General features: G+C 43.8%; 4 protein-coding genes, 1 long non-coding RNA gene and 1 pseudogene across 9 annotated transcripts; 2 read left to right on the top strand and 4 right to left on the bottom strand.

The window, feature by feature from the left end:
* Window positions 1-47,435: 47,435 nt before the first annotated feature.
* MGARP (mitochondria localized glutamic acid rich protein) lies at window positions 47,436-65,753 on the bottom strand. The gene is made up of 4 exons (XM_008267433.4): window positions 65,459-65,753; window positions 57,434-57,537; window positions 50,062-50,155; window positions 47,436-48,269 (listed from the first exon to the last, which is right to left on the bottom strand). The coding sequence occupies exons 1-4, from the start codon at window positions 65,538-65,540 to the stop codon at window positions 47,821-47,823; spliced, it is 729 nt and encodes a 242-aa protein (XP_008265655.4). The 5' UTR covers window positions 65,541-65,753; the 3' UTR covers window positions 47,436-47,820.
* An 11,160-nt stretch (window positions 65,754-76,913) lies between these two features.
* On the bottom strand, window positions 76,914-93,769 carry NDUFC1 (NADH:ubiquinone oxidoreductase subunit C1). Of its 2 annotated transcripts, none has more exons than XM_070047579.1 (6): window positions 93,330-93,769; window positions 87,215-87,675; window positions 86,272-86,561; window positions 85,627-85,730; window positions 81,452-81,534; window positions 76,914-77,058 (listed from the first exon to the last, which is right to left on the bottom strand). In XM_070047579.1, the coding sequence occupies exons 3-5, from the start codon at window positions 86,492-86,494 to the stop codon at window positions 81,475-81,477; spliced, it is 387 nt and encodes a 128-aa protein (XP_069903680.1). In that variant the 5' UTR covers window positions 86,495-86,561; window positions 87,215-87,675; window positions 93,330-93,769; the 3' UTR covers window positions 76,914-77,058; window positions 81,452-81,474. The 2 variants fall into 2 exon arrangements, with proteins under 2 accessions (XP_069903680.1, XP_008265653.4); XM_008267431.4 differs by having other exon boundaries at window positions 86,272-86,546; window positions 87,215-87,342.
* A 58-nt stretch (window positions 93,770-93,827) lies between these two features.
* On the top strand, window positions 93,828-201,924 carry NAA15 (N-alpha-acetyltransferase 15, NatA auxiliary subunit). 4 transcript variants are annotated; one of them, XM_070047547.1, is made up of 21 exons: window positions 93,900-94,204; window positions 104,502-104,584; window positions 132,386-132,470; window positions 138,487-138,591; window positions 142,535-142,692; window positions 144,652-144,786; window positions 146,518-146,671; window positions 160,097-160,216; window positions 161,529-161,624; window positions 161,778-161,884; window positions 167,657-167,729; window positions 170,343-170,512; window positions 171,647-171,799; window positions 173,878-174,006; window positions 175,434-175,647; window positions 185,216-185,409; window positions 190,889-190,997; window positions 192,951-193,049; window positions 197,342-197,488; window positions 199,095-199,192; window positions 200,490-201,924. In XM_070047547.1, exons 2-21 carry the CDS (start codon window positions 104,582-104,584, stop codon window positions 200,688-200,690), a joined length of 2,550 nt encoding a protein of 849 aa, XP_069903648.1. In that variant the 5' UTR covers window positions 93,900-94,204; window positions 104,502-104,581; the 3' UTR covers window positions 200,691-201,924. The 4 variants fall into 4 exon arrangements, with proteins under 4 accessions (XP_008265652.1, XP_002716918.1, XP_051675403.1 ...); XM_008267430.4 differs by lacking the exon at window positions 104,502-104,584 and having other exon boundaries at window positions 93,828-94,204; window positions 197,345-197,488; XM_002716872.5 differs by lacking the exon at window positions 104,502-104,584 and having other exon boundaries at window positions 93,828-94,204.
* LOC127483149 (uncharacterized) lies at window positions 177,622-237,257 on the bottom strand. The gene is made up of 2 exons (XR_011378242.1): window positions 237,003-237,257; window positions 177,622-178,983 (listed from the first exon to the last, which is right to left on the bottom strand). It is a non-coding gene; the product is annotated as an uncharacterized lncRNA (long non-coding RNA).
* Window positions 236,704-257,558, top strand: RAB33B (RAB33B, member RAS oncogene family). The gene is made up of 2 exons (XM_070047578.1): window positions 236,704-237,770; window positions 254,803-257,558. The coding sequence occupies exons 1-2, from the start codon at window positions 237,522-237,524 to the stop codon at window positions 255,241-255,243; spliced, it is 690 nt and encodes a 229-aa protein (XP_069903679.1). The 5' UTR covers window positions 236,704-237,521; the 3' UTR covers window positions 255,244-257,558.
* An 8,184-nt stretch (window positions 257,559-265,742) lies between these two features.
* Window positions 265,743-266,177, bottom strand: LOC108178058 (U6 snRNA-associated Sm-like protein LSm3 pseudogene; annotated as a pseudogene).
* Window positions 266,178-287,564: the final 21,387 nt, after the last annotated feature.

Below are 287,564 nucleotides of genomic sequence, written 5' to 3'. Positions count from 1 at the left end.
GTCCACTCTGCCTGTCAAAAAAAAAAAAAGTGGTCCAGAACACCTGAGCCTGACCCCTGAATCACTCTCTGGATTCCTGTTTCATGATATGACCCCTTCCTCTTAGACACACTCCTGTCATCATGATACCAGCCCCCAGTAGGTCTTCAGGGCTGAGCTGAGGCTAGTTCCACATCATTCAATCTCCAGAACAGTGAGCTAAATAAACCTCTTTCGATTATAAAGTTTTCCTTCTGCAAGTATTTCACTACAGTAATGAAGAATGGGCTGATAATGGTGCATAAGAGAGGACGAAAGGGAGCTGAACTCACTTTTATAATAAACCCACCCTGGTGATAATGAACCTACTCCCACAGTAATGACATAATCCATTCCATTAGAGCTCTTCTCTCATCATCTACACACCTCCCACACTAGTACATTTGGGGATTATGTTTTCATCATTTGAATTTGGGGCAGACATTCAAATAGTAGCATGTTAGGTTGACTTTTTTCCTTGTAACAGTGTATTACTTTATTGTCTACAAAATGTTAAGGCATTTTTTTTTTTTTGAGGCATAAAGAGAGAAAGAGAGAGTTCCCATCCACATTTTTACTCCCCAGATATCCCCAGCGGCAGTACTAGGCCAGGGGTAAAGCCAAGAGCCCAGGAATTCAGTCTGTGTCTCCCACACGGGTGGCAGGAACCCAGCTACATGAACCATCACCTGCTGTCTTCCAGAATCTGCATGGGCAGGAATCTGGAATTGGAAGCAGAGCCAGGAATTGAACCCAGGTACTCTGATATGGGCCATGGATGTCTTCATCAGTATCTTAGCATCTAGGCCAAAAATCCTTCTTTCTTTATTTTTATGAAGTGACAAATATAAAAAAACTGTTGGTAAGTTTGAACATTGAAAATGAAAGCAAATTTTTAAAACGAATAGTATCTAAAACTCACCTTGAAAAAAAAGACATGTTAACATAACAAAGGCAAGCACTTGAACAACATGGTCAAGTATTTGGTACCAGACCAATTCTTTGGTGGGTCCATCTCAAGCCAGAGTAACCAGCTGAGGTCAAGGGGGACTGTATTTAAACTACATAGTCCTAGTGTCAGAGAAGTATCTGATGTTAACCCTGACCTTTAGGTGAGTCCCAACTAAAGGACTGGGCTAAGGAGAGTGAGGATGGAAGTGACTACCAGAATGTCTTCAGTAAAGAAGCATGTTGGAGGGGCCATGGCTGTGGCGCAGTAGGTTAATCCTCCGCCTGTAGTGCCGGCATCCCATGTGGACACGGGTTCTAGTCCCGGCTGTCCCTCTTCCAATCCAGCTCTCTGCTATGGCCTGGGAAAGCAGTGGGAGATGGCCCAAGTCCTTGGGCCCCTGCACCCACATGAGAGACCAGGAAGAAACACCTGGCTCCTGACTTCGGATTGGTGTAGCTCCAGCCATTGCAGCCATCTGGGGAGTGAACCAATGGAAGGAAGACCTTTCTCTCTGTCTCTCCCTCTCACTGTCTGTGGCTCTACCTCTCAAATAAAAAAAAAAAAGTAAAAATAAAAAAAAATAAGAAGCATATTGAGTCCTTTCTTATTTTACTTTAGAGTTGTAGCTTCAGTGAATTCACGAAACAGTCATCAGCCAGGGTAGGGTCAGGCTGAAGCCTGGAGTTAGGAGCTCCATCCAGGTCTTCCACCTCATTGGCAGGGGCCCAAATACTTGGGCCATCTTCCTCCACCTTCCCAGGCACATTAACAGGGAGCTGGATCAAACATGGAGTAGCCAGGAACTTAAACTGGACCTCAGATATGTGATGCTAATGTCACAGGACCAGGCCAAGGCTTAACTCACTACACCAAAACACTTGCCCCCATTTACTTATTTACTTAAAAGAATAGAGGCTAGCCTGTGTCACAGTGGGTTAAAACCCTGGCCAGCAGCACCAGCATCCTATATGGGTGCCAGTTCAAGTCCTGGCTGTTCCACTTCTGATCCAGCTCCCTGCTAATGCTCCTAAGAAAGCAGCAGAGGATGGTTCAAGTCCTTGGGCCCCTGTACCCATGTTGGAGACCCAGAAGAAGTTTCTGGCTCCTGGCTTCGGCCCTGGTCGCTGTGGCCATTGGGTGGGGGAGTGAACCAGCAAATGGAAGATCTCTCTCTCTGTATGTCTACTTCTCCCTGGAACTCTGCCTTTCTTTTCTTTTCTTTCTTTCTTTCTTTTTTTTTTTTTTTAAGATTTATTTATTTATTTATTTGAAAGAGTTAACACACAGAGAGAAGGAGAGGCAGAGAAAAAGAGAGGTCTTCCATCTGATTTTCCACCACCAATTGACTGCAACGGCCAGAGCTGCCAGGAGCTTCCTCCGGGTCTCCCATGCAGGTGCAGGGGCCCAAGGACTTGGGCCATCTTGTGCTGCTTTCCCAGGCCATAACAGAGAGCTGGATAGGAGATGGAGCAGCCAGGTCTGGAACCGGCGCCCATAAGGAAATCTGGCGCTTCAGGCCAGGGTTTTAATCTGCTGTGCCACAGCGCCGGCCCCCTGCCTTTCAAATAAATAAAATAAATCTTAAAACAAACAAACAAAAAAAAATAAAAGAGAAAATCATTCAGATAAAAGAAAATTTGCAATATTTGTTAATCTTTAAGGAGAAATGTAAAGTTGGTAACAGTGTTGTCAAAGTAACTGAAATATAATTTCAAGATTTATAAAATTAATGTAAACAATTTATAATTTTTTTGACAGGCAGAGTTAGACAGTGAGAGAGACAGAGAGAAAAATTTTTTCTTTAACTGCTGTGTTAAACCATCAAGAAACTGCTCTTTTTCAGATACAACCACTCAGATTTTTATACCAAGCAGTTTTGAGTTTTGTGTCTATGAAATTCTTAAAGACAGTGGGCAAATGACTTCCTTAATCTTCAAATGTACACTTAAAAAGTTGGCTTGGGGTTGGCACTGTGGCATAGCAGGTCAATCTGCCACCTGCAATGGCATCCCATATGGGTGCCAGTTCGAGTCCCAGTTGCTCCACTTCCAGTCCAGCTCTCTGCTGTGGCCTGGGAAAGCAGTAGAAGATGGCCCAAGTCTTTGTGCCTCTGCACCCATGTGGGAGACCTGGAAGAAGCTCCTGGCTCCTGGCTTCAGATTGGCACAGCTCCAGCCATTGCAGTCAATTGGAGAGTGAACCAGAGATAGAAGACTTTCTCTCTCTCTCTCTCTCTCTCTCTCTCTCTCTCTTTCTCTCTCTCTCTCTCTCTCTGTAATTCTGACTTTCAGGTAAACTAAATAAAAAAAAAGTTGCCTTAATGATCTTGTTGAAGATGAAAAAAGTTACATTGAATCTTTTCTTTTTTAAAAATATATATATGTTTATTTAAAAAAATATTTTATTTATTTGAGAGGTAGGGTTACAGAGAGAGAGGGAGACAAAAAGAAAGGTCTTCTATCCACTGGTTCACTCCCCAAATATTGGCAATGGCCAAGGCTGAGACAATCCAAAACCAGGAGCCAGGATCTTCTTCTGGGTCTCCCACTCAGGTACAGGGGCACAAGCACTTGGGCCATCCGCCACTGCTTTCCTGGGCCATAAGCAGAGAACTGGATCTGAAGAGGAGCAACCAGGACACAAACTAGCACCCATATGGGAGGCCAGCACTGCAGGCACAGGTTTAGCCTGCTACGCCACAGCACCGGCTCCAAAAGATTGATTTATTTATTTGAGACAGGGAGACAGAGAGAAAGGTCTTCTATCCATTGGTTCACTCCCCAAATGGCTGTAATGGCCAGAGTTGGGCCCCTATGAAGCCAGGAGCCAAGAGCTTCATCCCTGCTCCCACATGGGTGCAGGGGCCCAAAGACTTGGGCCATCTTTCAGTGTTTTTCCAAGGAGCATTAGCAGGGAGCTGTATGGGAAATGGAGCAGCCAGGACTGAAACTGACACCCATATGGGATACCAGCACCACAGGTGGAGGCTTAACCTACTACACCACAGCACTGGCTCTCTTTCTTGTTCTTACATCCAAAGGAGGCAAAATATATAATTATTTTGATGAAAAGGACATTACATAATTTTAGTAACTTAATAAATTATCTTAGAAATTAAGATAAAATTACTTATAGATGGCAAAGCATCTTAGATACATTATTAAATCTGCCACTTAACTGATTGATTGTGTATTTTTCCATGACCCAAAAATAGTATGTTCTGAACCCATGCTGGGCACCAGCCCCATGTGGCTTTTGAGCACTTTCAATGTGGCTTTGTCAAAATTGAGATGTAATTTGAGATGTAATTGAGGAGTAAGAAACCCAGTACTATAAAAAGTATAACAGTTTATTAATGATTTTTAAGTTGATGATACATTGACAATATGATTTTGGATAATTGAATAAAATAAAATATATGTCAATAAAAATTCATTTCAGGACTAGAGCCTGCACCCGTCTGAGATGTCGGTACCTCAGGCCAGCGCTTTAACCCGCTGCGCCTCAGCACCAGCCCCTGCTTACTATTAGCCTTTAACTTCAGCAGGCCACCTCTTCCTCGGAGCATCACTCACAAATTCTCAACTCTGATGCCTTATACCAAATCCCAGTTTCTTTCCACCTTGAAAGAGAAATCATGTGAATATTCACTTCCTTCCTGACTTCCAATTTGCCTTTTCAAATTCCGACTGGGTTTTATCATGAATCCCCATCAGCCAGTTGTCCCTCTGCCCTTCGGTTTCAATTTCCCTCTCTCCCTTCCCATCGTGTTTCTCTCTCTCTCTCTCTCTCTCTCTCTCTCTCTCTCTCTCTCCCCCTCTCTCTCTCCCTCTCTTTCTCTCTCTCTCTCTCCCTCCCTCCCTCCCTCTGGCAAACACGGTGTTTGAAGCTCTCTGACTGAGTGCCCTCTTCTGTTGAAAACTTTCAATGCACAGCCAGGCAAGTCTGATTCTCCTGGAAGCTGGAAGAGGTGGAAACTTGGAGCAAACCTAGTAGAATTCAAAAGGACTTCATTTTCATTACCCCGGCAGTAGTACATCTGAAAATTAGATTTGTCATCTTTCTCTTTTTTAATACTATGCCTAATACTTTTAAAACTCCCAATATTCTGATTTAGTGAACCTCAACACATTTACAGATCGACAAAACAGCCACCTGCTTTCTCATTAGACTGAGTATATTACCTATCTTGTTACATTAATGTTGAAAAATTTTAAAGTTGTTCTGACAAAAGAGAATTCTTGTTTAAATTTGCTCCCTGTTCTTGATGGCAGTCCCATTGCTGGAGCAGTGGAGAGGAAGAGAGGGCTACGTGTTCCCTTCCAACCAGATTACACCTAGGTAGGGAGGGGAAAATGTCAGTTCAGAGGATTTGGGGCACAGACACTTAAAAAAAAAACAGAGAACAAGGGTGCCATCAGGGCCACACCGTGGATGGTCACTTGGGCTTCCACCCCCAGTCCATTCCTGGACTTCACTTCTGTCCTCCATGGCCCAAGCATGGACTCCAAGACCCGACACTCTGCACTGTGAGAAGTCAGGGAAAATCTACCATCACTTCACAGGTCTTAATCTGTAAAGTGTCTTTCACACTTGACCACAATTAACCTATGTTGTCACCAGAGGAACAAGGTATCTTAGTTATCTCTCATGATCTAAAATGTGATATACATGATTGATATGATTCTCACAGTTGTAAGTTTGCTTTCTCATGAAACTGATTTTTCACCAAAACACAGCACCAGCCCCTTTCTGCATCTTTTGAGATGATCCTACTTTTGTCCTTCATTCTGTTGATGTGATGTAGTAAATGACATTATTGATTTGTGTATCTTTTATCATCCTTGTATCCCTAGGATGAATGCTAGTTGATTGTGGTGAATAATCTTTAATAAAAAATATTTATGAGGGGGGGAGGGAAGAAAAGAGAGAGGGGGGCAGGGAGAGAGGCATTGCCATCATCTGGTTCACTCCCCAGATGTCTGCAATGCAATTGTTAGGATTGGGCCTGACCGAAGTTGGGAGCCAAGAACTCAACCCAAGTCTCTCAAGTGGGTGGCAGAGATATAATCACTTGGGTCAACACTGTTGCTTCCAGGGTCTGCAATAGCAGGAAACTGGAGTCAAGAGCCAGAGCTGGGTATCAAACCCATTTACTCTGATGTGGGACACAGCATCTTAAATCAGAATTCTAACCACTAGGCAAGATACCTGCCCCCGAGTAATCTTTTCAATGTATTGTTGAATTGGGTTTGTTAATATTTTGGTTATGATTTTTGCATCAATATTCATCAAGGATATTGGCCTGTAGCTTTAGTTTTTTGCTGTTGTGCCCCTGTCTGATTTTGGTATCAAGATAATGCTGGCCTCTTAGAATGAGTTAGGAAGAATTCTCCCCTCTTCTATTTTTTGAAATAATTTTAAAAGAATTGGTGTGAATTCTTCTTTAAATGTTTGTAGACATCGGCAGTGAAATTTTCTGGTCCTGAACTTTGCTTTGATGGGAGATTTTTAAATCATTAATTCAACCTTGGCCTGTTTAGGTAGTCTGTTTCTTCGTGGGTCTATCTTGGTAAAGAGTATATGTCCAAGAATTTGTTCATTTCTTCCAGGTTGTCAAATCTATTGCTGTATAATTGTTTGCAGTAATCTCTAATAGTCCTTTGTGTTTCCATAATGTAAATTGTAATGTCTCTTCTTAACATCTCCGATTTTATTTGAATTTTCTTTTTTTTCTTACTTCTTGCTAAGTTTGTCAATTTTGTTTATCTTTTCAGGGAACCAGTTCACTTCACTTCACTGACTGTATTTTTAAATCTCTATAATTTACTCATACTCTAAGTTTCATTATTTATTTCCTCCTACTAATTCTGGATTTGAGTTGTTATTGTTTTTTCAGTTCCCTTGGAGTATAGCAATAAGGTGTCTACTTGCGATCTTTCTGCTTTTTTGATGTAGGCACTGATTGCTATAAACTTCCCTCTTACTACTGCTTTTGCTGCATCCCATGGTTTTGGTGTGTTGTATTTCCATTTTCATTCATTTCAGAATTTTAAAAAATTTCTTTCTTGATCCACGGGTTGTTCAAAACTAAGTTGTTTAATTTGCATGTATTTATGTTTTTCTTGTTATTTATTTCTAGGTTTATTCCATGTGTTCAGAAAAGATACTTAATACTGTTTCTATTTTTTTTTTTTATTTGTTGAGACTTGTTCTTTTTTTTTTTTTTTTGACAGGCAGAGTGGACAGTGAGAGAGAGAAAGAGACAGAGAGAAAGGTCTTCCTTTGCTGTTGGTTCACCCTCCAATGGCCGCCGCGGCCGGTGCGCTGCGGCCGGCGCACCGCACTGATCCGATGGCAGGAGCCAGGAGCCAGGTGCTTCTCCTGGTCTCCCATGGGGTGCAGGGCCCAAGCACCTGGGCCATCCTCCACTGCACTCCCTGGCCACAGCAGAGAGCTGGCCTGGAAGAGGGGCAACCGGGACAGAATCCGGCGCCCCGACCGGGACTAGAACCCGGTGTGCCGGCGCCGCTAGGCGGAGGATTAGCCTAGTGAGCCGCGGCGCCGGCCGAGACTTGTTCTTTGACCTGTGGAATGATCTATCCTGGAGAATGTTGCATGTGCTATTGAAAAGAATATATATTCTATAACTGTTACATAGAATGTTTTGTAGATGTGGGTTAGGTCCACTTGTAGGGAGCAATTTAACTGCTTTTTCTTTGTTGATATTCCTTCTTGGCTATATGTCCATTTCTGAAATTGGAGTCTTCAAGTCTCCTACTTTTGTTGTGTTGGAGTCTATCTCTTCCTTGAAATATGTTTGCTTTACATATTTGGGTGCCCAGATATTGCATGCATATATATTTACAATTGTTATTTCTTCTCGCTGGATTTAATCCTTTATCACTAAATAGTGACCTGCCTTGTCTCTTTTGCTGCTTTTGATTTAAAATCTTTTTACCTGATAGAAACACAGCAATTCCTTTCAGTCCATCTGTTTACTTAGAAGTGAAGTGAGTTTCTTTTTTTTTTTCTTTTTTTTATTTTTTTGACAGGCAGAGTGGACAGTGAGAGAGAGAGAGAGACAGAGAGAAAGGTCTTCCTTTGTCGGTGGTTCACCCTCCAATGGCCACCGCGGCCGGTGCGCTGCGGCCGGCGCACCACGCTGATCCGATAGCAGGAGCCAGGAGCCAGGTGCTTTTCCTGGTCTCCCATGGGGTGCAGGGCCCAAGCACCTGGGCCATCCTCCACTGCACTCCCTGGCCACAGCAGAGGGCTGGCCTGGAAGAGGGGCAACCGGGACAGAATCTGGCGCCCCAACCGGGACTAGAACCCGGTGTGCCGGCGCCGCTAGGCGGAGGATTAGCCTAGTGAGCCGCGGCGCCGGCCCGAAGTGGGTTTCTTGTAAGCAGCTGTAGTTGGGTCTTATTTATTTATTTATTTATTTTAATCCATTTGGTCACTCTGTGGCTTTTTAGTAGGTGATTTAATCCACTTACATTCAAAGTGATTATTATTATTTTTTAAAGATTCATTTATTTGACAGTCAAAGTTACAGAGAGAGAGAGAGAGAGAGAGAATCTTTCATCTGTAGGTTTACTCCCCAAAAGGCTGCAATAGCCAGGACTGAGCCAGGCTGAAGCCAGGAGCCAGGAGCTTCTTCTGGGCCTCCCACGTGCGTGCAGGGGCTTAAGCACTTGGGCCATCTTCTGCTGCTTTTGCCAGGCCTTCATTAGGGAGCTGGATCAGAAGTGGAACAGCTGGGACTTGAACCAGTGACCAAATGGATAATGGCAGGTGATGGCTTTATACACTATGCCAGAATGCCAGCTCCTCAAAGTAATTATCAATAGTAAAGGTCCTGCTATTTCCATTTTAATTCTCATTATCTAGTCTTACTGTAGTTGCTTTCATTCTAACTCTCTTACAATCTTCCACTATTTTTTGTTTGTTTGTTTGTTTTTGACAGGCAGAGTTAGACAGTGAGAGAGAGAGAGAGAGAGAGAGAGAGAGAGAGAGAGAGAGACAGAGAAAAAGGTCTTCCTGGCCGGCGCCGCGGCTCACTAGGCTAATCCTCCACCTATTGGCGCCGGCACACGGATTCTAATCCTGGTCGGGGCGCGGGATTCTGTCCCGGTTGCCCCTCTTCCAGGCCAGCTCTCTGCTGTGGCCCAGGAAGGCAGTGGAGGATGGCCCAAGTGCTTGGGCCCTGCACCCCATGGGAGACCAGGAGAAGCACCTGGCTCCTGCCTTCGGGTCAGCACGGTGCGCCGGCCGCAGCACGCCACCCCTGGCGGCCATTGGAGGATGAACTAACGGCAAAAGGAAGACCTTTCTTTCTGTCTCTCTCTCTCACTATCTACTCTGCCTGTCAAAAAAAAAAAAAAAAGGGGTCTTCCTTCCATTGGTTCACCACCCCCCCAATGGCCACTACTGCCGGCATGCTGCGCCAATCCGAAGCCAGGAGCCAGGCGCTTCCTCCTGGTCTCCCATGCGGGTGCAGGGCCCAAGTGCTCCACTGCCTTCCCGGGCCACAGCAGAGAGCTGGACTGGAAGAAGAGCAACCAGGACAGAATCCGGTGCCCCAACCGGGACTAGAACCCGGTGTGCCAGTGCCACAGGTGGAGGATTAGCCTAGTGAGCCGCCAATCTTCCACTATTTTTATGTGATTTCTCTAGCAGTGTATTTTGACACCTTGTTTACTATTTTTATAAGATTTTTGCTTTGTGGTTATTATGAGGCTTACAAAAAGCATCTTTTGGTTACAACAAGGTATTCTGAAATTACAGTAAGGTTGTATTGATTGTAAAGATAAGAAATGAAACAAAAAAAGAGATAGGAAATACTAATTAACTCTACATTTGCATGTCATTCCTCCCCCCATTTTGAATTTGTTGTATCCCATCTTACGTTTTTCTTTCTAATTTTTTTTAAAGATTCATTTTTTTTTTATTTGAAAGTCAGAGTTACACAGAGAGAGAAGAAGAGGCAGAGAGAGAAAGAGATCTTTCATCTGCTGGTTCACTACCCAGTTGACTGCAACAGCCAGAGCTGTGCTGATCCAAATCCAGGAGCCAGGAGCCAGGAGCCAGGAGCCAGGAGCCAGGAGCCAGGAGCTTCTTCTGGGTCTCCCACACTGGTGCAGATTGATTTCTGGCATCTTATTTCACCTGTTAGGTTAGGTCATGTTTTCCTGAGTTCATTTTTGTTGTTTATTTGTTTTAAGATTTTGTGTATTTATTATTTGAAAGAGCTACAGAGAGAAGAGGGAGAGAGCAAGATCTTCCATCTACTGATTTGCTCCCCAGATGGCCACAATGGCCAGGGTTGGACTGAGCCAAAGCTAGGAGCCAGGAGCTTCATCTGGATCTCCCATGTGGGTGGCAGGCACCCAAACACTTGGGCCATCTGCAGTTGCTTTTCCCAGGTAATTAGCAGGGAGCTGGATAGGAAGTGGAGCAGCCAGGACAAGAACTGATTGGTGCCCATATAGGATGTGGGTATCACAGGGGGCAGCTTTACCAGCTGTGCTGCAGTGTTGGCCCCATCCCGAAGAGTCCTTGACACTTCTTGTCATACGACATTATCTGCACATTGAAGGTGTGTTTTTGTTTTGGTTTGGTTTGGTTTGGTTTTTGCTTTTTGGGTTTTTTTAGTCATTAAAACCTGGCTTCATTTTTCACTGTCTTTCCATAAATTTTAATTGGTCTGCTTATTTTCTTGGAGCCTATCGACATTTCTACGTTTCAACACTAGATGTCACCGTAGGTTGAGATTTGCCATAAGTTTACTATTGGTGTCTTGTTACTGTTTCAGTCCTAGAGGATGCCTGGAGCTCACATTTGTCCTAACTCTGAAGTTGGTGTGTAGTTTTTCAGAATGAACTGGGGAAGCATCTAGAAAGGAGGTATTCCATTCCTAAAAGCCTCATCCTGGGGCTGGAGTGAGGCTAGATGCCTAACCCCATGGCTCCCAATGCCACTATGCTAGATCACACATAGAGCTCACATCCCAAAAAGACCAGTACAGCACAGGGGTAGGACCCAAGTCCACACTGCTATCATCTGCTGCTGAGATGGTTCTTGCAGCCCAAGGTCACTGAAACCAGACACAGGTGATGTGGGCTGTACTATATATCTGCTCAGCTGGGGCCACAGGAATCTGCTTGGCTCCAGGACAGGTCCAGCGATTCCACCTGCAGGTTCTAGTTTGGGGACAGGCACCATTGCATCTGCCTAATGTTTGGTTTTACCAACCTGGCACCAACTCCCAAAACCCAGTCCTGTATTTGCTTGCTGTTGGCCCATGGATATCACAGTAGGATATTGGCAGTCCCTTGCCTGCCCAGGCTTGCACTCAGCTGGATCACACGTCGGCCTCACCATTACCAGGCTCTGTAGTGTCAGGATTATACCCAAGGCCCACTTGAGGCTGTCAGGGACAAACCCTAAAACAAGCATCTCACTGGGTGCTGGTCTTCTCTTAATGCCAGAACAACTCTAGATGCTCTGCTGTGAGCACTAGCTGAGGATAGAGAATTCTGGGTTTTATCAGGTACTGGGTCTCACAGTGGCATCCACTGGTTCACTGCCCAAATGGCCACAATGGCCTGGGCTGGGTCAAGCTGAAGCCAGGAGCCGGAAACTCCATCCAGATCTCCCACATAGGAGGAAGGGGCCCATGCACTTGGGCCATCTTCCACTGCTCTGCCAGGCACATTAGCAGGGAGCTGGATCAGAAGTGGAGCAGCCAGGACTCAAAAAAAAAAAAAAAAAAAAACAGCACCCATATGGGATGCTGGCACTGCAGATGGAAGCTCAACCCGCTATGCCACAGAGCCAGCCCTCAGGCATATATTGTAATAGGAGAGAAGGCAGAAAATGTAGAGACAGAGGATATATAAGATTTATTCAACCTACTGTGTACCATTACAGTTCTAGGAGTTCCATATGTCTTAATTCACTCAATCTTTAAAAAAAAGTTTATTTATATTCATTCTTTTTAAAGCATAGAGTCAGAGGCAGAGACATAGAGATCTTTCATCTGCTGGTTCACTTCCTAAATTCGCATAACACGCAGGGCTGTGACAGGCTAAAATTAAAAATCTAGAACTGAATTTGAGCTTCCTACCTCAATGGCAGGGACCCAGGTATTTGAGCCATCTCTCCTGCCTCCCAGAGTGCACATTACAGGAAGTTGGATCAGAAGTTGAGGAGCTGGGACTTGAACTACGAACTCTGATAGGGGATGCTAGTGTTCCAAGTGATATATTAACCACAAATGCCTGCTCCTAATTAAAAAAAAAATGAATTAATTTGAGAGACAGGGATTTCCCATCCACTGGTTCACTCCCCAAATGTCCTTAACAGCTGGGGCTAGGACAGGTCAAATCCAGGACCCAGGAATTCAATCCAGATCTCCTGCATGAGTGACAGGACCGCTACTTCCTGGGGTCTGCATTAGCAGGAAGCTGAGTCAGAAACCAGCGTCAAAGCCAGAAATCAAACTCCAGGCGCTATGATGTGGGATGCAGGCAACCAAACTGGCAGCCAAGCACCTGCCCCAATTCATTTAAAACTCATGGCAAGCTCATGAGACAGGTATTGTTTTCATCCCCATCATATGAAAGAAGAAACTTTTTTTTTTCCCTAAAAGAAACCTTTTATTTAAGTAATACAAACTTCATGCATTTCATAAATGCAAAAGAAGAAGAAACTTACTCACAGTGTGGGCGACTTGACCCTGGTCCCATAACCAGCAAGAGTTAAGATCTGAATGTGGGCAGTCTTGTACCACAACTTGACCTCTTTTTTTTTTTTTTTAAGGTTTACTTATTTATTTTAAAGAGTTACACAGAGAGAGGAGAAGAGGAGAGGCAAAGAGAGAGAGAGAGCGGTCTCCCATCTGATGGTTTACTCCCCAATTGACCGAAATGGCCGGAGCTGCGCTGATCCAAAGCCAGGATCCAGGAGCTTCTTCCAGGTCTCCCATCCACGTGGGCCCTTGCATCCAAGGACTTGGGCCATCTTCTACTGCTTTCCCAGGCCACAGCAGAGAGCTGGATCAGAAGTGGAGCAGCTGGGTCTCGAACCGGCGCCCATATGGGATGCCGTCGCTTCAGGCCAAGGCGTTAACCCGCTGTGCCACAAAACCGGTCCCACCTTGACCTCTTAACCATGATCCCAGATCCCTCTACCTGGAGAGGCTGGTAGATTTGGAGGTGAGGAGAATTGCTGAGAGAGATAAATTATATCTTCCATGAAATTGGTTTATAAAAGCTGGTGGGTTAAGCCACCAGCTGCAACTCTGACATTCTATATTGGTGTGCCAATTCAACTCTAGTTTCTCTGCTTCTGAGCCAGATCTCGATAATGCACCTAGGAAAGCAGCAGAAGATGGCCCAAGTACTTGGAGCCCTGCCACCCACATGGGAGACCTGAATGGAGTTCCAGGCTCCTGGTTGCAGGGTATTTGGGAAGTGAACCAGCAGATGGAAGATATCTCCTGTATGTCCCTCTGTTTTTTTTTTGTTTTGTTTTTTTTTTAAAGATTATTTATTTGATTATTTGAGAGGCAGAGTGTCAGAGAGAGGGAGAGACAGAGAGAAAGGTCTTGCATCCACTGGTTCACTCCACAAATGGCTGCAACAGCTGGAGCTGAAGCCAGGAGCCAGGAGCTTCCTCTGGGTCTCCCACGTGAGTGGCAGGGGCCCACGCAGTTGGGCCATCTTCCACTGCTTTCCCAGGCCACAAGCAGAGAGCTGGTTCTGAAGAGGGACAGCCAGGACATGAATCAGCACCCATATGGGATGCTGGCACCACAGGCAGAGGCTTACCCTGCTACGCCACAGAGCTGGCCACTGTCACTCTGCTTTTTAAGTAAATAAAATAAACTTTTTTTAAAAGGAAGTATCTTTAAATGAAAACCCCGTGCTTTTCATTTGGGAGCATTTGAAAGATCTGAGATGCCTTCTGATCAACAAATACAATATGTTCTTCCTAAAAATATTTTTAATTGATTGATTTTAATTGACAAATAATAATTATGCATATTTATAGGACACACTGTGATGTTTTGATCTAGGTACATATTGTAGAAAGAGCAAATCAAGATAATTAACATATCCCTCACCTCGATACCTCATCCATTCTTTTGTGGTGGGAACACCGAAAATCTAAAAGAGCAATTTTGTCCTGGCCACTAGGGGGAAGAGGAGAATGTTGAAAAGTTTCAGTGCCTTGCACAAATGCTTAACAGCCCAGGACTCCAGGACTGGCATCAGATCCTCCCCTACCCTAACTTTGGCAGAATATAAAAGTCCTTTTGAGTTTATTTACTTGTGAGAGATCATTCAGATAAAACTCACTAAGCATCCATAAACATGTTTCTTCAGTTTCTTTCAAATTATGCTGAGTGAAAGATCAACAGGAGAGATCATACATTGTATGATTTTATTTACATATTATGTCTAAGCAAAGCAGAGTTATGAGGTTCCAATTTTAGTATATGTGCTGCTGAAGCGAGCACTACAGAGCTATAAGGTGGAGCATAGATTAGCACTGCCTGCGGCAGGGGCTTAAGGAAATAGGGGTTTACAGTAAATGTTCATGAGGGATCTTATTAAGTGAGGAAAACATTCCAAACTGATTTATGTGATGCTTGTACACAGAAAATAGTAAATGTACCCCCAAAATCATTGAATTGTATACTTGAAATGAATTAATTTTATGAGATATAAAATAAGTCTCAACAAAATTGTTGGAAAACAAGAAATGTAGCATTTGACAAATCAAAAAGTCCTATGCATTCAAAAAGATGGAAAGTATGTTTATGTGTGCTTAGAAATGGAGGGATGGTTCCTATTAACAGTGAGTAGCTTTCAGAAGACAACTGAGAGGGCTTTTTATTTAATTGTCCTTTTTAAATAAGATTTGTTCATTTATTTGAAAGGCAGAAGCAATGGCCAGGGCTGGGCCAGGCTGAAACTAGGAGCCTAGAACGCCATCCCTGGAGTTGGTTGGTGGGGAGCTAGATGGGAAATGGAGAGCTGGGATTCAAACTGGCACCCATATGGGATGCCAGTGTTGCAGGTGGTGGCTTAACCTTCCGTGGTGCTGCAGCACTGGCCCCTGAAAGGACTTTTGTATATTTTCTGTCTTTGTGCATGATCTTGGAGCAACAATTAAAATTTTTAAAAATGGGAAGCTGAAATGTGTAAAATGCAATGGAGTTATAAATATCATTACCCTTGGGTGGGTGATAAGAAATGGCTTATATTTTTTATCTCTCTAGGTGTCCTTATTTTCCAATAGAAACTGGAATTAATTGGATTTAAAAAGGAAAAGTCAAGAAACATTTGGATAGTTGTTTTTTTTTTTTTTTAAGATTTTATTTATTTATTTGAGAGGTAGAGTTACTGACAGTGAGAGGGAGAGACAGAGAGAAAAGTCTTCTATTCGCTGGCTCATTCCCCAGATGGGCACAATGGCCAGAGCTGTGCTGATCCGAAGCCGGGAGCCAGGAGTCAGGTGCTTCCTCCCAGTCTCCCATGTGGGTGCAGGGGCCCAAGGACTTAGGTCATCCTCCACTGCCCTCCCAGGCCACAGCAGAGAGCTGGATCGAAGTGGAGCAGCCGGGAATAGAACCAGCGCCCATAAGGGATGCTGGCACTGCAGGCAGAGGATTAACTCACTGCACCATGGCACCGGCCCTGGATAGTTTTTTTTTTTTTTTTTTAATCAGCTTCAGCACAATGTCTGTTGTATTTCATAGATGACAGGACATTTTTCCACTCAGTAAACATCTGGGACTTAGGCAACTGGACACAAAAAATAAATGTATGCTCTGCCAGCATTTGATCTTGAATGCTGTCTACAAGTTTATTTGAGGATGAGTGGGGGAATAAAAACATTTGTGAGATAAGAAATTGGAATCTTTCCAGATTCCTTGTAAAATCCAAAGTTTTTAGCACCTGTCTGATATAGAAGCAGCCTTAGAGAACCTGATAGGAACAAGAGAGCTAAAATGACAATGGGGATGGCTAGGGGTAGGAGTAGAATCCCTAAGAGGAAGTTTGCAGTAAGGGAGGGACCATCCAAACTGATGGCGCACTTTTCCATAGAACCTGAGTCCATGCAGGCAGATGTTGACTGGGGGCATAATGTGTAGTTGAGGCAGAAATGTCTCCCTCCTTGGATATTATGGAATACCTTGAAGATAATTTCTGCATGTGGTGAATTAGAAGATCTGTACTAACAAAGCCACTGCTAAGTGTGACACGGGCACAAACCCCAGGAAGAAATATTGGACTGCAAACTCTCTGGCAGTAACCTGCCTCAGGAGCCCTGGAAACGGAGAACAGAAGTGCATCCATAAGCCTCTTGAAGCCTAGCTTGTAGTCTCTTTGGAATGTCTGCTTACAACAGTGCCTGGCAATGTAGAAGGCACCTCATAAATACTTGTGGAATAATGAACGAATGGAAGGATGAATGTATGGGAGCAAATCTGGCCAAGGGTCAAGGCCTCGGCCTGTGGCTATGTGAGTTGCAGCCCCAGGACAGGGGTCCTGGAAGGAAGGCCATACCCTTGCCTCCCCACCACTCCAGGCCAGTGAGGTCTCAAAGTCAGGGATCAATGCGTCAAGATGATTTACCTGTAAAAGCATCACTTTTCACTAATTTATTCCAGAAAGTCAAGAACAAGCATGCTCTGTCCTCATGCCGGTGAGTAAGAATGTTTAAACTGACACTCCAGCTTCATGTGTGCCCACCTGGAGCCCCGACTCCTGTCCAGGAGAGTGCTCTTTCAGCACACACAGAGGGGTTCTGAACAGAGCCTAGGCCGAGTTTCAGAACAAGACTGACCCCTTTGTGTGGTCCAGAAACACAGCTGTAAGCTGGCTTAGGGTTCCTTTTGTTTGCTTGCTTGTTTTGTTTTGTGATGGAGGAAGGTGTCAGGAAACATCCTTTAAAATAATGATATTTTTTAAAAAATTATCCCTTAAATGAGTCATATTTAGAATCTCAAGATTAACTTGTAGATGTATGTATTATTCTTCCTGAAAAATGAAGACTCAAATTGAAAAAGTCTAATAAAATGCTTTATTATGTATTTTTCCCTTCTAATAAAAAATGCCCAAGAATTTAATAATTCCCATTTTTTAATGATTTATTTATTTGAAAAGCAGAGTTACAGAGATAGAGAGGGAGAGAGACACAGAGAGAAATCTTCCATCTGCTGGTTCACTCCCCAAATGACCACAATGACCAGGGCTGGGCCTGGCCAAAGCCAGAAGCCAGGAACTTCTTCCAGGTCTCCCATGTGGGTGCAGGGGCCCAAGCACTTGGGCCATCTTCTACTGCCTTCCCAGGTGCAATAGTAGGGAGCTGGATCAGAAGCAGAGCAGCCAGGACTTAACTGGTGCCCACGTAGGATACCAGCATTGCAGGCAAGCAGCTTCACCTGCTAGGCCACATGCTGGTCCCGATTGTCATGTTTTATTACCTGAAACAGAGGGGAATTTTTCATGGTTGAAAAGTAGTACAGGGGTCGGCACTGTGGTCGCTTCCTGTAGTGCCGTCATCCCATATGGGCTCCGGTTCAAGTTACGGCTGCTCCACTTCTAATCCAGCTCTCTGCTATGGCCTGGAAAAGCAGTAGAAGATGGCCCAAGTCCTTCGGCCCCTGAACCTGCATGGGAGACCCGGAAGAAGCTCCTGGCTCCTGGCTTCGTATTGGCACAGCTCCAGCCATTGTGGCCATCTGGGGAGTGAACCAGTGGATAGAAGACTTCTCTCTCTCTGCCTCTGCCTCTCTGGGGCTTGCCTTTCAAATAAATAAATAAATCTTAAAAAAAAAAAAAAAAAGAATTGTATCTACAAATCATATTGAACCTCTTACAAATTAATTAAAAATTAAAATAAAAAATTAATAAAGTAGTACGGCATACTCCAGATGGGTTAACTGAAACTGAAACTGAGTAGTCAATAAAATACTTGATTAATGGCCGGCGCTGCGGCTCAATAGGCTAATCCTCTGCCTGTGGCGCTGGCACCCTGGGTTCTAGTCCCGGTTGGGGCGCCGAATTCTGTCCTGGTTGCTCCTCTTCCAGTCCAGCTCTCTGCTGTGGCCCGGGAGTGCAGTGGAGGATGGCCCAGGTCCTTGGGCCCTGCACCCGCAAGGGAGACCAGGAGAAAGCATCTGGCTCCTGGCTTCAGATCAGCACAGTGCGCTGGCCGCAATGCGCTGGCCGTAGCGGCCGCTTGGGGGGTGAACCAACAGAAAAAGGAAGACCTTTCTCTCTGTCTAACTCTGCCTGTCAAAAAAAAAAAAAAAAAAAAAAAAAAAAAAACTTGATTAATTTTGGGTGCAGCATTGTGGCTTAGCAGGTAAAGCTGCCGCCTGCAGTGCTGGCATCCCATATGGGCGCCGGTTCTAGTCCCGGCTGCTCCACTTCCGATCTGGCTCTCTGCTGTGGCCTGGGAAAGCAGTGGAGGAGAGCCCAAGTCCTTGGGCCCCTGTACCCACATGGGAGATGCGGAAGAGGGGTTCCTGGCTCCTGGCTTCTGGCTTCAGAGTGGTGCAGCTCTGGCTGTTGCGGTCATCTGGGGGTGAACCAGCGGATGGAAAATTTCTCTCTCTGCCTCTGCCTCTGCCCATCTGAAACTATGCCTTTCAAATAAATAAATAAATATTTTTTAAAAAATATTTGATTAATGCATAAGACTTGCCTCCAGGGAATAGTGTTTTGATTATATAATATCTACATGAAAAAACAATGCAGTGCATGTGAAAGCATGGAACTGTATTAGGCATGAAGGCAGCATAAACTGTGTAACAGGACCAGAAAGGCAATGGTCCTGTCCAAAGATGTTCCTCCTCTGCGATTATTGTGGTTGTATCCCAAGGTATTAGAATTCCAGGTGGCCCTGAAACTCAAGAGCAGAGCTCTCCAGTAGCCTGTGGCACACAGTCTCGTTAAGATAGTGGAACTGCCTACCTAGGGTGGGAATGTCCGGCCCATGAAATCATGTGGTCCAGCCCTGCCAAGGCAACTACAACTGGGACTCGAAATTTAGTAAACCTATGGCAGGCTGATGTTTAAGCTGATCATTTTGTATGGCCCACAAATATGTTACAAATTTCCAAATGACCATTGGCAGAAAAATGTCTCCCACTCCTGGACAGGAATCACCTGTAGAGCTCAAACATCATAGAATCTGAATGTTCACCCTGCTTGCTTTCTTTATCTTTTACATTTCTTAGAAATTGTTCACATTTCTATGAAATTAACACATGCCATGGCACGTTCTGGTCAGTTGGCATCCCTCCACTCAGAAGTTAGTTTTTCTGGCCGGCGCCGCGGCTCACTTGGTTAATCCTCTGCCTGTGGAGCCGGCACCCAGGATTCTATGACCCAGCAATTTCTTTTTTAGGTATGTACTCTATGGAAAGTCTTAGATATGCTTAATATATACTAGAATGGTACCAGAAGCATTATAACAGTGAAAAGTTGCAAATAACTCAAATTAATATTGACAGAAAATGGAGAACTAACTTATTGTTTGTTGATACAATTGTGTTCTAGGAAAATGGGATTCCATATGGACTTTAAAGTTTATTTGTTTACTTTTTCCCCTAGGAAAATAACTTACCATTGAAGAATATTTTTGTGTTTATGTATGACTATGTAACAATCAGATGTCCACATTAATAAAAAGTTTATTGTTGGCTGGCGCTGTAGCTCACTAGGCTAATCCTCTGCCTGTGGCGCCGGCACCCCGGGTTCTAGTCCCAGTTGGGGCGCCGGTTCTGTCCTGGTTGCTCCTCTTCCAGTCCAGCTCTCTGCTGTGGCCTGGGAAAGCAGTGGAGGATGGCCCAAGTGCTTGGGCCCTGCACCTGCATGGGAGACCAGGAGAAGCACCTGGCTCCTGACTTCGGATCAGCGCAGCTCTGGCCATGGGGGCCATTAGGGGAGTGAACCAACAGAAGGAAGACCTTTCTCTCTGTCTCTCTCTCTAACTCTGCCTCTCAAAAAAAAAAAAAAAAAGTAGCTTTTCTGGTAATCTATGTGGCTGGTAAAATGCAATTATCTGGGGCTGGCATTGTGGTATAGCAGGTTAGGCCTCTGCCTGCAATGCTGTCATCCTGTAAGGGCATGGGTTTGAGACCCGACTGCTCTACCCCCCCCCTTTTTTTAATTAATTAATTAATTTATTTATTTGAAAGAGTTACACAGAGATGAGGAGAGGGAGAGGGAGAGGGAGAGGGAGAGAGAGAGAGAGAGACATCTTCCATCTGTTTATTCACTCCCCAATTATCCACAACAGCCAGAGCTGTGCCGATCCGAAGCCAGGAGCCAGGAGCTTCTTCCAGGTCTCCCACGAGGGTGTAAAGGCTCAAGGACTTGGGCCATCTTCTACTGCTTTCCCAGGCCATAACAGAGATAGGCCATAGCAGAGAGCTGGATCAGAAGTAGAGCAGCCGAGTTTTGAACTGGTACCCATTTGGGTTGCCAGCTGTGCAAGCGGAGGCTTTACCTGCTATGCTACAGTGCCGACCCCCAGCTGCTCTACTCTGATCCAGTTCCCTGCTAATGGCCTGGGACAGCAGCAGAAGATGGCCCAAGTACTTGGACCCCCGCACCCACATGGGAGACCTGGATGTCGCTCCTGGCTCCTAGTGTTGGATCTGCCCAGCTCTAGCTGTTGCAGCCATTTTGGGAGTGAACCAGCATATAGAAGACTGACCTCTCTGTCTCTCCTCCTCTCTCTAACTCTGCCTTTCAGATAAATAATTTTTTTTTTTGACAGGCAGGAGTGGACAGTGAGAGAGAGAGAGAGACAGAGAAAGGTCTTCCTTTTGCTGTTGTTTCACCCTCCAATGGCCGCTGCGGCCAGCGCGCTGCAACCACCACACCGCGCCAATCCGATGGCAGGAACCAGGTACTTATCCTGGTCTCCCTTGGGGTGCAGGGCCCAAGGACTTGGGCCATCCTCCACTGCACTCCCTGGCCACAGCAGAGAGCTGGCCTGGAAGAGGGGCAACTGGGACAGAATCCGGCGCCCCGACCGGGACTAGAACCCGGTGTGCCAGCGCCGCAAGGCGGAGGATTAGCCTAGTGAGCCGCGGCGCCGGCCTAGATAAATAATTTTTTTAAAAATGCGATTACTTTAGTAGACAGTTCAACGACTGTTCCTTAACAAATATTTTGGAGTCTTAGAAAGTAGTAAATTGATGTGACCAAATAAGGAGCTTAGAAAGTCCTACCAATAATAAACCTTCACGCCACAGACTTTCCCAGGGGTTGTTAATCAGGAAGAGATGGAGAGGCACTGCTGTTCAGCTTTCAGTTAGTTTATTCTTTCTAGGGAGACCCTAAGAATTCACTTTCACTTTTTTTTTCTTTTGACAGGCAGAGTGGACAGTGAGAGAGAGAGACAGAGAGAAAGGTCTTCCTTTTCCGTTGGGTTCACCCCTCAATGGCCGCTGTGGCCGGTGCGCTGCGGCCGGTGCACCGCGCTGATCCAAAGCCAGGAGCCAGGTGCTTCTCCTGGTCTCCCATGCGGGTGCAAGCCCCAAGAAGGCCCAAGTACTTGGGCCATCCTCCACTACACTCCCGGGCCATAGCAGAGAGCTGGCCTGGAAGAGGGGCAACCGGGACAGAATCCGGCGGCCTGACCGGGACTAGAACCCGGTGTGCCGGCGCCGCAAGGCGGAGGATTAGCCTAGTGAGCCGCGGCGCTGGCCTGGCTGTCTTTTTATGCTCAGAAAAACCTAAGAACGAGAAGAGGGGCACACGTGTGGCACTTCGGTTTAAGCTGCCACCTGCGATACCCACGTCCCATATCTGAGCACTGGTTCGAATTCCACCTGCTCTTCTTATGGTTGTGAGCAGCATAACCATTGGTCTTTTTATTTTTGTAAGATTGAGTTTATCTATTTGAAAGGCGAGAGAGAGAGAGAGAATTTGTCATCTACCAGTTCATTCCCCAACCATTTGTCTTTGAACCCTCAGCAAATCACAGAACCAGGAGCAAACCCTCAAAAGGGAATCGCAGGAAAAGTACTTGATCCAAATGCCCAGACAACCTCTAAGTGGAGCTGGAACCCTTTACCATACTAATTCTGTGACAAACAAGTGAAAGATTTTTACTTTTCAGTCCAATCCTTTTTAACCAATTATAAAAGATGGCAAGCATATCCTTTTCTTGGACCTCTTCAGACAGGGCTTTATATAAGAGTTGTTTGTCTCTAAGTCAGACGGATTTTTCTTCATCCCCAGCCCATACTTTGCATTTCTGAAAAAGAAACAGGAAATTACTTCAAGAAAATGCCTGGAAGAAAATATAATGCTTTCAAACAAGTCAGAGGAATGGAATCTTCTTTTTTTAATTAAAACTTGCCCAAAGGGGAAAAAGTAAGTAATGTTTAATTCTTAAAAGCATAAAGACGCAGGCAATAGCTGTTATTCCACTCTCTATGGCATCATTTCTGAACACCCCGTTCCTTGAGGTATTTATTTACCCTGGTGTCTGGGAGCACACCTGCCCCTCGCTGACCTCCTGTCTCCCACAGTCCCAGGAGGGACAAGGCAGCTGCTGCTCTTCATCTGCATTCTCTGACCTTGGAGAAGTCTTTGGCTATCACTCGCGGCCCTTCTTTCTAGTCTGAAATGACTGAGGAAGTACCTGGTTGCCTTTATCTTCTCTAGGTCTGGAGGATGCAACAGGGAACCAGAAATGCCCTCCTGAAAGTGCCCTTTGTTCCTGTTATCTGGGTCACCTACGGAGTTCTCTGGGATTGATGCAGAGAGATGAAAAAGGATTCTCTCTGTGACTAAGATTTAGAAATGCAGTAACTGGAACTCATTTTCATCTAACTTGAATGAATTCTCATTATTGTGTTTCTCTTCCATGGTCAAGAAGCGTAATATTCATGCTCCTTAAAACCTAAAATTACAACTGAAGTCAGTGTGGTGAATGGCTAACACTGAGTGGAAGGTTTAGAGCACTAAGAGTTTATATTTAATGAAATTACTCATGAATCTATAATTATTGCCTCCTCCCTCTGCTTGGTTTTACATTTCCCTGTATCTGTTTTCACAGAGTGCAAATGTCACTTATATAAAGTTATTGCCAAAGCATTTTTAAAAAGATTTATTTATTTTACTTGAATGGCAGAATTGCAGAGAGGGAAAGGCAGAGGCAGAGAGAGAGAGAGAAATCTTCCATCTGCTGGTTCACTCCTCAGGTGATCGCAACAGCCGGAGCAGGGCCGATACGAAGCCAGGAGCCAGGAACTTCTTTTGGGTCTCCCATATGGGTGCAGGGGCCCCATCATGTGGGCCATCTTCCACTGCTTTCCCATGTCATAGCAGAGAGCTGGATTGGAAGGGGAACAGTGCTCATATGGGATGCTGGCACCAAAGGCAGAGGCTTAGCCCACTATGCCATAGCGCTGGCCCTCAAAGCATTTTTTTTTAAAGATTTATTTATTTTACTTGAAAGGTGGAGTTACAGAGAGGGAAAGGCAGAGAGAGAGAGAGAGAGAGAGAGAGAGAGAAATTTTCCATCCATTGGTTTACTCCCCAAATGGCTGTGATGGCTGGAGCTGGGCCAATCTGAAGCCAGGATCCAGGAGCTTCCTCTGGGTCTCCCAGGTGGGTACAGGGACCCAAGCACTTGGGCAATCTTCCACTGCTTTCCCAGGTACATCAGCAGGGAGCTGGATCAGAAGTGGAGCAGCTGGGACTCAAACTGCCCTTCATATGGATCGTTGGCATCACAGGCAGCAACTTAACCTACTGTACTACAACATCAACTGCTTAAGCTTATTTGTAAAAATGAATTTATTTAAGAGACAGAAAGAAGGATATATATATATATACACACACACATAGAAATGGAGAGCTCTCATCCCTTGGTTCACTCCCCAAACACCTGCCTGGACTGAGTCTGAGCTACTCTGAAGCCAGGAGCCAGGAACTCAGTCCAGGTCCCCAAGTGAGTGGCAAGGACACAATTAATTGAGCCATCATTGCTGCCTCCCAATGTCTGCATTAGCAGGAAGCTGGAGTCAAGAGCCAGACCTGTGTATCAAAACCAGGTAGCCAAATTCGGGATGTCTGTGTCTTAAATGATGTCTCAACGGTAGGCTAATAGCTAGCCCTGTAAGTTTATTTTATCTATTTTGAGGATAATACTGAAAGGAAGAATAGAAATAGATAAATGAAAAATAATTTATTTTCAAATATTCAGAACATCCTCTGGAAAGGCCAAGAAGCAGAACAAGAATGGAGGCTGTAGAAATGATTTATAAAAAGTAAGGAAACAAAAGTACCTGAATTGCAGTCTATGAAATCAGCGACTGTGAATCAGCACAGGAATGATGGATAGTGAAGGCCATTAAGATAGAACCAACCAGCAGAAAGTGCTGGAGTCTGCAGTCAAGACCTTTAACTATGTTGAAGGGGACTGTAGAGATTTTGAGTCCTCACAATGGATGAGGCATTTGAGAGAAGGATATCAAGAGCAGTAAGAAAATAAACCTCCTAGAATTAACCAGATTGATCAAGGAGGTTAATTATAGAACAAGGGAGATGAGAAATTCAGAGGAAGAAGCAATGTGGGGCCAGTATTGTGGCATAGTGGGCTAGGCCACCACCTGCAGTTCCAGCATGGCGCACCGATTCGAGTCTTGGCTGTTCCACTTCCTATCCAGCTCCCTGCTAATGTGCCTGGGAAAGCAGTGGAAAATGGTCCAAGTGCTTGGGCCCCTGCACCTGCTTGGAAGACCTGGAAGAAACTCCTGAGTTCGGCTTGTACCAGCCTTGGCCATTGTGGCCATTTGGGGAGTCAACCAGCTTATGGAAGATATCTCTTTGTCTCTCTCTCTATCTTTCTGTAACTCTGCCTTTCAAGTAAATAAAATAAATCATGAAAAAAAAAAGAAGCAATGTAATTTAGCTATTAACTATAAGTTCAAGGGAAAGAAAATAAAAGTCAGAATTCCTCACAGATGAAACCCAGGATGCATTTACTCTTTGGTAGGACTTCTGGCCTTTGCAGCATTGCAGTGTCTGCCTTCAAGGCAACATGGGTTTTCAGTCTCCTGGCAGATGAGGTCTCTTATGATGGCAAAATTTCTTTCTTGTATCTGTCTCCCGGGTACAGTGATTAATCTCAACTTCTTAGAGCAGGAAGGAAACTTGGGAGACCTTCTAGATCAATCTTCTCATTTAACGGGTTATAGAGGATATATGATGTATTTCAAGGTCCCCTAGCTGGTTTAGTGCCAACAGAAAGTCAAACTTAGGCTTTTGAATTTGTGATAGTGCTCTGATTTTATGTCAAGTTCATTCTGTCCTCTTTTAAAGTAGCTAGCATTCAAAAAGACAGATAAATTGCAATGTTAAATAGAGCAGTGAGGTTTTCTCTTTTATCTCACATTTTTATTTAAAATTATTTTAGAGGCCGGTGCTGTAGCATAGCAGATAAAGCCACTGCCTACAGTGCCAGCATCCCATATGGGTGCTGGTTCGAATCTGGGCTGCTCTACTTCCAATCCAGCTCTCTGCTATGGCCTGGGAAAGCAGTAGAAGATGGCCCAAGTCCTTGGGCCCCTGCACTCTCATGGGAGACCCAGAAGAAGTTCCTGGCTACTGGCTTTGGATAGCCTCGCTCCTGCCATGGCAGCCATTTGGGAAGTGAATCAGTAGATGGAAGATCTCTCTCTCTGCCTCTGCCTTTCAAATAAATAAATTAATGAATAAATAAATAAATTATTCAAATTATTTAAAATAAATTATTTATTTGTCAAATTATTATTATTTGAAAGAATTTGAATAATTTAATTATAATCGGAGTAATTTATTTATGATTTGAAATAATTTGAATAATTCATTCACTTATAAATAAATAAATATTATTTGAAAGGCAGAGAGAGAGAGATCTTTCATCTGCTGGTCCACTCCCCAGATGACCGCAACAAATGAAGCTGCACTGATCCGAAGGCAGGAGGTCAGGAGCCTGAAGCTTCTTCCTGGTCTCCCATGCAGGTGCAGAGGCCCAAGGATTTGGGCCATCTTCCACTACTTTCCCATGCCACAGCAGAGAGCTGGATCAGAAGAGGAGCAGCCAGGACTAGAATCAGTGCTCATATGGAATGCCAGCATTGTAGGCGTCGGCTTTGCCAGCTACGCCATGGTGCCAGCACCAATAAAAATTTTTTTTAAAATTAAAAATAATAGAAACATGTTTCTATTTCAATATAATAGAAATGGAAAATATTAGAGAATATTATTATAAACACACATGGTCTGTCCAACTATCATAACACTTTGCCATTTTCTGTTGCATATCTTTTTTAGTAAAGCAATAAAAATGCAGTTGAAGTTCTCCATGTATTTTTCCCCATCTCATCCTTCTCTTTCCCTCCCTTATCAGATGTAACCATGATCTTAAAGTATGTTTCATCTCCATGAATATGTTTATACTTTTATAATACATAGTTATCTGCAAATAACAGATAATATTTTCTGATTTTTGTGTAGTGTCATGTTCTTTATATCCTTCTACAACTTGCTTTTTCCACTCAACATTGTGTGTTTCAAACTTATCTGTGTTGATCCATGTACTTCCATTTCTTCTATTTTAATCACTATATAGTATTCTCAATCTTTATTTTTTTCTTTTATTTTCTATTTATTTATTTATTTATTTAGACAGGCAGACAGGCAGACAGGCAGAGTGGACAATGAGAGAGAGAGACAGAGAGAAAGGTCTTCCTTTTGCCGTTGGTTCACCCTCCAATGGCCGCCGCGGCCGGCGCACCACGCTGATCTGAAGGCAGGAGCCAGGTGCTTCTCCTGGTCTCCCATGGGGTGCAGGGCCCAAGCACTTGGGCCATCCTCCACTGCACTCCCGGGCCACAGCAGAGAGCTGGCCTGGAAGAGGGGCAACCGGGACAGAATCCAGCGCCCCAACCGGGACTAGAACCCAGTGTGCCGGCGCCACTAGGCGGAGGATTAGCTTATTGAGCCACGGCACTGGCCTAGTCTTTCTTTTTTTTCCCCACTGCTTTTCTGCCTGTAAAAATAAAAATGTATGTCTTTAACTTAAAATTTTTTAAATATGTATTTATCATAAATTTTTTGAAAGTCAGAGAGATAGAGACACAGATACATAGACAACGAGAAATCTTTCACCCAAATGCCTGCAACAGCCAGGCCTGGACCAGGTCAAAGCCAGGAGCCCAGAACTCAATTTCAGATTTTTTTGTGGGTGGTAGGGACCCAAGTCCTTGAACCATTACATGCTGCCCACCAGGGTGCACATTAGCATGAAGCCAGACTAGAAGCAAAGCTAGGACTTGAACCAGTCACTCCAATAGAGCCAGATGTCCTCCCAACCCTTCAATTTATGAGTTCATTTTAGCTTATAAACAAAGTTGAAGTTGTTGATCCAAAATTTAAATGGCATTTAATGAATAAACAATTGAAACAAGAACTTTTGAGAGTATCAATCACAAGATTAACCATTTTTTGTTTAGAAAGATGTACTTGTTACAATTAAAAAGGAATGAATGTTCCAATATGGGTAGCAGTCACCACACCAGACTCATAGAATGACAATCACTTTAAGTAACACTCTGACCTCAGAATCAGCCCTTAAGGCATTCGGGTCTGGCTGAAAAGCCAACGAGAGCATTTCAGGTATGGAAAGCCAAGATACTGTGGCAAAAAATGTCCTACATGAAGGATCTCAATGGGTGTGGCCCCAGTGGAAAGAAGTGGTCATCAAAGAAGGAGATATTTTTCTCTGAAGAGAGGAGAGAACTTCCACTTTGTTTATGGCCTTGTCTAAATACTGACAGAGTTTGTGGTTTCAGAAGACTTTCATAACTTAGGCAGCTCATGTCAAGAGCCTCAGGTGATCACTGACGTTATACATGAGTGTTAATTGTTAAATTAACAACAGGAGTCACTGTGCACTAACTTCCCATGCAGGACCTCTGTCCTCAGAGTTGTATTAAAATTATGTCTAAGTGCTAGCAAAATATGTATCATTCTTGGGTGCTTCTTTAAAGTTAATTAAGTTTCTAAAAAAAAAAAAAAGAAGTGAAATTAACTTCAAGCTGCAATGACTTTGAAGAGCTCTTGTCTTGACTGTTGAGGAACAGTTTGTTTTTTTTTTTGTCTTTTTGTTTGTTTGTTTGTTTTTGGTGCAAATTGTTGAACTCTTTACTTAGTATAGAGTTGGTCTTCAGTGTGGAAAGTTAATAGAAAATGGCAGTGGAGAATGGGACTGGGAATAGGAGAGGGAAGAAGAGGAGGGTGGGAGTATGGGTGAGAGGGCAGGTATGGTGGGAAAAATCAGTATATTCCTAAAGTTGTATTTATGAGATTCATGGAGTTTGTATTCCTTAAATAAAAGGTTTCTTTGGGGAAAAAAGTTGGTGGAAAAAATGATATTAAAAGATAAGTTTAACAGGCCGGTGCCGTGGCTCACTAGGCTAATCCTCCGCCTTGTGGCGCCGGCACACCAGGTTCTAGTCCTGGTCGGGGTGCCGGATTCTGTCCCGGTTGCCCCTCTTCCAGGCCAGCTCTCTGCTGTGGCCCGGGAGTGCAGTGGAGGATGGCCCAAGTGCTTGGGCCCTGCACCCCATGGGAGACCAGGAGAAGTACCTGGCTCCTGCCTTCGGATCAGTGCAGTGCGCCGGCCGCGGCGGCCACTGGAGGGTGAACCAACGGCAAAGGAAGACCTTTCTCTCTGTCTCTCTCTCTCACTGTCCACTCTGCCTGTCAAAAAAAAAAAAAAAAAAGATAAGTTTATGGGGCCGGCACTGTGGCAGAGTGGGTTAACCCCTGGCCTGAAGTGCTGGCATCCCATATGGGCGCTGGTTCGAGACCCGGCTGCTCCACTTCCGATCCAGCTTTCTGCTATGGCCTGAGGAAAGCAGTAGAAGATGGTCCAAGTCCTTGGGCCCCTGCACCCACATGGGAGACCTGGAAGAAGCTCCTGGCTCCTATCTTCAGATCGGGATAGCTCCGGCCACTGCAGCCATCTAGGGAGTGAACCATCAGATGGAAGACCTCTCTCTCTCTCTCTCTGCCTCTCCTCTCTCTGTGTAACTCTGACTTTCAAATAAATAAATAAATCTTAAAAAAAGATAAATTTATTTTGGTGCAAAAAAAAGAGCAAACAAAAAAAGACATACTTGTATATCAACAGCCACAACATTTAACTGAAATCTCCATATTTTCCCTATGTTGTCAACAGAAAATTGCTTTTATGCTTGTTAAAAATAGCAAAAACTCAGATTTCCCATAATATTGAAAAGTTTATTTCAATAGCTACAGAAAGGATAATTTTTATTATGGAGTGATTAAAATCTTTACTGTAGAAAATTGCTTGCTTTCTTTAAATTGTTAATTCTGTTTTGCCACTGTGACCTGACTGATAAGGAAAACAAAAAACTTTTATATTTTACTTTTTTTAAGATTTATTTTTATTTATTTGAAGGGCAGAGTTACAGAGAGGAGAAACAGAGCAAGAGAGAGAGAGAGATCTTCTATCTGCTGGTTCATTCTTCAAATGGCCACAAAAACCAGGGCTGGGCCAGGAGTCAGGCGCTTCTTCTAAGTCTCCCATGGGGTTAGAGGGGCCCAAGCACATTAGCAGGGAACTGGATCAAAAGTGGAGCAGCCAGTGTTCTAACTGGCACCCAAATGGGATGCTGGCGCCTGCAGGTGGTGGTTTTACAGACTACACCACAGTGCTGGCCCCAACAATAAACTTTTTTTTTTTTTTTTTTTTTTTTTTGGACAGGCAGAGTTAGATAGTGAGAGAGAGACAGAGAGAAAGGTCCTTTTTCCGTTGGTTCACCCCCCCAAATGGCCGCTGTGGCTGGCGCGCTGCGCCAATCCAAAGCCAGGAGTCAGGTGCTTCCTCCTGGTCTTCCATGCAGGTGCAGGGCCCAAGCACTTGGGCCATCCTCCACTGCTTTCCCAGGCCACAGCAGAGAGTTGGACTGGAAGAAGAGCAACCAGGACAGAACCGGCGCCCCAGCCGGGACTAGAACCCGGGGTGCCAGCGCCACAGGCAGAGGATTAGCCTGGTGAGCCGCGACACCAGCCAACAATAAACTTTTTATTAATGTGGGCATCTGATTGTTACATAGTCATACATAAACACAAAAATATTCTTCAATGGTAAGTTATTTTCCTAGGGGAAAAAGTAAACAAATAAACTTTAAAGTCCATATGGAATCCCATTTTCCTAGAACACAATTGTATCAACAAACAATAAGTTAGTTCTCCATTTTCTGTCAATATTAATTTGAGTTATTTGCAACTTTTCACTGTTATAATGCTTCTGGTACCATTCTAGTATATATTAAGCATATCTAAGACTTTCCATAGAGTACATACCTAAAAAAGAAATTGCTGGGTCATAGGTATAAATATCTTCTTTGTCTTTTTTAAAAATTTTTTAAAAATTTATTTAACAGGTAGAGTTACAGACAGTGAGAGAGACTTCCAGAGAGAAAGGTCTTCCTTCCGTTGGTTCACTTCCCAAATGGCTGCCACAGCCAGCACTGTGCCGATCCGAAGCCAGGAGCCAGGTGCTTCTTCCTGGTCTCCCATGTGGGTGCAGGGGCCCAAGAACTTGGGCCATCCTCCACTGCCTTCCTGGGCCACAGCAGAGAGCTGGCCTGGAAGAGGAGCAACCGGGACTAGAACCCGGTGCCCATATGGGATGCCGGCGCCGCAGGCGGAGGATTAACCAAGTGGAGCCACAGCACCGGCCCCCTTCTTTGTCTTTACTAAATGTTGTCAGAATCTTTCCCAAACTGGATCTGTGCATAGGCACTGTGCACACCAAGGCACTATGTGGCATTCTTAGATTTTTTGAAACTTTTGCAAATTTGATAGGTATAAAATTTTTGTATGTTATTGATTTTGTTTGCATCGTCCTAGTTCCCGGGAAGGCTGGGATCCTTCCATATAAATCAACTATTCAGCGTTCTTCTATAAATTTTTGTCCTTTGTGAATCTCTGAGCTGGCCTAAGGCACCTCCACCAGATTAACTGCCATATGGACTGATGGAGCAAAGCCACATCTGAATGGGCTTTGAATCTACCCAGGCAATTTCCTACTCTAGTTCATCCACTGGGGTCCTGCAATGTCCAGGATATAGCCCCTGGCTCTTCTGAGCCCAGGCAGTTCCCATGAGGGATCCCAGAAGCAGGCTTTCATCTTTACTGTAATGGTACCTTCATGGAAAGGAGAGACTCACTTTGGCCTTGGTGACTCCCAGGCCTGGCACCTGGCTGTGGGGGAGCAAAGCTGTCCAGACTTCTCCAGAATTCTTTGGCCTTCATTTTTTTTTTTTTTTATTTGACAGATAGAGCTAGACAGTGAGAGAGAGACACACAGAGAAAGGCTTCCTTCTGTTGGTTCACACCCCGCAAATGGCTGCTACGGCCAGAGCTACGCTGATCCGAAGCCAGGAGCCAGGTGCTTCCTCCTGGTCTCCCATGCGGGTGCAGGTGCCCAACCACCTGGGCCATCCTCTACTGCCTTCCCAGGCCACAGCAGAGAGCCAGACTGGAAGAGGGGCAACCAGGACTAGAACCTGGCGTCCACATGGGATGCCATCGCTGCAGGCGGAGGATTAAGCAAGTGAGCCATGGCGCCGACCCCCTGGCCTTCATTTTTTTTTTAACCATAAATTGTTAGCCACATAAGATTTCAACTTATGGGAACTTGACCAGACAAAACTAATTCACAGGAAGAAATTGTAGACAGGGGCCAGAGCTGTGGTGTAGCGGGTTAAACCGCCATCTGCAGCACCGGCATCCCATAGGGGCCCTGATTGAGTTCTGGTTGCTCCACTTCTGATCTAGCTTTTCTGCTAATACACCTGGGAAAGCAGTGGAAGATGACTCAAGCACTTGGGCCTGTGTATCCCTGTGGGAGAATCCAAATGAAGCTCCTGGCTCCTAGCTCTTGGCTTCAGTCTGGCCCAGCTCTGGCTGTTGAGGCCATTTGAGAAGTGAATCAGTGGATGGAAGATTCTCTCTCTCCCCCTCTCTCTCTCTCTCTACCTCTGAAATTCAAATAAATAAATAAAATCTTATAAAAAATAAGAAATTGTAGACAGTCTAGATGATGGCCAACTGTGTGTGCCGACAAGAATATGAGAAATTCTGCTCCTAATTAATACTGAGTCATGAGGAAACAGGAAATTGAATTTTGAGAAGCAGGAAATATTGCTGTAACCAAAATAGCCAATAGGTAAAAGAGAGTTCAGGAGGTACTGGGAACCTTGCTTCATTGCTGCTGTTTTTCTGAATAAATCTTTTGAAGTGAGATACCACTGGGCAAGAACTGCCTTTGCAAAAACTTATATAAGCTCTCATATCAACTTATTATACTGACTTGATTCTTGGATGAGTTTTAAGGAATAATAAGAGAATATTAAGCGTTTCTGTTCAACTTTTAGCTTAGGGTAAAGCAATTCACTTTGATACGAAGAGTCAGGTTTAAATACTTGGGAAGCAATCCCTTCAGGAACATTGACGCTCAAATAATGTGAGGTGGCACCCAGAATTGCACTGGAATCTGCCTGCAGCTACAGTTCTCATGGAAACTGATTAACGTGGTGATGCCTATTCAAAGGCTCCCAGACCACTGTTTAACCAAAACTCTATGCTTGCCTCCTCTAGTTTGTTAACAGTTCGGATGAGGAACAGAGCAAGATATTAATAAATATAAGGCTTCTTTAAAAAATGAAAATGCAAATAGAATGAACTTTTCCTTTAGAATAACAAGTGGATTTTATACTGAGAGAGGAAAAATATATACTAGTTTCTCTCTTTCATTTCTCCTTTCTTTTCTTTCTTCTTTCTCTCCCTTTCTCCCTCCTTCTCTCTCCCTTTCTCCCTCCTTCTCTCTCCCTTCCTCCCTTCTTTCTTTCTTTCTTTCTTTCTTTCTTTTCTTTCCTTTCCTTTTCTTTTCTTTCTTTCCTTCTCTTTCTTATTTGAGAGGCATACAGACAGGTAAGGCAGAGAGACATCCCATATACCAGTATATTCCCCAAATGCCTGCAATGGTCAGGGCTGTGCCACGATAAAGCTAGGAGCTTGGAACTCAATCCATATCTCCCACATGGGTGGCAGGGACCCAATCACTTGACCCATAATATGCTGCATCCCTGGGTCTGCTTTAGCAGGAAGCTGGACTCAGGAGACAGAGCTGGGAGTCAAACCCAAGCCCTGCGGTATGGAACATAGCTATTTTAATCACTAGGCCAAAAGTCTACTCCCATGTGCTTTCTTTCTGGGAAAAAACCTTATGTTTGATAATTTCTTTGAATGAATTTGAGAAAAGTCTGTATTTACAATAGAAGTTACAATTATTTCAGTGAAGTTAACCAATCCGAATTTTTCTCAAGGTTTACCTCTTGGAATCTATCTATATTGAACCCCAGGAAACTGCTGATTTTACAGGTCAAAAATGGCAAATGGGGCAAGTATTTAGCCTAGAGGTTAAGATTTCTGCATTCCCCATGGGAGTAGCTGGGTTCAATACCTGACTCTAGTTCCGGACTCTGGCTTCCTGCTAATGCAGACCCAGGAGGCAGTGGTGATGGCTCAACTAACTAGGTTCCTTCCATCCATGTGGGAGACCTGGATTGAATTTCTGGCTCCTGGCTTTGTCCAGGCCCAAAACTGGTCGTTGCATGGATCTGAGGAGTACACCAGAAGATGGGAGCTCTCTCTGCTTCTCTCTACCTGGCTCTATCTTTCTGTCTCTCAATTAAATAACTAAATAATTTTTTAAAAAGATAAAGTGTCAGTAGTCTCATAGGGTTCAGCTCTATAACAGAAGCCATAATTCCCTGAACCTCATAATTTCATTCCATAAATAGTTACTGGGGATCAACAAATATCCTCCATCCATTCATTCCCTAAATGCCTGCAGTGTCTGGGGCTGGGCTAAACCAAAGCCAGGAGCCTAGAACTTAATCCAATCTACCACATGGGTGGTTGGGACCCAAATATTTGAGTCATCATCTGCTGCCTCTCAGGGTGCACATTGCAGGAAGCTGGAATTGTAAATGGAGCAGGGAACTGAAACTAGGCACTCCACTATGGGATGTGGTCATCCCATATGATGTTTTCACTGCTGTGCCAAACACCCACTTCAAGAATTCTCACTCTTAAAGGGGGAGTGGTAGAACCTTCATGTCATTTGATAAAGGAAATGGCAAATTTATTCTTCACCACCCCCCCGCCGCCCCAGAAATTACTACCCATAAGAAAAAACTTCAGGGCCAAACAGAGGTATTTTTCCCTCTGGTATAAATCAGGCAAATTTTATTCCGCAAGTAAAGCATTCCTCTTGGTTCATCCTACTTAACATATTAAGGGTTATGTACAAAGCATCACGATACAACTTTCTTTGTTTAACTGGAGAGTTAGAGACAGGGGAAGCTTCTACCCCCCGGTACTTTCACTTCCCACATGTCTACAAAAGCCAGGGCTGGACCAAACAAGAACTGGGACCTCAATGCAGGTCTCCCAGTTGAGTGGCAGGCACCCAGTCGTTTGAGCCAACACCACTACCTTCCAGGGTCTGCATTAGCCGGAAGCTGGAATCAGGAGCCAGAGCCAGGTATCAAACCCAAGAACTCAGATGTGGGAGGCAGGTGTCTTAACTGCTAGGTCAAATACCCACCCCACAGCCGGTGCCCTGGCTCACTAGGCTAATCCTCCGCTTGCGGCGCCGGCACACCGGGTTCTAGTCCCAGTCGGGGCGCCAGATTCTGTCCCAGTTGCCCCTCTTCCAGGCCAGCTCTCTGCTGTGGCCAGGGAGTGCAGTGGAGGATGGCCCAAGTGCTTGGGCCCTGCACCCCATGGGAGACCAGAAGTACCTGGCTCCTGCCATGGGATCAGCGCGGTGCGCCGGCTGCAGCGCGCTGGCCGCAGCGGCCATTGGAGGGTGAACCAACGGCAAAGGAAGACCTTTTTCTCTGTCTCTCTCTCTCACTGTCCACTCTGCCTGTCAAAAAAAAAAAAAAAAAAAAAAAAAAAAAAAAAAAAAAACTCACCCCACGAGATGACTTTTAACCACTCAGTGCACTCATAGAATCTAGAAGCCTAGAAGTCTTGTGTCGTGAAATACAAATTAAAGGCAGCATCAAATAAGTAAGTGGCTTGCTGTCTCGGGCGGGAGCCCTCACTGGTTTCTTTCTCAGGCGCTAACTCAGTAGACTGCAAAGTGCTGTGAGGAACAGGCTACTGCGTGGCCCTGCTTGTCGGCCTCTCCAACCTCCTTTCTGGCTGCAGTCTCCACGTCTCACTACTCAAAAACAGGACCCTTCCCTCACACATTTCAGTCTCTGGATTCAAGGGCCTGTGAACCCCAACATTGACATGGCATTTACACGTGTGCATAGGAGGGTAGAAAATGCAGGCAAAGGATAAGTTTATGTTGGTGAGTCTTCTGAAGACAAGGCGTCTTCAGAACATTCGTGTAGGGGCCAGGGTTGTGGCACAGTGGTGTGGGAGACCCGGATGGACTTCCAGACTCCTGACTTTGGCCTGGCCCAGCCTCAGCCATTGCAGGCTTTTTGGGTAGTGAGCCAGCAGATGGAAGATCTCTCTCTTCCCTCTTTGTCTCCCCAAACCTTCTCTATCATTGGGCCTTTAAAATAAAATAAAAATAATCTTTTTGTAAAAAAAAAAACCTCAGAAAATAAAGTCTTTTTTAGAAATTATTTTTGAGAGGCAGAGAAACAGGCAGACACAGACACAGAGAGAACACGAGAACAAGAGAGAGACAGAGACAGAGACAGAGACAGAGGCACAGTGTTCCTATCTGCAGGCTTACTCCCCAATGCCTGTATTGGCCAGGGCTGGCCTCAGACCAAAACTGGGAGTGGAGTAATGGAACCCAGGTCTCTCCAGAGGCTGCCAGCAACCCAGTTTCTTGAGCCATCGCTGCTGCCTCCTGGCGTCTGAATTAGCAGGAAGCTGGAGTCAAGATCCCACGCAGGGAATTGAACCCAGATACTCCAATGTGGGGTGCAGGCATTTTAAGTGGTAGGCCAAATGTTTGCCCCAAAATTAAGTTTTTATATTAGTTTAATTATTAATTTTAATTTTAATTTATTTGAAATTACCTGTGCATGTAAAAATTCAAATAATATTTAACTTTCAAGATTTTTCCAATTTGTTTACTAAAAACTTACCCCAAAAGCTAAATAAGATCATCTTTTTCTAGAAATTTCTTTGGTGATTTTTTTAACTGGGGAGAAACATTACATAATATGCTCTATTGTAATGGACAGTGTTGCTTCTAGTCAATGGATGCTATCTGACAGGACGAATAGTTGGCACCAAAACTACTAACACACTCAGAATCTAATCATCCCTGAATCTAGATTGAACTCTCAATAGCTGGCTATGGAATACACTGTACTTTGTGACTGAACATTGTCATTTCAAAAAAACAGACACAAATAGTTATCTCAGATGCCTTCTTCTGGATTGTTCCATACATTTTGTAAATATAATGTTTGAATTTTGTGGGCATGTTGTGAAAATCATGTCACATTTTCCAAGCTTCATTCTTTTTTTTTTCCAAGAGCAGAGTTACAGAGAGAGAGGGAGAGAGAGACAGGGAGAGAGAGAGAGAGAGAGAGAGAGAGAGAGAGAGAGAGAGAGATCTTCCATCCCCTGGCCTACTCCCCAAATGGTCAAAGAGACAGAAGCTGAGCCAGTCCAAAGCCAGTAGCCAGGAGCTTCTTCCAGGTTTCCCATGAGGGTGCAGGGGCCCAAGCACTTGGGCTAACTTTTGCTGCTTTCTCAGGAGCATTTAGCAGGGAGCTGGATCAGAAGTGGAGCAGTGGCCAGTGCCGCAGCTCACTAGGCTGATCCTCCACCTGCGGCACCGGCACCCCAGGTTCTAGTCCTGGTCGGGGCACTGGTTCTGTCCCAGTTGCTCCTCTTCCAGTCCAGCTCTTTGCTGTGGCCCGGGAAGGCAGTAGAGGATGGCCCAAGTGCTTGGGTCCTGCACCCGCATGGGAGACCAGGAGGAAGCACCTGGCTCCTGGCTTCGGATCGGTGCAGTGCACCGGCCATAGCAGCCATTTGGGGGGTGAACTAATGGAAGGAAGATTTTTCACTCTGTCTCTCTCTCTCACTGTCTAAACTCTGCCTGTCCAAAAAAAAAAAAAAAAAAAAAAGTGGAGCAGCAAGGACGTGAGCTGGCATCCATGTAGGATGCTGGTGTCCAGGCAGCAGCGCCACCCCCTACACCACAGCTTTATCTTCTCTTACATAACCCTTGCCTACATCAAACAGAATTACCTTGTTTATCTGATTCTGCTGCCAATTTTTAACTTGGCTCTAGTTACACATTCTAGACCTCACACTCTATCCCATTTTGACTTTCTAGATATACATGTTTCATTATATTAAAAACAGTCAAAGGTCTATCAATGAAAATGCTACTTATGGGATACCGTTAAACTTTCTAGGCCAGTGTGGTGGCACAGTGGGTTAAACAGCTGCCTTCGAGGCTGGTGTCCTTAGGAGAGCTGGTTCGAGTCCTAGTTGCTCTGCTTCCCATCCAGCTCCCTGCTAATGCCACCTGGGAAGGCAGCAGAAGGTGGTCCAAGTGCTTGGGTTCCTGCACTTTCTGGTATACCCAGATGGAGTTCCAGGCTCCTGCCTTAGGCCTGGCCCAGTTCTACCTATTGCAACCATTTGGGGAGTGAATCATTGGGTAGAAGATCTCTTTGTCCGTAACTGACTTTCATTGCTTGGGTTGTTAAAGTAAAAAAATTTAATAAAATATAGGCTGTTTTTGGACTCAATAGTTGCAGCTTCAAATGGTCATTTTAAATAAATATTAAATTTTCAAAGGGAAAAAAATCTTTCTTATGCAACCTCATTTTGGCCTTTGGATGTTTTGAAAAGAATTTCAGAAAAGGTGACAAATGACCAGGAGGATAAGCCAGAACATTTCTGGTTCTGCTGTGCATGGCAATTCTTCCTTTATCCATATTGAGGAATTTGAAAAGTAATAGCACTAAGGCTTAAAAAAAAAAGTGCCAATTTCAAAGTAAAGGTTTATTTTCTAAGTACCTTAACTATCCAGGCTTCATGGCTTAGTGTACAGCCATCTTAATTGCTGGCAATTTTGTGGACCAGCAGTGTGGTCCACATTGTCTGTGTTCAACCAGGCGATTCTTTCCTGGTCTTTAGTGGGACCACTTATACAGCTGCAATCATGTGGCATGTTGGCTGCAGTGAGACGTCCAGGATGGCCTCACTCACATATCTGGGACCAGCACTTGGTGTAGGTGAGGCCTCTCTCCTTAGGATCCCACCTTCTCACAGAGGCTGGGAGGCTTCTCGGAGCCGTCTCCCGATTCCAGGAGGCTGTGAATGCTCACAGAGTCATTTGTACAGCTTTTTATTTGTCAAAGCAAAGCACAAGGCCAGCTCATACACTGGGTGTTGGAGAAATGTTCTCCATCACCTGATGGAGAATACTTATCAGGGGGCCATCATTGTGGCATAGCGGGTTAAGCTGCTCCCTGCAATACCAGCATCCCATATTGTCACCAGTTCTTGTCCCAGCTATTCCATTTCCAATTCCTGTCAATGGCCTGGGAAAAGTAGCAGAAGATAGCCCAAATGCTTAGGCCTCTGCATACAAATAGGAGACCTAGAAGAAGCTCCTGACTCTTGGCTTTGGCTTGGTCCAACCCCAGTCATTGCAGCCATCTAGAGAGTGAACCAGCGGATGGAAAATATCTGTCTCTATCCCTCCCTTTCTTTCTGTAACTCTGAATTTCAAATAAATAAATAAATATTTCAAAAAATACTAATCAGGAATGTATATACAAGAGTGGGAGGAATTTGCAACTGTTTTTACCAACAGAATACATTAACAATGGCTCATAATTCAGAAACAATACAGAGAAAGATCAATCAATTTGATCTTGTACTACAAAACACTGTAAGTAAAGTAAAAAGATGAACGATGACTTGTAATAATGTTAGTAATATATAACAGAGGAAAAAATATAGATTTTCTAAAAAGAAAAGGGAAAAACTGACAATAATAGTGGAAAATGCTGTGCAGACATAAACAGACAGTTTATGGAAAAAAAGGTGCACATGATCCTTAACTAAATTCAAAATGTTCAGATTTACACTTAACAAAGGCAATGCAGATTTAAAACACACTAAGATTCCTCTATCTTATGAGCAAAATTCCAAATGTTTGACAGTATATTCCAATAAGAAGCAGACACAGATACTGCTGTTTTGGGAATGCAAAGTGGTTTCACTCCCACAGAAGAACTTCTGTAATAGCAAAAATTGACCTAGCGATCCCTCTTTCAGAAATTATTCCAATATACTGGCAAGAATGCAGACAGACATATGAGGGCATTTCAAAAAAATTGTTAAAATAGAATGAAAAGGTAAGTTTATTCTGGCACAAAAAAATGTTGAATCTTGGAAGAGTTATTAGGAAGTATGTATTATTAAAATACTATCAGTGGGCCAGTGCCACGGCTCACTAGGCTAATCCTCCGCCTTGCGGCGCCAGCACACCAGGTTCTAGTCCCGGTCAGGGCACCGGATTCTGTCCCGGTTGCCCCTCTTCCAGGCCAGCTCTCTGCTGTGGTCAGGGAGTGCAGTGGAGGATGGCCCAAGTCCTTGGGCCCTGCACCCGCATGGGAGACCAGGAGAAGTACCTGGCTCCTGCCATGAGATCAGCGCGGTGCGCCGGCTGCAGTGCGCCGGCCGTGGCAGCCATTGGAGGGTGAACCAACGGCAAAGGAATACCTTTCTCTCTGTCTCTCTCTCTCACTGTCCACTCTGTCAAAAAAATAAAAAATAAAAATAAAAAATACTATCAGTGGATTTCAAAATTGTTTTGCTCCAAAATAGATTTATCTTTTAACTTCGTATTTCCATAAACTTTTTGAAGTAATTTTGTAGGCATGAAGCTAATCATTATGGCACTATTTATAAAATATATATTAAAAATAAGTGAAGGGGCTGGTGTTGTGGCGCAGCTGTTTAAGCCACTGTTTTCAACACCTTCATCCCGTATAAGAATGCCAGTTCCAGTCCTGGCTAGTCTGCTTTTAATCCAGCTTACTGGTAATGTAGCCTGGGAAGGCAGTAGAAGATGGTCCAAGTCTCCAGGTGGGAGACCAGGATGGAGTTCCTGGCTCCTGGCTTCAACCTGACCCATAATTAAATTACTAATACAATTTATTATTTTTTATTTTGGAATTGCTATTTATATATCGTGGGATAATTCATGTGAGTAATTGTGTTTGTATCTTTGAGATCTAAATTTTGGCACTGGAAGAGTTAAATATAAACCATGTGGCCTTAACTTTTAATTGGAAGTATCAATGTGAATTTGCTTTTTTTAATCTTGAATTTGTATTTTATCTTGAAAAAAAAAAGCATTGTATACTAAAAGATCTAGATACAATGATCAATGCAGTAACATGGACATCACCTCAAACACCTAGATTGTAGTCCTTAAGTAGTGTAATCACATTTTTTAAAGCAAAGCTTCTCTTTTCTTAGATTTTATTTATTTATTTGAAAAGTAGAGTTACAGAAGTGAGAGGGAGGGACAGAGAGAAAGGTTGTTGGTTCACTCTCCAGATAGCTGTGATAGCCTGAGCTGGGCTGATCCATAGCCAGGAGGTTCTTCTGGGTCTCCCACGTGGTTGCAGGATCCCAAGCACTTAGGCCATCTTCTACTACTTTCCCAGGCCATAGCAGAGAGCTGGATTGGAAGTGGAGCAGCCAGGACTAGGACTGGTGCCCACATGGGATACCAGCGCCATAGGTGCAAGATTAACCTTCTGCACCACAGTGCCAGCCTTCCCCCTTTTTATGATTTATTTATTTTACTTGAAAGTCAGAGTTACACAGGGAAAGGAAAGGCAGAGAGAGAGAGAGGTCTTCTATCCGATGGTTCACTTCCCAATTGACTGCAAAGGCTGGAGCTGTGCCGATCTGAAGCCAGGAGCTTCCTCCAGTTCTCCCATGCGAGTGCAGGGGCCCAAGGACTTGGGCCATCTTCTACTGCTTTCCCAGGCCACAGCAGAGAGCTGGACAGGAAGTGGAGCGGCCAGGTCTCAAACTGGCACCCATATGGGAAGCCAGCGCTTCAGGCCTGGGTGTTAACCCACTGCACCACAGCGCCGGCCCCCCCACGTTCCTTTTAAAAATGTTTAATTATTTATCTGAAAGAGAGAGACAGGGAGAGGGAAATGGAGAGAAAGAGAGAGAGAATGTTCCTCCACCGGTTCACTCTCCAAATGGGTGCAACACCCAGGGCTGGGCCCTAGCTGAAGCCAGGAGCCTGCAGCTTCATCTGGGTCTCGATATGGGTGACAGAGCCCAAATATTTGGGTCATCTTCTGTTGCTTTCCCAGGCACATTAGTAGGGAGCTGGATTAGAAATGGAGCAGCCTAGACTTGAACCAGCTCTGATATGGGACACCAATGTCCCACCAGCCCCTAAAGCAGGGCTTCTTAAATAAACAGCTGATTCCAGGTCTGCCATACCAGAAAGCAAAGAAGCTCTCGAAGACTATAAGTACTCAGGTGTATAAAAATGACTCAGAGGGCCAGCACCGTGGCTCAATAGGCTAATCCTCCGCCTTGTGGCGCCGGCACACCGGGTTCTAGTCCCGGTCGGGGTGCCGGATTCTGTCCCCATTGCCCTCTTCCAGACCAGCTCTCTGCTGTGGCCCGGGAGTGCAGTGGAGGATAGCCCAAGTGCTTGGGCCCTGCACCCCATGGGAGACCAGGAGAAGCACCTGGCTCCTGGCTTCAGATCAGCATGATGCGCCGGCTGCAGCGCGCTGGCCGCGGTGGCCATTGGAGGGTGAACCAACGGCAAAAGGAAGACCTTTCTCTCTGTCTCTCTCTCTCTCACTGTCCACTCTGCCTGTCAAAAAAAAAAAAAAAAAAAAAGTATGAGCACAATCTATACAGAATTCTTGCCAAAACTCGAAGTCTGAATTACTTCAAACTATCAGTTCTCAGGGGCAGTGCCATGGCATAGTGGGCTAAGCCACCACCTGCCATTGCTGTCATCCCCTGTGGGCATTTGTTCAAGCCCCAGCTGCTCCTCTTCCAATCCTGCTCTCTGTTATGGCCTAGGAAAGCAGTGGAAAGTGGCCCAAGTGCTTGGATTCCTGCACCCACATGGGATACCTAGAAAAAGCTCCTGGCTCCTGGCTTCGGATCAGTCCAGCTCTGGCTGTTGTGGCCATTTGGAGAGAGAACCAGCGGATAGAAGACCTTTCTCTCTGTCTCTCCCTCTGTCTGTAACTCTATTTCTTAAATAAATAAAAAATCCTTAAAACAGAAAAAACCACTAGCTCTAAATAGCGAACTTTAGGCAGTATAAGGGAAAGAAACATGTCAAATGAAAACAAAGAAATTTCATGTGTAGACTGTAAAAAATTCTACAGATCAAGAGATATGATTATTAAAACCAATAAATTGAAAAAATAGAAGGGAGATGAAAGAAACAAAAAAATACATGTGGTTGCAAAAATTAAAACCCAGACTGTGAAAAATCCCCCAGATCAAGAGATATGATTAATTAAAAACCATAAATTGGAAAAAATAGCAGGGAGATGGAGGAGCAACCAGTGGTAAAAGGAACACAAAGACATATCAGGCAATTATAGTCTGTAAACTTTAACTGGATTTTTTTTTTTTTTTGACAGGCAGAGTGGACAGTGAGAGAGAGAGACAGAGAGAAAGGTGTTCCTTTGCCGTTGGTTCACCTTATAATGGCCGCCGCGGCCGGCGCGCTGCGGCCGGCGCACCGCGCTGATCCGATGGCAGGAGCCAGGTACTTATCCTGGTCTCCCATGGGGTACAGGGCCCAAGGACTTTGGGTCATCCTCCACTGTACTCCCTGACCACAGCAGAGAGCTGGCCTGGAAGAGGGGCAACCGGGACAGAATCCGGTGCCCCAACCGGGACTAGAACCTGGTGTGCCGGCGCCGCAAGGCGGAGGATTAGCCTAGTGAGCCATGGCTCTGGCTTTTAACTGGATTTTGATTTGGAAAACAAAAAAATCAAGGTGGGGGAAATCTTTAGTAATCATAAAGAGTTATTATTATTATTACTTTACATATGTACATTTTGTCTCATAGATTTGATTTTAGAACCTCGTTCACAAATCTAGGGTTAGTGCTAGCTATAGGTGTGGTGGTAATGGGTGGGAGTATGAATGCAAGATTTGCCATGAGTTCATAACTGGTAGATCTGGGAGCAGAGCTCAGGAAGTTTCATCATAAGATTCTGTCTATGTTTGCTTGACATTTTCACAAATGAGCCATTAGAAAAATGAGTCTGAAAGGTTTTTTTATTTTTTAATACAAGAAAACTCTCCTTTTTGAAAGACTTCTACTGTGACTGAGTAAAATACCTAGAATGATGATTCACTCCGTGACTATGAGGAAAGCCTGCCAAGGATAAAGCCAAACATTGTTGACAATAGAGCAGGATGGTGGAAACAACCTGGTTTTTGACAACTGAGCCGAGGCATAAAATGACCTTAGAGATCCTTATATAATAACTAGCTCTATTGTGAAATCCATTTTGAGTTGGTATCTGTTATTTGCAGTAGAAACTACCCTGACCATAACAGTAAAGCATGCATATGTGTGTGTGTGTGTGTGTGTGTGTGTGTGTGTGTGGTCTGCATGACTAGCAGCAGGTAATGTATCTGCTGTGTCCTAAAGAGCCTTTAACAGAACTGCATCCATTTAATGCTGACATAGATCTTACACCATTGAGTCTAGTGCAGAGTTGACATGAGGACAAATTCAAAACAAACACAAATTATCATCTTTACAGTCATGATTAACTCCTTACACTGTTTCTCTGCCTCTCAAATTCCAGAGGCTAAAGCTATCACCTTCTGCCTATACCCTGCTCCAGCTGGCCATGGGTGGAAACCTTAACAATCACGTTGCAGCAGAATGCCAGGGGCTAGCAGTCGTGCACTTGCTACCAGGGATGGAGCCATTGTTGCTGTATAGCTGAAGGATGGAGGAACTCCAGAATCCTAATCAGACAGCTGCTTCCTTAAGACCATGTTCAGGATGAACAATCTTGGATGAAGTTCCCTAGAAAAAGAGAGTCCGGGGAAAGTGATCTATTGGAGGAGTTTTCTCAGGAGAACAGGAGAGAGAAAAGCAGGAAGGAGGAAGGGACAAGGCCAAGCAAGGATGTAATCTCAGCTGGAGACCAGCTTCAGCCTGACTGCTGGGAAGTCCCAGAGCATGAGTTATGCTGCAGACCTGGCCTCACTTTGGACTGCCATAGCAGTCAATCATTGGTGCAGGGCTGTCTGAGGTGAGGGGAGGCATGGAATGTGTGTGTGTAACACTCAATAACAGCTGAGAATAGATGTATGCAATGAAGGGGAGCTAGGCTGAGCATCACCAGTGTCCACTACAATTTCCCAACTTACTCCAAGTGGTAGCCAAAGTCTTACTTGATCTAGCTCATCTCTACATGATCTAGCCCATCCCTGCCTAACTGCTCTGTCTCGGAGATCATCTCCCTCTTCTCCAAGTTTGCTACACTGGCCGCCTTGCAAGTCCTCAAATTCTCCAGCATGTTCCACTGTCTGGCCTGTTGCATTTATCTCTCTCTCTCTCTCTCTTTGACAGGCAGAGTTAGTGAGAGAGAGAGAGAGAGACAGAGAGAAAGATCTTCCTTCTGTTGGTTCACCCCCCCAAAAGGCCGCTACGGCCGGCACGCTGCACCGATCTGAAGCCAGGAGCCAGGTGCTTCTCCTGGTCTCCCATGTGGGTGCAGGGCCCAGTGACTTGGGCCATCCTCCACTGCACTCCCTGGCCACAGCAGAGAGCTAGACAGGAAGAGGGGCAACCAGGACAGAATCTGGCGCCCCAACCGGGACTAGAACCCGGTGTGTTGGTGCCGCAGGCGAGGATTAGCCAAGTGAGCCACTATGCTGGCCATGTTGCATTTATCTTTTCCCTCAGGTGAAGTGATCTTCTCCTCCAATGTCCTCATGATAAAGCCCCCTACATACATTTTAGCTGCCTTTTAAATTTTTAAGTCATTTTTAAGTATTTGAAAGGCAGAGTGACAGAGAGAGAGAGAGAGAGAGACAGAGATGTGCTGGTGTTCACTGATTCCATCTGCTGATTCACTCCCCAAGTGGCTGCAATAGCCAGGGCTGGGCCAGGTCAGAGCCAGGATCAGGAATGCGGCCGGTGCTACGGCTCACTAGGCTAATCCTCCTCATGCTGCGCTGGCACCCCAGGTTCTAGTCCCAGTTGGGGCGCCGGATTCTGTCCCAGTTGCTCCTCTTTCCAGGCCAGCTCTCTGCTGTGGCCCAGGAAGGCAGTAGAGGATGGCCCAAGTCACTGGGCCCTGCACCCACATGGGAGACCAGGAGGAAGCACCTGGCTCCTGGCTTCAGATCAGCACAGTGCGCCGGCCGTTGCGGCCATTTGTGGGGTGAACCAACGGATAGGAAGACCTTTCTCTTTCTCTCTCTCTCTCTCTGTCTGAATCTCTGTCAAAAAAAAAAAAAAAAAAAAAAAAAAAGATCAGAAATGCGATCCAGGTCTACCACTTGCATGGCAGGGGCCCAAGTATTTATGCCAGCTTCCACTCCTTTCCCAGGTGCATTATTAGAGAGCTAGATCAGAAGTGGAACAGCTGGGACTTGAACAAGAGCTTTGATATGGGATGGTGGTATCATAGGCAGTGGCTTAACCTGCTATGCCAAAATGCCTGCCCCCTTTAAGTATCCTTTAAAATTTATTTATTTGAGAAGAAAGAGAGAGAGAGAGACAAAGGGAGAGTTCCCATCTACTGACTCTTTGCCCAAGTGCCCACAATGGCTTAGGTTGGGCTGGGTGTCAAAATGAGGAGCTGGGAATTCAACCCAGGTCTCCCACATGGGTGGCAGGAACCCAATCATTTGAATAATTGTGGCTGCCTCCCAGGGTCTGCATTAGCAGAAGATGGAATTGAAAGCAGGTACTTTGGGGGCTGGCACTGTGATGCTGCGGGTTAAAGCCCTGGCCTGAAGCGCCGGCATCCCATATGGGCGCCATTTCTAGTCCCGGCTGTTCTTCTGTTCAGCTCTCTGCTATGGCCTGGGAGAGCAGTAGAAGATGGCCCAAGTCCTTGGGCCCCTGCACCCATGTGAGAGAACCGGAAGAAGCTCCTGGCTCCTGGCTTCAGATCAGTGCAGCTATCTGGGAGTGAACCAGTGGATTGAAGACCTCTATGTCTCTACCTCTCTCTGTAACTCTGTCTTTCAAATAAATAAATAAAATAAATCTTTTTTTTTTTTAAAGAAAGCAGGTACTTTGATACAGTGCATGGTGTCTTATCTGCTAATTTTCTGCCCTATCTAAAATTACAACTTCCAGGTCCAACCAACACTCACATTCCCTTTATTTTCATTGCTTTTATTCTGAACACTCAGTCTCTAACACACATACAGTTTTATTATTTATTTTGTTCATTATCAGGTACCACTCTAGAATATTAGCTGGGGAGAACTTGAGGTCTCAGTTACTTTTTGCTGAACGTATGAATGAATGATTCATGACACAAAGCATACATCCTCAATATCATTTGAACTGAACTGAACCAGAAAATATCTGCATAGCCCCTTATGTAATATAGATGGGGATAGACGTATGTATTGTTACACACAGAGTTCTCCGTAGATTATGTGGCCTCTCTTCAGTGATATTGATAGAGAGATGGACTCCTGGCTAGGTAGGCAGGTATGAGGGCCCCTCCCCCTCCATCTGGAGCTGAGTCGTGGAGGGCCTGAGAAGAGTGTAGCAGCAGCTTCTGTGAAGCATGCTGATGTCACACGCTAGTCCTTGTCATCAAGGTTTCTCTGTGCTGTTGTAACTGATCTGGGTAACGAGAATTGTATGTCTTAGGGGAACGTTTCATGTGTTTTCTGTTGTTGCTCTTACCTCTCCACTGGGACGTTCACCCAATTAACCAATCAAAACCACCCCTTCCCTGGATGAATCACAAGAATGTCCCGTTTTCCAGCCTATAAAACCCCCTCATCAGCCCTCAACAGCTCCCTTCTTTAGGGGCTTCTCTTGTTGCTTCCGAGAGCTTTTCCTTTTGCTTTCTCTGCTTCCTTTCAATAAACTACTTCTGCTTTACCCACTCTTTCTTGTCCATGCTCCTCATTCTTCATGGAGATGAGACACGAACTCAGCAGAGAAAAAGAATTGTAATAACTGCAGACTCCGCAACAATATTACACAGCCTTAATGTCTTCATGTACTATGTTCATGCATTAATATGTATTATTTATGAGCATATATATGTGAATAAAAGTACAAGCATTAAAGATTTTCTAATTTTATTTAAATGAGTTCAGATCAAACTCAACATCTGCAAACAGTACAATAAGGTAGAAGTATAGCAAAAATTATAGTGAGTACAGATTGAACAGTAGCTCAGTTCCTACGATACACAACTTAAATCAAAGATGAGATTATTTGTACTCTTCACTGCAATGTCACACTCTGATCTCAGAGAGTAGAAAACTTTGAAAACATAGAAAACCTCAAATCTCTCAGTCCTAAAATCTATCAATACCTACCAACAATCTTCAAGGCACGTTAAAGTTTCCTTGAAAAGAAGTCTTTTTACAACTAAGATTATTAAAAGTATAAGAGCCGCTATCAGACACTCTATAGCATTTTTGTGAAGTATCTCAGCAGGAGACTAGCCTTGCGGGGAGGCAGCCTCAGAACCCACACTGGCTTCCCCCTGTAAATCAGCCCCAGCAGAGAGATCTGGCTCAGCTGGAGGATTTTCTCCTTCTGGTTTGGCACATTCATCAGAGCTCTCCTCTGTTGTGCCTTTATCAATGGCAACAGCTTCATCTGCGGCTGCATCTGTAACCTCTGGGGTGGTTTCAGAGCTGGCTTCTGCGGTTTCACCTGTCGCAGTGTCACCTGTCATGGTGTCACCCGCTGTGGTGTCTGTAACCTCTGGTCCAGCTTCAGCCTCGACTGTGGTTGTTTCCACCGAAGCAGGCTCCGTATCATCTGGGCAGACTGTGGCCTCTTCTGGGACAGCAGTTGTAGCCCCTACTACCTCAGCTTCCACGACGGGTTCCTCAGGGGCTTCTGGACTTTCTTCCTCAGCTTCCACAACATTCTCTTGTTCACCTTTAAGATTCAGTCCATTAAGCAGAGCATTAATTTAAAGAGCATGGCAATACAGTTGGAACATCGTGCAGTCAATTTAAAAAGTGAGACACATCTGTATGTATTGCTATATAAAGGTCTTCAAAGGAGGCTGCAAAGTGAAAAAGCGAGGAAAGAACTATGCACACGGGAGGCCTCCATCTGTGTTAGGACAAAGTAGGGGGAGGGCGGTTAGTAAAATGCCCGGTTACCTTTGCAGAGACTGTCTCCAGGAGATTGCAAAGAACTGGTATTATTGGTTGCTTCTCAGGAGGGAAAACAAAGGATCTGCTTTCTGTAAACTCTTTTGAACTAAAAAAATTGCATATAGGGCCAGTGCTGTGGCCTCGTGGGCTAAGCCTCTGCCTGCGGAACTGGCATGCCATATAGGCACCAGTTTGAGTCCCAGCTGCTCCTCTTCCAATCCAGCTCTCTGCTATGGTCTGGGAAAGCAGCGGAAAATGGCCTAAGTGCTTGGGCCCTTGCATCCATGTGGGAGACCTGGAAGAAGCTCCCGGCTCCTGGCTTTGGATAGGCTCAGCTCCAGCCATTGCAGCCATTTTTTTTTTTAAATTTTTTTTTGACAGGCAGAGTGGACAGTGAGAGAGAGAGACAGAGAGAAAGGTCTTCCTTTGCCGTTGGTTCACCCTCCAATGGCCGCCGCGGCCGGCGCGCTGCGGCCGGCACACCGCGCTGATCCGATGGCAGGAGCCAGGAGCCAGGTGCTTTTCCTGGTCTCCCATGGGGTGCAGGGCCCAAGCACCTGGGCCATCCTCCACTGCACTCCCTGGCCACAGCAGAGAGCTGGCCTGGAAGAGGGGCAACCGGGACAGAATCCGGCGCCCCAACCGGGGCTAGAACCTGGTGTGCCGGCGCCGCTAGGCGGAGGATTAGCCTAGTGAGCCGCGGCGCCGGCCTCATTGCAGCCATTTGGAGAATGAACCAGTGGATGGAAGACCTTTCTATCTCTCCCTCTCTGTCTGTAATTCTACCTCTCAAATAAATAAATCTTCTTTTTAAATGGCATATATTACTTATTCATGTGACATAGCATTGAACAGTAGCCAAGTTACTAGTTGATGGCTGAGGGATCAAAGATCCTCTTTCAGCCTCAGTTTGTCATCTATAAAATGGGAATGTTGATTACACCTTCCTTGCAGGGCTAGTGTGATTTAATATTTAATCATTGTGTGCACATAATTAAAATAATGTGCACGATCAAGAGATTTAAAACCAAAGAGTAGTTTAAGGCAAATAGAACACGCTAGAGTGAAAATGTAAAGGTTCTGTATGCATGCTTGCCATTTTATCAACCGAGGGCCTCCATAACCATGACCAATTCTATGATAGTGAAGTGTACTCTGGGCAGACACATGGGTGGTCTGAGCCCAAACTGAAACAGATTCATTTTGTGATTCAAAAAACATAACGAGGGCAATGAAAGTTCAAGCTGCTGAGAGAGACAGATACGAAAATTACGCCTGCGTGAATGAACACCTGAGTAGGGGGAAAATATTATCACACAAAGAAGCCAAAGCCGCTGGTCAGCAGTACAAATGTAAAATGTGTTCATTTGTCAAATGCACTCAACCAAAGTATGCAGCGATATTCTTTAGGTCTTGGCTGGGTTTTTCTTTTCTGAATGAACTCCTAACTGGAGCCATTCTGGATTAAGTTAGCAAAGAAACAGAAAACACATAGCATTCACTGCTTAGATTAGGATGATGGGAATTAGTACCTCAAAACAAATAAGTAACTGGGAAATTCACTTTACCTTGAAGTGGGTGTAACTCTACTTTTGTTTTTTCTTCCAAGTTTGTTATATGTTCCGTGTGTTTGGCTTGCTCTGATGTGACTGACTTGTAAGTCTGAAAGTAAAAATGTGCTTACATTAATTTCTGAGCTCCAAGATTCATCAAGCCAAGTACAAAGGTATATACTCTCCGTATTATCATCAGTAGAAGTTTGAACCATAATCCCAAGATAGCAAAGAACGGAAATCAATGCACACCATTTTCTCCTTTACTCCCGCCTTGGAAGCCTTCATCATGAAGTAAAATACTTTAAAAAGAAAAGAAATAGAAGTCAAAGATAACTGCAGTCAACTCAGATGACCCACAGTGAATGAACGGTTAGACCAACCGTGGTCTGAACAAAGCAGGGAACACTGCTCAGCAATCAAAAGGAATGAACATTAGAGACAAGGACATGCGACAGTTTGGATGAAGCTTCAGGTAATTATTCTGAGTGAAACGAAAAAAGAAAAGGCAATCTTAAAACATTTCAAACCTTATAATTCCATTTATGTAATGTTCTTGAAATGGCAGAAGTATAGAAATGTGGAGGAGATCAGTGTTGCCAGAGTTTAGGAGGAAGGGAAGAGGGACCGGGAGAGAAGGGAGTGCAATTGTAAAAGGACAACCCAGGAATCCTTGTGGTGATGGAACCTGTCTGCACAGTGATGGTAAATATATGACTACATGTGGTATAACTGCATAGGATTAAGCACACATACGCGTGCACCCACACACACACACACAAATACATGCGTGTAAAACCTGTGAAACCAGAATAGGATCAGTGGTGGTATCAATGTCCATTTCTGGGTTGTGATATAGTAATGTAATTATGAAAGATTATCATCATTAGGGAAAATAAGATGAATAGCATAGGAGATCTCGCTGTTTTATTTCTTGTAACTGCATGTGAATGTCAAATTATCTGATGAGAAAAAGTTTTAAAAAAATGACAGAATGACATTTGGCCAGATCCTACTAAAGATTCCTTAAGTAAGCAAGGGTTAGTCGTTAAAAGCAACAACCTGACTACAGTTACTTGAGAAATGCTATTGAGAAGAAAGCTGTCTTAATCACAGACAGCATGTGCAGGTTCCCTTTCATCTCACATTTAGGGAGACTTTTGGTCTCACAAAGGCATTTGAAAAATGAAAACCTTAGTATTCAGATAATGTTGTTTTTATTATCTCATTTTTTTTTTTTTTTTTGACAGGCAGAGTGGTCAGTGAGAGAGAGAGACAGAGAGAAAGGTCTTCCTTTGCCGTTGGTTCACCCTCCAGTGGCCACCGCGGCCAGCGCGCTGCGGCCGGCGCACCGCGCTGATCTGATGGCAGGAGCCAGGAGCCAGGTGCTTTTCCTGGTCTCCCATGGGGTGCAGGGCCCAAGCACCTGGGCCATCCTCCACTGCACTCCCTGGCCACAGCAGAGAGCTGGCCTGGAAGAGGGGCAGCCGGGACAGAATCTGGCGCCCCAACCGGGACTAGAACCCGGCGCCGCTAGGCGGAGGATTAGCCTAGTGAGCCGCGGCGCTGGCCTTTTTTTTTTTTTTTTTTTTGACAGGCAGAGTGGACAGTGAGAGAGAGAGAGAGAGAGAGAGAGAGAGAAAGGTCTTCCTTTACCGTTGGTTCATCCTCCAATGGCCGCTGCAGCCAGCGCACCGCGGTGATCCGAAACCAGGAGCCAGGTGCCTCCTCCTGGTCTCCCATGTGGGTGCAGGGCCCAAGGACTTGGGCCATCCTCCTCTGCACTCCCGGGCCACAGCAGAGAGCTGGACTGGAAGAGGAGCAACCAGGACAGAATCCAGCACCCCGACTGGGACTAGAACCCGGTGTGCCGGCGCCACAGGAGGAGGATTAGCCTATTGAGCCACGGCACTGGCCTATTATCTCAGTTTTTAAAAAATGTTAATAATGGTTTAACTCTCCCTGGTAAGATAATAGATTTTAAAATTTTGTATATGTGCATTCAGTATTTTCTAAATCCTTAATAATGAGAAGCCAAGGGCCTTATTAAAAATTGTGCTATATAATTTAGAAACCATTTTATAGTAGAAAAATTAGACTGCGAAAATGGAAAATCTGTAACCTTAAGGGTAGAAGTGATACAAAAGTAACTCTTTTTTTTTTAAGAGTTAATTATTTATTTGAAAGGCAAAGTTATGCAGAGGCAGAGAGAGAGAGAACGAGAAAGCTTCCACGGGCTGGTTCATGCCCCAGATGGCTGCAATGGCTGGAGCTGCACCGATCCGAAGCCAGAGGCCAGGAGCTTCTTCCGGGTCTCCCATGCAGGTGTAGGGGCCCAAGGACTTGGACCATCCTCCACTGCTTTCCCAGGTCATAGCAGAGAGCTGGGTCAGAAGTGGAGCAGCCAGGACTCAAACTGGCGCCCATATGGGATGCTGGCACTGCAGGCGGCAGCTTTACCCACTAAGCCACAGCAAAGGCCCTAAACAAAAGTGACTCTTTTATAACAAATTCCCCAGAGTTTGGTAAAGGCAGGTGTGAATGCTCTGGCTTTGAAACCTGCAGAGCAAACAGGACCAGCAGGAATGATAACTTTTTTGTACAGAGGCAGGGAATTTTTTTCTTAGTTCAGTGGGAGTTCCTGACAGCCAGTGTGCTGAGTCAGCATCGTCAGTTCTCAGTACCGTAAAGTTGAACCGGCAGCAAGTTCACAGCCCTGACATGGCCCTGCCAGCAGCCACACCCCAAGGGATATTGGTCTTATTGCTCAAGGCGGGGCTAAATCACAAGGTGAGAAAAAAGGCTAACTTTAGTTAGAATTGAGGAGATGACAATATTAGAACAATTTACACTGATGGATCCCCGGGGGATCTAACTTTCCCAAATGCAGCCTAATGACATACAGAGTAGAATAAAAAACCTGTCATCAGGTCAGCATCATGGTGCAGCGAGTTAAGCCTCTGCTTGCAATGCCGGCATTCCCTGTTAGGGTGCTCGTTCGAGTTCCTGCTGCTCCACCTCCTCAGCCGGCTCCCTGCTAAAGAACTGGGAAAGCAGAAGAAGAAGGCCCAAGTACTTGGGCTCCTGCTACCAATGTGGGAGACTCAGATGGAGTTCCAGCTTCCTGCCTTCTCTCTGGCTCTGATCTGGTTGTTGTGGCCATTTAAGGAGTGACCAGCTGTTGGAAGATCTCTCTTGCGCGCGCGCTCTCTCTCTCTCTGTCATGCTTTTGCTTTCTCTTTGCCGCTCCCTCTCATTCTCTCTCTGTCACTCTGCCTTTTACATAATAAATAGACAAACAAACAAACAAATAATTTTAAAAAACAACCTGTCATAAGAAAAGATCTCAAGGGGCCAGCACTGTGGGGCAGCAGGTTGAGCTATTGCCTGCAGTCCTGCAGTGCTGTCCACATCCCATATGGACAGTGGTTCCAGGCCTGGCCCAGCCCTGGTCTTTGTGACCATTTGGGGAGTGAACCCGCGGATGGAAGATATCTCTCTCCCTCTCTTTCTCTCTCCTTCTCTCTGTAACTCTACCTTTCAAATAAATAAATTTAAAAATCTTTAAAAAAATGTGGTCTCAAATTTAGACTTTAGAAGTTATTGGCAAATATTATTATTTTATTATTAAATATATCACAATTTAAATAAGCAAGTCTAATAGTACTTTCTAAAAAAACACCCAGACCCCCAGAAAACTGAAGTGACTGGTGCTCTCAGATTTCAAGGTGCCCTGACAGTAGATTTCACTTAGTGTTTTTGTTTTTGTTTTGACAGGCAGAGTGGACAGTGAGAGAGAGAGACAGAGAGAAAGGTCTTCCTTTGCCGTTGGTTCACTCTCCAATGGCCGCCGCGGCCGGCGCACTGCGCTGATCCGATGGCAGGAGCCAGGTGCTTCCTCCTGGTCTCCCATGGGGTGCGGGGCCCAAGGACTTTGGGCCATCCTCCACTGCAGAGGATGTGGCCATCCCTGGCCATAGCAGAGAGCTGGCCTGGAAGAGGGGCAACCGGGACAGAATCCGGCGCCCCGACCAGGACTAGAACCCGGTGTGCCGGCGCCGCAAGGCGAAGGATTAGCCTAGTGAGCTGCGGTGCTGGCCCTTTTTTTTTTTTTTTTTTTTTTTTTTTTTTGTAGATTTCACTTAGAAATGAAAAACTGAGCCTGTCTACTGAGCACCCAGAAGGTCAGTTCCTATAAACCTAACACAGAATTTATTTTCATACAGGACACAGACGTGAGGGGGAGACTTTAATACAGATTCTGCAGTGCCTTAAATTTTGTATTTCCTCCTTAAAATAGACTAAGATTCTTGGGAGTTAAGGCTTCCAATATTTGAGATGAAAACAACATAATCTTTATGATGGAAGGGGACACAGCGACCACAACCTTGGCCAGTTTCTACTCTATGAAAGGACAAGGAGATAACATACTCTTAGCGATAGCCAGTTTAAAACCTCTCAGTGTTAGATAGATCTCTTTTACAAGGAAAGAATTAGCAAATGAAAACGGTTCGTGTCTGGCACTCTTAAATGTAATTAGGTGAAGGTGCTGTCCAGATGAAACCCAATCAGTCTTTCCTTCAAGATCATCATGTGGTGCTTTCAGCAGTCTATATCCAACTAGCATGGCCCTGGGCAGTGAATATAATAGCTTTTGTTTATTTTTAAATTTATTTGAAAGAAAGAGAAACAGAGAAAGGGAGAGAGGAGGAGAGTAAGAAGGAGAGAGGGAGAGAGATCTCTCCATCCATTGGTATACTCCCCAAATTCCCACAACAGCTGGAGCTGAAGCTAGGAGCCGGGGACAGGGACCCAACTACTTAAGTCATCACCTGTTGCCTCCCAGGGTATGCATTCGCAGGAAGCTGGAACTGGGAGTGGAGATGGGACGCAGACCCAGGCACGTTGATATGGGATGTGACCATCCGAGGCCAAATGTACACTGCAACTTCAACAGTAGGAAGATGGTACAAGCAAAGGAAGCTGGGTGTGACTGAAAGTTTCTAAGTTAGTGGAGGACAGAGTGTAAGTGAAAGGTCTTCAATTTTCTGACTTCTTCAGGCTCCCCAAATTCTGAACCTTAGAATACACTGCCGGCCGGCGCCACGGCTCACTAGGCTAATCCTCCGCTTGTGGCGCCGGCACCCCGGGTTCTAGTCCCAGTTGGGGCGCCGGATTCTGTCCCTGTTGCTCCTCTTCCAGTCCAGCTCTCTGCTGTGGCCCGGGAATGCAGAGGAGGATGGCCCAAGTACTTGGGCCCTGCACCCGCATGGGAGACCAGGAGGAAGCACCTGGCTCCTGGCTTAGGATCGGCGCAGTGCACTGGCCGCACTTGGGGGGTGAACCTATGGAAGGAAGACCTTTCTCTCTGTTTCTCTGTCTAACTCTGCCTGTCAAAAAAAAAAAAAAAAGAATACACTGTCATTTTACCTAGTCCTGTGAGACTTGGTTAGCACTAAAACCCCTTTATGCATACTTCTGTAGGAGCAAATCAAACTATAGCAATTGTGTTCTCTCATAGTTTCCCAAGAATTTATACTTACTCGGTTCTCATTTACAATAAAGATTAGATTTTGCTTTAGGAAGCTTATGAGAAAATGGTGGGTCATTCAAATAGGCTTATCTTACTTAACTCATAATGTTGTGCTTTTCTAGCTGTGACGTCACACTATGAAAAGTTTTCTGTTACAGGGGACATCTGGAGAAAGTAGACAGGGAGACTGAGGAGAAAAACATACTTTTCATTTTGTTTATTTTGAATTTTTTTAAGGAACCAGGCCAAACGCCCACTCATAATATGATATCTTAAAAATAATACATCTGAGGAGGGTGTTGGGCAGAGCAGTTAAGACGCCACTTGGAGCACCTCCATCCTATGTTGGAATGACTGGCTGGAGTCGCTCCAGCTCCCTGCTGCTGTACACTGTGCGAGGCAACAGGTGACGGCTCAGGTAGTTGGGTCCCTAACACCCACATCAGAGACCTGCCTTGAGTTCCCGGTTCCCAGCTTCATTCTGGTCCACCCCTGGCCACTGTGGGCATTTGGGGAATGGATCAGCAGCTGTAAGATCTCTGTCCATTTCTCTCTCTCTCTCTCTCTCTCTCTCTCTCTCCCTTTTGAATAAATAAATACTTTTAAAAAGCCTTAAAACTATGTTAAAAATATAAAACTAATCAAACCTCTGGAAACAGTAAAAAGATGAGGAGGAGGAGGAGTAAGGGGGTGAGTAGTTTCAGGCAGTGGAACTATTCTGCATGAAACTACGATGACAGTTACACGCCCTTATGTAACTGTGGAAGCCCACAGAATAGAGGACTTGAAGAGGAAGCTCCAGTGTAAATCACAGGCTTTGTTCATAGTGGTGGGTCTACAGGCGCTCACTAATTGTACCACACGCACCACACTTAGGAAAGATGCTAACGGGGAAAGGCGCAGGGGGGCGGGAGGCAGCATATGGGAACTTTCTGTACTTCCTGCTCATTTTTCTGCAAACCTAAAACCACTCTAAGAAAGAAAGTCCATTATTTTTGTAAAGGTTAGCAAATCTTCCAAAACAGTTCTTGTTAAATGTTAATTATAGAATCTTATAGAACCATCACAACTATTAAATCAGCCAAGAGTCTGGCATATGCTAAACACTAAAATGTCAGTGGTTATTATTATCATTTATAACAAGAACATTTTTAATTGAAAATCATCTATATTAATAGTATTAAGAAACATTTATTTTATACTTGGAAAAGTCTTCATTTTACTTATGAAAACCAAGTTCTTTTTTATTTTTTTATTTTTTTTAATTCTTTTTATTATTTAATAAATGTGAATTTACAAAGTGCAACTTTTGTATTGTTGTGGCTTTCCCCGCCCCCAACGAAAACCGAGTTCTAATGACAGCACGGTATGTATGCTTAATGACACTTAACCCTATTGCTACACTGCATATTTGATGAATCCCATGTCCTGACCTTGACAGTGCTTTGAGCTTACCATAGGTTGTAAAATATATGAATTCCAGGGCCAGCGCTGCGGCACAGCAGGTTAAAGCCCCGGCCTGCAGTGCCAGCATCCCATATGGGCGCTGGTTCAAGTCCCTGATGCTCCACTTCCATCCAGCTCCCTGCTAATCTACTTAGGAAAGCAGCAGAGAATAGCCCAAGTCCTTGGGCCCCTGCACCCATGTGGAAGACCTGGAAGAAGCTCCTGGCTCTTGATTTTGGTCTGGCCCAGCCCTGGCCATTGCGGCCATTTAGGGAATGAACCAAAGGATGGAAGACTCTCTCTCTCTCCCTCTCTCCCTCTCTCTGTGGCTCTGTCTTTCAAATAAATAAATTAAATCTTTAAAAATATACATAAATCCCTAAACATTATGGTTATTTAAATACTTACATAATATCCGCCAGCACTGACTGTGACACCAACAACCAGGTAATAAATCATATTTGATCCAGATGCTCCGGGGAATTTGATAGATGACACCCGGCGAAGAGATGCTAAGAAAGCAAATTTAAACACAGCATCACCACCAGGCAAAACTATTTAAAATAGTTACATCTTTAAAAAAAAAAATGTCTGGGGCAGTGTTGTGCTGCAGTGGGTTAAGCTGTTGCTTGGAATGCCCACATCCCATAATGCAGCGGTTGAGATCCAGTCTCATCTTCACTCACAATCCAACTCCCTACCAGTGTGCACCCTGGGAGGCAGCAGATGACGGCCCAGGAACTGGGGGCCTTGTCACCCACATGGAAGACCTCCACAAGTTCCTGGCTCTGGGTTTTGGCCTGGGCCAGCCCTGATTGTTGCAGACATTTGGGAAATGAAACAGTGTATGGAAGACCTCTCTCTCCCTCTCTCTCTCTGTCACTCTGCTTTCATATAAATAAAAATTTCTCCTCAGTGAGCCTAAAACCTATTAACATCAAGTGATTCAGCTTAAGGGAGTACAGTATTACAAGGCAGGGCAATCATTCCACTTGACATTCTCCCAATCCAATTTGGTAAATACTTATGAAACCTGTCATCTTAATGCTTAGCATCATGTTTTTCTTGGAAGAGGTGCAGGTGTGGGTAAGGAGAAACGACAAAAACACTAAACAATTTTAACAGCCAAATGAGATGCATATTGGCAGAAAAAAAATCCAGTTACTATGTGTTGTCGACTACATGACTCAGCAGAAATAATTGTCAAATAAAGTAAGTTAAATATATATGTGCTTAAATTGTATTTATATGTTAAATAAAACATTTATGTTAAAATTCCACATATTTCTAAAAATCTACAAAACAAATATAGATAAAAGAAGAAACATCAATTTCTTGAGTACTGTATAAAGCACTGCTTTCTTAAGCCAAAGGCTTTGCAACAAGGCCATATCTGAAATAGAGGAGCCAGGGCTGGCATGTGGCACTGTGGGTTAAGTTACAGCCTGTGACGCCACGCATCCCATATGAGCTGCTCCACTTCTGATCCAGCTCCCTGATAATGTGCAGCGGACGATGGCTCAAGTGCTGCGACTCATCCTACCTATGTGGGAGACCGGCATGGCATTCTAGGCTCTTAACTTCAGCCTAGCCCGGCCCTGGCCAGTATGGCCATTTGGGGAGTGAACCAGCAAGTGGAAGATCTCTCTCTCTTCTCTCTCTCTGTAACTCTGCCTTTCAAATAAATAAATCATTCTGAAAAATGAAAAAGTGTCATTCTGTGAAAACTAAATGAAATAGATGAAGGTACTATATTATTATCTTTTTTTTAATTTATTTTATTTTTTTTGACAGGCAGAGTGGACAGTGAGAGAGAGAGACAGAGAGAGAAAGGTCTTCCTTTGCCGTTGGTTCACCCTCCAATGGCCGCCGCTGCAGCCGGCGCACCGCGCTGATCCGATGGCAGGAGCCAGGATCCAGGTGCTTTTCCTGGTCTCCCATGGGGTGCAGGGCCCAAGCACCTGGGCCATCCTCCACTGCACTCCCTGGCCACAGCAGAGAGCTGGCCTGGAAGAGGGGCAACCGGGACAGAATCCGGCGCCCCGACCGGGACTAGAACCCGGTGTGCCGGCGCCGCAAGGTGGAAGATTAGCCTATTGAGCCACGGCGCCGGCTCATCTTTTTTTTTTAATTTGACAGAGCTATAGACAGGGAGAGAGACAAAGAGAAAGGTCCTCCTTCCACTGGTTCACTCCCTAAATGGCCACTACAGCTGGAACTGTGCCGATCCGATGCCAAGAGCCAGCAGCCAAGTGCTTCCTCCTGGTCTCCCATGTGGGTGCAGGGGCTCAAGCACTCGGGCCATCCTCCACTGCCCTCCCGGGCCACAGCAGAGAGCTGGACTGGAAGAGGAGCAACCAGGAGTAGAACCCGGTGCCCAAATGGAATGCTGGTGCCAAAGGAGGAGGATTAATGAAGTGAACCACAGTGCTGGCCCCATGTATTATTATCTCTAAGTATATTTATTATATACTGCTAGAATTTGTGCAATACCATATTGCCCTGGAATTGAAATTTTTGCAACCGACTCAAAGCTGGAAGGGGCTTAACATTCATTTAGCTGAGAGTCTTCATTTTAAAGATAAGGAAGTAGAGATATTTATTTATTCATTCAACAAACACAGTGGAGTATTTATTATGTGTTTGGAATTGTGAGAAGCATTAATGATACAACTAGGTACAAGACAGACAAGATCCCTCGCCTCAAGTAGCTCACAATCTAGATGGAGGGGACATACATCCAGACAAATAACTGCAGACAAATAATTTTGAGATAATAAGACAAGTGCTGTAATACATGTTAGCAGATGATGCAAAGAAAAAACGTGAGGCCAGCACTGTGGCACAGTGGGTTAAGTCACTGCCTGCAGCACTGGCATAACACACTGGGCACCGGTTTGAGTCCTGGCTGCTGGCTGCTGGCTGCCCCACATCTGATCCAGTTCCCTGCTAATACCCCTGGAAGGCAGCAAAAGATGGCCTGTCACTCACTTGGGAGACCCAGAAGTTCCTGGATTCTTGCTTCGGCCCGGTCCAGCTCTGGCCATTTCAACCAGCAGATGGAAGATCTTGCTTTCTCTCTCTCTCTCTCTCTCTCTCTCTAACTCTGCCTTTCAAATAAATAAATATTAAAAAGAAAAATAGAAAAAAGAAGGGGCCAGCGCTGTGGCACAGTGGGTTAAAGCCCTGGCCTGAAGCGCCGACATCCCATATGGGCACCGGTTCTAGTCCCGGCTGCTCCACTTCCAATCCAGCTCTCTGCTATGGCCTGGGAAAGCAGCAGAAGATGGCCCAATTCCTTGGGCCCCTGCACCCATGGGAAGACCTGGAAGAATCTCCTGGCTCCTGGCTTCAGATAGGCACAGCTCCAGCTGTTGCGGCCATCTGGGTACTGAATAGTTGATGGAAGACCTCTCTCTCTCTGTGTCTCTACCTCTCTGTAACTCTGTCTTTCAAATAAATAAAATAAATCTTAAAAAAAAAAAAAAAAAAAACACCTCAGTTAATTGGCTCAAGGTGGTTCTCACAACTGAAGAGCCATGACCTGAGTTTCAAAGGAAAGCAGGAGTTTGTTCGCTAACTAGAAGGCGAAATGGCACTGGAAGCGGGAGGCGCGTGGGCATTCTGATGGGGCAGTGCAAAGTCATTTGATGTGGTCTGACAGAGACAGCCTAGCTGCAGGGTCTGCTGAGAGATTCTGACTTGTTCAGGGCAAATCTGGAAACATCTGCCCTACTGCAAACCATAAGTAGCACAATTATGATTTCCTCTTTATGTTCTTCTTATTTTGAATATAAATGGCCATCTCGTGGAAAAAAAAGTTCTTTTCCCACAAATGTACCCCCACAGGCTATGATAAGAGATGATTTTTATTTGTGGTGGGATTTGTTTGTTTAAAAATACATCTGCGGGGCCGGCTCTGTGGTGCAGGAGGTTAATCCTCCTCCGGTGCATCCCATATGGGCACCGGTTCTAGTCCTCGCTGCCCCTCTTCCAATCCAGCTCCCTGCTATGGCCTGGGAAAGCAGTAGAAGATGGCCCAAGTGCTTGGGTCCCTGCACCCACACGGGAAACCAGGAAGAAGCACCTGGCTCCTGGCTTCGGATCGGCACAGCTCCGGCCATTGCGGCCATCTGGGGAGTAAACCAACAGAAGGAAGACCTTTCTCTGTCTCTCCCTTTCACTGTATTTAACTCTACCTCTCAAATAAATAAACAAAATCTTTAAAAAAAAAATACATCTGTGAGGGGTTGGTGCTGTGGTGTAGGGGGTGAAGCTGCCACCTTGCAGCATAGGCATCCAATATGGGCACTGGTTCAAGTCCCGGCTGCTCCACTTCCCATCCAGCTCTCTGCTGTGGCCTGGGAAAGCAGTGGAGGATGGCCCCAGTCCTTGAGCCCCTTCATCTGCCTGGGAGACCCAGAAGAAGCTCCTGGCTCCTGGCTTCAGATAGGCACAGCTCTGGCCATTGTGGCCAATTGGAGAGTGAACCAGCAGATGGAAGACCTCTCTCTCTCTCTCTCTCTCTCTCTCTTTTTCTGCCTCCCCTTCTTTCTGTGTGTAACTCTGACTTTCAAATAAATATTTATATGGCAAAAAAATAAAAATAAGATAAAAATTTTAAAAAGATATATAGCTTAAAAAATACATCTGTGAAGGATTGGTGTTGTGGCCGGCGCCGTGGCTCAATAGGCTAATCCTCCGCCTTGTGGCGCCGGCACACTGGGTTCTAGTCCCGGTCGGGGCGCCGGATTCTGTCCCGGTTGCCCCTCTTCCAGGCTAGTGCTCTGCTATGGCCCGGAGTGCAGTGGAGGATGGCCCAAGTGCTTGGGCCCTGCACCCACATGGGAGACCTGGAAAAGCACCTGGCTCCTGGCTCCTGGCTTCGGATCAGTGCGATGCGCCGGCCGCAGCGGCCACTGGAGGGTGAACCAACAGCAAAAGGAAGACCTTTCTCTCTCTCTCTCTCTCTCTCTCTCTCTCACTATCCACTCTGCCTGTCAAAAAAAAAAAAAAAAAAAAGTTGGTGTTGTGGTGCAGCAGATGTAGCCGCCACCTGCAACACTGACATCCTCCAATTTATGTCCCAGTTACTCCACTTCCAATCCAGCTCCCTGATAACAGCCTGGGGAAACAGCAAAAGAGGGCTCAATTGGTTGAGCTCCTGCCACCCATATGGGAGATGGAGAAGAAACTCCTTATTCCTGGGTTTGGCCTTGCCCAGCACTTGCCATTGTGGCCATCTGGGGAGTGAACCAGCGGGTGGAAGATCTCTCTCTCTCTCTGTTTCTTGCTCTCTCTTTGTAACTCTGTCTTTTAAACAAATAAATAAATCTTTAAAAACTATTGTACTTTAAAAGTACACCCGGGTCGGCGCTGTGGCGCAGCAGGTTAACGTCCTGGCCTGAAGCGCCAGCATCCCATTTGGGCTCTGATTTGAGACCCAGCTGTTCTATTTCTGATCCAGCTCTCTGCTGTGGCCTGGGAAAGCAGTGGAAGATGGCCCAGGCCCTTGGGCCCCTGCATCCTTGTGGGAGACCCAGAGGAAGCTCTTGGCTCCCGGCTTTGAATCAGCGCAGCTCCGGCCGTTGGGGCCAATTAGGTAGTGAACTATCGGACGGGAGACCTCTCTCTCTCTCTGCCTCTCCTCTCTCTGTGTAACTCTGACTTTCAAATAAATTTTTATTAAAAAAGTACATCAATGAACAAATAAGGCCGGCGCCGCGGCTCACTAAGCTAATCCTCCGCCTTGCGGCGCCGGCATACCGGGTTCTAGTCCCAGTCGGGGTGCCGGATTCTGTCCCGGTTGCCCCTCTTCCAGGCCAGCTCTCTGCTGTGGCCAGGGAGTGCAGTGGAGGATGGCCCAAGTACTTGGGCCCTGCACCCCATGGGAGACCAGGAGAATCACCTGGCTCCTGCCGTCGGATCAGCGTGGTGCGCCGGCCGCAGCACGCCGGCCGTGGCGGCCATTGGAGGGTTGAACCAACGGCAAAGGAAGACCTTCCTCTCTGTCTCTCTCTCTCTCACTGTCCACTCTGCCTGTCAAAAAAAAAATAGGAATAGTCCAGCTTTCTTATAGTTCAAGTTGACAGAAATATCAAAAACAGTTTTTTTAAATAGGGAGGAACAAAAATACCAGGCATTTAAGTAGACAATAAAATGATGGCCAAGTTATTTAAGACACAAAGAAATAGGACGTATTCAATGAGGATGAATTAATCAGACAAATTTCATCATATTGGTTCAATGGGAAACATAGATTCTGTATATTTTGAGAATGATATTTATTTACATGAGAAAATATTTACAATATATAAAGTGAAAAGCCATAGAAAAATACTCTCTATCATGGATTATCGTGGAAGCGATGTGCATGAGGAGAACAAATGTATGCAGGGGAAAGGCTCAGCAAACTGTCCTAAAATTTACTAGTGGTGTTCACTGTTTGCTGATCGGTAGGATGAACAGGTGACTTGATTTTCTGGTTTTTCCCCCAATGACCTGTTATAAGCCTAAATTATTAGTTCACTTAAAAGATATTTTTTTAAAATAGGCAGAGTGGACAGTGAGAGAGAGAAACAGAAAGGTCTTCCTTTGCCGTTGGTTCACCCTCCAATGGCGGCCGCGGCTGGCGCGCTCCGGCCGGCGCACCGCCCTGATCCGAAGGCAGGAGCCAGGTGCTTCTCCTGGTCTCCCATGGGGTGCAGGGCCCAAGCACTTGGGCCATCCTCCACTGCACTCCCTGGCCACAGCAGAGAGCTGGACTGGAAGGGGGCAACCGGGACAGAATCCGGCGCCCCGACCGGGACTAGAACCCGGTGTGCCGGCGCCACACGCGGAGGATTAGCCTAGTGAGCCGCGGCGCCGGCCTAAAAGATATATTTTTAAAAGCAAAGAGGTGAGGACAAAGTTTGATGAGATAGTTAAAAATTCATCTTTCGATAAAACTGAAATATTTTTATATTTTCATCAAAGTAGAGTGTGCCCATAAAAGCCTAATTCATGTTCACGGCTAAAGGCAAAATTCTTTCCATCAATAATAGCTCCTAAAACCCGTAAATCAGTGCTACAAAAATTGATGACAATTGGAGAAAGACTGGTAAGGATATAGTATTGCTAATGCTGAACTTAGAATTTGTAAGCCACTTTTATTTGAGGGGAGGGAATTACCTGAAATTTGTGCAGCTACCAAAAAAAAAAAAAAATGTGTGTGTGTGTGTGTGTGTGTGCTAGTGAGTAGCTAGTGAGTAGCAGGGACAGGGGATGCGGACAGAGGGCACAGAGGGTGCGAAAGGCCACAGTCGCTTTCTCCCCGCCCCACGCACATCTGAACGGCCGGGTTATCTTCTGAAGTCTGAAATAACTGTTTTCTCCCTCTTAACAGTGAACGAAGCATTGCTCTTGTTTCTCGGGCCGGAAGATGAAGGGCAGCGAGGACGACTGTGTGTGTCACCTCTAGGGGCGACTGTCTCCCACCAGTATTGTAAAAGAATGGTAAAGAAGGTGGAACTGGCCTGCCACCGCCACCCAGATGGCAGCGGGCAACTCCGGCCATCGGAGCAGCCTCAGATGCCGGCCGACGCGGACCGAGAATGCACTTTCCGCGAGGCTGTGCACGAGCCGTGCTCCCGTCGGGGCTGGAGAAAGAGAGACCCGCGCGCAAAGCTGCCCCCCCGCCCCGGCTCGGGGTGGGGCGGGGGAGAGAACGGGCTCGGTGCTCACCCTTGCCACTTCCCAGGCACCAGGCTAGGCGCTGCCCCGATTGTCCATTTAAGATTCCATCTCTCACAGCAACCTCCCCGTCAGCGAATTTCTGAATCTGTTGCCTTTCCCGCGCCAGTCACCCCATCCGAAGCTGATAGGGGCCTGGTCGACCCAAACAGTCGGATGGCCGCGGCCACTCTTAAGGCAGATGCCTCGAAGTTCGCTCCCTGTCCGGGGGATGCTCAGGGGCCCAGGAGCTCTCGGGGTTCAAGGCAGCCCTTGGCCAGGCAGAACCTAAATTTCATTGACTCCACGAACATTCACTGCGCTCACTCCCTGCGCGCGCCCCGCTGGTCTCGCTGGTCAGTGTCTACCCTCTCCTCACGTGCTGTGGGACCAAGAATTGGTCCCTAGGGTCATCAGAGTAGTAAGTTTCGAGTAAGTCAGCCGGACGCTTTTTTGCTAAGTGCTTTTTAACCACACGCGAACTTAGTCAAACGCATAACTAGCCTTGTCCCCTAGATGAGGAAAAGGGTTAAACCCGGGAAGTTTAGTCTGAACTTCAGAAGGCACGCCGGAAAGGCTTCCCCACCTTCAAAGACACCCCCTCTCCCACTCCGAGCTTCTGAGCGCCCTCCCCGAGACCCTCTTCCATCCCACCGCAAGCTCCGGCTGCCAGCAGGTGCAGCGGCCCCCAGCCTGAACCGCGGGACAGGCACCCCCACTCACCGTCCTTCCCGAGCGGCGCGGGGCTGGGGGGCGCCCTCAGAGGCAGCGCCAGGGTCTTGGAGACCGCCCTGCGGAGGTACATGGCGCGGCCGTTCGCTTCGCTGCAGCCTCCCAGCCCGGCGCTCGTGGCCCAGGCACAGGGAGGCGGGGAGTGGGCGGCGCCCCGCTCCGCCCCGGAGAGGGGGCCGACCCTCGCCCGCCCCGCCCCGGTGGCCCCCGGATGTGGGGTAACGGGTTGAGGTCTGCAGCATCCTGCCGGGTCCCTCTCCAGCTCTGTTGCTTCCCGGGCATTCGAGGGCCCGGGAGGGAGGTGAGGAAGGAATTCTAGAAATGGCCCTCACCTGCCCCCGGCCTGTTTTGTTCCGCTGAGTGTAACACGCCACAGCAGGCGGGAGAGGTAGTGGAACTGACATCAGGATTTCGACAAGCACAAGGTCCACGTCGTGCTCAATTTTATCGGAACCCACTTTATCTCATTGCACTCCCTTTCTTAGGAGAGGGAAGGACAGCGGGAAGTCTCTGACAGATGCTGTGAGGGCAAGGGTGGCCTTGGCCTTCCGTTACTACACTGGATGCACTAAGAAAACTCCCAGGCGGGTAAAGCCGCTGTGGCCTGCCACACGGGCAGCCCACATGGGCCCCGATTTCAGTCCCAGATGCTCCACTTACGATCCAGCTCCATCAGCAAGGATGGCCCAAATACTAGTACTCCTGCACCTGGCTCCTAGCTTTGGTCTGGCCCAGCCCTGGTCTTTGCAGCCATTTGGGGAGTGAACCAGCAGATGGAAGGGACTCTCTCTCTCTCTCTCTCTCTCTCTCTCTCTCTCTATCTCTATCTCTTTCTCTCTCTTCCTCTCAGTGCGTAACTCTGGCTTTCAAATAAATAAATAAATATTTTTTTAAAAATGCAAAAACACAAAACACTCCCAGGCAGTGGTTGAATTCCTAGGCAGTCCACCGTCACAACAACTTTAAATATAAACCCTCAAATGCTGTTACTTTATGGCTTGTGAAATTAGTACTTCCCCATCAACTAAAAACAGCAAATGATTCAGTTCAATTAATTGACTCATCTTGGCTACAAGAAGTCGTCCAGGTTTGAATATGAAAACCAACAATTTATGCTTATAGCATTTTCTAAGTGGTTATTAAGTTTTGGAAGGGACCATTTCCTACTACAATCATCTGCTTGTGTATCTAGCACTTGACAGCTCATAAACCATTTTCACATCTATTATCTCTTCTAATTCTCCCTCTAACCCTCTAAAGAGGTGGCAGTATTCCTTTTAGCAAATTATGTCACCAAGTAGTGGGGGAGGAATGCCCAAGGACTTCAGATGCTCATGAATTAAAAAAAAAAAAAAAGAAAAGAAAGACATGAATATAATACTTTTAGCTCCAAGTTCTCTTGGCATATAGTAGGCACAATATGAGGGTGCTTTAAAAAGTTCCTGGAAAAATGGAATTAAAAGATCTACTTTGGTGCAAAAATTTTGAACCCCAGGGTGGGAATTGTGACTGCAGTTAAGGTGTCACCTGCAATACCTGCATATACCTGCATCCCATAGTGGAGTGCTTGGTGCCAGTTCTAGTTCCTCTAATTCCCATCCAGCTTCCTGCTAAAGCACACCCTGAGAGGAAGTATTGATGACTCAAGTAGACCAGATATCAAAAAGAAATGGAATCTAATAAAGCTTTCAGCTAAAATCAAATTAGTTCAAACAAGGCAAAAAAAAAAAAAAACAAACACATAAACACCGACATCCTATATTGGAGTCCAGTTTGAGTCCTAGCTGCTCTGCTTTGGATCCAGCTCCCTGCTCTTCTGCCTGGAAAAGCAGAGAAGAATGTCCTATATACTTGGACCCCTGCCACCCACGAGGAAGGTCTTGATGGAGGTCCAGGCTCTGGGTTTCAGCCTGGCCCAGCCCTAGCTGTTGTGGCCATTTGGGGAGTACATCAACAGATGAAAGATCCCTCTCTGTGAGTCATTCTGCCTTTCAAGTAAACAAGTCCCCTCCACCTTTTTTTAAATTAAAAAAAGAACATACACATACAAGGTGCTTTAAAAACTTTCCCAAAGCACTGTCTCATTTATTAAACAACCCTAAGGAGAAGGTAGGGATAATATTGATTATTCCTATTTTACATATGAAAAAAAACTGAGGCAGTGTAGTACCATGGTTAAAAGAGGGGGTTTGGGAATCGTATACTATTCTGAGTACCATGTGGGGAATTGCTTTATTCATAGGGTTGACTGGAGCTCTCAAGCACATGAGGTGTAAATGGGCTCAGGTAATGGCAGGAGGCAGCCGTGCACTCTTACTTCGGATTAAGCTGGAACTCCAGGCTGGCTGCCACGCTCTGCTGCTCTGCAGTGGGGGCTCCTGATGGATTCACTATACTCCACTGTCACTTCTCAGTTGGCAAGGTCCAGCAGGGAGCTTATGGTGTCCTCTCCACTTGGAGGTGGTAATCCCAGGTAGGACATGAAAGAGCTATGAAATGAACAGCATCATTTGCCCAGATTATTTTATTGGTTAAAGCCCATGGTGTTAGGAAAATGGTGGAGTTTTATCTATGGCACGATCTACACCCTGACACCCTCCTAGGCTCTAACGCCATTGCTGGAAGCCAGGTGGCCACATGGCCCAACTGCCTTTGTCAAGCTCCACCCCCACCCTAATGGGATTCGATGCTCCTGCTTCCCTGCCCACCCTCCGGCAAAGTTTTAAAAGGACCTGTTCCTGAACAGGCTTTCTCTTGCTCACTCTCACTCTCTGTGCTCTCTCCCTCTCTCGCGAGCTCCTCTCCTCTCTCACTCTCCCCTCCCACCCCATCTCCTGACCTCTCTGTCTCTGTCTCTCTCTTACGCTCTCCTTTTCCCTCTTTTTCCTTCTTTGCCCCTTCCCTCCAGTCTGCTGGGTTTTCTCCAATAAACCCTTTCCCTTACTCCGGTGTCTGGTGTGTTTTGTGGCGGCCTTACACACGGCTCTTGGGTGAAAGGGAATTTTTAGCCACTCTCTTCTGTAGGATAGGTGGTTTTCCGTGCTGATGGCATCCTTTTGCTCAACTTGATGAGGCATTTTCCCCAGGGAGCACATGCCCTTGGCCTGCCAGTTCAGTCTAGGGCAAGTGGCTTCTCCCGAATCCCCGGAATTTTAACATTAGATCTTTGCTGGAGAAAACTGTCAGGCTCGGGCAATAGTTCCCTGGCTGTTAGTCACATTGTTTATAACTCTGCCCTTGAGTGCATCCTTGACATTTTTCTTGGTCTGATTGGGGGAAAAAAAAAAAAAGGAATCTGTGGTCAGAGATAATTCAGCTTATCTCAGATGACCTCCAGTAGTCTTGCACACATACTGTAAGGGTCCTCTTCTGGCAATGTTAATTACACTTTCAGAGCTTAAGTGCTCTAGATCTAAAAGCAGTTCTCAAAGACTGATCTCCTAGGAGCAGGCATTATGGGGCAGATGAAGCTCCACTGGGGATGCCAGCATCTCATATTGGGGTGCCCGGGATTGAGTCTTGGCTCTGCTTTCCACCCAGCTTCCTGATAATGTGCCTGGAAAGCCAGCAGATGATGACGGAAGTACTTGGGTTCCTGCCACCTACGTGAGAGACCTAGATGGAGTTCTTGGCTCCTGGTTTCAGCCTGGCCATTGTGGGGATTTGGGGAATGAACCAGCAGAAGGAAGATGTTCTCTCAATAGCTCTCTCTGTCTCTGTATAACCCTTCCAAATAAATAAGTCTTCTGAAAAAAAAAAAAAAAACAACTGTCTAGACTCCACAGAATGGTAGAAACAGCTAAGTTTTTCTTAACACCCAATTTTAGGCTATAAACTATGTATCTTTTGATAAATATGTATATAAAGTGAAACAAAAGAAATTGTAGGAGCACCAATTGGAAAGCAATTATGTTTTTTGTTTTTTTTTAATTTTTTAAAAATTTTTATTATTTTTGACAGGCAGAGTGGACAGTGAGAGAGAGAGAAAGGTCTTCCTTTTTGCCGTTGGTTCACCCTCCAATGGCCGCCACGGCCGGCGCGCTGCGGCCGGCGCACCGCGCTGATCCGATGGCAGGAGCCAGGTGCTTATCCTGGTCTCCCATGGGGTGCAGGGCCCAAGTTCTTGGGCCACCCTCCACTGCACCTCTGGGCCACAGCAGAGAGCTGGCCTGGAAGAGGGGCAACCGGGACAGAATCCGGCGCCCCGACCGGGACTAGAACCCGGTGTGCCGGCGCCGCAAGGTAGAGGATTAGCCTAGTGAGCCGCAGCGCCAGTGTAATTGGAAAGCAATTAAGAAATTCCTGACAGGCACTGTAAAGATGGCCTAAATTACTTAGCTAAAATCAAAGAGAAAAGGTCATTGAGATGGCACTGATCTATATGCTCCCTATTCACTTTTTCATCTGAGGCAAAGAATCTTGATTATTTCCTAACACTTGTTATTTTCCTAAGGGTACCGTAACAAATTCCTACAAACTTGGATGGCTTAGCACAACAGAAGACTGAAATCAAGGTGCTGGCGGGGCCACATCCCCCATGACACCTACAGGAGATTGCTTCTGTTATGGTTTGGGAAACAGTTTGGGTGTCCCCCAAATATCCATATATGAAGGGTTTAGTCCTCAAAGTCTTGTTAATGGTCAATGGATTAAGGGTGGAGACTTGATCCAATTATAGAGTTTAGGAGATGGACCTAGTGGGAGTTCTTTAGTCACTGTGAGTGTGCTTTCTCTTGAGAGGGCTTCCTTCATCTTCCTTCCTTTCTTCCTTTCTTCCTTCCTTCCTTCCTGCCTTCCTGCCTTCCTCCCTTCTCCTTTTTTTAAAGGTCTATTTATTTACTTATTTGAAAGGTAGAGTTACAGAGAGGGAGAGGAGAGGACCCAGCTAGATCTCCCATCCTCTGGTTCACTCTCTAGATGGCTACAACAGTTAGCCAGAAGTCTCTTCTAGGTCTCCCACGTCGGTGCAGAGGCCCAAAGACTTGGGCCATCCTCTGCTGCTTTCCCAGGCCATTAGCGAGGAGCTGGATTGGAACTGGAGTAGCTGGGACTCAAGCCAGTGCCCATATAGGATGCCAACATCACAGGCAGTGACTTTACACGCTATGACACATTGCTGGCCCAACAAGATCCTTTCATAGACCTGGGACAGGCCCAGCTGCTCTGCTCCCTGGCTTGCCAGGTCATTATCCCTCCACCATTCTCTTTACCAAATACCTTTACCCTAAGGACACACAACCTTGGACTGTGATCTTCAAAACTAAGCCAAAGTCATCCTTTCTCTTTTTAAGTTCGCTCATCTCAGGTGTTTTTGTTAAAGTAATAAAGAGCTGACTTATCCATCTTCCTTGACTCTCAGTTTCTGTTTGCTAGCTTCTTGGTTCACACAGAGGCATCACAGTCTGTCTCATCATCACATGGTCTTCTCCTTGTCTCTGTGACTTTTTTTTTTTTTTTAAGATTTGTTAATTTATTTGAAAGAGAGAAAGAGAGAGAGAGAAGGAGAGAGAATCCTCCATCTGCTGACTCACTCCTCAAGTGGCCACAATGACCAGGGATGATCAAAGCCAGGAGCCTGGAACTCTATCCAGCTTCCCACATGGGTGACAGAAGCGGTCTTCTGCTGCATTCCCAGGTGGATTAGAAGGGACCTGAATAGGAAGTGGAGCAGCCGGGTTTCCAATGGTTGTCCCTATGCGACACTAGCAACCCAGGTGGTAGCTTTACCTGCTATGCCACAGCACCAGCCCCATTTCTGTGACTCTTAAATACAATGGTCACATTGGATTTAGGGTCCACCATACTCCAGTATTGGCTCAACTAATTACATTTGCAATGACTATTTCCAATTAAGGATATTTTCATAAGTACTAAAGATGAGGATGCAGGTGCAGGGGCCCAAGGACTTGGGCCATCTTCTACTGCTTTCCCAGGCCACAGCAGAGAGCTGGATCAGAAGTGGAGCAGCTGGGACTTGAACTGGCACCCACATGGGATGCCAGCACTGCAGGTGGCAGCTTTTACTCACTTTGCCACAGCACCGGCCCCGCCACAAGTTTTTAAAAGATTTTTTTAAAAAAGATTTATTTATTTATTTGAAAGCCAGAGGTAGAGAGAAGGAAGGAGAGGGGGGAGGTAGAAAGGGAGGGAGGGAGGGGGAGAGAGGGAGAGGGGGAGGGAGAGAGAGAGAGAGAGAGAGAGAGAGAGAGATTGATTTTCATCCACCAGTTCACTCTCCAGATGGCTGCAACTGCAGGAGCTGAGCTGATCTGAAGCCAGGAGCCAGGAGCTTCTTCCAGGTCTCCCACATAGATGCAGGGGCCCAAGGACTTGGGCCATCTTCTACTGTTTTCCCAGGCCATAGCAGAGAACTGGATCAGAAGTGGAGCAGCCGGGACTCAAACACACGCCTACATGGGATGCTGGCACTGCAGGTGGAGGCTTAGCCCACTACGCCACAGCGCTGGCCCCTAAAATATTTTTATTTAATTGGAAAGACAGAGTGATAGAGAGGGAGGGAGGAAGGGAGGGAGGGAGGGAGGGAGGCAGAGAAAATCTTCCATCTGCTGGCTCATTCCCAAATACATCTGCTGGTTTACTCCCCGAATGTGAGAGAGAAAACATGTTCCATCTGGTGATTCACTCTTCAAATGCCTGTAACAGTTGGGGTTGAGCCAGGCTGAAGCCAGGAGCCAGGAACTCCATCTGGGACTCCCACAAAGAAGGTAGGGGCCCAAGCATTTGAGCCATCATCTGCTGTCTCCTGGGATGCATTAACAGAAAGCTGGATCAGAAGCAGCGTAGCCCGAACTCGGACTGGCACTCTCATATGGGATGTGGGCCTCCTAAGTGGCAGCTTAACCTGCTGTGCCACAATGTCTGTCCCAACAACTTTTTACACTAGAAATTCAGTCCACACCGCTTGATTTTCCCATGATTAACTCCTTTGTATTATTCTTATAGGAATCATCCTATGACCAGTAAGAATGATTGTCTAGTCCAGTTACTCTCTTGAGTTGGGATAAACACCCAGGAACTATTTGCTGTGGCTTTTTCTACAACGTGGATTGGGGAAGGTGGTCATGCTTAGATACAGACAAGAGCAAGATTCTTGATGAGAAGCCTCAATCATTCTTGTACCTAGGTGCATTCTTGTTCTTGGGGTCTGTAGGTTACTCTCCAATAGCATGGTTTGTTAGGTTTCAATTGTTAAGCTGCTTGGGACACCTGCATCCTGGGCTCCAGTCCTGCCTCTGCTTCTGATCTACCTTCCTGCTAATGTCCTGGAGAGGAAGTAGATGTTAACCCAAATATTTGTGTCCCTGTGGGAGACCCAAATAGAATTCCTGACTCCTAGCTTTGGCCTGGCCCAGCCCGGCTGCTGTGGGCATGTGGAGGAGTGAACAACTGGCTAAAAGACTTTTCCCTCTCTTCCTTTCAAATAAAATACATCAATTAAATGTTAAAAAAAATTCAGTCACACTAATATTTCAAATGCTAAAATGCCACATGAGGCTAGTGGCTACTATATTGGATGGCACAAACAGAAAATATCTTTTGAACAGTCTTTGTCTTCACAAACGGCTCCCCCTGGAATTGTATAGGCATAGGAAGAGGAAGGTCCACACAAAGGTAGTTGCATCCTCAAAGCCTAAAGAGTAGCTACTATTAAAGGTCTGTTTTATTTCCAACTAAGGTAAGTTTCTAGTTTCAAGCTTCTTACTTTCTGTTCCCTTTAGAGATGATAAAAAAAAATTTTGAAAGGCAGAGTTAGAGAGGGAGAGACAGAAAAAGAGATCTTCCATTCACTGGCTCATTCCCCAGTGGCCACCAGCAGCTGGGGCTGTGCCAGGCCAAAGCTAGTGAAAAGTCTTCTAACTGTTGGTTCACTCCCAAAGTAGCTGCAATGGCTGGAGCTGGGCCCATCTGAAGCCAGGAACCAGGAGCTTCTTCTGGGTCTCCCACGTGGGTGCAGGGGCCCAAGTATTTGGGTCATCTTCCACTACTTTCCCAGGTGCGTTAGGAGGGAGCTAGATTGGAAGTGGAGTAACTGGGACACGAACCCAGGCATATATGGGATACCAGGACTACAGGTGGCATCTTAACTCACTACACCACAACACCAGCCCCAAGATATGAATTTTTAAATGTTTCTTTCTGTGAAAAGTACTCTGAATCGCAGACCTTCCCAGTCTCTATAACTATGTGACAGTACTGGTTTGCTATTGCTGCTGTACCAATCTTAATAGGTTAACACCCTGGGCTAAAAACAAGGTGTGAGCAGGGCTGTGTTCCTTTATATATATATATATTTATTAATTTATTTGAAAGTTAGAGTTACAGGCCGGCGCCGCAGCTCACTAGGCTAATCCTCTACCTTGCTGCGCCGGCACACCAGGTTCTAGTCCCGGTTGACCCTCTTCCAGGCTAGCTCTCTGCTGTGGCCCGGGAGTGCAGTGGAGGATGGCCCAGGTGCTTGGGCCCTGCACCCCATGGGAGACCAGGAGAAGTACCTGGCTCCTGCCATCGGATCAGCGCGGTGCGCCAGCTGCAGCGGCCATTGGAGGGTGAACCAACAGCAAAGGAAGACCTTTCTCTCTGTCTCTCTCACTGTCTACTCTGCCTGTCAAAAAATTTAAAAAATAAATAAATAAAAATTAAAAAAATGAAAGTCAGAGTTACAGAGAGGAGAAGCAGAGAAAGTCTTTCATCCACTGGTTCACTCCCCAACTGGTTGCAATTGCAGGAGCTGTGCCAATCTGAAGCCAGGAGCCAGGAGCTTCCTCCAGGTCTCCTACACTGGTGCAGGGGCCCAAAGACTTGGGCCATCTTCTACTGCTTTCCTAGGCCATTAGCAGAGGGCTGGAAGTGGAGCAGCTGGGACTCGAATGGGTGCCAGCACTGCAGCCGGCAGCTTTACCCGCTACATCACTGTGCTGGCCTCAAGAGCTGTGTTCCTTTCTAGGCTTCAGGGGATAATTTGTTTTCTGGACACTTCTTGCCACTTGGCCTCCATCCTCAAAGGCAGAAATGACAGGCTGAGTCTCTCACACTGCATCATTCCGACACACTCTTGTAACTGACACACTCTTGTAACTCCTTTTTCTACTGGCAAGAACCTTGCATTTACATTGGGCCCTACTGGATAATCCAAGATAGTTTCCCCATCTCAACGTCAGCTGGCCAGTAAGCTTGCTTCCATCTGCGCCCTCAATCCCCCGTTTTCAGATTAACATATACACATGTTCTAAGGAGTAAGACATGGACACCTTTGGTGGTTCATTATTCTACCTACCACAGTGATGGTCAAATGACTCCTCACTTCTGGTTTCTGCATTTGTAAAATTATAAGATTGGTTTGTCTGTATGATCCTCAATGTTGTTTCTGGCTCTAACAGCTGAGACTCTAAACTGACAAAATCTAGCAGTCATGGGGCGGAGTTGGGCAAAGTACATTAAGCTGCCGCTGGTGATGCCAGAAGCCCATATGGGATTCAAATCCTGGCTTCCAATACAGCTTCCTGCTAATGTGCCTGGGAAAGCAGATGAAGGCCCAAGGACCTGGGCTTCTGCCACCTATATGGAGCGCTATGGAGCTTTGGCTTGGCCCAGCCCTGGATGTTGAAGCCATCTGGGGAGTGAATGAATGGGAGGAAGAGCTATCACTCTGCCTTTCAAATAAATCAATCATCCTTTCTTTTTTAACCTGGTCTTTGATGCAATTTATATCAATTTTTTTTGAAAGAATATAACAATGTATGTGTATAAGTGATTTCCAGAGATACTGGGACACAATTCTCCTAGGTTAGATGTTGACCAGATCTCAAAAAACGCATGCAGAACCAATAAGGCAATGCAATTTTCCTTTTAAATTTGGAACAGAGACACAAAGAATCAATTTTTAAATGTATGGTACACAAAGTGTTTAAACTACAAATTAATGAAGTGGTATATAAATAAGTTTTCTTTAATTTTTTTTTAGCTGGTTCACCCCATAATGGCCGCTACAGCCGGAGCTATGCCGATCAGATGCCAGGAGCCAGGTGCCTCTTCCTGGTCTCCCATGTGGGTGCAGGGGCCCAAGCACTTGGGCCATCCTCCACTGCCCTCCTGGGCCACAGCAGAGAGCTGGACTGAAAGAGGAGCAACCGGGACTAGAACCCAGTGCCCATATGGGATGTCGGTGCCGCAGAAAGAGGATTAACCGAGTGAGCCACAGCGCTGGCCCCATAAATAAGTTCTTTTTATTTTTTAAGATTTATTTATTTGAAAGTCAGAGGTTACAGAGAGAGAGGAGAGGCAGAGAGAGAGAGAGGTCTTCCATTCGATGGTTCACTCCCTAGATGGCCGCAACGGCTGGAGCCGTGCAGATCCAAAGCCAGGAGCTAGGAGCTTCTTTCAGGTCTCCCACACGGGTGCAGGAACCCAAGGACTTTGGCCATCTTCTACTGCTTTCCCAGGCCACAACAGAGAGCTGGATTGGAAGTGGAGCAGCTGGGGCTCGTATGGGATGTACGCCCATATGGGATGCTGGCACTTCAGGCCAGGGCATTAAGTCGCTGAGCCACAGAGCCGGCCCCGCATAAATAAGTTTTAATTAATGCATAAGACAGAGTTTTGATAAGGGACAAATGAAGTATACTGTGATTGTGTTTATTTCTTTTTTTTTTAATATCTATTTATTAGAAAGGCAGTGTTAGAGAGAGACACACACAGAGGCAGAGAGGTGTCTTTTCCCCACTGGTTCTCCAACGGCAACGATCAAGGCTGGGCCAAGCCCAAGCCAGGAACTAGTAGATTCTTCTGGGTCTCCCATGTGGGAGCAGGGACCCACGCGCTTGGGCCATCATGTGCTGCTTCCCCAGGTGGATTAGCAGGCAGCTGGATTGAAGTGGATCAGCAGGGACTTGCACCAGCACCCATATGGGATGCCTGCATCATAGGCTGTGGCTTTACAAGCTACACCACAACACTGGAACCTGTAATTGTGTCTATTAATCACCTCTCTTTTTAAATACTCAGGAGTTTTATAAGTCATTAGATGAAAGCTGTATTAGTAAAGAGGGACAACACATTTTGTGTTGCCATAACCGTAACTACAACAGTCACCCCAATAAAAGGAACGGAGTACAAAGAACCTCTGGCAATAGGACCCACCTTTACCTTCTAACTTATCAAAATGGTGCCTCTTGAAGACAACAGTATCTGGAATCTTTTGTACTTCTGTCTCTTTAATATACTGAAGAGTGTTTTAATCAGAAACTAAAAGTTTAAAAAAGGAGAAATCCTTCAGCAGTGATTTTTTTAAAATCTATTTCCATAATGTTTTTTTTTTCTAGCTTGTCTTTAATTACCTCTGGCCCTGGTAGCAATGGCATCTTCCAATGGAAGCATGTCTCATAATGTACCTCAGAAATGTTATTTTCTATAAGTTGGCAGGCATGCATTATCTGAAGAACATATAAGTTTTTTTATTTAATGCTGCAAAACACAACTGCTGACTTGACATATATTCACATAAAATTTTTTCTCTTACATTTACAATTCAACAGAATAATCCAGGGGAACTGCTAACCACCATATGTGCATACCTGTAAAAAGACAAAAACAAAAAAATGATAGCATTAATCAGCAGAAATAAAATTTAATAAAATTAGACTACTTGGAATAATTTACCTTACACCAACAGGGAAAGTCTAATGACAAATCCACAAAAAAGAAAATAAATATTTTATTTAAATTTTAACAAGAATATTTTGTCTGAGTTCCAAAAGAGTAGTTCAAGTCACCTGGTTTTGATTTAAATGCCCATTTTATTTTTAACTCTTGACTGTTGACTGTAGTAGTGAAATGGGCAGGGTGAGTTTTTTTTAATGGGATGCAGACCTCCCATGCAGCTTTTTGTTTTTTTAAAAGATTTATTTTTTTTACTTGAAAGGCAGTTACAGAGAGAGATAGAGACACAGAGAGAGAGGTCTTCTATCTGCTGGTTCACTCCTCAAATGGCCACAATGGCCAGTGTAGTGCCAGGCAGAAGCCAGGAGCCAGGAGCTTCTTCCAGGTCTCCCACATGGGTGCAGTGCCCAAGCACTTGGACCATCTTCTGCTGCTTTCCCAGGTGCATTTGCAGGGAGCTTGACAGGAAGTAGAGCAGCTGGGAATTGAACCAATGCCCATATGAAATGCCAGTGCTACAGGCCAGCACATTAACCTCCTGAGCCACATTGCTGGCCCCCAGGGTGATATTACCAGAAACAAAAAAATAGAAAGGATTTGGATAATTATGAAATCTTTACTTAATATATACTAAATCAATCTTCTGTATATAAAGATAATTGAAAATGAATCTTGATGTGAATGGAATGGGAGAAGGAGTGGGAGATGGGAGGGGTGTGAGTGGGAAGGAAATTATGGGGGGTGGGAGCCATTGTAATCCATTAACTGTACTTTGGAAGTTTATATTTACTAAATAAAAAATAAATTAAAAAAAAAGAAAGGATTTGGATAATTAACTCTATAAAGAGCTGAGTTTGAGATTAGAATTATGAAATATGGTAAACAAAACAAAGTATAGTTTGTGACCACTATGTTTACCATTCAGTAGATGAAAATTATCCACTTTAGGGGCTGGCGCCGTGGCTCACTTGGTTAATCCTCTGCCTGAGGCATCGACATCCCATATGGGCGCCGGGTTCCAGTCCTGGTTGCTCCTCTTCCAGGCCAGCTCTCTGCTGTGGCCTGGGAGGGCAGTGGAGGATGGCCCAAGTGTTTGGGCCCCTGCGCCTGCATGGGAGACCAGGAAGAGGCACCTGGCTCCTGGCTTCGGATTGGCATAACTCCGGCCATAGCGGCCATTATGGGGGGTGACCCAACGGAAGGAAGACCTTTCTCCTCTCTGTCTGTCTCTCTCTCTAACTCCATCTGTCAAATAAATAATAATAATAAAAAAAAAAAAAAAAAAAAAAAAAAAAAAAAAAACAACAACAACAGTGGAAGGAAGAAGAGACTCCAGGAAAAAAAAAAGATTTATTTGAAAGGCAGAGAGAGACAGAGACACAGAGACACAGAGAGAAAGGTCTTCCATCTGGTGGTTCTCTTTCCAAATGCTCTCAACAGCTGTGGTTGGGCCAGGCTGAAGCTAGGGTCCCAGGTCTCCCTTGAGGTCTTCGGTAGAAGAGATGCAAGTACTTGGGCCATTATCTGCTGCTTCACTAGGCACATTAGTGGGAAGCTAGATCAGAAGCAGAGAGCCAAGACTTGAATTGGCACTCTGATATGGGATATGGGCATCCCAAGGGGTGGCTTAACTCACTGTACCAAAACACTTGCCCCAGCTTGAGAATTTTGAGAGTGATTTCTCAATTTACAAAGGGATTAGTATAGGAATTCCTTAAAAAGTTTTCACAAATATCCTTAATATGTGCATATGTGTGTATGAATATACAGATAATATACAGATAACTACATAGATAATATATATACTGTTTATATTTTAATATATATTAAATAAACTCATCCTTGTCATCACAGACCACGTAGAATGTTATCTTTTTCACAGCTAGGCTTTCCCAGGAATTGTTTGAGTTGATGTTAGTCACAGTGACAATCATAATGACAATGGTCATGTAGAAAACAATTTTAAGTACACTTATCCATTCTACTACAGGCCAGACATTCAACATGCTGCTGAGTACATGACAATTAATAAAATAGGATTCTGGTTCCCATGGAATTCATACTCAAGCAAGGAATATGCCAGACATTAAGCAATTCTTTTTTTTTTTTTTTTTTCAGATTTTACTTATTTATAAACAAAGAGAGGAAGATTTACAGACAGAGGAAGAATCAGAGAGAAAGGTCTCCCATCCACTGGTTCACTCTCCAAATGGCCGCCATGGCCAGAGCTGATCTAATCCAAAGCCAGGAGTTTCTTCTGGTCTCCCATGTGGGTTCAGGGACCCAAGAACTTCTATTGCGGGCCAGCGCCGCGGCTCAATAGGCTAATCCAACGCCTTGCGGCGCCGGCACACCAGGTTCTAGTCCCGGTTGGGGCGCCGGATTCTGTCCTGGTTGCTCCTCTTCCAGGCCAGCTCTCTGCTGTGGCCTGGGAGTGCAGTGGAGGATGGCCCAAGTGCTTGGGCCCTGCACCCGCATGGGAGACCAGGAGGAAGCACCTGGCTCCTGGCTTCGGATCAGCGCGGTGCGCTGGCCGCAGCGCAGTGGCTGCGGCGGCCATTGGAGGGTGAACCAACAGCAAAGGAAGACCTTTCTCTCTGTCTCTCTCTCACTGTCCACTCTGCCTGTCAAAAAAAAAAAAAAAAAAAAAAGAACTTCTATTGCTTCCCCAAGTCACAGAAGAGAGCCGGATCAGAAGAGGAGCAGCTCAGATGTGAACTACAGCCCATATGGGATGCTGGCGCCACAGGTGGAGGCTTAGCAATTCTAATATAAATAATGATAACTTTCGTAAGTGCCATGAAGGAAATGTATAAAGCACTATTGAATTTAAGAAAGTAATATGCTTGGGCCGGTGCTGTGGCTCACTTGGTTGATCTTCCGCCTGTGGCGACAGCATCCCATATGGTGCTGGGTTCTGGTCCCAGTTGCTCCTCTTCCAGTCCAGCTCTCTGCTGTGGCCCGAGAAGGCAGTGGAGGATGGTCCAAGTGCTAAGGCCCCTGTACCTGCATGGGAGACCAGGAAGAAGCCCCTGACTCCTGGCTTTGGATTAGCATAGCTCCGGCCATGGCGGCCATTTGGGGGGTGAACCAAAGGAAGGAAGACCTTTCTCTGTCTCTCTCTAACTCTGTAAAAAAAAAAAAAAAGTAATATTCTTCTAGTTTCATTCATAAATATAAGTGTCTTTAAACACTGGGTCAAAAATGATGATTTAGGGGCCAGTGCTCTGGCATAGTGGTTAAAGCTGCTTTCTGCAGTGCTGGCATTCTATATGGGCACCCATGCATGTCCCAGCTGCTCCTCTTCCAATCCAGCTCTCTGCTGTGGCCTGGGAAAGCAGTAGAAGATGGCCCAAGTCCCTGGACCCCTGCACCCATGTGAGAGACCTAGAAGAAGCTCCAGGCTCCTGGCTTTGGATTGGCCCAGCTCTGGCTGTTGCAGTCATTTGGAGAATGAACCAACTGATGGAAGACCTCTCTCTCTCTCTCTCTCTCTCTCTCTCTGCCTCTCTGTAACTCTGCCTTTCAAATAAATAAATAAATCTTTAAAATAAAAAAGTTCTATGAAATCCTCTAATATTAAAAAAGAAAAAAAAAAAAACAATAACTTAAAATGATTATGCTATTGGTTGGCATTATAGCTTAGCAGGTAAAGCTGTTGCCTGTGCTGCCGGCATCCCATATAGGCACTGGTCTGAGTCCCAGCTACTCGACTTCTAATCCAGATCCCTGCTAATGTGCCTAGGAAAGCAGTGAATGATGGCCCAAGTGCCCCTGCAACCATGTGGGAAACCCTGAAGAAGCTCCTGGCTTATGCCTGGCCCAACCCTGGCCATTGTGGCCATTTGGGGAGTGAATCAGTAGATGGAAGATCTCTCTCTAACTTTGCCTTTCAAATAAAATAAATCTTAAAAAAAAAATTATGCTAAAAATTTGAGCCAAAGCATTAAGGTGTAGAGATTTGGCACGGAGGATAAGGTACCCTTTTGGGACACCTGCATCGCATACTGGAGCCCATGAGTCCAAGTTCTGGCTCCAATTCTGATTCCAGCTTCCTGCTAACGCACAGCCTGGGAGGCAGCAGATGATAGCTCAAGTGCTTAGGTCCCCATCCCCTTGTAAGAGATGTGGGTTGAATTCCTGCCTCTTGGGTTTGGCTTAGCCCAGCCCCAGCTGTCATGGACATCATAATTCATGAATTTGTCACAGACAGAACAGGGGTGCTAAAAGGTATAAACCTAATTAAAAAAATACAGTATTTAAAATTAACTTGCACAATCTAGTCTACCCAAAAAATTTTATACTTACAGTATTACTGGCATTTCCAAAGTTTACTCCAATCCATTTCTTCTTTTGTACTCTAAAACATCTTCATTGTGTTGTTTGATGAGCTACAAGTAGTTTACAACTAAAATTAGAAATGTGATCTTGCCAACAACTTAGAGATTAATAATGATACTTATAAGAGAAACAAGGACAGATTAAAATACTTATAATTATTCTAGCTAGAAATAAAAGACTAAGAGATCCCCAAATCCAAAAAGCATAAATGGAATAAGCTGTTAAACACAAACAGACACACTGAACTTGAAAAGGCAACCCTTAAAAGTTTAAACTCAATTTCTCTGATAAAATTACATAATAGCTATAGGATAGGCTGGTTGGTGGATATGTGTTACACTTCTGATTTTAGGGTTTGTTACTGAGAGTGAATCATCCAGTCTGTCTCCCAGCTCCATAAATTAGGTATCTTGGAGGACAGCCACTGTCGCAGAACCACTGTCTGACAGAATATACAATGGGAGTAATGGTTAATATATGATGACATTCACAGTAATCAAAGATCCAGGTTTTTAAAACATTTTTTTTTTTACTTATTTATTTTTTTTGACAGGTAGAGTGGACAGTGAGAGAGAGAGACAGAGAGAAAGGTCTTCCTTTTCCGTTGGGTTCACCCCTCAATGGCCGCTGTGGCCAGTGCGCTGCGGCCAGTGCACCGCGCTGATCCAAAGCCAGGAGCCAAGTACTTATCTTGGTCTCCCATGCGGGTGCAGGGCCCAAGTACCTGGGCCATCCTCCACTGCACTCCCGGGCCACCGCAGAGAGCTGGACTGGAAGAGGAGCAACCGGGACAGAATCCAGCGCCCCGACCAGGACTAGAACCTGGGGTGCCAGCGCCGCAGGCGAAGAATTAGCCTATTGAGCCGCAGCACCGGCCCAAAGATCCAGTTTTAATTACTAATGTTCTCAGGAGTAATCAAGCTTCTTTTTTAGGAAAAACCTTAAATTAAGAATGGAGGGGCTGGCTCTGGGTTAAGCTGCTGCCTGTAATGTCAGCAACCCATAAGAGCACCGGTTCAAGTCCTGGCTGCTCTACTTCCAATGCAGCTCCCTGTTGATGCACCTGAAAAAGCAGAAGATGGCCCAAGTGCTTGGGCTTCTGCACCCACCAGAATGAAGCTCTGGTTCCTGGCTTTACCCTGGACTGGCCCTGGCCGTTGCAGCCATTTGGGAGTGAGCCAGTGGATGCAGGATCTCTTTCTTTTCTCTCTCTCCCTCTCTGTAATTCTTTCAAATAAATAAATAAATCTTAAAAAGAAGAAGAAGAAAGAATATATAGGGGCTGGCATTGTGATATATAACTGGTTAAGTTGCCCCTGCAATGCCAGTATCCCAGATGGGTGCCAGTTCAAGTCTTGGCTGCTCCACTTCCGATCCAGCTCCCTGCTAATAGCCTAGGAAAAGCAGTGGAAGATGGCTCAAGTTCTTGGGCCCCTATCACCCATGTGGGAGACCTGGATGAAGCTGCTGGCTCCTGGCTTTGGCCTGGGCCAGCCCCAGTACACTGCAGCCATTTGGGGAATAAACCAGCGGATAGAAGATTTATCTCTCTCTCTCTCTGCAACCCTGCCTTTCAAATAAATAAAATAAATCTTTCAAAAAAAGTATAAAATTTCATTATATAAAACATTATTGAAAAGGGTTAGTTTACATTGTTAAATTATAACTTTCAATAGTTCTCTTCTTCCCTTATCAAAAGTTTGAATCACTTTATAAGGAAATCTAAAATAAGTGCTAGAAGTGTAGGTTAGTGGAAGAAGCCCCAAACTTATCAGATAAAACCAAAAAATGGGACCGGCACTGTAGCACAGAGGGTTAAAGCCCCAGTCTGCAGTGCTGGCATCCCCTATGGGCACCAGTTCGAATCCTGACTGCTCCATTTCCAATCCAGCTCTCTGCTGTGGCCTGGGAAAACAGCAGAAGATGGCCTAAGTCCTTGGGCCCCTGAACCCACGTGGGAGACCTGGAGGAAATTCCTGGCTCCTGGCTTCAGATTGGCACAGCTCTGGCCGTTGTGGCCACCTGAGAAATGAGCCAGCTGATCAAAGATCTCCCTCCCTCTCTTTCTCTCTCTCTCTCTCTCTCTGCCTCTCTGTAACTCTGCCTTTCAAATAAACAAATCTTTTTCAAAAATAACATAAAACAAAAAATTTGAAATACTAATACAGCAGATACTTTGAATCAACTTTTTTTAAGATTTATTTTATTTACTTGAAAAGTAGAGTTAGAGAGACAGAGAAACCTTTTCATCCACTGGTTCACTCCCAAAATGGCCATAACAGCCAGGGCTGGACCAGGCCGAACCCAGAAGCCAGAAACTTCATTAAGGTCTCCCACGTGGGTACAGGGGCCTAAGCTCTTGGGCTATCCTCCACTACTTTCCCAGATACACATATGCATTAGGAGGGAGCTGAATCAGAAGCTAGCAGCCTGGACTTGAACTGATGCCCACATGGGATGCTGGCATTGCAGGAGGCAGCTTTACCTCCTATACCACAACACTTGAATCAACTTTAAAAAATGATTTTATCTGCAGTGTTTTACAGCAGTTTGCAGTAGCAGTTTGCAGTATTGTGTGGTCTCTGAAGTCAGGGAGGATTGGGTTCAGCAATTCTCTAAGTGTGTCTCTTCATCTGCAATGGGTTAATAGCAATAGCATGTAACACATGGTGTAGTTGAAATGATATTCAATGAAAATTGACCTGTAAAGTATTAGGTAGAAGGGCAGAGGTTTGGCTTAGGGATTAGGATGCTGGTCAGGGCACCCTGTTCCACATCAGAGTACCTGGTTTGATTCCTGGCCCTGGCTCCTGATCCAGTTTCCTACTTAATGTAGACCCTGGGAGGCATCAGTGATGACTCCAGTAGTTGGGTTCCTAACACCCATGAAAGAGACCTGGACTGAGTTCTTGGCTCCCAGCTTTAGTGAATCTGTGAATAGGAGCTCTGTCTCTCTCAAAATAGATAAGCAGATATTTTTTAAAAGTATTAGGTATAGGGGCTTGCGCGGTGGCACAGCGGGTTAAAGCAGTTCTAGTCTCCACTGCCCCTCTTCCAATCCAGCTCTCTGCTATGGCCTGGGAAAGCAGTAGAAGATGGTCCAAATCCTTGGGACCCTGCACCCACATGGGAGACCCAGAGGAAGCTCCTGGCTCCTGGCTTCAGATGGGCCCAGCTCCGGCTATTGCAGCCATTTGGGGCTTGAACCAGATGGAAGACCTTTCTCTCTGTCTCTCCCTCTCACTGTAACTCCACCTCTCAAATAAATAAATAAAATCTTTAAAAAAAAAGAAAGAAAGAAAGAAAGAAAGGCAGGCAGGCAGAGTGGCTGAGATCTTCTATTTGATGTTTCACTCTCCAAATACCCACAAGAGCCAAGGCTGTACCAGGCCTAAGCCGGGAGCCAGGAACTCAACGCAAGTCTCACAAGTGGGTGGCAGGGACCCAAGTGCTCTGCTGACTCCCAGATGGACTAGCAGGAAGCTGAATTGGAAGTGCAGGCAGGGCTGGATCCCAGGCATTCTGATAAGGGGAACCAGAGTACCAAAGGAGCTGTTTAACCCACTATGCTACAAGGCTCGCCTGTTATACTTCTAATACTTCTTTTCTTTCCTTGGCTACATGGGTTGCATTTTCTGTTTCTTCCTAGTACTTTGGAACATTTATTGTCTGTTCCTTAGTTCCTCTGAGGGTTATCTCTATCACTTTTAAAACAATGAATCATTTGTTGGTTTATCAGAAAAAAAACTGTGGGGTTTTGAATCTACTGGGATTTTATCAGTACAGCATATTCACTGCTGGTCTGTCCTGAAGGCAAATGAAAAAGGTGCTTTCAGAAAAAACATCAAGCGGCCCTAATTTTCATTAAGAAAGTATACTTAATATTTTGTACAAACTGCCACTGCTCACAAAACCATTCTAAGTAACAACAATTAACAGAAATTTCAGTCTCGTACTTTTTCAACGCCGCTCAAACCTTAACTTCTTTTTAGCCCTTCTAGAGACGTTCCTTACAGAGCAACGTATTAGCGGTTACATAGCCTCCAGCGTAGGGGAGCGTCGCTCCCACACACTGTAACATTCGCTCCCCGCTGTCCTGCGGTCCCCCCACGGTGCTGGCCACCCAGGCATGAAGTTCTTACATAGATCCACAGGAACGCGCTGCTGCCCAAGGTCAGCCCAACTTTCAGCCAGTCAGGTTTGTCATTCGGCGGCTCCCGCACGTAGAACTTCGACCGCGCTGAAGCTGAAAGGGGAAACAGAGATACTCAATCTGAAATGCATTGCCTCAGCGGAAAACCCTGGCAACTACGTAATGCTGCTGCACCCGATTCTTTCCTCAACCCTCCCCTCCTTAAACAGCTAAGGAAAGAGAGGTTCAGAGAGAGCAGGTAACTCTCCCAGGGCCGCCGGCAAAGCCACGCCGGTCGTCGATAGCCGGCCGGACGCCTCCGAAGCCTCGTTTAGGGCCTTGTGGACGCTCAGACCACTCCAGAGCCGGCGCCCCCGGGAGCGTCTCCTTCCCCAGCGTGTCTGCGGGACACGACCTCGGGGAGGGAGGGCCCGCAGTTCCTTCGCGGAGAACGAGAGGGAACGGGGTTGGTGGCCCGTGACGACGATTCCAGGGTCCGGGGAAAAGGGGCAGGCGCGGGTTCTAGGCCGCCGGCTGGCCAAGGTCACTGCAGGACCAGCCCGGGCCGCTGCCGCCTCCAGCTCCCGCGGGCCGGGTCCACCCTGGGAGAGGCAGGCTGCGGGGCGAGTCGGCCTGCTTGAATTGGGACACTCACAGCCGCTGGGGAGCCTGGCGGGGGCCAGCAGCCGTGAGAGAGGACGCAGCAATGCGGACGGCGCCATCTTGCTGGGCCGTGCTCCACCTCCCCGCTCGCTCGTTCGCCTCCGCTCTCCTCTCCCGGAGCTGGCGCCCCTCCGAGCGCCCCCTGGCGGGCGGTAGCGCGTACTCTTGGGCTCTGGCCCCAAGCTCTGCAGGGTGCCCAGGCAAATCGCAGTCATGGCGTGGTTCCTCAGCACCCCCTTGCCGCATGCGTTGGTCTATACAGTGGAACTAGAAAGGACATGACTTAAACGAAAAGAGAGAAAAGGGGAAAAAAAAAAAAAGGTCGCTTATCCACTTCTCTGTCCCTTGAGTATGTCTTTTCATTCTCTCCCCACCCCTGGGTGGGGGGCATCCTAAAATTCCACGAGCCAGAACACTGTAAAATGAAGTGTTGGCTGAGTGACAACTAGCAATTTGGACGGAGTTCTGTGTTCCAGGCACCGTGCATAAGTGCGTCATATGGTTTACATGCACTGTCTCATTTTGTCTTTCACAACGACTCAATGCCCAGCCGTCTACCGACGAAGCTCACAGAAGACAGCTACTCATCCAAGATATTATGTTTGAAAAGACCCCATAACAGTTCCAAAAGTCCATTTACCCTTGCGATTGCAGTGAAGCCTCACAACCCTGGAAGGGAAAGAGAATCCTGGTCTTTTAGAAAGGAAACGTCTTGAGGTGGACAGGGCTAGCAGAAGTGTGGGATTCAGTGTGAGGACCACTGATCCGAGACCTAGACACGCTCCTGGTGCATCTAACGAGCCCTGGACTACCTGGAAGGCCAGGAGCTGTGTAGATCAGGTTCCAACTGCCAAGTTCAAAGCACCATTCCTGCCCACCACCTTTGAGACATGTATACCTCAGGTTTACATCTGTAACAATAAAACTTAACTTACGGGATCTGTTATGAAGCTTAGAAAGTGCCTGGTAGTATTAAGACTTCATACTAGCTGGCAGCGTTTTGACACGTTGGGTTAAGCTGTTGCCTGCTGCTCTGCTTCTGCTCCAACTCCCCGCCGATCACCTGGGAAAGCAGTGGAAGATGGCCTCTGCCGCCTGCGTGGGAGATCCCAATTGAGTCCTAGGCTCCTGGCTTCAGCCTGAACTAGCCCCAGCCTTTGCAACCATTTGGAAAGTGAACTGGCAGAAGCAGATCTTTCTCTTTGTCCCTTCCTGTGTATCTCTAAAAATCCTAAAACAAACAAAAAAACACACTAAAAAACCTCTCAAGAAATTGGAAAAGTCAATTGAGTTTAAAAAAAAAAAAAAGGCCGTTGTACCGACTAACAGGTTTTATCTTGCACAAGCAAATTAGATTTTTGCACATCTAATTCTTTGTTTGATATGTCTTGAGACCCTGTAAAAATACAAATAGAAAACAATAAATTTTAGTCCTTAAGTTATTCCTTTAAACCTAATGCCATATAGGTTAATTTTTGGTACAATTTATTTATTTTATTTTTTTTTCAGAGTTAAGGGAAAGGTTTATTGATGGGGAAATCTGACAGGGCAAAGAAGGGGGGGGGGTGTCGAGAGAGATCGAGAGAGAGAGAGAGGGTGAAAGAGAGAGAGAGCACACACGTGTGTTGGAAGCAGTTCTTGTTATACCTTGTAGGGGCAGGGAAATTAGAGTAGTGAATCCTGTTAGGGTGGAGGTGGAGCTGACAGTTGTGGCTGGACCATTTTGTCACCTGGCTTCTGGCAATGGCAGTGAGGTCCAGAGCCTAGGATGGTATCAGGGTGTAGATCGCACCACAGATAAGACTGTGCCATTTTACTAACATTCCCCCCTTTTGTGTTTTATAAAGCAGGTGTTGAATGGGATTACATAGGCCCCAAAAGTCCAGGAGGGGTGGAGGGGCGTGGTCTATCTTGTATAGCTGCTTCCTGCTGACATGGGCAATGAGTCACTCTGCTGGCATGGGGTGATGGCTCAAGCCGGGATCTCCTTGGTGGGAGCCAGCATATCCCTGCAGCGGCATTTGGTTGACCGCTTGGTTGAAGGCTTTGGTTCATTCCGTTATCACCTCCTGTAAACACTCAGGAGTTTGAAAGGCAGGTATATGGATGGAGATTACAGAGCTTGGTGGTGTGGAAGGAAGTCCGGGGGTTGGACTTTGTGGTTGGCAGGGGTCCAGGATCCCAAAACAGCTCAAATCCCTGAAGGGTAGCAAGGTTGATGGAAGAGCCCGGATCTGAGTTATAGCACCAATATAAGGCTACCACAAAACACACCAAATGCTGGAGTTAAGAGCAGGGTTTATTGATGGGAGAAATCTGACATATCAAAGGAGAAGGGCGAAGAAGAAAGAGGGAGGTCGAGAGAGAGAGAGAGAGAGAGAAAGAAGAAGAAGAAGAAGAGGAGGAGGAGGAGGAAGAGGAGGAGGAGGAGGAGGAAGGAGGAGGAGAAGGAAGGAGGAGGAGGAGGAGGAGGAGGGAGATCAGGAGGGAGAGGGAGGGGGGAAGGAGGAGACGGGGATGGAGGAGAGGGGAGGAGAGAAGGAGACAGTTAATTTTATTTTATTTATTTATTTATTTATTTTTTTAGTGTAAACATGCTAGCAAAGTTTAAGGAAGAGAAATAATGAAGAGAATACAACTGACAGACCAGGCAAGCATCTTGGCAAGGAACTGAGAGCCCATATAGGTTAATTTTAAAAGCAAAATGAATTTGTTAGCATTTCTTTTCCTTCTGTATTTTCACTAGTAGTATAATTTTCTTTTTTTAAAACCAAAAAGTATTGACCAAAGAGTAAAATAATTGTGCTATGCTTCCTGGCTCGTTTTTTTTTTAACATGAAAATGTTGGCTAAACAGGGTGCTAAATTGTGAGTCATTTTATAGTTTGTAACCTAGTTTGAGCCTTCTGTAGCCATGCTCATGTAAGCAAACCACCCAGCTAATGCGCTGAGTCAGTTGTCGGGTCTCAGTTTCTTGGCTTCATGTCCACTCAGCAACTCCTTGGTTGTGTATCCTATCTACCATCCCTTGGAAGCTCGTCCTGACGAAGCTTTTGCTGGTATCTTACATGTTGAAACAGAAGCCACGTTGAGTCAGAGTGTTCAGAACCAGTGAGTGGATTACTAATTTCAGGACTGCTGTTGGGAAGAGCTATTTTGTTCTTTTTTAGAGCTTTGGTCCCTGGGTCCTTTTACTAGTGTGTATTTTGGGAAAGTGATGAAGTACAAGCACATTTTCTCCCAGCATGTTAGAGCTGATGGAACTCTACACTCAGCGTAGGCAGCCCACGTGAAACTCCATCTTGAAAGAATCCTGATGAAGCAACTCCAGCCAGGAGCAAAGCACTGTGGCATTTGGGCAGGAGCTGCTTCGTGGCATGCATTTAAGCAGGACCAGAATTTGAATGCCGAAGTCTTACTCATGACCCAGGTGAAAAGAGAAGAGATTTGAGGTAGCAGCTAAAGCCCAAACTTTTAGTTCCATATTTCTGTTGGGAAACAATTTACTCAATTCACATCTCCTTGGGAGGGTTAAAGAAGAGTAAGACTTGAAACAGTATAAAATGCAAAACCACACATATATGTTTATGGACTCATGATGCATTAATATATCATAGATCAAATTCAAGACCTGAAAGAGAGATGGACTTCCTGAGGTATCTGCAAGTTTATATTAAAAAAAAAAAAAAATCAGATGGGGCCAGTATTGCGGCACAGCAAGTTTAAGTGGCTGCCTGCAATGCTTGCAACCCAAATAGGTGGGTACCAGTTCAAGTCCCAGCTGTTCTACTTCCAATCCAGCTCCCTGCTAATATGCTTGAGAAAGCAACAGAAGATTGGTCAAGTGTTTGGACCCCTGCACCCATGTGGGAGGCTAAAATGGAGTTCCAGACTCCCAGTTTCTTTTCTTTTTTTTAAAGATTTATTTTTATTTATTTGAAAGAGTTACAGAGAGAGGTAGAGACACAGAGAGAGGTCTTCCATCCGCTGGTTCTCTCCCCAGATGGCCACAACGGCAGAGCTGTGCTGATCTGAAGCCAGGAGCCAGGAGTTTCTTCTGGGTCTCCCACGTGGGTGTAGGGGCTCAAGGATTTGGGCCATCTTCTACTGCTCTCCCAGGCCATAGCAAAGCTGGATCGGAAGTGGAGCAGCTGGGACTAGAACTGGCGCCCATATGGGATGCCAGCGCTTCAGGCTAGGGCTTTAACCCACTGCGCCACAGCACCAGCCCCCAGACTCTCAGTCTCAACCTGGCCCAGCCCCTGCTGTTGTAGCCATTTGAGGAGTCAACCAGCAGATCGAAGTTCTGTCTCTCTCTCTTTCTGTAACTCTGCCTTTCAATAAATAAATAAATAAATCTTAAAAACATCAGAATAGCAAAAAGTTAACATTTGTTAAATGAGTCACAGATTTCTTTTTTATTGTTTCTGTATTTAAATACTTAGTAGTTAAAACGTGCAAGTCTCAATAGAGAAATATTACATATATGAAAATGCAATTTAACTCTACATTCCTCTTTTGTAAAATTAAAAGTGTGCAAGAGGGGCTGTTGCTGTGGTATAGTAGGTTAAGCAACCATCTGCAGCACTGGCATCCCACATGGGCACCGGTTTGAGTCGTGGCTGCTCCACTTCTGATCTAGCTCCCTGCTAATGTGCTTGGGAAAGCAGGAGAGGATGGCCCAAGTGCTTAGACCCCTGCACCCAAGTAGGAGACTTGGAAGAAGCTCTTGGCTCCTGGCTTTGGCCATTTGGGTAGTGAATCAACAGATAGAAGCATGCTCTCTCTCTGTAACTCTGCCTTTCAAGGAAATTAAAATATTTTTTTAAAAAGTTTGCAAGATAAATGATGTTATTTAGTTACTTTCGGTTAATTTTTTGTGGAGGCACTTTAACCACCATGTCATGTGAGTATATGGGATGAGATGAGATGAATGAAGTAACCATTAGCAGCAGCAGCAGCAGAATCATTACTCAGCCTTAGATATGTTCAGCTCCTGGAAGCATAGCTGTCATTCACAGCATGACCCATGTGGAATCCCTGTTTGTCAAATAGTGGTGACCAGAGTGTGTATTTTGTTGCGTTCAGGCTATCAAGTCACTGTGTGGTCAGACTGCTATCTGTAGGTGCATTTTAACTAGGAAATAAATCAGACAAATGTGGAATCTGTAGGATATTCACTGAAACTTACAAAGTGTTATCAGCCAAAAAGATGTAACATTTGCCAAAGAATATCATTGGTTCGTCTTATCAGGTACTCAGCTTTCACGGAAATGGCTGTTTCATAGACCAGAAGTTATCTTCCCCTGAAGGGAAAAATAGAATATTATTTATAGGAGAGATCTAGAAAGCCACAGTAAATAATATTGCTGGAGGGAGTTTTGGGTATGAAAGCAGAGATTTAGATTTAGCCAACTTCATAGTTAAGCCAAGCTTATCTCCTGTAGATAGGCAATTTTTCTACATTTTAATAGTTCAGATAGTTGAAAGACCTTTTAGGAGCAGTGAATTTGGCAGGTTATCACTAAATAACTTTTTCTGAATTGTGATTTTGTTCTCAGCTTTATATATATTTATAAAAGTTAAGGTTAAAAAACTGGCCCTATTTCAAAACTGAAATGATTTCTTTAAAACTTTCCTTTACATTTTTAAAAATATTTATTTATTTATTTATTTGAAAGGTACAGTTGCAGAGGCAGAGAGAGAGAGGTCTTCCATCTGCTGGTTTACTCCCCAAATGGCTGCAATGACTGGAGCTAGGCCAATCCAAAGCCAGGAGTTTGGAGCTTCTTTCAGGTCTCCCATCCCGTGCAGGGGCCCAAAGACTTGGGCCATCTTCTACTGCTTTCCCAGGCCATAAGCAGAGACTGGATCAGAAGTGAAACAGCTGAGATTTGAGCCGGTGCCCATATGGGATGCGGCATTGCAGACAGCGGCTTCACCTGCCAGCAATGCCACAGAGCTGGCCCTGAAATAAGATTTTTATTTAAACTTGAAGAGCGATCACAGAATTCAAGGAAATCCCAGGATGTGACTTGCTAAAATCTTATTTATCAGCCACATGAAGGGAGAAGGCAATTAAGATACAGGTAGAAAACCTGTATCTTTTCTAAAAAAGATCTATTTATTTTATTTGACAGGCAGCTAGAAAGAGAGGGAGAGATCTTCCATCTCTGGTTCACTCCCCAAATGCCAGCAACAACTGTGGCTGGGCCAGGCTGAAGCCAGGAACTCCATTAGGGTCTCCCATGTGGGTGCAGGGACCCAAGCACCTGAACTTTCATCCACTGCCTCACAGGGGCCCTACCACAATGCTAGATGTGTCGCACGGAGTCACTGGGACTCCAGCCAGCACTTTCCTGTAGGGTTGGGTATCTCAAGCAGTGGCTTAACCACCTGTGCCACAATGCCTGCTCTGAAAAGCCAAGTTCTGGTCTCAGATTTTTCCACTGGGAACCATCTTATTCAACTCATACCTTCCAGGGAGGGTCAAAGAGTAACTTGGAAATTGTAAAAATACCTATCAATATACTCAAAAGAGCAAACCCACTGCACATATTGTTTAGTGATATATGATGCAAAAGAATGCTACAGATCAAATTCAGCATCTGTAGAGAGTTCATAAAAAACCAAGTGTAAAGTGACTCATATGACTGGGAACTTTTTAAATAATTAACGGAGTGCCACCTTGAAAGAGTTGTACTTGTTGGCTAGGGAACGGAATGACATATGTGAAAGGGGCCCTGCTCAGTCTCTAGCGCCGTTTTGCCCCCTCTGGAGTAGTTACTCAACATCCTTGTCTGGTAGCTAAGATTTGAGGATTTCTGGTGACCGGGAGATCACCATGTCACAGTATTAGGCTAGGCTTGCGCTTCAAGGGAGCTACAGGGGAGCCAGTGACCCTGAACTCTCCCCTACACCAGGGTGACTCTTAGTACAAGTCTGATAAGCCCGCATGGTATGGTCAAAACAACGCAATGAACGCAAACAACTCAACCTTCAGATGTTTCTTTGGTAGTGCCAACAAAGCACTTCGGATCTGGATACCAACCTTTCCAGGTTCCTCTTAAGCAATATTCACTAAATCACCGATACCCCGGGCAGCCAAGCCCATTTCATTGGCCAACCTTTCACACTCCTTCCCCTTCAGATCTGTTTACAAGTTCCCAGGGAGGGGAAGACGTTTTCCTTTATCCTCTCTCGCCTCTGCTCCTTAATTAGGCACTTCCGTCCATGATCAACTCGAACATCTACACCTGCCTCTGGCACGTTAGGCTCAAACTGTGATCACACAGTCTGACCGAGTCCACACAATGAATGAAAGCCAATCTAGCAGCAAAGAGCAGAATAGCTATCTCGAGGAGGAGGCGGTCGGAAACGGAGTCGGCTGCTCCCCGGGTCGCTCCCAGGGCGCCTCCGAAGCACCTCGCGCTCTAAGCATGGGCGGGGCCAGTTCGGACCCTCAGGGCCGCCGCCGGCCGGCCGGCCTCCAGGTTTCCCGGCACGCTCCAGGACAGAGGAGGTGGGGAAAGAAGGTCATCGCGCCTGCGTGCTAGGAGGTGTGACCCGGGTGGGAAAGCCCTCCGCGTCCGCCATTTTGGCTGCCTCTGTCGGTCTGTTCAGTTACCACGTGAACCGCCGACGGAGACCCGTTGCGGGGGGAGGCGGCGGCAGCGCTAAGTGGGAAAGGAGAAAAGACAACGAGGAGAAAGGGGTGTCCGGGTAGGGCGACGCGGCAACACCCAAGGTCTGGTGGTGGCCACGGATCGGGGTATTCAAGGCTGAAGCGGCCAGGGAACGGCAGCGGCGGCGGTCGGACAAACAGACTGACCCAGCCGGGTGGTGGCGGGAGCAGCGGGAGGAGCCGGAACGATGCCGGCCGTGAGCCTCCCGCCCAAGGAGAACGCGCTGTTCAAGAGAATCTTGGTAAGTGCGAGTCTCGGGGCAAGCACTGGCTTGGATTTAGCCGGTAACCGGGCCTGTCACTCCTAACCTCGGCCCGGCTGGCACCGAGCCACCTCCGCCTGAGACCCCGCCTTCGGAGTTGGGCCGAATGCACTTCTTTGCCCCCTCTGTGGGGTTCCCACTTCGGCCCGCGAGCCTGGGGCCACAGGCTTCCCGCTCCGACCCCCACGTTGCGGAGGCCCTGGTTCCGGACTAGGCCTCAACTTCCCGGCTTCTAGACTGTCGGTTTTCAGCCTCCCCGAGCAAAGGGAAGAGAGGCCCGGCCTTCAGCAGGGCAGCGGGCAGCACGGGCAGGAGTCGCGGCCCGGGTGGTGCGGGAATCCTGCTGGCAGGCTGGGGTGGCACCCTTGGAAGGAACAGGTGGCGCGGATGCAGCGCGGCTCATTCATTGCCTGAGCGCGGTTATCCCTCCATCGTCCGTCCGTCCGTCCGTCCGTCTCTCCCTCCCTCGTCCTCTCCATTCACCTGTCCCCGCCCGGTCCGCGGTCGCTGAATGATCTGGGAGGAGGGAGGGAGGGAGGTGATGCGAAGGCAAGGGAGCCTTCCAAACGACTAGCTCTTTGGGGTTAGTTGCATATTTGAGCGTGCAGCTCCCCGGCCTCTCGTGTTCCCTCTTTTCTGGAGTAGGGAAGGGGCATTTATTTCTTGGTTTCCGAGCGGGAAACAGCCCCACCCCATCACCCTCCTTGGGAGGTGGGTCCCGTTTCGAGGGGGCGGTCCAGTAGGAAGTGGAAAGTTGAGAGTCTTAACTTGAGGCTTTCTAGACACCGACTTTTCTTATTCTCCAAAGTATATTAACACATACGGCGAAAACTTAGCAGACAAAAGGGAATATCAGAATTTTGGAGATGAGTGTTGTTGACGCTAGATCAAACTCCTTTATTCCCTACATTTCAGATGTGTGCAGTTGGCATTTTTTTTAGAACCATAAATGCGTTGTTATTTGTAGGGGCCGTTTACATTGTAAAATATGTCCTGTAGCCTTGGTGCTATAATGAATACATTGTAGCACATTTTTTGTTTGGCATTTAGTATGCGGCTTGCCCCTTTCAGGCACACATTTCTCTCAGAAAGAATTGAGTGTATTTGCCAAACTTGGGCTTTTAAATTTAGGGAATTTTAAAAGTGTAACACTGTATGAAAGTGTTAGTCTTTTCTCCTGCAAGTGTAATTTATTTTACTTGTTTGAAAAGTAGAACTCTGAGGATCCAGCCTTTCTAGAAATTAAGACTTAAAATTCATGTTGAAATAATTTTAATTTTACAAAAATAGCTAATCGTATTCGCCCTGCAGATTTAATCAGTTCATGTTGAAAAAATATTAGAAAGTTACATGCGGTACCACCGAACTCTTACTTACTTATTAGTGTTTCATTTTGCCTTAAGACTACATGGAAGGTAAATAGGACTATGACATCCTTTTAGAAGAATATTTTTAAAACTTTCAAAAGACTACTTGGTGTGCAGTTAGGGGGATGACATAGTTTTGGGATTGCAATATATTTTTAATCTTCCCACCCGAGCTCGCTCTTGTGGAAAAATTCAAGCTGCCATGTTGAAATGAAAGTAGAAGGAATAGCATAAACCCTTTACCTAACCTTAATATTTGACATTTTGCTGTATTTGCTTTCTTTCTCTCTTGATATATACGAAACAGTTACAAGAAGGTTGCAAACATAATGTTTTCATCTCTAAATAGTCAGCAAGCATCTCTGAAGGAAAAGGACATGTCCTGTGTACCATTAATAATTGTACCTTAATACTACCTGATATAAGGTTTATATGCACATTTTTCCAATTATTAGTACTTTTTTTAAAAAAATTAAACTTTTAAAATTTAAAGATTTATTTGAAATCCAGTGACTGGGGTTGGGGGAGAAAGAGAGAGATCTTCCACGCATCCATTAGTTGACTTCCCAAATGACCACAACAGCCAGGCCGGGCCAGGCCAAAGCCAGGGGCTGGAACTACATCTGGGTCTCCATGTGAGTGACAGGGGCCCAAATATTTGGACCATCTTTTGCCGCCTTCTCAGACACATTACAATGAAGTTGGATAGGAAATAAAAAGACTGGAAGCAGCATTTCTATATGGTATTTGGGCATTGTGAGTGCTGCCTTAAACCCACTGAGCCAAAATACAGGCACTTAAAATCAAAATTGTTATTTTGAGGTAGCTTTAGATTTATATGGTTTAAGAAATAATACAGAGGTCCCTGTTTATCTTGCTTCATCAGCACTTATACCTTGCAAAACCGGGTTATTATTAACATTGATACAGTGTAGCAGTTTTAATTTACATTCCTCCAATTTTACTTGTTCTCCTTTGTATGTTTATTTCATTTTGTACAGTGTTATCATGTGTAGATTTTACTTCTCCAGGCAGGATAAAACAACAGTTACATCAACAAAAAGGGTTTCTCTGTTGCCCTTTATTTTTTATTTTTTATTTTTTATTTATTTTTTTATTTTTTTTGACAGGCAGAGTGGACAGTGAGAGAGAGAGAGACAGAGAGAAAGGTCTTCCTTTGCCGTTGGTTCACCCTCCAATGGCCGCCGCGGCCAGCGCGATGTGGCCAGCGCACCGCGCTGATCTGATGGCAGGAGCCAGGAGCCAGGTGCTTTTCCTGGTCTCCCATGGGGTGCAGGGCCCAAGCACCTGGGCCATCCTCCACTGCACTCCCGGGCCACAGCAGAGGGCTGGCCTGGAAGAGGGGCAACCGGGACAGAATCCGGCGCCCCGACCGGGACTAGAACCCGGTGTGCCGGCGCCGCTAGGCGGAGGATTAGCCTAGTGAGCCGCGGTGCCGGCCCTCTCTGTTGCCCTTTAGAACCATATCCACTCACTTTGCACCCATCCTCTCTATCTTTAGCCTTCAGCAACCACTCCTAATCTGTTCTCTATTAGTATTTTTTGTCATTTCAGGAATGTTTACTAATATTAATCAGATAGCATGTAACTTTTTGGAATTGGCCTTTTTTTTTTCAGCAAATTCCTTTGAGATTTAATTTGTTGCTTGTGTAACTAGTTTGTCCCTTTTTTACCAATCATCAATATTTGGTGATAGGGATGTACCACAGTTTATTTAACCATTCATAAAACAGCAAATTTTGATTAAGTATCTAAAATTATCTTCTTCAATGCTAGTGATAATGGAGCAATAACCTTTAAGTTGATAGCTAAAAAGTGCTGAAGGATTGATTGTGGTCAGTTGTGTGTATATTCTCTGTGTCTCTCCTTTCTTTGTATATCTATTTTTCAAGTAAATAAATTAATCTCTTAAAAAATTTTTTATTCTTTTTTTTTTTTTAAGGTTTATTTATTTATTTGAAAGGCAGAGTTACACAGAAAGAGGAGAGGCAGAGAGAGAGAGAGAGAGGTCTTCATCCTCTGGTTCACTCCCCAGTTGGCCGCAAGGGCCAGAGCAGCGCGGATCTGAAGCCAGGAGCCAGGAGCTTCTTCGGGGTCTCCGACATGGGTGCAAGGGCTCAAATACATGGGCCATCTTCCACTGCTTTCCCAGGCCATAGCAGAGAGCTGGATCAGAAGTGGAGTAGCCTGGACTTGAACTGGTGCACATATGGGTTGCCAGCACTGCAGGTGGTGGCTTTACCCTCTGTGCCACGGCACCAGTCCTAATGTAGTTTTGGACTTTGTCTTGGATGTTTTATGTTGTTAGAATAAGTCTGAAGAAGAGACTTTTCCTTTCTTTTTTTTTTTTTTTTTTTTTGACAGGCAGAGTGGACAGTGAGAGAGAGAGAGAGAGAAAGGTCTTCCTTTGCCGTTGGTTCACCCTCCAATGGGCGCCGCGGCCGGCGCGCTGTGGTCGGCACACCAGGCTGATCCGATGGCAGGAGCCAGGTACTTCTCCTGGTCTCCCATGGGGTGCAGGGCCCAAGCACTTGGACCATCCTCCACTGCACTCTCTGGCCACAGCAGAGAGCTGGCCTGGAAGAGGGGCAACCGGGACAGAATCCGGCACCCCGACTGGGACTAGAACCCGGTGTGCCGGCGCCGCAGGGCAGAGGATTAGCCTAGTGAGCCGTGGCGCCAGCCAGAGACTTTTCCTTTCTTAGACGAGTGGTAAGAGAATATTTGTGATTTAAATTTAGGGGCTGGCATTGTGCTGCAGGAGGTTAAGCTTCTGCTTAGAACTCCAGCATCCCATATTAGAGTGCCTGAGAATGAGTTCTCTGCTTCTGATTCAGCTTCTGCTAATGTGCACTCTGAGAGGCAGCAGATACCCAGATGGAATTCTAGGCTCCTGGCTTCTGCCTGGCCATCCCTTCTCTAACTGTTGGGGATATTTGGAGAGTGAACCAGCAGGTGGGAGAACTTTCTCTGCCTTAATAATAATAATAATAATAGCTTTTAAATTCAGACATAATAAATGGTTACCATTTTATTTTATTTTTAAAGATTTATTTAAAAGAGTTACATAGAGAGAAGAGAGGCAGAGAGAGAAGAGAGGTCTTTCATCCCCTGGTTCACTCCCCAATTGACCGCAATGGCCGGAGCTGCGCTAATCCTGAGCCAGGAGTTATCTCCGGGTCTCCTACATGGGTGCAGGGGCTCAAGGACTTGGGCCATCTTCTACTGCTTTCCCAGGCCATAGCAGAGAGCTGGATCTGAAGTGGAGCAGCTGGGTCTTGAAGCTGCACCCAAATGGGATGCTGGCGCTTCAGGCCAGGGCGTTAACCCACTGCCCCACAGCGCCAGCCCCCAGTGGTTACCGTTTTAGATGTAGGTTTAGTTTTGGAGTTCTTTCTTAGTTCTTCAGACTTTTCAAGGTGAGGACTTTTTATTAGGCAGTCAGACTGAGACTGAAATTAAGTTTAACAGGTAATGTTAAAGACAGGAATCAAATTTCCTTTTGAGAGGGCTATTAAATTACACTTGCTTAGTGTTTTAATTATTTTGGGGAGCGGTGAGGTAGGAGAGTACATTCCTTATTAGGCAAAGGAGTTACAATAATTGTCAGCTGGCTGCACAGATTACTTCATATGATTTATTGCCTTTGGAAATGGTGCTGTTTTTATAGTTAATGATACTTTGGTTAGCTTTAGTTTCTGATGAAATTCAGATTAGGAATTGTTAACAAGTAGGTTTAGACATGCACAGAAAAGGTCAACTGATTTAAATTTCTATATAATAATTCTAGTTTTCTGATTATGGACAGTAACTTTGAAATTGATTTTAACATACTTTTGTTTATACTGAGAGTGTTTGGAGTATGACTAAAGAGAAACAAAATATGGAAACAAAAAAGTTTTACCTGTTATTCATTGTCTTTCTGTACATAGTAGTTACATGTTTAAATTAGAATAAATTTCTGCTTTAAAAGTATTGTAGATGGGGCTTTTGGCACAGTGGTTAAAATGCCAGTTGGGATGCCTGCATCCTGTACTGAGTGCCTGGGTTCAAGTCACAGCTCCACTTCCCATTCCAGCTTCCTGTTAATGTGTACCCTAGAAGGTCAGAAATGATGGCTCACATACTTGGGTCCCTGCCACCTACTTGGGAGACCTGGATGGAGTTCCTGGGTCCTGGCTTTAGTGTGTTCCTACCCTGGCTATTGCAGGCATTTGGGGAGTGAATCAGCAGATGGAAGATTTTTCTTTCTGCCTTTAAATAAATAAAGTTGAAAAATAAAATCTATTCTAAAAAAAAAAAAAAGAACAAAGGTGGATGCTGTGACATATTGAGTAAAGCCGCTGCCTGCAGTGCCAGCATCTCATATGGGCGTTGCTACTACACTTCTGATCCAGCTCTCTGCTATGTCCTGGGAAAGCAGTAGAAGATGGCCCAAGTCCTTGGTCTCCTGCACCCTTGTGGGAGACCTGGAGGAAGCTCCTGGCTCCTGGCTGCGGATATGAGCAGCTCCAGCCTTGTGGTCAATTAGGGAGTGAACCAGGGGATGGAAGACCTCTTTCGCTCTCCCTACCTCCCTCTCTCTCTCTCTCTCTCTCTCTTTCTTTCTGTCTCCCTCCCTCCCTCCCTCTCTCTCTCCCCCTCTCCCCCTCTCCCCCTCTCCCTCTTTCCCTCTCCCTCTCTCTCTTTCCCTCCCCATTCCTCTCCCCCTTTCCATCTCTCACTCTCTCTGCCTCTCCTCTGTGTAACTCTGCCTTTCAAATAAATAAAACTTTAAAAAAAAAACCCAGAAAATGAAATTCAGTTTTGCTGTGTTCTTCTAAAAGTCACAAAATAGTTTTTTTTTAAAAGTGTGTAAAGTCTACTGAGCATTAAAACTTTTTGATTCTGTGGTGAATTTATTGTTTTGTTTAATTTTTCCTTTATATTTCTGGTCTAAATCCCTTCTTGAATGAGGTATGAATGAACCAATAAAAATATGTTCTTATTGAGGAAGCATATGTATTTTCAAAATGCTATGCTATATTGTTTTAGAAGCCTGAAATGGTGTTGTTTTTTTTTTTTTTTGACAGGCAGAGTGGACAGTGAGAGAGAGAGAGAGAGAAAGGTCTTCCTTTGCCGTTGGTTCACCCTCCAATGGCCGCCGTGGCCGGTGCGCTGCGGCCGGCGCATTGCACTGATCCGATGGCAGGAGCCAGGTGCTTCTCCTGGTCTCCCATGGGGTGCAGGGCCCAAGAACTTGGGCCATCCTCCACTGCACTCCCGGGCCACAGCAGAGAGCTGGCCTGGAAGAGGGGCAACCAGGACAGAATCTGGCGCCCCGACTGGGACTAGAACCTGGTGTGCTGGCGCCGCTAGGCGGAGGATTAGCCTATTGAGCCGGGGCGCCGGCTGAAATAGTTTTTAAATGATTGTTTGGTTCAAAAGAGTAGGTTAAAAATACTTGTTTATAGAGATTATTTGGGGAGTAGAATTTTCCAGTAAAATAGTGACCACAGTTTAGTTTTCAGTTGTGGTAGACAACACTATACTCAGAGTAAAACGGACAAAGACTTAATAGGTTACTGAATATAATGTCCCATTCTGTAGGCATGTCAAAGACTTAGAACCCTTCTGGGGCATTTTTAATGCTCATGCAAACTAGTTATTTGATAATAATAGAATTGCCATCATGGGCATTGGTTTGAAGACTGGTTAAAACTGTTTCAGGCCGTTGTTGTGATGTAGTGGGTTAATCCGGTGCTTGCAATGCCAGCATCACATATTGGAGCGCTGTCTTGGCTGCTCCATTTCTGCTCCATTTTCCTGCTAATGCACCTAGGAAGGTAGCAGAAGATGGCCCAAGTACTGGGACACCTAACAGCCATGTGGGAGACCTGGGTTGAGTTCTGGCTCCTGGCCTTAGCCTGGCCCAGTACTGACTGGCCATTTGGGGAGTGAACCAATAGATGGAAAGTCTGTTTCTTTCTGTCTCTTCCTCTGTCATTCTGCCTTCTGAATTAATAAAATCTTTCTTTTTAAAGATTTATTTATTTATTTGAGAGGCAGAGTGACAAAGAGGGAAAGACAGGTCTTTTTTTTTTTTTTTTTTTTTTTTTTTTTTTTTTTGACAGGCAGAGTGGACAGTGAGAGAGAGAGACAGAGAGAAAGGTCTTCCTTTTGCCGTTGGTTCACCCTCCAATGGCCGCCACGGCCGGCGCGCTGCGGCCGGTGCACCGCGCTGATCCGGTGGCAGGAGCCAGGAGCCAGGTGCTTTTTCCTGGTCTCCCATGGGGTGCAGGGCCCAAGCACCTGGGCCATCCTCCACTGCACTCCCGGGCCACAGCAGAGAGCTGGCCTGGAAGAGGGGCAACCGGGACAGAATCCGGTGCCCCGACCGGGACTAGAATCTGGTGTGCCGGCGCCGCTAGGCGGAGGATTAGCCTAGTGAGCCGCGGCGCCGGCTGAAAGACAGGTCTTCTATCTGCTGGTTCACTCCCAGCAACTGCGGGAGCTGGGTCAATCTGAAGCTAGGAGCTAGGAGCTTCTTCCCAGTCTCCCACATGGGTGCAGAGGCCTAAGCACTTGGGCCAATTTTTTTTTTTTTTTTGGACAGGCAGAGTTAGACTGTGAGAGAGAGAGAGACAGAGACAGAGAGAAAAGTCTTCTTCTGTTGGTTCACCCCCCAAAAGGCCACTGAGGCCGGCGTGCTGCGTTGATCCGAAGCCAGGAGCCAGGTGCTTCCTCCTGGTCTCCCATGCAGGTGCAGGGCCCAAGCACTTGGGCCATCCTCCACTGCCTTCCCGGGCCACAGCAGAGAGCTGGACTGGAAGAGGGGCAACCGGGACAGAACTGGCGCCCCAGACGGGACTAGAACCCAGAGTGCTGGCGCCACAGGCAGAGGATTAGCCTAGTGAGCCACAGCACTGGCAACTTGGGCCATTTTCCACTCCTTTCCCAGGCCATTAGCAGGTTGCTGGGTCCGAAATGGAGCAGCCGGAACTTGAACCAAATGGCGCCCATATGGGATTGCAGCATCATAGGTGAAGGCTTAACCTACTATGCCATAGTGCCAGCCCCTAAAATAAATCTTAAAACTCCAGCAGTGTTCCAGAGAGGCAAACATGGTGCTCTGGGTGATTGGAGGACTACAGAGCTATGACCAGTGAACTGGTATCACCTAAAGACATCTCACTTCTTAGTGTCCATTCTTATTTTCTTTAATATTTCTGACAATGAAGTTCTGACAGCTTTGACTTAAATGTATCCTTTTTGTTCATAAGCGCATATTTGGACATAAAAATCTAAGTAACATAAAGAATCATCTACAACGGACTCTTGATAACTTTCTCCCCTAGATAACTGCATAGCTCATTTCTCTTTCCTGTGGGACTCTATTAGTTGTCCCTCTAAATGTTACATAGAGGCTTTCCTTGACCTACCTTTGTTTTTCTCCAATACCCTTTATCCTTGTTTGGCATATATTTACTTGTATATTTATCACATATCTTCCACAATTAAAATGTAAGATTTTTAGGGTAGGGACTTTGTTCTCTTAGTGTTCATTGATTAAAATGATATCAGATTTTTAATACATATTGTTACAACAGATAAGGATTGAAGCAGTGATTACAGGGTAACAAAGTATGGATTATGTGCTTGCATAAATATTTTTGGAGAGGGGAGTTAAGCTGGGCCTTGGCATTGTAGAGTACATTATTATATGAGGTAATTGCAGGATATTGGGCATAGCCTGTATTATCTGGTAAGACCTTGCAAGTTTCATTTATGAATGAATCATAGTAATTGTTTATATGGCCTTTGCCTCATCACAAAGGCGTAATTCTTATGAGTAAAATTTTCTTGCTGCATCGTTTTAGTTGTTTTAGCATTGGAGAAAAATGGTGTCAGGATTAGAGGTTTTTTTTTTTTTTTTTTTTAAGAAGCTCTTTTGTTTTTAAAGCTTTTATTTATTGAGAGGCCGAGCATGAGAGAGGGAAAGATGGAGAGAGGTCTTCCATCTGCTGTTTCACTCACTAAATGGCCGCAACTGTAGGAGATGGGCAGATCTGAACCCAGGAGCCAGGAGCTTCTGTTGGGTCTTCTATGTGGGTGCAGAGGCCAAAGCACTTGGGCCATCTTCCACTGTTTTCCCAGGCCATTAGCAGGGAGCTGGATTGGAAGTGGAGCAGCTGGGCAGCACCCTATGGGATACGGGGACTTAGCCTCCCAGGATTAGAGTTTGTTGGGAGGAGCTTGCTGATGTAGAATCTCCAGATAGTAAGGCTCAGTGATAGATTGTTTAATAAAACTACCACTGATTCTGATATGAAGTTGAGGATTACTGTATATGATGTTATTAGACAAGAATGTAAAGTATTATCAGGAAAAGATTTTTAAGTTAGCATTGCTTTGTGACTATTTTCAGAAAATTTAAAAATCAAGATGAATTAAATTTTGGAGGGGCCAGCGCTGTGGTGTAATTGGTAAAGCCACCGCCTGCAGTGCTAGAATCCCATATGGGCGCCGGTTCGAGTCCCAGCTCCTCCACTTCTGATCTAGCTCTCTGCTATGGTGTGGGAAAGTAGAAGAAGATGGCCCAAGCCCTTGGGCTCCTGCACCTGCTTGGGAGACCTGGAAGAAGCTCCTGGTTCCTGGCTTTGGATCAGCCCAGCTCCAGCTGTTGTGGCCATATGGGGAGTGAACCAGCAGATGGAAGACTTTTCTATCTCTGTCCTTGCCTCTGCCTCTCTGTAAATTTGCCTTTCAAATAAATAAATCTTAAAAAAAAATTTTTGGAAAGGTATCCTGGGAAGTTGTGGGAGCAAGTACAGGTCACTTGACTAACCAGTGAGCTCAGCCAACCATCAGCATTCATCTCTAAATCCAACTTTGCTCTCTGTTTACAGGCAATATCCCTGTTGGAGAGAGAAAAACTTAGATTCTTAGCGAAAAATGATTCTGAAAAGAATGTCAGTTGCCAGTTCTGATGGTAAGAAGAGCAAAGTGAAGAGGTTTAAAGAATGATAGTTCTTAGTATAAATAGTAGGATGTGGAGGGAATTTTATCCTGGGGTTGTATTCTTGACTTTTGGGAATTTTCCTGGAATGTCATCTGTACAGTTAAATATTTAAGCTGTTTTATGATGCATGCTGTACAAACTTGTATTGAAGTTGTAATTAAAAAAGTCTTGATGCATATGGTTTTTTCTTCCTAGGTAACATGAATTATATTGTTCACTGCTTCATATGGTATCAAAATAATCCTTATTACTTTAATTTGATAAAAGCAATTAATTTTTGGGTTTTTAAAAAGTTTAGCAGTGAAATAAAAATTGCAGTGTAGAAGTAAGTGGAGAGGCAAGTGTGCTCTACTCTACTGAGGTTTTCTTTGTTTAGTATAATATGAATAAATCTTCAGTTGTGATAATTTGAAATTTCTATAAAACTTCATTGGGAATTCCTTTTGGCTTCATTAGTAAAAAGAGAAATGATGGGGTCGGCGCCATAACGCAGCGGGTAAAGCCGCTGCTTGCAGTGCCAGCATCCAATATGGGCACCGGTTTGAGTCCTGGCTTCTCCACTTCCAATCCAGCTCTTTGCTGTAGTCTGGGAAAGCAGTAGATGGCCCAAGTCCTTGGGCCCCTCCATCCACGTGGGAAACCCCGAAGAAGCTCCTGGCCATTTGGGGAGTGAGCCAGTGGATGGAAGACCTCTCTCTCTTTCTCTCTGCCCTTTCTTCTCTGTAACTGTACCTTTCAAATAAATAAATAAATCTTATATTAAAAAAAGAAATGAAAGTTTGCTTTTAAAACTACACGTCTTGGGCCGGGGCTGTGACACAGCAGGTTAAAGCCCTGGCCTGAAGTTCTGGCATCCTATATGGGCACCCGGCTGCCCCTCTTCCTGTCCAGCTCTCTGCTGTGGCCTGGGAAGGCAGTGGAAGATGGCCCAAGACCTTGGACCCCTGCACCCACGCGGGAGATCCAAAAGAAGCTCCTGGCTCCTGGCTTCAGATCAGCACAGCTCCCGCTGTTGCAGCCATCTGTGGAGTGAACCAGCAGATGGAAGGCTTCTCTCTCTCTCTGCCTCTCCTTCTCTCTAACTCTGACTTTCAAGTACATAAATAAATTAAAAAAAAAAAAAAAAAAACAACAAAAAACTATAGGTCTTGGGGCTGGTGCTGTGGTACAGCAGGTTAACGCTCTGCCTGAAGTGCCAGCATCCCATGTGGGTGCCGCTTTGATACCCGGCTGCTCCACTTCCAATCCAGCTCTCTGCTATGGCCTGGGAAAGCAGTAGAAGATGGCCTAAGTCCTTGGGCCCCTGCACACACGTGGGAGATCCGGAAGAAGCTCCTGGCTCTTGGCTTTGGATTGGCGCAGCTCCAGCCATTGTGGCCAACTGGGGAGTGAACCATCAGATGGAAGACCTCTCTGTTTCTCTGCATCTCCTCTTTTTCAAATAAATAAATACATCTTTTTAAAAAAGAAACAACTGTAGGTCTCGGAGTGGTATTTGGCACAGTGGTTGTCACTTGGGAACCCACATTCCATATCCAAGTGCTTGTTTCAAGTCCTGGCTCTTCTGTTTCCCTTTCCAGCTTCCTGCTAAAGTGTACCCTGGGAGGCAATAGATAATAAACGGTTCAGGTAATTAGGTTCAGTGCTCCTGGCTTTAGCCTGGCCTGTCCTTGGCTGTTAGGGGCATTTGGGAAGTGAACCTGTAGATGGAAGATTTCTCTGTCTTGTCTCTCTGCCTGTCAGAAATTAAAAAAAATAAATAAAAGACTCAGCCCTAGAGTTGCTTATTTCCACACATGGTTGCTGTTCCAATTTTTGAAAAAAGCTTTTTCCCCTTCTCTTGATAATGACTTACTCTTAATATAGTGTTCTTTATTTTTCAGAAATATCTCATTGGGTGTTAGAAGATCACCTTTGATTGTTGGTGTTTGATGATAGAGTCAGAATCTTGAAGAATGTGGAGATGAAGTAAACTAATCTTTGCTGAGTATTTTGAGCCTGGTTTTATACCAGGCCAATTTTACATGTTAGCTGATAGAAACGTTGAAACACTGTTTTAAGGAAATTATGATAATCATAACCTATATTTGTAACTAGATTCTTTTTTTTTTTAAAGATTTATTTATTTATTTAGTTGAAAGGCAGAGTTAGAGAAGGAGAGGCAGAGAGGGCGAGTCTCCCATCCACTGCTTCACTTCTCAGTTGGCCGCAATGGCTGGAGCTGCGCCAGTCGGAAGCCGGGAGCCAGGAGCTTCCTCCGGGTCTTCCCACACGAGTGCAGGGGCCCAAGCACTTGGACCATCTTCTGCTGCTTTCCCAGGCCATAACAGAGAGTTGGATTGGAAATGGAGCAGCTGGGACTTGAACTGGCACTGCAGGTAGCAGCTTTACCCCCTATGCCACAGCACTGGCTCCTATAAATAGATTTTTGAAAACATTTATATACAGGCAGTCTGCTGTATCAAAATAGAAAGATTCCTGAAAGTCACTGTCCTGTGCAAAATCATGCAATAAAAATAACAGAGCTTGGGGCTGGTACTGTGGCGCCATAGGTTAACCCTCTGCCTGCATTTCCGGCATCCCATATGGGTGTCGGTTCTAGTTCTGGCTGCTCCTCTTCCTGTCCAGCTCTCTGCTATGGCCTGGGAAGGCAGTGGGAAATGTCCCATGTGCTTGGGCCACTGCACCCATGTGGGAGACCCGGAAGAAGCTCCTGGCTTTGGGTTGGTCCAGCTCCTGCCTTTACAGCCATTTAGGGAATGAACCTACAGATGGAAGGTTCTCTGTCTCTCCCTTTTACTGTAACTCTACCTCTCAAATAAATAAAATCTTTAAAAATCACAGAGCTTATAAGAAGAATGGAGCTGGGCATACTATTAAGCAGTGTTTCTGATGACAGATTAAAAACAAAGATAACTTGAAAATGTTAGCACATTTCTATATATGTTCAGTAGTTAAAAATACATTGATAACTGCAGTGTAAATTTTTTTAAAAAGATTTATTTATTTAATTTGAAAGAGTTACACAGAGAGGAGGGGCAGAGAGAGAGAGGTCCTCCATTCGCTGGTTCACTCCCCAAATGGCTGCAATGGTCAGTGCTGGCACCATCCTAAGCCAGGAGTCTGGGGCTTCTTCCAGGTCTCCCACGTGGGTGCAGGGGCCCAAGGACTTGGGCCATCTTCTGCTTTTCCAGGCCATAGCAGAGAGCTGGACTGGAAGTGGAACAACTGGGACTTGAACTGGCGCCCACGTGGAATGCCGCCCCCTAAATAATTTTTTTTTGAAAAGGCTTTACATTTGTGGAACTTGACATCTGAAGTTATGCAAATTGTTTATTTTCAAGTGGTGGAAGGTTATCTGAAATATGAAAGTTGTAGCATTGGATATGTGTAGGTGTGGCACAAAGCACACAAAGTGAACTGAGGTAACTGTTAAAAGTGTGTACTGTGTATGCTTCAGCTTAGTGCTGTTTTCTGGTCTTTTTTGAAATTTGAAATACTCAAAATGTTCCCTAATATATCGGTTGTGTTGAAGAAAATGTGTGTTTTCAAAATAAGCATTGTTGCAGAATTTTTGTAGTGATTTGTATTTATGTAGTTCTAGTACTTGAGATGCTGTCACATTCTTTGCCATCAAGTTACCACTGTCACCTAATGACCAAGGAAACTTGAACCTCTTTTAGTTTTTTCTTTGCTATGGAACATTTATTTGTTTATTTTGGATTTATAATAAATAAATTTATAATAAATATAATTTATTCAAAATGCAGAGTTACAGACGGAGAGAGATCAGTCATCTGTCTACTGGTTTATTCCCAGATGGTCTCATTGGCTGGGACTGGGCCAGGAACCTGGAACTCCATCTGGGTTGCCCACATGGGTATAGGGGCCCAACTACTTTTGGGCCATCTTCCTCTGTTTTTCCAGGTGCATTAGTAGGGAACTGGATCACAAGTATAGCAGCTAGGACTGGAATGGGTGCTGGTGTCATAGGTGGCTACACTGTGCTGCAATACTGGCTCCTAATATGGAAATTTTTGATGCTTCATTTTACAGGTTTTGGTGTGGAGTCTGGGTGTGAATCCTGGCTCTGCTTTATCAGTGGTAAGGGCAGGCACTTGGTGCAGCTAAGTTGCTGCTTGGAATGCCAGTAGCCATATTGGCTTCTCAGCTTTAGATGCAGCTTCTTGTTTGTGGGCACTCTGGGAGGCAGTGGACGATGGCACAAGTATTTGGATCCCTGCTACCCATTTGGGAGACCTGGATTTAGTCCTGGGCTCCTCCTGGTTTCAACCTGGCTTGGCCCTGGCTGTTCTGATCACTTGGGGAGTGAACCAGCCAGTGGAAAAATGTCTGTCTGTCTCTTGTCTGTCTCTCACACATACACACAAATAGAATGAAAATAAATAAATAAAAATTAAAAGACTGAGCTTTACTAACCTGCATCACAGATTAGGTAGTGAGACATGTATGAAGGTGTCTGGCAAATAATAAAGCACATGTTTAGTACTTGCTGTATTGTAGTTTAGTGTATCGTGAACTTTTCATTGATTTGATCTCATCTTTGTTTTACTTGCTGTATGTTTTATTTTTCTGTTTCATACTTTTTTTTTTTTTTTTTTTGATAAGGGTTTTAAAAATAGGGACCTGCACTGTGGCACAGCAGGTTCAGTCACAGTCTGCAGTGCCAGCATCCAATATGGGTACCAGTTTGAGTCCTGGCTGCTCCACTTCTGATGAAGCTCCCTGCTAATGCACCTGGGAAAGCAGCAGAAGTTAGCCAAAGTGCTTGGGCCCCTGCACCCACATGGGAGACTGGGAAGAAGCGCTGGGCTCCTGGCTTTGTACTGGCCCAGCCCTGGTGAACCAGCAGGTGGAAAATCTGTCTGTCTCTCTAGAGTCTTTCCTTATCTGATATGCTGCCTTTCAAATAAATAAATAAATAAAAAATTAAAGAATGTTTATTTGAAAGACAGAGTGATGGGGGGAGAGAGAAAGATATCTTCTATCTGTTGTTTCAATCTCAAATACCCACAATAGTTGGCACTGGGATAGACCGAAGAAACTCTTTCATGGTCTCTCATGTGGCTGTCAGGAACCCAAGTACTTGAGCCATCATCTACTGCCTCCGAAGGTACACCTTAGCTGAAAACTGGATGGGAAGCAGAGGTGGAACTTGGTCCCAGGAACTCCGATATGGTGTACAACATGGGATATGGACATCCCAAGTGGTGACTTAACACTGAGTTGTAATGCCCACTGGTTTTTTGATATTTTCATTTTTTGATACTTGAGAAGGTCTACATGTCCATTAGTTTCTTTTATATTTGTATTATTTCCTTGATCTCTTTTGTCTTATTAAGCTTCTGCTGTTTTTTTTTATCATGGTTAAAAATATGGGTTTTATTTAAACATTTGTGAAAATCTTAATTTCAGTAACAAGTATGTATAGAGTATGTGCTTGTGTGTGTAGCCAAAAGACATAAATTTATTTAATGTGAACACTGGTAAAGTTGGGTGTTTCCATCTAAAGGGGTGTTGAGATAACCTCTTCACTTTCCAACCAAAGTATCTTTGAAGTTCCTGAGATCCACAAAAGCTTAAGACAGTTATGAAAATTAGTATAACTTATCCAAAGACAGCATTTGGAAAAATATGTGTCAGGCTGATGGAATTGCATGGAGAAAACCCAGACGACAGCCCGCTAGTATACTGCAGCGCATTGGTTTTCTTCTTGTTTAGGTGATGGGAGAAGAGAGTACTACACTTTATTCTTTTTCCGTTCTCTCCCGAGGACGTAGTGTGTCAAGGGAAGACGTCTCAGGGTGGTGAGAGGCTTATGTCAAGCCTTTGAATATGAATGGAAGCCATGGCGATTAAGACTCTCCCAGTCTGGTCCCACCTAGCTTTCTGGTTCACTCCTTTGCTCTGATTCTCTGGGGAGCTCTGGAGCATAAACTGCTCCTTCGAGTTTATCCCACCTTGAGCTGCAGGAGCTGCTCCCTTCTTACCCCGTGTCTGTCAGTCATTAGCTGCAAGTTCTGTCCACTTTAAATTAAAGTCTTTCAGTCTCATTTTCTTGTAAGTTAGATAATGAATGGTTGTATTCAAATTTCTTTTTTTTCCCTTGAGACTTTTTAAAGGTTTGTTGCTTTGAGAGATCATATCATTGTACATATTATTCTTTTTTTTTTGGACAGAGTGGACAGTGAGAGAGAGAGACAGAGAGAAAGGTCTTCCTTTGCTGTTGGTTCACCCTCCAGTGGCCGCCGCGGCCGGCGCACCGCGCTGATCCGATGGCAGGAGCCAGGTACTTATCCTTGTCTCCCATGGGATGCAGGGCCTAAGCACTTGGGCCATCCTCCACTGCACTCCCTGGCCACAGCAGAGAGCTGGCCTGGAAGAGGGGCAACCGGGACAGAATCTGGCGCCCCGACTGGGACTAGAACCTGGTGTGTCCGCGCTGCAAGGTGGAGGATTAGCCTAGTGAGCCGCGGCGCTGGCCACATATTATTCTTTCAGTCACATCAACCCATTTGTTTTACATTTAGTTGTATAAGTAAATATAGTCTTATATTTACCAGCAGACCTATTGCTGAAATGTTCCTTGTTTTTTTGTTTGGATTAAGTTCATCATTTTGGGGCCGGCGCTGCGGCTCACTAGGCTAATCCTCCGCCTTGCGGCGCCAGCACACCGGGTTCTAGTCCTGGTCGGGGCACCGGATTCTGTCCCGGTTGCCCCTCTTCCAGGCCAGCTCTCTGCTGTGGCCAGGGAGTGCAGTGGAGGATGGCCCAAGTGCTTGGGCCCTGTACCCGCATGGGAGACCAGGAAAAGCACCTGGCTCCTGGCTTTGGATCAGCGTGCAGCGCACCGGCCGCAGCGGCCATTGGAGGGTGAACCAACGGCAAAGGAAGACCTTTCTCTCTCTGTCTCTCTCTCACTGTCCACTCTGCCTGTCAAAAAAAAAAAAAAAAAAAAAAAAAAAGAAAGAAAGAAAAAAAAGTTCATCATTTTGTAGACTTCTCAGTTATGCTTATAAAACTACTTTTAAAGTTCTTTCTTGTTTAAACAGTTTCCCTCTGTCTTTGATGTTTGAAGGACTGGTTGGCTGGATATAACGTTCTTGATTTTTATACTTTTAAGTGTCTTAAAATATTGGGGTATTCCTTCATGTCTGCATTTGTTACTTTTTAAAAAAAGATTTAAAAAAAAATTTTTTTTTTGACAGTGGACAGTGAGAGAGACAGAGAGAAAGATCTTTCTTTGCCATTGGTTCACCCTCCAGTGGCCGCCGCGGCCGGCGCACCGATTGATCCGATGACAGGAGCCAGGTGCTTCTCCTGGTCTCCTATGTGGGTGTAGGGCCGAAGTACTTGGGCCATCCTCCGCTGCACTCCCTGGCCACAGCAGAGAGCTGGCCTGGAAGAGGGGCAACCGGGACAGAATCCGGCGCCCCGACCGGGACTAGAACCCGGTGTGTCGGTGCTGCAAGGCGGAGGATTAGCCTAGTGAGCCGTGGCGCCGGCTAAAATTTATTTGAGAGGTAGAGTTACAGACAGTGAGAGGGAGAGACAGAGAGAAAGGTCTTCCTTCCATTGGTTCACTCCCCAGATGGCCACAACGGCTGGAGCTGGGCCGATCTGAAGCCAGGAGCCAGGAGCTACTTCCTGGTCTCCCATGTGGGTGCAGGGAGCCAAGGACTTGGGCCATCTTCCACTGCTTTCCCAGGCCATAGCAGAGAGTTGGATTGGAAGAGGGGCAGCTGGGAATAGAACTGGCACCCGTATGGGATGTCGGTGCTGCAGGTGGAGGATCAACCTACTGCACCACGGAGCTGGTTCCTGCATTTGTTATTTAATTACTTTTAGTTTGTGATGGGATATTATATCACATCTGTGTTCTATTATGGCCAAGGTTTTTGCTATGCATTCATCTGTCAAAAGGTTTTTTGATTTTTATTCCTATTGTTAACTTGGTATGGGTGTACTGGGTTATTTTTTTCTGTTCAGATTACTTGTGATTTTGTTGGACCAACAATATAGGTGATTTTTATTTTTTGCTTTTGGGTGGCTTTCTCAGTCTCTTAGTTTAAGAGCATTTTCACTGTTATAGTGAAATGCAGGTTTTGTTTTTTTTTTAAGATTTATTTAATGTTCATTTGAAAGGCAGTTAGAGAGAGAGAGAGAGAAAATATGAATGAATCTTCCACCCACTGGTTCACTCCCCAAATGGCCAGAACAGTCAGGGTTGGGTTAGGACAAAGCCAAGAGCCCGGAGTTTCATCTGGGTATCCCTTATGGGTAGCAGACACATCTTCTACTGCTTGCCCAGGCACATTAGCTGGATTAGAAGTGGAACAGCCGGGACTTGAGCTGGTACCCATGTGGGATGCTAGCGTCACAGGCAGAGGCTTACTCATTACTCCACATTGCTGGCCCGAAATACGGCTTTTAAAATGGTACTCCTCCCCTTCCAGTTTCATCTTGCTTTTGTTCTTCCCCTCCCGTCCTCCTCCTTTCCCTCCTCCTCTGTCCCCTTCCTCCTCCCCCTCTACCCTCCTCTCCTACCTTTTCTGTCATCTGCCTCTTCCTTTCCCCCTCCACTCCCTCCTTCAGTTTCCATTCCTTCTCCTCCTTCTTGATCCCTCTCTTACTAATTTTTTTTTCAGTTGAGAGAATGAAAGGGAGATCTCATTTGCTGGTCCCTCCCGGAATGGCTGCAATAGCCAGGGCTGTGCCAGGCTGAAACTAAGAGCCAGAAATTCCATCTAGGTCTCCCACATGGAGTAGGGACTCAAGTATTTGAGCCATTATCCACTACTTATTCTTAAAAAAAAAAAAAAAAAAAAAGATTTATTGATTTATTTGAGACTCAGAGTTAGAGACAGAGAGAGGTCTTCATCTGCTGGTTCACTCCCCAAATGGCTGCAGCGGCTGGAGCTGGACCAGTCCAAAGCCAGGATTTGAGTGTCCCACACAGTGGCTTAACCTTCTGTGACACAATCTGTGCCCTGGCTCACTTTTGTTTTTTCCCTTCACCATCAAGCCTTCAAGTAACATCTCTTTCTAAAGAGCCTCTTATCCCACAAGCTGTGCCTTGCTAGCACTATCACTTTGATCTTACATACTTCCTAAGTTTCTTTTTGACAGCAAGTAGCCATTCCTCTCACTGTCATGTCTCAGATCTGCTGTCAGTATGTCCTCTCAGATATGACCCTCTCCTGAGTGAATTTTAGTTAATATTGTGTATAGTATTTAGTCAGGTGTTTCATGGCTCTATGAATAGTTCCCATGGTGCTTTTTTGGTCTTGAATTTTTACATACTTAACAGGGAAATGGGAATTTTTAGGTGTTTCATCTTGTAAAGTTGTGGGGTTAGCTATGGGTGATTCTATTTGTCATTTTTTGACCTTAGATTTTATGAAGATTTGTGTAGTGGTTAGAAAATAGGACGATAGTCATTATACTATAAGGATTTCAACTTTGTTTTAATGTACTATGCTTAAAATTAATAGTATCTACTATACAATAATTTTCCATTCATGTTTTATTAAACGACAGATTGGTTATAGATTGGTTATACTTGTGTTTTTGTGTTGCTGTGGCCACCCCATTGTTCTCATCCAACTCATTTGAGGATTTGTTCTTGATATAATTAACAAAGTTCTTTTATATGGTTGACTCTCAATTATTTAAGTATCCTTTAAGATTTGCAGGGTTGTATTCATATTAAGTAGGAATCCTAAATCTATCAAGTTTCTTTTTTTCAAATGATGTGTTTAATGCTGCAAAAAAAAAAAAAAAGGAATGTAAGGTGAGATCTGCAACATTTTATAATACATTAATAAGACTAGAATATCAAGAAAGCAGACATTGTCATATGTTCAATTTTGCTGCTAGTAAAACATATCCATGAGGGGAACATGATAACCACTACACTACGGAAACTGTGCTCAGTAAGACATATCTAAGTTTTACTATAAGCTCCAAACTTCTACTTCATAGACCAGTGACTTCCTAATGCCAGTACTCCACAAAATGTTGGTGTAAAATTTCCACTGACCTTTCTTGTCTGTTTTATTCTAAGACAGTGTTCTTGTTATTCTTTAAATATTAAGATACCTTTTGTTTTTGTTAAGAAAGTACTCAGCACAAACTAGATGGTTTGGGTCAATAACCCAGCATAGCCTCTTAAAGAAATTGAGATGGCATACTTTTATGGTAAATTATTTTTAAAGATTTATTTATTTATTTGAAAGGCAAAGTTACAGAAAGGCAGAGGCAGGTGGCTGCAACAGCCAGAGCTAGGCTGATCCGAAGCCAGAAGCCAGGAACTTCTTCCTGGTCTCCCATGTGGGTGCAGGGGCCCAAGCCCCTGGGTCATCCTCTGCTGCTTTCCCAGGCTCTTTATTTATTTATTTACTTTTTTTTTTTTTATTTTTTATTTTTGACAGGCAGAGTGGACAGTGAGAGAGAGACAGAGAGAAAGGTCTTCCTTTTTGCCGTTGGTTCACCCTCCAATGGCCGCTGCGGCCGGTGCGCTGCACGCTGATCCGAAGCCAGGAGCCAGGTGCTTCTCCTGGTCTCCCATGCGGGTACAGGGCCCAAGCACTTGGGCCATCCTCCACTGCACTCCCTGGCCACAGCAGAGAGCTGGCCTGGAAGAGGGACAACTGGGACAGAATCCAGCGCCCCGACTGGGACTAGAACCCGGTGTGTCAGTGCCGCAAGGCGGAGGATTAGCCTAGTGAGCCATGGCGCCAGCCTCCCAGGCTCTTTAACAGGGAGCTGGATCGGAAGTGGAGCAGCCAGGACTCGAACTGGCGGTGCCCATATGGGATGCTGGTACTATAGGCGGCAGCTTTACCCACTACGCCACAGTACCATCTCTGTTACAGTCAACTTTTTTTTTTTTTTTTTTTTTTTTTTTTGACAGGCAGAGTGGACAGTGAGAGAGACAGAGAAAGGTCTTCCTTTGCCATTGGTTTACTCTCCAGTGGCTGCCACGGCCGGTGTGCTGTGGCCTGCGCACCACGCTGATCCGATGGCAGGAGCCAGGTGCTTCTCTTGGTCTCCCATGGGGTGCAGGGCCCAAGTACTTGGGCCATCCTCTACTGTACTCCCTGGCCACAGCAGAGAGCTGGCCTGGAAGAGGGGCAACCGGGACAGAATCCGGCACCCCAACCGGGACTAGAACCTGGTGTGCCAGCGCCGCAAGGCAGAGGATTAGCCTATTGAGCCGTGGCGCCGGCACAGTAAACTTTTAAAAACTATTTTAAAGACAGAGCAAGCGAGCTCATGCACAAGCAAGAACACATTCCCCACATGTCCACAATATCTGGGGCTTGGTCAGGCTGAAACCAAGTCTCCCATATTGGCAACAAGGAGCCAACTATGTAAGTCAATGCCTACTGTCTCCCAAGGGTTGTAATAGCAGGAAGCTGCTATTAGGAGCAAAGCTCGAAGAGGAACTAGGCACTTGGATACTGGATGATAAGGGATGTAGGTATCCCCAACCAATGACTTAACTGATAGGCCAAATGACTGCCCCTAAACTTTTTTTTTAAAAATTTATTTATTTACTTGAAAGAGTTAGAGAGAGAAGGAGAGGTAGAGAGAGAGTGAGAGAGGTCTTCCATCCGCCAGTTCACTCTCCAGATGGCTGCAACGGCCAGAACTGCGCCGATCCAAAGCCAGGAACCAGGAGCTTCTTCCCTGACTCCCACACGGGTACGGGGGCCCAAGGACTTGGGCCGTCTTCTACTGCTTTCTCAGGCCATAGCAGAGAACTGGATTGGAAGTGGAGCAGCCGGAACTCGAACTGGTGCACATATGGGATGCTGGCACTGCAGGCGGCGGCTTTACCTGCTACACCACAGTGCTGGCCCCTGCCCCTAAACTTTTATAAGTAGAAGGAGCACAGTCTAAACAGTAAGTATAGTATAGTCAATACATACAGTTATGTAAACAAGGAACATAGTTGCTTATTATCATTATCCAGTATTATGAACCATACATAATTATATATAGTATACTTTTATACAGCTGACTGTACAGTCACAATAAGTTATTAATGCCTTGTACTTTGATATTAAGAAGGCTACAGTATCACTAGGCAACAGCCATTTTTCAGCTCAGTTGTAATCTTATGGGACCACCCTGGTTTGTACATTCCATTTTTGACTGAAATGTCATGTGGTATGTGACTGTATTTTATTTCAATGCTTTGTGCCACTGTATTCTATTGATGTAAAATAGCCTTGTTTTTCAGTGTACCATTTCAGCACCTCTACTTTTTGGCAATTATTTTTTCCTGTTAACAAGGATTTGGGAAAGGATTATACATTTTCTTTCTACATTATCTAACATAGCTTTCTTTTGGCTTTTCATAGTTTATGAAATATAGGCAGCCAACTCTTTAGGAAATTTCTTAACTTCTTGATGTTTTTATTAGTGAAATTAGAGGTCATTCTCTTAGAAAAATCAATGCAATGATTTGTAATATTATAGATGTTAGTACTTAATATTGTGGGTTTCTGATGCCATGATTTCATGCCACCAAATAGCTTGACTATGGTGCTGATGGACTGTGTCTAATCAGTCCCTCTTTTGGGATTCCGATTACATTGATGCTGAAGGATGCATTCAGATTTTTAAAATTTTATTTTGAATTGTTCAAATTGGGTAAGTTTTATTATCTTTCATCCAATACACTGATCCCTTCCTCTTGTCTCCATTCTGCTGTTGAGCCCATATAGTTTTTCCTTTCCTCCCAAAAGTGTTTTATTGTTGCTTTCTTGAATTTTTATAAGAACTAATGTAAAGTCTTAAATATGTCTCTTATCTCTGCTTAACATCTGTTGATTGTCTTTTTCCCAGAGAAGTTGAGTTTTTCCTATTTGGGTATTTACTGGATTATAGATCTTGCTTAAATTTGATGCAGTATGTTGATAATTTCATTTTAGCAGATCTGGTTAGGTTCAAGCTAAAGTCCTCACTCCTGTGGGAAGTGCTTCTAATACAAGTTTACATTCAAAATCTTTGCAGTTCTATTTGTGTCTATCCAAAGTATATGGCTACCACACATCCCCCACCCCTGCCAGTGGCCAGTCTGATACCTGGGGAATATATCTGTTCAGGGCTCAAATTTTTTGATGTTGTGAGTTGAATCACATCCTTGCATGTGCAGTTTGGGGGTGGACCCAGAAGTGCATAAACAACTTTGTATGTTGCTTTCCCAGTTCCTCTTTCTCAATTCCTCCTCATTGTCTAGGGTACCTGTTTTCATCCTCTAGCTAGAAAGCTGGAGTTTTAATTTACTATGCTATATATTTTTCTGACTATATTTAAGTCTGTCTAGAGGTTTATTAATATTACTAATCTCAAAGAACCAGCTCTTAGTTTCACTGATTTCTTCTATTTTTCTTTTTTCTATTTTATTGATTCTGTTCTACTTCCTTTGAGTTTAATTGACTTATTTTTCTAATTTTTTAACTTCCGGTTTAGATAATTTGAGACCTTTTTGCAATAAATTTTTTTGAATGCTTTTACAATTTTCTGTTTTATTCATTTCAGCAATTGGATTTTTTTTAAATTTTTTTTTTTTTTTTTATTTTTGACAGGCAGAGTGGACAGTGAGAGAGAGAGAGACAGAGAGAGAAAGGTCTTCCTTTGCCGTTGGTTCACCCTCCAATGGCCGCCGCGGCCGGCGCGCTGCGGCCGGCGCACAGCGCTGATCCGATGGCTGGAGCCAGGAGCCAGGTGCTTTTCCTGGTCTCCCATGGGGTGCAGGGCCCAAGCACCTGGGCCATCCTCCACTGCACTCCCTGGCCACAGCAGAGGGCTGGCCTGGAAGAGGGGCAACCGGGACAGAATCCGGCACCCCGACCGGGACTAGAACCTGGTGTGCTGGTGCCGCAAGGCGGAGGATTAGCCTATTGAGCCATGGCGCCGGCTAGCAATTGGATTTTGAGGTAACTGTAGTTTGCTTATTTGTTGATTGTTTCTCCTATTTTTTTTTAAATATTTATTTATTTATTTGAAAGAGTTACACAGAGAGATAAGGAGAGGCAGAGAGAGAGAGGTCTTCTATCTGATGGTTCACTACCCAACTGGCTGCAGTGGCCGGAGCTGCACCGTTCCGAAGCCAGGAGCCAGGAGCCAGGAGCCAGGAGCTTCCTCTAGGTCTCCCACGTGGGTACAGGGGCCCAAGGACTTGGGCCATCTTCTGCTTTTCCAGGCCATAGCAGAGAGCTGCATTGGAAATAGAGCAGCCGGAACTTGAACCAGCACCCATAGAGGATGCTGGCACTGTAGGCGGCAGCTTTACCTACTACGCCACAGTGCCAGCCACTCTATGTTTGATTTACTTAGATTCTTGGACTTATTGGCTCATTTTTTTTTTTTAATCAAATTTGGGTATTTTGAGTATTTTTTTTCTCACTTTGTTTTTTTTGTCCTCTCCTGTGGTATTCTGTTTAACTAGATACTGTTTCATAGGTCATTGAGATTTATTTTGGTAATTTTTTTAGCTTCTATTTTAGAAAGTTTCTATTTTTTTAAAAAATGATTTATTTATTTATTTATTTGAAAGTTAGAGTTACAGAGATAAGGAGAGGCAGAGAGAGAGAGAGGTCTTCCATCTGCTAGTTCACTCCCCAATTGGCAGCAATGGCCGGAGCTGCGCTAATCCGAAGCTAGAAGCCAGGAGCTTCCTCCAGGTCTTCCCAAGTGGGTGTAGGGGCCCAAGGACTTGGGCCATCTTCTACTGCTTTCCCAGGCCATAGCAGAGAGTTGAATTGGAAGTGGAGCAGCCAGGTCTCAAACTGGCCCACATATAGCATGTGGCACTGCAGGTGGCGGCTTTACCTGCTGTGCCACAGCGCCAGTGCCTGTTATGTTTTCAAGTTCACGATACCAACAGTAAGATCTCTGCAGCAGTTTTATATTCACTGCAGTAGCATCATATTTGTTGCATTGTCTTACATTTTAAGTCCATGTAGCTAACTTTTTAATTCTTTGCTGTTCTATAACTTACGTTGCTTAAATTTTCCATTTCTTCATTGAAATTTCCGACTTTTCTTTTTTTTTTAAAGCTGTTTATTTTATTTTATTTGACAGATAGAGTTAGTGAGAGAGAGAGACAGAGAGAAGGGTCTTCCTTCCTTTGGTTCACCCCCCTAAATGGCCACTACTGCCGGACCTACGCTGATCCCAAGCCAGGAGCCAGGTGCCTCCTCCCAGTCTCACATGCAGGTGCAGGAGCCCAAGCACTTGGGCCATCCTCCACTGCCTTCTCGGGCCACAGCACAGAGCTCGACTGGAAGAGGAGCCACTAGGACTAGAACCTGGAGCCCATACGGGATGCCGGCGCTGCAGGTGGAAGATTAACCAAGTGAGCCACAGCACCGGCCCCCGACTTGTTTTCTGATTGTTTTCATGTTTTTTCTTAAGTCCTTTAATATTGCATAATAATAACTTGTTTAAAATCTTTGTTACTTATATCCTTATTACTTTTATAAAAGATTTATTCTTTTGAAATTTAAGTGATAGAGACAGAGAGATCTTGCATCCACTGGTTTACTCCCCAAATGGCCACATAGCTGGGACTGGACCAGGCTAAAGCCAGGAGCCTGTATCTCTGTCTGGGTCTCCCATGTGGCTGGCAGAGGCCCAAGTGCATGGGCCATCCTCTGCTGCCTTCTCAGGCACATTAGCAGGGAGCCGGATTGAAAGTGGAGCAGCCAGGATTTGAACCTGCACTCTGGTATAGGATGCTGGTGTTGCAGATGGCAGCTCAGTTCACTGCACCACAACACTGGCCCCTACGATTGTTATTTCTCAATCTGCTTTTTTCTTGACAGATGTATTAATTTTATAATTAATGTATTAGTTAATTGAACATCACTGGAGTTAGGGAGGGGGGAGGAGACAAGAGATCTAACATGCACTGGTTCAAAACCCAAATGGCCACAACAGCCCAGGGTTGAGGCTAGGCTAAAGTCTGGATTCTGGGACTTAATACAGGACTGCCAAGTGTGTGTGGCAGGGATCCAAGTACTTGGACCATCTTCCACTGCTTTCCCAGGTACATTAGCAGGGGGCTGGACTGGATGTGGAGCAGCTGAGATTTGAACTGGCACTCATGGGATGCCAGTGTTGCTGGCACCAGCTTAACCCACTGTGCCACAATGCCGGCCCCTCTTGAGTTTGTTTCTGTTCATTGATTTCTTTACCCTGTAGGCCATGGAGTCATGATTTACTGCTTTGATTTCTAATAGTATTTGTTTATTTAGTATTTTAGATTTTATTTATTTATTTGAGAGGTAGAGTTACAGACAGAGAGAAAGGCCTTCCGTCCGCTAGTTTACTCCCCAAATGGCAGGAGCTAAGCTGATCGGAAGCAAGGAGCTAGGAACTTCATCCTGGTTCCCAACATGGTGGCAGGGGCTCAAGTACTTGGGTCATTTTCCTTTGCCTTTATAGGTTCATTAGCAGGGAGTTGGATCAGAAGTGGAGCAACCTCAACCTGAACCAGCCCTTCAATATGGAATGCCAGCTGTGTAGTGTGTTGGGCCACAGCACCAGCTCTGAATTCATAGTAATTTCTACTCAATTTTGCCATAATTTTGTATATAATGAAACATAGGATAGTGAATGTCTTGATCCTTTGCCTTGCTTAATTGAGTTTTGTTTTGGCAAGCAGTTAATTTGCTTGCTCATCAGCTTGTTCTTTTCAAGGCTTTTTTTTTTTTTTTTTTTTTTTTTTAAGATTTATTTATTTATTTGAAAGGCCTGGTTACAGAGAGAAAGACAGAGACCTTCCATCTGCAGATTGACTCCCCAAATGGCCTCAATGGCAAGGGCTGGACCAGGCTGAAGCTAGGAGCCTGGAACTCCTTCTGGGTCTCCTCATAGGTGGCAGGAGCCAAAGCACTGAGGCCATGTTCAGCTGCCTTCCCAGGTGCATTAACAGGTAGGGGAGTAGAAGTGGAGCAGCCAAGCCTCGAACTAGTGGGATGCTGGCATCTCAGTCAGTGGCTTAACACATTGCGCCACATCACTGGCCTCTCCAGGTTTATTTCTAAACTTTAATAAAGGAGGTTCTAGGACAGCCTTACCTGTAAGGTGTAGACTTTCATGGTCTCTGCTGAATCCTGGAGCATTTAATGAAGTTTCTTACCTGGATGTTTGGAAGTCAAATACATGGCCAGCTGTGTAAAAGTACCTGCAGTTGTTAGGAACATGCAACTTGGTGGTAGTTGTTCGCTTGGCTTTAGAGAACTCTTGCTTTATACCGGTTCAGCTTAATATTTGACCAAAGATTCTAGTGCAGATTCCTGAAACTTCCCAGCAGTTTCTAATTATGTGCTCAGATCAGTGAGACTGCTCAGCTCTGTTTGGGTTCTGTCTCTTATTCTGCAGTGTGGAAAATGCCTCAAGTTAGAAACTGGGGTTTTCTTGGGGGTTAACCTTGCTTCTACTTTGAGATCACAGTACCAAGTAAGCCTTTGCCCAACAACCAGAAGCAGTTATTTTGTATTTTCTTTTCGGTTTTATACTTGGTAGGAGTTTAATCTGATGTCAGTTATTCCTATGCTTTTGGAAGCAGAAGTCTCAGTTTATGATGTCAGAATTTAGCACATGAGATTTAGTTATCTGTTAGAATATTTCAGTTGCTTTTATTTACTTACTTATTTTTAAAAGATTTATTTATTTATTTGAGAGCCAGAGTTACAGTTAGAGGGAGGGAGAGACAGATACTTTCCATCTGCTGGTTCACTCCCCAAATGGCCATAATGGCTGAAGCTGAGCTGATCCAAAGCCAGGAGCCAGGAGCTTCTTCTGCATTTCCCATGTGAGTGTAGGGGCCCAAGTGCTTGAGCAATCTTTTGCTTGGGCAACCTGCTTTTCAGGTGCATTAGCAGGGAGGTGGATCTGAAGAGGAGCAACTGGGACATGAACTGCGCTTATATGGGATGTTGGTGCCGCAGGCAGAGGCTAAACTTACTATGCTGCAGCACTGGCCCTTGTTGTTTTATTTATATCCTGTTTTACTTCATTGTTTCTGTAGCACAGTGTTAATATTTTATATTTCAATTGCTAGTGATAGGTTATAGCCTATAGTAGTCTACTATTCTTGAAACCATGACATTCAATTTTGCCCATGTTTTAGGTAGCTGGATCAAAAAAGTACTATGATAGTTACCAATGGAAATTCAGACTTAAAATTTCAAGGGATCCTCAAACACAAGAATTTGAAGATAAGGGAATATAACCTTAAATTTTCATGTATTACAGTGATTCTAATGTGAACTAATTGTGTCACTTAGCAAAAGATGTTTTAAATTAATTGAATATGAAATCCTAGACTCATTCATAATATTTTACATCTTTCCCTAAATAAAAATAAAATTATAGCTAACTGCTTAGGACTCAGGCATGGGGTACATCTGGCTCATGAGCTGTATAAGGCCTGCAAAATCATTTAGTCTGGCACTGCCAAGGCAACCAGGCAGGACTTGATTTATAGCAGGCTAATATTTTAAGTTGATACTTTTGTATGGCCTGCAAATGATGTTGTGAATATCCAATGGCACTTGGCAGAAAAAAGGTTCCCCATTCCTGGGATAGGTTGAGAAGACAACATTAAGAATATTGTCTTGATAACTTTTTTCCTACATAGTTCTATAGAATGAACTTTAGTGGTAGTATTATATGAGGCATTTATAAACAAGCAGATAAACTTATTTTTTTCATGATCTTAACCATTTTAAGTATACAGTTAAATGATACCAAATATATTTGTGTTGGTTTGCAACTATCAGCACCATCTATCCATCTCCAAAAATGTTCATTTTTGCAGAACTGAGATTTTTTTTCGAAAGACTTGTTTATTTATTCGAAAGTCATAGTTACAGAGAGGCAGAGAGAGGTCTTCCATCTGCTGGTTCACTCCCAAATGGCTGCAATGGCTGGAGCTGGGCTGATCTGAAGCCAGGAACCAGAATCTTCCTCCAGGTCTCCATGTGGGTGCGGGGGCCCAAGGGCGTGGGCCCTCTTCCACTACTTTCCCAGGCCATAGCAGAGAGCTGGATTGGAAGTGGAGTAGCTGGGACATGAACCGGTGCCCGTATGGGATGCTGGCACCACAGGCAGCAGCTTTAGCCGCTATGCCACAGAACTGAAACTTCTGTACCCACTAAGCAATACTTTCCCAGTCTACTCTGTCTCCAGCCCCTGGCAACCATCATTATATTTTACTTTAGTACCTCATATGAATGACTTTTTTTTTTTCATGATTAGCATATTTCACTTAGCACCATGTCTGAAGGCTCATTCATATTGTAGCATATTGCAGAATTTCCTTCCTTTTAAAGGCTGAATAATACTACGTGTGTGTGTGTGTGTGTGTGTGTGTGTGTATATGCCACATTTATCCTTTAGGACACTTGGGCTACTCCCATTTTTAGCTATCATGAATAAAGCTGCCATAAGCATGAGTGTGTAAATATGTCTTTGAGATCTTGTTTTGAATTCTTTTGGGTATTTATGTGGAAGTGAAATTGCTGGATCATATGGCAATTCTATTTTTAATTTTTTGAGGAACTTCCATACTGTTTTCCACTGTGGCTATCCTATTTAATATATCCATCAACAGTGTACAGGGTTCCAGTTTTTCCACATCACTGCTGTCATTTGTTATTCTTTGTTTGTTTAATAGTAGCTTTCCTAATGAATATCCCACAGTAGGATCTCGTTTTGATTTGCATTTCCCCTAATGGTGAATGATGTTGAGCACCTTTGCATGTGCTTGTTGGCATTTTTTTAATATTCTTTTTTTTAAAAAAAGATTTATATTATCTATTTGAAAGACAGAGTTACAGAGAGAGGTAGAGGCAGAGAGAGTGGTCTTCCATCTGCTGGTTCACTCCCCAGATGGCTGCAACGACTGGAGCTGCGCTGATCCAGAGTCAGGAGCTTCCGCTGGGTCTCCCATGTGGGTGCAGGGGCCCAAAGACTTGGGCCATCTTCTGCTTTCCTAGGCCACAGCAGAGAGCTGGATTGGAAGTGGAGCGCCCATATGGGCTGCTGGTGCTTCTAGCCTGGGCTTTAACCTACTGCGCCACAGCGTTGGCCCCAAGGGATAGTTTTTTTTTTTTTTTAAAGGTTTATTTATTTGTTTGAAAGAGTTTCACAGAAAGAGAGAGATAACTTCCATCCGCTGGTTCACTCCCCAAGTGACTGCAACCTGATCTGGTCAGGCCGAAGCCAGGAGCTAAGAATGCCCTCCAGATCTCCTACGTGGATGACAGGGAACTGTCTTCCCAGACACGTTCATGGGGAACTGGATAAAAAGTGGATCAGCCAGGATTTGAACTAGTACTCACATGGGATGCCGACAGCACAGGAGGCAGTTCAATCTGCTACATCACACTGGCCCTGAGATATTTTCCATCTGCTGGTTTACTCCCCAAATGCCTTCAACAGGCAGGGCTCAGCCAGGCTGAAGCCAGGAGCGAAAAACGTATCAGGGTCTCCCATTTGGGTAGTAGGGACCCAAGTACTTGAGCCATCATCTGCTGCCTCCCAGGGTGCACATGAGTAGGAAGCTGGATCAGAAGTGGAAGAGCCAGCACTTGAACCAGACACTGCAATTTGATATGTGTGTTTCACAGGAGGTGGCTTAATCCTCCATTCCACAATGCCTGCCCCAGTAGTAAGCTTTTTTTTTTTTTTTTTTTTTTTTAAGATTTATTTATTTATTTGAAAGTCAGAGTTACACAGAGAGAGAGGTCTTCCACCCACTGGTTCTTTGACATTTTTGGATCCTTTCGGGTTCCATATAAATTTTAGGGTGGGTTTTTCTATTTCTGTAAGCAAATGTCAGTGGGATTTCAATAGAGATTGCATAGAATCTGTAGATTATTTGGGGCTGTAGCATTTCAATAGGGATTTCATTGAATCTGCATCGCTTTGGGTATTCACATTTTAACAGTGTTAGGGATTTAATTCAATGGATGTGGAATGTCTTTCCACTTATTGATGTATTTATCTTTCTGAAATATTTTTGTAGTTTTTTTATTGTGCAACTCTTGCCCTTTGGTTAAGTTAATTTCTAATTTTTTTTGGTGCTATTGTAAATGAAGTCGTTAGGTTCCTTTTTGAATTGTTCATTGTTACTGTCTATACATGTGACTTTTTTTTAAAAAAAGATTTATTTATTTATTTGAAAGAGTTAGAAGGAGAGGCAGAGAGAGATCCTCCATTTGCTGGTTCACTCCCCAATTAGCCACAACGGCTGGAGCTGTGCCAATCTGAAGCCAGGAGCCAGGAACTTCCTCCTAGTCTCCCATGCAGGTGCAGGGAGACTTGGGCCGTCCTCCACTATTTTTCCAGGCCACAGCAGAGAGCTGGATTGGAAGCAGAGCAGCTGGGGTTCTAACCGGCATCCACATGGTATGCCAGAACTGCAGGCGACGGCTTCACCTGTGCTGGCCCTGTGACTGGTTTTTGTCTATTGACCTTCTATGCTGCTCCTTTGCTGAATTTGTTAGTTTTTTTTTTTTTTTAATATTTATTTTTATTACAAAAGCAGGGTTACAGAGAGAGAGGGAGATCTCCCATCTGAGGATTCATTCCCCAAGTGGCTGCAATGGCTGAGACCAGGAGCCAAGAACTTCATTTAGGTCTGAAACATGGGTACAGCGGCCCAAGCACTTGGGTCATCTGCTGCTGCTTTCCCAGGCACATTAGTAGGGAGTTGTATTGAGAGTGGAGCAGCTGGGACTGGAACTTGCACCCATATGGGACCCTGGCAACTGTAGGTGGTGACTTAACTGTGCCATAGTGCTGGCCCCTCTTTATTAGTTCTAATAATTGTTTTTGGGAAAATTTTTTTAATGTCATCTATGAACAGAGATAATTTTGTTTTTTTTTTCCCTTCTGTCTTGGCTGGCTTTTATTTCTTTTCCTTACTTAATTTCTCTGGCTAGAATTTTTAGTACTGTACTGACTAGAAGTGGTGAAAATGGGCATCCTTGCTTATTCCTGATCTTAGAGGAAAAACTTGGTTGGAGTCTTTCAAGATTGAGTATGATGTTCCCTGTGGGTTTTTCGTTTATGACTTTTTTTTTTCGATTATGACTTTTATTATGTTGAGGTAGTATCATTCAGTTTCTAGTTTATTAGTAATTCTAGCTTGAAATGTTGTTGACTTTTATTGCTTTTTGTTCATGAATTGAAATAATCATGTATTTCTTTGCCTCTTTATTCTATTACTATAGCATGTTTAATTTGTCAGTTTTTATATTGAACCATCCTTGAATTCCAGGAATAGATGTTCCTTGGTCATGGCTGTACCCCTTTCAAATACTGCTGAATTTGGTTTGCTAGTCCTTTTTGAGTACTTTTCAGCAGTAGTGTTTTTCCATTATATTTTAAGATTTCATTTTGAATAAATTAACTCAGCTTTATCATGTATCTGGTACTCTATATCTTTGTGTATGGGGGGAAGTTGTTGAATGAAATATGCACTATTTCTTGTTTTCTTCAAGTTTATTTTACTTTTAGAACTTATCAAGCAAGAGCAGAAGATTCAAGGGAAATTTATAGACTTTCCATTAAGTTAAATATTTATTATTTTTTTCTTTTTGAGAGGACTACTCAGTTTTTACTAACGCTTTCAGAGAAAAAAAAACTTGAGAAATTTAAATTGAGATCCATGTGTTTAAATGCTAGTTCTTGATGAAGAGATATGAATTATTAGTAGTTATTTAGAGAACTATATCATTGTGATTTATTTGATAGGAGATACTCAATAGTGGTGTCAAGGAGAATTTTTGGTGGAAGACAACCCAACTTCATTTATTGGTAACATAATAAGTATTATGATCCAGATCTTAATTTCTATTCTAAAATATGATAAAATAAGAAGCTAAGTGTTATAGTATAATCATATCTCATTCAAAGAAACAGAGAGATCTTCCAACTGCTGATTCACTGCCCAGATGGCTGCAGTGGCTGGGGCTGGACCAGAGTAGTGAAGGTACTTGTGTATCAGTCTGATTTGAGGCCTTTGTTAGGGTGGGCCAAGAGTACTACTCCAGGACTAGTTTATGTCTGCTACTTAGTCATGATGACCTTTATGAAATAATTTACTGAATTTTGCAGCTGTTTATTATCACTCCATTCTGGCTACCTCAAACTCAGCACTGTGTGGGCCCTGAGAATCATTCTTTGTCCTCATGAAGTTTTGCCTTCCATGTAGAAGACTTACCAATCAGTGGTTGTCAGCAACAGACACCTGGGTACCTCCATGTAGATTTCCATATCTCTTTCTCTGGGTTGTTTCATCATTTTCACTACTCTACCTTACAGAATACCTTATCCTCATTGCATATCAACTTTGTCTTAATCCTGTGGATTACTGTGTTCTGTTTGGGATCCCTCCTTTAATGCTGTGATATATAGAAAGTGCCTTCAGGCGTAAAACAGCAGCATTTCTGGAGATCATCATATTTCTTTGTCTCATGGTTTACAATCTTGTGCTGCTTGCTGAATGGTTATTTCTTACCTTTTATATAGTTTTGTATATGGTGGATTTAAATAATTAATGTATTTTATTTTTTTGACAGGCAGAGTGGACAGTGAGAGAGAGAGACAGAAAGAAAGGTCTTCCTTTTTGCCGTTGGTTCACCCTCCAATGGCCGCTGTGGCTGGCGTGCTGCGGCCCGCGCGTCGCACTGATCCGAAGCCAGGAGCCAGGTGCTTCTCCTGGTCTCCCATGCGGGTGCAGGGCCCAAGGACTTGGGCCATCCTCCACTGCACTCTCGGGCCATAGCAGAGAGCTGGCCTGGAAGAGGGGCAACCGGGACAGAATGCGGTGCCCCGACCGGGACTAGAATCTGGTGTGCTGGCGCTGCAAGGCGGAGGATTAGCCTATTGAGCCGCGGCGCCAGCCTAATTAATATATTAATATATTAATATTTAAAATATTTATTTATTGGGGGCCTTCATTGTGAAGTGGGTTGGGGTTCCATCTGCAACTCTGGTGTCCATTATGGGCCCTATTCAAGTCCCAGCTGCTTTACTACTACTTCTTTTTATTGTGAATTATTTGGGGCTGGTGCCATGGAGTACTAGGTTAATCCTCTGCCTGTGGCGCCAGCATCCCATTTGGGTGCTAGTTCCAGTCCCAGCTGCTCCACTTCCAATACAACTCCCTACTCATGTGCCTGGGAAAGTAGCAGCAGATAACCCAAGTGCTTGGGCCCCTGCACCCGCATTGGAGACCTGGAAGAAGCACCTGGCTCCTGGCTTCAGATTGGCGCAGTTCGGCTGTCACATACCTTTCTCTCTGTCTCTCTCTCTCTCTAACTTTACCTCTCAAATAAATAAATAAAATCTTAAAAAAAAAAGAATTATTTATTATCTGAAGGTCAGAGTTACACACAGAGAGAAAGAGAGGCAGAGAGAGAGAGAGAGGTCCTCCATCCGCTGATCCACTCCTCAACTGGCTGCACTGGCCCGAGCTGCACTGATCCAAAGCCAGGAGCCAGGAATTTCATTTGGGTCTCCCATGCAGGGGCAAGGAGGGGCTGAAGCATCTGGGCCATCTTCCACCACTTTCCCAGACCATAGCAGGGAGCTGGATTGGAAGTAAAGCATCTGGGACCTGAACTGATGCCCACGTGGGATGGCGGCACTGCAGGCCATGCCACAGCACTGGCCCCCTGCTCCACTTCTGATCCAGCTCCCTGTAATGCACCTGGGAAGGCAGCAGTAGATGGCCCAAGTACTTGAGCCCCTGCATCCACATGGGAGACCCTGATGATGAAGCCCCTGGCTTGTGGCCGTTTAGGGAATGAGCCAGTGGATGGAAGATTTCTTTCTCTCTCTGCCTCTTTTTCTTTCTCTGTCACTCTGCCTTTCAGATAAATATATCTTCATAGTTTTTTTTTTTTTTTTTTTTTTTTTTTTTTTTTTTTTTTTTTTTTAATTTATTTGAGAGAGAGGAAATGAGAGAGAGAGATCCCATCTGCTGGTTCCCTGTGTGGTTGCCCTCAATAACTGGACTGGGGCTGCAGCCAGGAGCCAGGAACACGATGCAGGTCTCCCACATGGGTGGTAGGAATGTAACTAGTGGAGCTATCGCTGCTGCATTCCAGAGTCTACAAAGGCAGGAAGCTGGAGTCAAAAGCCAGAACCCTGGTACTTTCATATGGGAGGCATCCCCTAACTATATTTTTCCAGTAATAAATTTTCAGAAAGATAATGATAATTTTATGGATAATGATGCCTAGTGCTCTTCTTTGTGTGTAGTTCCCAAAAAACAGCAGTAAGTCAAGAGCATTCTTCTTAATTATCTTTACCTGTATATTATGTACTATTTAGTGAATATCACACATTTTTGAAAAAACTTTTAAAAATTTATTTTTTATTTATATGAATGGCAGAATTACAGAGAAAGAGTGACAGAGAGATCTTCCATCCACTGGTTGACTCCCCAAATGGCTGCAATGGCCAAGCCTAGGCCAGGCTGAAGCTAGGAGCCTGGAGCCTCTTCCAGGTCTCTGACGGAGACTTGGGCCACCTTCCTCTGCTTTCTCAGATGCATTAGCCTGGAGCAGCTGGAACTAGTAACAGCATCCATATGGGATGCTGGCACTGCAGGCAGAGGGAGGCTTAACCTGCTAGGCCACAATTCTTTCTTATATAGATTTTTGTTTTTCCTAGAGTTGATACTTCTTTCATTTTGTCAGTTGGTTGGACTTTGTAGACCTGTTGCTCATTTCCCCAAAATCTGCCTATTCTTGTATTTCTGTTGCTGCTTGTAAGTATTATTTTCTGTATGATCAAGTATACTAATTTTGTTTGTTCTCTTCCTGGAAGTTTATCCAAAGACTGCCTTTAGAGCTTTATGTGCCAAGTTGGGGTGGTCGTTCTCTAGTTATTTTTTCTGTATTAGATTTCTTATTTACTAAGTTTCAGATTGTCTTTTTAAAAATGTGTTTTAATTTCATTTAGTAGCCTCAAGGAAGAGTACATGGAGATAAAAGTTTATATTTCTGAAAAAGCCCTGGAATGTCATTTTATTCTCGCTCGATTAAGAATGTGACTGTTTATCGATTTTTGTTTGCTTGTTTTTTAAAGAATTATTTACTGGGGCTGGTACTGTGGTACCACAGTGGGCTGCAGTGCTGGCATCCCATATGGGCACTGGTTTGAGACCCAGCTGCTCCACTTCTGATCCAGCTCTCTGCTATGGCCTGGGAAAGCAGTAGACGATGGCCCAAGTCCTTGGGTCCTTGAACCCGCGTGGGAAACTTCAAAGAAGCTCCTGGCTCCTGAATTTAGATCTGCACACAGCTCCAGTATTGCAGTCAACTGGGGAGTGAACCAGCAGATGGAAGACCTCTCTCTCTCTCTGCCTCTACCTCTCTCTCTAACTCTGCCTTTCAAATAAATAAGTAAATCTTTTTTAAAAAGATTTGAAAGGCAGAGTTAGAGAGAGAGAGAGATCTTCCATCCGGTGATTCATTCCCCAAATGGCTGTGGCAGCTGGGACTGGGCCAGGCCAAAACCAGGGGCCCAAGTTCTTGGGCCCTCTTCCACTGCTTTCCCAGGTGCATTAGCAAGGAGCTGGATCGGAACTGGAACTGCTGGGACTTGAGCTGGCACTCATATCGGATGCCGGGGCTGCAGGTGGCAGCTTAACCTACTAGGCCACAATGCCAGCCCCTGTGTATAGATTTGTAAATTGAATGTTAATTTTCAAGACTGGACCTTCCAAAGGTTCATGGAAAGTGTGTATTACAAACAAACTGTATGTGGGCTTCAAAATTTTTTTGCACCAAAATCTTATCTTATATACTTTATACACACACACACACACACATATATATATATATATACACTTTATACTTTATACTCCATGATCTGAAAGTATCTGAATATTTGTTTTTTAGCTTTCAGTAGTATATCATTATTATGCAATTAAATTTAGTGCTATTCTGAATAAGGATCTTTTCTTTAGTTTGAAGCTTTGAAATTTTACTATTGTGTGATTATGTTGGTTATTTTGTAGTCATTTTGTATGCACTTGTTTGGCTATTTTACCTTAGACACTTCTTTTCTTCTGAAATTTTATTTTTAAATATTTATTTACTTGAAAGGGGCTGAGGGGCAAGACAGAGAGAGAGACAAACATTTTCTGTCTGCTGATTCACTTCCAAAATGGGTGCAACAGCTAGATACAGGCCAGTTAGGAGGTTAGGAGCCAAGAATTCAGTCCTGATGTCTCGCTGGGGTAGCAGGGGTCCAAGAACTTGAGCTTTCTTCTGCTGCCTTCCCAGGCACATAAGTGGGAAGCTGGATCTGAAGCAAAGCAGCCAGTTCTTGATCTGACACTCTAATATGGGATGCCAGTGTCAGAAAAGGTGACTTAGTCTGCTGTGGTGTAATGCCGACCCCATGAAAATGTTATTTTAGTGTATAAATTTACATACTTCTCATTTTTCTGCATTCACTGTCTGAACCACTCAGTTGATTGGACCTTTTGGAAAGGGCTAATGATTTTCTTGCTAATCTATGTTCTGTCCCTTTGTCTTTTGCTTCATGTATTAGGGCCTTTTGTATTTTTTTTTTCCCGTGGAATTTAGGAGAATATGGAAATAACATTCTATTGTATTTAACAAAATAAAAAAATTGATATTTGAATGTGAAGTTGTTTGCATTTCTTTCTAAATTGACTTTTTTTTTTCCCCACAGAGATGTTATGAGCATAAACAGTACAGAAATGGGTTGAAGTTCTGTAAACAGATCCTCTCTAATCCCAAATTTGCAGAGCATGGAGGTAAGAGTAAACAGTGTACACTTGTAAACTATATGTGGGTAAGGCTTTACTACATTCCTTTCTGGGTTCTGTGGTTGAACTCCATTGCTACCTATCCTGTTTTCCAGAGAGAACAGACTGTCTTATCTTTGACTGTTGTAGGAGAATAAAATGTAATGCTGAATTTTGGATTTAATGTCAAGAAAATGATAGCACACTTACTTGATTAACTCCTATTTTGAGTATTAGCTCTGTAGGAAAGAAACCACTATTAGTAAAGTTCTGTTAATAGAAATATTTTTCTTAGAACTTTGGTTGAGTTGGAGTTTTATGTATTTCTTGTAATAAGCTTATTAAAAAAAAGACCATTAGCCGGCACCACGGCTCACTAGGCTCATCCTCCGCCTGTGGCGCCGGCACCCCGGGTTCTAGTCCTGGTTGGGGCGCCGGATTCTGTCCCAGTTGCTCCTCTTCCAGTCCAGCTCTCTGCTGTGCCCCAGGAAGGCAGTGGAGGATGGCCCAAGTGCTTGGGCCCTGCACCTGTGTGGGATACTGGGAGGAAGTGCCTGGCTCCTGGCTTCAGATCGGCGCAGCATGCCGGCCTCAGCACACTGGCTGTAGCGGCCATTTCAGGGGTGAACCAATGGAAAAGGAAGACCTTTCTCTCTGTCTCTCTCTCTGTATCACTGTCTAACTCTGCCTGCCAAAAAAAAAAAAAAAAAAAAGACTATTTGATCCTCTTTCCTGAACTGTCCTTTTATTTACATCGTGCCTTAGTTTTTCCAGGTTGAATGATACTAAAGATGATTTGCATATTGTCATCTTGTGGAAATTTACTAGCCTTTGCTTATATGAAGGCAGACAGTGAACGTAAGATGTTTATAGAGCAACTAGAGTGTTTGGCTAAACTTCTGAAGAGGTGAAGGAAAAATAATCTTTCTTAGATCTGTATTTGTATGGAGTTAGGAAACATAACTCCTCGTAATTGGTTTGATGCTGTGTTCTTAGTATAGAATTGAAGAGGAGTGGATGACTAGTAGATTACTTTAGCTTTCTTTCTTTTATTTTTAAAAGATTTATTTATTGTAAAGAGAGAGTTTTGGGGGAGAAGGAAAGAAATAGATTTTCTATCCTCTGGTTCACTCCCCAAATGGCTGCAACAACTAGGGCTGTGCCAGGCCAAAACTGAGAGCCAGGAGCCAGGAGCTTCTTCTGGGTCTCCCACATGGGTGCAGGGACCCAAGGATTTGGGTAATCTACTGCTTCCCCAGGTGCATTAACAGGGAGCTGGATGGGAATTGAAGCAGCTGGCAGTTGAACTGACGCTCATATGGGATGCTATAGGCGTGTGTTATAGGCAGAGCTTTATCCATTATGCCACAACACCAGCTCCCAATCTCTGTTAGCTTTCTTCATCTTTTACATACATTTATTTTGGTTTCATAATTTCACTGCAATTGTTTGGAGATGGAAAGCAATGAAGGGTAAAATATCTAAGTTTATTTCTCTCTTTTTCCTTGGAAGAAATTTATTTTGGGGCCAGTGTTGTGGTGTTAGCAGGTTAAGCCACCACCTGCAACAGTGGCATCCCATATGGGCACCAGTTCAAGTCCTTGCTGCTCCTCTTCCAGTCCGGCTCCCTGATGATGTGCCTGGGAAAGCAGTGGAAGATGGCCCAAGTACTGGGGCTCCTGCACCCACATGGAAAACCCAGAGGAAGCTCCTGGCTCCAGACATTCACCTGGCTGTTGCGGCCATCTTGGGGGAGTGAACAAGCGGATGGAAGATCTCTTTCTGTGTAACTGCCTTTCAAATAAATAAATGAATCTTTAAAAAAAGAAAAAAATTTATTTCCTTTTTGCTGGCTAGCTGGATAGGTTGTATTATATTCATTTCCAAAGTATGCATATCAGTGATACAGTGTTAGTATTGTAATTGCGATAAATGGTTAGTATAGAAGGTTACCAAGTTTAATTTTTTAATTTTTTAATTTTAAATATTTACTTATTTGGAATGTAGAGTTACAGAGTTAAGGCAGGAGAGATAGATCTTCTCTTTCGCTTGCTGGTTTACTCCCCAAATGGCTGCAATGGCTGGGGCTGTTCCAGACCAAAGCCACGTGCCTGGTACTTCCTCTGGGTCTTCCTCATGGGTAGCAGGGGCTCAGGTACTTGGACCATCCTCTAGTGCCTTCCCAGGGAAATTAGTAGGGAGCTGGATTAGAAGTGGAGCTTGAACTGGCTCTCTCCTGGGATGCTGTCATTGCAGGTGACAGTTTAACCTACTGTGCCCAAAACATTGGCTCCGAAGTTCTCATTGTTTCTCTCTCTCTCTCTCTCTCTCTTTCTTTCTTTCCCTCTCTTTTTAAGAGATTTATTTATTTATTTGAAAGGCAGAGTTACAGAGAGGCATAGAGAGAAAGAGAGATACCATCCATCGGCTGGTTCACTACACAAATCACTGCAGTGGTGGGAGCTGGGCTAGTCTGAAGCCAGGAGCCACGAGCTTCTTCCGGGTCTCCCATGCAGAGACTCAAACAGTTGGGCCTTCATCCACTGCTTTCCCAGGCCATAGCAGAGAGCTGGATTGGAAATGGAGCAGCTGGTTCTTGAACTGGCACCCATGTGGGATGCCGGCATCGTAGATGGTGGCTTCACCCATTACGCCTCATCACCAGCCCCAGTTTCATTGTTTCTAAACCTCGTCTTTCCTCCATGTCTAATGTTTCTGAAATCATGTTGTATGTGAAACTGTAATAATTTCATTGAAAAAACTTTTTTTTAAAGATTTAAGTATTTGAAAGAGTAACACAGAGAGAGAGAGAGAGAGGTCTTCCATCATCTGGTTCACTCCCCAATTGGGTGCAATGGCCAGAGCTTTGCCGATCTGAAGCCAGGAGCTTTTTCCAGGTCTCCCATGTGTGTGCAGGGGCCCAAGGACCTGGGCCATCTGCTGCTTTCCCAGGCCACAGCAGAGAGCTGGATCGGAAGTGGGGCAGCCAGGCTTCAGACGGGCGACCGTATGGGATGCCAGTGCTTCTGGCCAGTGCATTAACCCGCTGTGCCAGCCCCTGAAAAAAACATTTTTAAAAACATTGATTTGTGAGACAGAGGGCCCATCTGTTCATTCACTCCCTAGCAACTGGAAACAGCCAGTTCTGGGCTGGACCAATGCCAAGATCTGGGAACTCAATCCAGGTCTCCTGTGTGAGTGACAGGAACCCAGGTACTTGAGTCATCCCTGTTGACTCTAGCCTGCATTCTAGGAAGCTGGGATTGGGAGTGAAACTTGGGATTGAACCCAGCACTCTGATAAGGGGATGTGAGCATCCCAGATGGCAGCTTAACCAGTAGGCCAAATGAAATGAAAATATTTTTAAACAGTATGTGTTGACTCTTCCTCAGGATTTTATCAATCCCCCTCCCAACCCTTTTTCTCCCACTTAATTTGAAAGGCAGGGAGAGAAAGAGACAGATCTTTCATCTGCTAGCTAGTTCACTCCACAAATGCTTACAACAGCCAGGATTAGGGTAGGCTGAAGCCAAGAGCCCAGAACTCCTGGGTCTCCCCTAAGAGTGGGTGGGATCCAGGTACTTGATCCATCGTTGCCTCCCAGGGTCTGCATTACCAGGAAGTGGGACCAGAAATAGAGGAACTGGGACTGGAACCTGGGCACTTGGTGTCCCAAACTGTGTGTTAATTGCTGTGCCAAACAACTGTCCCTTTTAATTATTTATTTAATTTGAAGATTTATTTGTTTTATTTGAAAGAGTTACAGAGATGAAGGGAGGTAGGGAGGAAGGGGGAGAGAGAGAGAGAGAGAGAGAGATCAGTATTCCATCCATTGGTTTACTCCCCAAATGACCACAACAGCCAGGGCTGGGCCTGGCCAAAGCCAGGAGCCAGGAGCTTGTTCTGGGTCTGCCACGTGGGTATAGGGGCCCAAGGACTTGGCCCATCTTCCGCTACTTTCCCAGGCTCATTAGCAGGGAGCTAGATCAGAAGAGGAGCAGCTGGGACTCAGACCAGCACACCCATGCGTGGGACTCCAGTGCTGCAGGTGGCTGCTTTACTGCTACGCTACAGCGCCAGCCCCCCCCCCAACCTGTAATTAATCGTTAACTTTTATTAATGTATCTATAAATTCTAATTTTCATCCTCACACATTACAAATTGGAAAATTTCTTTTCTGAAAATTTAGTATTTTCTCTTAACTCTCTTAATCTATTGATTGTGAATGACAAGTTTCTTAAATCTTTTACTTCTGTATTCAGTAATCATAGGGAGTCTTTTTTTTTTTAAACAAGATTTATTTATTTTTTTCTTTTTTCTTTTTTTTTTTGACAGGCAGATAAGACAGTGAGAGAGAGAGACAGAGAGAAAGGTCTTCCTTTGCCGTTGGTTCACCCTCCAATGGCCGCTGCGGCTGGCGCGCTGCGGCCGGCGCACCGCGCTGATCCGATGGCAGGAGCCAGGAGCCAGGTGCTTTTTCCTGGTCTCCCATGGGGTGCAGGGCCCAAGCACCTGGGCCATCCTCCACTGCACTCCCTGGCCACAGCAGAGAGCTGGCCTGGAAGAGGGGCAACCGGGACAGAATCCGGCACCCCAACCGGGACTAGAACCTGGTGTGCCGGCGCCGCTAGGCAGAAGATTAGCCTAGTGAGCCGCGGCGCCGGCCTACAAGATTGATTTATTTAAAAGGCAGAGTTACAGAGAGGGAGAGGGAGAGGCAGAGGCAGAGAGAGAGAGAGAGAGAGAGAGAGCGCGCGCACGCGATGTATCCATTAGTTCACTCCCCAGCTGGCTGCAACTGCCAGGGCTGGGCCATGCGGAAGCCAGGAGCCAGAGGAACTTCATCCACATCTCCCACGAATCTTTTGTTGCTTTCCCAGGCACATCAGCAGGGAGCTGGATTGTAAGTGGAGCAATGGGACTTGAACTGGCACCCATATAGGATGGTGGCACTGCAGGTGGTGGCTTTACCTGCTATACCACAATGCTGGCCCCTTTGAATAATTTTTAAGTAAATTTATGAAAATCAGAAATGTATGTAATTTATGTGTTTCAGTCATTGAAGAGTAAACCTAATTTTTGTATAACTTAGGGTCACAAAAGTAAAATCTGTTTTCAAGATAAAAGTTTTCTGTATTTTTTTTTAAAGGTTATTTATTTGAAAGTGAGAGCTACAGAGAGAGATATCTTCCATCTGCTGGTTCACTCCTCAGATGGATATAACAGCCAGGGCTGGGAGCTGTCTTTTGCTGCTTTTCCCATGCTATTAGCAGGGAGCTGGATTGGAAGTAGAGCAGCTAGGACATGAACCGGCACCCATATGGGATGCTGGCATTGCAGGTGCCAGCTTTACCCACTACATCATGTGAATTCCCCTGAAGGATAATAGAGTGATTGTATCTTTTTTTTTTTTAAGATTTATTTTATTTATTTGGAAGGCTGAGTTAGAAAGAGAGGGAAAGACACACAGAAATCTTCCACCCTCTGACTCACTCTCCAAATGGTCACATTGGCCAGACCCTAACTAGGAATCAGGAGCTTATTCCAAGTCTTCCACATGGGTGCAGGGGCTCAAGCACTTGAGTCATGCTCTGCTGCTTTCCTAGGTGCATTACCAGAGAGCTGGATTGGAAGTGGAACAACAGATACTCAAACTGGCACCCTTATGGGATGCCAGTGTTGGAGTAGTTGGCTTTATGTGCTGTGACGCAGTACCTACCCCAGAGTGATGATATCTTAGCATATGAATTACTAGATTGTCTTCTTGTCAGATGTGTGTGTATTTTGTGTGTTTTTATCTAAAAGATATCTGAAAGAACCCCCAAGGTGGGGGGGATCTAGAAATCTGTATTTATTTGATTTATCATTTTAAACAATATTTTAATTCTGTATAAACTTGGAAAATGTCTCAGTAATTTTGAAATTTTTAATTCTCAGGATAGTGTAACATTTACTTTCAGATTTGTAGTTACCTTTTGTTAATTACTTTAAATGTTTTAATCTTTTTCTTTGTTATTAAAAATAGAAACTCTGGCTATGAAAGGATTAACATTGAACTGTTTGGGGAAAAAGGAAGAAGCTTATGAATTGGTTCGTAGAGGTTTGAGAAATGACTTGAAGAGTCATGTGTGTATCCTTTTTGAAATATATATGAGGATTGAGAGGGTGTTTGAGCTAAGGCAGTAATTTGAGAGTTAGTTTTAGATTCGTTTTACTTTGCAACTCTAGAGAAAACTATTAACTGAGTAGCAGCAATTGCCTTCTTTCAGAGAACATTGTTAAATACCTCTTAATGTTGGATTATATACCCAACATCACCTCACAAAAAAATGGATATTGTCTTTAAAAATATCTATGGAAATTCTTTACACTCTTTAAAGGCGGGGCACTGCTGTGGTCTGAATGTATCTCCTGCCAAACTCTGTATGTTGAAAACTAATTACCAATGTGATGATATTATGAAGAGGGGTGGGGTGTGGAGGTGGTAGTGATTGTGTAATGATTAGATCCTGGGGGTGGAGCTCTCATGAATAGGATTATTGCCTTTTGTAAAAAAGCTGGAGCAAGCATCTTAGTCCCTTTAGCTGCATGAAGACAGAGCTAGAAGGCACAATCCATGTAGCAGAGAGGAAGCCCTCACCAGACATTGACTCTAGTGGCTCCTTGGTCTTGGACTTTACAGTCTCCAGAATCTGTAATGAATACATTTCTGTTTTAAATGAAAGTTTACTGTGTCATTTATCTGGAATCTGATATATTTTGTTACAATAGTGAAACAGACTAAGGCATCATGCAGAGTTCATTATGACTATAACTTTAGGGAAGGATGTGTAATATGGGATATTAGAGAAGCATTATAGTGTACTAGTTAGAGCATAAGCTTGGAATGTGTTTCACTAAGGTTTTAAACTCAGCTCAGTTTCTTTTTAAATGTATGATCTTAAGGACTCAGTTTCCTAATGTGTAAAATGGAAATAATCATAGCCACCTCATTGTGGTGGTATAAATATTAAGGATGAAAATATATATAACATATTCCTTGATAACACTAAGTACCATATCAGGTATATTTTATATTACTAAGGAAAATGTAAGGTGGGTAAGAATGTCTGAGGCAGGAGAAAAAAAAATTGTGGCTTGTTCTTTTTAAAATGTCATTAACAAATATTTTTCTACCTACTTTGAGGGCTAACTTGGCTTTTAAGTGCTGAAATTTAGCAAATTTTCAAGTGTTTACCAGGCCCCTGACCCAGAACAGATGGAGAAAAATGTGGATTTTGCTTTCAAGGAATTTAGTCTAGTGACTAAAAGCACGTACAGAACACTTTGGAATATTATATAAATACTTATCACTTGTTCCAAGAACTGTCACTAACCCAGTAAAGCAGAAGTGTATAAATTAAGAGTGACCAGAGGATTAGAAAGGTAAGCAAGGGCATAATTACTAAGACTTTTGTAGATATTTTTCTGTCGTTTAAGCTTATTGTGTAGCACTGTATTTACCATGATTTGTTTAGATTCCTCTCAATGGTTGTAACTTTCCTTAAGTTTTTAGCAATGGTAGATTCCTTGAGGTTAGTTTTTGTGTTTTTTGAAAGGTTTATTATTTATTTGAAAATCAAGTTACATATATAGAGAGAGGTCTTCCATTTGCTGGTTCACTCCCCAGATGGTTACTTTGGCCAGGGCTGTGCCATGCTGAAGTCAGGAGTTTCTTCCAGGTGGCAGAGACCCAAAATACTTGAACCATTTTCTGCTGCTTTTCTCAGGCCGTTAGCAGGGAACTGGATTGGAAGTAGGGCAGCCAAGACTCAAACTGCTGCCTGTATGGGATGCTGGCAGCATAGGTAGCAGCTTTACCTGATACACCACAATGCCGGCCTCTGTTTCTATTTTTTTAAGGGAGGGAGAAATAGAAATAGATCCTATCCACTGGTTCATTCCACAGATGCCTGCAATGACTGTGACTGGGCCAAAGCTAGTGTCAGGAACCCAATTTCTTGAGCCATCAGTGCCTTCTTTATTAAGCAGGAAGCTCAAGGTAGGTGCCAGAGCTGGGAATCAAACGCAGGGACTCTGATGTGAGACTTGGAATATTAATCATTATGCTAAACACCCATCCTAAGGATAGGTTGTTTTTTTTTTTTTACCTTTTTTTTAAGTATTTATTTATTTGAGAGGTAGAGTTACAGACAGAGAGAGGTAGAGACAGAGAGAAAGGTCTTCCTTCCATTGGTTCACTCCCCAAATGGCCACAACAGCTGGAGCTGTGCCAATCCGAAGCCAGGAGCCAGGTGTCTCTTCCCGGTCTCCTATGCAGGTGCAGGGGCCCAGGGGCTTAGACTGTCTTCTGCGGCTTTCCTAGGCCATAGCAGAGAGCTGGATTGGAAGAGGAGCAGCCGGGACCAGAACTGGTGCCCATATGGTATGCCTGCGCCGCAGGTAGAGGGTTAACCTGTGACACGGCGCCAGCTCCACTCCCCACTCCCTTTTTTTTAAGAGATGAAGATTAGAGGGAGTTACATGATTGTTGAGTGCTCAAGAGCACATGGGTATTAGTGGTAGAAATGATGGATAGTGAGAAGATAGTCATTGGGAGCCAGATTCAGAAAGGAAAATGATTCTACGATTTTTTTTTTTAATTTATTTATTTGAAAGTCAGAGTTTCTACACAGAGAGAGGAGAGGCAGAGAGAGAGAGAGAGAGAGAGAGAGAGATCGATCTTCCATCCACTGGTTCATTCCCCAATTGGCCGCAATGGCCAGAGCTGCGCTGATCCGAAGCCAGGAGCCAGGAGCTTCTTCTGAGTCTCCTGCGCGGGTGCAGGAGCCCAATTTATGGCCTGCTTTTCCCAGGCCATAGCAGAGAGCTGTATTGGAAGAGGAGCAGCAGGGACTTGAACCGGCGCCCATATGGGATGCCGGCGCTTCAGGCCAGGGCGTTAACCCACTGCGCCACAGCACTGGCCCCGATTCTTTGATTTTTAAAAATTGTATTCCAACAAGCTGAGAGGATTCTGCCAAGCTTTACTTTGTGTCTTATGTTACACAAAAGGTTATATTTCAAATAAAATTTGTAATATTAAATATTTCAAGGTAGACATGCCATCCTAGACCTTTGATTCCCCCCTGTTGAGCATCAGTGTCCTACAGATTGTTAAATTGAAAAGTGTGACCCCACTCTACAAGAGAAATTTAAGATTCTGGAAAAGAGGTGGATAACCTTTTCTTCGATACTGTATTTTTTAGAAAGATTATTTTGGTAGGAAGATTAAACAAGAGAGCGATAGAGTGATAGTCATAGGTTTGGGTGACCGTTGGAGTAATAAAGATCTAAAGTAAACAAAGGACCCATGTGAGGGGAGTAGGATACTATCCCCCTTTATAGGAATGTTTTTCTCTAGCTTACTGTAATTTTGCTTACTTACCTGTGTCCTTTAGTAGACTTAAAGTTCTTTAAATGTAGGAGACTATTTTAATCAACTATATACACTGAATTATTAAGTATTTTTAATAATTATTTGTTAAATGGATGAATTTATGTGTGGCTGAGTTTTAGGAGCTTTATGCTACAATAATGGCTGTTGTAGGGATCTTCTTTGCTTACAAAAAAGGAAAATTACATAATTGTATACCATGGAGGCCCATTCCTTCTTTTCCTTATTAATAAAAATAAGTCCTTATATTTTTTAGCATTTGCTGTATGCAGCCAATGAGTACTTTATTTCCATTAGTCATCACTACTGTGCCTTGCTGTGTGGACTATTTCTATTTACATTTTATAAATGAGGAAACTTTTTTTACATATGTATATTTTTATTTATATAAGGTATAAATGAAGAAACTTAATGAGACTAACTTACCTGAAGTCACACAGCTAAGGCAAGCAGGCTGTTTCTAATTTCTTCTGGCTCTAAAAGCTATGTTCCTTTTCTACTAATTAAATTGTCTTTATCATCTTTCTTTCTTTTAAGCACATAATTTTGTAAATGATTGTAGTTCTCCAAGTTTTCTGTCTGATGTTTTGGTAGTGTTTCTTGACTTGTAGGTTGTATCCTTAACTAAGTACTATAGGTTGGCATGTTTATGGACTTCTTCAGAGGTCAGACAAGAAGTATGATGAAGCCATTAAGTGTTACAGAAATGCACTAAAATGGGATAAAGACAATCTTCAGATCTTAAGGGACCTTTCCTTACTACAGATTCAAATGCGAGATCTTGAGGGTTACAGGGTAAGTAAAGTGGAATTTTTTTTATGCTATAGGGAAAATGCTATTCTTTAAAACTTTGAGTACTTCCTGATGAAGTTTTCTATTCCATTTTTGAAAAAAATTAATTGAATACTTTTTCTCCTTACCATGGTAATTATGTTTATGATTGGAATAATCAGACTCTTAAATTATTATTTTTTAAAGATTAATTAATTTATTTGAAAGACAGCGTTACATAGAGAAATTTATCTGCAGGTTCATTCTCCAGTTGGCGGCAGCAGCTAAGCTGAAATCAGAAGCTTCATCCGGGTCTCCATGTGGGTGCAGGGCCCAAGCTCTTGGGTCATTTTCTGCTGCTTTCCCAGGCTCATTAGCAGGGAGCTGGACTGGCAGTGGAGCAGCTGGGACTTGAACCATGCCCATATGGGATGCTGGCTTTTCAGGCTGCAGCTGATGCCACAGTGCCAGCCCAAAATAAATTATTTTACTGTGAAGCAGACTCAGATTATTGGGTAGGATTAAACCATAATCTTCCCACATTTTTTTGAAAGAGAATTTTTTGTTCTTTTCATACCTATTTAGCATAGATAGTATGCTTTTGTACTTTCAAGTTTAACCTTTAAATCAGCCTTGAATCCGTTTAATCTTTTCATATTATTTTTTTTTCATGATAGCACCTGCTGAGCTGTTTTTTTTTGCTATAAATCTTAGTTCATAGTTGGGCACTTTATTTTTTTTTTTTTATTTTTTAAATAAAGATTGATTCATTTACTTGCAAGTCAGAGTTACACAGAGAGAGGAGAGGCAGAAAGAGAGAGGTCTTCATCTGCTGGCTCACTCCCCAACTGGCAGCAATGGCCAGAGCTGTGTCGATCTGAAGCCAGACGCCAGGAGCTTCTTCCAGGTCTCCCACGTGGGCGCAGGTTCCCAAGGACTTGGGCCATCCTCCACTGCTTTGCCAGGCCATAGCAGAGACCTGGATCAGAAATGGAGCAGCCAGGACTCGAACTGGCGCCCACATGGGATGCCTGCACTGCAGGTGGCAGCCTCCTCACCTGACCTGCTACGCCACAGCGCCTGCCCCTATTTTTTTATTTTTTAAAGTTTGTTGATTTGAAAGGCAGAGTAGAATAGAAAAGAGAAAAAGAGTGACTGAGAGAGAAAAAAAGAGAAAGGGAGATATTCTATCTGCTGGTTCAGTTCCCGGTTGGCCACAACAGTTAGGTCTGGAGCAGCAGGGTCTGGAGCAGGCCAAAATCAGGAACTCCATCTAGGACTCCCACTTGTTTGGAAGGGTCCAAAGTATTTGGACCATTATCTGCTCACTTCCCAGACACACTAGCAGGAAGCTGGAATTGGAAGCAGAGATGGGTCTTGAACCCAGGCACTCTGATACGGGATGCCAGCATTAACAAGCTGTGGACTAACCTGATGTGCCACAGTGGTAGTCCAAGGGCACATTTTTTTGAATAAAGATTTACTTATTTCTTTGAAAGACTGAGTTGCAGAGAAAGAAAGAGATCTATCTGCTGGCTTATTCTCCCAAATGGCCACAATAGCCAGAGCTGGGCCAGGCCAAAGCCAGGAGCCAGGAGCTTCATCAGAGTCTTCTCTGCATGGCTGGGGCCAAGTCACTTGGGGCATCTTCCGTTACTTTCCCAAGCAGATTAGCAGGGAGCTGAATTGGAAGCATAACACCTGGGACTTGCAGTTTAGCCTGCTGAGCCACAAAACTGGCCCCTGCACCCTTTTTTTTTTTTTTTAAATGAATTTTTGTATATTCTTTTTTTGTGTACTGTCTCTTATCATGGTCTTTCTTGTCGTAGATAGATCTACATGCTATGGATGCTTTCTGTTATCATTTCCAGTATTGTGTTGCAAAAATGCTTACTATTGTGGGGTAAATTAATATGATTTTTTGAAGGAGCATTGTCTTTTAAGTATAAGCCTACGGAGAAGTTTTTTTTTTCCCTCTTAAAGGAAACGAGGTATCAATTACTTCAGCTTCGACCTGCACAGAGAGCATCGTGGATTGGTTATGCTATTGCTTACCATTTATTAGAAGACTATGAAATGGCAGCAAAGATTTTAGAAGAATTTAGGAAAACACAGCAGGTAATAACCAGCAGCCATTTAGCTAGGTCTTACTTTAAGTATAACTAAAGGAAAGAAGTGTGCATAGTTTGGCTGGCTCTTTATTTTTAAATAGTTTCACACTTACTAAAAATGTTGCAAGAATAATACAAGAAACTCCGCGTAAGTGTTCATTCCCATAGTGGTTAATATTTGTTATGTTTACTTTAAAATCAGTTTATTTCTCTAAAATTTCTTTAAACATTGGAGAGTAATTGCAAATATCATGCTCTTTTACCCCTAAATGCTTCAGTGTGTACTTCCTAAGAATAATTGTCAGCTCTGTAGAGAGTACTGTATAGATGTTCAAAATTAAGAAATTTAACCTTGATATAGATTATTATTATGTAATTCACAGTCCATACTGAAAATTCACTAATTGTCCTACCTACATCCTTTTCTTTTTATATTTTTTATTTTTCATTTTTTGAAGATTTATTTATTTATTTATTTGAAGGTCAGAGTTACACAGAGAGAGGAGAGGCAGAGAGAGAGGTCCTCCATCCTCTGGTTCACTCCCCAATTGGCCGCAATGGCCGGAGCTGAGCTGATTCAAAGCCAGGAGCCAGTAGCTTCTTCCAGGTCTCCCACATGGGTGCAGGGGCCCAAGGACTTGGGCCATCTTCTACTGCTTTCCTAGGCCACAGCAGAGAGCTGGACTGGAAGTGGAGCAGCTGGGACTCGAACTGGCACCCATATGGGATGCCGGCACTGTAGGCTGTGGCTTTACCTGCTATGCCACAGCACCACCAACTCCCTATATCCTTTCTAAGCAATTTTTTTCCATTCTAGGATCCAGAATAATACCTTGTATTTAATTATTTTCTCTTCAGTACCTTAATCTGGAACAATTTTAAGGATTCATTTTTACATTTCATGACGTTGAAATTTTCGAAGAGCAGTAGAATATCCTTCAGTTTGTATTTATCTGGTGTTTCCTCATTAGATATAGTTATACATTTTGGGTAGGAAATCATACACATGATATGGGTCCTCAGTTTGTCAAATCAAGAGGCACATGACATTTGTCTCATTTGATTACTTGGTTAATGTGGTATCTGCATCTGTAAACTTGTTAAATTCTTTAAAAAAGATTTATTTATTTATTTATTTGAGACAGTTACAGAGTGAGGGTGAGAGAGAGGGAGAGATGTTTTCTATCTGCTGGTTTATTCCCCAGATGGCCACAACTGCTGGACCTGGGCTGATCCAGAGCCAGGAGCAAAGAGTATCTTTCGGATCTCCCATGCGGGTGTAGGGGGTCAGACACTTGGGCTATCTTCCACTGTTTTCCCAGGCCATCAGCAGGGAACTAGATTGGAAATAGAGCAGCTGGTGCCACAGGCAGAGGCTTAATCTACTACACCACAGGGCCTACCCCCTAACTTGTTAATTTTTTATTTTGCATTTAATAAGCAGACTATGAATACCTTGCTCTTACCAAACTTTTAACTACTATTTTTAGCATTCATTGATTATGATTCTTGCCTGAATCAGCTATTACTCTGAAAGTAATTGCAAAATGGTGATTCTTTTTAACTCTTCAAAAATTATTATTTGGCCTTCTGTTAAGCAAAAGTTTTCCATTTATTTATTACATATAGGGATTTAAGGATTATTTCTTTCAATATGCTTTGACTACTTATTGTTTTGACTGTGTAAATTAAATATAAAAAGAATATTCTTACTGTTAATTCTCTTATCCATTTACAGACATCCCCTGATAAAGTGGATTATGAATATAGTGAGCTCCTTTTATATCAGAATCAAGTTCTTCGGGAAGCAGGTCTCTATAGAGAAGCCTTGGAACATCTTTGTACTTATGAAAAGCAGATTTGTGATAAACTTGCTGTAGAAGAGACCAAAGGTATTTTTGAAAGAGTATCATTCTTTTTTATTTTTCTTAAGATTTGTGTATTTGAAAGGCAGAGTTATAGAGAGGCAGAGAGAGACAGACAGACAGACAGAGGTCTGCCATCTGCTGATTCACTCCCAGAATGGCAACAGCTGCCGAGCTGTGCCAATCTGAAGTCAGGAACCAAGAGCTTCTTCTAGGTCTCCCACGTGGGTGCAGGGGCCCAAGGACTTGGGCCATCTTTCCACTGCTTTCGCAGGCCATAGCAGAGAGCTGGGTTGGCAGTGGAGCAGCTGCTGCTCGAACCGGCGCTGATATGGGATTCCAGCACTGCAGGCTGCGGCTTTACCTGCTACGCCACACCACTGACCCCAAGAATATCATTCTTATATTGAATTATGTTGAAGAGTACTGAAAAACTGTGTAATTAGTTATTGCTGCTGAACAATTGGATATAATTTAGCTTTTTGTGACTAATATATAGAGTACAAAAATATATATGAATGAATTTGACATTTTGAGATGCTATTGTTTATAGCCCTTGTCTATACTCTTGATGAACAATGGTTTTTTACCTACTACTTGTTGAATTTTTTATTTAATGGAGGGTTAAGCTTTTGATTATGAAATAAACTTAAAAGTATGTCATTGTAAAAATTAAAAGATAAGAAAGGAGGGAGGGTAGGAGTGAAAGCAGGGTAGGAAGTATCATTATGCTCTTAAATCTGTATATATGAAATACATGAAATTTGTTCTTACATAAATAAAAATTTTTAAAAGAATAAAACATAGAATCTAAAAATGTTAACATAGTAAAAAGAAAGAATGTCATTCTTAAATTGAATTATGTTAAGGAGTAAGGCTAGATAATCTATGTACTTAGTTGCTACTGACAGTTGGATATAATCTAGATTTTGGTGATGGAAAATATATTTATTACTTACATGTTTTTAGCAGTTTGTAATGTGAGAAAGTATTGTTGATACAGGAGAAGATTCTGCAAAAGTTTGTTGAGTAAAGTAACTCAAAATTTTCTTTTAAGATTTCATTTATTTATTTATTTATTTGAAAGGTAGAGTTACAGAGAGGCAGAGGCAGAGAGAGGTCTTCTATCCACTGGTTCACTCCACAAATGGCCACAATGGCCCAAACTGGATCGATCCGAAGCCAATAGCCAGGAGTTTCTTTGTGGTCTGCTATGTGGATACAGGGGCCTAACCATTTGGGCCTGGTTTCCCAGGCTGTAGCAGAGAGCTGGATTGGAAGTGGAGCAGCTGGGACTTGAACTGGCATCCATATGGGACACTAGCTTTGTGGGCGACAGCGCTGGCCCCAAGATTACATTCATTTATTTGAGAGGTTGAGAGAGATGTCTTCCATCCATGGGCTCACTCCCAAAATGGCTGCAACAGCCGGAGCTAGGCCAATCCAAAGCCAGGAGCCTCTTCTAGATCTTCCACATACGTGCAGAAGCCCAAGCACTTAGGTCATCTTCTGCTGCTTTCCCAGGCGTATTAGCAGGGAGCTGGATCAGAAGTGGAACATATGGGACTTGAACCGGTGCCCACATGGGATGCTGGTGCTGTGGGTGTAGGCTTAACCTACTAGGCCACAGTGCCAGTCCCTAAAATGTACTTTCTTTAAAGAATCTTGGTCTTGAAAAAATTTCCATATTTGATTAAAAATACAGGAAACAATTCCTTAGTTTTGTAAGATCGAGGGTTGAATTTCTTAGAAACAGCTTATTATTAAAACTACAATGTATGTAGTATATGCTAGACTTCTTTATTAACAGTAATATATAAAAGATTGATTAATGACGCAGGCACCGTGGTATAGTGGGTAAAGCCGCCACCTGGAGTGCCCATATACCATGTGGGTGCCCGGTTTGAGTCCTGGCTGATACACTTGCGAACCAACTCTACTAATGGCCTGGAAAAGCAGTGGAGGATAGCCCAAATGCTTGGGCCCCTGCACCCTCATCAGGGAGCCAGGAGAAACTTCTGGCTCCTGGCTTTGGACATCCCAGCTCTGGCCTTTGCAGCCATTTGGGGAATGCCTCTCTGTAACTCTTCCTTTCAAATAAATAAATAAATCTTTAAAAATAATTATTCTATACCAAAATATGTGTTAATAGACATTCCTGATGTCATCATGGTTAATTGGAAGTCTTTGAGGACATGGAAATAATATAAATTCTGGAGGGAAAGAACCAGAGATTTGGATTCATGTGTGAAGATTTTGATAGGAGGGATAGATCCTTAAAATAATTTCTCCAAAACTATTTATTAGACAGCTGAGAAAAGAGTCAGCATTTTAGAAATTGAGGAATTGAATATAGACCATGAAAGAAGAATAATGAAAAGGCAAGTAATTTTTAAGAACTAGCATATGGAATGCTCCTTTAGATTTAAAGCATTTAAATTCCATTTATTCACCTTGAAGTTGAACATTAGTGTAATGTCTGTGTATAGTGGGTATAGTTGTTACTTGGAAGGTGAACTTTCATTACGTTAATGTTATTGGCAAAAAAAAAAACTGAAAGTCTGAGGATTCTGGAGCTCAGTTGTGAACTAAAGATTAGGGATAGCTCTCTTACTTGAATTGATCATCCCTTAAAAGTCTGTTAGTTACAAAGGGCATAATGGAAAGATTCCAACGCTAGGAAAATCTAGTTTGCAATACCTCACTGACTACTGAGTAGTTTTATCACAAGAGCAAGGCTTGAGCCTCAGTTTCTTCATGGAAATATGACAGTTTTTCAAAATACTAGTTTTTAAAGGTTTATTTATTACTTAGTTGAAAGGCAAAGTTTTCAGAGAGAGAGAGGGAAAGACAGATATGGATGGAGAGAGAGATCTTCCATCTTCTGGTCTACTCCCTAAATTACTGCATTGGCTGGAACTGGGCCAGGCCAAAGCCAGGTGCCCAGAATTCCTTCTAGAATTCCCATGTGGATAGTAGGGGCCTAAGCCTAAGCACGTGGGCCATGTTCCACTGCTGTCCGAGAAACATTACCAGGTAACTGGATCAGAAGTGGAGCATGTCAGACTGGAACTGGTGCTCATTTGGGAATCTGGCATTGCAGTAGTTTTTTTTTTTTTTTTTTTTTTTTTTTTTTTTTTTTTTAATATACAAACTTTTATTCAAAGATAATTCAAGAAAGACATGCTTTGGTCATTTTTAAAAGAGACTAATGGAAGATCTCAGGAAAGTTCATTCTTTTGTTAATAGCAGGTAAATTTATACACACAGAAAAAAATTCTTAAGGCCATGCAAATTCAGTTGAATTCCATACATTCATTATACTCTTTATTTTTTAGTGATTATTTTTTAAGCTTTTATTTAATGAATACAAATTTCATAGCTTTAGGAATATAGTGGTTCTTCCCCACCCTCCCATCCCCACTGCCGTCCCACCTCCTACTCCCTCTCCCATCCCATTCTTCATTAAGATTCATTTTTAATTAACTTTACATGCAGAAGACCAACTCTATACTAAGTAAAGATTTCCACAGTTTACATCCCCCCACACAAAGTATAAAGTACTGTTTGTAAACAAGTTTTACAGTTAATTCTCATAGGACAACTCATTAAGAACCGAGTAAGTGCACAGTTGACTCCTGTTGTTGATTTAACAATTGACACCCTTATTTATGACATCAGTGATCACCTGAGACTCTAGACATGAGCTGCCAATGCTGTGGAAGCCTTTTGAATCCACAGACTCCATCAGTGTTTAGACAGGGCCATAAGCAATGTACAAGTCCTCTCTTCCCTTCTTTGATGGCCCCTTCTTTCCAATGGGATCTCACTCACAAGAGATCCTTTCATGTAGAACATTTTTTGCCACAGTGTCTTGGCTTTCTATGCCTAAAATGCTCTCATGTACTTTTCAGTCATATCCAGATGCCTTATGGGCTGATTCTGAGGTCAGAATGCTGTTTAGGGCATTTGTCATTCTGAGTCTGCTGTGTGGCCTGTTTCCCATAGTGCATCATTCTTTCCTTTTTAATTCTTTTTTTTTAAATTTTTATTTATTTATTTATTTATTTTTTGGACAGGCAGAATGGACAGTGAGAGAGAGAGACAGAGAGAAAGATGTTCCTTTGCCGTTGGTTCACCCTCCAATGTCCACCGTGGCCGGCGCGCTGCGGCCAGCGCACCGTGCTGATCTGTAGCCAGGAGCCAGGTGCTTCTCCTGGTCTCCCATGCCGGTGCAGGGCCCAAGTACTTGGGCCATCCTCTACTGCACTCCCTGGCCACAGCAGAGAGCTGGCCTGGAAGAGGGGCAACCGCCTTTTTAATTCTATCTGTTGTTATTACCAGACACTTGGTCTATTTAAGTGATCCCTTTGACACTTAATCCTATCTATATGATCAATTACACACTTAATATGATCACTTTAACACATAAGGTGGCATTAGTACCACCCAGCTTAATGGGATTTGGAGTCCCATGGCAAGGTTTTAGCTTTACCCTTAGGGGTAAGTCCATGGGAATGTGTCTGAACTATAAAGCTCCTCCCTCTCTTAATCACACTTTTATGTTTTACTGGGATCTATTTTCTTTTCTTTCTTTTTTTTTTTTATTTTTTATTTTTTGACAGGCAGAGTGGACAGTGAGAGAGAGACAGAAAGGTCTTCCTTTTTCTGTTGGTTCACTCTCTAATGCCTTCTGCGGCTGGCGTGCTGCAGCTGGTGCACCTCGCTGATCCGAAGCCAGGAGCCAGGTGCTTCTCCTGGTCTCCCATGCAGGTGCAGGACCCAAGGACTTGGGCTATCCTTCACTGCACTCCTGGGCCATAGCAGAGAGCTGGACAGGAAGAGGAGTGACCGGGACAGAATCCGGCGGCCTGACCAGGACTAGAACCCGGTGTGCCAGCACCGCAAGGCGGAGGATTAGCCTATTGAGCCGCGGCACCCGGCTACTGGGATCTATTTTCAATCGGATTTATATTATAGAAAAAGAAAATAATAATAAAAAAAGAGGTAATAAACTATTCCTCAACAGTCAAGACAAGGAGTGTTCATGTCGTTGCTTCAGCTTCACTTCTATAAGTTTCCTTTTAGGTGGTCTGTTGTTACAGATCAGGGACAACATATGGTATTTGTCCCTTTGGGACTGGCTTATTTCTCTCAGTATGATGTTTTCCAGATTCATCCATTTTGTTGCAAATATCCAGTTTCATTTTTTTTTTTTACTGCTATGTAGTATTCCATAGAGTATGTATTCCATAATTTTGTTATCAAGTCTTCCACTGATGGGCATTTAGCTTAATTCCATGTCTTAGCTATTGTGAATTGAGCTGCAATACACAGGGTAGGTGCAGATAACTCTTACTTGCTGATTTCATTTCCCTTGGGTAAATTTCAAGGAGTGGGGTGATTGGGTTGTATGGTAGCACTATATTGAAATTTCTGAGTTACCTCCTAACTGTCTTCCATAGTGATTTTTACCAGTTTGCATTCCCATCAACAATGGATTAGGGTACCTTTTTCCCCACATCCTCACCAGCATCTGTTGTTTGTTGATTTTTGTATGAAAGCCATTCTAACCTGGGTGAGGTGAAACCTCATTGTGGTTTTGATTTGCATTTCCCTGACTACTAGTGAACCTGAACCTTTTTACATCTGTCTGTTGGCCGTTTGGATTTCCTCTTTTAAAAATGTCTGATTAAGTCCTTGACCCATCTCTTAAGTGGGTTGTTTACTTTGTTGTGGAGTTGTATAAGATTTCTTTAGCTATTCGAGATCTAGTTTGTTTCCGTATGAATTTCAGCATCATTTTTTCTGTGAAGAATGTCTTTGATATTTTGATTGGTAGTGCATTGGGTCTGTAAATTGGTTTAGGAAGAATGGACATTTTGAATCCATGAACATGGCAGATTTTTTCATTTTTTTGTATCTTCTTTCATTCCTTTTCTTTAATGTTTTGTAATTCTTATCGTAAAGATCTTTTTAAATTTGGTAAGTAAAGTTAGACAGTGAGAGAGAGAGAAACAGAGAGAAAGGTCTTCCTTCCATTGGTTCATCCCCCAAATGGCCAATCCGAAGCCAGGAACCAGATGCTTCCTCCTGTTCTCCCATGCGGGTACAGGAGCCTAAGCACCTGGGCTATCCTCCACGGCCTTCACGGGCTACAGCAGAGAGCTGAACTGGAGGAGGAGCCACTGGGACTGGAACCTGGTGCCCATATGGAATGCCAGCGCTGCAGGCAGAGGATTAACTAAGTGAGCCAGGGCTCCAGCCCCCATCGTAGAGATCTTTTATATGAGTTCCAGTGGTCTCTTAATGGAGTCTTTTGGATCCCCTAAATAAAGAATGATGTTGTCTGCAAATAGGGATAATTTGACTTCCTCCTTCCCAATGTGTATCCCTTTGATTTCTTTTTCTTGCCTAATGGCTGTGGCTAAAACTTCCAGTACTATATTGAATACAGTGGTGAGAGTGGGCATCCCTGTCTGGTACCGGATCTTGGAATGCTTCCAATTTTTTTTTCTTTTTTTTTCTTTTTTCTTTATTTTTTTGACAGGCAGAGTGGACAGTGAGAGAGAGACAGAGAGAAAGGTGTTCCTTTGCCGTTGGTTCACCCTCCAGTGGCCACTGCAGCCGGTGCACTGCAACTGGCGCACCACGCCGATCCGATGGCAGGAGCCAGGTACTTATCCTGGTCTCCCATGGGGTGCAGGGACCAAGTACTTGGGCCATCCTCCGCCGCACTCCCTGGCCACAGCAGAGAGCTGGCCTGGAAGAGGGGCAACCGGGACAGAATCTGGCGCCCCAACTGGGACTAGAACCTGGTGTGCCGGCGCCGCAAGGCAGAGGATTAGCCTAGTGAGCCGCGGCGCTGGCCGAATGCTTCCAATTTTTCCCCATTCAATATCATGATGACCATGGGTTTGTCATAAATTGCCTTAATTGTGTTGAGGAATGTTGCTTCTATACCTGATTTGCTTAGAGTTTTCATCATGAAAGGATGTTGTATTTTATCAAATGTTTTCTATGCATCTATTGAGATAATCATTTGGTTTTTGTTCAGCAGTTTGTTAATGTGATGTATCACAGTGATTTGTGAATGTTGAACCATCCCTGCATAACAGGGTTAAATCCCACTTGGTCTGGGTGGATGATCTTTCTGATGTGTTGTTGGATTCTGTTGGCTAGAATTTTGTTGAGGATTTTTGCATCTGTGTTCATCAGAGAAATTGTTCTGTAATTCTCTGTTGTATCTTGCTCAGGTTTAGGAATTAAGATGATGCTGGCTTCATAGAATTTGGGAGGATTCCCACTCTTCTAATTGTTTTGAGTTACTTCTTCATTAAACGTCTGGTAGAATTAAGCAGTAAAGCCATACGGTCCTGGACTTTTCTTTGTTGGATGAGCCTTTATTACTGATGCAATATCTGACTTGGTTATGGGTCTGTTTAGATTTTCTGTGTCTTCATGGCTCAATTAGGGTAGGTTGTATGTGGCTAGGAATCTATCCATTTCTTCTAGGTTTTCCAGTTTGTTGGCATACAGTTCTTTGTAGTAATTTCTGATGAGTCTGTTTATATTTGTAGTATCTGTTGTTATCCTGTTTCATCTGTGATTTTATTGATTTGTGTTTTCTCTCCTTTTTTAAATATTTATTTCTTTGAAAGTCAGAGTTACACAGAGAAGGAGAGGCAGAGAGAGAGAAGTCTTCCTGCTGGTTCACTCCCCAGTTGGCCACAACGGCTGGAGATGTGCTGATTCAAAGCCAGGAACCAGGAGCTTCTTCTGGGTCTGTCACGCAGGTGCAGGGCCCCAAGGACTCACACCATACTCTACTGCTTTACCAGGTCACAGCAGAGACCTGGATCGGAAGTGGAGCAACCAGGACTTGAACCAGTGCCCACATGGGATGCCAGCACTACTGGTGGCGGCCTTATCCAACACAGCACAGTGCTGGCCCCTTCTCTCCTTTTTTTGGTTAGTTGGGCCAGAGGTGTGTCGATTTTGTTTATTTTTTCAAAACATCAGCTCTTCATTTTGCTGATCTTTTTTCTTTTAAGAATTATTTTATTTAATTGAAAGAGGAGTTACAGAGAGGAGTAGAGCCAGAGAGGGAGAGAGGTCTTCCATTCCACTGGTTCACTACCCAAGTGACCACAGTGGCCAGAGCTGAACTGATCCAAAGCTGGGAGCCAGGAGTCTCCTCTGGGTCTGCCACATGGGTGCAGGGGCCCAAGGAGTTGGGCCATCCTCTACTGCTTTCCCAGGCCATAGCAGAGAGCTGGATCGGAAGAGGAGCAGCCGGGACACGAACTGGTGCCCATATGGGATGCTGGCACTGCAGGCTTGGGCTTTAACCCACCGCGCCACAGTGCTGCCTCCTTGCTGATCTTTTGTAATTTTTTTTTTAATTCAGTCTTGTTGATTTATTCTCTAACTTTAATTTCTTTTCTCCTAGTAGTTTTGGGTTTGGTTTGATGGTGTTTTTCTAGTTCCTTGAGGTACGTTGATAGTTCATTTATTTTGTGCTTTTCCAGTTTCTTGATGGAGGCACCTATTGCTATAAACTTTACTTTTAACACTGCTTTTGCTTTATCCCATAAGTTTTGATATATTGTGTTGTCGTCTTCATTTGTTTCCAGAAATTTTTTTATTTCTGTTTTGGTTTCTTCTATGACCCACTGTTCATTCAGGAGCATGTTGTTCAGTCTCTTTGTGTTTTCATATGCTCTAAAGATTCCTTGAGTTGTTGATTTCTGGCTTCATTCCATTGTGGTCCATGAAGATGCATGGTATGATTTTGATTTTCTTGAATTTTTTGAGATTTGCTTTATGGCCTCATATTATGTTTCATGAGCTGCTGCAAAGCATGTGTATTCTGCAGCTGTAGGATGAAAAGAAAAGTTCTGTAGACATCTGTTAGGTCCATTTGGTCTATAGTGTTGATTAAATTTCCTTGTTTATTTTCTGTCTGATTGATCTGTCCATTGTTGAGAGTGGAGTATTGAAGTCCCCCATTACTATTGTATTGGAGTCTAAGTCTCCCTTTAAACCCCTTTAACATTTCTTTTAATTACCCAGGTACCCTAGGTGCATATATATTTATAATAGTTATGTCTTCCTGTTGAATTGATCTTTTAATCATTATATTGTGCCCTTCTTTGTCTCTTTTTACAGTTTTTATGTTAAAGTCTATTTTGTCTGATATTATGATTGCTACAGCAGATCAGAGAGAACATGAAGTATTTGTTCCTTTAGGATTGGCTTATTTCACTAAGTGTAATGTTTTCTAGTTGCATCCATTTGGTTGCAAACTACAGGATTTCTTTTTTTATCACTGTGTAGTATTTCATGGTGTACATGACTTTGAACAGCCCTTGTCTGGATTGTTGAGGAACAGTTTTTTTGTTTGTTTGTTTTACTATTTGTTGAACTCTTTATTTAGCATAGGTTTAATCTTACATGTATAAAGTTAATTGAAAATCTTAGTAAATATAATAATGGGAATAGGAGAGGCAGGAGGAGCAAGGGTGGGAGTGCAGGTGGGAGGGTGGATAGGGTGAGAAGAATGACTATATTTCTAAACTTGTATTTATGAAATACATGAAGTGTACATATCTTAAATAAAATGTTTAAAAAAATTGTTACAACAGCTCTTTTTTGGTTTTTGTTAGCATGGAATATCTTTTTGCATCCTTTCCTTTTCAATCCATGTGCATCTTTGTTGGTGAGATGTGTTTCTTGTAAGCAGCAAATAGAGAGGTTTTATCTTTTAATCCATTCAGCCATCTGTGTCTTTTAACTGTGTAGTAGAGGCTTTTATATTCAAGGTGACTATTGCTACATAACGACTTTGCCCTGCCATTTTTCCAAAAATATTCCTATTTTTTACTTCAAATTTCCTTTGGACTTTTACTGAAATATTTTCTTCCTTTACCTTCTTTCGTAGTGATGACCATGTTTCTGTGTTTCTGTCTGAAACCTATCCTTATGTATCTTTTGTAGGGCTGGACGAGTGGTGACAAATTCAAATTTTCTTTGTTATGGAAGGTCTTTATTTCATCTTCATTCATAAGTGAGAGCTTTTCCAGGCATAATATTCTGGGATGACATGTTTTTTCTCTTAAGACTTGGACTGTATATTGCCATTCTCTCCTAGGCTGTAAGGTTTCTGATGAGAAATCTGCTGTGATTCTAATTGCAGAACCTCTGAAAGTAATCTGGCATTTCTCTTGTGTACATTTTAGAATCTTCTCTTTAAGTTTTACTGTCGTGAGTTTGATTACAGTGAGTCATGGTGAGGATCTTTTCTGGTCATGTCTGTTAAGAGTTCTCTGTTTTTCCTGTACTTGGATGTCCGTTTCTTTCTCCAAACTAGGGAAGTTTTCTGTTATTATTTCACTAAAAAGGCCTTCTAATTCTTTCTCTCTTTCTATGCCTTCAGGAACTCCTAAAATCCGTATATATATATTTTTTATAGTATCCTGCAGATTCCCAACAGTGTTTTTTAGTTTTCTAATTTTCTCTTCTTTTGTTTGGTCTGACTGTTTAATTTCCTGTGCTTTGTCTTCTAAGTGCGATATTCTTTCTTCTGCTTCCCCGATTCTGTTGTTAAGGCTCTCCACTGCATTTGTTATTTGTTCTATTGAATTCTTCATTTCATTTCGATTTCTCTTTTTTTTTAAAGATATATTTTATTTGAAAGCCAGAGTTACACAGAGAGAGAAGAAGAGGCAGAGAAAGAGGTCTTCCACCCTCTGGTTCACTCCCCAGATGGCTGTAATGGCCTGAGCTGTGCCGATCCGAAGCCAGGAGCCAGGAGCTTCTTCTGGGTCTCGGCTTTCCCAGTCCATAGCAAAGAGCTGGATTGGAAGTGGAGCAACCGGGACTCAAACCGGCATCCATATGGGATGCCAGGCACTGCAGGCGGCGTCTTTACCCACTACACCATAGCGCCAGCCCCTCAGTTTCTCTTTATCATATCAATTTCATGGGAGAAATTTTCTTTCATGTCCTGTATGGATTTCAGTAGTTTGTGCAGTTGCTTCTGATTACTTCTATGTAAACTTATGATCAATTTTTGAATTCCATTTCTTGAATTTCTTCATCTCATCATCTTTGCAATCTAGTATTGAAGTGTCATGTTCTTTTGGAAGCATCATGTTGTCTTCCTTATTCTCGGTTCTTGAATTGGTGCATTTGTTGTTCAGCATTTGTGGAGATCTTCCTTGGTCCCCCCCGTGGTAACTTTTATTTTTGTACTGTGACTCTGTAGGTAAGTGGAATATCTGCTTTCGGTGAATATCTAGAGTCTTGTATTGGGTGTGGCCAGGGAGCTCTGTTCAGTTCTCTAGGGTTAAGGGCATGCCTAATGTGACACACTCAGGTTTGGCTTGGTAAATCTTCTCTCAAATCTCTCTCTCTTTTTTTAATCAGAAGGGAAATTTACTCCGTTCTGCTGAGCTCCTCTCCTCAAACGAGACCTGTGCCTGAGTGTTAGCCCCAAGGACTGCACAAAGGATCTGTGCAGTCCTCAGTATAAGTTCAGATTCCCCAGCAATGTCTCTTACCAGGTAGCCAGGACACCCTGAGCATGTGGAGTCTCCCACTGTGACTGCTCAGAGTCCAAGCCACACTGTGAGTTCTCCCACACATCCTGTTTTTTCACAGTCCCTGTACCGAAGCCTCACATAGTCACAAGCACCTAGCTCCCTGTTAATTCTCCCCACCAGAGTCAGGGTCTCTACTCGGTTGGTTGCTGGGCACAGATATGAGCTGGTGCAGCTGTTATATGTGTCCAAAATGGTGCCTGCTCTATTGGCTTGTTACAGGACACCATTGAAAAGTGATTGGGGAGACAGAAACGTGTCCGTCCCGTCCTTTTTTTTTCACTCCTGTTTGAAAGGTACATTATCCCCAACGGGGCTCCAAGCTGGGTTCCCTCTAGGCTCTTCCTGCAGCTTTTTCTCCAGTGGCTTGGGCTGCTGTGGTCTGGTATTACCTCCCTTGCCACACTGCGGTGTAGGCTCTTAGCTGCTGGAGTCCCAAGCCACGAGCACCAGTTCTCTCCATGTAGGTCCACCGAGTCCCTTTAATTTCGGTACAGTTTCCTTTGCTGTTTTCTGCTTACCTCTTCCCTGAGACTACACTTTCTCTACTTCTTTTAAACTATCTTCTCCTGATCTGGAGCAGTAAGCTCTGTCCCTGCTCTGCCATCTTAGAACTGCCCAGTCAAGTTCTATTTATTATATTCATCAAAAATCTGCTGTAAAGTTCATGCCAAAGTGTTATTTTAAGGAAAAAATTAAAAATGTACTCTTTGAGTAAGAGTAAAGAAAATTATCATAAACAAACATAATAGATATATATTTAAAGATTTGTTTTATTTATTTGAAAGAGTTACAGAGAAAGATCTTCCATCTGCTCATTCACTCTCCAAATGGTCACAAAGGCCTGTGCTGAGCCAATCCAAAACCAGGAGCCTGTAGCTTCTTGCGAGTCTCCCACATGGGTACAGGGGCTCAAGGATTTGGACCATCTTCTGCTTTCCCAGGCCAAAGCTGAGAGCTGGATATGAGGTGGAGCAGCTGGAACTTGAACTGGCACCCATATGGGATGCTTGCACTATATACGACGGTTTTACTCATTACTCAGCAACGCCAGCTCCCCAGAATTTATATTTTATTTAAAAAGTTCGGCATCACACATATTCAAGTGTGTTACACTATGTTCATTCCTCAGAAGTTGCATTTTAAGGGGCTGGTGCTGTGGTGAAGCATGCTAAAGCCCTCACCTGCAGTGCCGGCATCCCATAAAGGCGCCGTAATTCCTGGCTGCTCCACTTCTGATCTAGCTCTCTGCTATGGCTTGGGAAAGCAGTAGAAGATGGCTCAAGTCCTTGGGCCCCTGCACCCACGTGGGAGTCCTTCAAGGAACTCCTGGCTCCTTGCTTCAGATTGCTCAGTTCTGGCCTTTGCAGCCATTTGGAGAGTGAACCAGCTGTGGAGGACCTCCCCCTGCCCCCCCCACCGTCTCTACCTCTTTCTGTAACTCTTTCAAATACATTAAATAAATCATTAAGAAAAATGGTTTTTAAAAAAATCCTGTAAGGAGGTGTGTACTGTACAGTTATTTAAAAAAAAGTTGCACATTAAAATGTTAAGTATTGTTAAATATCACCTGCTTTCCCACAGTGCCAGGCCAAAGTGCTCTTTATTTACATTATTTTGGTTATCTATTTTGTTAGCTTTATTTGTTTGGAGGAATGGGCAGATCGCTAGGTAAGGACTTGGAATTGACCAGTGGATTTTTAGCTGTTTGGAAGTTACTTTCTGAGCCTTTGGAATGAAGAATGTCACAAACCCAACTATCAAGTTAATTTAAATGAAATAAGAAGTAGAGGAATAGAAACTGTAAAAGTCTCATTCAGGCAGATATTTAATTTTTTTTTTAAATCAGGGGAACTTCTGTTGCAATTGTGTCGTTTAGAAGATGCTGCTGATGTTTATAGAGGATTACAAGAGAGAAATCCCGAAAACTGGGCCTATTACAAAGGCTTGGAAAAAGCGCTGAAGCCAGGTAGTATTGTTTAAAACTTACTAAGTTTTAGTTGTTTCTTTTGTTAATGTAGATTTTATTAACTCATTGGCAAGCACAACCAGAAAAAATACTGATTAATAATTGGAAAAAATCTAAATATAAATGTACAGCATAAACGTTAATAAGAGAGGTTGAGCATGTTCTGAAGTCTGTTCTATGAATTCATAGGAATGGTAGAGAAACAGCTTTAGAAAAAGTTTACCAGTGCATGGTAGTATGAAGAACATGAAAGGAAAATTTCCATAGTTGGGAATGGAGGTATCTCCATAAAGCAAAGAAGCAAGCATAACCTCTGTGGTGAGCTGTGGCTGCGGTGCAGGGGCATGCCAGTGTCCTGCATGTGTAGGCAGGCCTCAAGAACAGCGCTGCTCCTTTGTGGGGAAAAAGGGTTAAATTTCCATCACTTAAGTAAATTGAGATTCCATCCCCCTTAGCCAGCATGATCTAATTTGAAGTTGCTTTTTCCTCAAAGCTGATAGTGTGCCATCCATCATTGGTGTATAAAAGAGAAACTTCTTGCTGAAGATTACTTCGTAACAGAAATTCTAAAGCTAGAATAGGAACACAAGTAGGGAATGGTAACCATTGATGCCAGCAAAAGGGAGAGTAGAAGTGATGGAGAAATCTAAGATGGAGAGAGGGAACTCCAGCCATGAATCTTGCATAGATTTGAGAAAGTACTAATTAGGAATGTTGGAAATGAGAAGCCTGCTTATTCAAATAAAAATTTTAATGGAATATCTGCATAAAAATCTGAATAGAAGAGAGGCTACAGCTAAGGAAATATTAGTGAAGTAAAAAATACAAACTGAGGAAGGCTTTGCACTGAAGGTAAAAGTTTAAATATAAGAAACAGAAATAAATGGAAGAGGGAAGATAGATAGAGAAGCTCCAAAATGAATCAGAGGAGAGGAAGTGCAGGGGATAGACTGAATAGAATAATGAAAAGACAATATCTGGAAATAATACTGATAGTTTTTCAAAAAATAAAGGAATTCTTAGATTCTTGAAAGGGTGCTTGATACAGAATAGATTATATATTATATAATGTATTATATATTATATATATCCTTGATACAGGATAGATTATATATTACATATGGCTAGAGATATTTAAATCTGAAAATATTAGTCTAAAAGGATTTATAAATAATAAGATGGTAAGATAGCACAATTTTCTCCTTCAAATAGCCTTTCATATTCTAATTTTAATTATCTTGAAAAATTTCTAATTTGCCAGGAAAATGCACAATTTATAATTTATATAAAAGGATATTTTCTTTATTTGTAGCTAATATGTTAGAACGGCTAAAAATTTATGAAGAGGCCTGGACTAAATATCCAAGGGGATTGGTACCAAGAAGGTTGCCATTAAACTTTTTATCTGGTAAGGATAATTGCAAAGGAATGAAAATACTGTTACAATTTAAAATTTCTTGCCTTGGTTTTAATTGTGACTATGTATAGTAACATTAAGATAGGCATTGTTACAAGTTTGGTAATAACTGTAAGCCAACTAACTAGCTTTTTGTCTTCTAAGGTGAGAAGTTTAAAGAATGCTTAGATAAGTTCCTAAGGATGAATTTCAGCAAGGGTTGTCCACCAGTCTTCAATACTTTGAGGTCATTATACAGAGATAAGGAAAAGGTAAATGTGATGTTTTGTTTTGGCTATCATATCTTTGGTAAGTATTTATAATGGTTGATTCTTGATTATCTGTGCACAATACTACATGTTTTGTGAATCTGGTATCAGTCCTAGCTTTCAGTTTAAATGCTTCTTCTCTTTTCTCTCCAGCTTTTTTTTTTTTTTTTTTTTTTTTAAGATTTATTTATTTATTTGAAAATCAGTTACAAAGAGGCAGGGCAGAGAGAAAGAGAGAGAGAGATGGGGCTGGCACTGTGGCGCAGCAGGTTAAAGCCCTGGCCTGAAGCACCTGCATTCCATGTGGGTACCTATTCTAGTCCCAGCTGCTCCTCTTTCAATCCAGCTCTCTGCTGTGGCCTGGGATAGCAGTAGAAGATGGCCCAAGTCCTAGGGCCCCTGCACCCACGTGGGAGACCCAGAAGAAGCTCCTGGCTTTGGATAGACACAGCTCTGGCCATTGTGGCCATCCGGGGAGTGAACCAGAGGATGGAAGACCTCTATCTCTCTGTCTCTGCCTCTCTCTGTAACTTTTTCAAATAAATAAATAAATAAAAAATCTTAAAAAAAAAAAAAAATAGAGAAAGAGAGAGGTCTTCCATTCACTGGTTCACTCCTTAGCTGGCTGCAATGGCTGGAGCTGCACTGAGCTGAAGCCAGGAAGCAGGAACCTCCTCTGAGTCTGCCATGCAGGTATGGGGCCCAAGCATTTGGACCATCTTCCACTGCTTTCACAGGCTGTAACAAGAGAGCTGGATCAGGAATGGAGAAGCCGGGACTTGAACCAGTGCCCGTATGGGATGCCAACACTACAGGTGGCAGCTTTACCCTCTATGCCACAGCGCTGTCCCCACTCCCCCTTTTTTTTAAAGATTTATTTATTTTACTTGAAAGAGTTACAGAGAGGCAGAGGCAGAGAGAGAGAAGTCTTCCATCCGCTGGTTCATTCCCCAAGTGGCTGCAACGGCTGGAGCTGCGCCGATCCAAAGCCAAGAGCCAGGAGCTTATTCCAGGTCTCCCACTCAGGTGCAGGGGCCCAAGCCCTTGGGCCATCTTCTACTGCTTTCCTACCCCATTGCAGAGAGTGGTATTGGTAGTTGAGCAGCCAGGACGTGAACCGGCACCCATATGGGATGTCGGCACTGCAAGCGGTAACTTTATCTTCTATGCCACAGCACCTGCCCCTCTCCATCTCTTTAGTTACTTATTGTTTGCTTGCTTTTTGCCCTTTGTTTCTGCTCTGTACTTTAAATTTTTACTTATTTTTATTTATTTGAAGTGCAGAGACAGACAGATAGATAGGTGGGCAGGGTCCAGGCCAAACCCAGGAGCCTGGATCTCTCAGATGGTAGCAGAGGCCTAATTACTTGAGTTGTTACCTGATGCCTCCCAGGGTGCATATTAGCAGGAAGTAGGAATTGGGAGCAAAGCCAGCACTTGAACCCTGGCCTTCCAATATGGAATGTGGGCATCCAAGTGGCATCTTCAGTGCTATGCCAAACTCTTGGACTTGGTATATACTTTGATGATTCTGTATAGGCTATAAAAAGTTACTAGGGTATAGTGATTTCTCCAACTTTTTTCTATTGGACTAAGTTTTGCTTTAGTGATCTTTTTTTTTACTCAGTAGAAAGAAAAGTTGGTTAGAAGAATTTGGGGCTGACACCATGGCTCCACTTGGTTAATCCTCCGCCTGCGGCGCCAGCATCTCATATGGGCACCAGGTTCTGGTCCTTGTTGCTCCTCTTCTAGTCCAGCTCTCTGTTTTGGCCTGGGAGGGCAGTGGAGGATGGCCCGGGTGCTTGGGCCCCTGCACTGCGTGGGAGACCAGGAGGAAGCACCTGGCTGCTGGCTTCGGATCGGCGCAGCGCCAGCTGCGGCAGCCATTTGAGGAGTGAATCAACGGAGGGAAGACCTTTTTCTCTGTCTCTCTCTCTCTCACTGTCTGCTACTCTACCTGTCGAATAAATAAAAATAAAGTCTTTTAAAAAAATTTAAAAAAAGAATTTACTGCCCTAGGAAGTCAGTTTATTCTTTCAACTATTCAGAATGCTTAGTGGTTTTTTTTTTCTTAAGATTTATTTATATATCTTGAAAGAGTGTTTACAGAGAGACACAGAGAGGTCTTCCATCACCTGTCCACTTCTCAGATGGTCACAAAGCTAGGATCCACGAGCTTTATATGGGTCTCCCACATGGATGGCAGGGGCCCTAGTAGTTGAGCCATTTTCTGTTGTCTTCCCACATGCTTTAGCAGGGAGCAGCTGGGACTCGAACTGGCGCCCATATGGGATCGCAGGCAGCAGCTTTACCTGCTGTGCCACAATGCTGGCTCCTTAGTGTTTTAATATTCATTTAGATTATTTTGCTTGGAAACATTTTGGTTGTATTGAAAGCAAATCAGTCGGGGTTGGCATTTGATTTAGCAGTTAAGATACTGCTTGAGATGCTCACATCCCATACTGGAATGCCTAGGCTCAAGTGCTGGCTTCACTCCCACTTCTAGTTTTTTGTTAATGTACACCCTGGGAGTTAACTGGTAATGGCTCAAATAGTTTGGTTCCTGTCACCCATGTGAGAGACTCAGATTGAATTCCTGGCTCCTGGCTTTGGTGTGGCCCCCGCCCTAGCCGTTATGGGCACTTGGAGATTGAACCAACAGAAAGGACCCTTGACTATGTGTTTCAAATAAATTTTTAAAAATTAAATGAAGGGGCCAGTATTTTGGAGCAGCAGGTTAATGCCCTGGCCTGCAGTGCCAGCATCCCATATGGGAGCCAGCTGCTCCACTTCTCCCATCTAGCTCCCTGTTAATGCACCTGGGAAAGCAGCAGAGGATGGCCCAAGTCCTTGGGCCCTTGCATCAACATGGGAGACCCAGAAAAAACTCATGAGTCCTGGCATCAGATCGACATCAGATCGGCTCAGCTTCAGCTGTTGCAGCCAATTGGGGAGTGAACCAGTGGATGGAAGACCTCTCTGTCTCTACCTCTCATTTGTAACTGTCTTTCAAATAAATAAAGTAAATATTTTTATTTTAAAGCTTTTATTTAATATAAATTTCATAGGTACAACTTCAGGAATATAGTGGTTATTCCTCCCATACCCATCCTCCCACCCCTACTCCTGTCCCACCAACTATTCCCTCTCCCATCCCACTCTTCATTAAGATTCAATATAAAATAAATCTTAAAAAATTAAGTGAATAAAAATTTTTTAAACTTAAATCAGTTATTTTAAGAACCCAGAAAGACGGAACATACTAAACATGCTAATTAACACTTTGACCTGAAGCACATAATGTGCATTTATTTGCAAGTGTTGTTGAAAGGCCCAGTATATGGGCTTTACTGGGTGGTTTATTGCCTTTGTTTTTTTGAGTCACATCCATAAAATGTGATGTTATGTACAATTTTGAGAGAGTTAGACTTTGATGCTTGTGAAACAATCAAAAATAAGAGTATCATATTTTTATGATTTTCTTCTACTTACGATTTTCTTATTTATACCCATTGGTTAGAAATTTCTAACTTGTTAATCTTCCATGGTATTTAACTCAAGGAAACAGTTGTTTTTTTTCCCTCATTGCTAAGTTATGTAATATTGAATTAAATATTGCCATTATGATAATAAATGGGACTGATTAGTCAGGTTTTGGAAAACAAACTGAGTTTTTGTAAGGTAGTTTAGTTTTTAGGAGAACACAGGTCCACCATATTACCCTAGCTGCACTATTCATTTTTTTTTTTTTTTAAGATTTTTATTTATTTATTTGAGAGGTAGAGTTACAGACAGTGAGAGGGAGAGAGAAAGAGAAAGGTCTTCCTTCCGTTGGTTCACTTCCCAGATGGCCGCAACGGCCAGAGCTGCGCCGATCCGAAGCCAGGAGCCAGGAGCTTCTTCCGGGTCTCCCACATGAGTGCAGGGGCCCAAGGCCTTGGGCCATCTTCCACTGCTTTCCCAGGCCATAGCAGAGAGCTGGATTGGAAGAGGAGTAGCCGGGACTAGAACTGGCGCCCATATGGGATACTGGCTCCGCAGGCGGAGGATTGACTTATTGTGCATGGTGCCGGCCTCACAACCATTCATTTCTCACAGTTTGCCGTGGTGTTGGAGAGAGCTGGTATTAATCTTTTCCATCACTTGAGGTCATGTATGAGGGCGCTGTAGTAATAGAAATCCCTTAAAGGTGTATTAAGCGAAGAAGGGAATTACAAATTGAAAGTATCTGTCTGAGATCTCTCAGGAACCCTGGAGCAGGTGTGTATTCAGGACTTAGGAAAAATCAGAACCTAGAAAGTCACTCATTCTCCTGGGCCCACCCACTGTTGTCTGCTTCAGATTTATTAATTCCCCTGGGTTATAAAATTGAGAATATGATTGCTGTCATCTACATATGGAATATATTCTCTTCATACAGCATTTAATCTTTTTTTTTTGAAGAAAGATTTATTTATTTGAAAAGCAGAGTTACACACACACACACACAAAGAGAGAGAAAGATCTTCCATCTGCTGATTCACTCCCCAAATAGCTGTAATGGCCAAGACTGAGCCAGGAGCTTCCTCTGGGTCTCTAACATGAGTGCAGGGGCCCAAGCCCCTAGGCCATTTTCCTCAGCTTTCCTAGGCATATTAGCAGGGAGCTGGGTCAGAAGTGAAGCAGCAGTGACCAGCATTCATATGGGAGGGATGTGATGCCAGCACTGCAGGCAGTGGTTTTACAGCACCAGCCCCAATCCTTTTTTTTTTTTTTTAATTTTTATTTATTTATTTTGTTTGAAAGGCAAGGTTACACAAAGGCCAGAGGAGAGAGAGAGATCTCTTCCATATGTTGGTTCATTCCCCAACTGGCCACAATTGCCAGGGCTTGGACCAGGCCAAAGCCAGTAGCCAGGAGCTTCTTCTGGGTCTCCCAAGCTTCCAGGCACCTTAGAAGGGAGCTGGATTAGTAGTGGAGCAGTGGAGATTCAATCAGGTGGCCATATGGGATGCTGCCATATACTACACCCCAACACTGGCCCCAGCATTTAATTCTTAATTCTTTGAAAGCAAGTGGCGTGGGTGCTACTTATATGACTTGAGGTAAAATAAACCAAGAAATAAATCATCCACGAAATGACTGTTTGTGTCCAACCTTTTTTTGATTCCTGGTTTAGCTGATGCTGTATTTTCTAGTGGGAAAAAGGAATTTTTTTTTTTAAAGATTTATTTATTTTATTTGAAAGAGTTGCACACAAAGAGAGATCTTCCATCCGATGGTTCACTCCCCAAATGGCTGCAACGGCCGGAGCTGCGCCGATCCGAAGCCAGGAGCCTTTTCCAGGTCTCCCACGTGGGTGCAGGGGCCAAAGGACTTGGGCCATCTTCAACTGCTTTCCCAGGCCATAGCAGAGAGCCGGACAGGAAGTGAAGCAGCTGGGTCTTGAACCAGCACCCATATGGGATGCTGGCGCTTCAGGCCAGGGTGTTAACCCACTGCGCCACAGCGCCGGCCCCGGGAAAAAGGAATTTAACAGTAAATTTTGAAGAAAGTTATGTCTTAATGTACTGCTGCACAAATACATGAGTTAATTTTAAACTTGTATCCAGAGGTTGAGGGACTTAAAAGGTGTTTGTGTGTGTGTGTGTGTGTGTGTGTGTGTGTGTGAGAGAGAGAGAGAGAGAGAGAGAGAGAGAGATTTTGAAGTGTTCATTTAGTCCTTTAATCATAACACATTGTACATAGGAATAGTAACTGTATATTTTAAAGTGTGCTTGTATGTTTTTACTCTAGGTGGCAATCATAGAAGAATTAGTAGTAGGTTATGAGACCTCTCTAAAAAGCTGCCGGTTATTTAACCCCAATGGTAAGTTCTCAGGTTTCATGTTTGAAAAACATCTTCCAAGCTTTTATATATTATGATATTCTTAGTCAGAAGGTCAGTATTATTATTTAGTTGGCAGCATAAGTACATTTAAATTTTGTTCCTTTAAGATGGAAGTCCATTATTTTATATGATAATATTTGGTTAGAGGAGAATCACGTCAATTTATTTAAAAAAAAAGCATTTTATAAAAAGCTTAAAGCATCTGTAACTAAATGCAGTAATAATGATCATCTGTTCATTCCTCAGTCAGTTTCAATAATTTTTGATTCATGACCAAATGTACTTCATTTATTCATGTATTCTCAGGTGCTTCTGTGTACTCCCATGTTATTCTAAAGCGTATTTCAAATATCACATCATTGGACCCATGAATATTTTAATGTCTAAAAATGAGGAATCCACTTAAGATATAATCATAATACCATTATCATACTTGAAAATTTAAACTTTCTTGATATCAAATACCCAGTCCATGTTCATAATTCCAATTATATTACAAAGGTGATGTTTTCCTTTGCCTTCTGTTTTTGAAGTTCTTTGAATGAAGATCCAGTCAAGATTATTCTTTGAGTGTGGTTGATAAATCTTCTTCTGTATCTTTTTAAATATATAGGCTTTTTCATTTTTTCTGCGATTTATTTGTTCACGAATTTTTTTCTAATGGACAAATTAAAGAGGATTGCTGATATTTTTGGTTGTCTTCCTTTTATTTTTGTCTCTTGACATAAGAGGATTGAACAGGATTATTATACAGATGGTAGTGTCATCTTCTATCAGTAAGCGTCTAGTGTTTGTTTATTTGTTAGCCATTAATACCAACTCATAATATTCTATCATTCTTTATTATCATAAAAGAAAAAATTTCCCTTTTATGTGCTTACCCAGCATTTCAGTTTACGTGGGAAAAGAATGGTAAATACTTTTTGTTTCCCACCCCGTACCTTTTTTGGTTCTTCACCAGTTATACAAAATAGTGAAGTGGTTCAGCTCCCTTCAAAGATGCCAAATACATTTTTTTTTTATAAAGATTTACTTATTTACTTGAAAGTGAGAGTTACACAGAGAGAGGAGAGGCAGAGAGATAGAGGTCTTCCATCTGCTGGTTCACTCCTCAAATGGCCACAACGGCTGGAGCTGCGCCGATTTGAAGCCAGGGACCAGAAGCTTGTTTCAGGTCTCCCACACCAGTGGAGGGGCACAAGGATTTGGGCCATCTTCTACTGCTTCCCCAAGCCATAGCAGAAAGCTGGATCAGAAGTGGAGCAGCCGGGACTGTCACCGGCGCCCATTTGACATGCCGGCACTGCAGGCGGCGGCTTTATCCGCTACGCCACAGTGCTAGCCCCGGCCAAATACTTTTTTTTAAAGTATGAATTCACTTGTATTTGGTACCTCAAATGATCCCATCCTTCATATTCTGTGGTAGTAGCTGATGGCTTCCTTGAGTATAAGATACTCTAGTTTGTCTTGTAATCTGTACTGCAGATCTGGAAGGAGGTATTTTTCCAAGAAGCTTTGGTTCCTTTAGTGGGAAAACCCAGTATAGGATCTGGGCTGTTCATTACTACTTTGTTGGTCGTTATTTCTAGGTCTCGGATTAATTTTGATAGTACTTTTAAAAAGACATTACCATAGTTTCATTGGTTAATCATCATGATGTTCCTTTGATTATCAGCATTTTCCTACATATTTTACAAATGTGGAAGAGGTTCAATGACATGCCCAAGAATATGCAGCACTTTTGTTGCAGATCTATCATATCGGGAGTTGGTGAGTTCCACTCCTATTGTTTGTCCATTGAGCCATCCTGCTTTTACTAGAAAAAAATAGACAATTCATTGCTTTCTTGGAAAGCAAATAACAATTCTCAGATATTAGACATTTATATTAAAATTTTTTAATGTGTGGGTTGTGTATTTAACTTACACATTCTCTTGTGAATATATTAAATCGTGAACTGAAATATAGAATAAGTATTTTTTAATTGTCATCTCAGTTTTTGGGTTTAGTTTTCATTCAACCTATCGTATGTATCTTTTTGTATTCAGCATAATTTTAAAATCTGTTATTATTATTATTATCACTGAAAGTCAAAATAACCACATCACAAGTATATATATGCATTTTAGTGCATTGGGTAAAAACTGAATTAAGCAGTTGGGCCCTTTTTTCCCCCCTTAACCTCACATTAATTGAAAATTTCTTTTATTATCTATTTTTTCCTCATAAATAACATCTTGATCAATACAGTCTTTAGTTCTAGTATAGCTTGCCTCCTTCCACCCCTTTTAGTTTTAGTTGTAGGTAATTAGTTGTATCTTTGATCTTAACTGCCATGTTTATTTAATATAAAGTTCTTATTATACACAAGTTGTTGTGCTAGAGCTATAGGACACAAAGCAGAAAAGGTCCCTTCCAAATATCTTAAGGACTTTGGGTTTTATAGCTATGTAGATAAATAAACTACTTTACAACAGGGTTCCTATAAGTAAATAAACTTGGGGACTATTTTGAAGGCGGCACTTTTTTAATATATGTAATATCTAATCTTGATTTCTTTCCTCTCCTTCCCTGCACCCCTGCTTTTTAAAGATGATGGAAAGGAGGAACCACCAACCACATTACTTTGGGTCCAGTACTACTTGGCGCAGCATTATGACAAAATTGGTCAGCCATCTATTGCCTTGGAGTACATAAATACTGCTATTGAAAGTACACCTACATTGATAGAACTCTTTCTTGTGAAAGCTAAAATATATAAGGTAAAAATATCTTCTCCCTTTTACTTATAAGTAAATGAGACGTGACATATATAGTTATTCATATGTGTATTCTATGTATTCAGACATATCCTGGGTTATTCTTTTGGGTTTGGAGACTAATTAAATTTTACGTGAAGTATATGTTCCTATGAATATTTGTGTACAATCACATTTCATTATATGATAACATTAATGAAGTGAACCGAAAGATGCTATTATGAATTCTACATATTATTTTTTTAGGATTTATTTATTTATTTGAAAGAGTTACACAGAGAGAGAGAGAGGTCTTCCATCCGCTGGTTCACTCCCCAACTGGCCGCAGTGGCCGGAGCCACGCCAATCTGAAGCCAGGAGCTTCTTCCAGGTCTCCCGCATGGGTACAGGGGTCCAAGGACTTGGGCCATCTTCCTCTGCTTTCCTGGGCCATAGCAAGAGAGCTGGATTGGAAGTGGAGCAGCCAGGTTTCGAGCTGGCGCCCATATGGGATGCCGGCGCTTCAGGCCAGAGTGTTAGCCTACTGCACCATAGCGCCAGCCCCATACTTATTATTTCTTCTGACTCTTCAACTCCTTGTCTGTGCTTGAGAATCTCCAGCCATGTATTCTAGCATCATCTTATATTATTGCAAAATACAATTTATTATGTAAAATACTTTTTAAAGCCTGGTTGTGCTCATCAGTTTTGTGACTGTCAAAATGTGCTAGGTGAATTAGAACGAAGATCATTGTGGAATATCCAGAAAATGGTCCTAATCAGTGATGTCTCCATGGTTTCTTTGGAGTAAAAATTTGCCATCCAGTTAGCCTTTTTGTGGCTTTTCCATTGAATTATGTTGTTCGGACTTAAAGACTTCCATTCTTTTTCTGTGATTTAATCATTGTTAGGTGGTTATGTGCAGGTATTGTAGGCAATGGAGATATAATGAGTAGACAAAACAATTAAACCAGGTCATTGTTTTTAGACCCACTTACATTTTAGATATCTACAATGGTATCAAAACTTTTATTCTGTAGGAAAGCATACTTTTGCATTTTTAAGAGTTGGAATTTGTTTATTATCAACAGGTAACAAATTACCTGCACAGTATAATGAGCATACTTAAAGATTCATTTTGTGTTTGTGCCTTTTAAGCATGCTGGAAATATTAAAGAAGCTGCGAGATGGATGGATGAGGCCCAGGCGTTGGACACAGCAGACAGATTTATCAATTCCAAGTGTGCAAAATACATGCTGAAAGCCAACTTGATTAAGGAAGCTGAAGAAATGTGCTCAAAGTTTACAAGGGTTTGTATAACTAGGTCCCCCCACCCCCCAAAGACTGATAGATTGATTTGAAAGAGTTAGAGCCAGAGAGTGATCTTCTACCTGCTGGTTTACTCCACAGATGGCTGCAGTGGCTGGAGCTGGGCCAGACTGAAGGCAGGAGCACAGAGCTTCCTCTGGGTTTCCCACATGGGTGGCAGAGGCTCAAGCACATGGCACTTTTTTTGTTGTTGTTGATTTTATCAGGCCATTAGCATGGAGTTTGATTGGAAGTGTTGTGCTGGTGCCAGCCCAACAATTAGTGGTTTTTTTTTTTTTTTTTTTTTGACAGGCAGAGTGGACAGTGAGAGAGAGAGACAGAGAGAAAGGTCTTCCTTTTGCCGTTGGTTCACCCTCCAATGGCCGCCGCGGCCGGCGCGCTGCGGCCAGCGCACCGCACTGATCCGATGGCAGGAGCCAGGAGCCAGGTGCTTTTCCTGGTCTCCCATGGGATGCAGGGCCCAAGCACTTGGGCCATCCTCCACTGCACTCCCGGGCCACAGCAGAGAGCTGGCCTGGAAGAGGGGCAACCGGGACAGAATCCGGTGCCCCAACCGGGACTAGAACCCGGTGTGCCGGCGCCGCTAGGCGGAGGATTAGCCTAGTGAGCCGCGGCGCCGGCCAACAATTAGTGTTTTTATGAATGAACAGAATATGAGCCAGTTCATACTGTATACCTTGTTTTCAGTATAAGAATAGCTAAGACTTTAATTAAATCACCATATCAGAGAAAAGCTGAAGTCAATGTTAGTATAAAAACTTTTCTTTTTAAAAATGATTAATTAATTTGAAAGGCAGGGTTGTGGGGGGACGGCGAGAAATCGATCTTCTGTTCACTGGTTAATTCTTAAATGTTCACAGTGGTCAGGGCTGGGAGAGGCCAAAGCCTGGAGGCAGGAGCTTCATCCAGGTCTCCCTTGAGGGTGGCAGGGGCCCAAGCACTTGGCTATCTTCTGATGCTTTCCCAGGCACATTAATTAGCAGGGAGCTGGATTGGTAGTGGTGCTGTTGGGACACTAGCTGGACCCTCATAAGGGATGCCCACATCACAGGTGGAAGCTTAATCCACTATGCCACAATGCTGGCCCCATCATAAAACATTTTATTTTTAGGTGGTTATATAGTGGATATTTAAATCTGTGGTGTTGTATGTTGAGAAGAAAATTTTTTCCCAGAAACCTTACATTTAAGGAATACAAACTTCATGCATTTCATAAATACAACTTTAGGAATATAGTGATTCTTCCCACCAAATCTGCCCTCCCACCCACATTCCCACCCTTCTTCCTCACTCTCCTATTCCATTCTTATTTTTTCCTAAGATCTACTTTGATTAACTTCATACACATACGATTAACTCTATACTAGTAGAGAGTTCAACAAATAATATGAAAAAAAAAAAAAAAGAAAAAAACCTGTTCTTGAATAGTCGAGACAAGGAATATTCAGTCATTGCATCTCAAAGTGTCAATTTCACTTCTATAGATTACCTTTTAGGTACTCTATTAGTTATCACAGATCAGGGAGAATATGTGGTATTTATCCTTTTGGGACTGGCTTATTTCACGAATAAGTATAATGTTTTCCAGTTCCATCCATTTTGTTGCAAATGACAGGATTTCTCTTTTTTTTTAACTGCTCTGCAGTACTCTATGGTGTACATATCCAATAATTTCTTTATCCAGTCTTCAGCTGATGGATATTTGGGTTGACTCCATATCTTAGCTGTTGTGATTTGAGCTGCAGAGATGAAATTTTAGGAGTTAAGAAATCGAATATTCGAGTACCTTCTGTATACAAGTATTCTTCATTTTATATTAATCCCTAACCCCGGTTAAATAGACCGTTTGTTAATCATTTGCAAAATAACATGTTAGTGGTTAGAAAGATAATTTCAACTTCTTTCACATATTAACTATTGACTCTTAATAATTTTAAAAATTTTAAAAATTATTTTGAAAGATTAAAATCAACTGACCATCTTTTCCTTCTTAAATCTTGTGCTCAAATGATGTATTTGGTGAGAAATGGTCTTGAATAAAAGTGATTTTTTTTTGTAGGAAGGAACTTCAGCTGTAGAGAATTTGAATGAAATGCAGTGTATGTGGTTCCAGACAGAATGTGCCCAGGCTTATAAAGCAATGAATAAATTTGGTGACGCACTTAAGAAATGTCATGAGATTGAGAGAGTAAGTACCTTATACGTATGAGTTTCTCATTTTACTTCATTATAAGATGAAGATTTGTGGCAAATCCTATATTTTTCTATTCTCTTTATATTTCAGAATATGTAATTTTAACATCAACATTCACTTTTCAATTCTTATAATGGAAATATTGTAAATCATATTTTCAGCCAACTTATCTGTTGGCTAATCTTATTGTTTATGGGAAGTTTCTATCTTGGGATTTTTTTCTTAAAATTGATATTTGAACCTTTCAAATTGCTTCTGCTTCTCCACTGGAAAATGAAAGCTCATTAAGTGATCTTAGAACTGATGTTTTGGGATTGTTGGTGATACTATGCACCCTGTTAATATATATATATATTTTTTATTTATTTATTTTTTATTTTTTTATTTTTTTGACAGGCAGAGTGGACAGTGAGAGAGAGAGACAGAGAGAAAGGTCTTCCTTTTTTGCCGTTGGTTCACCCTCCAATGGCCGCCGCGGCTGGCGAGCTGCGGCCGGGGCGCCGCGCTGATCCGATGGCAGGAGCCAGGATCCAGGTGCTTTTCCTGGTCTCCCATGGGGTGCAGGGCCCAAGCACCTGGGCCATCCTCCACTGCACTCCCTGGCCACAGCAGAGAGCTGGCCTGGAAGAGGGACAACCGGGACAGAATCCGGCGCCCCGACAGGGACTAGAACCCGGTGTGCCGGCGCCGCTAGGCGGAGGATTAGCCTGTTGAGCCACGGCGCCGGCCCACCCTGTTAATATATAAGCTTTGAAGCTTTTTTACAATGTTTCTAAAGTTTGTCTAATACTAGTCAGTGTTTCTTAGTCCTCATCACTTGATTAATTTTGCTAGTAGTTGGCATTCCTGTGTTATATATTTTTTTTCACATAGTTTATATTTTACTTTTGTTATATTTCAATTATAAAACATCAGAACAGAGCTGAAATGTGGAAGTTGCTGGTCGCTTAACTTGTTGATTTCTTTTTCCCAAATATCATCATTATATTACAAAGTTAAAATTTGGATTCTTAAAAAGTTCCAAATACTCCATATTATAATCCTTTGCAAGCTGTTCTTAACAAAAAAAGCTTGTTGTTTGTTTAACATGCGAAGCTACTGTAATATACCATTTTGTATACTAATGAGTTATATTTGTTTTTTCATTATAACTTAAGTGTGATTCAATGGATTGAAGCATTGTTCTTCTCTTTTATTCAATAAATAATTCAGTGCCTGCCACTTGTCATATCTTGTGTTAGGTAGTGGCCAACTATTTGCTTATATGCAAAGTGTTTCTATTAAATAATTGTAATTAAAATTTAAGAAATTTACTAACCTTTTTATGCCACAGAAACATGTAATCCCAAGGGCTTTGATTTTTATATTTTTCTTCAGCATTGGTATACTTCAGTATAATAATAAAAAGATAATTTTGTTAGCATTTTATAGAAATCACTGACGACCAGTTTGACTTTCATACATACTGTATGAGGAAGATTACCCTTAGATCATATGTGGACTTATTAAAACTAGAAGATGTACTTCGACAGCATCCATTTTACTTCAAGGCAGCAAGAATTGCTATAGAAATCTATTTGAAGCTTCATGACAACCCTCTTACAGATGAGAATAAGGAACATGAAGCTGATACAGGTATAATATTCAAAGATTTCTTACTATTTGCTTTGATGTGTGCTTATGTATTTATTTACAGTAGAGAAATATACAGTGCATAAACGTTGTCTGTAGTCACCCTATTGTATAATAGAACCCCAGAACTTCCTACTACTACCTAACTATAGTACCCATTAATCATTCTCCCCATTCCTTCCCTCCCCAGCCTAAGGTAATCACCATTACAATTTTAGTTTCTTTGGACCCCACATATGAATGAGATCATGCAGTACTTGTCTTTCTGTGCTTGGCTTATTTCACTTAATGTAATGACCTCCAATTTCTTTCTTTTTTTTTTTTTTTTAAGATTTATTCATTTTATTTGAAAGTCAGAAGTGGAGGGAGGATGGAGAAAGAGAAAGAGGGAGCGAGATCTTCCATCTACTGGTTTACTCCCCAAGTGGCTGCTATGGCCAAGGCTGAGCCAGGCCAAAGCCAGGATCCAAGAGCTTCATCTGAGTCTCCCAAAGGGCCCAAGAACGTGGGCCACCTTCTACTGCTTTTCCTGGGTTATTAGCAAGGAGCTGGACTGGAAATGGATTAGCTAGGACATAAACCTGTGCCCACATGGAACGCTGGTGTCGCAGGCAGTAGCTTTTCCCAGTAGACCACAATGTCATCCCCTAAAAAATATTTATTTCTTTCAGGGCTGCAAGAGACAACTATACATGGAAAGTTCCTATCTGCATGTTCACTCCCCAAATGCCTGTAATGGCTGGGTAGCCAAGGCCCGAAGTTGAGAACTAAGTACAGGTCTCCCACATTGGTGGCAGAAATCCAATCACTTAAGCCATCATTGTTGCTTTCTAGTTCTGCATTATAGAAAGTAGAAATAAGGAGCCAGAACTGATTGTTAAACCCAGACAGTCTAATATGGAATATGGGATTCCTAACTGGCTGCAGGTTAGCCATCAAGCCAAATGCCCATCTCTGATTTTAAGTTTTACTTTTTTAAAATTTATTTTAAAAATTTGAAAGGCAGAGTTACACAGAGAGAGGTAGGGGAGAGAAACAAGAGATCTTCCATCTGCTGATTTGCTCCTCAAATGGCCACAACAGCCATGGCTGGGCCAGGCTGAATCCAGGAGCCAGGAGCTTCCTCTGGATCTCTCACATGGGTGCAAGGATCCAAGCACTTGGGACATCTTCCACTGCTTTCCCAGGTGCATTAGCAGGGAGCTGGCCAGAAATGGAGCAACTGGGACTTGAAGTGGTGTCCATGTGGGAGCCAGTATTACAGGCGGTTGCTTTACCTGCTATGCCACAGTGCCGGCCTCACCCCATTTTGAATTTTTGATGTCCCATTTTACCTCTCTGTATTCTTTTTCTCTTAACTAGCTGTTACTATTTTTACTTATTTTTTAAGATTCATTTAGTTGAAAGGCAGAGACACAGATAGAAAGGTAGAGAGACTCTTCCATCCACTGGCTCACTCCCCAAATGTCTGGGGCTGGGCCAGGTTGAAGCCAGGAGCTTCTTCCGGGTCTCCCACATGAGTACAGGGGCCCAAGCACTTGGGCTATCTTCCACTGCCTTCCCAGGCCATTAGCAGGGAGCTAGATTGAAAGCAGTACAGCTGGGAATTGAACCAGCTCTCCAGCATGTTCTATCAAGACACAGATCTCCAAGCTGATACTAGATTAAGTCTAGAGACTTCACTGGCACTTACCTAGAGATGATCATATTTAGGATCTGCCCAGTGCTGGTGTTTTACTAGTCCTGTACTGAGTGCCCAGGCGTAGTCTTGTGGTTTCTTGCTCACTGACCAAGGTTGAAGGAGAGGAAATAAATGCAATCCCTTCATTGCCCAGATGGCACTAGGTTGGGTCACAACTGAGTCTTAAAACCATTGGGCCCTGTGAAGTCTTGGGAGTTCTCTCCTGGCCTACTTAAGGCTGATGATGATACACATTGAAATGAATTTATCCCTCTGGAGAGCAGATCTCTACCTGATGCTGGGGCAAGTCTCAAAGCGCTTTTATTATTTATTTATTCTTAAAGATTTGTTTTATTTATTTGAAAGAATTAGAGAGAGAGATGTCTTCCATCTGCTCATTTACTCCCTGAATGGCAGCAATGGCCTGAGCTGAGCTAATACAAAGTCAGGAGCCAGGAGCTGCTTCTGGGTCTCCCACATGGGTGCAGGGGCCCAAACACTTGGGCCATCCTCTGCTGCTTTCCCAGGTACATTAGCAGGGAGCTAGATGGGAAGTAGAGTAGCCAGGACTCAAACCAGTGTCCATATGGGATGCCGGCGCTGCAGGCCAGGGCTTTAAGCTGCTGTGCCACAGTGCCAGCCCCTGGAAGCGCTTTTGGAGAACACTGGCCTAGAAGGAAAGGCCTTTGAGCTTTATTAGGTACTGCGTCTCTGGGTAAGTGTCTGATGCTAAAGCAAGGTTCTAAGTTCCCTCTTCTGCTCTGCTTTACTGTAGAAGGAGTCTTTTGCTCTCTGCTGATATCTTCAGAGTTGAGGGAGGGGTAGCAGAGGCTGGCTGGCAATGGCAGGTCCATCTACTATGTCTGATGGTATGGCTCTGGGGGCAGGGGCTTTGGTTCCTCTCCAGCTCTAAATTTTATCTTGGTGGGGCTGGTATTGGCATTCAAGTCTAAGGACTGGACTTTGTTCCCTCTTTCTCCGAAATGGAAGTTCTCTCTCTCCATGCTAAGGTATTTCAAGCTTGGGGAGGGGTAAGGTAGGGAGCTCCTTCCTGTTTTATGCACTGCAAGTTTTTTTCTTTCCTTTTTTTTTTTTTTTAAGATTTATTTATTTATTTGAAAGGCAGAGGTACACAGAGAAGGGAGAGGCAGAGAGAGAAAGGTCTTCCATCCGTTGGTTCACTCCCCAGTTGGCTGCAGTGTCTGGAGCTAGGCCGATCTGAAGCTAGGAGCCTAGGAGCTTCTTCGGGTCTCCCACGTGGGTGCAGGGGCCCAAGGACTTGGGCCATCTTCTACTGCTTTCCCAGGCCACAGCAGAGAGCTTGATTGGATTGGAGCAGCTGGGATTTGAAGCAGCACCCATATGGAATGCTGGCACTGCAGGTGGCAGCTTTACCCGCTAAGCCACAGCACCGGCTCCTGCAGGCTTTTTTTTTTATTACCATACTAAAACCAGGCACTGTGGTTTCTCACCTGGCTTCTGTAACTGTTGTGAAGATGACTTTGTGCTTCATGTGTTCATAGCTGTTTAAATTGGTATCTTTCTTGGGGGAGATAGTCACTGGAGCATTATTCAGCTGCTTTGTTGCTACAATTCTTGTTTGTATTTTTTTTGGTTTTGAGTAATGCACATTTTTCCTGATCTCTTTATTGATTTCCCTGTGGGAGGAAGTTATACATTAGTTAAAAAATGTTTATTTTATGAATTTCTCTAAGCAATAGGAATTGTTTATGTGTATACTTTCCATATAACTTAAATAAGAATTTAATTGGTTCCTGGTCATCAGTATTTAAAAAGATTGAACTAAATAAGTTGTGGAATTCATGACTACTTTGTATAAATTGCTATCTGCACACCTTGTTGCAAGTCTTCATTAGTGATGGCTGTTAGTATAGCTAGTTATTCCTTTTTAAATATTAATTCATAATTTAACTTACTAAAAATGAAAGCTAGCTTGGAATTCACCTAGGAAAATTGTCCAGTGACTTGTCTTTCTTTATTTAAAAATAGATTATGCATGTATTTATTTATTTGAAAGGTGTAGTGGCAGAGAGACAGAGGGAGAAACACTCTTTCATCCCCTGGTACGTTCCCTATATGGCTGCAGTGGCCTAGACTGGGCCAAGCCAAAGCAAGGAGCCTGGGACTCTATCTCGGTCTCCCTTGTATGGCCTCCCAGAGGCCCATATAGGTATCAGGGACTTTTTTTTTTTTTTTTTTTTTAAGATTTATTTGAAAGTCGGAGTTACACAGAGAGAAGAGAGGCAGAGAAGAGAGGCATCCTATCTGATGGTTCACTCCCCAATTGGCCGCAACGACTGGAGCTGCACCGATCTGAAGCCAGGAGCCAAGAGCTTCTTCCAGGACTCCCACGTGGGTGTAGGGGCCCAAGGACTCAGGCCATCTTCTACTGCTTTCCCAGGCCATAGCAGAGAGCTGGATCGGAAGGGGAGCAGCCGGGACTAGAACTGGTGGAAGGGGCTGTCTTCTGCTTTCCCAAGCATATTAGCGATGAGTTGGATTGAAAGCAGAGCAGCTGGTAGTTGAACCAGCTCTCCTATATGGTGTGCTGGTGTTGTAGGGGACTATTTAACCTCCTGCACCACAGCACTGGCCCTGGTGACTTATCTTTATCCATTTCTATGTGTGATTTTTATTTAGCATATCAGTATAGAGACAAATCTTCAGTTATTTAGGAAGGAATCTCAGAATAAAATTGAATGTCTCAATATCTTGTGACTGATTTATGACAACTCTCCTATGATGAATTGACAAGTCCTTTTAAGAGGCAGATAATACAGAATAGGGCCACAAAGTATAGACTGTGGGTCACATCTGTTCTTCAGTCTGTTATAAATAAAATTCTGTTGGAACATAGCTAAGTATATTTATGTTTATATTATATCTGTGGCTAATTAGCTGAGGCCTGTGAATTGCAAAGCTGAAAATACTTACCATCTTGCCCATTCTAGGATGTTTGCTAGTCCTTTAACATAGTTGAAAAAGCTTAGATTTTTAAGTCACCATGAAATATATTTAAATCCTTGCTCTGCCTTTTATTATCATTCAGTTGTCATTTTTTATTTGAAACTACAGTTTTTTCATATAGTTATTTCTCAGTATTCCTCCTCAGATACAGATGCTCAAGCCCTTTATATAAAATGGCATAGAGTAATGCATGACCCTAGGAGGAAGCAGTGATGGCTCAAGTAGTTGGGTTCCTGCCTGGATCTGTTTCTGGCTCCTGGCTCTAATCTCAGCTATTGCATGCATTTGGAGTGTGAACCAGTGGATGCATGCTTTTGCTTTGCCTCTGTCTCCGTCTTTGCCTCTCAAATAAAAAAATAAAATTTAAAATGTCATTGTTTGCACATAACCTATGCACATCCTCCCATATACTTTAAATTGTGTCTAGATTATTTATAATGCCTATTATAAATGCTAAGCAATTATATGTTACATGTATTGCTTAGGAAATAAGGACAAAAAAAGGTCTATGTGTTCAATATCAGTGCATTCCCTCTGTCACCCCAAATGTTTTTGGCCTTTAGTTGGTTGAATCCAAGGATATAGAACTTGGGGATACAGTGGGGTGACTATGTAAAATGCTTTTACACTAATCCATGAGGTTATTGAGAACATTAATATATTTAACATGTAGCAAGAATGCAAGGAGTAGCAATTATTTTACATGTCATTGAAAGATTAACATTCACTCATTAGTCCTTGTTTAAAATTTCATTTTTCTCATTTTGATAGAAAAAGAGAAATGGGTTTGCATTTTGTTTTGGCTATTGTATTATTTGTTGCTGCATACTAAATTATCTGAAAATTTAGAACTTAAAACAACCATTTCTGTGGATCAGGAATTGGGATAAATGTAAAGGTAGACTGGCTCAGAATCTCTTGAAGTTGAGCATAAGATTTTGGCTGGGACTGCAGTTACCTGAAGGCTTAGACTGGAATAGCCATTTGTTCATGCACATGGCCTTTGGCAGGAAGCTCTAGGTCTTAATCTCTCCATAGGATTTCTAAAGTCCCTCAGGCTGTGATAGCTAGCCATGAGAACGAGCAGTGAAGAAGCTTTCTGGTGGTCCATTCTCGTGATCACTAGACTTTTCTCTTGACTTCTACTAACTTTACATGGTATCTGGTCAGAGGGGAGTTGCCAAGTAGGGGAAGAGAACTGAAGAATTTATGAACACGTCTTTTACCATAATGATTTGCATTCTGTACAAATTTATTGTCCTTTCTGAGGCCTTTAGGAGCCTTATCCGTTACAGCATTGACTTAGGATCTATAGTGTTTTCATATGAATATATCAAGCATAGGTGCTTATGTATCAAGCATAGGTGCTATACTCCTTGAGTATAGCTTGCTTTCCCTCTTTTGAAGTATAGCTTTTCAAACAGTTCTTGATAATAAAATCCTATGAACTTAAAGAGACAAGTTATATACCCATGATAAAATTATGGGACAAGCATAGGGTGATAGCTATATATACAGTCTCAGGAGGTACACAGATGTTAATGGTTCATGTCAATTTTCAAGTACAGTGGGATACAGGTTAATAATTCTTAGATTAGGACCCATATAAGTAATTTTATGACTCTCTGTCCTGCCCTCTGTGTTCTTGGTTCTACTTTTGAATCATTCCTTTTTTTTGAAATTCAGTATATTTGTTTTCAACTACGTAATATTTAATCTGCTTCCTACCAGTAAAATTTTGAATGTCTAAAGGCTTCTTTTTCATTTTGTAATGTCTCTGTTACTTTTAATCCAATTCTTTCATAGAATTCTCTTTTTAAAAAAATCATAAGTTTTTTGTGACTCATTCTATATTGGATTCTGCATGCACCTTGACCTTCTGCTGGTAGGAGAATACCCTTAAGTTTTTCCCATCTTTGGATTGATTGATTGACTGAAGGAGTAATAGAGGGGGAAGGAACAAATGATTTATTGAAGATTTATTGAAACTGGCTCTGTGGTGTAGAAGATTGAGCCTCTGCCTGCAGTGCCAGCATCTTATATGGGCATAGGTTCAAGTCCTGGCTGCTCCACTTCTGATCCAGATCCCTGCTAATGCTCCTGGAAAAGCAGCGGAAGATGGCCCAAGTATTTGGGCCCCTGCACCCATGTGGGAGACCTAGAAGAACCTCTGGCTTCCCCCGGCCCAGACCCAGCCATTTGGGGAGTGAGCCAGAGGACAGAAGATCTCTTTCTCTCCCTCTCCCTTTCCCCCTCCCCCTCCCCCTCTTCCTCCTCCCCTCCCCCTCCCTCTCCCCTTCCCTCCCTCCCTCTTCACCCCCTCCTCCCTCCCCTTTTGAATAAGAGTTACAGAATGAAAGAGATCTTCCTACATGGTCACAATAGCCAATACTGGGCCAGGCCAATTCCAGGAGCTTGTTCTGGGTCTCCCAAATGGGTGGCAGGGGTCCAAGCACCTGGGCTATTATCTGCTGCTTTCCCAGAGTATTAGCAGAGACCTGGATTTGAAGTGAAGCAGATGGCCCATGAACCAACACCCAGTACAGGATGCCATTATGACAGACAGCCTCACGACTAGGCCACAGTGCTAGCCTCATGTGTGATGTCTTCTGTTTACTAGTTCCCTCCTTAAATGCCTGCAACAACCAGGGCTTGGTGAGGCCAAAGCTAGAAGCCTGGAATTCTATCTGGGTCTTCTACTTGGATGATAGGGGTGCCAAGCACTCTCCATCATCTGCTTCACCCCTGGATGCATTGGCCAGGAGCTGGATTGCAAGTGGAGTAGTCTGGATTTGAAACTGTGCTCCAGTGTGGAATGTTAAAATCCTAAGCAGGAGCTTAACCTGCTAGACCGCAGTGTTCATCTCCACTCTTAAGTCTTAATAGCTTTATTGATTGAGAAGATCTGTGAGTCACATTTTTTAGAGATTGTTTCTTCAGACTGATTGATTCTCTGAGGCACCATCTTTCTGAGTTTTGAGTCCTTTGCTTTCCCTCATGACACATTTGCTGACAATATATTAGACTTGATCTTTTGTTCAGCAGTCATTTCTGGAAAGATGAGTTTTAACACTGGCTAAAATTTCTATTATGGCTGTAACATATTTTCACTTGACTTAAAGCTTCACCTGTAATCTACTCAAAGTCAGACACAAACTCTTCAGGCTTTTCAGTGGGCATTGTGGTACAGTGGTAAAGACGCCACTTGGAAGGCCCATATCCCATAAAGGAGTGCCTGGTTTAGAGTCCAACTCTGCTTTTACCTAGCCTCCTGCTGGGAGAGGCAGTAGGGGTTGGCTCAAGAAATTGGTCCTTGACATGTATATTGGTAATGGAGTGTCAGGCTTGTGACTTCGGCTTGGCCCAGGTCTGGTTGTTACAGGCATTTGTAATAAATAAGCCTTTCAAATAAATTATTAATTTTAAAAATTAAGGTAAAGCATATAAAGCATTTTCAGGTTTCACTAATGTATTGCTCAAAGTCTGTCCACCTTTTGCCACTCTGGGTTCTCAAGGCAGTCCTACATTTTGTGTTTTTGTTATAATGGCATTGTACTTCCAGGTACTAAAATCTCCATTGGTTATCTATTGATGGAAAACAAATTATTCAAAAATACAGCAGCTTTAAATAACAAACAATTACTATATTAAAGTTATATGACTTAGGTATGTGGTTCTAAGACTGTTTCTCAGGAGGTTGAAGTCAAAATGTCCGCCAGGGCATCTGAAGGACTAACTTGGATTGGAGGGTATACTTCCAGGATGGCTCACTCTGGTGACCAGGAGCTTCAGTTCTTAGCCACATGTCTTTGCATTTAGTTGGGTTTTCTTATGATGTGGCAGCTGGCTTCCTCTAAATGATTCAGATAAGCCAGTAAGTATATAGCTCATATTTAAATGGATGGAAAATGATGTCTGCTTTTTTAAATTTTTTAAAAACTCGAGAGCAAGAGCACATATATGCTCTAACCTGCTGATTCACTCCCAGATACCCATAGTTACTGGAGCTGAGCTGGGCTGATGCTAGGAACTGGGAATGCAATCCAAGTCTCCAATGTGGGTGGCAGGAACCCAATTACTTGAGTGATTACCATTGTCTCCCAGTGTCTGCAAAGGCAAGAAGCTGGAGTCAGATGCCAGAGCCAGTATCAAAACCATGTGCTTTGATGCTTGAAGTATAAGCAATGCATATTTTTTATATAATAGCATTTGTTGATGATTTTCAGCCTTTCTTTTGAGGCATTCCACAGTCTGTACCGAGGGTTATTGTTAATTTTCAATATCATATTTTTTAATTTGCCAATAGAGTTACACATTTATTCTGTCAACAAATATTTAAATGTTTTCTGTATCTTTAGACGTGCCATTAGGCCCTGAGAATATGAAGATTATGAGTAAGACAGGGATAATTCCACCAAAGAGCTCACAGTATTAAAAAAAGACAGATATAGAAAGGAAGTAGTGTGACAAACAAAATATATTATGCTTGATGGCAGCACAGAGAAGAGAATGAATAACTGGCCAGATTAGAGGCCATGGGCATCGTACAGAGCCACTGAAAATCAACAACTTGATTATACTTCATTTTGTGTGAATTATAAATTCTGTTAATAGTTGAAGATAGTTTAATATTGCTGGAGGAACTTGTATGCTTTGCCACGGTTGTTACATGTTTACATGCATACCCACTTGGTTTCAGAAAATTTTTTCTAAAATGGTTACATTATCTGCTATCTAGTGGGGGAGCCATTAAAGACTAGATATAGACAGACATGTTTACATGCAGACCTTGCAGTATTTTTATGGGAGCTTGTCAGGGAATATTAAATAATGGAAGGTGATCATTACTACTCTGGGGTAACATGGCTAATAATTTCATTAATTAACACTTATTGCCTGCAGCAAACATGTCTGACAAAGAGCTAAAGAAACTACGTAATAAGCAAAGAAGAGCTCAAAAGAAAGCTCAAATAGAAGAAGAGAAAAAAAATGCAGAAAAAGAAAAGCAACAGAGAAATCAGAAAAAGAAGAAGGATGATGATGATGAGGAAATTGGAGGTCCAAAAGAAGAACTTATCCCTGAGAAACTGGCCAAGGTACTTAGTTATGGTGCTCAGCGCAACGGAGGAGAATTTCATGACTAGCTACTCTCGTTTATATAATGTCTTAGCACCAGTGTGATTGTACACTTTAGAGTCGAATATCATTCTCATTTTTAGTTTTCAGTATATCCTAGTTCAGAGTAATTTAGTGTAGTGTAGTGGAAAAAGTTTTGGCTCTTGAGTCATTCTGATTTGGGTCTAGATATCAGCTCATAAACTCATAATTTCACTGTGTGCCCTGGATGTTTTGTCTATATCCAAATGGTTTTCCCATCCATAAAATGGGAATAAGGAAAGCCTTTATTAGGACTAGAAAAAATACATATACATGTATAGTTGCATACAAGTTCTTTATATCTGATCTAAATTCAGCTTGCTAAACTGACATCTACCTATATCTCACTTACTCAAGATGTTGAGTTTACAGTATTTCTTTATTAGCTTTCCACATTTAAACTTAGTATCTTAAAAATCTCCAAATATTTTCCTCAAGCTAAAATCTGATCTGGTCTGATTGTTTTTTAGCCATTAAGCTGAAACCTCATTTTGATTAATAACAAAATTAGCTCTTGACCTTGATATCTTCCTACTCCAAATGAAAATAATTTCACAATTTATTATGTTAAAGCAATATAATAATAAACACATGGGCTTATTAGACTTTAATTTCAACATGACTAGCATAAAAATTCAAATTCATTTATTTGCTTTACAACTAAGAAAAATTACAATACCAAATGGAATTGGAAAATAACTTTTGGTCTTAAACCAGAGCGGGTGGGCTGTAACTTTACATAGACATAGTAATATTGGTATAAGAAAATAGGAGAATCTAGAATCTCCTAAGGGTATATTGTTTTTGTTTTTGTTTTTTTGTGGACAGTGAGAGAGAGAGACAGAAAGGTCTTCCTTTACCGTTGGTTCACCCTCCAATGGCCGCTGCGGCCGGCGTGCTGCGGCTGGTGCACCGCGCTGATCCGATGGCAGGAGCCAGGTGCTTCTCCTGGTCTCCCATGGGATGCAGGGCCCAAGCACTTGGGCCATCCTCCACTGCACTCCCTGGCCACAGCAGAGAGCTGGCCTGGAAGAGGGGCAACCGGGACAGAATCCGGCGCCCCGACCAGGACTAGAACCCGGTGTGCTGGTGCCGCAAGGCGGAGGATTAGCCTAGTGAGCCACGGTGCCGGCTGTAAGAGTATATTGTTAATACACCCAAATAATTGTACATCAGCTGGCCACAGATTATTCCTTTTTGTTGTTTGCTATTCTAAGAATACACAGGTAAGTAAGGAAGCCCAGAAAGTTGACCTTTTAGGCTTCAAGGAAAATTGCAGTCATTCAGGACCTAAGATCAACTTTAGGGGCCTCCCATCTTTATGCCTGCACTTCCCTTAATGATACCACTTTTACCACCATATCTCTACTCACTTTTCCCTTTATTTGATGACTTTTTTCTTTGTAACTCTTCATGACTTCATGTGGTTATTAAAGAGAGAATCTGTTTGGATTTTTTAGTCACTATCTAAAAAGGACTACCTTTACAGAATAGAATTCTTATAGCAGACCTCCTTATAGACTTTAAAGTTTTTCTTGTGTCCAGGCTGTTGTGGTTGCCTTTGGACTAAATGTCAAGTTGTGGTCTAATTATTTCGAGCCTGTTGCAGAGTCTTGAAACGAAAAATGGTGTCCCTATCTAATAGCTTCCAGATTTATCCATCTTTCTAAAGTGGTGGCAATACTAAATTACACAAAGCCTTTATAACTAGGTTTAACGCTGTAGACATTTTTATTTTTTTTATTTTTTGACAGGCAGAGTGGACAGTGAGAGACAGACAGAGAGAAAGGTCTTCCTTTGCCGTTGGTTCACCCTCCAATGGCCGCTGCGGCCGGCGCACCACACTGATCCGATGGCAGGAGCCAGGTGCTTCTCCTGGTCTCCCATGGGATGCAGGGCCCAAGCACTTGGGCCATCCTCCACTGCACTCCTGGGCCACAGCAGAGAGCTGGCCTGGAAGAGGGGCAACCGGGACAGAATCCGGCACCCTGACCGGGACTAGAACCCGGTGTGCCGGCACCGCAAGGCAGAGGATTAGCCTAGTGAGCCACAGTGCCAGCCAACGCTGTAGACTTTTAAAGCTCCCTATCAAGTCTGGGTCTATGGTCTGTCGTGGGTCCCCCTCCCCCTACGTAATACCAGATTCTCCCATGTAGCAAATGGTAAATTTAGTGTTGCCAGTTCAGAATTTTTTATTTTTATATATATCTCAAAGCATTGTTAAAGTTAGCAATAATTTACTTAAGAAGGAGAAAAGAAAAATGGGAAAGTTTTAGTTAGTAAGTCATTTTAAACTTTCTGTTGCTATGCTGGGGATAGTAACATACTTCTTTATAAATTTTTATTTTATTTTATTTTATTTCCACTTTATTTCAAAGAGAGAGAGATCTTCCATCTGCTGATTCATTCCCCTAATGCCTGCAACAGTCAGGGATGGGCTAGGCTGAAGCCAGGAGCCCTGAACTCCATGTGAGTCTCCCATGTTGGTGGCAAGGACTCGAGTACTTGAATCATCATGTTGTGCCTCCCAGGATGCATTATATAGATGCTAGATCAGAAGTGGAACTGGGACTCGAACTAGGCACTACAATATGGGATGCAGTTGTCCCAAGAAGTGACTTAAGCTGCTCCACCAAATTCCTACTCCTATATAGGGTATCTTAACATGGCAAATCGATTTCAAGTCAGTTTATGAATAAGAGTTGCATATAGGTAGAACTGTCATTGCAAATATCTTAAATTGCTTATCAATCACAGTGCAGTTCCATTCTACATGCATTTAACTTAAATGAATTCAACTCTTCATGATTGAAGTTTGTTGTTTTTTGCTTGAGAGACAAGAATATGAATAATGCTTTATTCTACTCAGAGAACATAGGACCCCATGACAGGTATGCCTGCCATTTGTGTAGTTGATTTCAGTTCTTGTGTACCTCACTTAGTATGACCATCTTGCTAGGATTATTATTTTGGCACTTAAAATTTTCAGGGGTTAGCATTGTGGAGTAGCAGGTAAAGCCAGCATCTGCATCCCATATGGGTACTGGTTTGAATCCTTCTTTATTTCTGATCTGGCTCCCTGCTAATGTGTCTGGGAAAAGCAGCAGAAGATGGCCCAAGTATTTGGGACCCGCCAACAACCATGTGGGAGACCTGGATGAAGTTCCTGGCTTTGGCCTGACCCAGTATTGGCTGTTGCAGCCAACTGGGGAGTGAACCAGCTGATGGAAGAGCTCTCTGTTTCTGTTAACTCTTGACTTTCAAAAAAAGATAAGATTCATGCTCAGAATGCGAACTAGTTACAAATTTATATATCTGCCCATTTCTTTTTTTTAACTTAAAGGATTTTCAAGGCAGTTTTGAATTTTTTCCTCCTTTAAGGCATTGATTGTATAATCTCGTTTCTGTTTACATGTGTTTGTATACGTAACCTTGTTGTGCATCAGTGTGTGTAAATGTAGAATTTGGTTACCTTATGTACATGTTTTTAAATTTATTTTAAATGATTATTTATTTGAAAGGGGGGAGAAAGAGAGAAATAGAGGTAGGTAGACAGATACATATGTCTTCCATCTACTGGTTCGCACTCCCCAGATGGCTGCAATGGCTGGGGCTGGGTCAGACTGAAGCCTTGAGCCTGGAATTCCATTCTGGTCTCCCAGCTTGGATGACGGGAACCCAAGTATCTTGGGCTATCTTCATTCTTTCCACTGCTTTCCCAGGTGAATTATTGGAAGTAGAGCGTACAAGACTTGAACCTTCCCTCCTATGGGATGCCAGCAACACAAACAGAGGCTCAACCTGCTGTGCCACAATGCCAGGCCCTTGTACATATATTTAAACACTTTGATTTGCCCTGACAAAATCTTACCTGTGAAAAACACACAGAAACTGATGTTACATGTGGTAACAACAGACCCAAATCTTTTTATGGGCATATATTCTCATTTATTAGAATTGAAGACATAATTAATTTTTCTGTTTTCCTTCTCCAAGTTCAAGTACTTGTTTTCATTATATAATGATATAAGATGCTTGTATTTACCCACCTTCCATGTATTCCTTGTTGTTTGCATTTTGTATATAATATCCATATCTCTCTTGATAGTCAGTTAGTTGGTCAGTACAGTGGATTCCCTGGGAATATGTAGAAGGATGAAAAACTTAATATAACTGAGTGGTAATTTCAGTTCGTGTTCTCTTCCTTTCCCAGCTAGAAACATTTTTTTCCCTGCCTACTGTGAATTCCAACCTAGTAGAATATAGTAGAATAATGGGAACAAAAAGCAGAATATATACACATTGTGAGAAAGGAATACTTATGAGGACTCCTGTTTTCTCCCTTATCTCTTGGCTCCTGTATCTATTAGTTATTAGTGTGATAGAGCCAGATATTGATTTATGGTTCTGGTTTAGAGAATATAACTTTCTGAATAATACCATCTGACACTGTGGCTAGGAAGCTTGTTTTGCCACAACATCAGCTTCACAAATACAAATTTCTATAGAATTTGTAGTAGAAGGGCTGGTGCTGTGGCACAGTGGATTGAACCACTGCCTGCAGCACTGGTGTCCTATATGGGTGCCCGTTTGTGTCTCGGATGCTCCACTTCCAATCTAGCTTCTTACTAATGCGCCTGGGAAAGCAGCAGAAGATGGCCCAAGGCCTTTAGCCCCTTCAACCACATGTAAAAGACCTGGAAGTAGCTCCTGGCTCCTGGCTCCTGGCTCCTGGCTCCTGGCTTTGGTCTAGTCCAGCCCTTCTCCAGTTGTTGGGGCCATTTGGGGAGTGAACCAGTAGATGGATGATCTGTCTCTCTCTCTCTCTCTCTGTCTCTCCTATCTCTTTCTGTAACTCTGCCTTTCAAATAAATAAATAAATCTTTAAAAATAGAATTTGTAGTAGAACAAAGCAAGACAGAATGGATGGTGTACGATTTGGGATAACTTGATTGAATTTGTAATTAATGTTGGAAAAAAGTTATATATAGAGTAATACATACTTTGCTTGAATTATAAAGAACATTAATTCACTCCATGATGTTCTCTACGGTTTTGTGCATACACTTCATCTTATTTCCTAGGTGTATTAGCATATCTCTCGTTTGTCTTATTCCCCCCATTGCTATCTGACATGTTTTTCTTAATGTCTTTCCCTGGTTTTATTTTATCTACTTCCTTTTTATGGGATAGTTTCTATTCAAAGCAAATGTAATATTTGTAGTTTAAAAGAGCCTTAGTATTCAGAATCTTCTTTGTTTAGATTATGGGAGCTTAAAATATGACAAGGATTTTTTGGGTAGCTGGTGATTTTTACCAAAAGCGACAAAATACCCAAAAGTATGTTTAATAGAAAAATAAAATCACAATCCCCCACAGTCTTACTTCCATTTGTATAATATTTTTTATTTTTGTTAGGTTGAAACTCCATTGGAAGAAGCTATTAAATTTTTAACACCGTTGAAGAACTTGGTGAAGAACAAGATAGAAACTCATCTTTTTGCCTTTGAGATTTACTTTAGGAAAGGTAGGCAATTAGGGTATAGTGGCCTTGATAAAACTAATGATGGTATTTCTTAGGTATAGTCACCCAACTCTGATAGCGTCATCCCTGTAGAATTTTTTTGGCAAATGTCAGTGCGGCCTCTTCACAGAAATCCCTGCTATGTACAGAATGTTGTGGGTAGGTACAACGATCATGATTACCTATTCTAGGGTATTAGAATCAAGAATATATGTATGTGTATAACAGGGTTAAGGTCACAAATGATGATTACCAGTGTATGGTTTAATTGAAGAACCGATGATTGTGTGAATAAAATTAGTTAATATATAGACATCTTAAAATAATGCTTAGAGTATTGGGCACTAAACATGATAATGCCCAACAGTGCTATAAAAAAAACATTAAACAAATGTTAGCCAATATTAGCTATTGGTATAAATAAAAGATATAATCTTTTGGCTGAATCTTGATTTTATTTCTAGAGGAAAAGATACATAGAAAGAAACAGTATCTATTTAGAAAATACAACAACAGTGTATAAATGTTGAGTCTGTCCAAATTGGAGCCAAGTAAAAAATAAAAGAAGGGTCTTAAATGCAAGGTTTAGCATGCTAAGAATAGATAGTAGATAATTAAATTGTATAGTATACTTCATTGATACAATCTGAGTATTCTTTGGAAAAAGAAGCTTATTGCTAAAGAAGTTCATATTGAAGAGAAAGTAGTGAATAAGATGAGACAGTGTTATTGAAAAGGAAATTGAGTAAGGTGGTACTTCTCTATATAGAGTATCCCTTTAAACAATCATGTTTTTCAAAAGTAGTGTTGGGGAAAAGTTACTAAATGACATTTTATCTATGACATTGACACAAAACCAACTTACTTATTTAGATAGGTATGCCATACAGGTGGCTGGGAGGAAATAGATCAAAAGGTACTAGGTTGTCTTGATAGAATTCTGATTAAAATATTTTCTACATATTTTCAATCATGTTATAGTTTGGAAAATATGCTTAATAGTCAAGTAGTTTTCGGACTCTTAGTATGTGTGCTGCTGAAGCAAGCACAGTTTTCAGACTCTTGAGTTAATAAACTCTCCTTTTTAAAAATATTCTTAAATGGAACTCCAAAGTGTGAAATACAAAAGCAGCTCAAATAGGGAAGAGCAATGTAAAACTTATTCAGTTGGCTTCTTGGCTGTGTTCTAGCCTAGAAAGGCTCCAGCATTTGGATTCCATTGCAGTAATGTGAAATAGGTAATACCAGAGGGCATGAGAGTATTTTTAGCTTTCTGAGTGTTGGGGGCAAGGTTAAAAGAATTTTCAGAGAGCCTGGACTTTTGAACTTTGACATTCAAAGAATGGGACTAGATTAGCAGTGGTTATAGATAATAATTGGAAGTGGACTAATTAGTATTCAAGTGCAAATATCTACTTACCAGGTGTAAACACTACTGCAGCTTGAGAATACTCATGGGGGATAGCAAACAGAGATTAGAAAATGACTGAAAATAAAACCTTGATCAATATTTTCAAGACAGAAAAGGAATCTGAGATTTGCAAGAGAGGAAGAGTTACGTAGAAGGGAAACCATTTCACTTCTCATAAAGTACAACAAAAATAGTTTCAGGCATATGAATCAAATTTTCTGCATAGTGGGAAATATTGTTTTGATTAAAGACAGCTAGAAAATAAAATTGCTTTAAATTTTGTTTCTTTGTTTTTATAGCATTAGCTCAAATATTGCTGGATGCTACCTAAATTTTCTGTAGTTTATAACACCCTTTTTCTTAGTCAGTGCTATTGAGTAATATTAGCTAATGGTGCTGATTAGAGGAAAAGTGTTTGCTTTAATCATCTATTGTGGATCAGATGTGATTGACTAAATTTACATTTTCTATTTGTAAGATTGTGGCCTTCCAAAGGAGAGGGCATCTTTATCAAATGATGAAAATTTCTCTTTTCCTTTTTATAGAAAAGTTTCTTTTGATGCTACAGTCAGTAAAGAGGGCATTTGCTATTGATTCCAGTCATCCCTGGCTTCATGAGTGTATGATTCGACTCTTTAGTACTGGTATGTTTTTGTTTTCTATTACTTAAATATTAAAGTAGGTGATAATGACTGTATAAGTGATTTGTACAGATTTATCATAAACTCATTTTAAGTTGCTACCAATTACATGAGCTGAGGGAAAAGCATGGCTTTTTGGGTTGAAGGTCTTTTAAGACTGTAAATGTTACTTGGTTTTGACAGAATTTTTTGGTTCAGATACTTGAGAATCAGACCTTTGTTCCTGCTAATGAAAAGTTAATATAAATTGAACTTTTGAATCATATTCCATTATATAAAATGTCTTTGTAAATTGTTTTAAAATTAAAGAATCTCTGAAATTGACTAGTTTTCTCCTTACCGTCTTATGGATCTGAATTTGTGTCAGTTAGGTTAACTTAACACAATTCTTTGACCCAAAATGTTTTATTACCTTAAAACAACCATCTGTACTTATCAAATACCTGTATTCTAAAAGTTTAATATATCAGCCTTAATTTGATGTAGGACTACATAATTTTAGAGCCCAAAAGTCAATTTTATTCTATTTCCTCATTTTAGTATTGGGAAATCTAACACCCTAAAAGGTTAAACTGTTCATCTTAGTTAACATGGATGTTTAGTAATGAAGCAGGGACTAGAGCCCAGGTCTTCATATTCTTTCTACTCATTTGAGTAGCCTGTATCCCAAATGCTTTGGGACCAGAGTGTTTCAGATTTAAAAATATTTGAGTACCTGATATTTAATATATACCTTATGTATTATGCAAAGTTGAAGCTGTTATACAGGTTGAACATCCTTTATTCAAAAAACCAATATCCCAGATCCTTCATGTTTGAGCACAGTGATGCCACAAGTGAAAAACTCCCTATGTAACTTAGTGTAACAGACTGCATTCCTAATACAGGTGCACCTATAATACTATATTAAATTATTTGGAAATAATTTTAAGATATTTATTGTTGATTCCATATAATATATGAAAATGAAAAAAATTTAGCAGGCATCCCAGTCTCTGAAGAAATGCAAGGCTATCACTTTTTTTTTAAAGAACATTTTGTTAATTTCTAAGAGAAAGCACAGCCTTATTTACATTTTACTTATGCAAGTCAAAAAAATGCTATTATAGAAAGAATTATAAAAGATATTTTTCAGTTTTCAAAAATTCTGAAAGTAATAATATAGCCATATTATAGAAAATAGAATTGTTAAATTTAATGAAAACAAAGAAGTTTTTATCTTTTTGGTATTAAAAATCTTTGAAATTATAAATTAGAAAATTAAGGTTAGAAAAAGTTCTAAATGCTAGTTTTAATAGTTAGGAGTATATGTAAACTGATTTCAAAAAGAATATATACACTTTTTTTTTTTTTAAAGATTTATTTATTTGAAAGAGTTACATAGTTACGCAGAGAGAGACAAAGAGGTCTTCCATCTGATGGTTCACTCCCCAATTGGCTACAATGGCCAGAGCTGTGCCAATCCAAAGCCAGGAGCCAGGAGCTTCTTCTGGGTCTCCCACACGGGTGCAGGGGCCCAAGGACTTGGGCCATCTTCTGCTGCTTTCCCAGGCCATAGCAGAGAGCTGGATCAGAAGTAGAGCAGCCAAGTCTTGAACAGCGCCCATATGGGATGCCAGCACTTTAGGCCAGGGTGTTAACCCACTGTGCCACATTGCCGGCCCCAGAATATATACATACACTTTTACCATTGGTTCTGAGTATTAGATTTTTTTCCTTGAAAGGTAGGAAAAATAATAAATCCTTTGGAGTTGTCTTTATTTTGAAATAAGAATTAAAAATGATGTATTTAAATATTATGTTTTCTTGTAATTAGAGTGTATTTTCTTCCAATAGTTGGTTTCAAAAAAATGAAATACATATGGACTTAGAATTATTAATAAGAATTAAGTATCTGTGGTGGCTATGACCATTACTTTAGATGTTCACCTGAAATCACTGTCATGAAGAGAGCTTATAAAATAATCCTTATTTTGATTGACTTTTAGGCGTAGAAACTAGATGGTAACTGCAGTGATAAACATGCACTGTCTCTTTGGAAAACCTTTAAGAAGTTGGATAAACTGTTTATCATTTTACCTTTATTTTAATATCTTTTAACTATGTCTTGTTTTTTAAGGTTTATTTATTTATTTGAGGCAGAGTTACAGACAGAGGGAGAGAAAAAGGGAGAGATCTTCCATCTGTTGGTTCACTCCCCAAATAGCCGCATGCAGGGGTCCAAGCACTGGGCCATCTTCTGCTGCTTTCCCAGGCCATTATAAAGGCATTGTGAAACTGCAGACAAAGTAAAGGCACCTTTGTTATACTCTAAGAGTTTTTCTTTTTCCTATTAAAGATTTACTTATTTATTTGAAAGGCAGAGTAAGAGAGGAAGAAAGAGAAAGAGATCTTCCATCTGCTAGTTCACTCTCCAAATGGCTAAGCCAGTAGCCAGGAGATTCGTCTAGGTCTCCTACATGAGTGCAGGGTCTCAAGTACTTGAGCCATTTTTGCTGCTTTCTCCAAGCCATTAGCAGGGAGGTGGATTGGAAGTAGAACATCCGGGACTCGAACCGGCACCCTTATGGAATGCCAACTTTGTAGGCAGCAACTTTACCCATTATGTACAATGCTCTCCCCTCCAGAAAGCATTTTAGACAAATCAACAAGGCCCATGAAAATAACGTGTTTTGTTTTTTTTTTTTTTTTTTTTTTTTTTTTTTTTTTTATGGAAGCTGTATTTTTTTTTTGAGATCCTATGTTCATTGTAATTGGTTATAACCTGCTTTAGTAACTTTCTCATCTCTGTTCCTTCTCTACTCTGAAAAACAAGTCCAATAAATTGCAAAAACCAAGTTGAAATACAGCCATAATAAAGGTTAAACTAAATTATTTAGTTAGTAGCTCATTTATTTGAACTACTTAGTTCTATAAAATAGTATTCACTAATAGTATATTAGTGAATTATTAATAATTTTATATAGAATATTTCACTTAAATGTTCACCAACAATTCAGTATTTTTTAAACTTGAGGATAATGATCATTTGGGGAAAAATAAATAATCCAAAACTAAAATAGAAATAGAACCATATAGGAAATACCAACATATATTACATGTAGTATGGAGGTGGGATATATATATGTATGTATGTATATATGTATGTATTTGTATGTATGTATGTATTTGAGGGTACTTCAAAGAGTTCATGGAAATTGGAGTTAAAAGTTGTTTGTTTTGGTACAGGAAACTTGAAAACTATACTAGGATATTTTAAAAAGTTCATGGAAAACTGCATATTATGAAAACACTGTGCATGGGTTTCACATGTTTTGTACCAAAATGCACTCAGTTTTCCAGTTTTTGAGGTACCATCATATCTGTCATGGTAAAGATAAATGGTTAGTGTCAGACTGTGAAAGCCACCACAATTCCTAAACATAAGGAAAATTTAATGTTTTCAAACCATGTCAAATATAGTTACCTACAGTTTATTGAATGGTAATTAGACAGTACTTTTACATGGTAGCTTTTCCTTACTGTAATCCTTCCAGGTCAGTTACAGCCCCAGTTTTCCACATCAGTAAAGAGGTTAAGAGAGGTTCTGACTTGTCCAAGGCCAAATCTGTACCCAGGTTCCAAAGCTACAGACTCTGTCTGTACCAGCATAACAGAGCATAATAAACATTCATCCCAGAGGAATTGGGTTCTGCATTTTCATCTTCAAGTCTCGAGGCATGAGAATGTGGCTACCTTGTATTTATTACATGAAAATGCTTTGGTAGCCTGTGTAACTTATTATAAAGTGATAGTTCATTTTGTATAGTTCCTAAATATAAAGGTCAGTGAAGTCAGACTTTATTGTAAGTGTGCATTTCTTGTATGTAGAATATGATGGGTAGAATGAGGAAAATCTGTTGCCTCAGAAGCCCTGTATATTTCCTGTGACGTTATTTATCAGGTGGTGCTGTCAAGTCCCTGCTTTGCAGATCTTAAGGTTGAGGGGTACAATCCTAAGGAACTTAACTACATCTTTGGTCATCCATTTTGCTTCCTGTTCCTTTTTGGGAACAAGTCATCTGTCATTGACTTTTCTTTTGGTACCTTTAGAACAATTGTTAGATTGTTCTGTTCACACGTATTCTTTAAATGTATGTAAATGAGTTCTTTAAATGTTAAATTAGTAGTAGGCATTATCTAGTCTTTGTATATCATTGTTTTGCCTCCTTGGCCTCATCAAATAGATAATTTAGCTCCTACAGACTTTATCAGAGTGGCTAACTGCTAACAGAGTTTGTTCTTAATTTATTCAGCAGTGTGTGAAAGTAAAGATTTGCCTGATACAGTTAGAACAGTATTAAAACAAGAAATGAGTCGTCTTTTTGGAGCAACAAATCCAAAGAATTTTAATGAAACTTTTCTGAAAAGGAATTCTGATTCATTGCCACATAGATTATCAGGTAATCACTTTATTTTGTCCTTCTCTTTATAAAATGACCTCTATTTCAGCGGAACAATGACAAGAAAGTACACGTTAATAAGAAAGAAACAGTATGTGTATATTATATTTTTTTAAAAAGTTTTATTTATTTGAGAAAGCGTGAGCTCCCATCTACTGGTTTACTTCTCAAATGCTCACAGAGTTAGAATTTGGGAATTCAATCTGGTCTCCCACTTGGGTGGCAAACACTGAACTACTTGAGCCATCATCACCTGCTGCCTCCCAGCATGCACACTAGCAGGAAACTGGAATGGGGTAGAGCCTGGATTGGATCCCAGGCACTCTGATAATGGTATTCAGGCATCACAATCAGCATCTTAACCACTAGACCCTTATATGTTACATTCTAATCCTATGAAAACAGATGGTTTAACTATGCTTCTTACACATTTTTAAGATAAAATTATTGTCAGTGTTGCAGCTCACTTGGCTAATCCGCCGCCTGTGGCGCTGGCACCCCGGGTTCTAGTCCCAGTTGGGGCGCCGGATTCTGTCTCGGTTGCTCCTCTTCCAGTCCAGCTCTCTGCTGTGGCCTGGGAGTGCAGTGGAGGATGGCCCAAGTCCTTGGGCCCTGCACACGCATAGGAGACCAGGAGAAGCACCTGGCTCCTGGCTTTGGATTGGCGCAGTGTGCCAGTTGCAACACTTTGACCGTGGCGGCCATTTGGGGGGTAAACCAACAGTAAAGGAAGACCTTTCTCTCTCTCTCTCTCTCTCTCTCTCTCTCTTACTGTCTAACTCTGCCTGTCAAAAAAAAAAAAAAATATATATATATATATATAAAATTATTATGAATCAAGATGCTGGTTCAACATTGGCATTACAAAGACCCAAGCATAACTGAATTTAAGTGTGTGTTACATACAATGGAGGTGATATTCTCTTTTTTTTCTCCCATAATTGTCCTACTATTAACATTCACTGGGATGTAACCATCATCTTCCATTTCTCTTACTGGTGTCAGATTTGCAGAAGTTAAATACCCGATACCATCTCACAGTTCACAAAAAGTGTAAGACAAAGGTCTGCATCAGTAAGCCAAAGTAAGGACTTTCTGGGACCATATGGATAGTCCTTTTGTAGTGTGCTGTAAAAATATCTGGCTAAGAAGCCTGGCTGCTTTGTATAACTTTGTGGAAACCCAAATTTACCTTTTTGGTTCATGGGATCCCCCTTCTATCCTGTGCCACCTACATTTAGCCACCCTTAACACCAAATTATGATACTTATTTTAGAAAGAGAACTATGGTCCTACCACGTACAAATAATATTAGAATATTTGTATTCATAGTTTCTTTAATTGTGCATATTTTACATATACATTGTATTTTACTGGGTAGATACACGTGGCTAATCTTTCTCCTTCTTTGGATAGTGAGCTGTTGATGGCATCATTTCTCAGGATTATTTTGTTTGTTTGCAGTGGCTTCTCCCATTTTTCTAATCAGTTCCATGCTCTGTGTGTACATATGGGTATACCTTGAATTTTATATTTGAGTGGGTAGAGAATAAAATGTTGGTTTTACCTTGAAGTAAAAGAGATACCCTTTTCTCCTTTCATTCAGCTGCCAAAATGGTATATTATTTAGATTCTTCTAGTCAGAAGCGAGCTATAGAGTTGGCCACAACACTTGATGAATCCCTTACTAACAGAAACCTCCAGGTAAAGAGTTTTTCGTTTCTCTATGTAAGAAAACTTAACTATTCCTTGCTGCTTTTTTCACCAAATGAAACAGTGTTTCTGTTATTTTGCTTATAATTCTCCAAACCATTATGAATGTACGTCAGATGCTTATCTTAAATTTGTTTAGGGTTGTGTGTATGTTTAGGTACATGCACACCAGGTTGCTTGGCATTCAGTAACTAGCTTTACATTTGTAATTTGCAATTACTTTTTTAGAAATATAGTAAAATCATACGTACACACACATATATTCCCTAGTTACTTTTGGATTTCAATTTATGTTTATGCATTTCTGAGCAAGCTGTTGTCTCAGTGAGATTCTAACGTGCTAACATGTGTTAAACAGGGGCTGAATTAAGATACTTATTTTACAGTTTGCAATATTGACCAGATTAAATAGAGTAAAAGATAATATGAATGCGCATGTTGCAAAATACAGATGCTAATTTAAAGGAAAACATACCTTGCCTATAATCAGCTTGCTGAAAGATAGTGTTATGTACATTCATTTAATAGCAAACAAAGGCAGTATCTTTAAGAAAGAAAAAGTAGGACTTGAATTTAAGGTCCTTTGTAGCTGAACAAAAGTTATAGGGTTTAATGTATCTAGAAATTAAGTAGTGTTTTCTAAATGCAAAGATTAAGAAAGAAAACATGAAATGCAAATTCAAACATGAATTAATAAAAAGAATACAAGGAGTAGACTGACATGGTAGGTTGCTTGAAAGAAAAATGATTTTCATGACCTGATTTTTCTTGCATATAATTACTTCATGTTTAAGAAATTCTTTGCAAACTCATTGGATATGTCTTAAGATGCCCTTTTATTTGAATGTAAGGTTGAAAAACGATGTTTGATTTTGCTGATGCCTCTCCCCCTAAATTAAAAGGCCTATGCTCAGTAATTGACATGGGTATTATATTTTGACATTTAAAACACATAGCACCGGGCCAGCATGAAAGCAAAGTTGCTGCCTAGGCTTGTGCAGTTACTGAGTGCCTCTTTCAATATAACACATGATACACTTTGCTTGGTTCACCTTAGTCGTGTCCCAGTTTATACTTTGTCCTTGTTTCCCTTTTGTATAAACCCTGCAATTCTGAAGAAATGGTTAAATTAAGCCTTGAAGAGGGTGTTAATGAAACATGTATGTGTAGTAAATTCTTTTGATTTTTTATTTTGGAAATCTGTTGATGTTGAAATGTCTAATAATTCACAGTGAAAACCTTTTATTGACTAATTATAACATGGCCCTTTTCCCCCCCCTTTTTTTAGACATGTATGGAGGTATTAGAAGCCTTGTGTGATGGTAGCCTAGGAGACTGTAAAGAAGCTGCTGACGTTTATAGAGCAAATTGTCATAAGCTTTTCCCTTATGCTTTGGCTTTCATGCCTCCTGGATATGAAGAGGATATGAAGATCACAGTTAATGGAGATAGTTCTGCAGAAACTGAAGAACTGGCCAATGAAATTTGAACATCATTAAACAAGCAAATGGAATGACTTTGGACCATATCTAGTGTATAATATTTTTGTCACGCACCTGCTGCATTGCTCTAACTTACACAGAATGAGAGGAGTAAATGTTCTTGCCTTCAAAATAGTGTTTTACGTTTTTTATCCTGCTGAAAAAGTATATATAAAATATCTAACATTACAGGATATAGGTTCAGTTTCTTAAAAAATTAAAAGCTGCTAAAATTGAGGGAGTTAAAAAAAATACCTTATCCTATTCCTACCTACCCACCCATGTTTTTAAACTAATTTATATAAAATCTGGAGGCTATTACATCTAACAAAAGCAGGTGTGTGGCAGAAATATTACTTTAAATTTGTCTTGTGAGATTTTACTATATCTCAGACAGCAGAAATGCTGTTTTAGCACTGGATTCTTTCACTGAGCACAAAGAGTTGTTGGGGCTTTAGCATCTGACTGATTTTGTTACGGGGTTGATTCTGACCATAGGAAGTATGCAATGTGAATCACTATTTACAGAGAAATCTACAACACATGCTTGATGTTGTAGAAACTGGGACATTTAGATACCAAGCAGAATTATAAGAAACCTAGAAGGTGTTCAATACGCTTGTTTTGTTTCCAAAATTTCACTGTACATGATCAGTTTGGTGTTCTTGTACCACAGTTTTTAACTGAAGGAACCAGTTGGAACAATCTCAATTTTAACTAAAACTTGAAGAACTAAAATAACAATGCAAAACCTTTCTGCATTGTTTTGGCCAAACTTGTTAAAACTGTAATGCAAGAACCAAATGCACTGTGATGTGGCACCAACTAATTAGCAAGCATGAATTTTTCACCCAAGAGTGAAAAAAAGAAAATCTACCATGGCTTGAAGTTAAAGAGCAGAACTCCTGACTACCATTCTATGACTGATCAAGAGACTAATAGTTAAAAACCTCAGCAGGCCTTGTTCACGATATGCAGAAAAAAAGTGCTGCAGTTTAGATACCTCTGGAATTTTTCCACAGTGTCACAGGTTTGTAATACTTGAAGCCCTACATTTCTAAGAATATATTTCTTGCTCAGTTGTTTCAGGCAAGCCCAAGACTTTGTAATTTTTAAAGGGCCCAAGATTTTTTTTTTCCAATAACAGACCAGCTTCTTTTTCCTGCAGTTACAGATGTAATTTCTTTTTTGTTGTCAAACATAAGGTACCAAATATGATGCAATAAATTGTTTTGAAAAACAGTTGTGTGAATATTTCAACTAATCTGTGTTGGGCTTCTGTGAAAATACACAGGTGGAAACAGAGGTGCAAGCCAGAGGCAATGTAATGTGCTGTAAGGCTAGTGAAGATGGGAGCTTTTTGGAATGAGTTGAATGCTGGTGTCAGGGAACTCCATAATGAAGTAGAATGCTGCTCCTGTATTAAGATTCACTGAGGGCTAGGATGGTGGCAGGTACTATGAATGTAATTCATAATTTGAAAGGAAAACTATAAACTGTTATTTTGATTGGGAAAATGAGCCTTAACACGTTAAACCTGTATACTGAGAACTAGCCTCAGGCTCAGTATTCTCATTGCCTTTGCAAGATCTGAGCAAATAAGATGAAGTAAAATGAATCAACTGTATATATAAGTGACTTTTTGTGGTACTTTTAGTTTATAGAAAGTATACTCTCTAAAGGGAATTTTCAGAAGACCTGATCCTTTTACTGATTTTGAACAGTTGTGCTAAAATCAACCTTTCATAGTACATGAACTGCATTCCACATCCCAGTCTAACAGTTTAGTGATGTAAAGAGAAGTACAAGCTAAACTACAGTGCTTTGATTTGTTTTATTAACTGGCCCTGTCTCAGGAACATCTTTAACAGATGGCAAAAAAACAAACTTTTTTTCAACTTCTCCTATGAGTGGCAACTGAAGTTCTTAATTGTTGGGAAAGAACACTAGTGCTACCTCTGCCACTAATGAGGTGTTTGGAGGAGGCACCAGCCATATAATAGGGGGTGTTTGTGTGAATTTTGTTTAAACTCTACTGTATATTGAAATGAAATTCATCTATTTGTCTTGATAATGTTCAACCAATGTAGATTGTCTTAGAAGGAATATTCATAAGTACCCAGAACTTTAAATGCAGATGCCACCCATGAGGAGCTAAGTTCCTAATATGTATATTGTATTCCAATTCAATTTTACTGGAACTATTGAATAAATCTTTTATTTTCTTTCAGGTTTATTTGATAGTGGATACATTGTCTGGTGTCAGAGGACCTTGACTGGGTTCCTTTTATGTCCAGACATCACCCCCAAAACATTGTACTGTACTATCTTTCTCTGAGTAGTGTCAACTGGATCATCTCACATTTGCCTCATTCATTCTACTAATTTCCAATGATACTGTGGGGGGGAACAACAGGGTTAGAGAAACAAGTGGAAAAAATGCAGAGATATTGTAATCTAAACAAGTGCCTTACGTTTATTGCTAAGAACTGGTGTTATCAACCCTTTTGGGAAGAAAGGGTCCCTTGACATGTATTAACATAGGAGTAAAGTTCTTTTTGTTTTTCTTTATATTCATTTACTCTTGTCATTTCTCATTGAATAACACCTGGCTAGGTTACTTTACTCAGTTTTCATAAGGTAGTTGAGTCATCCATTTTCAGCAATTTTCTGTATCTGTTGTGCACAATAAAGTGTGATCTATAAATAGCATGACTAAAAGTAATGCCAATGTTAGTGAATACTGTTTTTGTTGCCTTTCTCAGGCCCTTGTTTTTCACAGTGCCATTCTTACCCCATGACATATTGCTTTTCGAGCTGTGAAATGAAAGCTGGGACTGAAGAGGTCAGGAAAGTATGGTCCAGGTTCCAATAGATTGTGATTAAATTCAGGGAAGTCTCCTGTGTGATTTCTAGTCATGTTTCTGGAGCTACAAAGGGAAGTGTTGGACTTTGTTACAGGATGAGTATATACTTATCTTACATAATTACCGGCCTTAATTTTGAAATTAATCTTAAGAGAATTTCAAAGAAACAGTGCTCTTTCAGATGGAAGTCAGTTTTATTCTAGCTCATGCTCTACTTTTTAAAAGACAAGATTTCTTGATACTATTATGCTGTCATCTAAGGCTTCACTGAATTCACTGCTAGCTAAATTAAAAACAAGGTCCCGAGAGATGGCTATGAGAAACGTTAAGTTTTGTTCCAATTATTATGGTTGAGAAAATCACAACCTGTAGCAATAAAATATTTGTAGAAAGGTGACTATTCATTGAATTGCACTTTTACCTTTTAGTATGCAACCTGTGAAATGGATGGTGAAATAAAAGTATTGGTAGTTTACAGGAAGCTCTAGAGAAAATGTTGTATTTTAATAAAACGAAAGCATATCTTTTACATACTCTAGGTTATATAACGTATTCAAAACTGCTACCTCCATCAGGGATAAAGCTCTTATGAAGACATCAAAAGTAGGTTGAGGGAGAGGCATCAATATATTGCAGGAAAGAGGGTCCAAAAGTTCTAGTCTTCTGTTTATCTAGTTGTCTGAAGCAGCGCCATTTGGCATTATAGGCAGAAGATAGAAAAATTGATACGATATGGATTAGAACTTTTGTTAACTTGTCAAGTGCACACAAACTTGGAAACTTAAACCACTCTTCTGTAGGGTTCTGTGTGCCAATAAGAATATAGACTTTGTAGGCCAGCGCCGTGGCTCAATAGGCTAATCCTCCACCTTGCGGCGCCGGCACACCGGGTTCTAGTCCCGGTCGGGGCGCCGGATTCTGTCCCGGTTGCCCCTCTTCCAGGCCAGCTCTCTGCTATGGCCAGGGAGTGCAGTGGAGGATGGCCCAGGTGCTTGGGCCCTGCACCCCATGGGAGACCAGGAAAAGCACCTGGCTCCTGGCTCCTGCCATCAGATCAGCGCGGTGCGCCGGCTGCAGCGGCGGCCATTGGAGGGTGAACCAACGGCAAAGGAAGACCTTTCTCTGTCTCTCTCTCTCTCTCATTGTCCACTCTGCCTGTCAAAAAAAAAAAAAAAAAAAAAAGAATATAGACTTTGTTTCAAAGGTTAGTACCAGTTAAGGTTGATAGTTCGCAATCTAGCAAAATCATATTGTGGTTATTTAATTTTTAAAATCAGGCTCTCATTTCTATTTTAAGGTCTACATTATTTCATACAAGTTGTATAATCCTTCCTAATTGAAAATTGATGATGCTTATACAAAGGCACTTCAAAAAAAGTTTGTGGCAAAATGGAATTAAACGTTAATTTTGATGCAAAATATTTGTGATAAATATTTCTGCTATCTCCGTATTGTGAACTTGGACTCAGTAAGAAAAGTTAAGTTCTTATGAACATAGGAAGTGATTTTCAGAGTATGTTCTGGGTTTATTTCTTGTGTTTAGCTATTACATTTATCTTCTATATTTAGTTACTTGTATTTTGTCTAATAAACAAGAAGTTCTCTTTAATTTTCTAAGGCTGTCTTTCCCAGTCTATAGATTGTTAACTTGGATTTTTTTTTTTTTTAATTTGCTGCTTGCTTACTTTCATTTGCAATTTTATCAGGTCTGTTGTCTGGAATCACACAAGTGACACCAGAACTGGCCTTTTTCCAAAGTGTTCTTCCATACACTTCAGAAGCAAAACTGTTTATTTCTAGAGAATAATTAAATTAGTTACCACTGTTCATCATTATTTGAACAACCTTTATTATTTGCTCACCTTCAGGAAGTTATAATGCTGCTTGATGAATATCTTTAAGAATGAAACGGTGGCAATTTAAGAATCAGGTTTGTTTTTTTGTTTGTTTGTTTGTTTGTTTGTTTAGTGCCTGTCTCCTTGATTTTTCATTTTCTTTTTTTAAGTCTTGAACTTTGGGATACTAAATACCAAGTCCCTCTCTTCATTAACTTAATGTAAAACAATTTACTATGCATTAATAGTAATAGATGTATTCAGAAACTTTGTGGCTAGCTTTGTACAGCTGAACTTCAGCATTATATAGTTCACATTTGTTGAGAAATTCATTGAAAGGACCCAAGAATGAGCCGCCAGCTCTTTGGCTTCTGATTTTTACTAAAAATGTTTGTTAAAGAGCCTATTTTTTTTTTTTTTTGCAAGCATTCTATTTCACATGCCATTTGCCATTTACCTGCTACAGTGCTTTTTATTTGAGAGAAATGTCTACAACATGAAGCTTAAATGATTAATGCTTTAGTTCAGACTCATGTAAATCCATTTTAAATGTGAATTAAGATCTTTTAAGGATTTACACTGGGTACATTCTGGTATAGTTATGGTGACTAAGATAGTATATACTGGATAGTCACATATTTCTTTTCTTTGAATTTTAATACTGCCCCACAGATTGTTGACAATTACCAATAAAATAATACTAACTTTAGTCACCTACAAAGGCTCACAAATATCCCTTATCTGTTGGTGTTGGAATATAATGTTCCTATTCATCCTCTCGTTCTTCTCTGGTCATCTTAGGGGATTTCCCCCAAACTACTACAGACTTTCTGTTTTTCATTTAACAGTGTATTTCTCATGTTTTTCCTATAGTTTATCAGAAGAATGGTTGTGACTGGCGTTACTGTAGGAAGCAGATACCTGGAGGACCATCCTCTAATTTTCTCAGTTGCCTGTTCATTGTGGCATTGGTTGGCAGTGGATCTACTTATCCTTTATGTCTTTAGCAACCAGCCACCCAGGTACCATCATGCCCACTAGGATTAATGTTACTACAAGTATTGTCACTTCAGTTTTCTTCTTTCCAACAGTAAAAGAGGACTGGTAACACATTCTACCTACCTAGAAAGAAGGCTCTATTCTTTATAGCTTAGTATCTCCTTAGTTTTAATTGTCTGAGGTAGGGATCTGCTGTGGTTCTATCTGGACACTTTCATACCCCATCTGTGGTTTACAGTTGAGCTTTGACCTTTTTTACTTGGGATAGGCATTTGAAGCCTTTAAGTCATGTTTCACACCGATTGTGTATCAGAATCCCAAGGGAACTATTAAAAAATTTAAGACAATCACCTTGATGCCCAGCACCATTAGCAAAGATTCTGACTGAAATTATTAGGAGCCCAGTCCAGTCCAGGCATTGGCCTGGCCTTTCCCCTTGGTTCCCTTCCTCTTGCTCTTTTCACTTCTCTTTTCTCCTTTCATTATCTGCTTCCCACTTTCCCTAGTGATTCTAAGGTACATCCAAAGTCACTGTTTTTGAAGATGAAAAAGCTAGATACTTTGTAGTTTTGGGTCCTTTCCTCAACAGAGATTAAAGGGAAGAAAAAAAAGCTTCCTCATGTCTTACATAGAGGAACCTAGATTTGAACTTTCTGTGAAGACCATTCTGATTGATTTCAAAGTTCACGCTTAACATCCCTACTTAACATCATGCCATGCTGATTCGACACTACCTGAGACACTAGTAGAGAAAAAAAAATCACCTCTTGGTTTTGTTAGATGTCATGGTAACTTGACTCCATTGAAACAGCTTTTTAAATATAAGTGTCATAGGTAGATGCTTGAGTTTTTAAGTGGGTTAATACTAATGCAAAGCAGAGTCAGCACTCTTAAACAAGGATAGTTAGATATTACTCCCTCAAAACATACACATACTTAACCTCTAATCAAATACATACTTTTTATCCTTACAGGAGTGCATTTTCCTAAAACAAGTGCATCGGTATTACAGTTCTTACATGTGAAAGAAACCATCGTTCTAAAACAGGCAGAATGCAAGCTAAGCATGTTGGCAGTGTAAACCCAGAAAGCCTTACACGCTTCAGGGTAAAACCTACCTGTGAAATCTGTTGAAGCAACATTTGGGTAAAACTCCTTCATATATCTAGTATTTCTATTTAATAGAGAGATACTGTGTAGGCCAACTTCTAGGTCAATGTGGCTTTAATAAGTGAATCTGGTTGAGCTGACTTTTCATTGCCATTTTGGGTTGCTAGCAGTGTTAGTAAACTTAAATTTCATGCTGCTACTGCTTAAAATTATTTTAAAGATATAAGGCCAGTCCCATTCTCTCTCCCTTCACCCATTGAGTAGCTGTTGAGTGCCTGCTACTTTTAGGTGCTGTGCTTCTTACTAGGGCTATAGGACAGTCTTTGCTTTCACATTTTGTACAGGTTTCTAAAGGAGGCAGTTGAAATGATTCCAACAGCAATATAACAATTGCTGGGACACAGTATTCATTTGATAGTATATGCTAAAGGCAGAGAAGCTGAAAGAGGAGTGCTACATTCAGAAACTAAGTATCCTTGTGTGAATAAAGTACGAGAAGAGTCAAGCACAGAAGAGAGAGTATTACATGGTTTGGTGAAAAGGCTAGAACCAGCTTTTTGTAAGCAAAGGGCAGCTATTGAATTAGAAGATGATGTGTTTGAATTGTTAGCAATGTGCTGGTGAGTATGGGGAAATAGATTGGAGGCACCAAGATCACTCTAGAAATTATTTGCTGAGCTGAAAAATAATAACTATTACTGAGTTATATACCAGGTAAACATTTTACTTTTGTTAGCTCATTTAATCCTTTGTGGCTGGGGGTGGGAACCAGTATGAGGTAGGTGTCCTTGTTGTTCAAAAGAAAACTGTCAAGAAGTTAGGTTTGCATTTTGCCTCTGGTCACAGGGCTTGTAAATGATAAGGTCTAGATTCAAGCCCAGGTAAGTCTAACTCCAAAGTGCTTGCTTCTAAAAATTGGGCAGAGTATATAGCCTCAGGCAAGAAGCAGTACTACTAAAAACACAGTAAAGTGGAGAAGAAAGCAAGGATACAAGAGAGCGAAAGGGTGGTGAATGGAGAAGGGAGTTAAGAGTGTCCAGGTGGCTAAAAACTTTGTAAACACTGGGAAGAAACTGAGGGGAAAAAGTTCATTTCAAACGTGAATTTTAGGTGCTTATGGACATGTAGGCAGCTGGATCTGAAAAGTTCTAGAAGAGGTGACCTGAGTTGTATGTCATATGAACTGGACAAGGCTGTTCAGAGGAATAAATACAGAGAACTCACAAATACAATGGAATTGAATAGAGGAAAAGAAGTTATCAAGAGACTGAGAGATTAAACTCAAAAGCTAAGAAAAATAGAATAAAGTGTTAAGGAGTGGCATCAACAGGGTCAAAATCCAGATATAGTTCATACCTGTCAGGTTGGTAATTGGAAAGGCAGAAACAGCTCTGCTAAATGCTGCTTTACTCCCCAAATTCTCTCAAAAGCAAGGTCTGGGGCCTGGTGCTGTGGTGCAGCAGGTTTAAGGCCCAAGCCTGCAGTGCCGGCATCCCATATGGGCACCAGTTGGAGTCCCGGCTGCTCCACTTCAGACCCAGCTCTCTGCTCTGGCCTGGGAAAGCAGTAGAAGATGGCCCAAGTCCTTGGGCCCCTACACTGGCAAGGGAGGCCTAGAAAAAGCTGGTTCCTGGCTTTGGATCAGCTCAGCTCTGGCCATTGCAGTGATCTGGGGAGTGAACCAGTGGAACGGAGGACGTGTCTGTCTGTCTGTCTCTCTCTCTGTAACTCTGTATTTCAAAATAAATTAAAAAAAAAAAAAAAAAAAAAAAAAAGTCTGGGCTAGGCGGAAACCAGGAGCTAGGAATTCAATCCAGGTCTCCCACCTGGGTGGCAGGGATCCAACCACTTGAGCCATTCTTACAGTACTCCCAGGGTACACATTATCAGGAAGCTGGAATTAGAAGCACAGCCAGAACCCAAATTCAGGCATTCCAAAATGGAATGTGGGTACCCCAAGTGACATTTTAACCACTGTGGCAAATGTGTTCCCGGCCCCGCCCAAGTTGGTAAAACTTCTGAAGTATGAATATCAAATGTTGATGGGAGTATTGTAAAACAACATAAGTATTCTCAGATTCTGTCTGGAGTATAAATTGATATAATTTTAAGGGAAATTGGCAGTATCCATTTAGTAAAATGAAACGTGTATGTTCTATGAACCAGCAATTCTACTTAGGCATATGCCCTGTAAATGTTCCCACATGTTTGCCACAGACATGCCCAAGTCAGTGCAGCTTTGTTTATAATAAAAATTTGATAAAATGTCAACGGAAGGATAAATTGTTCTGTTTCTCTAATGTAATACCATGCAGCTAAAACAAAATGACAATAAATGAATCTATGATTACCTTCCAAAACAATGGTGATCCCTTCAAAAGCAAGTTGAATGGCACATCATATATTCTGTGTATACATTTTATTTTTTTAAGATTTATTTATTTGAAAAAGTTGGAGGGAGACAGATTTTCCATCCGCTGGTTCACTTCCTAAATGGCCGTAACAGCCGGAGCTGCACTGATCCGAAGCCAGGAACCAGAAGCTTCTTCCAGGTCTCCCACATGGGTGCAGGGGCCAAGGACTTCTACTACTGCTGCTTCTACTGCTTTCCTAGGCCACATCAGAGAGCTGGATCGGAAGTGGTGCAACCAGGACTCCAACCAGTGCCCATATGGGATGCTAGAACTGCAGGTGGCGGCTTTACCCAGTGTACCACAGCGCCGGCACGAAAGAAATTTTTTTTTTAAAGGAGGGTGGAGGAAAAATGTAGTAGATAACAATTATTAACTCTGAAAGCAAAGAAATAATCTACAATAGAAATAAATGGTTCTTGGCTGGCGCCGTAGCTCAATAGGCTAATCCTCCACCTTGCGGCGCCGGCACACGGGGTTCTAGTCCCGGTCGGGGCGCCGGATTCTGTCCCGGTTGCCCCTCTTCCAGGCCAGCTCTCTGCTGTGGCCAGGGAGTGCAGTGGAGGATGGCCCAAGTGCTTGGGCCCTGCACCCCATGGGAGACCAGGATAAACACCTGGCTCCTGCCTTTGGATCAGCGCGGTGCGCCAGCCGCGGCGGCCATTGGAGGATGAACCAACGGCAAAGGAAGACCTTTCTCTCTGTCTGTCTCTCACTGTCCACTCTGCCTGTCAAAAAAAAAAAAAAAAAAAAGAAAAAGAAATGGTTCTTTAGTTCCCATGCTTTCCTAAGAGATAAAAAGGTACTTTTCCTGATTTATCAGGAATGACTAGAAAATAGAAAGAGGAAAAACAATGGGAGGGTTAGCAGGATGTGAAATGTGATTTTCCAGAAGGAAAAGGGAATTGAGGGCCCAGTACTGTGGCGTACTGGGTGAATCTGCTGCCCGCACCCCATATGGGAGCCTGTTTGAGTTCCTGCTGCTCCACTTCTGATCCAGCACTGTGCTGGTGGCCTAAGAAGGGCAGTGTAGGATGGCCCAGGTGCTTGGGCCCCAGTTACCTATGTGGGAGACCTGGAAGAAGCTCCTGGCTCCTGACTTCAGCCTGTCCCAGCCCTGGCTGTTGCAGCCTCCTGGGGAGTGAACCAGCAGATAGATCTCCTTCTGTCTTCCTCTCCCTCTGTAACTCCTTCAAATAAATAAATCTTAAAGAGAAAAAAGGACTTGAATAATGTTTAAAATATTACTACCCTTTGTAATTTTCAAAGTGCTCCTAGGTATTCCTTCCTTACAGATGAAGATATGTGTCTCAGAGATGTCAAGTGACTTCCTAAAGGTAGCTGGCTGGTGGCAGAGAGCTGGGTCAAAGAACCCATGTGTACTCATCTTTCTCTCTGTTGCTCCTCCCATTCATGGTTGTTCAAGGCCACAGAACTATAGATGTTACAGCAAGAACTAGAAGCCAAATTTTTAATTTGAAGGCAAACTAAACTATACTATGTTTCTGGATCCTATTGCTTTGTCTAGGGGGCTATTACTGAAGTTAAAGTGTGCTACTTTGAACTAAGAATTGTTGGGATTAAAAATGGATGTTTTTTAAAATTACATCATAATAGTTTTTTATTTAAACTATGCGTTTTTATGTAATATTTAACCCTCTTGATTTATACAATACAGTTTATGCCGACATAATTTTTTAAAACATAATACTAATTTATGCTGGCATTTTATTTCCTTTTACTGTAGGAAAGTTGTTTTTTGTTGTTGTTGTTGTTTTTTTTTTTTTTTTTTTTGGAGATTTTTAAGGCAGAGTTACAGGGAGGAGAAGGAGAGAGAGATTGAGAGATATAGCTCTTTCATCTGCTAGTTCACTTCTCCAGTGGCTGCAACAGCCAGGGATGGGCCACGCTGAAGACAGGAGCCAGGAGCTTCACCTCAGTCCCCCATGTAGGGGCAGGGGCCCAAGCACTTGGGCCATCTTCCACTGCTTTCCCAGGCCATAGCAGAGAGCTGGATTGGAAGTGGAGCAGTAAGGACTCGAACTGGCGCCCATACGGGATGCCGGCACTGCAGGTGATGGATACAGGTGGCAGCTTTATTTGCTAAGCAAAAGCAATGACCCTGGGAAGAGATCTTTAAGATGGTGAAGGTTGGTGACTTAAGACATTAAATCCATTCATTAGAAACTACAATCCCGGCCGGCGCCGTGGCTCACTAGGCTAATCCTCCGCCTAGCGGCGCCGGCACACCGGGTTCTAGTCCCGGTCAGGGCGCCGGATTCTGTCCCGGTTGCCCCTCTTCCAGGCCAGCTCTCTGCTGTGGCCAGGGAGTGCAGTGGAGGATGGCCCAGGTGGTTGGGCCCTGCACCCCATGGGAGACCAGGAAAAGCACCTGGCTCCTGGCTCCTGGCTCCTGCCATTGGATCAGCGCTGTGTGCCGGCCGCAGCGCGCTGGCCGCGGCGGCCATTGGAGGGTGAACCAACGGCAAAGGAAGACCTTTCTCTCCGTCTCTCTCTCTCACTGTCCACTCTGCCTGTCAAAAAATTAAAAAAAATAAATTAAAAAAAAAAAAAACTACAATCCCTATATCTCTTAAGTGAACTGCAGTATCTTGCAAAATAAATCACTCCAGAGGATAATAAGCCAGAAGTAAGGTATCCAAGAGCTGTCTGTTACATATGTATTGCCTATTAGTGATTACCAGGCCGTCTTGGTAAAGTATTATAGTCAGAAACCAAGAAAGTAGGGCCTAGATGCACTTACTTTTCTTTTACATTTTGACTCCTCAGTAAAATGATGAAAAAACTGTTGTAGGGTGTTATAAACTCACAAATTCTAATGATTATGAGATTTTGCAGTTAGCAAGTCCTTTGTCAACTTAGCAAAAATCAGTTTCCACAGAGTACTGGGAATAGAAGCCAGGGAAATGAGTAGAACAGTGAATGGGAGGCGAGATACAGAAAAATCAAGAGAATACTAGTTATCCAAAAAGCTTTGAGATGTAAAGAAGAGATAAAAGCAGAAACTGAGGAGGAGATACAGTGGTAACCAAACAGATAACAGGAGTGAAAAGGTTAGGCAATACGAGACTTGAGCGTGATTTTAATTTGAGTGAAAGGAATTTATAGAGCAAGGGGAAAATTAATAGTCCCAGAGGAAACAGGAAAAAGTAGGCTTGGTAAAAGATACCTTTTCTCAAAAAGAATGGAGTAGCCTAAAGTAATTTTGTAGGTGTGAAAGAACAGGTTTGAGCTCAATAGTTTTTGTGAGATAGAAAGTGATAGATGGTAACTTTTTAACAGAGAAGAAGAGACAGATCTTCCATCTACTGGTTCGCTTCTCAGATGGCTGCAATGGCTAGGACTGGGCCAAGTCGAAGCTAGGAGCCAAGAGCTTCTTCTAGGTCTCCCACGTGGGTGGCATGGCCCAAGCACTTGGGCCATCTTCTGTTACTTTCCCAGGTGCATTAGCAGGGAACTGGATCAGAAGTGGAACAACCAGGACACTAACCAGTGCCCATATGGGATGCCAGTGTCATAGATGGCGGCTTTACCCACCTAGCCAGAACAGTGGCTATGATAGGTGACATTTATAAAGTGAGGCGAGGAGGTTAATTTAGGGGCTTGAGAATAGAGATGGTTTGCAAAAGAGCTGACTCAAAAATATCAATGAACAGTTCACCAGAAAATTGAGTTTGGGAATCATCTAGAAATTAATAGGTACTAGAAAGCAAAGTAATGGGTAACAAAAATTAGATTGAATGGACTTCAAAGGAAAAAAGACTAAGACAAAAATGACAATAACGATTGCAAGCCTTCTGGTACACAGAGTTGAGGGAACTGCTACCAGAGCTGTGTCTTTGATAGAGAGGTTGAGGAAGTGGAAAATGCATTTGTCAAAAGAAGTGAGGGTACAGAGGAGTTTATTTATATGGAATAGGCTGCCAAAGCCCACACTGGGAGGGGCAAAGGGAGGACTCTGTGGGAATGCTATTTGGTACTCAGAGCAGGCTGCAGACAAGAAATGAGAGGAAGCTGATGGCTGGGGAAGGGGGTTCTAAGAGGTGACCAAATCTAGCAGGATTGAAAAGGACAGATGGTACTAAAGTTTCTGGACTTTCAGCCAAGTTGTTTTGAGCAAAACTGATGGGCTGAAGGCCCAGGCAGGCTTAACCTTCCCTTTGTGAGGCTGTCTCTAGTTCTGTGGTGTGGTGCGTATTGTTGGATCCTTGCAGGGGCTGCTCCACAAAATTCTAAGTGTGGCAGTATTTGCCTTATTCTCTGTGGGAATTCCTTATGGATTAAGACAAACATGTTGATTTTCTGCGCTGTGTGGCATGCATCGTGGGCAGCAGACATCCCAGGATACAGAACCCAAAGACTTTTCTGTATAGAACTGCACTCTCTAGTTTTCTTGCTTTTGTTAGATAGCTTTCATTCACTAGTCCTCTGTGGAAAGTGTGAAATAGTGGAAAAAGCATGGACTGCAGACTTGGTCTGAATCCTAGGAGCTTCTTGGGCTTATCTGAGTCTTAACACATGCTAGGCATAATAGACCTTGTACATAAAGTGTTATACACACAGTACTCCATCAGCTTGCCCATCATTAATTATTTAATAAGGATCTTATTAAAGACTATCTGGTAGGGGCCGGCACTATGGCGTAGCAGGTAAAGCCACCGCCTGTAGTGCTGGCATCCCACATGGGTGCCGGTTCAAGTCCTGGCTGTTCCACTTCTGATCCAGCTCTCTGCTGTGGCCTGGGAAAGCAGAGGAAGATGGCCCAAATCCTTGGGCCCCTGCACCCCCGTGTGGGAAGACCTGGAGGAAGCTCCTGGCTCCTGGCTTTGGATCAGTGCAACTCCAGCTATTGTGGCCAATTGGGGAGTGAACCAGCGGATGGAAGACCTCTCTCTCTCTGCCTCTCCTTCTCTCTCTCTAACTCTGACTTTCAAATAAATAAATCTTTAAGAAAAAAAAAAAAAGACCATCTGGTAGGCACTGTGCTAAGTCCTGAAAATCCAAGGAATCTCCAGGATGTTTACAGTTTTGTAGCGAGACAAAGATAAGTATATTCTGTGACAGATGAGGGGTGCTTTGGTAGATACAAAGATGGAAAACAGTGGAAGCTCAAGAGAGTCACATTAAGTTCTGCCCACCTAAGACAGTGTGAAAAGGCAAGAAGCTTCCTCAGCTGTCCTCTGTTTTCTCTGTTCACCTTCCTTCCACTCTGACGTACGTCTACTTTCAGTCTAGGCACATTTTCTGCAGTAGATCCAGGGTACCTTTGTCCAGTCCCATGATGTCAGTGGTCATTCCTGGGCTGAAGAGATCCAGATCTCTCTAGTGAGTACCGCATCATGTCTTCAGTTGTCAAATAGATACGTATTCTTAGATTCTTAGCCTTCATTTTAGGGGTAAAGCAATTTTATAATCTCTCAAAACCTGCTCCTCAACTTTGTAGGCACTATTATCCACTTGGTTTTCAGTCAGCTTTTAGCAAGTCATTGATTATATCTGTTAAACATCTTTCAAATCCACCCTCTCTCCATTTCAATTATCCTAGTTTAGTAGCATCTACTCTTGCCTAAATTACTCCAACAATCTCTAATGGGTTTCCCTGTTTTTGATCTTTCAATCTGTTCTCCATACTACAACTAGAATATTATTCATAAAATACAAATCTAATTACTTCATTCCTGTGCTGAAGATCCTTCAAAAGCTTCCCATTGCTTCTAGAATAAAATAGATTATATGGCGCTACAGAACTCACCTAAATTTACCTCTGTAACCTCATATTTCCTTATTCTCCTCTTACTCAGTGTTTTCATTTTAGAAAAATTTTTTTACTAATCTTCTCTATAAACCCTCAATCACTCCCGGTGCTTGTTAGAGCTTATGTGTTTTCTATACCTCTGCTTTCTTAGCTACCACTACACTCTATTCAAATGCTTACTTGTCTGTTACCCTGACTAGATTAATTTTATTAGGGCAGAAATCAGAAATCAAGTGGGTTGTTGTTGTTGTTGTGTGTGTCTGTGTGTCTGTGTGTGTGTGTATGTGATAGGGAAAGCCTTGAGCATGAGGTGGGCTTAGTATACACAATCCCCTGCTTGGGTTGAGGCCTGTAATTATGCAGGCACTACAGGCTGCACTGTGGCAGTCACTTCACAAGGAAAGGTATTTGATTGGGTCTTCTGTGTGTTCCTTGAATGGTTACGTAAGAGAAATTGAACGCTTCAACAATATACTTGGTATTCAACAACTAAATGACAATGTTGTGTCTACAGTTTATATATAAATGAAGAAGTTGATTAAAATTAAATTTTCTGTCTCAATGAGTTGCTTGTTTTTACATTGCACTAGACAGTAACAGGACTATATATTCTATTATCTACTTACCTTCTGAATTTAAATACTCCCTAGTATTTATTCCTTAGTGAAGTTGAATTATTTCAATCTATAGGAATAAAATACTGTATATCATTTTGCCTTATGCAAAGTACTTAGTCATTTAACTATAATAGTTTACAACTATTATTTTTTATCATCATGATTATTTTATATGTTCCAGAAGTTAAAACATACACAGATATTAAAACTATACACTAATATTTTACTTCAATTTGAAATAAAATGGTATGAAGATAAGGCTAATGGCCCTCGAAGAGAAGCATCTTTTCTAAAAACAGCTTTAATGAGATATAATTAATGTACAATTAGCATCTCATTTATAAAGTATACAACTGATACTTGTACATACCTGTGAAATCACTACTACAATCAAAACAGTCAAGATATTATTCACCCCAGCTTCCTCCTACCCTCTGTAATTCTCTCTCCTATGCTTCTCATCCCCTACCCTCAGCTTTCTATATGTATAGATCAGTTTGCATTTTCCAGAGTTTAATATAAAATCTCATAAAGCATTTGCTTTTTTTTTGGGGGGGGGGAATCTGGTTTCCTATTCTGAGGTTTATCCATGTTGCTGCATATATTAGTGGTGAATTCCTTTTTTGAGTAGTATTTTGTTAGAGATATTCTAGGAAAACCAAGTTTGAGCTTTCCCGTTACTGGAACAAATGCTAATGAAAATTTCAGGGTTACTTTACTAATTATGTGGTCAAGACAACCACACGGGTTGTTACAAATAGCCGCGGCTCACTGGGCTAATCCTCCGCCTTGCGGCGCCGGCACACCGGGTTCTAGTCCCGGTCGGGGCGCCGGATTCTGTCCCGGTTGTCCCTCTTCCAGGCCAGCCCTCTGCTGTGGCCAGGGAGTGCAGTGGAGGATGGCCCAGGTGGTTGGGCCCTGCACCCCATGGGAGACCAGGAAAAGCACCTGGCTCCTGGCTCCTGCCATCGGATCAGCGCGGTGCGCCGGCCGCAGCGCGCCGGCCGCGGCGGCCATTGGAGGGTGAACCAACGGCAAAAGGAAGACCTTTCTCTCTGTCTCTCTCTCTCACTGTCCACTCTGCCTGTCAAAAAAAAAAAAAAAAAAAAAAAAAAGCACATTGAGAGACAAAAAAGCCACTTTTATTGTTGTACAGTATCTTTTCCAAGATCAGCCGATCATAAACTAGGAATCTGTTTTCCATTCATCTATGGGCAAATCAGTCAAGAACTGGGTTATTTACAATTTTGCAAATACTCCCAACGATTTTCAATGTCAAGCCTGTTCTCCCATCTCTCACTCTGGCTGAAATATTCTTTCCCCTGTCACCAGCTGTGTGGATTACACCCATTCTTTAAGAATTTTCTCAGCTGGATATATATTCTTTCTTCTCTGATCTTTTGTAAGTCATAAGTGGTGTTATTGTAAATGTTTTTGAGTATCTTATTTTTATATTATAACCTCTTTAAGGGAAAGTTTATGCCAAATACATCGTGTATAATAAGTATTTGCTGCACTAGTGAATAAATCTACCAATACACAGGGAAGTTATAGGAATGTCCATGAGAACAGTGCCGGGATTTCAAAGGGAACATACACACTTTTTACTACATTTGGAGCCATCTGAGCTGTCCTTAAAGCCCCTCAACCAACATTAAAAATACAAGAGGATTTCAGTATGATACTGTACCACATTCCAGGCTTGAGGTCTAAGCATTAGAATAGGTAGTTTTGCCGGCGCTGCGGCTCACTAGGCTAATCCTCCACCTTGCGGCGCCGGCACACCGGGTTCTAGTCCTGGTTGGGCCGCTGGATTCTGTCCCGGTTGCCCCTCTTCCAGGCCAGCTCTCTGCTATGGCCCGGGAGTGCAGTGGAGGATGGCCCAAGTCCTTGGGCCCTGCACACGCATGGGAGACCAGGAGAAGCACCTGGCTCCTGCCTTCAGATCAGCGCGATGTGCCGGCCGCAGTGCGCCAGCCGTGGCAGCCATTGGAGGGTGAACCAGCGGCAAAAGGAAGACCTTTCTCTCTGTCTCTCTCTCTCACTGTCCACTCTGCCTGTCAAAAAAAAAAAAAAAAAAAAAAAAAAAAAGGTAGTTTTGATATGACAGGGCCATCTTAGGTTGAAAAAAAGGTATCTACCATAAAATGAATCTTAATAATTGTACACAACGTGGGCACTACTGACAACAAGCAGAGCTTCATCGTACTTCTGCAATCTGGGTTCCTACAATTCTTCTAGGCAAAACTCCCCAACTGACCTACACACCAGCTCTTAAAATCTACACTTTTGATCATTACATTCCTCTAGCATTGAATTCACCATGTAATTCCTATTCCTTTCTAAGGTCAAGTCTATTTCTTTTCTTTTTTGGACAGGCAGAGTTAGATAGTGAGAGAGAGAGACAGAGAGAAAGGTCTTCCTTTTCCGTTGGTTCACCCCCAAAATGGCTGCTACGGCCAGCGCGCTGCGCTGTTCTGAAGCCAGGAGCCAGGTGCTTCCTCTTGGTCTCACATGCAGGTGCAGGGCCCAAGCACTTGGGCCATCCTCCACTGGCTTCCCAGGCCACAGCAGAGAGCTGGACTGGAAGAGGAGCAACCAGGACAGAATCCGGCGCCCCAACTGGGACTAGAACCCCGGGGTGCTGGCGCTGCAGGCAGAGGATTAGCCAAGTGAGCAGCCAAGTCTATTTCTTACACTCTCTGTAAAGCACACCCAACATTTCTTGACCAATAGTGATATGTCCCTGTAAGTTTAGCCTTGTCCTTATCACATAGCTTCAGAAAATCTGATGTCTATGACAGATCATACTGCTTGCTATTCTTGACCTGACGTTCTATTTATAGAGGTATTTTCTTCAAACTGGGACCAACAGCCATGTGTTTTAGCTTTCTTATGTCCCTCACTACCCCTACCACAAAGCCTTTTACAAAGGAAATGCTTACTGAGTATTGAACAGATGAGTTTTATCTCATTTGGAAGTACATTGTGAAGACATATACTCATATGCCCTTAATGACTGGCAAACATTAGATAAATTTCATCATTAAAATCAACATCTAGAAATATAGGTCAAAAGTAATATTTTATATATACATTTTACGTATGATGGTGAGTTGCTTAAGATAACAGTATGTTATGGCTTTAGAACAGGTTCAAGAACTCTTACTTTTTGCTGGTCTTAAGGGTCTTAGAGATTAACTGTCACAATCTTCAGACTAACTAAGACTGCCAGCTGAAATAAAGACCTTCATACAGTGTGACCAGTCCACTTTAAACAAATTAGAGGTCAGGAGAGGCTCAGTGAGCCAGAATCAGAAACCAGACATACTCCAAAAAGATCACTGCTCATTTCAATCTGCATTTTGAACTACAGGAATCTTGGAGCTTAAGAGCAGGAAAGTTTTATCAGTTCATCTGAGGTTAGCAATTAGATAAATTATACAGGAAATGTCTAATACTAAAAAGCTTACTCTTACTAAAAAGTTAAGCATATCATGAACCAGTAAAAATTAGTAGTGTGAAGTGCTGCTCACATAAGTCTACATCCCCACCCATAGTACCTGTTTGCCCTGTGCTATAGATCCTACTGCCTAGAGGAAACCTGTTTGCTAAGGAGTGGTATCATGTATATGACATTTCTGTAGTCTCTAAGGCACAGTGCTATTCTGTTTAATAGTTGTATGAGAAAGTCTAAGGCCATTGGTCAAGTCCACTGAAATTTTTCAAGCAATTGGTGGTCATAGGATCTCTCCAGAATAAACACTGCTGTTTTAAAATCCTTTAGACAACCCTAGGTCTTCTGTTTTATGTAACAGCTAACACTCAGAAATGCTCAAAAAATTTTTAAAATATTTATTACTTGAAAGAGTTACACAGAGAAAAGGAGAGGCGGAGAGAGAGAGTCTTCCATCCATTGGTTCACTCCCCAATGGCCAATCCAAAGCCAAGGAGCCAGGAGCTTCTTCCAGGTCTCCCACATAGGTGCAGGGTCTCAAGAACTTGGGCCATCTTCTACTGCTTTTCCAGGTCACAGCAGGGAGGTGGATCGGTAGTGGAGCAACCGGGACTTGAACCAGTGCCCATATGGGATGCCATTGCTGCAAGCTGCGGCTTTAACCCACTACACCACAGTGCCGGCCCCAGAAATGCTCAAATTTGATAACTGAGTTCAAACTTCAAAAGCCAGATGAATCATATCATAATGTTCTGAAATAATAATCCAGCAGGATTATGAAGCCACTCAAAATTTTATTTTAGGGGCTAGTGTTGTGGCACAGAGTGAAAAGCTGCCACTTGCAACACTGGCATCCCATATGAGTGCTGGTTCATGTTCCAGCTGCTCCACTTCCCATCCAACTCCCTGCAAATGGCCTGGGAAAAGTGGCTGAGGATGACTCAAGTGTTTGGGTCTCTGCTACCCATGTGGAAGATTTGGAAGAAGCTTCTGGCTTTGGCCTTGTCCAGCTCTGGCTGTCATAGCCATCTTGGGGAACAAACCAGCAGATGAAATATATTTTCCTGTCTCTGTCTCTCTTTCAAATAAATAAGTGAATCTTGAAAAAAAATTCTATTTTAAGAAACTGTGGAACAGGATAGATTCAACAAAATCCTTAGACAGTTCTCAGTGTCCATCTGAAGTTGGACATTATATAAATCTATAGTGGCATCTATTAATGTTTCTCCAGCAGTTTTATTTATTTATTTATTTGACAGAGTTAGACAGTGAGAGAGAGAGACAGAAAGGTCTTCCTTCCATTGGTTCACCCCTCCAAATGGCCGCTACGGCCGGAACTACGCCGATCCGAAGCCAGGAGCCAGGTGCCTCCTCCTGGTCTCCCATGCAGGTGCAGGGGCCCAGGCACTTGGGCCATCCTCCACTGCCTTCCTGGGCCACAGCAGAGAGCTGGACTGGAAGAGGAGCAACCGGGACTAGAACCCAGCGCCTATATGGGATGTGGGCGCCGCAAGAGGAGGATTAACCAAGGGAGCCATGGTGCCAGCCCCTCTCCAGCAGTTCTGAGGGGGCCATTTATTAGTTAGCACTCCTTGTGGGAGAACAAATAGTTTCTAGCCTACTCCACCATATCGTTCTAATGGAACCTACCACCTAAAGTTCCTGGTCCATGAATGACAACCTAAGCCAGGTAAGAGTCTTCCCTAGGGATTTTCTGAGCTACAATAAGAGAAAAGGATCAACAACATTCTAGGGATGGGAACCATGGGTGTGACACCTGGGCCTATATATAAGGATATGTGGAAAAAATTAGTACATTGGACACGTGTGAAATACAAACCAAGTGCAAGTCATTTCCAGCAGCACCTAAGTCCCCAGTGGCACTCTTGCCCTTCCTATGGTTTCATTAAGTGAGCTGCCCTAATGTCCTTCAATAAACTCTCCTCCTCCATGCTACTTTGAACTCATTTTTGACAGGAAATCAAAAGAATTCTAGACAAAATAAGTCTTTAGAAGACTGGGTACAGAGATGGAAACTAAATGATTATACTGTTTTAAACTGGATTTGAGCCAGGGAAACAAGAGTACAAAGGAATGAGGGTGTTTATGTGAAGTTGGATCATGAAATCCGGACCATGCATCTAGGCAGAAGGAAGCTTTAGCAAGAACATGGATGAGTTTGAGGAATGGAAGTCATCAAAACACTGATAATAATTTAGGCGGTACAGCAAAATGATGCTAAACTACCTGATTTGTGACGTACTTAGGTATAGCTCCAGAATAGATCATAGAATAGCATAAAGTTACTACAAACCTCCTGCTGGTGACAACTCTAAGGGAAGTCAGAATAGGTTAAAGATCATTAAAGTGAGAGAATTCAAGGAAATAGAAGCTAGGACTCTCCACATGGATATCAAAGTCATCCCAGAGGTTGGTGAGACCCGCAGTAGAGATGGAAGACCATACACCAGAGGGAGGGGCAGCTAGGAGCTCGGAAGAGACACAAACAGGAAGAGACAGGTGGCTGGTTGAGAAATAGGAGTAGAAGCTTTTATGAAAAGGGGGGTGCTTTCCCATGAGCACCTTCCACCAAGGTGGGAGTAGGCAGAGTATTTTTTCTAAATGGAAACCAGGTTTCTGTGAAAGGCCAGGAAATGGAAGGTGTCTTTTGTTAAAAGAATAAGATTGGTGAATCTGTTTTGATTAGGTTCAAGTTCCAGAAGGCACAGGGGCAAGGAGCACACAGTAAGAGGAAAGGTTTGGGAGGACTTGCAGAGCAATATGGAGAAGACAGCCAACTGCAGAGCCTGCATGTGGAAAGTGCGAATACTTAAGAGAAGTGAAGATTAACGGCCCTACGGGATCTCAGGGCCTTCTTACAAAAAGATGTTGAGGCCTAGGAAGCACTGAATTGCGAGGAAGAGGACAGTTTGATAACCAGGGGTGCAATTTCTTTCTTCTCTAGCTGGTATTAGACACAATACACCGCATAGACTCACACAGAGACACATGACCAGCATTGTGATGCAGCAGGTTAAGCCACTGCCTGTGATGCTAGGATCCCATATGTGCGCTGGTTTGAGTTCCAGCTGCTCCACTTCCAATCCAGCTCTCTGCTAATGTACGTTGGAAAACAGTGGAAAATGGTCCAAGTACTTAGACCCCTGCCACCCATGTGGGAGACCTGGATGGAGTTCCAGTCTCCTGGCCTCAGCCTGGTCCAGCCCCAGCTGTTGCAGGCATTTGGGGAATGAACCAGCATATGAAAGATATCTCTAATTCTGACTTTCAAATACATACATCTTCAAAAAAAAAAAAATAGAGACATAACACTATTAGCAATCTTAAGGTTCTTTCATTAAGAAATTAACACATAATTAACGTATGCTGATTGAGCATCTCTTATATCCTAGTCATTGTACTAGGTTTTAGGTATGGGTTACAATGATAAAGAGATCTGTCTACAGGAAGCATAAGCTATGGTGTGGGATACAGGGAAGTGACAGTTACAGTATTTTGTATTCTGCCATGGGGAGTGCAGGGTGTAATGGTAATATGGGCAGTGAGGATGGGACGCAGACCCAGACTTAGGAAGATCAAGGAACCCTTCGTGGAGGAAATGCTGAATAAACAGACCCAAGGCATTAGTATGAATTAGCCAGCTGTGAGAAAGTGGAAAGGACAAGAGGAAAGAAGGTGGGGTGTTTTATGCAATGATCAGCAAGCATAAATCTCAAAGTTGAGAGAAAAAAAGGCAGAGACTCTGAAAGAAACCCATTTCCCATTTTATAGAGTTATTGTGGGATTGAGCTTTTAGTGCCCAGAAAATACCAGAAATAACTTCTATTATTCCTAGAACATAGAACTGAAGTTGAGTGGGAAAAGTGGTTAGAAATAGTGCTATATAAGCAAGCAGAAGCCAAATTATAAATCTGTATAAAGCATGATACTAGGGATTTAGACTTAATCCTGAAGTCCCTGGCAGACAGATTTCAAGTAGTGGAGTGAATTGTGAATTTCACGTTTTTTTTTTTTTTTTTTTTTTTTTTTTTTTGACAGGCAGAGTTAGACAGTGAGAGAGAGATAGAGAGAGAGAGTTATAGACAGTGAGAGACAGGGAGAACGGTCTTCCTTCTGTTGGTTCACCCGCCAAATGGCTGCCATGGCCGGTGCACTGAGCTGACCTGAAGCCAGGAGGCCAGGAGCCAGGTGCTTCCTCCCAGTCTCCCATGCGGGTGCAGGGACCCAAGCACTTGGGCCATCCTCCGCTGCCCTCCCAGGCCACAGCAGAGAGCTGGACTGGAAGAGGAGCAACCGGGACTAGTACCTGGCACCCCAACAGGGACAAGAACCCAGGGTGCCGGTGCCACAGGCGGAGGATTAGCCAAGTGAGCCACGGTGCCGGCCTTTTTTTTTTTTTTTTTAATTTCACGTATTTTTAAAAGATGGGAATGGGCACTAGGCATAGTTGTTAGGATGCCTGCATCTCCTATTGGAGGGCCTAGGGTGGATCCCTGGCTATGTTGTGACTCCAGCTTCCCAGTAATGCACACTCTAGCAGGCAGCAGTAATAGGCTCAAATAATTGGTTCCTGCCATCCTCATGAGAGATGTGAACTGAGTTCCCAGCTCCTGCTTTCAGCCTGGCCTCAGCCACTACAAGCATTTGGGCACTGGAGTTCCGTTTCTCTGCCTCTGAAATAAAATTAAAATAGAATAAAATAAAATGATGGGCTGAAACTAGCAGCAAGGAGACAAGGCAGGCAGTGATGAGAAACAGATGATTTCAGAGATATTTAGAAGGTAGATGTACTCATTTCCTAGGACTACCATAACATATTATCACAAATTTGGTAACTTAGCACAATAGAAATTTATTCTCTCACAGTCCTGGAGACCAGGAGCCTGAAATCAAGGTGTTAGCAGGTCTGGCAATTCTTGGTGTTTCCTGTGCGGCAGCCTAACCGCAACCTTTTCTTTCATTTTCATAGGGATCTTCTTCCCTGCATCTTTTATCTCTCCTTTCTTGTGTAAGGGTACCAGTCAGTGGATTTAGGGCCCACCCTAATATAGGGTAATCTCATCTCAAGACCTTAAATTACATCTGCAAAGGCACTATTTCTGAATAAGGTCGCATTCACAGGGACTGGGTGGGTTGACTTTTTTTTTTTTTTTGACAGGCAGAGTTAGAGAGAGAGAGAGAGAAAGAGGGAGAGAGAGAGAGAAAGGTCTTCCTTCCATTGGTTCACCCCCCAAATGACCGCTATGGCCGGCACGCTGCGCCGATCTGAAGCCAGGAGCCAGGTGCTTCCTCCTGGTCTCCCATGCAGGTGCAGGGACCCAAGCACTTGGGCCATCCTCCACTGCCTTCCCGGGCCACAGCAGAGAGCCAGACTGGAAGAGGAGCGACCAGGACAGAATCTGGCGCCCCGACCGGGACTAGAACCCGGAGTGTCGGTGCCGCAAGGCGGAGGATTAGCCTAGTGAGCCGAGGCGCAGGCCATGGGTGGATTGACTTAAACAGCTGGGTTGTACGACAGTACGATTCACTAAAATAAGTAACACTGGAAGAGAACCAAGTTTGGATAAGGAAGGTGCTGTGTTTCTATGGAGGTGCTCATGGAAATGCAAGAAACCAAGTAGGCACTAAGTCACATAAGTTGCAAGCTCAGTACTGGGCAATATGGGCTGGGCATGCGGGTTTTGGTGGTAACTGAAGCTATGAACATGGGTAAGATTGCCAAGAGACAAACTGCAGAATAAGAACAGAGTCCAGAGCTCTGTGCTACACAAAGTTTAAAGGGGGGTGGGGGGAAAACAATCTGGGAAACAGGGTAAAAGCAATCCAAGACTGATGTTCTAGAAAAGCTCAAGGAAGATGATGTTTCAAGCAGGCATGAGCAGTTTTTTTTTTCCCCCTAGATTTCCTCCCATTTCTGTTCAAGGCTGGAAAGCACCACAGACTTAAAATCACTTCAGCTCCCACAGACTCTTTTCTCAGTGAGTAAGTCCCATGCATGGCTTCTAAGCTGGATTACAGCTGCTAGACATACGTTCTCCAAGTTGTTTGTAAAAATCCTCGTTTACAGGTTTATGTGTAGCTCATAGTGGTGGGGATTCCTTAGAACGTTCTCGATCTCTTGGGAATCAACGATACCTTCTAGAGCATATCTTATGCAAAGTACAGCCATTGCAGGAGGAGGATCCCCAGAGAATCTTACCAGCCACACTTTGGAAGAGAAAGCTTGATACTCTATTAGCAAAGGAAATATATTTTGATTCCTAGTTTGCCAAAGATTTTTAGATAACAAATGGATAGTAAATGTTATCAAATGCCTTTCAGCATCTATAGAGATGATGACACCTACGATTTTTCTCCTTTAAGCTATTAAGACTAGTTTTATTTCTCAGCTTCATTGCCTGCTCTGTAAAAAAGAAATGGAACTGGGTTCTCCAAATATTTTTCCTTTGCCAGCTGGCATAATGTTAAGCTATGACAGTAGAGGGTGCTAGAAACTTTTCCTTCCTGATTCTTGCTTGCTTTCCTGGCCAACTCTTGCAACACACACAGCTTCTGTAGCACCCAGCTCGTGAAGTGCCCACATTTGTTTCCTTTGCTTGACTGTGGCAGTGTAGGCAGCTTCCTAAGGCCTGGCTCCTGCAGCGAAAGCGCCATCCCCAGAATCAGGCTCCTGCAGTGTTGGTAGTTTTTCCAGAACCCCCTTCTGTTTGGATCCCCCTGTTTTGTAGCAGAGTGGCTCTTTCAAAACACCTAACCGTAAATAGCTTTCTCTGACACCCAAAGGGAGAATTTTAAGCACTGTCAGAAGAGGGTGACATAGCAAAGCCTTGATGCCTAAAGTTCAAGGTGGATTTCCAGCATGTTTCACTGGCATAGCACCACAGCAACTTCCCTTCCATTCAATGAGACGTGGACTTGTCTGTCAATCTGTAGATCTCAGCCTAGGTCTGGGGTGAAGGAAGGGTTCTATCTCAGGGTTAAGGGTAGTGGCTGATTCTTACTTGATATTCCTATAATACTTGGAGCACTTTTTTTGTTAATGTATTTATTAATATATATGTTGAAAATGCATTTTTCTCTCATTTAAAAATGATTTATTTATTTGATAGGCAGAGATATAGAGGAGAGACAAGAGAGAATACCTCCCCTCTGCTGGTACAATTCCCAAATGGCTGCAATGGCTGTGGCTGGGCCAGTCTGAAGCCAGGAGGCAAAGCTTCTTCCGGTTCTCCCACGTGGGTGCAGGAGCCCAAGGACTTAGGACTGATGCAGAGAGAGAGAGTGAGAGAGAAAGTGTCTTCCATCCCCTGGTTAACTCTCCAAAAGGCCACAATGGCAGTAGCTGGGCTGATCCAAAACCAGGTGCCAGGAGCTTCTGCAAGGTCTCCCATGTGGGTACAGGGACCCAAGCACTTGGGCCATGTTCCACTGCTTTCTCAGACTATTAGCATGGAGCCGGATCAAAAGTGGAGAAGCTGGGACTCGGACTTGAGCCCATATGGGATGACGCCACTGCAGGAGGAGGCTTAATGTATGTCACTACAGTGCTGGCCCTTTATCATTATTATTATTTTTTGACTTATTTAAATGCTGTAGTTTTGTAGTATACTTGGAAATCAGGTATTGTGATACCCCTGGTAGCTTTGGAATCTGCAAGGAGAGAAGGCCTGTATTTCCGGGAATGGAGAGTCCCTACCTGCACTTCTGGGGAAGAAAAGTCCTTGTCAAGGTCCCCACGGGTGCCTAAAGGTCAACCAATGAGGATCAGACTTGCCTCAACCTTTAACCCCCACGCCCTGTATCTATAAAAGGAGCTCTCCCTACCTCTGATGCACTCTGTTGGGACCGGGGAACCTCACCCGGGGGGGGGGCAGAATCCAAATAAAAGCTTGTGAATTAATTGATTCACCTGCTTGGGAAGATTTGTTATGCACCGGACACCTTGCAACCCCAGCTTGAATTTATCTGTTGTTTTGTCCAGGATCACTTTAGCTATTTTTGAATTTTTTTTGTGTGTGTGGTTCCATATGAATTTTAAGATTTTTTTTCTTATACTTTAAATAATATAATTGGAATTTTGATAAGGATTGCTTTAGGTAGTGGGGACATTTCAACAATATTAATTCTTCTAATCCATGAGCAAGGAATATCTTTTAATTTTTTGTGTCTTTGATGATTTGATTTCATCTGTTTTATAAAGTTCATTGTAGAGATCTTTCATTTCTTTGCTTAAATATATTCCTAAATATTTGTTTTTTTTTTTTTTTCAGTGATTGTGAATGAGATTTCTTTTCCTGTGAGATCACTATTGGTATATGAAAATGTTACAGCTTTTGTATGTTAACTCAGTATCTTGCGACATTACTAATTGGTTTATCAGTACCAACAGCTTTTTGGTGGAGTGTTTAGATTTTTCATGTACAACATCATGTCATCAGCAAACATGGATATCTTGTTTCTTTTTTTAAAAAAGATTTTATTTTTATTTATTTGAAAGACAGAGTTATAGAGAGGTAGAGAGAGAGAAAGAGGTCTTCCATCTGCTGGTTCACTCCCCAGATGGTTGCTACAGCCAGAGCTGCAATGATCCGAAGCCAGGAGCAAGGAGTCAGGAGCCTCTTCTGGGACTCCCACGTGGGTGTAGGGGCCCAAGAACTTGGGCCATCTTCTGCTTTCTCAGGCCATAGCAGAGAGCTGGACTGGAAGAGGAGCAGCTGGGACTAGAACTGGAGCCCATATGGGATGCCAGTGCTTCAGGCCAAGGCTTTAACAGGCTGTGCCACAGCACTGGCCCCGATATTTTCTGCTTCTCCTTTCCAGTTTTGATATCCTGTTTTTCCTTTCCCCTCCCTAATTACTCATTAATACCTCTAATACTCTACTGAATAAGTGTGGTGAAAGTGGACATCCTTGTCTCATTCCAGATCTGAGGGGAAATGCTTTCACCTTTTCCCCATTCAGTATGATGCTGGCTTTTGTTTGTATATAGCCTTTATAATTTTGAAGTATGTTCCTTCTATATCCAATTTGTTGATTTCTTTTTAAAAGGCTGCTGAATCTAATCAAGTGCTTTCTCTGCATCTACTGAGATCATCACGTGGTTTTTGTTATTCATTCTGTTGATAGGGTTTATGACATCTATTGATTTGCTTATGTTGAACCACCCTTGCTTGCCTCTCTGATAAATCCCATTTGACGATGTGTGAGTAATGCAGTGTTAGATTCAGTTTGCTAAGATATTGCTCAGAATTCTTGTATCTAAGTTCATCAAAGGTATCTGTAGTTTCCTTTTTGTACTGTCTTTGGTTTTGTGAGTGATGCTCACCTCATTAAAATATTTTCGCAGAGTTCCATCCTTTTAAATATTCTGGAGTAGTTTGAAAAGTACTGAAGTGATGTTAGGGGGAGATTCCAAGATGGCAGATTAGGGATTGACATACTGCGCTAGGCTAGGGATGAACAGTTGAACAATTAAAAAAAAAATGTAGGAGATGCACTCTTAGGAGAGAAAACTGAACTGGAAATCCTACAAGAGGAAGAGGAATGCTTTGGACCTGTGTGGAAGGTGCAGATGTACAGCACAAACACAATATAAGCATAACTGCAGCAGCTGAGAGCTGGAGCAGGAGGTAATTTGGAGACAGAAGTGAGACCAGACTGCAGCAACCTGTGGTGATATATCCAGAGGGAGAGCAAGATGTGAGTCCAGACTGGATCCCTAGGGACCAGTGGTTGCTGGCGGAACCCAGTGGAAATAGAGGGGGCATGTTTATCTCACCCCAACTTCCCAAAACAGTGCCTGCTGCCCCACTGAGAAAGGGCGAACACCATTCTGGGTTTGGTTGGAAGCTGTGGAAGACTTCGTGTGTGCACACAGAAACTGGCTGAGACAAGACACCATCTTCTCAGCAGTACTGGTGGTAGTGACAGGAGACAGCAACACTGGGTCAGTGGCTCTTGTGTATGCATGTGGTCCAGAGATTCTAGGGAGGGAAAAATCCTCAGTCCCCACTGACTTTGAGCCTGGCTGGGAGGTAGCTAGGCAACCACATAGGACAGTGAGACACCTGCAGCCTCCCAGGATCGACACCTAGGCAGAGCTGTCTTGGTGACATCTGCATCTCTGTTGACTGGACAAGCTGGCAGGGCAGAGAGAAACCTGTGTACCCAGCAACTGTGGGAGCCTTATGTGCTGAGACTGTAGTCCCATTCATAATAGCTCCAAAAAGAATTGAATACAGTGGAATATTTAACATGGGATGTCAAAGATCTCTATGATGAAAATTAAGAAACACTAAAGAAAGAAACAGAAGACATTAAAAAATGCAAAAATCTTCCATGTTCAAGGATTGGAAGAATCAACATCATCAAAATGTCCATACTATCAAATGCAATTTATAGATTCAATGTGATTCCAATCAAAATAACAAGGCCGGCACCGCGGCTCACTAGGCTAATCCTCCGCCTAGCGGCGCCGGCACACCGGGTTCTAGTCCCGGTCGGGGCGCCGGATTCTGTCCCGGTTGCCCCTCTTCCAGGCCAGCTCTCTGCTGTGGCCAGGGAGTGCAGTGGAGGATGGCCCAGGTGCTTGGGCCCTGCACCCCATGGGAGACCAGGAAAAGCACCTGGCTCCTGGCTCCTGCCATCGGATCAGCGTGGTGCGCTGGCCGCAGCATGCTGGCCGCGGCGGCCATTGGAGGGTGAACCAATGGCAAAGGAAGACCTTTCTCTCTGTCTCTCTCTCTCACTGTCCACTCTGCCTGTCCAAAAAACAAACAAACAAACAAACAAAAAAAACAACATTCTTCTCAGATCTAGAAAACAAGATGCTAAAATTCATATAGAAACATAGGAAACCCTGAATAGTTCAAGCAATATTATACAACAAAAACAAAGCTAGAGGCATCAAAATACTTGATTTCAAGACATACTACAGGGCAGTTATAATGAAAACAGCCTGGTACTGGCACAAAAACAGACTTGTAGACCAGTGGAATAGGATAAAGACTCTAGATATCAATCCATGCCCCTACAATCAACTTATCTTTGGCCAAGGAGCTAAAATCAATCCCTGGAGGAATGATAGTCTCTTCAACAAATGGTGCTGGAGAAACTGGATTTCCTTATATCTTACATAAAAATCCACTCAAAATGGATCAAAGAACAAAATCTATGACCCAATACCATCAAATTACTAGAGAACATTGGGGAAACTCTGCAATAGATTGGCACAAGCAAAGACTTCTTGGAAAGGATCCCAGAAGCACAGGCAATCAAAACCAAAATTGCAAAGGGGATTAATCAAGCCGAGAAGCTTCTGTGTGGCAAAAGAAATACTAAGCAAAGTGAAGAAGCAACTGACAGAATAAAAGAAAATATTTGCAAACTACTCAATTGATAAAGGCTTAACATCCAGAATCTATAAAGAGCTCAAAAAATTAAATAACAAAACAAACAATCCAGTGAAGAAATGGGCAAGGAGTGGGCGTTGTGGTGCAATAGGCTAAGCCTCCGCCTGTGGTGCCAGCATCCCATATGGGCACTGGTTCAAGTCCCAGCTGCTCCACTTCTGATCCAGCTCTCTGCTATGGCCTGGGAAAGCAGTGGAAGATGGCCCAAGTGATTGGGGCACTGCACCCATGTGGGAGACCCATAAGAAGCTCCTGGCTTCTGGTTTCATATCAGCTCAGCTCTGGCTGTTGCAGCCATTTGGGGAGTGTATCAGCAGATGGAAGACCTTTCTCTGTCTCTCCTTCTGTCTGTCTGTAACTCTACCTCTCAAATAAATAAATAAAAATATTAAATTAAAAAAAAAAAAAAAGAAAGGGCAAAAAAAGGACTTGATCAGGCATTTTTCCAAGAAAGAAAATTCAAATGGCCAACAGACACTTGAGAAAATGCTCAGGATCATTAGCCATCAGAGAACTGCAAATCAAAACCATGGTGAGGTTTCACCTCATTCCAGTTAGCATGGTTCACATTCAGAAATCAACAAATGACCAGTGCTGGTGAGAATGTGGGGAAAAAGATATCCTGGTCCATTGTTGGTAGGATTTTTTTTTTTTAATTTATTTATTTGAAAGTCAGAGTTACACACAGAGAGGAGGAGAGGCAGAGGGAGAAAGGTCTTCCATCTGTTGGTTCACTCCCCAATTGGCTACAACTGCTGGAGCTGTGCCAATCTGAAGGCACAAGCTTCTTCCGTGTCTCCTACACAGGTGTAGGGGCCCAAGGACTTGGGCCATCTTTCACTGCTTTCCCAGGCCCTAGCAGGATCAGAAGTGGAGCAGCCGGGACTTGAACGAGCACCCATATGGGATGCTGGCACTGCTACACCACAGCACTGACCCATTGGTGGCATTGTAAACTTATGCAGCCACTGTGGAAGAGAGTATGGAGATACCTCAGAAATATTAATATAGACCTACCATATGACCCAGCCATCCCACTCCTGGGAACTTACCCAAACCAAAAGAAATCAGCATATGAAAGTTATCTGCATTTCCATGTTCACTGCAGCATAATTCACAATAGCTAAGATATGGATCAACCCAGATATCCATCAACTGTTGACTGGATAAAGAAATTATGGCATATATACACTATGGAGTACTACTCAGCTGTGAAAAAAATGAAATCCTGTCTCTTGTAACACGATGGATGCAACTGGAAACCATTATATTTAGTGAAATAAGCCAGTACCAAAAAGACAGATATGTTTTCCCTGAAATGTAATGTATTGGAGTGAAATAGACATTTCAAGATTCAATGACTGTTTACAGCCCTTGTCTGTTCCATTGAGGAACAGTGTTTTTTGTTTTTCTTCATACTATCTGTTGAACTCTTTTACTAAGTATAGGGTTAACTATATGATTGTTAAGTAAACGGAAAATGAAGGGAGTTTGAGAGGGAGGAGGAGGAAGGGATGCAGCATGGGTGGGAGGGTATGGGGGTAGTGTCACTGTGTTCCTAAATCTGTATATATGAAATACATGAAACTTATATAGCTTAAATAAAATTAAAAAAGAATCCGGTGACACGGCTCAATAGGATAATCCTCTGCCTGCGGGGAGCTGCACTGATCCAAAGCCAGGAGCCAGGTGCTTCCTCCTGGTCTCCCATGCAGGTGCAGAGGCCCAAGCACTTGGGCCATCTCCACTGCTTTCCCAGGCCATAAGCAGAAAGCTGGTTCAGAAGAGGAGCACCCAGGACTCAAACCAGCACCCATAAGGGATGCTGGTACTGCAGGTGGAGGCTTAGCTTAGCATGCCACAGCACTGGCCCCAAGTTTCTTTATTCTTTATTAATATCATTAGCTTTAAAATTTGCAATTATGATTAAATTTTATCTTTGAATCAAATTTAAGATTTTCTCTTCTTTAGCTTCCAATCAGATTTAATTTTTTACATCAAAAATTGTTTTTATTGTTCTAACAGGAAGTATAACTTAAAATTCAGACTCTTGTGGAGTCTAATTTGAAAAATCAGTTTTTATAAATGTTTCATGGACATTAAAAAGGGCCTTCTATTGTAAATTATAAAGTTTAATATATGTATTAAATCTTGCATCGGCTGGTGCCGCGGCTCACTAGGCTAATCTTCCGCCTGCGGTGCCGGCACCCCAGGTTCTAGTCCCAGTCGGGGTGCTGGATTCTGTCCTGGTTGCTCCTCTTCCAGTCCAGCTCTCTGCTGTGGCCCGAGATGGCAGTGGAGGATGGCCCAAGTGCTTGTGCCCTGCACCCGCATGGTGGATACAAACCAGGAGGAAGCACCTGGCTCCTGGCTTTGGATTGGCAAATAATAACTTGAGTTATTATCTGCTGCATCCTAGAGTGCACATTAGCAGGAAGCTGGATCTGCAGAAGGGTATGCATCAGATGTGGGATGTAGGCTTCCCAAGTGCTGACTTAACTGCTGCACCAAATACCTGTCCCTGCCTCACAGCCATTTTCAACTCTTGTTACTATGCATAATTTCAACTCATCTAGAACTTTTAAAATCCAGGCCAAGCACTTCTAGGGTAAAATTCAGTATTCCATTTTATCCTGATTTTCATTAATGGTTTCATATTAACTTGTTTCTCTGGCAGATTATAAATTCCTCATAGACTAAAATCGCATCTTATTTTGTATCGTCTTCTCCTCCCCACCCCAATCACTAACACAATATTAAGCACATAGTTCAAATTCTGTAATTCTTCAATGGCCCTACTTATGAAGATCCAAAGTCAGTTTTTCTTCAGCTGTGCCATGGACTATTAAGGAAAGGGTAATGTCTTCACGTTTTGAAGCCAAGGCTGAAAATGAACTCTGAGGGAAAAAAAGGCTGCAATGGTAGAATCGCCTCTCAAGTATCAATTCCAGAGGTTCTGGAGTTACTCACTTAAGAAAAATAGCATAGACATCAGTCACATGAGGATTCAAACTACAAGCTAAAAATACAAGCCCTTCATAACTCTATCAAGTGTCAACAATGATTTTTCAATTCAAGTGGGGCTAAATTATGCATAATTGCTAAAGAGTTCAAACTGACATGCTTTACAAGAAATTTCTCACCTCATTCATTCACCATTTGATAAGTTAACAGTGAACTTCCAGTCGGTAATCAAGAGCTGACAATTTAGTTGGTAGATACAAAATATAATCATGAAATTTAAATCCAAGACCAAATGCGCAATACTCTCAAACACGTAGTAGAATCAGAATCAAGCCCAGAGCACTCTGAGCTACATTAATGAGGATACACTTCACAGGGATGGAACTTTTGAGCAGGCTGTGAAGAATGGAGAGGATTTGAAGAAACATGGTGAAGAATGTTTAATGCAGCTCAGGAAAAGCTGACCTTCACACACCAGGATACACAAAGGAAAGAGCAGGGTCTTGGGGTAGCTGATGTTTATGCTTTTTCATAATCTTTTTAATTTCCCTTTATTATCCACATTTTTTTTGGATAGTTTTTTTTTCTTTTTTTAAACAAAAGGCTAGTCTTAGAGAGATCCCAGCTTGGGACCAGCCCTGACCCAGGCCTCCTGCAAGTTTTTTTTTTTTTTTTTTTTTTTTGACAGGTAGAGTTATACACAGAGAGAGACAGAGAGAAAGGTCTTCCTTCCATTGGTTCACCCCCCAAATGGCCATTAAGGCCGGCGCTGAGCCAATCTGAAGCCAGGAGCCAGGTGCTTCTTCCTGGTCTCCCATGCGGGTGCAAGGCCCAAGCACTTGGGCCATCCTCCACTGCCTTCCTGGGCCACAGCAGAGAGCTGGACTGGAAGAGGAGCAACGGGGACTAGAACCTGGCGCCCACATGGGATGCCGGCGCTGCAGGCGGAGGATTAACCAAGTGAGCCTCGGCGCCGGCCCTGTTATCCACATTTTTAAGTATTCAACTGCTCTTTTCCCTTCAATCTTCAGAATCGCTCCTTTGAATGGTTTAGGTAGCTTAAAAGAATATATTCCAAGGACTTGTAATATTTTGGGGAAAGTTAATTTTCATGGGAATAACATAAACAATTGGGATTTTGCAGTCCATATTGTAACTTTTTAAAACATTTATTTATTTTAAAAGAGTTACAGAGAGATCTTCCATCTGCTGGTTCACTCCCCAGATGGCTGCAACAGCCAGAGCTGGGCCAGGCCAAAGCCAGGAGCCAGGAGCTTCATCCAGGTCTCCCACATGGATGCAGGGGCCCAAGGACTTGGGCCACCTTATACTGCTTTCCCAGGCTATAAGGAGGGAGCCAGATCGGAAGTGGAGCAGCTTGGATTTGAACCCACAGGCGTTGGCTTAACCGGCTAAGCTGCAATGCCAGGCCCTATGTTGTGATTTCTGTAACAGGAAACTGAATAAACGTAATTGGCATGCACTCTAAATCAGGAAGGTAAATATTTTCTGGCTAACATAATCTGGTATATGCATGACCAAATCCAGTGTTCCTACAGCAGTAGAAATTACTCTAAAATATTAAGGCTTTTACAATTTCCCGGAACTTTGTCAAGTGTTCCACTCATTTATTCTAACTACATTTTCACTTCCTCTGCAGGAATAAGCAACTTACCTGCTTTCTTAGAAACAACAGTGCTCTGTTGTTCCCCTCACCCTATTCAAGCCCTGTCATGTCCACAGACCTTGACTTTCCGAACACAACCATCCGTTTAAAGAAAGAATAAAATAGGGAGTGCCTAGCGATCGGGCTGCCCAGTGCCTTCCTCCCACACAGTCTGATTCCCACCCCGGCTCCAGATTCCAGCTTCCTAGGCTGGCGCTGTGGCTCAATAGGCTAATCCTCCGCCTTGCGGCTCCGGTTGCCCCTCCTCCAGGCCAGCTCTCTGCTGTGGCCAGGGAGTGCAGTGGAGGATGGCCCAGGTGCTTGGGCCCTGCACCCTCTTGGGAGACCAGGAGAAGCACCTGGCTCCTGCCTTCGATCAGCGCGGTGCGCTGGAGGGTGAAGCTGTGATGGCTGGGCTAACTGGGCTCCTGGCACCCACGTGGAAGACCTGGATTGAGTTCCCGCCGTCGCACCCCCCGGAATTTGCAGCATTTGGGGAGTGGTCCAGCGACAGCAGCTGTCTCTGTCTCATCAAATGAATTCTTGTCATTGCAAAACAAAACAAACATTTCAGCAAAAAGCAGTATGTTTACACATTCCAAATCTTTTGAGTAATTCATGGAGATTCTGTAGCTTTGGGTGGTTTCATCTGTTAATATTTTCCTTAGGCAAATCTGAGTGGACTCAATACTTAACCCCTGCAGCATCATCACCCAGGCACTGACATAACTAGGGCATAAAGGGGTTTTATTTTCCGTCAGGGTGGCGTCAAGTGACAACTCCCGGGTTTAATGCCACCCCCCAACCCCACAGTGGCCCACACGTGCTCTGCTGGAGCCCGGGACACCAGGGTCCCTTTGGATAATCGCACAAGGTCTTGGTGACGCCTGTCGAAACACTCGGCGTCCAAGGCGGCTCCGTTCGCCTCCGCCCGCGCAGGGACAACGATGCGTCTTGTCAGGACTTCAGGCAGCAAAGCCCGGCGCCGCCTCCGAGTGCGCCCAGTGTCGGGCGGTCTTCCGGAAGCGGCTCGCTCGCGTCCCACCCCATCCAGCCCTCCGGCAGTCCAGCGCCCGCCTTTCCCGGAGCCCCACGGAGACGGCGGGCGCCGCCGCTCGCCTCCACCAGCGCGTCCCGGGCAGCCCCGACAGCACGTCGACGGCGGCGCCGAGCCCGACGTCCTTACCGTCGCTCACCAGGCACACGCCCCCGTCAAAGGCGGCTCCTCGGCCTCTCGCGAGAGGGTGCCCGGCGGTGTGGCCTTCCTTTCAGCTGTCTCTCTCTCCCCGCCCCCGGCCTGATTGCGCGGCTTCCTCCCGAGGGCGGGAACCTTGGACGTGGCGGGGCCGGGTCAGGCCGTGCCGGGCCCGCGGCGCTCAGCTCAGCCGCCCGGCAGCCTGGCCTTCCGCCCCGCCGGCAAGCTCCCTACCGGCCCGGCGCCGTCGCCGGCGGACGGGCGCGTCCGAGTGACGCCGGGGGTGTGGCCGCGGGCGGCCGGCTGGGCCCGGCGGGGCGGGTGGGCGCCACACCTGTGTGGGGCGGGGGCGGGAAGGTGCGCACGCGCGCGGCCCGGCAGGCGGGCGGGGGCTCCCGGGACCTTGCGCATTGGCAGCGGCGGGCAGGGCGCCGCTGGCTGGCGGTGGCGTCATTTCCCAGCCTTTCTGCGCCTCGGTTCCTCCGCCTCAGTTTGGGGCGGGTGGGGAGAATGGCTTCGGAGATGGAGTCGTCGCTTGAGGCGAGCTTCTCGTCCAGCCTTGCGGTGTCGGCGGCCTCGGGTTGTCTGCCTCCGGCCCGCTCGCGCATCTTCAAGATCATCGTGATCGGCGACTCGAATGTGGGCAAGACGTGCCTGACCTACCGCTTCTGCGCTGGCCGCTTCCCCGACCGCACCGAGGCCACTATTGGGGTGGATTTCAGAGAACGAGCAGTGGAAATTGATGGGGAACGCATCAAGGTGAGCGCCTGCGGAACTGTCTGGGAGGAAGTGCGCCCAGGGGTGGCCAGTGTCCCAACCCCACCTGTGCAGGGGTATGCGCTCCATTATTTTCCTAGGCTAATGTGGAGGTTGGAGCTGGCGATTGGAAGCATTTGTTAAGTTGCAAACTTCTAAGGCAGTGTTTCTCCAACTTTAATGGGCATGCAAATTGTTCGCATGGTTTATGAAAATGCGGATTCTGATTTGGTAACACCCCTGGGTGTTGCAGATACAAGTCTGGGAGCCACACTTGGAGTAGCAAGAGTGTTAGGGGTGTGTCTGATATGCTGAGTGTCCGTGAAATATGACCGAAGGAAGAGTACTGACGAACATGGAAAATGCATTCAGTAAATAACATTTAGAAAACAGTGGTTTGAGCACTGCCTTACTCTTATGGAAGTAAAGTCTGTTGCCTTTGAGGAAGTGCTTAGGTGTTCTCGTGCATGCAGTTTTGCTAGAGTGGCTTCTGTAGAAGATTGCTTTGTCTAGAAATATCTCTTTTCCAGGAGAAACGTTCTGTGATCGTTCTTAGTTAAGTCTCCAAAAACATTTTTTTGATGCCATCTCGGATCCTCTCACATCTTCCCTTCAAGTCATTGTTGGTGGTTGCTGAGACTGGGACACCGGGTATGTAGTGAGTAGAAGTGGAGAGGGTAACAGGTGGTAGGTTCAGAGGGGTTGCGCTGGAGGATGAGGGTGTGTGCAGAGGCTCACTTCATTGCAAAGCCACCCCTCAACACCACTGCTTGAAGCATGTGGGTCCTAAGCGTTGCCCTGCCTTGCTTACACTGCTGCTTTTGCTTTTACTTTGCACTTTAAATCCGTGTTTGTCTTTACTTTCCTTCAGTTCCCTGGGGCAGGGGAAAAGAAACAGGCTTCTCTGTGGTCTTACTTTGGAATCCTTAAGGCAACAATAATTTATTTTTCAGTGCCCTCATCTCCACCCTACCCCACCACCACCCTATAGGGGCTTTGCTGCTCATGATGCTAAAGGAGAAACTGGGTGAAGAGAAATCAACCCCTCTGTTAACCTTGTAACTTGTCTTCATCCCTTACAAGCTGGCAGTGGTGGTCCTTTGGGGTGCACTGTATTAGGGAGTAAGAAAGATATGTTTCCATTGCAGAGGAAAAGACAGAACAATAGGCTGAACAGCATTCACCAGAATTAGACAAGACCCAGGGAACCCTGGGGCAGGACTGTAATGGGGCGTCTGAAGTTGCAGAGGGAGTTTGCTTTGGGAGAAGCAAAAGTTCCAGGAGAAAACACACAGACCCCAGCTGGGCTGAGTTCAGGTCTGAACAGGTGAGAGGGTAGTGATTGCACCCTCAGGAATGGATTCATCCAATTCTTGGCTTTGCGAACTAATGGGTTACTATAGGAGGGTCTCTTCAATATCAGGCTGTCTCCACAGGCTTCCTCTGTCCTGCCATATGGTGCCCCCCACCGCGTGACGATGCAGCACAAAGGCCCTCAGCCAGATGCAGGTGCCATGTTCTTGGGCTTCCCAGCCTCCAGAACCAGGATCCAAATGAACTTCTATTCTCTATAAATTCCTCGGTATCAGGTATTTTGTTACAGTGTCAGAAAACAAACTGAACAGATGAGCTGAGTGTCCTTAGTAAAGTAACCAGCTTTGACCCAGACTGTTTAGGTTTAACACGGAAAGTCCTGGGAATACCCTCAGGCAGGTTTCTTAACTTCTGGAAACTTGGGGTTGTAATGCCTTTTCAGGCTGGGTTGAGGAATACACAAGAACATGAATGAAGCACCTGGTTCATGGTTGGTACTCCTAAAATAAAACCTGCCTTTCCTGGCAGCTTCATGATTTTTCTTCACTGGCATCAGTTGTTTGCAGCTGAACACCCAAAGATGGAAGCAATGATAGAGGAAGGCATGGGTAGGCAGTGAAGGGAAATCCCTCCCCACCCCCACCCCGCGAAGGGAAGTAGAAAATTTACCATGGAAGTAGAGAAAATGGGGAAGAAGCTGGGATTTGAGTTCCCTTCACCTGTTCCTGGGTTCTGGTTTGTACTTAAAGATCACACATTAATTTGGTGCAAATTCAAGGGATACTAATACTGAAGAAAAGAGAAAGCTAAGTCAAAACTTAGCTACCTGGATGAGTGCTGGCAGTAGTAGGTCAGGCAGAACTGTGGTGGATCAGGGACTCAAACTTGTACTCCAATATGCAGGTGTCGCAAGGGTTGACTTAACCCACTGCGCCACAATGCTGGTCCCATGAGTAAGATTTTTATTGGGTTAAAAAAGACTACGGGGGGTGGGGGCGGTGCTGTAGCATAGTGGATAAAGCTGACACCTGCGTTGCCAGCATCCCATATGGGTGTCGGTTCAAGTCCCTGCTGCTCCACTTTCAATCTAGCTCTCTGCTAATGCACTTGGGAAAGCAGTGGATGAGGGCCCAAGTGCTTGGGCCCCTTCACCCATGTGGGAGACCCGGAAGAAGCTCCTGGCTCCTGGCTTCAGCCTGGCCCAGGCCTTGCTATTGCAACCATCTGAGGAGTGAACCAGGGGATGGAAGATCTCTCTCTTTCTGTCTCTTCCTCTCTCTGTAACTCTCTGACTTTCAAATAAATACATCTTAAAAAAAAAAAAAAAAAAGACTACAGAAATGTTCTGAGAGGGACCAGTGTGGCAGAGTGGGTTAAACCCCTGCCTGTGATGCTGCATCCCATATGAGTCCCAGCAGTTCCACTTCCGATCCAGCTTCCTGCTAATGCTCCTGGGAAAGCAGTGGAAGATGCCCCAAGTGCCCGTGTGGGAGACCTCGTTGGAGTTCCGGCTCTTAGCTTTGGCCTGGCCCAGCGTTGGGTGTTGGCAGCCATTTGGGTGGTAACCAGCTGATGGAAGGTGTCTTTCTGTCTGTCACTCTGCCTTTCAAATAAATAAAGTTTTAAAAATAGTTAGGAGGGCCGGTGCCGTGGCTCACTAGGCTAATCCTCCGCCTTGCAGCGCCGGCACACCAGGTTCTAGTCCCAGTCGGAGCGCTGGATTCTGTCCCGGTTGCCCCTCTTCCAGGCCAGCTCTCTGCTGTGGCCAGGGAGTGCAGTGGAGGATGACTCAAGTGCTTGGGCCCTGCACCCCATGGGAGACCAGGATAAGTACCTGGCTCTTACCATCGGATCAGTGTGGTGTGCCGGCCGCAGCACACCGGCCGCGGTGGCCATTGGAGGGTGAACCAGTGGCAAAGGAAGACCTTTCTCTCTGTCTCTCTCTCTCACTGTCCACTCTGCCTGTCCAAAAAAAAAAAAAAAAAAAAAAATTAAAAAAAATAGGAGACTTCTGTAGTAGGATAAAATATAACTATATTGGAAAAATTTTTTAAAATTTTTATTTATTTGAAAGGTAGAGTTATAGACGGGGGAAGACACAGAGAGAGGTCTTCCATCTGCTGGTTCAACCCCCCCCCCCCCCCCCCGCCCCAAATGGCTTCAATGGCGGGAGCTGGGCCAATCTGAAGCCAGGAGCCAGGACTCCCTTTCCCTACCCCAACCCCACCAGGGATCCCACCTGGGCACAGGGGCCCAGGCACCCGGGCCATCCCCCACCACCTTCCCAGACTACAAGTAGAGAGCAGGATCAGAAGAGGAGCAGCCAGGACACGAACTGGCACCCATATGGGATGCCGACATTGCAGCCGGAGGCCTAGCCCACTAAGCCACAGCACTGGGCCCCTTATTTGAAATTTTTAAAAAACAAAAAACTTTTATTTTCTTAGTGTCCGTTAAAAAAAAAAAACAACTAAAAGTGACATAGAAGAGCTGTATTCCATGTGCTACTGCTTAAAATGTTCATATTATCTTTTTGGAAAATTGTGAACCTGACTTGAGATGACATTGCTTCGAACTTTTTCATTAGGAAGCTGGGAAGTTCTATGTTATTTTATTAATAAGATGTCATTCTAGACATTTTGTTTGATAAAAAGGAGATATTGTGTTATATACCCTTACAAATTGTGAACTGGAAAATATGCAGAGATCACGGTTCCTTCAGAATCAGTTAAAATGTCTCATCAAATGTAAGAAAGTCTATATTTGCTCATCTGTTCCGAAGCACTACATATGTGTAATTTAAAGGAAAATATTGTGTAGAAATTTGGAAGTCGAATAGAATCATAAAACTGATTCTTTAAATAAGAAGGCATTTGACTTTTAGATTGAGACTCCTAACTCTGTCCTTATGCTCCCTCTCTGTACGTCGGTCCTCATGGGACCAGCTGTCCTCTTTTTCACAACCATTTTACAATGGCAGACACACCAATGGAATTACTGAAGCTTGGTGCCGAATTTATTCTGTTCTCCCACCATTAAGGTCCACAGTTGCTACTTGAACATTTCAATAGTTTACTTATTTGTAGAAGTAAAAATGAAATTTCCTGGGGCCAGCGCTGTGGTATAGCGGATAAAGCCGCCACCTGCAGTGCTGGCATCCCATATGGGTGCCGGTTCAACTCCTGGCAGCTCCACTTCCGATCCAGCTCTCTGCTATGGCCTAGGGAAGCAGTAGAAGATGGCCCAAGTCCTTGGGCCCCTGCACACACGTGGAAGAACCAGAAGAGGCTCCTGGCTTCGGATCAGTGCAGCTCCGGCCATTGCGGCCAATTGGGGAGTGAACCAGCGGATGGGGGACCTCTCTCTCTCTCTGTCTCTCTCTCTCGGCCGCTCCTCTCTGTGTAACTCCGACTTTCAAATAAATAGTAATAAAAAAAATAAATTTTGCCACACTAAAGACAGATGTTAATATTAACTAAAGAAAAACAGTTAGGACATCTCCCTCCATTGATAAATCAAATATTTAAACAGTAACTGCTGAAAACAAGATAAAAGTTTTGTTAAGCATGAAAAAGTACAGTAGAGCACAAGAGTCATGCAGGGCCAAAAATGATCCACTGCCTGTTTTGATTTGGCTCACAATTTAAGAATGATTTTTACATTTTTATTTATGTGTCTTTAAATTATTTTTCATTTACTTGAGGGGCAAAGCGAAAGCTCCCACCTGCTGGTTCACTCTCGTGGGCTAGGTTAGGGCTGGAGCAAGGAGCCAGGGGCCAGGAACTCAATCCAGGGTCCACATTCGCAGGAAGCTAGAGTCTGGGCTCCAGAGCCGGGACTTGAACCCAGGAATGTGGGTTCTTAACTGCGAGACTAAATGACTGCTGCCGATTAAGTGGCTGGTGAAAAAAAATACCCCGTGATGTATGAAAATTATATGAAGTTTAGGATTTATCTAGGATATCCTGATGTCATCCTCCTTGTCCTGTGGCCCTGCCCCTCTCCTTTGTTGCGTCTAATTGATTTTCTTCCATACACTTTGCTGATGCTCCATATACAGAATCCTAGCTCAAGTTGTTTTTGTTTTAACTTCTTTGAACTCTTAGCGCAGCTCAACTGATCCTCCATCATCAGGCCTCAATTAATCTATTTGTGTTTTGTTGCCTGAATACCAGGTTACTGTTGCTTTTCTAACCATATTCCCATTAGTTTCCTCCAAGTATTATAGAATCCCAATTATTTGCTGATTCCTGTGCTTTCACACTTGATTTTTTTTTCACACTTCATTTTCCTTTCACACTTCATTTTCTCAACTCTTTGCTTGGAATAGCCCTCTGTTACAGTTTGGTTATTCCCAAAGTCCCATGTTTTAACACCTTGATCCTAGAATCTTATACTTGAATTTTTTTTAAAGATTTATTTATTTATTTGAAAGGCAGAGTACAGAGAGGCTTAGGCAGAAAGAGAGAGACAGAGAGAGAAAGAGGTCTTTCATCTGTTGGTTCACTCACCAAGTGGCTGCAACGGCCAAAACTGCGCTGATCCAAAGCCAGGAGCCAGGAGTTTCTTCCGGGTCTCCCACATGAGTGCAGGGGCCCAAGGACTTGGGCCATCTTCTGCTCTCCCAGGCCATAGCAGAGACCTGTATTGAAAGTGGAGTAGCTGGGACTCAAACTGACGCCTGTGTGGGACGCCAACACTGACGCCCATGTGGGATGCAGGCGGTGGCTTTACTTGCTATACCACAGCACTGGCCCCATACTTGAATATTATGGAACTTGATTGAAGTATGTTATCTGAAGGTGTGACCTTGGAAAGTGATTGCATTGTATTAGGCTGTTAGGGTGGAAATCTTATGATCAAATCAAGGTAGCTTTTTAAAACTTTATTAATTAATTTTTAGATATTTATTTATTTGAAAGAGTTACATAGAGAGAGAAGAGGCAGAGAGAGAGAGGTCTTCCATCTGCTGGTTTTACTCCCCAATTGGCCACAACAGCTGGAGCTGCGCCAATCCAGAGCCAGGAGCTGAGAGCTGCTTCTGGGTCTCCCACGTGGGTGCAGGGGCCCAAGGACTTAGGCCATCTTCTACTGCTTTCTCAGGCCATAGCAGAGAGTTGGATTGGAAGTGGAGCAGCTGGGACTTGAACCGGCACCCATATGGGATGCTGGCATTGCAAGCTCTTTGGCTCTACCTGCTACGCCACAGCGCCAGCCCCAAAACTTTATTTTTAAAGATTTATTTATTTATTTATTTGAAAAGCAGAGTTACAGAGAGGCAGAGGCAGAGAGAGAGAGAGGTCTTTCATCTTCTGGTTCACTCCCCAGATGGCCACAACAGCCGTTGCTGTGCTGGTCTGGAGCCAGGAGCCAGGAGCTTTTTCTAGGTCTCCCACGCAGATGCAGGGGTCCAAGGATATGGGCTATCTTCTACTGCTTTCCCAGGCCATAGCAGAGAGTGAGATTGGCAGTAGAACAGCTGGGATCGAACCAGCACCCATATGGAATGCCAGCACTGCAGGTGGCAGCTTTAGCCACTATGCCACAGTGCCAGCTCCTAAAATTTTATTTATTTCTTAAAGATTTATTTATTTATTCAAAAGAATTACAGAGTAGGAAAGAGATAGAGATTGATCTTCCATCTGTTAGTTCACTTCCCCGATGACTGCAACAGCTGGGGCTGGACCGGGCCAAAATCCAGGAACTGGGAGCTTCAGCCAGATCTCCCACATGGATGGTAGGAGCCCAAGCACTTGGACCATCTTCCACTGCTTTTCCCAGGCCATTAACAGGGAGCCGGATTGGAAGTGGAGCAGCCGGGACACGAACCAGCACCCATATGGGATGTTGGTGTCACAGGTGGCGGACTATACCCATTGTACCACAAAACGGGCCCCTCAAGGTAGCTCTATAAAGGGACAAAAATAGAACACTCATGCTCCTTGTCTCTCTGTGCCCTAGCTTGCCATGTGATCCTTACTGTGCGCATGTTCTGCCATTCGCCTCAACACACACCGGACCAATTGGGCTCCCCAGTGTTGGACGATGAACTTCCAAAACTGAGCCAAAGTAAACGTTTCATTTCTTTTTTTTTTTTTTTGACAGGCAGAGTGGATAGTGAGAGAGAGAGACAGAGAGAAAGGTCTTCCTTTTGCCGTTGGTTCACCCTCCAATGGCTGCCACGGCTGGTGCGCTGCGGCCGGCGCACCGCGCTGATCCGAAGGCAGGAGCTAGGTGCTTCTCCTGGTCTCCCATGGGGTGCAGGGCCCAAGCACTTGGGCCATCCTCCACTGCCTTCCCCAGCCACAGCAGAGAGCTGGCTTGGAAGAGGGGCAACCGGGAAAGAATCCGGCGCCCTGACTGGGACTAGAACCCGGTGTGCCGACGCTGTAGGCGGAGGATTAGCCTATTGAGCCGTGGCGCCGGCCATAAACCTTTCTTAGCTAAGAAGCTACTCTAAGGTATTTGTTATAGTGATGAACATCAAACTAATATATACCTCCTATCCCATATTTTGCCCATGCAGTTCTTCCTTATTCAGCTCTGAGAGTCTCCTTCAACAACCTCCCTAGCCCTCCTTCTGCACTCTTCTGTCTTTGAACTACATTAGCACTTTCACTGGAAAGAAACAGAATCTATAAAAAGGTTAACATAAGATTTATCCATATTATTTTTTAAAAGATTTATTTATTGGAAAGAGGGAAATGGGGAGAGAGAAAGATCTTCCATCTGCTGGTTCACTCCCCAGATGGCTGCAACAGACTGAAGCCCGAACTCCAGCCTGGTCTCGCACACGGGTGGCAAGTACTTGGACCATCGTCTTCTGCCTTTCCAGGAACAATAGAAGGAAGCTGGTGCAAAAGTAGAAACAGAAAGCAAAATTTGAACCAGTGGTTTGATATAGGATGCTGGCATCACAAGCTGTGCTGCATCACTGGCCCCAATATGTATGTTTTATTCAAGCCCACGAGACACGAGCGCATGATTTCCAATAGTGTCTTGCTCAGTTCCTAAACCATGTAGTGGTTACCTAGGGGAATAAGTATAAAATGTACAGAGGCCACGCGATCGGTCAGCTGCCCTGGAAACCCAGAATTGAGGTGATAAGGGAAGCTAGTGAAAAGAAAAGGTAAGTAGAAGAGGTATTTTGAACATAAAACCAAAGGGTTTTAGTAACTGGCTTGTATTTTAGATGTGTATATGTGTTTTTAAAGATTTATTTATTTGAAAGGCAGGAAGACAAGGAGAGGAGGGGAGAGACATATCTTCTATCTGCTGGTTCACTCCCCAAATGACCACAACAGCCAGGGCTGGGCAAGGCTGAAGCTGGGCACCAGGAACATCTTCTGGGTCTCCCACATGGGTGCAGGGACCCAAGCACCTGGGCCATCCTCCACTGCCTTCCCAGACGCATTAGCAGGGAGCTGGATCTGAAGTGAATCAGCCAGGGTGGAGTACCCATATGGGATGTCAGCACGGCAGGCGAAGGCCCCTAGTTATGAGTTTTTTTTTTTAAACTTTATTTATTTGAGATGGAAGATCTCTCTCTGTCACTCTGCCTTTAAAATAAATAAGTTGTTAAAAAAGAAAAATGAGCCGGTGCCACGGCTCACTAGGCTAATCCTCCGCCTTGCGGCGCCGGCACACCGGGTTCTAGCCCCGGTCCGGGCATCGGATTCTGTCCCGGTTGCCCCTCTTCCAGGCCAGCTCTCTGCTGTGGCCAGGGAGTGCAGTGGAGGATGGCCCAAGTGCTTGGGCCCTGCACCCCATGGGAGACCAGGAGAAGCACCTGGCTCCTGCCTTCGAATCAGCGCGGTGCGCTGGCAGCGGCGGCCATTGGAGGGTGAACCAACGGCAAAAGGAAGACCTTTCTCTCTGTCTCTCTCTCTCTCACTGTCCACTCTGCCTGTCAAAAAAAAAATTTTTTTTTATTTTTAAGGTATTTTAATTTCTTTTTAAAGATTTATTTTATTGGGCCGGCGCTGTGGCTCACTTGGTTAATCCTCCGCCTTGCGGAGCCGGCATCCTATATGGACACTGGGTTTTAGTCCCGGCTACTCCTCTTCCAGTCCAGCTCTCTGCTGTGGCCCGGGAGTGCAGTGGAGGATGGCCCAGGTCCTTGGGCCCTGCACCCGCATGGGAGACCAGGAGGAAGCACCTGGCTCCTGGCTTCGGATCGGCACAGCACAGCGGCCATTTGGGGAGTGAACCAACGGAAGGAAGACCTTTTTCTCTGTCTCTCTCTCTCTCACTATCTATAGCTCTACCTGTCAAAATAAAAAAAAAAAAAGATTTATTTTATGTATTTATTTGAAAGAGTTACACAGAGAGAGAGAGAAAGGTCTTCCATCCAATGGTTCCCCAATTGGCGGCAACGGCCAGAGCTGCGCCTATCCAAAGCCAGGAGCCAAGAGCTTCTTCTGGGTCTCCCATGTGGGTGCAGGGGCCCAAGGACTTGGCCCATCTTCTACTGCTTTGCCAGGCCATAGCAGAGAGCTAGGTGGGAAGAGGAGCAGCCGGGACTAGAACCGGCGCCCATATGGGATGCCGGCGCTTCAGGCCAGGGAATTTACCTGCTGTGCCACAGTGCCGGCCCCAAGGTTTATTTATTTATTTTGAAAGTCGGAGTTAGAGAGAGAGAAAGGGAAAGACAGAGAAAGAGAGATGTTCCATTCGCTGGTTCATTCCCCAGATGGTTACAATGACCGGCGCTGGTCCAGGCTGAAGCCAGGATCCAGAAGCTTCCTCTGGGTCTCCCACATGAGTGCAGGGGCCCAAAGCTTGGGCTCTCTTCTGCTGCTTTCCCAGGCCATTAGTCTGGAGCTGGATTGGAAGTGCAGCATCCAGAACACAAACCAGCATCCATATGGGATGCCAGTGCTATAGGCAGTGACTTTATCCACTATGCCACACCCCAGCCCATGTTAAATTTTTTACATAAATAGGAGCAAGCATTGTAGCACAGCCACTGCTTGTACTACTGTATCCCATATCACAATGCTGGTTCCAATCCCAGCTGCTTAGCTTCTAATCCAACATCTAGAATGCATCTTAAGAGGCAGTAGGTGATGGCTCAAGTGTTCGGGCTGCTGCCATCTTCAAGCGAGACCCAGAAAGTTCTAGACTCCTGGCTTAGGGCCCAACTGTTGAGGACACCTTGGGAGTGAACCAGCTGATGTCTTTTTCTCTGTTGTTCTGCCTTTCAAGATGAAAACTGGGAGCCAACATTGTGGCATAGCAGATAAAACCACCACCTACGATGCTAGCATCCCAAATGGGTGCCAGTTTGTGTACCAGCTGCTCCACTTCCTATCCAGCTCCTTGCTAATAGCCTGGGAAAATAGGAGAAGGTGGCCCAAGTGCTTGGGCCCCTGCTGCCCACATGAGAGCCCTGGTAGAAGCTCCTGGCTCCTGGCTTTGGCCTGACCCAGTTCTCGCCATTGTAGCCATTTGGAGAGTGAACCAGCAGATGGACAATCTCTCTCTCTCTCTCCCTCTTCCTCTCTCTCTCTCTCTCTCTCCCTTTCTCCCTCTCTCTCTTCCTTTCTCCCTCTCTCTCTATAAGTCTTTTACATAAAATAATCTTAGAAAAAAACCACAGAAAATAATTCTTTAAAAAAGATGAAGATAAATTTAAAATTAAACTCTTAAATAAACTTTAGTTTCTTAACAGAAATAGCAAACCTTACAACTATTTAAAAGGAATACTTTCTTTAAAATGAGGAATTTAATGTATAATTAATGAAAGGGATAAGGAAGAAAGCAAGCAGTGGGAGTTGGGAGGCCCGAGTCATAACCCCAGCATCACCACCAACTGTGTGACCTTGACTCACCAAGTTTCTCGAATTTGTTTCAGTCTTAAAAGTGGGACTGCTTGGAGGAATTTGGGAGCAGTAATCTTAGCTTTCCTCTGCATATCCTTTCCCTGTTTTTAAAAAACACATTACCATCTCTCCTGAAGGAATAAGCAACCTTAAACTGGGGCTTAGCACATTCCAAGTAATACCAGTTTGGGCCCAATTGGGCCATCTTCCCTATAATATATAAGTATTAAATTGGAGGAAGTTACTTTGCAAATATCCTAGTTTAACATTTGCCAAACTAAAGAGTTCCAGAGTGGCCTTCCCTCCTTACCATGAACTCCACTCAGAGCTAGACCTCAGGAGTTTTCTGGGCTGTCATGGGGTTTGTTCTGCTGGCGTCTGTCAGTCTCTCTTTCGGTCAAAGTTGGCATCTGTTGTCCTGTCCTTTCTTGGCTGCAGCCTCTCTGTTCACTTGCCCTGGTCTCCACAATGTGCAGGCCTGGAAAACAGCAGGCAGCATAGCAGGGTGCCTGTGCCCAGGTCTTGATGCGATTTAGTAATTTCTTCACAACATTTTTCTTTTCTAAATGCCCCATTAGCTTACTAATTAATAATTTTGAGCAAGATTTACAGAATAGGAATATCATTGAGTTAGTCCCTTCCAAAAACAAAGGTTTTCTTATCGTCACTACTTACATTTGTGGAGGACTTCTGTAGTCCTTTGAGGCAGGGCTAAATTCTGTGCAATTTTTTTTTTTAATTTTTTTTTAATTTTTTTTTTATTTTTTTTTATTTTTTTGACAGGCAGAGTGGACAGTGAGAGAGAGAGACAGAGAGAAAGGTCTTCCTTTGCCGTTGGTTCACCCTCCAATGGCCGCCGCGGCCGGCGCGCTGCGGCCGGCGCACCGCGCTGATCCGATGGCAGGAGCCAGGAGCCAGGTGCTTTTCCTGGTCTCCCATGGGGTGCAGGGCCCAAGCACCTGGGCCATCCTCCACTGCACTCCCTGGCCACAGCAGAGGGCTGGCCTGGAAGAGGGGCAACCGGGACAGAATCCGGCGCCCCAACCGGGACTAGAACCCGGTGTGCCGGCGCCGCTAGGCGGAGGATTAGCCTAGTGAGCCGCGGCGCCGGCCGCAATTTTTTTTTTTTAAAGTTAAGTTTAATTTTTTTTAACTTATTAGAGAAAGAGAAATTCCATTTCACTGGTTCACTCTCCAAATGCCTGCAATGGCTGGAGCTGGGACAGGCCAAAACTGGGAGCTGGGAATTCAACCCAGGTCTCCCATGTGAGTGACAGGAACCCAGTTACTTGAGCCATCACCACTGGCTTCCCGAAATCTACATGGGTGGAAACCCAGATACTCCAGTGTGGGATGTGGCCATCTTATTCACTAGGCTTAACTCCTACTCCTGTAGTTTCTTTGTATTAAAGAAATGCATGTTTGTTTGGAAAACAGAATAGCAAAACTAATAGGAGAAATTGCCTTAAAAATAACCATTAATATTTTGGCATATTTCCTTTTCATGTGCTTTTAAATTTTAAAATTTCTGAATATAGGATATTATATGATATCCTATATCCTATAATATATAGGATATTATAAATAGTTATTCACCAATGAAATGATATGTAGACATCTGAGCTACAAAAAATGCCTTTAAGAGAAAAGAAATCTGGGAGCTGGTGCTGTGGCATAGTGGGTAAAGCTGCTGCCTGCAGCCCTGACATCCATATAGGTGCCAATTCAAGGTCCCAGCTGCTCCAATTGTGATCCAGCTCCCTGCTAGTGCTCCTGGGAAAGCAGCAGAAGACACCCAAGTACTTGGGCCCCTGTGCCCACATGAGAGACCTGAAAGAAGCTTCTGGCTCATTGCTTCAGACCGGCCCAGCTGCTGCCATTGCAACCATTTGAGAAATGATATAGTTCATATGCCATAAGATTTGACCTTTTAATATATACAACATAGTGATTTGTAGTACACTCACAAAGACTGTATGGCCATTATCACTGTCTAATTCCAGAGCATTTCATCACTCTATAAAGAAATCCCATACCTATTGGCAGTCACTCACTACCCTTCCTTCTCTCACACCCTGGCAACATTAATCTAATTTGTCTCTATGGATTTGCCTATGTCAGACATTTGTTGTAAATAGTATCTCACAAATGGCAACCTTTTATGTCTAGCTTCTTTCACTTTGCATACAGTTTTCAGAATTCATCCATGTTGCAGCTTGTGTCAGTACTTTGTTCCTTTTCCTGGCTGAATAATGTTCCATTGAATGGATAGACCATATTTTGTTTATCCATTCATCAATTGATGGATATTTGAGTTGCTTCCACTTCTTGGCTATTATGAATAATGATGCAATGAACATTTGTGTACAAATCATTGTGTTATTATATGTTGTCAGTATTCTTCAGTGTGCCAGATTTGACTGGGTCCTATGGCATCTCTCTGTTTCATCTTTTTTTTTTCTAATAATTTGTTAATTTGAATTTCAAATAACATACAATTAGCTATTTTAAAATGAATGAGTCAGATATTTTGTATATCTACAATGTTATCCAACCACCACTTCTATCTAATGACAAAATAGTTCTTTTAATCCAAAGTAAAACCCAGTGCTCATTAAAAAGGATTATTTCCAGAGTGGGCATTTGGCATAGCCGCTAATCTACAGCCCATATCAGAGAGTGCCTGGTTTGAGCTTCCAGTCCAGCTCCCTGCTAGTGTGCATCCTGGAGGGCAGCAGTGATGGCTCAAGCACTTGGATCCATGTGAACCCACAAGGGAGACCAGATTGTGTTCCAGGCTTCTGACTTTGGCCTGACCCAGCCCTGGCTGTTTGTGGTTATTTGGGGAGTGAACCAACAGATGGAAGATCTTTCTCTGTCTCTCTGCCTTTCAAATAAAATGAAAATAAGAATTGTGTAAAAAATAGTTTATTCCCTTCCCCTAACCTCTGGCGACCACCAGTCTCTATTCTGCTTTTATGGGCCTACCTGTTTTTGATACTTCATGTGAATGAAATGGAACGTGTGGCCTTTTGTGTCTGGTGTCTTTCACTTGGCATGTTTTGGAAGTTTATCCATGTTATTGCATGCATCCGTAGCACATCACTGCTTTTTGTGGCAGAGTAATATTTTGTTTTACTTTTTGAGGAACTGCCAAACTTTCCCAAAATGACTGCACTATTTTACATTCTCTCCAGCAAAGCTTGGGCGTTCCAGTTTTTCTGCATCTTTGACCACACTTATTATTGTCTGTCTTTTTTATTAGAGCTATTCTGGTACATGTGAAGTGGTATTTTGTTGAGGTTTTGGTGTGCATTTCCCTGATGATTGATGATGTCCGTTTCATGTGTTATTTGACCATTTATAGATATTCAGAGAGTGTGATTTGGATCTTTTTTACCAGTTTTTAAACTGGGCTGTCTTTTAACTGAGTTGTAAGGCTCTGGACCCGTACCAGATACATTTTATTTGCATATATTTCCTTCCATCCTGTGAGTTGTATTTTCACTTTTTTGGTACTGACCTTTGAAACATAAACATTTTAAATTTGTAAAGAAATATTTATTTATTTATTTGAAAGTCAGAGTTACAGAGAGAGAGAAGGAGAGGCAGAGAGAAAAAGATGTCCTCCATCCACTGATTTACTCCCCAATTGGCCACAATGGCTGAAGCTCCGCTGATCGGAAGCTAGGGACAAGGAGCTTCTTCTGGGTCTCCCACGTGGATGCAGGGCTCAAAGGCTTGGGCCACCTTCTACTGCTTTCCTAGGCCATAGCAGAGACCGGAATCGGAAGTGGAGCAGCCAGGACTCGAACCAGCACCCATATAGGATGCTGGCACTGCAGGCAGCGGCTTTACCTGCTATGCCACAGCGCTGACCCAAAACATTTTACATTTTGATGAAGTCCAATTTATCTATTTTTTCTTTGGCTGCTTATGCTGTAAGCATCATATCTAAAAAACTGTTGCTAATCCAAAGTCACAAAGATTTACCCTGTGTTTTCTCTAAAGACCTTTAAAGTTTTAGCTGTTACATTTAGGTCTTTGATCCATTTAAAATTTTAGTATGTGATTAGAGGTAAGTATCTTGCCTCATTCTTAAAGATTTGTTTGTTTATTAGAAAGGCAAAGAAAGGGGCCAGTGCTGTGACACAGCAGGTTAAAGTCCTGGCCTGAAGCACTGGCATCCCATATGGGCGCTGGTTTGAATCCCAGCTGCTCCTCTTCCAATCCAGCTCTCTGCTATGGCCTGGGAAAGCAGTGGAAGATGGCCCAAGTCCTTGGGCCCCTGCACCCACGTGGAAGACCCAGAAGAAGCTCCTGGCTCCTGACTTTGGATCAGCTCAGCTCCGGCTGTTGCAGCCATTTGGGGAGTGAACCAGCAGATGGAAGACCTCTCTCTCTCTGTAACTCTGTCTTTCAAATAAATAAAAATAAATCTTTAAAAAAAAAAGAAAAGAAAAGCAATGAAAGAAAGAAAGGGAGAAATGGAAAGATTGATCTTCCACCCACTGCTTTACTCCCCAAATGTCCACAAATAGCCAGGGCTGGGCCAGGCCAAAGCAAGGAGCCAGGGAATCTATCTGGATCTTGCAAGTGAATGGCAGGAATTCAAGAACTTGGGTCATCTGCTGTTTCCCCAGGCATGTTAGCAGGAAGCTGGATCAGAAGCGGAGTAGCCAGGACTTGAACCAGGATTTCAGTATGGGATGCAAGCATCTCACATGGTGGCTTGGCTCTCAGTGCCACAAAGCTGCCCCCATGGGCATGTTCTGACAACCTCAATTTTTTTTTTTTTTTTTTTTTTTTGACAGGCAGAGTGGACAGTGAGAGAGAAAGACAGAGAGAAAGGTCTTCCTTTGCCATTAGTTCACCCTCCGATGGCAGGAGCCAGGTACTTCTCCTGGTCTCCCATGGGGTGCAGGGCCCAAGTACTTGGGCCATCCTCCACTGCACTCCCTGGCCACAGCAGAGAGCTGGCCTGGAAGAGGGGCAACCGGGACAGAATCCGGCGCCCCAACCGGGACTAGAACCTGGTGTGCCGGCGCCGCTAGGCAGAGGATTAGCCTAGTGAGCCGCGGCACCGGCCAACCTCAAATCTTACATCTACTTTTTGGGCTATCTTCAGTATCCCCCTGAATTTCCATCTACTTTGTACTGTTGTATGAGGAGGCACCAGGTTAGGCATCCAGTTACTATGTTGAACATCTGTAGATAGCATAAGCCTTTCAGTTTAAAGTTATCTAAGCAAATCTGTCTCTAGTCTTTCCCACTCTGACAGAACTGCTCATGATTCAACTTTTATTTTTAAGAAATTAAACAAAGGTTGGATAATTATCTAGTGGATAATTCTAAATATGATGAGTTATATTTATCTTTATTCCTCAAATTCCCCATATTTCTACTAGGAGACATTGGAATAGTGTGTGTGTGTGTGTGTGTGTGTGTATTTGGAGGCTGGGCCTCATAACTATGAAGATCTTTCCTACATCTAATATTTTAGATTATACTACTGAAAGGTAGAGTAACATTTAGTAACCAAATTTATAGGAATTAAGCGCTTAAGGTATTGCAAGAACCTGATATATGTATATATTTTCTGTTAACATCTTAAAATAAGTTTTGGAAGTATAGTTTTATCCAAACAAACTTGATTTACTGACACTTAGTAAATTGAAATACTTTTTCTGGCCCTTGTTTTACAATTTAACAATAATGAGACTAGTATGCATATCCCATAGGCAGCACTGACAAAGACAGTTCTGTAGAAGGGAACAGAACAAAGTATAAGTGAAGAAGTACTGAGGCTCATACAAAGGTAATTCAATGTCTCAATCTGTATAATTGGAATAAAAGTTTCAGTTTTCCTCTTTTTTTAAAAAAAATTTCATTTTCAGATCCAGTTATGGGACACAGCAGGACAAGAGCGATTCAGAAAGAGCATGGTGCAGCACTACTACAGGAATGTCCACGCTGTTGTCTTCGTGTATGACATGACAAACATGGCCAGTTTCCACAGCCTGCCATCCTGGATAGAGGAATGCAAGCAGCATTTGCTAGCCAATGACATACCACGGATCCTCGTGGGAAACAAATGTGACTTGAGAAGTGCCATTCAGGTTCCCACAGACTTGGCACAAAAGTTTGCCGATACACACAGTATGCCTTTGTTTGAAACTTCTGCTAAAAACCCCAATGACAATGATCATGTGGAAGCTATATTTATGACCTTGGCTCATAAGCTTAAGAGCCATAAACCATTAATGCTTAGTCAACCCCCTGATAATGGAATTATCCTGAAGCCTGAACCAAAGCCTGCAATGACGTGCTGGTGCTAAATATCTCTTGATTATACTACCAATTTTGACTTAAAGAAATACTTTTGAAGTATGACAGTGATAATCGTAAGATTAACTCTCAAATATAATGGCTCATCCTGACACTTTAGTATACATCATTGTCATGCTTTTTATTTTGTATCTAAGAAGTTTGTCACTGTGACAACACAAGGAAAATGTTGGTTTCAGATGTCATTGAAAATGATGAGTTGAATCAGAATATTTTTTCTTTGGAAGTCCAGTGAAGGAAGCTTCAAATGAGAGCATGGTGGGATTTTAAGAATCAGTACCTGTTCATTCTGTGTTCCTCGGACTGAAAAAAAAAGTAAGAAGTTAGTACACACCTACTGTTACCTTCCTTGGGAAGTGTTCTTTTAGGATAGAAATTTGTATTTGCCTCTTCCCTGAGTTCCTTCTTTGTTTTATCAAGGTATTTCGGTATGTTATTATGGAGTCAAGACTTTGGTCCAGTGGGGAGAGGAAGGCATAGAATATTTTCTGTGTCTCAGTCCATAAAGAATGACTTTTCTACTGGTTCTAGAAGCTTGATAGTTCTAATTGATCAGATCAGATCTATAAAAATCATTATTTTCAAAAGAATAAATTATTATCTTTACTAAGTTCTAGTAAAATATGCAAGTATAAGTCAGATTTTAAGCCAGATGAAGTGGCAAGGAAAGATGCTTTGTATTTTGTTTTGGTGTCTTTAAGTGAGGAGAACAAATTGGGAGCATTTGGAGGAGTTGTGATTTGGAGGAGAGGTCAACATGAACCTGGCTCCTGGCTACCACAGGGGAGCTTATTTTTAGGTTTTAGTAATTTCAAGTCCTGTATCTCATTCTCTCCTCTTCCCCAATCAATTTAATGATTAGATGCTAAATTAACAAATCAACTTCTAGTTGGATTATAGCTCTGAGGGTGTGCCTGATTACTATGAGTTGACATGTGTTTCTGTAATAGTATTGTGTTATATTGATTTTTTTAAAGTGTTTAAATTTTGTGGCCACAACGAGCTATTCCTCCTTGGTATGGGAAATAAATTAGATATTGAAAAATATCTTGTCTGTTCCTTGGTAATGGGAAGCATATTTCCAAGTTTTTTTCACCCTATATAGTTTCATTGTGAATTGAAGACTTTGCACATAGAAAATAGCACACTTGCTGTGAAGCTATTTACATAAATGGAATGTAAGCCATGTCTTTCACTGAGGTGTGCACCTTCCCAGTTCTGACAGATGGCTCTCCTTGATCATTTCAGAGGAAATGAAGCCAAAAGATGATTGTACTTAACGTATTTTCACAACGTGGGAAACCAGCTAAACATTTAATCTAATCTAGTTTAGGGATCTTGTTCTGGCATTATCGTGGTCTTGACTGGAACACTTCATTAGAAAAACCAGGTAATTCTATTAAACAAGCTCACCTGACACTAATAATTATAAGAAACAATTAGTTTTAAATATTAGAGTTTGTATTGGCTTAACATGCATCTAGGGAGAGAAACCCATTTTTCTTAATCATGCCAGAATTAAAAAGTAAAAATTGTTTACTTTTATCTAAATTAACGTTGGTTTGTAACTATTTTTATAGTCCAACAATGACTGCTGTAGTAAATGTGAAAGGTATAATAGTTTTTCTAAAGAAGGGACTGTTGTTTTTCAAAACATTTTCTAAAGTGGAGAAGAAAGTTTACAGACTTTAGAAGCATACTTATGTTTTTTTCAGTATTGTTACCATGATTTTAAAAAAATAAATCAACTTTCTTTTTCTAAGAAGTTAATAGTATTCTTTACAGTTCTGCAAGAGGAGTTATTTTTTCACTTTAATATTTATTAATTTAAAAATATTTGTATCTCATTTGTAACAACTTATTTTAATTTTTTTGTATGTATCTTTTTATCCTTAAAAAGAACATACTTAGTTCATGGGGATAAAGCTTTTAGGTATATTCCAAAATATTTATAAAACACCTCATTGATTGTTGAGAAATCACTTCCAAAATGGTGGGACATGCCTATTTAATTTTTTTGAGCACATAATTGCACAGTTTATGTACATATATATATATATGAATTTATTTTATCTGTGACCTTTAGTTGAAAATATCAGATGTGTTTTGGAAAAGTCAATTAATTTGAGAACACCAAAGGAAACGACCCCAGAGCCTGATGTGCTGATTACAATGCTTTATGGAAAGTACATTGTTGATGGATGTTTCCTCATCAAGTCTCAACGGAAGTTACGTTTGTTGTGGAATAGTGTCATTGTTACATTTTCCCCATGAAGTTCAATAAAACAGCTTTGCCACAAAGAAATTGTCTTATGTCCTTTATTTGCCTAGGGGCATACAATCTTTTTTCCCTTGGATTTTTGCATATTATATAATTTAAGGGTACTTCAAAAGGTTTATGAAACAGTTAAAACTTAAGTCTGTCTCAGTGCATTTTTTGAAATCCCATGGATAGCGTTTTCATGATACACATTTTCCATGAACTTTTTCAAAACTCTGTGTACATTTTAAAAAAGAAATTAAGAAAATTGCAACTCACTGGAAATTTATTTTCCTCTATTGCATTGGGGCAAAAAACACTTGAGTAAAAAAATAAAACTAGATATTAAAATTAGCTGATAGGGTAGCTGTTGTGTTTGAGGCTTAGTGATCCAGAATTTAAGAATGCTTCAGTGCAAATGGCAAATACTACAAGAGGTGATTGACATCTAGATACAAAAGGATTTAGCAGGAGGACCGGGGCTGTGGCATAGCGGGTAAAACCTTTACCTGCAGCACCAGCATCCCATGTGGGCGCCAATTCGAGTCCTGGCTGTTTCACTTCCAATCCAGCTCCCTGCTGTGGCCTGGGAAAGCATTAGAAGATGGCCCAAGTCCTTTGGCCCCTGCACTCTCGTGGGAGACCTGGAAGAAGCTCCTGGCTCCTGGCTTCGGATTGCACAGCTCTGGCTGTTGCAACCATCTAGGGAGTGAACCAGCAGATGGGAGAGCTTTCTCTCTGCCTCTGCCTCTCTCTCTAATTCTGCCTTTCAAATAAATAAATCTTTAAAAAAGCAGGGAACTTGATCGGAAGAGGAGCAGCTGGGACTTGAACCGGCGCCCATATAGGATTCTGGTGCCGCAGCCCAAGTCCTTGGGCTCCTGCACCAGTGTGGTAGACCTGGAGGAAGCTCCTGGCTCCTGGCTTCAGATCGGCACAACTCCAGCCATTGTGGCCAGCTGGGGAGTGAACTAGGTGTTCGAACACCTCTCTCTCTCTTTTTTTTTTTTTTTTTTTTTTTTTTGACAGGCAGAGTGGACAGAGAGAGAGACAGAGAGAAAGGTCTTCCTTTTCCATTGGCTCACTCCGCAATGGCCGCTGTGGCCGTTGCACCACGCTGATCCAAAGCCAGGAGCCAGGTGCTTCTCCTGGTCTCCCATGCGGGTGCAGGGCCCAAGCACTTGGGCCATCCTCCACTGCACTCCCGGGCCACAGCAGAGAGCTGGACTGGAAGAGGAGCAACCGGACAGAATCCGGTGCCCCGACCGGGACTAGAACCCCATGTGCCGGCACTGCAGGCGGAGGATTAGCCTATTGAGCCGCGGCGCCGGCCTAGAACACCTCTCTCTCTGCCCCTGCCTCCCTGTAACTCTGCCTTTCTAATAAATACTTAAAAAAAAAAAAAAAAAAAAAAAGAGAAGATGGTAGGTCAGAGATGGGAATGTGGCAGCTCAGGAAACAATCATAAATAACACAATGGTAGAAAACCATGCAATGTTTAAAAAAAAAAAAAAGAAAACAAAGAAAGGAGGTATCAAGCCATGGGAAGAGACAGTATCAAAAGGCTACAGACTGGTTGGTTCCCACTCTGACATTCTAGAAAAGGCAAAACTGTGGGGAGTGTAAGAAGTTGCCAAGGGTAAAGGGGAGGGAAACACAACTGGATGGAGCACGGAGGATTTTGAAGCCATGAAACCATTCTGGAAGACACTGTTGTGGTGGAATCTTGTCCTTATCCCACACAGTGTGCACCACCAAGAGTGAGCCTGTCGTGAACTTGGGACTTTGGATGGTGATGTTGTGTTAGAGGAAGCTCATCGACTGTCACCAGTGTGCTGTGGACAGCAGGGGAGGCTGAGTGTGCACAGAAGGGCTGAGGCTCTGGGGAACCTCTGCTTGCTCTTCAGCTGTGCTGTGAACCTACACCTGCCCCTAAGATACAGCCTATTTTAAAGAGACTGCAAGCTGCCCACCCAATTTTTCTGTGCTCTCTTCTGTTAGTTTCCTAGGGCTGGCCATAACCAAGTCCCACAAACCTAAACCAGAGAGACGGATCACGTCCGATTTCTGGAGGCTGGAAGCCTTGGCAGAGTTGCTGTCCTTTGAGGGCTGGGAGAGAGAGTGCCTCGCATGTTTCTTCTGGCTTCCTAGCCTTGGGCATTCTTGGCTCATAGATGGTTGTATTAGAACATTTTCCATTGCTATAATGAAGTGCCTGAGGCTGGGTGCATTATAAAGAAAAGAGGTTTATTTAGCTCATAGTTTCTGAGACTGGACATTCAAAGTGCACGGCACTGGCTCTCAAGAGAACCCCTGGCTGCCCCCCTCACAAGTGATGCAGACAGCATCATGGTGGGAGCACATGTAAGGACAGCTCCTGTTCGGGGCCAGGAAGCCAGAGAGCAGGGAGGGGCCCGATTTTTCTTTGATAACCAACTCAGTCCCCCTAAGAACTACCTAATTCCTCCCAAGAGCAGTGCTCCCGTGATCCTGTCACCGCCCACTAGGCCCCATCTCCTGTAGAATTCGCACCGCTTCCCAAATGGCCACACTGGGTATCAGACTTCCAACACACGAACCTCTGTGACACAAGCCACATGCAAACCATAGCACTGAGGTTCTTCTGGTCGGTTCACACTGCCTTCTCTCTGCAGGCACACCCTGCTCACCAAGCCTTTGGGATGTGACAGTGGACCCATATGATTGGGTCACCTGGTGATATTGGAGGCATCTTAGTTTGTGGTGTTCACACAATGATGGAATTGCCTAGTGACATGTTCAGTCACACACGACTGTGTTTTTCTGTCTCTGTGTCCTGATTTCCTCTTGTAAGGACACTGGTCATACTTCATTGGGTCCAATCTGATGACTTCACTTTAACTTGGTGACATCTGTAAGTACCCCATCTCCAAATAAAGTCTCATTCTGAGATGCTAGGGCCCAGGACTCCAACATGCCATTTTTTGGGTGGAATACAATTCAGCCCTCCCTTCCTTTTTTCTTGGTAACAGACCCCTGGGTTTGTCTGGCCTCCACCAGTTGCCTTTACAGGTAGGTGTGGACATAGGGTACAACACTGGCCAAAGAGATGTAAGCAGATTTCTTCCAGGGCTGCATGTTCCTCTGGCTGCCTCTATCCTTTCTATCCCTGTCTGGCATGGGAGGGAGCTTAGAGTTGGCCTGGACTGGATGCCTAGACATTACAAGATGACTTGAAGAATGACATCCCACAGCCTCTACTCCAGCAGGGACTGCTTGCTTTTCTTTCTTTCTTTCTTTCTTTCTTTCTTTCTTTCTTTCTTTCTTTCTTTCTTTCTTTCTTTCTTTCTTATTATTTATTTATTTGAAAGTCAGAGTTACACAGAAAGAGGAGAGGCAGAGAGAGAGAGAGAGAGAGGTCTTCCATCCAATGGTTGACTCCCCAATTGTCCACAATCGCTGGAGCTGAGCTGATCCAAAGCCAGGAGCCAAGAGCTTCTTCTGGGTCTCCCACGCGGGTGCAGGGGCCCAAGGACTTGGGCCATCTTTCACTGCTTTCCCAGGCCATAGCAGAGAGCTGGATCTAGAACCAGCGCGCATATGGAATGCTGGAACTGCAGTCTGGGGCGTTAACCTGCTCGCCACAGCGCCAGCCCTGGGGACTGCTTATTTCAGGACTTTGGTGAGCAAAATAATCCCATACTGAGGGGATTTAGAGAACCCCCAGCTGAACTCAGCCCTAATGGGAAGAAACCTTTGGATGAAAGACAAAGGAGACTTGAGGACATTGGGATGAGGGCTTTTGAACAGAGATTGCACCAACTCTGCCTGGGGACTGCTGTGTGGGCAGAGCCGCCTCATGCTACCTGACGCACCTGCCCTCCATGGGCTAGAACTTTGTGGGAGAGCCCAAGTTAGTGCCATTCAGCCTCTCTCTCCACCTGCCCCAAGGAAAAGCTCTCTTGTAGGGAGTTGAGTGGGAGCCATAGAGACAATCATTTGCTAGGCAACGTCCTAGGAGTGGCAGAGCAACAGAAGAGAAGGGACTTGGGCCCAGATTCCATGCAGCTGCTGTCTTGGCCTGCACTGCTGTGTAGTGTGATTTGGGGTTAATATGTCATCTGAGTTATCCTAGGAAGCACCTCTAGCTTCAAACCAGCAGCCCGCTACACAGTGACAGTACACAGGTTTACTCCTGAATGTAAAACAGTGTTTGTATAAAGTCTGACATAGAATCTGTATACTTTTGTGATCTCTTCTAGTCCATCTCAGAAGAAAAGGACTTGGGGCCAGCATCGTGGTGCAGCAGACTAAGCTGCCTCCCCCGAAGCCAGCATCCCAGATGAGCAGCAGTTCGAGTCCTGGCTGCTCCACTTCCTATCTGGTACTCTACAAGTACTCCTGGCAAAGGAGCCGAATATGCCCCTAGTGCTTGGGCTCCTGCCACCCATGTGGGAGACCCACTGGTCCCCATCTGAGCATTTTAAAATAATTTTCCATCCTGTACAAAAATCTTGCAAACTGAAATTTATACCAGGCTTTGGATCCATTTATTAAAAATAGAAATGCAATACTAGTTAGTTTGCAAGAACAATATTAGGAGGTGGCACCCCAGTGAATGAATTCCAGTACAACTTTCCTGTAGCTGGGGCATGGATTGGATGAGTCAGGACTGGAGTTTCCTGAGTCTGGCTGACGTTTGGGTCTGAGGATCTGTGTAAGGGTGGGTTCTAGCTTTGAAGGTCATTGATGCAAGCCTCAGCATAAAATGGATTTAGAAACAGACCTTCACCCTTGCTTTTTCATGAAGTGTGAAATGAAGATTTTCAAAATAGTGAAACATTTAATCCCACTGCTTTTACTGAAAAATGAGTATACTTCAAAAAGTTCATGGACAAATGATATTATGAAAAAAGTATGAATTTCAAAACTTTTACATCAAAATGAACCATTTGGGGTGGACATTTAGTGCTGGGGTTAAAACGCTGTTTGGGACACCTGCAACCCGTATCAGAGTGCCTGGTTTGGGTCCCGGCTCCTCTTGTCCAATCCAGCTTTCTGTTAATGTGCACCCTGGGAGGTAGCAGGTGACAACTCAAGCTTCGGGGTCCCTGTCACCCATGTGGGAGACCTGGATGGATTCTTTTTTTTTTTTTTAAGATTTTATTTAAGGCCAGCGCCGCGGCTCACTAGGCTAATCCTCCGCCTTGTGGCGCTGGCACACCGGGTTCTAGTCCTGGTCAGGGCGCAGGATTCTGTCCCGGTTGCCCCTCTTCCAGGCCAGCTCTCTGCTATGGCCTGGGAGTGCAGTGGAGGATGGCCCAAGTGCTTGGGCCCTGCATCCCATGGGAGACCAGGATAAGTACCTGGCTCCTGCCATTGGATCAGCGCGGTGCGCCAGCTGCAGCGTGCCAGTGTGGCGGCCATTGGAGGGTGAACCAACAGCAAAAGGAAGACCTTTCTCTCTGTCTCTCTCACTGTCTACTCTGCCTGTCAAAAAAAAAAATAGATTTTATTTATTTGAGAGGTAGAGTTATAGACAGTGAGAGTGTAGAGTTATAGATGGAGTGAGAGACAGAGAGAAAGGCTTTCCTTCCACTGGTTCACTCCCCAGATGGCTGCAACAGAGCTGCCTGAAGCCAGAAGCTTCCTCCAGGTCTCCCCCATGGGTGCAGGGGCCCAAGGACTTGGGCCATCTTCCACTGCTTTCCCAGGCCACAGCAGAGAGCTGGATTGGAAGAGCAGCAGCCGGGACTAGAACTGGTACCCATATGGGATGATGGCGCTGCAGGCGGAGGATTAACCTACTGCACCTGAGTGCTGAGCCCTGGATGGGATTCTTGACTCCTGTCTTTGGCCTGGCCCAGCCTTGGCTGTTGCAGGCATTTGACAAGTGCTTTGCAGATGGAAGATCTTTCTCTGGGTCTCTCTGTTTTTTGTCTTTCAAATAAAGTGGAAATAAATAAAAATGTTTAAATAAACTTGTCTTTTAATTCTATTTTCCACAACTTTTGCAAATACCTCTGTGTTAGCAGCTAAATAGAGAGACATGTGTGTGTGTGTGTATGTGTGTGAATAAAAAAATTTTTAGGAGTAAGAAGAAATAAAATTATCTAAAAATTATTTCGTCTCTTCTTTTTAAATTTTGTTTGGGTGTTTCTTAATGTACTTAATATGGCTAGTAGTTTGTAATTATTTTTATTTATTTTTTATTTAAGAAGCAGAGAGAGACAGAGAGAGAGAGCTCCTATCTGGTGATTTGTTCCCCAAATGCCTGAAATCGCCAGGTGAGGCTGAAACTGGAAGCCAGGAACTCAGTCAAGGGCTCCCACCTGAGGAGCAGGGACAAGTCAGGAGTTAAGTCATCCCTGGTGCCTCCCAGGGTCCTCATTAGCAGGAAGCTGGAGCCAGAGCTGGGAATTGAACCCAGGCATTCTCATGGGGACGTTGGTATTTCAACCAGAGTCTTAACGGCTCTGCCAGACACCTGCTCCACAGTTATCATTTTATTTTATTGATTGATTGATTTTATTTGAGAGGTAGTTACAGACACAGAGAGGGAGAGACAGAGAGGTCTTCCATTTGCTGGTTCACTCCCCAAGTGGCTGCAATGGCCAGAGCTGGGCCCATCCGAAGCCAGGAGCCAGGAGCCTCTTATGGGTCTCCTGCAAGGATGCAGGGCCTGAGCACTTCAACCATCTTTTGTTGCTTTCCCAGGCCATAAACAGAGAGCTGGATCAGAAGCAGAGTAGCCGGGACTTGAACCAGTGCCCATATGGGATGCCAGCACCACAGGCAGAGGCTTAGCTTAGCATGCATAGCACCGGCCCCTACTGTTTTAGATGAACCCATGCAAGTACATTGGGATTCTTGCTGAACTATTCTTTCTGAGAAATGTGTGTGATCTAAAGAGCTTGAAGCCTGCTGACATAAATGCATGGTCAGTGGTCTGTGAAGGCTGCTTCACAGACAACAGGTGTTTTCAGCTTTGTGGGTTCGTGGTTTTATGACCTGATGTCTCTGCCTTTTCAATGTGTGGAACGAGGCAGAGGCAGGAGCCACCACTTGAGAATTCACAGAGCATCTTTCTCGCTGGGGCAAGAGGGGGAGGAGGAGCCAGTAGTCTCATCAGTTCTGTTTATCATAGCCTGGGTTGTACACGTCAGTCTCCCTATCTTTGCAGTCAGCGTCTTATATTTGGATGCTGTTTGTTTTCTACGCAAGCAGCTTCTTCCCCAAAGTATTTGCCGTTTGAAAATCACTCATATCCTTAAAAGACGCTTCTTGATTCTTTACCAACTTGGCTCCAAGGACTTTAGAAGGGAAGCGATTTTTTTTTTTTTTTTGACAGGCAGAGTGGACAGTGAGAGAGAGAGAGAGAGACAGAGAGAAAGGTCTTCCTTTTCCGTTGGTTCACCACTTAATGGCCGCTGCGGCCGGAGCGCTGCGGCCGGTGCATCGCGCTGATCCGAAGCCAGGATCCAGGTGCTTCTCCTGGTCTCCCATGAGGGTGCAGGGCCCACGGACCTGGGCCATCCTCCACTGCACTCCCGGGCCACAGCAGAGAGCTGGACTGGAAGAGGAGCAACTGGGACAGAATCCATTGCCCCGATCAGGACTAGAACCCGGTGTGCCGGTGCTGCAGGTGGAGGATTAGCCTATTGAGCCGTGGCGCCGGCCAGGGAAATGATTCTTGACATGATGGTTGAGTCAGGCTTCGTGAAAGCGAGCAACTGTGCCTAGTACGATGCCACAGTGATGTCCCTCTGAGACTGCCGGGAACGTGTGCCTTCTGAGAGTTTTGTTGCATGAAAATGCAAACAGAGACCTTCTGCTTTGGACTTCCTGACCAAGCTTAACAAAACAGCATTTCCTAATTTTAAAAAGGCAAGGAATTTAAAGTGTTGAACTTGTTTTCTTTTCTTTTTTTTTTTTTTAAATAAAGTCAGAAAGGAAACATCAACTTTATTTTAAAGGAAAAAAAATCAGAGTGCATTTATACAATGAAGCAAACCAACTCCAGAAAGAGTTCTACATGTCTCCCACGTTGACTGGAAGGGCTGAGGGAAAATAGAACTGTCCTTCAGCTTCAGAGGTTCTAAGTGGCAAATCAACTCATTTCAGGAGTGGAAGAATCCCTGGGTCATCTCTCAGTATCAGATTGTACACAAATTTCTCCTGTGAATGTCCTGTCCCTTTAAAGAGGCAGTTGTATGAAGTCTACTTCCCACACAGGGTCAGTTCTTTGTTTCAGTCACCTCTCAGTGGAGGGGCAGCCAGCACAACACCACCTGCCCAGACAAAGCGCATTAGGATGTTCCGTTTTGTTGACCTATGTCTCTCTTCCCATGTTTCTGCACCAATTTCTGTGGCCGTCACTGTTCCTTCCACATCTCCCAGCGTCACGTTTCAGTGCTGATCATAAGCATAATCTGCCTTGAAGCTCTCAGCACTTTCTCATTTTCACATCGGTTTGTTCACCCGGGCTGAGCCTGAGGAGTCCCAGGGGCTCTTCAAAGGTGTTGGTAGTTTGTTGCTGCTCCACGTCGTCGGCCATGTTTCAAATCCTGCCCTGAATGCCTTTTCTTTTCCTCTTGTGTCCTGACGACAGCCAAGGTCTGGTTCTGCCAGCTGAATCTCAGCAAGACGCTTACACCACGTTACAGCTCTCTCAGACTCAGTTTCCCCACCTGCAAAGTGGGGACAATGACAACTGCTTCCTTAAGATGCTTGTTTATTATCAGATTAGCCTGCAGTAATGTTGCAGTCGTTTGGGGAGTGAACCAGCGGATGGAAGATTCTCTCCCTCTCTCTCTCCTCTCTCTGCAACTCTGCCTTTCAAACAAATAAAAAATAAATCTTAAAAAAACATTGCCGGCACTGCAGCTCACTAGGCTAATCCTCGCCTGCGGCACTGGCACACCGGGTTCTAGTCCCGGTTGGGGCGCTGGATTCTGTCCCGGTTGCTCCTCTTCCAGTTCAGCTCTCTGCTGTGGCCCGGGAGTGCAGTGGAGGATGGCCCAAGTGCTTGGGCCCTGCACTCACATGGGAGACCAGGAGAAGCACCTGGCTCCTGGCTTCGGATCGGCACAGCGCTGGCCATAGTGGCCATTTGGGGAGTGAACCAACAGAAGGAAGACCTTTCTCTCTCTCTCTCTCACTGTTTAACTCTGCCTGTCCAAAAAAAAAAAAAAAAAAAAAAAAAAAGCATCACTGACGCTGACGCTTCTTCTCCTTTTGAAATAAATACATAAGTAAATAAATAAACATAAAAAACATCTTGAAATTTAATCCCCGCACATGGGGGCTCAGCCCTCAAGGTAGATTAATCCACTCCTGGATCAACAGATAAGTAGGTTAATGAGCCATCTCAGCAGTGGCTCTGCTGTAAGAGCAAGTCCTCCGCAGTTCCCGTGTTCCAAGAAGGCCTGCAGAGGTACCAGCACCATGATCTTGGACTTGGCCAACTTCCAGAACTGTGAGCCAACTAGAACTCTATGCCTTATGAAGGCCCCAAGCTTCGGGCTTCAGTTCTAGCAACAGAAAATGGCTAAGAGAACAACTCAGCAGAAACAAGGGAAAAAGCTACGGGTCCTTCCCAGTACGGGTTTGCTCGGATCACATCCTGCTGCCTAGGGACTTGCTGTTTCCGTCCCAGATGACACAGTCCCATTTCACGGGCAGGAAGCCAGCGTCTCCTGGAAGCCGCTTTTCCTCTCACCCTGTCTTCGTCTCAGAGTCTCCAGACTTCTCATGTCCTCCAGGTTTTTGAACCTGCTGTCCAGGTTTTGGGCTTAGGACCACTGCAGATGTCTTAAGCGAGAAGTGGCTCCGGGCTTGAGTCAGTTTCTATACTGAACGCGTTGCTGGGCTCTTTATTCTATTCTAGCTACTGCCCTCAGCAAGGTCTCTGTCTGTTAAGAAGGCTCTGTGTTGGGGATGGTGCTGTGGCACAGCGGGTTAACGCCCTGACTTGAAGTGCTGGCATCCCATATGGGCACCGGTTCGAGACCCAGCTGCTCCTCTTCCGATCCAGCTCTCTGCTGTGGCCTGGGAATGCAGTGGAAGATGGCCCACATCCTTGGGCCCCTACACCCATGTGGGAGACCCGGAAGAGGCTCCTGGCTCCTGGCTTCGGATCAGCACAGCTCTGGCTGTTGAGCCTTCAAATGACCCCATGAATCATTTTGAGACCAGGAAAAAAAACTGGCTCTAAAATATGAAAAAAAATCAATAAAGTAAGCATTTAATGAAATATCTACAAATTAAAAAGTATGTTGACATTAATGAGTAAAATATTGATATTCATAAACATAGCAATTACATTTGAAAACCATTAGTGGTGGGCTAGATTATTTCCCTCCAAAGGGTTCTTGCTGAGAAACCATAACTGATTACAAATTAAGGAGTTTACTTGTAGATAAATCATTCAGAGGCAAAATTATTTTGCAAAATAGTTTAAGAAGGGGTCAGGCATTGTAGCACAGCAGAGGACACACTGGTTGGCTGCATTCCACATTGGAGAATCCATTCCACTTCCAATCCGGCTTCCTGCTAATGGGCACCCTGGGAGGTGGCAGGTGATATCCTAAATACTTGGGTCCCTGCCACCCATGTGGGAGACCCAGATGGAGTTCCGGTTTCCTGGCTTTGACATGGCCCAGTCTCAGTTGTTTGCATTTGGGCAGAGAATCAGTGGATGGAAGATCTCTCTGACTCTATCTGTCTCCCTGCCTTACAAATAAATAACTAAAACTTCGGGGCCTGCACTGTGGCGTAGCAGGTAAAGCTGCTACCTGCAGTGCAAGCATCCATTTAGGTGCTGGTTTGAGTCCCAGCTGTTCCACTTCCGATCCAGCTCTCTGCTGTGGCCCGGGAAAGCATTAGAAGATGGCCCAAGTCCTTGGGCCCCTGCACCCATGTGGGAGACCCTGAAGAATCACCTGGCTTCAGTTTGGCCCAGCTCTGCTCATTGCAGCCATTTGGGGAGTGAACCAGTACATGGAAGGTCTCTCTTTCTCTGCCTCTTAAATAAATAAATATTTAAAAAAGTAAATAAAGCTTCTAAAAATTTGCTTACTTACTCTGTTTTTTTTTTTTTTTTTTTTTTTTTTTTTTTTTTTTTTACAGGCAGAGTGGACAGTGAGAGAAAGAGACAGAAAGGTCTTCCTTTACCGTTGGGTCACCCTCCAATGGCCGCTGCGGCCTGCGTACTGCACTGATCCAAAGCCAGGAGCCAGGTGCTTCCTCCTGGTCTCCCATGCGGGTGCAGGGCCCGAGCACTTGGGCCATCCTCCACTGCACTCCCGGGCCACAGCAGAGAGCTGGCCTGGAAGAGGAGCAACCGGGACAGAATCTGGCGCCCCGACCGGGACTAGAACCCTGTGTGCCGGCGCCGCAGGCGGAGGATTAGCCTAGTGAGCCGGCCTTACTTACTCATTTCCATCTAATTGAAAGGCAGAACAACAAAGAGAGAGAGCGAGAACAAGGAGAGTAATTTTCTATCCATTGATTTTCTTGCCAAATGTCCACAACAGCCAGGGTTGGACCAAGAGCCAAAACCAGGTGCCTGGAACTCCATATGGGTCTCCCAGTTAGGTGGCAGGGGCCCAAACACTGGAGCAATATCTGATTGTCCCAGTACCATGTTTTAAGCAGCCCAATCTTTCCCTGTTGATCTTTAGTAACTAAGCACTCTATTACCAGTAAAGGCCCCATATATGCACGGGTGTTTCTGGACTCTTAAGTGCCACTGTTCTGTCCGCTTATTTCTGGGCCAATATACACATCTTTAACTTTAGAGAGAGAAAGATCTTTTACCTGCTGATTCATTCCTCAAGTGCCTACAAAAACTGGGACTGTGCCAGGCTGAGATCAGGAGCCAGGGGCTCCCACGTGGGTGGCAGGAATACAAGTACTTTAGCCATCACCTGGTGCCTTCCAGAGTGTGCAACAGCAGGAAGCTGTAATTGGAACCAGAGCCAGGTGTCCCAAGTTTCCCAGGTGTCCCAAGTGGTGTCTAAATGGTTGCACCATGGGCCTGACCCATCTTCAGAACTTTATGTCATGATATTTGCAATGGCAAGGTCCTCATCATACTCTATCCACAGTCTTCATAATTCATGAGCCTTTATTCTTCTATCTAAATTTTAGATTTGACTTGCCAACTTCTATGAAAAATCCCATTAGAATTTTTGTTGAAATACTTTTAATTTATCAGTCAACTTAGAGGAATTGATATCACTTTTTAAAAAAATGTTTATTTATTTATTTGAAAGAGTTACAGAGAGAGAGAGGGAGAGACAGAGAGAGATCTTTCATCTGCTGGTTCACTCTCCAGATGGCCTCAATGGCTGGGGCTGGGCCAGGCCAAAGCCAGGAGCCTGGAACTCCCTCGGGGTCTTCCACAAGGGTACATGGGCCCAAATACTTGGACCATTTTCTGTTGCTTTCCCAGGTACATCAGCAGGGTGTGGATCAGAAGTGGAGCAGGCACTGGCCCTGTAGTTAAGCATCTGCCTTTGGCACTGGCATCCCGCATAGGCGCTGGTTCAAGTTCTGGCTGCTCCACTTCTGATCCAGCTCTCTGCTATGGCCTGGAAAAGCAGTAGAAGATGGCCCAAGTGTTTGGGCCCCTACATCCTCGTGGGAGACCTGGAAGAAGCTCCTGGCTCCTGGTTTTGGATCGGCCCAGCTCTGGCTGTAACGGCCATTTGGGGAGTGAACCAGCAGATGATGGAAGACCTCTCTCTTTCTTTCTGAAACTCTGCCTATCAAAAAAAAAATCTAAAAATAAAAAAAAGCAATACAAAATATTAACAGAGCAAAAGTTTGGTTAAACAAACAAACAAACAAAAGAAGTGGAACAGCCGGGACCTGAGCTAGTGCTCATATGGGTTGCTGGCACTGCAGGCAGTTGCTTAACCCACTGTGCTGCAATGCCAGCCCCCAAGGAATTGTTATCTTAACATATTGATTCGGCTGGCTCCACGGCTCACTAGGCTAATCCTCCGGCTTGCGGCGCCGGCACACCAGGTTCTAGTCCCAGTCGGGGCGCCGGATTCTGTGCCGGTTGCCCCTCTTTTAGGCCAGCTCTCTGCTGTGGCCAGGGAGTGCAGTGAAGGATGGCCCAAGTACTTGGGCCCTGCACCCGCATGGGAGACCAGGAGAAGTACCTGGCTCCTGCCATCGGATCAGTGCAGTCCGCCGGCTGCAGCGCACTGGCCGCGGCGGCCATTGTAGGGTGAACCAACGGCAAAGGAAGACCTTTCTCTCTGTCTCTCTCTCTCACTGTCCACTCTGCCTGTCCAAAAAAAAAAAAAAAAAAAAAAAAAAAAAAAAAAGTTGATTCTTCCTGCCCAAAAATATGGTTAATGTTTCTAATAATTTAGATTTATTATTTTTTGCTTGAAGAACTGGATTTATTTATTTCTAGGAATTTTATTTTTGCTGCTCTTTAAAGATATATTTCAACATTTCCACTTTCTAATTGTTGTTGATGTATGGAAATACAATTGGTATTTGTATATAAAGTACAAATACCATTGTATTGAGGAACCAAGTGAAACATTTATTCTAATTATTTACTTGCATATTCTTTTTGGTGTTCTGCATAAATAATCATATCAGCAAGTAAGAGCCATTTTTTTCATTCTTTGGAATCCCTACAAAATTTTTTTAAACTTTATGTTATTGCACTGGGCAAGATAATCAAGCTAATATATTTTTTAGGATTTATTTATTGATTTATTTGAAAGGCAGAGTGACAGAGAGAGAAGGAGAGAGAGAAAGAGCAAGCTTCCATCTGCAGGTGCACTTCCCAAATGGCTGCAGTAGTCAGGGCTGGGCCACACAGAACTCAGGAACTGGGAACTCCACTGCATTCTCCCACGAGTGCAGGGGCCCAAGTACTTGGGTCATCATCTGCTGCCTTCTCAGGTGCATTAACAGGAAGTTGGAATGGAAGCGGAGTAGCCAGGACTTGAGCTGGTGCTCTGATAAGGGATGTGGATACATCACATATGGGTGCTTCTGCACTACAGCACCAGCCCCCGACCCACAGTACAGATGACAGCTCACATCCGTGTCTTGTTCTTGTTCTAAGACACCATGTCTTATTCTTGTTTCACCACTAAATATGATATCTGCTATGGATTTGTCTTAAATGCTATTTTTTCCTTTTTCTATCAACTCTCTCCAAACTCACTGAGCTCATTTTGAAATTATAGCTATTACTTGCCCCTTACTGGGCCAGGTGTTTTATGTATTATCTTATTAATCTTCATAATAACCCTCATGAGGTACATTTATTGTTTCTTTAGAGAAGTGAAATAGCTTTTCCACAATAATATTGCTGGCTGGAATGAAGTGATGATGTAAATGCAGTGCTGGAGCTGCCTGACTTTGCAGCCCCTGCTCGTTCCAGAGATCTTTGCCTCCTTTACCTTGAGTTACAGTTGATCCCATACAAGGAATGGATGGAGGTGACAGAGCAGTCAAAGACGGAATGGAGGAGGGGTGCGGAGAGAGCACGGGAGAGAATGGGAAGTGCGGAGAGCGTGAACTGCCCCACCCCAGCATGTGACGTGGAGTTTGTATGGAGCAGGCATCTGCCTTACAGGCATCTGCTTCTCCTCCAAATGTCTTTCCCCAAGACATCCTGGGCTATCTATAGCTTGGGAATCCCACCAGCTGTTGACTGCCGATGGTGACACAGCACTTTCCACTACTTTCTGCTCTCATCCAGTCGCAAGTGCGCCTCTGCTTTTTTTCCACCAGCTTGGCTCCCCCGATGGCCTCTTCCTGGAAGTGACTCACCCTTCCTGCACGTCCTGTGCCAACACTTGCTCTTCTGTTGTACCACACACTCCTGTTTAGCCTTGCATTACCTTTGAAGAAGTCATCAATAGAAGATGGAGATTCATTCAGTGCAAGAAGACTTACTCATTTATTCAATGCAAATAAGGCAGAATTACAGAGAGGGAGAGACATAGAAAGAGAGAGAGAGATCTTCCATCTGCTGGTTCATTCCCCAGTGGCCTCAATGGCCATTAATGGGCCAGGCCAAAGCCAGGAGCCTGGAGCTCCACTTGGCTCTTCTATGTGGGTGCAGGGACTCAAGCACTTGGGCCATCTTCTGCTGCTTGCCCATACATTAGCAGGGAGCTGGATCGGAAGTGAAGCAGCCGGGACTGAACTAGCAGTGACATTTTGACAGCAGGGACTTGAGTTTAGAGCACCCGAGACTCCATCTTGAGAGAACACCCCCCATCATGAGACTATGGCCTGAAACTAACTCTGGTCTAAAACTAAGGCAATAACAGTACACTACATCTTGCTTGGCAAAACATAGAAACTCTCTAGCATGATCGCTCAAGCTTAAAACAGATAGGCTTCACCTGGATTAATGTTAAGATTGTAATTTGTCTATGTCCCACTTATGATTTAGGTCAGTACCTGGACTAATGTCAAGACTGTACTTGTATTGTCAAGATTATAATTGATATTAGTTTCCCATATGCTTTAGGTCAGCTTGACCCTAGCAACCATGAATTCCCCCTGTCCCTAGCAACCATGTGTTTCCTTTTTTTTTTTTTTTAATTTTATTTTTGACAGGCAGAGTGGACAGTGAGAGAGAGACAGAGAGAAAGGTCTTCCTTTTGCCGTTGGTTCACCCTCCAATGGCCGCTGCAGCCAGCGTGCTGTGGCCGGCCCATCGCGCTGATCTGAAGCCAGGAGCCAGGTGTTCCTCCTGGTCTCCCATGCAGGTGCAGGGCCCAAGCACTTGGGCCATCCTCCACTGCACTCCCGGGCCACAGCAGAGATCTGGCCTGGAAGAGGGGCAACCGGGACAGAATCCGGCACCCCTACCGGGACTAGAACCTGGTGTGCCGGTGCCGCAAGGCGGAGGATTAGCCTAGTGAGCCGCGGTGCCAGCTCTCAGGGTCGAGAGTTCTTTAGAGCACGAGCCTGTTCTCCACTACCAGCAAGAAAGGACTATCAATTTTTTTTAGATTTAAAAAAAAAATTTATTTGAGAGGTAGAGTTACAGACAGTGAGAGGGAGAAGGGAGAGAGAGAGAGAAAGGTCTTCCGTCCGCTGGGTCACTCCCCAGATGGCCGCAATGGTCGGAGCTGTGCCGACCTGAATCCAGGAGCCAGGAGCTTCTTCCAGGTCTCCCACGCAGGTACAGGGAGAAAGAGAGACAGAGAGAGAGAGAGAGAGGTCTTCCATCTGCTGGTTCACTCCCCAGATGGCTGCAATGGCTGGAGCTGCGCTGATCTGAAGCCAGGATCCAGGAGCTTCCTCCGGGTCTCGCACGCGGGTGCAGGGGCCCAAGGACTTGGGCCATCTTCTACTGCTTTCCCAGGCCATAGCAGAGAGCTGGATCAGAAGTGGAGCAGCTGGGACTCAAACTGGTGCCCATATGGGATGCTGGCACTGCAGGCGGAGGATTAACCACAGCACCAGTCCCAGGACCATCAAATTTTATCCTTGTGTTCTGCTCCTCTGTTTGCACTCGCCTAGGCACAACAAAACCAGCATCATACATGTTGCTATTGTTGCAGGTTGCAGCTTAATCTGCTGCGCCACAATGCCAGCTCCCAAAAATATATATTTTAAAATATTTTAAATTATTTATTTGAAAGGAAGACTCAATCTGGGTCTCTCATGTCTGTGGCAGGGATCCAAGTTTTTGAGCCATCATCATCTGCTGCTTCCCAGGGTGTGCACTGGTAGGAAGCTGAATCAGGAGCAGAGTTGGGACTCAAACCCAGGCATCCTGATATGGGATGCAGCCCAAGCAGCTTCTCCTTTTTAAAATTTTATTTATTTATTTTAAAGTCAGAGCTACACAGAGAGAGGAGAGGCAGAGAGGTCTTCTATCTGCTGGTTCTCTCCTCAAATGGCTGGAGCCGGGTGGATCCAAAGCCAGGAGCCAGGAGCTTCATCCAGGTCTCCCATGTGGGTGCAGGCACCCAAGGACTTGAGCCATCCTCCACTGTTTTCCCAGGCCATAGCAGGGAGCTAGATCAGAAGTGGAGCAGCCGGGACTTGAACTGGAGGCAGTATAAACTGCAGGCCGCAGCTTTTATCCCCGTGCACCACAATGCCGACCCCCCAAGCAGCTTCTTAATGGATCCACTAAGCACTGCCCCTTATTCAGTAAACACTGATTGAGTGTCTCTGATGTTTCACAAGCCCTGCAAGGGACTAAGGACCTAGCAATAAGACGACAAAGGCTGTACTTGTACCCAAAAAATAACTGTAGCTTGGAATAGGGGACAATGATGAAATAAGGTGGTGCTATGACAGAGTGTAAGTGAGGGACAACTTCTAAGACCGGATGGCCAGGGAAGACATTGCTAATGAGGCCATGTGAGTTGAGAGCTGAAGGCTGAGGGGAGGGCACTGGGTGGAGGAATCAGCAGGTGTCAAGGCCCGGAGCCAGGAGAACTCTTGGCAAGTCTAAGGAACAGAAGGTCTGGCTGGAGCGCAGAGTTGGGGGAAGGGACTGAATGAGATGTGGAGGTAGATAGGGCCAGTCCATGAGAAATAGTTTGAATGTTATCCTAAGGCTGCCATGAAAAGCCATTGAGGGTTTCAGGCAGGCAATAGCATGATCTGCTTTCCCGTCTGAAAAGATCATTGTGGTTGCTGCGTGAGAGGTGGCTTGCAGGGTAAGACGGGAAGGCAGCATGCCAACGATGTGTATCTCCTTTGCATAGCTTTTCAGCAGCCTCTCAGCCACTGCCTGCCTCCCTGCCCTGGCGGCTCACCTGCCACCCCAGGTCTGCAGGCCAGCCCAGCTGCACAAGCTTCTTGGAATGTGAATATTTTGGTCATAGGAAGGCAAAGAGGGAAACGGCTGGTAAAACAAACCTGTGCAATAGGTGGGGCAGTTTTTATTTATCTTGTTTATAAAGAGAACACAGAGCTCACAGGGCAAAGAGCACAGGCTCGGGTCCAGATCTATCGATCTCAAATCGAATGTGCTCTTTCATGACTTTCCATTACTCTGGGCCCTGCACAAGGCTGGTCCTGGTCACACTTGTCCTGGGGTGTCTCTTGGGAAACCATTCTTCTAACTCTGGATCCAACATCCAGCGATGTGAGCAATTATGGCTGACCAGGCACTGCAAGGGGTGCTGGGTTATCAAACCTGATGGACAGAAGTTTTATAAAAAGACAAGAGAAGAACAGAATAAAGTGCATTGTGTTATGCTAGGAAATACTGTTCCAACACACAGAATAATAAAGTGGAGAGCAGGTGCCCCAGAGGATATGAAAGGCACTCCATTAAAGTGTGGGGAAAATATTGGAATTCCATTTTATATGGATACAGATGATACAGAAAGACACAGAAGTGCAGCACCACTAATGTTTAATATCCAAATTAACACTGGGCATTGGGCTTAGACCTATGGAAGTCTCACATCCTGATTCTACAACACAGAGAGGTTAACTTCACTTTTCATTCACTCTCGGTGGACTATGGAAATATGGGTTTAGTAAGAGCCTGGTTGGGGCAGATGCAGTGGTCAGGATGCTGCTCAAGACATCTGCGTGCCATATCAGAATGTCTTGGTTTGAGTCCCAGCTCCACTCCCAATTCCAGTTTCCAGCTGACGTGCTCCTAGGGAGGCAGTAGGTGATGGCTCAAGTGCTTGGTTGCTGCTACTCATGTAGGAGACCTGGATTCAGTTCCCAACTCCTAGCTTCAGGATCCGTTGTAGGCACTTGAGAAATGAACCAGCAGGTTCAAGATCTCCCCTCCTCTACCTCTCAAATAAAAATAAATAAGTAAGTAAATAAATACAATTACAAAGAGCCTAATTAGGTGGATTGACTATAATATTATTTTAAATGGTAGACTATTTGTAATAAGATGGGGAATGTTAACATTTACTTAGAAAAACACTGCTTAGTAATTTTATTTTATATTATATATAATCTATATGTGTACTATAGCCAGAATATGGCATTATAGATTATATAAGTATTCAACATAAGTATATTTTTCATGATTAATCAACAATCTCTTTCATTTGTCCTTTTGTGCACTTTTTCTTTTTAAAAATTTATTTATTTGAAAGAGTTACAGAGAGAGAGAGAGAGAGAGAGAGAGCAAACTTTTATCTGCTGGTTTACTCCTCAAATGGCTGCAACAGCCAGAACTTAGCTATTTGAAGCCAGGAGCCAGGAGCTTCTTCCAGGTCTCTCATGCGGATGCAGGGGCCCATGCACTTGGGCCATCCTCTGCTGCTTTCCCAGGTACATTTGCAGGGAGCTGGATTGGAAGTAGAGCAGCCAGGATTTGAACCCATACCCATCTGGAAAGTCAGCACCACAGGCGGCTGCTTTACCTGCTACACCACAGCAATGGCTGGACATTTTCTCATTTAACCAGTTTAGATAGAAATCCTTCCAAGTGAGAACTCCCCATGATGTTTTCTACTGTGAAAATTAAAGGGGATCACTCATGGAAAGTACCCAGCACGATGCATGCTGCACAGTGAGAATTCTATAAATATAGTTTTTGTTTCTCCAGAAATTTGGAAAAGACTGGGTGAGGGGTTCAGTCATCTGACTGCTTCTGCCTGAGGGTCTCTCAGGAGACATTCATGACCTTGGGACATGTTCCTTGGCTTTGTTGTTCTGATCTTTAAAGGATTAGAACCTGGATATTTTGTGAGCACACTGTGAATAGCTCCACCTTTTAGAACAGACTCATTGGGCCTAGCACTGTGATGCAGTGGGTTAAGCCACCACCTGCAGCCTTTGGCATCCAATACAGGCACTGGTTCAAGTCCCAGTTCAAGTCCCAGATGCTCCACCTCTGATCCAGCTCCCTGCTAGTGCACCTGGGAAAACAGCAGAGGGTGGTCCAAGTGCTTGGGCCACCAGCCCTGGAGGTTGCAGTCATCTGGGGAGTGAACCAATGGGAGATTCTACCCCCCACTCTGCCTCTCCCTCTCTCTGTAACTCTTTCAAAATAAATAAATAAATAAATTTAAAAAATATTAAAAAGAAAAAACAAAACAGACTCATTGACCAACTTCATAAGATCAATGTACAAAGGCAGAATCCTAGCGCAGTCAGATAATGGAGACTGGGGCTGGCATTGCGGCACAGTGAGTTAAGCCTTTGCCTGCTATGCCAGCATCCCATATCAGATCACTGGTTCAAGTCCTGGATCCTCCATTTCCACACCAGAATTCCTGCTAATGTGCCTGGGAAGACACTGGACAGACAGTAGATGATGTGCCAAATGCCTGGGTTCCTGCACCCAGATGGAGTTCCTGGCTCCTGGCTTCTGTCTGGCCTCAACATAGCTGGTTCAGGTTTTTGAGGAGTGCACCAGTGGACGGATGATCTCTCTCTCTCTCTCTCTCTCATGTGTGTGTCTGAATTTCAAATAAATAAGTCTTTAAAAAGAGAAAAACCTCCAAATAGTGGAGACTGCAGCTGTCACGGGGATAGAGGCGCAGTACCGGCACAGAGTAGCCTCTCTGCAAGCAGGGTGACAACCAGAGAATTGCTTGCTGAGCAGGGAATCCGAACAGGGGCTTGTCACATATATAAATGGTATATTTAATGATACTTGTCCGTTCATTTTATCATAGGGACTAGTTGCCAGTGGGCCCACAAAATTGAAGGAAGGCAATTGCTTGGAGAGAATCAGGACAGGGTTAGCTGCAGCTTGGACTCCCACACCTTATATCTAGAGTGCCTACTGTCGCTCCCCGTCTTCGTGGAGGAACGACACAGGACCCTGTGCTCTTCTTTTGTCTGCTCGGCCCTCCCCGGGTTTGCTGCTGGTTCTTCCCGGGTTGGCTGCCGTCCCTCCACCTCCGTGGAAGGGCGGCTCCCCCTGCTACTTTCCCCACTTCCGCGGGGGAGCGGCACACCGCCGGCCGGCTCTCTCGGGGGCTGCTCAGATGTTATCCGATGTTCCCCTTAGATGTTCCTGGTGCATGTTGTCTCTCTCCTCCTTTATAGTCCCTTCCACCAATCCCAACTCTGCTACCCACACGCCGAGTACGCTGCTCTCCTCCAATCAGGAGCAGGATCAGCTCCTGCAGGTTATTGGTCCAACTGGAGGCAGCTGTGTAGAAGTTGTTTACTCCTCTCCCAGCGCCATATTGTGGGAGAGCAGATGCATAGAATAAGTCTTAATTCCAGTAACTTAGTCTAGTCCGAGTTGCTCCCCACAGCCTACCTCTGCTCTTGATCCAGCTTTCTGCTAATGTACCTGGGAGGTAGCAGATAATGGCCCAAGTACTTGGGTTCCTGCCACACATATGGGAGCCCCGGATGGACTTCGGGCTTCAGCCTGGCCCACTCCTGCCTGTTTTTGACATTTGAAGAGTGAACTAGTAGATGGAAATGTTTCTCTCTCTCTGTTTCTCCTCCTCTCTCTGTCTCTATGCCTTTCAAACAAATAAATACATACATACTTTTTTTTTTTTTTTTAAAAAGGCACTGAGGCTGGTGCTGTGGCATAGCAGGTAAAGCCACTGCCTATGATGCCAGCATTCCATGTGGGCGTCAGTTTGAGACCCAGTTGCTCCACTTCTGATCCAGCTCCCTGCTAATGCAGCTGGGAAAGCAGCAGAGGATGGCCCAAGTGCTTGGGCCCCTGCTCCCTTGTAGGATACCTGGAAGAAGCTCTGGGCTCCTGGCTTCAGCCTGGCCAAACCCTTGCTGTTGCGGCCATTTGTGGAGTGAACCAGCAGGTGGAAGGTTTCTCTCGTTCTGTCTCTCTGAAACTCTACCCTTCAAATAAATAAAAATCTCTTAAAAGAAAAAATAAAAACAAAAAAGGCATTAGGACAGGTGATGTTTGCCTCTGTGGCACTAGTTTTTTGGCATGTTTATAGCTAATAACCTTCTAGGTTTCTAATTTTCTCTGATTTTTACTGTGAGAATTTAAAAACCCAAAACACCTAGTACAAGATAACAAACCTCCTCCTCTCTGTGACTCAGCTTCCTCACCTGTATCTACCTGGTTGTAAATCAGTCCCAGCCGCTTCCCCCACCGCCCCGATTATTTTGAAGAACATTCCGAGCGCCCTGATTGTTGTCTGAGCTGTTTTATCCATTCAAGTCCCGCTGGTCTGACAGTCATTGTTGTGCTTCTCTGGTGAGTTTCTCTGCTCTGATCCTACAGTGGCTCCCAAGAGGCATTTTTGTGTTCTGAGGAAGCCCAGGCTCTGATGATGACCGTTATCAGTAAGCAAAGCGGACTCAGCTTACTTTGAGTTCTTCTGAATTCCCCGGGGGCATCAATATGAGCACCAGTTACTGGGCTGCTCTGAAAAGTGGGAACGCCTTGGGGGGACCTGATCCCCAGGCAGGCTGTCTGTAAACGCGGCCCAAGAACCTGCAAGTTCAACAAATTCCCGGAGGATTCCTCTGTCCCACTCGGAGAAGTGACTGGCCGAGAACATTTTCTGAGGTTAAGGTACACAGGTAGGAGCCGTGGTGCTGAAAAACTGGAAAGGAGACTTTCGGCAAACAAGCTGCATTTTTCGTGTGCTTCTCCGTCCTCTTCCTGGCCAATCTCACTGTGCACCGGGTCAGAGGCCCTGAGCTGGAAACCTGTGCTCTCCAGTGACCTCTGTTGTGGGGGTAGCGGCCCCCAAATTATGTAGTGAGGATTGGGAGCCCTGGCTGGGCTCAGGGAGACCCCCAGCTAGACTTGGTGCAGATTCCTGCCTTCCCAGTGTGTAAGAATGCGACAAGGAGATGTAGGGAGAGGAGAACAGAACAGGGTTTACTGAAAGTACACAGACGTGAGCATGGTGACCTCAAGAGAGAGAATTGTCCCCCTAGCCTGGCTGGGGTCATCCCCTTATAGAGTAGGGCTGGTGCTTAGGGGGCGACCTGATTGAGGATCCAGAGGAGACAGGATTTGGGGCAGGGCTGCAGTGCACCTGGTGGTCCCCAGGAAGGTGTCACGGCGTCTGGCACGTGATGGAGAATGAGGCGGAGGTGCATGATGAGGGTTGGGTGTGCTGACTCCTCAGCCCTGTTGGCACAGCATGGGAGATGGGGGGATTTGGGTGGTGCCTGTAAACTGGGTCTTGGGAGATCCTGGCTCCTCATCCCTTCCCGAGTGCAGCCTCACCCACATCAGCTTTCACGGAGGAAGGTGTGTGACCTTTGAAATAGCTACTGACGGGTCAGAAGTCGCTTGTTTCTTGGTTTCTGGCTGTGTTCTGCAGGGTGGTGGGTGCGGGAAGTCTGTCTTAGATCAGTGCTATTCCTGTGCCCACACATGTGCACATGCACGTATATACAGGGGATCTCAAAAAGTCTGTGGAAAGTGCAATCAAAAGATAAATTTAGGGTGGGCATCCAGCCTGTTGGCTGAGTGGGTACTGAGTGGGGTACCTGGGATTGATGACCAGCTCAGCTTCTGACTCCAGTTGCCTGCTGATACGGGGACCTGGGAGGCCACAGTCATGGCTCAAGTAATTGGGTTCCTTTCACATATGTGGGGGATCTGGATTGAGCTCCTGGCTCCTGGCTTTGGCCTGGTCCAGCCTGGGATGGAGCTGTTGAAGATTATTTGGGGATGTGAACCAGAGGTGGGTGCTCTCTTATCTTTCTATGTTAAAAGGAAATAAATAGGGGCTGGCTCTGTGGTGTAGTGGATTAAGCCATCATCTACAGTGCTGGCATCCAGTATGGACACCAGGTGGAGTCCCAGCTCCTTCACTTCCAATACAGCCCCTTGCTAATGCACCTGGGAAATGCAGCAGAAGACGGTCCAAGTGCTTGGGCCCCTGCCACCCATGTGGGAGACCCGGAAGAAGCTCCTGGCTCCTGGCTTTGGCCTTGCCCAGCCCCAGCAGTTGTGGCCATTTGGGGAGTGAGCCAGCAGATGGAAGATCTCTGTATTTGTCTCTCCCTCTCTCTCTGTAATTCTGACTTTCAAATAATTAAATAAATCTTTAAAAAAAAGAAAGAAGAAAGAGAAAGAAATGAAGCATGGAAGGAATGAAAGAAGGTGAAACAAGAAGGAAGAAAGAAAAAGAAAGGCAGGCCAGTGTTGCAGTGCAGCAGGTCAAGCCGCCACTTGCAACACCAGGATCCGATGTCAGAGTGTTACAGAAACCTGGGGTGGGAAAACGCCCTTCGTTCAAACAGGCATCAGACAGTGGAGGATCGAAGCAGTTTATTAATTAATCCTGCTGATTCCAGGCTCAGCTGGAATCATTTCCTGAGAACTGAGCAACAATTCCAAGTTTCTAGAATATTTATGGGTTCATCAGCATCATACCTTAGCTACTGCAGCACTGGTGGGTTTAAATTGCAGCCTGCGTGACTTAGGACCACACTTCCAATGGTCGGTGGGTCCGGTATGTATATAAAAGAGATACAAGGAGTAGATTTATAGGACAGATTTATGACTGGAGTTTACAGAAGCAGAACTTAGGACGTCTTCCCTCCCTAGACAAGATCACAGTGGGCAGCTGCTTCACTAGTTAATTGTGAGCAGCCACTTTTCGAGGTTTGTGTTGGGGGGGTGGGTTCGCTTTTCTTTCTTTGTCTCTGGCTGTGGCTGGCCACATTTCCTCTACAAGAGTTCTGGCTTGAATCCTGGCTGCTCCGCTTCCATCCCAGATCCCTGTTCATGTGCCTGGGAAAGCAGCAGAAGATGGTCTAGGTGCTCAAGTCTCTGCTACCCAAGTAGGAGACCTAGATGGGTTCCAGGCTCGTGGTTTCAGCCTGGCTGAGCCCTGGCCATTGCATCCATCTGGGGGAGTGAACCAGCGGATGGAAAATCTTTCCCTCTCTTCGTAACGCTGCCTTTCATTTAACCCCCCACACCCCCCGCCAACACACAAAGACTTCCCTGATTTGGAGAAATCTCATCTTTGCCCCAGAGAGGAGTTAGGTTGTCGAGTCTAGCAAGAAACCCAGGAAGGTTTCTGCCCAGCAGGTTTAATTCTGTCCTGTTGGTGCCCGCCTTTAGCAGGTAACTTCCCCTCTCGTGAGCTGTGACCCTTTCACCCACATAGTTGGATCATTACAGATGAGAGGTAGGCAAGTGTAAGATTAGATTGATTTAGGATTAATGAACCCACAGGTCGTGTTTCGCAGACACCTGTGCCCTAGTGAGATAGGATTTTAAAGAGCTTGGCAGCACTAAAATGCTTTTGTTTGTTTTAGAAGATTAACCAGCTTTCTTCGGCTTAGTTCCAAAGGAGGTATGAGCCCTCCTGATGTGTGAGCTGATTGAGAACATTAAAAAGCCCTGAAAGTAGTGTCTTCATTCAGCGACTCAAAGCCCAGCCTGATAAGAAGAAAGGACAGCAGCCGGGGACATCAGGGCTGTTTTTCCAACGTGTGAAGTCAGGTTTTATCTTCACATCAGACACAACATAAGGATACATGTTCACCACAAGAGGGAGCCAGACCAGGACTAGAAGAGTGGCTGTTCCGGAAATAGAGATCAGAGCTGGGAGAGTGCAGGTGACTTCCGGTGAGGTCCTCAGTGGTGAGAGCTGACTGCATCCTTTGAGTGGCCCTGGCTAAACCCCAGAGGGTTCCTCCTTTCCTCCCTATGTCTGAAACATATTGTTTTGTGCAGGTGCTTTGACACCTAGGGCCTTTGCTGACTCTGGAGGGACTGTCCCTAAAAGACATCCAAGTCCTAGAGATGACAAATGACTGGCACCTTTCCCATGCAGACAAGCCAACCCGGAGCCCATGCCTACACAGGCCTGCCACACTCCTGCCACAGCCAGCCCAGGGCCAGGTTCCAGATGACCAGACAGCCCCACCCCTTACTGTGATTATTCAAGCTCGCCAATCCTAAACCAGCTCACCTGCCTCATCCTCCTTCCTATTGACACCACAGTGAGGTTTTCCCGGTGGTCCAGCTGCCTGTCGGAGTACCTGGGTTCCATTCCTAGCCCAGGCTCTGCTCTAGCTTCCTGTGTGAACATAGCCTGGGAGGCAGTGGTTGATGGCTCAAGTTGTTGGGTTCCTGCCACCCACATGGGGGACCTGGGTTGAGTTCCTGGCTCCCAGCTTTGGCTGGGAGGACTGCTGCAGCCATTTGGAGAGTGAACCAGATGGATAGAAAAATCTGTGCCTCTGTCACTGTCTCTCTGTTTTTCTGTCTCCTGGATAAATAAATGAAAATAAAAAGTGAACCATGGTGAAGTTTCTTGCCCTCTTCGCTCCTTCTACCTCCTGATCGATCCTGCGCTTCTCTGAGTGCCCTACACCTCCCATAACACATCCCCTCTTTGAAACTGTGAGTGACAAACCATCTCTTCAATGGCATTTGTCTTCTGATCTTGGCCTCGCCACACCTAAACAACAGTGAAGCCAGTCTTTAAAAAATACCTAGCCCCTCATGTCAGCAACCCTGCCTCTGCCTATGACACATCCCAAGTCCAGCTACTTCTCCTCACCTTGGTTCCCCCTGCACACCCTCCCACCACCTCGTAGACCCTGTTTCCCACAGGGTCCCCTGTCTCCCGCCAGTCTCTATGCAGCAGTCAGGGTGACTCTGTCACACGTGGGATGAAGCTCTTGCCACTTTCTGTTCAGAGCCCTCCTTTTGAGGGCTAATAGCAGGAACTTGGTGTTTTTAGGGGGCCGGTGCTGTGGAATAGAGGGTAGAGCTGCCGCCTGCAATCCTAGCATCCCATATGGGTGCTGGTTCCAGATGCGACTGCTCCACTTCCAATCCAGTTCTCTGCTAATGCACCTGGGAAAGCAGTGGAAGATGGTCCAAGTGCTTGGGCCCCTGCACCAGCGTGGGAGACCTGGAGGAAGCTCCTGGCTCCTGGTTTCTGATTGGTCCCACCCTCTGGCCATTTCGGTCATCTAGGGAGTGAACCAGGGGATGGAAGATCTCTCTCTCTGCCTCTGTCTGTCTGTAACCCTGTCTTCCTAATAAATAAATACATCTTAAAAAATAAAAACATAGGGTCTGGCACTGTGGCACAGTGGGTTAAAGCCACAGCCTGAAGCACCGTCATCACACATGGGTGCTGGTTCGAGTCCTGGCTGCCCCTCTTCCGATCCAGCTCTCTGCTATAGCCTGGGAAAGCAGAGGAAGATGGCTCAAGTCCTTGGGCCCCTGCACCCACATGGAAGACCCAGAAGAAACTCCTGTTTCCTGACTTCAGATCAGCTCAGCTCCGGCTGTTGCAGCCATCAGGGGAGTGAACCAGCGGATGGAAGACTTCTCTCTCTCTCTAACTCTTCCAAATAAATGAAAATAAATCTTAAAAAAATAATTAAAAATAAGCATAAAAACATTAAAAAACTGTTTTTAGGACTTGTGGTCAACAAAGTTGAACCAAGCTGATTTTTATTTAAAAACAAAAGGACTTTTACCCTCATTGGCTGGCTTCCTCTCATGCTCTGAGTTAGTCCTTAAAGTCGATTGGGGAACCCCTGTGAAATCGGACTCCTGCTCTCCCTCAGAGCTCATCAGCCGCCCCTCCCCCTCCCTCCACACCAGCTGCTGGACCCCCTGAGGTTCCCTGGCCCTGTCATGCTCCTGCTCAGCCTGGGATCTCTCCAGAGCCTCCTCACTTCATTCTCGCCCTCCCTCAGGAAGTGAGGTCTTGCTTGACCTTCCAAAAATCAAAATCCAGCACCACCCTCCCTGCCCCCCCCCCCCCCCCCCACTTCATCCACACCACTCGCCCTGGCAGCCACAGTTACTCACGTGCTGGTTGATGATCAGCTTCTCCACTGAAATGTCAGCTCCACAAAGGCGCTGCCCTGGGTTTTGCTCCAGACCGGTTTGTTAAGGGCCTAGGAGAGTGCGGCCTGAGGAACGTGTTGAATGACGAACACTTCTTCCGGCAAGATGCACTTGCTGGGTCATTTATGAAACAGCCCAGTGTGGGGCTGGACTTGAGCACAGCGGCCACCGCTTGGGACACCTGCGTCCCAGACTGCAGTGCCTGGGTTCAAGGGCTGCCTCTGCTGCTGACTCCAGCTTCCCCTGAATGCACACCCTTGCAGGCAGCAGGTGATGGCTCAACTACTTGGGTTCCTGCCACCACATGGGAGACGTGGTTGAGTTTCTAGCTCCTGACTTTGGTCTGGCCTAACTTCACCTGTTGTGGACATTTGAGGGGCAAACCAGAGGATCGAAGATCTGTCTGTCTGCCATGCAAATACATAACATGGCCTGTCCACGTCCATCCCCTGGTGCAGAGAATGGAGGACTGGGAAGGGCAGGTCCTGAAGTCAGGCCAAGCTCCCTGGGGCAGGAGCCCCCCCAGGGGACTTCTTGGAAGGAGGCAGGTTTTGGTTGTGTCCCAAATGATGGCATCGCAGAGCACAAGGGTCAGTGAGCCCGGGTCATGGGTCAAACAATCTTTATTCCTCCAAGGTATCATTGTCACTTTAATTTACAAAGAAGGAAACTGAGGCACACAGGCACTCAGTGACACAAGGGTGGGGCTGGGATTTCAATCTAAGACAATCACCAAAATTCTCTTAAATATTACAATCCACTGACTCCCTGTCATTCATTCATTCTACAAGAATTTATTGAGTGTTTACTTTGGGGCTGATGTTAATGCCAGGTTGGTGAAGGAAGTAGACTAAAAGCCTAGTATGTGGTGGAGGGAGGAGAAAGTCCACGATACACAGGTGACTCAGTTCTGTAGTGTGTTGGAGGTAATGAGTGGTGTGGCAAAAACAGAAAGGCGGTAAGGTGGGCTACAGATGAGGGAGGGGACGAGGGTGCTCTGATTTAAGTGGGGTGGCCAGGGATGGCCTCATTTTCCTGAGAACCTGCAGGAGGTGAGGGACGGGGCCAGGGGGTGTTTGCAAGGAAGACACACACACAGGTCCAGGGAGGGGAGCCGGCCTGGTATTTGTAGAGATGGTCAAGGAGGGGTGGTGGATGGGCGTTACGGCACAGCTGGCAAACTGCCACTTGGGACATGGCATCCCATATCAGAGTGCCAGGCCAGGGTTCCCACAATTTTGCATTTCCCATCCAGCTCTCTGCTAATGCTCCTGGGAGGCAGCAGATGATGGCCCAAGGATTTGGGTCCCTGCTATCCACATGGAAGATCTGGAAGGAATTCCTGGCTCCTGGCTTCAGTCTGGCCCAGCCCTGGCTATTGCAGCCATTTGGAGAATGACTCAGAAGATTTCTCTCTCTCTCTCCCTCTCTCTCTCTCTGCCTTTCAAATAAATACATCTTAAAAAAAAAAAAAAAAAAAAAACAAAAGAAGAGGCACTGCAGCACAGGTTAAGCCTCCACCTGCAGTGCCGACATCCCATATGGGTGCCGGTTCTGGTCCTAGCTGCTCCTCTTCCAATCCACCTCCCTGCCAATGGCCTGGGAAAGCAGTAGAAGATGGCCCAAGTGCTTGGGCCCCTGCACCTGCGTGGGAGACCCGGAAGACGCTCCTGACTTCATATTGGCCCAGCTCCGGCTGTTGTGGCCATTTGGAGAGTGAATCTGCGGATGGAAGACCTCTCTCTGTCTCTCTTTCTCTCTCTCTCTGTAACTCTGCCTCTCAGATAAATCTTAAAAAACAAAACAAAACAAAAACAAACCCACTGCCACAACAGAAAATGACTGATCTAGTTAAGCTATGGACAAAAGACCTGAATAAATCTTAAGAGGAAAAGACAGCAACGGGGTGCGTGTGACTGGGACAAGGAAGCAAGAGGGAAGGGCAAGGGACATGCAGCCACTCTGTCTTCTGAACCCTGAAGTGGCCTGCGCTGCAGGTTTGTGCCTGTTTGCCAGGGAGCTGTCTGCAGTTCAGGCTCCTGGGGACAGCGCAAAGCTTTCCATGGCCACTCAGCCCACCTGGGTCCCCACGGAGAGCCAAGAACGAGGCTCCATCATTAAGGAGGTTGTGTGTGCTGCAGTCCGGGCAGGAGAAACAGCCAGGGTGAAGCAGCCATGGCTGACACCAGGCAGCAGGTGGATAGGGACTGGACTGGGACAGAAGTAGCTGAACAGTAACATGCTGGGCAGCTGGTCTGCGTGTCACAGCGACAGGCACAAGAATGGACGGCAGTTAGGGGATCCACAGACCGCCTGGCTGCGAG

This window comes from Oryctolagus cuniculus, chromosome 8 (assembly GCF_964237555.1).
Source record: "Oryctolagus cuniculus chromosome 8, mOryCun1.1, whole genome shotgun sequence".
NCBI lineage: Eukaryota > Metazoa > Chordata > Mammalia > Lagomorpha > Leporidae > Oryctolagus > Oryctolagus cuniculus.
The sequence above is the reverse complement of the archived record's forward strand: the minus strand, read 5'-3'. Positions and strand labels throughout refer to the sequence as shown.

Bases quoted from the DNA above. Each gene is read 5' to 3' on its own strand.
- MGARP (XM_008267433.4), bottom strand. From the start codon at position 65,540: ATGTACCTCCGCAGGGCGGTCTCCAAGACCCTGGCGCTGCCTCTGAGG. The intron at 50,156-57,433 runs GTAAGTATTTAA...TTTTACTTTCAG, and splicing joins TCAGTGCTGGCGGATATTAT to ACTTACAAGTCAGTCACATC. The intron at 48,270-50,061 runs GTAAAGTGAATT...TGAATCTTAAAG, and splicing joins AGAGTTACACCCACTTCAAG to GTGAACAAGAGAATGTTGTG.
- NDUFC1 (XM_070047579.1), bottom strand. From the start codon at position 86,494: ATGACTGCGATTTGCCTGGGCACCCTGCAGAGCTTGGGGCCAGAGCCC. The intron at 85,731-86,271 runs GTGAGTGTCCCA...TTCCCCTTTCAG, and splicing joins CGCCAGGCTCCCCAGCGGCT to CTTCAGCGCGGTCGAAGTTC. The intron at 81,535-85,626 runs GTAAGAACTTCA...AACTACTTGTAG, and splicing joins GCGCGTTCCTGTGGATCTAT to CTCATCAAACAACACAATGA.
- NAA15 (XM_002716872.5), top strand. From the start codon at position 94,151: ATGCCGGCCGTGAGCCTCCCGCCCAAGGAGAACGCGCTGTTCAAGAGA. The intron at 175,648-185,215 runs GTATAATATTCA...TATTGCCTGCAG, and splicing joins GGAACATGAAGCTGATACAG to CAAACATGTCTGACAAAGAG. The intron at 199,193-200,489 runs GTAAAGAGTTTT...CCCTTTTTTTAG, and splicing joins TTACTAACAGAAACCTCCAG to ACATGTATGGAGGTATTAGA.
- RAB33B (XM_070047578.1), top strand. From the start codon at position 237,522: ATGGCTTCGGAGATGGAGTCGTCGCTTGAGGCGAGCTTCTCGTCCAGC. The intron at 237,771-254,802 runs GTGAGCGCCTGC...TTTCATTTTCAG, and splicing joins TTGATGGGGAACGCATCAAG to ATCCAGTTATGGGACACAGC.